The following is a 288,358-nucleotide window of genomic DNA, read 5'->3' on the forward strand; positions in this document are numbered from 1 at the left end:
GATTATAATTGACCCCCACAGCTAGCAATATTTTTTTCAGAACGATTTGAAATGTTTTAATTTCGTCTAAAAATTTCAGTACCTACTCGAATTTTTTTCTTAAAAATGCGTAGGATTTCGGGGGTAGGTCTCTTCACCAAAAATTATTGTAATTGACCCCTGCAACCGAAAATAATTTTTCCAGAACGGTTTGAAATTTTTTAATTTCGTCTAAAAATTTCAGTACCTACTCGAATTTTTTTCTTGAAAATGCGTAGGATTTCGGGGGTAGGTCTATTCACCAAAAATTATTGTAATTGACCCCTGCAACCGAAAATAATTTTTCCAGAACGATTTGAAATGTTTTAATTTCGTCTAAAAATTTCAGTACCTACTCGAATTTTTTTCTTGAAAATGCGTAGGATTTCGTGGGTAGGTATATTCACCAAAAATGATTATAATTGACCTCCACAGCTAGCAATATTTTTTTCAGAACGATTTGAAATGTTTTAATTTCGTCTAAAAATTTCAGTACCTACTCGAATTTTTTTCTAGAAACTGGGTAGGATTTCGGGGGTAGGTCTATTCACCAGAAATTATTGTAATTGACCCCTGCAACCGAAAATAATTTTTCCAGAACGATTTGAAATGTTTTAATTTCGTCTAAAAATTTCAGTACCTACTCGAATTTTTTTCTTGAAAATGCGTAGGATTTCGTGGGTAGGTATATTCACCAAAAATGATTATAATTGACCCCCACAGCTAGCAATATTTTTTTCAGAACGATTTGAAATGTTTTAATTTCGTCTAAAAATTTCAGTACCTACTCGAATTTTTTTCTAGAAACTGGGTAGGATTTCGGGGGTAGGTCTATTCACCAGAAATTATTGTAATTGACCCCTGCAACCGAAAATAATTTTTCCAGAACGATTTGAAATGTTTTAATTTCGTCTAAAAATTTCAGTACCTACTCGAATTTTTTTCTAGAAACTGGGTAGGATTTCGGGGGTAGGTATATTCACCAAAAATGATTATAATTGACCCCCACAGCTAGCAATATTTTTTTCAGAACGATTTGAAATGTTTTAATTTCGTCTAAAAATTTCAGTACCTACTTGAATTTTTTTCTTGAAAATGCGTAGGATTTCGGGGGTAGGTCTCTTCACCAAAAATTATTGTAATTGACCCCTGCAACCGAAAATAATTTTTCCAGAACGATTTGAAATATTTTAATTTCGTCTAAAAATTTCAGTACCTACTCGAATTTTTTTCTTGAAAATGCGTAGGATTTCGGGGGTAGGTATATTCACCAAAAATGATTATAATTGACCCCCACAGCTAGCAATATTTTTTTCAGAACGATTTGAAATGTTTTAATTTCGTCTAAAAATTTCAGTGCCTACTCGAATTTTTTTCTAGAAACTGGGTTGGATCTCGAGGGTAGGTCTATTCACCAAAAATTATTGTAATTGACCCCTGCAACCGAAAATAATTTTTCCAGAACGATTTGGAATGTTTTAATTTCGTCTAAAAATTTCAGTACCTACTCGAATTTTTTTCTTGAAAATGCGTAGGATTTCGGGGATAGGTCTATTCACCAAAAATTATTGTAATTGACCCCTGCAACCGAAAATAATTTTTCTAGATCGATTTGAAATGTTTTAATTTCGTCTAAAAATTTCAGTACCTACTCGAATTTTTTTCTTGAAAATGCGTAGGATTTCGGAGGTATGTCTATTCACCAAAAATTATTGCAATTGACCCCTGCAACCGAAAATAATTTTTCCAAAACGATTTGAAACTTTTTAATTTAATTTTTTAATAACTTACTAAGTTACTAACGAAGCCTCAGTCGAGAAATTGATATTCTTTATCTTCGTCTTATTTTGGCCTCCAGAATCCCTCGTTAAAATTTTTCCCAGGTGTGGCCAAACATCCTGTATATCTAGAAAGTTTTTTTATTCGTGGAACGCACCGATCTGTATGCAACAGTTACATTTAATTTCCGTATCCGAGTTTTCTGCTCAGCGATGTTCGCATAATTGCCACGCGAATAATTTCACAGGCCGGCGATTAGCTACTTTTTGATCGAACGTAAAAGTCGGCGAATGGGTTAATGAAAAACAACGATCGCGCGTGACGAAGCGTCGTTAATTAAACGAAATACGTAGAAAGAGACGAAAATACAATATGGCGTACGATGATCGTCGGTGAAATTAATTTTAATTAATGCAAAGCGTGACAAGTTCCGGCGAGTCGAAATTATTACTTATCGCCGGTTGTCTAAGTCCGTTCCTTGCATAAGTAATGGCCGACGTCGACGAAACTTGTTTGCGCTACCACTTTATAGCTGGCGCTCTTGTCTAGATAAAGACGATTGAATTTCTCATGGTTTTCTAATTTTATTTCTCATTACGTAATATGATACCTTTTATTCGGTACGAGTCAGAGGATAGGGAATCGGAGTGTTTAACATTTAACAAACCGAAGATTATTCGCGAATTACGAATGCATAGACCAATCAGGTTTCCTCGAAGAAAGGAACGTCGCTTTGGAAATTTCTTTTCGTCGAATTTGCATCCGCGTTGCCTGCCGCGCCGGATACGGTCGTTAATGGCTTTGCATAATGGCACTGGAATAATTATTCCGCCAGAGAACGCGATTTCGTTTCGTGCCTTTGAACTATCCAGCGACCAGTCGTTGCTTACAGTTCTTAAACGTTTTGCATATTTTAATAAACTTAATCGTCAATAAATAATTGCTATAAATCATTCGTAATTGCACGTATATTTCCCCCCCTGAATAACAATCGATAGCAAGTTTCGAACATCGATAAAAGTTTCTTGATTTATTCCATTGCCTCGCGAAAAACTGAATAAGAATTTCTACGATAAAAATTGCGTAATCTTAATTTCGAAGGACTTCGATTAATATTCAGGAATTTGTTTCTCTGTTTTCGTTTCTCGGGACTCGGAAATCCCGATTGCATCAAGAATTTCTGTTTTAAAAATGAAAAGACATTCGAATGGCCAGTTTTAAACGTGGAATCGCAATTTATGGCAAAAGGGATGGAGCAGTTCGCGTGCAATTTGACGTGCCATTATTCTCCGTTGTTCTTTTCACGCAATTCAGAACTGGTCGACGACGCACGGAACTAAACCATCCCGAGGTGTAAATCTCCAATTTTCAACCCCTTAAAGTGAATATTAGCAGCTACAAAAAAATACGTGTCTAATAGATTTATGAGAACTATATAATTGCGAAGTTTCATAAAAATTGGAGATTTACACCTCGAGATGGTCCCTCGTAAGAAATGGACGTTGCCTGAACGAAGTGATTCTTCATGACGCTGTGCATCAAGAATTTGACGCGCGAAAGTCTCTGCCTTCCATTCAACGAGCATCGCGAAATTAACGTCATTACCGTTCAACAACATTATGCTTGCAGTTCTCGGCTATTCATTTAACCTTGAAAGCGCCTTTGGTCCCTTTTAAGACTGACTTTATAGCCACGCTCTTTCTCGCCGCGACGTTTAATATAGAAACTCCTTAGCTGACGCGATTCATCCACCGATGCTAATATTAATCGTGGTACGAGTATTACGACAATAATAAAATATTTTTTATGCCTGTTCCAATCTACTAGGCGATCGTAATGGTAAGCACTTGAAATTAACACAATATTAATGTAAGAGTACGAAGAACGTCTTGGAGATCCACGATAGTACGAGCAAGTAGAATAATTTCAATTTCATGAATATTATCGTTTCCTGTTCTCGATATAAAGATGACTTATTTAGATGAATTATTTACACGGAGGAATCAGATATTATACATTCGTCGCTCAAGAAACATTTAAGTACCTGGAGTTAGTGCGATTACATAACCATCAAATTGAACGTTGGAAAAAAGATTTCACTTTTATCCCATTCCGTGCAGTTTCTTTTACAATAACCGCGTTACTTAACGATCGTTTTCATTAATGCAATCGCTACGATCTGTTCTTTGTACGGTCGCTTCGAACTAAATAAAATTACCTAGGACAAATGAAACTTTAACCCCTTAACGTTCATGCCCCGAGTCTGACTGCTTTGAAATACCATATTTGTTTAATCCAACGGTTTAAGGGATGATAATATTTGTAATTAACAAAAACTGCACTTTTAGGAACAAATCCAATAAAAAATACTGATCGTCCTTGGTTAACCCGAAAAATATGAGCGTTAAGGGGTTAAGATACATCAAATTTGAAATTTTAACATTTCATAAGAGTCGAACAGTTTTCTAAGAATCGAGTGATCTTTTACCAGACTTGGCAGACGTTTCCTCGTAACCGCGAGCTTTTTCTCCGAAACCGCTCGCAGCAATCAAAGCTTTTAACCGGTAAATCCTAAACGATCCAAAGATCCTGTAATAGCTCAAGGGCGAAATGCAGCGTCAGCTTTTTACCAGAGAACTTTCTTTTACGATCCAATCGGTATCTCTACCAATGGAAAATTCTTATCGAGGAATAATCACGGGGGCGATGATTGGTTAATGGTACCTTCGCTGCATACTATGCATTCAGGTTATACCTTATCCGAGATCGGCTGCTATCAGCGATTTCTGCATCTCTTCTCTCTTGGAAGTAAACACACTGTGCATACAGGGTGCAAACAAAATGTTTGACGAAGCTTGTTAAACTTCAAAATTTATTTAAAAAAAAAAAAAATTGATACACCCAATACAGGGTGTTCGGTCACCAGGCTTCTTTACAAAGTTATTTCTTAAATTTTTAATTCAATTAAAAAATTTCAAATCATACTGAAAAAATTATTTTTGGCTGCGGGGCTCAATTACAATCATTTTTGGTGAATAAACATACCCTCGAAATCCTACTCTCTTTCGAGAAAAAATTTCGAGAAGGTGTGAAATTTTTCGACAAAATTAAAAAATTTCAAATCGTCTTGGAAAAATTATTTTCGGCTGCGGGGGTCAATTACAATCATTTTTGGTGAATAAACATACCCTCGAAATCCTACTCTCTTTCGAGAAAAAATTTCGAGAAGGTGTGAAATTTTTCGACAAAATTAAAAAATTTCAAATCGTCTTGGAAAAATTATTTTCGGCTGCGGGGGCCAATTACAATAATTTTTGGTGAATAGACATACCCTCGAAATCCTACCCTCTTTCTAGAAAAAATTTCGAGAAGGTGTGAAATTTTTCGACAAAATTAAAAAATTTCAAATCGTCTTGGAAAAATTATTTTCGGCTGCGGGGGTCAATTACAATAATTTTTGTTGAATAGACATACCCCCGAAATACTACCCACTTTCTAGAAAAAATTTCGAGAAGGTGTGAAATTTTTCGACAAAATTAAAAAATTTCAAATCGTCTTGGAAAAATTATTTTCGGCTGCGGGGGCCAATTACAATCATTTTTGGTGAATAAACATACCCTCGAAATCCTACTCTCTTTCGAGAAAAAATTTCGAGAAGGTGTGAAATTTTTCGACAAAATTAAAAAATTTCAAATCATTCTGGAAAAATTATATCTAATTGGAGGGGTCAATTACAAGCATTTTCGGTCATTACACACATCCTTGAAATCCTACCCTCTTTCTAGAAAAAAATTCGGAACGAGCGGAACTTTAAACGTTAATAACTTTTTAACGAAGCCTCCATCGACAAATTAGTATTCTTGATTTTCGTCTTATTTTGGCCACTGGAATCTCCCATTAAAATTTTTCTCAGGGTTGGCCAAGCACCCTGTATATATTATCAGTAATCTTTGGGTTGTGACCAGGATTTTCGGAAAAATCCATCGTGCTTCGAAGGGGAGGGGGAAGAGAAGGGGAAAAAGAGGATCGGTGGTGCGAGCCCAAGTTCGGGGTCGGGAGGAGGATTTTCGCGCCCGCGATGTTCCAGGAAAGTGGCGCCTTTCTCATCGGTGAAAGAGGTCGGTGGGGGGAGAGGACGTCGCGATGCGGCCGAATGTGGAGTAGAATCGCATTACGGGTCGGCTGAGTAACGGAGCGGGCGCAGAGTAGAGCGTATCGCGTGTCGTCTTCTCGTCGACGAGCAGAGCCGGGCGTTCATCGCGCGGAATATTCGAGCTTGCCGCCAGTCGCGTGCTGACCAGCCGACCGTGCGTACGGATAGAATGCTATGACCCGTCGTGATCGTCTGTCCCACGCTTCCGTCGGTCGTCGATGACAGAAAATCGTCGTCGAACGATTCGCTGAGACGCTCGAGGCGATTCGCGTGGCCCGTGCTCGCGATATTCACCGAAAACGCCGGCAGAAATCGGACGATACTTTTCAGTGAATTTGTTTTCGTTTCACATGGCCGTCGGTTCGCGAACGTCTCGCTCGGTAGCAGCGCGCCAGTGAACGAGATCGATCGGTTTCGAGTCGGTCCCGGTAGCCCCGACGTTTCGTTGAAGTTTCAGCGATCGATCGCGGCCGATAGCTAGGCGAGAGATCGGTTGACGCGCCGCGGAGCAACGCCGTGCGTGCAACGATCGCGATCGATCGACCGTCGTTATCGCTTGATGAGTCGCGTTCGACCGTCTCGGATCTGAGGATCCGATCGACGTCGAAGAGGCGAGCGTTATTCGTTGAAAGAACACCAGAGCACGATGCTGAACGACAACGTGTGGAAGCACAGGCGGGTGCCTGTCCCGAAGAGGTGAGCTTGATTATACCGATTTCGAACGACGTTGATCAGTCGACAACTGTGGCTCGACTGTCCTCGAGAAAACATCGTGAATCTAGCAAACAACTCGAACGTCTCTCCTAAGGAGACGCGAAATAATGTCGCGAAACTGTTTAGAAATACGTACGCGTTTCTTTCAAGTTTCGTATTGTGGCATGTGATTGTTTCATCGATCGTAACGATTGCTTCGGTGGGGTCTGACGGTAAACATAACCTACGAGCAGCGTGCGTTCTTTTGCGATAATATCTGAATGGAAAAAGTCAGTTGTGGCAGTTCGACATATTAAGATTTTTAAACGTTTTATTTTAGAATTAGTAGATATAGACCAAGGTATACAAAACTCGTACAAACGATTAATGCAGGAAGAATTAATTAACAGGTTAATTTAGAATATTATAGTCCCCATCTTTCATCTTAAAATTGATCGTTTGATGATCTTTTAGAACCATAAAGTGTCTGATCCATTTAACGCGAGAACCGACTTTCCTATGAACAGCATTAGCCTTTATGGTTATTGGTTCGTAACACTTTTAGCTCGTGTAATCTATATATTGTTACGGCGTGCTCATCTTGGATATTTATTTCTTGTTTATAGCTACGTGCCTTTGTTTTACGAGCTTTTCTATCGATTGCATATTTGTTGATTATTTGTTGTCCGGCAGAAAAAGTTTGACTACATACGATTCGATCGTGTTCGAATAAATATTTCGAGAACAGATATGATTTCCATATCTAGTTTACGTATGCATCTAACAGTTTGGTTCGTTCCTCGTAAATAAATCCCATCAAAAAAAAAAAAAAGAAAGTTTTGGGTATCCACTGATTAATTGATTTCTGTACAAAAGAATTTCGCCACTTATTATATATACTCGTAATACTTAATGCAGTATTAATAGCAGATAACGATTAATTAAAAGCGAAGAAAAAGCGATCTCACGAGGCTCGTGTGTTTTACAATACCGTCTTCATATTTTACAGTAGAACGCGCGAACGAAATATGGCTGTCTCGTTGCTTTACAAATGCACAATTAATTGACTCGGAAAACATTTGTAATGCGTTCACACGTGGACAGTGAATTATTCGGAAGGTATACAATACCCATAAATACTAAGATGAGATTAATTTTTCTTCTATCGCTTCTAATACTTAATCTCCCCGATAATCGATTTTCCCAAGATTAACATTTTCGATAAATGACGGACTGAATAGATCTTATCGGCCGTTGGAAACATTTTCACTTAACGTCTTTGATATTTCTGCAGGAAACAAAGAAAAATTTAGGGTCGTTAAACTCGTTGGAAATCGTATATTTTAGATAGAACCTACGATTGTGTCAGGATAAAGAGCGTAGGAGTTCGTGTTAGGCGTAGGAGGATGCTAGAAATATTATAAAGAAACGCCTACGTAAAAAACGTAGTGAATGACTTGGACTAAATTTCAAAATTAAAATTGTAAATAACAGTGTTCGATTGGGAATTTGTATACAGGGTGTTCGGCCACTCCTGGGAAAAATTTTAATAGAGGATTCTAGAGGCCAAAATAAGATGAAAATCAAGAATACCAATTTGTTGATGGAGGCTTCGTTAAAAAGTTATTAACATTCAAAGTTCCGACCGTATTGAATTTTTTTTCTCGAAAATGCGTAGGATTTCGGGGGTATGTCTATTCACCAAAAATGATTGCAATTGACCCCCGGAACCGAAAATAATTTTTTCAGAATTAATTAAAAATTTTTTTTTTCGTCGAAAAATTTGGGCACCCTGTCGATTTTTCTTAAAAATTCCTTTTTCGTTTTTAGTAATTTTGTTTGACGCCCTACAGAAAAGTTGTCTAATACTTTTTTGTAGGTACCCATGAGCTCTACTTCAGAAAAAAGTTTCATTGAAATATATTCACAATTGTAAGAGTTATAGCTGTTTGAAAATTGGACCATTTTTATGGGGTTTTTCTCATTTTCCGGGGTCAAGGACCAACTTTTCGAATATTTTTGCAATTTGTACATATTCTCCATTAAAATACGCGGAGTTTGCTTTTTTAAACATTAAAATCGTTCATTCCGTTGAGAAGTTATGACGTTTTAAAGATTCGCATGAAAATTCGGGCAGACATTTCTGGCCAGAAATGATATTTTCGGTAAGGAATTTTTTTTTCGAAACTGGGTAGGAATTCGGGGGTATGTCTATTCACCAAAAATGATTGCAATTGACCCCCGGAACCGAAAATAATTTTTTCAGAATTAATTAAAAATTTTTTTTTTCGTCGAAAAATTTGGGCACCCTGTCGATTTTTCTTAAAAATTCCTTTTTCGTTTTTAGTAATTTTGTTTGACGCCCTACAGAAAAGTTGTCTAATACTTTTTTGTAGGTACCCATGAGCTCTACTTCAGAAAAAAGTTTCATTGAAATATATTCACAATTGTAAGAGTTATAGCTGTTTGAAAATTGGACCATTTTTATGGGGTTTTTCTCATTTTCCGGGGTCAAGGACCAACTTTTCGAATATTTTTGCAATTTGTACATATTCTCCATTAAAATACGCGGAGTTTGCTTTTTTAAACATTAAAATCGTTCATTCCGTTCAGAAGTTATGACGTTTTAAAGATTCGCATGAAAATTTGGGCAGACATTTCTGGCCAGAAATTAGATTTTCGGTAAGGAATTTTTTTCTCGAAACTGGGTAGGATTTCGGGGGTATGTCTGTTGACTAAAAATGCTTGCAATTGACCCCTGTATACTTTATTTAACATCCTTGTTGGAATTTGTATTGTTTCGAACATGTGAAAATAGTCGAAAAAGTGGAAAGTGAATAAAGCTACCCATCCGTGTCTACTTAATCGTTTGGTTCAATGTCTTTCTTTGCTATTTGTTGTTATTTATAACCAGAACGTTGTCACTTTAGACGATAATAGTGTCTTTATCGTTCGTTTCAGTCGTGAAATATCGCGAGATCGATTCGTTAGCCACCTAAAGCTTACTATTAACATTTTATTGTTTTCCAACAGACCGTACTAGCAATTAAACGAACTGTTTCCGCGCGATAACATAATTTATTCGTTTACCGATTATAATTGGCGGTTGTGTTCTAGCTCTTGGCTACCGAGAGAAATTGCAATCGCTTGTATAATTCCACGTTCGTTAGAAAAGCGATTACGGGTGTTCAGCAGTTAGAAAAATGAAGTAAACGATTGCAGCCAACTTCAGTCCGCGATAATCGAACGCCATTAAGTTTTCAATTTACCGATCGCGCTACTGGAAGACAAACAGGATTATCGTATAATTAGAAAAATGTCTGTAATCAAATGCGCGGCTAACGTGATCGCCACGACGTTTTAATCGGTCCTCGACTGGTTTGGTTCGAATCCTTTGCTACTGGAGGCGACTGCAGTCACTTATCGTTAGTTGTTGGCTGTTCATCAACAGAACGACTACAGTCGTTCTGCGAAATCGTCCCATGCGATAACAGAACTCACTCGTATATCCTCGGAACAATGTAATACGCTGCCGTGTTTTGGAACGGAATAAAGAAGCTGCTACAATTATCATTTAACTGTATCTACTTAATCGCCATTTCTCTGCGCCAAGAACAATGCCTTAATCGTTGTTTGGCATCATTAAATCTTTAAGCTGCCTCTTGTAGCCAACCGGTAGAACCAGAAAGATGGAGGACAGAGCGCTACTGAATTCAAATAAACGAGAAAGGAACGGTGGATTAATATTAAATGGACGAGGGCTAGAATCGTTTGGTACAATTTAGATTACGGTAAAATATAATAATTACTAACTACTTCTAAAAGAGGCTAAGAACGGTCGAAACTTGAAGATCAGACTCGCGAGTATCACAATTATTTAAATTGTTCCGCTAGAGGGCCATGGCGATGCGTAGCGAATACCCTATCTGCGTGGCAGTAGCTAGGTAACGGTCGCGACGCTAACACGCGTGGAATAATAGCTTACAACGAGATCTCAGGTCGTCTGTGATCGTTAAGCAAGGTTATTTTTCGTATAATTATATCGATTAAACAGATCTTGTACAAATCAATATAAATAACGAACAAACCGAACCTAGTAATTTTTAAGTAAGAAAATAAACACCTAGGTTGGTCGTACGAAAGCAATAAACACGGGACGTTTCGAGAAATTATAATAAACGTGCCAACGGTAATTGTAGCTTACCACGCGTCGGAATTAAGTGTAAAACGAACTGTTTCTTGCTCCTGATGACCAACCTGCATCCTGTTTGGTTATGATTCGAGAACATAGTCGATGCATCGTCGCTTGTCCGAGCACAAAGCGTGAGAGTCGGGGTCTCTCGTGTCTCAAATCGATTTATCAGGCGGCGTTCGACGCGCTAAAATGCTTAACCCCGGAATACCGACGGGTTCAGCAAACGAATGCGTTCTCTCGCTAATAGATAATGTGTCTCTTCTGTTCCTTTATCGCGGCTGGAAGCGTTGGATTTATAGACATGCACGAGCTTTTCCCCCCTCCGATAGCTGGTGAATTATTAGCAACCCGAATGATCGTACAACGCGACCCGTTTCCACAGGATTCGGTGTCCCAACGACGAAGAGGTTAGGTCGACTATACAGGGTGTTCGGCCACCCCTGGGAAAAATTTTAATGGGGGATTCTAGAGGCCAAAATAAGACGAAAATCAAGAATACCAATTTCTTGATGGAAGCTCTGTTACAAAGTTATTAACGTTTCAAGTTCCGCCATTACTGAATTTTTTTCTCGAAAGTGGGTAGGATTTCGGGGGTACGTCTATTCACCAAAAATGATTGTAATTGACCCCCACAGCTAGCAATATTTTTTTCAGAACGATTTGAAATATTTTAATTTCGTCGAAAAATTTCACACCTTCTCGAATTTTTTTCTAGAAAGTGGGTAGGATTTCGAGGGTATGTGTAATGACCAAAAACGATTGTAATTGTCCCCCGCAACCGAAAATAATTTTTTCAGAACGATTTAAAATTTTCTTTTTTTCGTCGAAAAATTTAGGTATCCAATTAGATTTTCGGTAAGGAATTTTTTTCTCGAAAGAGCGTAGGATTTCGGGGGTATGTGTAATCACAAAAAATGATTGTAATTGACCACCACAACCGAAAATAATTTTTTCAGAACGATTTAAAATTTTCTTTTTTTCGTCGAAAAATTTAGGTATCCAATTAGATTTTCGGTAAGGAATTTTTTTCTCGAAAGAGCGTAGGATTTCGGGGGTATGTGTAATGACAAAAAATGATTGTAATTGACCACCACAACCGAAAATAATTTTTTCAGAACGATTTAAAATTTTCTTTTTTTCGTCGAAAAATTTAGGTATCCAATTAGATTTTCGGTAAGGAATTTTTTTCTCGAAAGAGCGTAGGATTTCGGGGGTATGTGTAATGACAAAAAATGATTGTAATTGACCCCCGCGACCGAAAATAATTTTTTCAGAACGATTTAAAATTTTCTTTTTTTCGTCGAAAAATTTAGGTATCCAATTAGATTTTCGGTAAGGAATTTTTTTCTCGAAAGAGCGTAGGATTTCGGGGGTATGTGTAATGACAAAAAATGATTGTAATTGACCACCGCAACCGAAAATAATTTTTCCAGAACGATTTGAAAAATTTTTTTTTCGCCGAAATATTTCAGCGCCTATCCGATTTTTTTTCTCGAAAGTGGGTAGGATTTCGGGGGTATGTGTATTCACCAAAAATGATTGTAATTGACCCCCGCAACCGAAAATAATTTTTCCAGGACGATTTGAAATTGTTGAATTTAATTGTTAATAACTTTTTAACGAAGCCTCCATCGGCAAATTGGCATTCTTGATTTTCGTCTTTTTTTGGCCTCAAGAATCCCCTATTAAAATTTTTCCCCAGGGTGGTCGAACACCTTGTAATCCGGGAGGTAGCGAATATTTTTCTACGCAGAAAGTCGATCCATTTTACGTCGAATAAATGCCAATTTATTGCTTTGACGCTTCATCGATTATGATTCATCGAGTGCATTTCGTTAACTCTTCGACTGGGGCGCCACCTAACCCAGAACCGTCAGTTTCACGCGTTCGGAGACTGAATCAGATTTTTCATCGATTCCAAACGGATTCTCGTTTCCGTTTTTGCGACGTTCGAGTGACCGGTTCGCGTATCGATCCGTGATCATTCGTAGCCGCATTTAAGAACTTCATTTAACAAGGAAGACGGATCGAAACATTCCTAAATGACGTTTAGATGTATCTTCCCGGTGAGTACGGTCGATGTAATGGATTAAAGGTCATTGAGCGAGGGCCGCGCGGCGCTGCAACTGCGAACAAATCGATCCATCACGTTGATTGGACGGCGGAATAATGCGAATTGTGCAAGAATCGTGAACGACCGATTCGTCGTTACGACGTGTCCCGCGTAAATTCATGGCCACTTTCTTCCGCAGTGTCGCGAACCAGGCGCGATAATTGCTTCGCGTTGCACCGAGTTCTGGTAACTTTTTTCAGAAAATCGTGTAAAAATTTTTTAATTAATCGCATTTCCCCGGAACCTTGAAATCCCGAAACTGTATTTTAATACCGGTGGTAATAGGAGAAGGGTTGAAAAACAGAGAGAGAGAAATAAGTCTGACGATTATAGTAAATGTAATATTTGGCTTACATAAGAGCATTGCTGCACTACTCATTAATTAGTCAAACGAATATTTCAAGTAAGAGTGTTATATTGCACCGAGTGAAAAGGAAATTAATTACTGATTATTAGTGGCAGTGATTTAAGAACGTTATAAGCACCAATATAATCTATTTTGTAATTGGGACCAGTGGTTAAGAACATTTTTAATTACGTTTCGTTACAATTATGCACGGGACATCGAGCATCCCGTGTTTCTTAATTCCTTTTCCAAACGATTTACAATATCGTCGACGACGTCAAATTTTTGTTTCGTAATCCATTCTATGGAAGAAGAAAAATACTTTCAGACGTGGAAAAAGCTTTCGATATAATCTCGAAGGACCATTAGGTAAATTGCAGAAGCTACCCAGTTATTTGCTCAGCGTTAGAAACGCGACATCTTTCAAAGAAATACAAGCTGGGACATCTCAAAGAAGCACAATAGGTTCCTTCACATATCCATTACCGCAAATATATCCTCTGGAACGGAAATATACTGGGTGAATCGATGAAAATGGGACGAGATATATTCTTCGATTCTTCAAAGGAAGATAAAGGGCAAATCTAGGTTATGTTAGCTTTCATTTATCGCCGCTAGTTTTCTCTAGATGTCGCTGTCGCTGGGGAATAACTCTAGAACTACGATGAAATTTCGTTTCGTAGATTGCAGATTATTTAATTCGATAACAAGTTTCAAAACAAAACGTTTGAGAGTGAATCGTTTATAATATTCATCGATTCCAAGCCGCTAAATATCAAAGTTCAGAAATGTCTAGGGAATTTACACGAAAACTGCGACTTTGCGTATAATTTAACACGAAACAGCTCGTTAAATGCTAAGCAGTCGGATTAATATCAATTTGCATGGCATCAGAGGGCCAAAATAAGAATTTTTATTTCTTTCTCAACGATGATCTTTCGTACAGGATATTATGGCCATTCGTACGAATCACTTATGCAATAAAAACGAAAAGTCCACGTAATCTTTGGTTGAAATTGCTACGCATATTGGAATAGCAGAAATATTATACAATACTATTAGAACATATCTTAAATCGTATCAATACGATTTATAAACTCATGCTTAACACGTTTATGTTACTGTGCGTTTAGCTTATCCCATTGGGTATGCGTCACGAATCTAGCTTATCTCGTTACTTATGCAACACTATGATTTGTGCTTGAATCCGTCGTCACAGATACGTAACTACCTATAATTTCGTTATAGTTAGGTTAGGTTCAGCTTGCCTCGATAGAATATACATATTATTTTTGCTTTTAACATGACGATCTGTTTGTAATGGGAGAGCTGACATTCAAAAATACATAAATGTTTTTTAATCGTCATTATAAAATGTTGGATAGTTTTTTAGAAAGTGAAATTGAATTTATGTCGATTTACCTTGGTCTGGAATGAGAATATCCGTGAACTTAGCAAACACTGGAGAATACAACTAGAAGATACTTTAAGAAAACTTGAAAACTTTTTCTAAAAATTTCAATTTATTATTTCGTAGGATTTAAAACTCACGTTGCACGGCCTGTGCCTGTGCTTTAAAACTGAATGCTTAGGGAGAAAATCATGCATAAAGTATCGACAATTTATCAACATACAGATACGCATAACGCAATAACTCATTCGATTTTTATCGCTTATCATATCTTTGTTGAATGTTTTATGGCGCCATTATCCACACTAGTATAAACGTTATAGATCAGAGTAAAACAACGAGTATGTAATTATAATAATACGTATATGACTGAATACTTCCAATAGTAAATAGTATTTAAAGGTTAGGTTTAAAACAGTATTCCTGAATGCTTCCTCGTATAAAAAATAAAACATTATTGAGAATATGATACATTAGATAAAGCAGAATAAAACGAGAGGTGTATAAACATGTAAGAAGCAAGGTGCAACTAAAGTGCCGCTATTAAAACTTAACCTCAATCTGGGGTTAGATTGTAAAACAGCGGTTTGCTGAACCATGGCTCTTTCATCTTGCTTCCTCCATGTACCATGTTTTTTTCATGGACTTGTACTTGCGTTTTATTACGACGAACAGAGTCGTTAAATGGAAAATAAAAAGAATTAATTAGTCCATTCGTTAGTTTGAAAATTAAAAAATTAAAATCTTCTCGAGGATTTTTATCAGATGAAGCATTCCGTCATTAACGACACACCTGTTCTCCGCAATCGATCGTAATAACATCAATGTTGGAGGTCAACGAACCAAGGTCTGTTGCAGGTAGCACTCATTATCCTCGCCGTTTACAAGAATTGAAAGTCGGGCGGCGTATCAATGTCATTGCTAGCAGTAATGGTTTCTAAAGTCGGTTTACGAGACCGTTATTACCGTGAACTCTCACTGGCTCGGCGAACGTCACGCGCGGTATCTGTACTTTCGATCGGGACCATTCGTTTCAACAATATCGGCAATTTGCACGTACTTCATCGGGATTGTCATCCGACGGACAGACAAGCAGCAGCTTAAGTGGTTTCACGGCGGATCGTAAACGATTCACGATGTCCCCTGGTCGTGCTATTTGCTTAAAAGGGGTACAAAGGAGTTATCTACTTGGAAGCGTCCAAGAAAACAGCAGGAAGGCACGCTAATGGTGTCTCGCTTATTAAGGCAATTTCTACCCGTTTAATCGACGAGTTGGGAAAGTTAATATTTATTGCCCGCGAAAACAATGATTCGGACAAAAGGAGATTCCAGAAACTCGTACAATTCAGATCTTTTTTTACGTGTAATTATTCGAATAATTCCACTCGCCTTAATATGGATATTTGTATAAATTTAGTTGATCAATTACGTCGCGTGGGTGCAGAATCGTTTCCTCCATTTTGCGTCATTTACATGCTCTACTCTGTCAGCCATTTTGTCACGGTTTTTGGCAACTCTGCACCGGTTTTTCCCCCTCTCCACTGATAAACAAAATTAGCACAGCCCCAGTTTGAAAATAATAGGACGTTTAGAAACTCGATACGCGTCAAGTGTGGCTATCGATCGTACCGTCGATCTCACGTTTCAGAGAGTGGAAAGCCGTGGAAACGCGCGTCGTTTGCACGGGTTAATGGCGTGCAGGAAAATGGCGGGCCGACTGGAGGCAACTTAGTCGCCGAATCGTCGAACGAGGCCTTAAACGTGCATAATTACTGTTGCTTTTTACGAGACGCGTACGAGTTCCGTGCTTAAAGCTGCTCGCGTGCTGAAACTAACCAGGCGCCTCTTGTACTTTCGTGGCGTTCGAAGTGGCGATACCATTAAAAACACGCGATGTTGCCCTCCCCTCGCTAAAAATTCCACCATGCTTCCGCGGTCTTTGCACTTTCTGTAAAATGATTACTGTAAATACTTTTACAACAAATTCGATTAAATGGGGAATATCATCCGTGGGAAAAATTTTAATGGCAGATTCTAGAGGCCAAAATAAGACGAAAATCAAGAATACCAATTTCTTGATGGAGGCTTTGTTAAAAAGTTATTGACATTTAAAGTTTTGTCCGTTCTGAATTTTTTTCTCGAAAACGCGTAGGAATTCGGGGGTATGTCTATTCATAAAAAATGATTGTAATTGATCCCCGCGACCGAAAATAATTTTTTCAGAACGATTCGAAATTTTTGATTTCCGTCGAAAAATTTCAGTACCTACTCGAATTTTTTTCTTGAAAATGCGTAGGATTTCGGGGGTAGGTCTATTCACCAAAAATTATTGTAATTGACCCCTGCAACCGAAAATAATTTTTCCAGAACGATTTGAAATGTTTTAATTTCGTCTAAAAATTTCACACCTTCTCGAATTTTTTTCTTGAAAATGCGTAGGATTTCGGGGGTATGTCTATTCATAAAAAATTACTGTAATTGAACCCTGTAACTAAATATAATTTTTTTAGTATGATTTGAAATTTTTTAATTTCAACGAAAAATGTCACACCTTCTGGAATTTTTTTCTCGAAAGTGGGTAGGATTTCGAGGGTACGTGTAATGACTAAAAATGCTTGTAATTGACACCTGTAACTAAATATAATTTTTTCAGAACGATTTGAAATGTTTTAATTTCGTCTAAAAATTTCAGTACTTACTCGAATTTTTTTCTAGAAACTGGGTAGGATTTCGGGGGTAGGTCTCTTCACCAAAAATTATTGTAATTGACCCCTGTAACTAAATATAATTTTTTCAGAACGATTTGAAATGTTTTAATTTCGTCTAAAAATTTCAGTACCTACTCGAATTTTTTTCTTGAAAATGCGTAGGATTTCGGGGGTATGTCTATTCATAAAAAATTATTGTAATTGAACCCTGTAACTAAATATAATTTTTTCAGAACGATTTGAAATGTTTTAATTTCGTCTAAAAATTTCAGTACCTACTCGAATTTTTTTCTAGAAACTGGGTAGGATTTCGGGGGTAGGTCTCTTCACCAAAAATTATTGTAATTGACCCCTGTAACTAAATATAATTTTTTCAGAACGATTTGAAATGTTTTAATTTCGTCTAAAAATTTCACACCTTCTCGAATTTTTTTCTAGAAAGTGGATAGGATTTTAGGGGTATGTGTAATGACCAAAAATTATTGTAATTGACCCCCGCAACCGAAAATAATTTTTCCAGAACGATTCCAAATTTTTGAATTTAATTGTTAATAACTTTTTAAGGAAGTCTCCATCAACAAATTGGTATTCTTGATTTTCGTCTTATTTTGGCCTCTAGAATCTCCCATTAAAATTTTTCCCATGGTTGACCGAACACCCTTATCATTTGGCAGTCTGCGAATTTCGTTTCAATTCATCTCAATTCCATCTTGATAGACTGATCCCATTAGTATTTGAAAGTTTGTATTCCATTAGTACTCGAAAGAATTTATAAGAAACAAAGTGACGCGGTAAAAAAATGTGTGATGAGAAGAGAGCGTCGTTTCCCCGTTGAAGCAATAAGTGTGATAGGCAACTTTCATGCGAACGATTTTAGAAAAACAGGTGTTGTACGAACGAGGAACGTCGAAGAGTTTGATGCGCGAGCGAATATATCCGGAAATTGGATCGACAGTGATTTATTTAAATTGTAATCGTTAATGTATGTACCATTGCACGTCGAAGCATCCGGTTCCAACAAATGATCGAAACTATTAAGACCCGTATGTTCTCGAACAGAAATAGACGAGAGGGTATCTAACTTTCAGATATTAAATGATGGTACGTACTCGATTCGTATAGAGATTCTTCTATATCCGACGAAAGATTAATTGACTCGGAAATACTGGCATCGAGCAACCTGTACGAGAAGCGTTTTAACGTCTCGATCAAAGGTTAGAGGAGTCGATGACTCGCGTCTAAGGGCCCAGGGATATTTCACAACGGCCACTATCTCTACGATCAACGTTTAAAAGTAATTGAAAAGTTTGGAAAAGCAGAATAATTTGTGACACGGATGTCAAAACGAGTTCTACCATGCCTATCTATTTCCTTGGGTGGTCCCCCGTCACGACCCACGGTGGGGGTCAATAAATACCACAATGAAAAGCACGTTCCACTGAGATAGCTGAAACCCTCTCGTTACGAAAAATCCGACAGAAACATCAACATGGTAATCGATAACGTGTACCGCACGGGCTTCGACGAAGAAGCTTATCCCGTTCCCCGAGAAACCGCTTCGATACCCAGCCACGCTGGCTGACAATCGCGCTTGGGAGAAACGAACGGGTGTCCAGATAAAAGAAAACGAGAAACGAACGGTATCGGTCGCGAGACGCAGTGTCAACGACACACGGACGAGAAAACCGTAAGGTGGAACAGTGTAAAGTCGGTTTGAACTATTCTATCCGCATTATCGCGGATCCTATTGGTCTGTGATCGCACGAGGCTATTGGTGGACAGATACGGGCAGCGTGTGGGTTCCACCAATCCGGAGTCAGAGCTCTGTTCGCGCCGTCGGTGCAGTTGTGGTGCAGTAGCTACTGCGCATTGTCTCTACGACTGCACAAACTTCTATGGAGATTTCATGGATAAATTAATATATAAATTACGATCTATGCATTTGTTCGACTTTTGATTTTTAATTGAAGCCCGTTGCTAAATTTCTAGGAGCACTTCCAGGTTGGAATAGGTCAGAATGATTGTAGACCTGGGCGTAGACCATGGCACATGGCGCGACAGGTTAGGTTATCGTCCTGTATAATGAGTCCGCGTATCTGGAAACTCGATTACTCTACATAGCGGGCCCGCATTATTCCGTCCCGTTCGAATTTCATGAGCGTTAGATAGTTGCAACCATGACACTCCGGAACCCGCACACGTGTTTACCCGCTAAAGGGGTCACAGGGTCAGATCGACAGATACTCGAAGACTGCAACGGATCCTGACTGCGATTAGCGCGACCTCTTCGAGTCTTCTTAGTTTAACGCTCGTTAGAACGTTTATTGTTGACGACCGGGCCCTGGTTTAACCTCTTCATAGCACAGACGAGGTTATGCCAAGACAAATTTTTCGACGAAAATAAAAATTTCAAATTGGTCTGGAAAAATTATATTTGGTTACAGGGGTCAATTACAAGCATTTTTAGTCATTACCCGTACCCTCGAAATCCTACCCACTTTCGAGAAAAAAATTCCAGAAGGTGTGACATTTTTCGTCGAAATTAAAATATTTCAAATCGTTCTGAAAAAAATATTGTTAGCTGTGGGGGTCAATTACAATCATTTTTGGTCATTACACTTACCCCCGAAATACTACCCACTTTCGAGAAAAAAATTCCAGAAGGTGTGAAATTTTTCGTCGAAATTAAAATATTTCAAATCGTTCTGAAAAAAATATTGTTAGCTGTGGGGGTCAATTACAATCATTTTTGGTCATTACACTTACCCCCGAAATACTACCCACTTTCTAGAAAAAAATTCGAAAAGGTGTGAAATTTTTCGTCGAAATTAAAATATTTCAAATCGTTCTGAAAAAAATATTGTTAGCTGTGGGGGTCAATTACAAGCATTTTTAGTCATTACACGTACCCTCGAAATCCTACCCACTTTCGAGAAAAAAATTCCAGAAGGTGTGACATTTTTCGTCGAAATTAAAAAATTTCAAATCATACTAAAAAAATTATATTTAGTTACAGGGGTCAATTACAAGCATTTTTAGTCATTACACGTACCCTCGAAATCCTACCCACTTTCGAGAAAAAAATTCGAGAATGTGTGACATTTTTCGTCGAAATTAAAATATTTCAAATCATACTAAAAAAATTATATTTAGTTACAGGGGTCAATTACAAGCATTTTTAGTCATTACACGTACCCTCGAATTCCTACCCACTTTCGAGAAAAAAATTCCAGAAGGTGTGAAATTTTTCGTCGAAATTAAAATATTTCAAATCGTTCTGAAAAAAATATTGTTAGCTGTGGGGGTCAATTACAATCATTTTTGGTCATTACACTTACCCCCGAAATACTACCCACTTTCTAGAAAAAAATTCGAAAAGGTGTGAAATTTTTCGTCGAAATTAAAATATTTCAAATCGTTCTGAAAAAAATATTGTTAGCTGTGGGGGTCAATTACAAGCATTTTTAGTCATTACACGTACCCTCGAAATCCTACCCACTTTCGAGAAAAAAATTTCAGAAGATGTGAAATTTTTCGTCGAAATTAAAAAATTTCAAATCATACTAAAAAAATTATATTTAGTTACAGGGATCAATTACAAGCATTTTTAGTCATTATTCGTACCCTCGTAATCCTTCCCACTTTCGAGAAAAAAATTCGAGAAGGTGTGACATTTTTCGTCGAAATTAAAAAATTTCAAATCATACTAAAAAAATTATATTTAGTTACAGGGGTCAATTACAAGCATTTTTAGTCATTACACGTACCCTCGAAATCCTACCGACTTTCGAGAAAAAAATTCGAGTAGGTACTGAAATTTTTAGACGAAATTAAAAAATTTCAAATCATACTAAAAAAATTTTATTTAGTTACAGGGGTCAATTACAAGCATTTTTAGTCATTACACGTACCCTCGAAATCCTACCCACTTTCGAGAAAAAATTCATTACCGAATGTTTGAGGTGAATCTAACCTAAATTGTACGATTGTAATTGATCCGAAGTATAGTTTCGTGGAAATCATTTGTTCCCGTTCGATAGTAATCGGTGTAATTAAGTAATTTCTAAATGGTTTCAGTTACTTTGTAATTAACGACGATTAGTAGTAATTACCACGATGACCTAATAATTATACAACGATTAATCCAATATGAATACTGTTAAACGAGGAAAATGTTACTTTGTACGCGATCGACTAATTAACATCATTCTTCGCGTCGATAAGCAATCTTCGTTGCACGAAGTATCCGCGAGGTTTCTCGAAAGTATTAATTGTGCTCGTCGGGGCACGTAATCGTCGAAGGAATCTAACACACGATGCCTTAGTCGATTTTAGGGTGAGCCTTGCACGGCCATTTTCATGGTCAGCGCCACGTAGCGATAATTTAAATATACGCCGGTGGAATCGCGATGCTTCGAACAAGGATGTAACAGTTTCGACAATTAGTTTCGACCACAGCTACGATTGCATGGAAATTGTCAATCACAATCTCCCACGCGGGTGTAGCATCAACCGTTCGTATGTACAATAGTAATCAAAGCTTCCTTCGACCCGCGGTTGGTCCTACAATTGCGTAATCATCGTTGCAGACAACGCGAATTCAAAATACAAATGCGTTCTTTGCCAGTCGATACGAATTTAAATTTGAAAATCAACCCTTCGCGCTCCAAGAATTTTCCGTGATATTTATTACAAAATTTACAAAATTATTTTACGTATACTTACATTACGTATGTCCAAGCAAATATGTGGGTATTTTATTTAAGGTACTCAAAATAATTACCGTTAAACCGAATGTACGGAAGTTAACGGTAATCGTTTAGAACGCCTAAAATAAAATAGTCACATATTTGCACAGAAGCACAAATCAGAATGTCCATATTTGCGGTTCGTTTTAACAAGGTTTCCAGTGTTAATTTTTCTCTTTCACGAGATCGTGTCCTATTCGGTTCACCTTTACTCTGCACATTAAACGACGATCGATCGAAAAAGAAAAACCGTCCAGGAAAGGTAGGAAAGTGTCGTGAATTCTTTTCAACGACGCAGTCACACTTTCGATACGGAAGCATATCCAAGAATCGTTAGAAGCTCTAACAAATCGGAAAATAACAACGACAACGCGACACTGAAATTGCATAATTTCCCCGGCTCGTACGGCGTAACGTTTCTCGGAATCAACATTGTTTGGTCGAAATAAAAAGAATATTTTCCCTCGTGATCGCGATCTAAGAAATCGCCCATCAGAATTTCCGGTTTTCGACAACGCTGTCGTTGCAACGTTAAAAAAAAAAAAGATGACAGATGACCACCGTAGATCCTCGATTATAGTAGAGACTTATTCGTTCCACAAACCGAGCGCATGCGCGCTGAGGAACATTCTTCTCCAGTTTTGCATCTGCCCGATGACGGCGGTCTTTCTTCCACGGTCGACGAGAGATCGCTTCTTGCGCGCGAAACCAGGTCGCACGCGAGCCATCTCCGTGAACAGGATGATCAATTGCGAGACAGATGACTTTGCCATGCCCTGTTTCCTCTCGCCGCTGACAACCCACATGACAGCCCACTCGTGACACTTGAGGACGTGCTCGAGTTCTGACGTTCCTCTCTTTATTCATTCGCGAAAAAGGTTCTCTTCCACTAATCGGTCCGGTTATAATTCTTCCACGAGAAGAAGGCACAGCGTGTTTACATCCCCACTCCTGTTGCTGTCCACTAACTCACAGCTATTGGTCGAAAACGGTAACGAAGATCAAGTGGCAGCCAATCAGCGGACTGCAGCAGGAGTGGGGATGAAAACACGCTGTGCCTTCTTCTCGTGGAAGGACGATACATGTACGAATATCTACGCAAAATAAAAGCTTCGTAGGTTTATTAGCTTTCTTTTAATCAATTTCCAGAAGTCACATCATTTTTCTGAACCTTCCTACGGAGGTGAATTTCAACACTAAGCGGACGTTTATGCACAGCAATGTCATTGAGTCACGTAGTCACTTATGTATATCTCTCGTAACAGCCGTAGTCGACAACCGAAAAAAAGGACAGCGAGAACGAATGAGAGAAAGCAAACAGCAGTCGATGAGAAGGATAGCGAGCGAGAGAGAATGAGAAAGATACGAACTGCAGTCGAAGAACTGTGGTCCGAGGGTCCCCAAGTCAGGTTAGGTTCGGGGCTCGTTTTAAGAATCATCGCTGTCTGCAACGTCAACACCGGGAATGATTGATCGCGATCGTCGACTGCATTTTGTCGGTACAGGTGTTTCATTTCACGTTTCTTTCGCAGGACCATCGAGCTGATCGCATTGATAGCGATTTCCAGCACCCTCTTCCTCTTCCTGCACACGAGAGAGTTGCACTCGCGTCTGCGAAAAATGGAGGTGCGCCTTCAGCCTGGAGAGGACGAGATGCTGCCGGAAAATCAACTCTCCTTCGGTGAGTTTCACTCCTCTGCGCCGCCTTTGTAAACTTTCTCGACGAATGCGAAAAATATGTTTGGCGCGAAGTACTTCGTCGCCATTAAATTCTTCCGGCGAACGAATCCCCGCGCGTATATTTACGGTGGCCCGTGAACACGCGTGGCAACTTCGCCAGTACATCGTTTGACAAAACGTTGTTACGAAAGCTTGCATAATATTTTAATCGGTAAGTAACGTTCGCACGACTGCCGGATGAAATTTTATTCTTCTCTGAATGCTGGAAAAAATGCAGTAATTGCGAGCCGTACGATATCAGTTGGAAAGTTTCCTCGGTGAAAAGTGGCTCCATCGCCATTGTTTACACCGCCGGGTAAATACTGGAAGCACGGAACGGAATCGTAACGTTCGTGAGAGTTACGAATTATTCGTGGAACGACGACTTTCCCACGAAAGAAACTAATGCGTATACATCTTTTGGCGTGACAAATCGCCATCCATCGGAACGTCGAACTCGCCGGAGTCGAATCGATCCGCAAGGGTCAGAAGTAGAATCTAGCCTCCGTTTGAAACTCGATATATGTCGCGGAGTTTATTATCTGTCGTCGCGAAATCGATGCTACGCCGGGATGTATTCGTATCGCTCCTATCCACGAGAAAAACATTTGTTTCGAAACGTCGCGACGGATCTCGGTTATCGGGGGTAATGTTTCTTCTCAAGTTTCTCGATTTATGGCGAGTAAACCGCGGAACGGAATTGAAATACGTGGTTCGACAATTAAATTTATGTATTCGTCGAGAGTCTTTCGTTGGGAATTTCTTCCGATCGTGAGGGGATTGCGGAATATTACGCGAAAGTCTGGGTTCATTTAAGGAACTCGAAAAGCAAGATGGCGGCCATTGGTCAAGTAGGTTCTGACGAAACTAGAGACTTATACAGTGTTAAACTATGGGAAAAATTTTAATGGGAGATTCTAGAAGCCAAAATAAGACGAAAATCAAGAATATCAATTTCTCGACTGAGGCTTCGTTAAAAAGTTATTAACAATTAAATTAAAAAATTTCAAATCGTCCTGGAAAAATTATTTTTAGTTAGAGGGGTCAATTACGATCATTTTTGGTGAATAGACATACCCTCGAAATCCTACCCATTTTCGAGAAAAAAATTCAGGTAGGTGCTGAAATTTTTCGGCGAAAAAACATTTTTTCAAATTGTTCTAAAAAAATTATTTTCGGTTGTAGGGGTCAATTACAAACATTTTTGGTGAATAGACGTACCCCCGAAATCCTGCGCATTTTCGAGAAAAAAATTCAGTAAGGGTGGAACTTTACACGTTAATAACTTTTCAACGAAGCCTCAATGAACAAATTGGTATTCTTGATTTTCGTCTTATTTTGGCCTCTAGAATTCTCCATTAAAGTTTTTCCCAAGGGTGGCCGAACACCCTGTATAGAGTCATTTATAGTTAATTTAAAAGATTCATTTATATCGAATCGAATATAGCCAATTGCGTTGTGTTCGCCACTAGAGGACTCTTCTTTCATACCAACCACTTAAAATGTAAATTCCTAATTCGACGCGCGACTCACACTCGCGCCATCGTTTCGCATTCGCGCCACACGCTGTCGAACATAACCTCACATTCGTTAATTTTAAAAACGATTTGGGACAATCGTGGTGTCTGAGAAGGTGTTGTGATTAATTCGATTCATCCGCGACCGGGTCAACGAAGAATGTTGAATCGCCTCCTGAGCTAGTTTCGTAGTAATTAAAAGACCCGCTGATGTCGGTGGTGTGTGCGAAAGAAAATTTTCAAATTGGCTCGGGGAATCGCGACACAATGAATCGACACGGATGCTAGTTTAACACTGGCCATCGTACACGCGAATATATTCTCTGTTCTTCGAGGAGGATCCGACTTCCCGGTTGAAGAAGGTCAAGGTGTGAGAGTGAACGTACTAAGTGCACGTTCGTCGTCGGTGGAAGCGTGCACTTGGCGTCCACGTCGTGCGTGTATATGTGTATTAGATTATTATCATTTCCAGCGGGTAGCATTTCGCATTCGCGAGATACGTAACGGTATCGGGGTCCTCGTTTATCTGTAATGCGCTAATTAGTTACCGCGGACCCACCGCGTGGTGTTCCGCTTTTCCTTGAAACGACTACCGTCTCCGACTCGTTGCGACGCTTTTTCCTAACCTATCTATCAACCGTTCTCCTTTATCTCGCAGTTATCAAGTCCTGCCATCGGTAATTCAAATTTCCCATCGTATTTTCGATTTAATGAAACGAAACAGCTCGTTTGCATTCATTAACGCTTCTGTAGGCACGCCGGGTGTCTAATAGACTGGAGTTCATTATACTGCTGGTTAAAGCGTGTATAGACACGTAAATTATAGTACTCGTGGACGAAATATTTTTAGCGTTGTGTAAAAATTCGTGGGTCTCGTTGCTTGGACCAGATGTGGGCAAAACGTAATCTACGTTTGCTAGAGTAAAATTATACTTTAATTACTCTGTAATTAATATATTTTGTGTCTTTCTATCATCAAGAATGAGCAATTAAATTGCTTCATACTCTGTTAAATTTCCTTACGTGCGTCGTTCTAGAAAGCACAAACAATGAAATATTTAAGTATCAGTGGATGAGAAAAGTTTGTATTTTCGAATTGAAATTGCAGAAATTTTGCATGTTTTACTGTTCATAGTATATGTTTTTGGAGTTTCGAACGCGGATGTAAATACGTTTCCATGGTTTGTAAAGTGGTCTGGAGGGTTGTCGTAAATATGGGAAAAGGGACGGAGACGTCGAAATAGCTTGAGGTTATAAATATTAATAATTGAATATTCGCCGGGGGGGACGTTCTGACAGGCGTTCCGACGATCCTCCATTACGATAACAGCCACGATGCAATTTGTATAATTATGAATATTCCGAGCATGCGTACGAAAGTGAGTGGTTCACCAGGAGTATTGGAAATCGAAAGTGCAGAGCGGGATGATATTCATGAATCGTTTTTCTCGGTTCCATTTAAGGTAGCGCTATGCTGTAATGCGAGAATACGACGCACAAAAAAGATGGTGGGAAGCTATGGTGACTCAACGAAAGAAACAAACGAATTGTTTACGTACAAGTCGTTTGTAAATATTTTATTATCGAATTCCTTGCTCTTCATTTCTCTAACAGGAGTAATTCCATTGATAATTTACATTTATCAACAGTTACATAATTCCTCCTTTCTTTTATAAAAAAAAAACTTATATTCGAGGGGCTTTGTCAGACAAATGCATTTCTATGAAATCGAGATGACACATAACCTTCAAACGACTTGTAAATACAGGGTGTTCGATCACCCATGGGAAAAATTTTAATGGAAGATTCTAGAGACTAAAATAAGACGAAAATCAAGAATATCAATTTCTTGATGGAGGCTTCGTTAAAAAGTTATTAACAATTAAATGAAAAAATTTCAAATCGTTCTGGAAAAATTATTTTTAGTTAGAGGGGTCAATTACGATTATTTTTGGTGAATAGACATACCCCCGAAATCCTACCCACTTTCTAGAAAAAAATTCGAGACGTGAAATTTTTTGACAAAATTAAAAAATTTCAAATCGTTCTAAAAAAAATATTGTTAGCTGTGGGGGTCAATTGCAATCATTTTTGGTGAATAGACATACCCCCGAAATCCTGCGCGTTTTCGAGAAAAAAATTTAGAACGGGTGAAACCTTAAACGTTAATAACTTTTTAACGAAGCCTCCATCAACAAATTGATATTCTTGATTTTCGTCTTATTTTGGCCTCTAGAGTCTCCCATTAAAATTTTTCCCTAGGGTGACTGAACATTCTGTATATTAATCATATCAATTGAAAACTGGATATTTTTATTTTACATATGTTTTCATCATCTCAATCTCTATGCATGTGTACCATAATAAATTTCCACACATCGGGCGACGAAAACATTTATTTTCCTCTACACGTGTTTCGATCGCAGATGACAGCTGCAGAAATATTTTAATTTCGCGTCGTTCTCCCGCAGATGCCGAGTAAAAATCGCCAAGTAATGTTTGAATTAAACCGGAACGTGTCTGTTGAGGAGAACGTCGAGGCTGTTTGTTTTGAAATTATGCATAAATCATGTATCGTGGGTCTTTATTTGGTCAGCATCTTTCATTCGAAAGTAATTTGTTCGTCCGGTAGAATCGAGTCGAGAGATCTCGAAGTTAAATGAAGAGATGAACGAAGTAAGAAATTAATCGAGAAATCATTTTTCGCTTGCTGGATACTAGCAGGCGAGCAACACGATGGTACGAGGCGACGCCATTTCTCGTTCCTATCTCGAGTCCTCCTCGCGACGGATCCTAACTACTTGAATTAATCGTTCAATTTGCAACCGTCGTCTTTCGTCTGGGATTTCCAGCGTGCTCTTAATCCGGCAGCTGGTTACCTGTAATAATTGCACGATTTCGTTAATCGTGTTTCACAGTGAAATATGTTGTCGTAAACAAACGGAGCATGAAATGCTAATCTCCCTACTGTGCGAGTTCTGAGATTGCATTTATTATTCGCGGACAAAAATGGAACGTCGACGATTCTCCGTTGTACGTTAGCAGAATTAATTGGTACGTTAATTAAAAAAAATACAGATAGTGTTATACGGGGTGTTCGGTCACCATGGGAAAAATTTTCATGGGAGATTCTAGGCGCCAAAATAAGACGAAAATCAAGAATATCAATTTCTTGACTGAGGCTTCGTTAAAAAGTTATTAACAATTAAATTCAACTATTTCAAATCGTTCTGGAAAAATTATTTTTAGTTAGAGGGATCAATTACGATCATTTTTGGTGAATAGACATACCCCCGAAATCCTACCCACTTTCTAGAAAAAAATTCGAGAAGGTGTGAAATTTTTCGATGAAATTAAAATATATCAAATCGTTCTGAAAAAAATATTGCTAGCTGTGGGGGTCAATTACGATCATTTTTGGTCAATAGACATACCCCCGAAATCCTGCGAGTTTTCGAGAAAAAAATTTAGAACGATCGGAACTTTAAACGTTAATAACTTTTTAACCAAGCCTCCATCAACAAATTGATATTCTTGATTTTCGTCTTATTTTGGTCTCTACAGTCTCCCATTAAAATTTTTCCCAGGGATTTGAACAAATTTTTTTTCGCCTTGTCGATTTTTCTTAAAATTTCGGTTTTGATTTTTAATAATTTTGTTTGACGCCCTACAGAAAAGTTGTCTGATACTTTTTTGTAGGTATCCATGAACTCTACTTCAGAAAAAAGTTTCATTGAAATATATTCAATTATGGCGTGCACTAGATTAGAGTATTTTAGAGTCGCGATAGAAAAAAATGGCGTCGTTCAAAACGAGCGCGATGATTTTTCATCCACGCCGAGGTCTTTCCATCGTGAGAGTAGAGTCTTTCCACGAGAGAATGGATGTCTCCGCTCGAAGAGTTCATATCTCTTGACCTTGTTTCTAGCGTTCCACTTATTGTCAATGAAGGAAGCATTCCTCTTTACCGTGAATAGAATGCATGGCACTCTCATTAAGAACAATTTGAAAAATGGAATAACACTGATGGAATCGCGATGCACGCGAATAACCGTGAAACTGAGGAATACATGGTAATTAGCCTGTTCTAAAAAGCAGCCTGGAAGCACGAACGACTTAGTTTCGAACGGTTTTCGTACGCTTTTGTTAGCCTCACCGTGGCGACACCAAGCGTTACTTTCGGAAAGTACAAATATCACGAAGAAGCGCCAAAAATATAAATGTATTTCTGTTCGAATTTACCTTGAGTAAACAGACACAAAATTTCAACTATTTTTATTGTCCTCGCGTGCAGTTGGTTGCTCGTCAGAAATGAACCTAAGGTACACAATGAAGATTTCACTTTCCTCGTTTCATAACTTGTCTCGTAATGCCACGATACAGATCTTCGATTTGTTTTTGCGCAAAGAGTATCACTTTACGAACCGATGAATGCACTTCAGGACAGATAATTAAATCGCAATACCGACATTATCAATTACGCGTCCTCGGAAGACATTTTGATCGCTGGTAGAGTCAGTGACGCGAAGCGAACGCGTTATCCCAACGCATTATTAGTCTCACTTTCAGTTTCCTAGCCGAAACAATCCGCTTTATTCGAAGACACCGACCAAGAACAAGTACAGTGCTTAAAGAAAACGTTTCAAACGGAACACAATGGCGGATTTTCTCTTCAATTACCCGCGACCAGGCCTCTCAGAAATTGAAAGAGTCGTGGGTCATTTACCTCGTAGAAACACACACGTATCCTTTTAAAAACTCTCGGTACGTTGGAACAATAACTCTTTTCGTGTAATAAGTAACGTTGTCAGCATCGAGGAGCTCGAATCAACCAGTCGAACTCGTAGATAAAGTCTATCCGGACGCGACACGAACCTGTTAATCGTACTAACTGTTTCCAATTACTTGATAATTTATTAGCATATAATTACCGCGAACAGATTCCACGAATGATTAATGGCATCCTGTCTAATCGCAGGATTTATTAATTGAGTTTTTCGAAGGTACGTAAATAAATTATATTATTCTTTCATGCCATGACAGAAAGTGAAAAGGAAATGTTAAAGGAGAGTTTCGCGTCCCAGATTTGCCCAGTGGACTCGTCGATAAAGTTCTCTAACAGATATTGTCTTAGACATCGGTTAATATTTTTATTCTCGAAAGGGTGTTCGGCAACCTAGGGAAAAATTTTAATGAGGGATTCTAGAGGCCAAAATAAGACGAAAATCAAGAATACCAATTTGTCGATGGAGGCTTCGTTAAAAAGTTATTAACAATTAAATTAAAAAATTTCAAATCGTTCTGGAAAAATTATTTTTAGGTAGAGGGGTCAATTACGATCATTTTTGGTGAATAGACATACCCCCGAAATCCTACCCACTTTTTAGAAAAAAATTCGAGAAGGTGTGAAATTTTTCGACGAAATTAAAATATTTCAAATCGTTTTGAAAAAAATATTGTTAGCTGCGGGGGTCAATTACAATCATTTTTGGTCATTACACTTACCCCCGAAATCCTACCCACTTTTGAGAAAAAAATTCGAGAAGGTCTGAAATTTTACGACGAAAAAAAAAATTTCAAATCGTTCTGAATAAAATATTGTTAGCTATGGGGGTCAATTACAATCATTTTTGGTGAATAGACATACCCCCGAAATCCTACCCACTTTCGAGAAAAAAATTCGAGAAGGTGTGAAATTTTTCGACGAAATTAAAATATTTCAAATCGTTTTGAAAAAAATATTGTTAGCTGTGGGGGTCAATTACAATCATTTTTGGTGAATAGACATACCCCCGAAATCCTGCGCATTTTCGAGAAAAAAATTCAGTACAGTCGGAACTTTAATAACTTTTTAACGAAGCCCCCATCAAGAAATTGGTATTCTTGATTTTCGTATTATTTTGGCCTCTAGAATCCCCCATTAAAATTTTCCCTAAGGTTGACCGAACACTCTGTATACAGTTACTCTCACTCGTATTCGTACACTATGATTACTGCACGATTCAGCTGCATCGAATTTATTAAATCTAACCTCACTTTCTTCTTTGGAAGAAAGTATCGAACGACTCGTGCCTCGCCAACTACTAATTTAAAAATTATCACAATTCAAAGATACCACAGACAAAAGATTTGAACGTGTATATTGAGAAAACTTTAAAATTGCCCGTAATTAAATCGTGAAGCGGTGAAACTTTTTACTGCGTCGCTTTCGCGCGCAGCAAACGCATTCTAACCTCCGTGGCTTCGTTCTTTTTACGAATCGAAGTAGAGGGCGCTGCACGCGCATATTTTGGACGCCTTTCGAGGAAATGAAACGGAACTTTCCAGGTTCGGTGTCGAATATCGCGACGCTTCCCATGAATGTGAATTTGCGTGCCGCTTAACGCGATTTCCACTTCCTGCTAGATGAATACCAATGCCGTCGGACCAGTTTGGAAAGCGTTTCCTGCACCGTGAGAACCGACGGCCACCGATTGCATAATTTTGCATGACATTTCCGCGGATCCGACGAATCGTAATCGAGAGCAACGGGAAACTGCATAAACGCGTTATCGTCGACGTAAAACGCGAAGGTTCGCCGTGAAATGCAAGGACGAACGCGAACGGAACGCTCGAAGAAAGAAAGATGGCGGTGCAACGAATTAATCAATGGAATAAATAATACGTCCCATCCACGTTTATTAACGTTGGACGCAATATTATATCGATTCTGTAACGTTATACGATGATACAATTTTTAATTTATCGACTCGTATGTTATGAAATATCGTGTGCGTTGGAAGAATAATTATTTCAACAGATGCGTGAATCGTTTTCACTTTTTTTTTTACGCGATATGCAACCGGATACAACGATAATAAAAATATCTCGTTAACGGTTGCTGAATGACTAAGAAATTGTACCGATAACCGTGAACGTTGTTTTCTTAAGTAATTTTCACACTGGATGTAATCGTATCCTATAAAACTGATAGTAACTTTCGTATTCCCTCTCGATAAGAAGTCGTCACACTTAGATTTACGCCTGTGTTATAAACGACTGGAAACGTAAAGGAAAAGTCCAGGAACGTTCTCCGGCGAGGAAAATGGAAGAAACTGTTGAATTTAGCCGTTCGGAAGTGAAAGGGAACGTCGCTCGGTGGAAGAAAGGGACGACGAGAAACAAAACCCCAACGAAATATTTCGCGGGCAAGGAGAAACGAATTAATCGTCGGTGGCAGATAAGCGTTGCCTTCGATGGAAATGAAAGTTCAATGTAACCGTGGCGCATGGACGACCTAGAGGGTGAAAGGATGGCTCGAGAAGAAACTTGCCTTTGCTCGATGGTAAAGGTGTTATTTTGGCGTGAGTCGATCATTCTTCCCGGTTAGCTTCACGGTCGTAATAACGGTCTTACCACTCCCAGTGTTCGTCTTACTTTCTAACCCATAAAAAAACAAATATTTCAAATTGTTCTTTAACAATTTTCTGGGTTGTCAGAGTTTGTCGGAGGTTTGTGTTTGAATAAATTAATAGTACAATTTGTGGACGATCGTGGCCACGTTGGGTGCAGCGACTCTAGTCCGATCACCGAAGTGCAGCATCATTGGGCGGCGTGCACTCCAGGATGGGTTACCGCTTGGAAATACCGCGTTATTATATATTGTTCTACCGATTTTATAATTTGGGATTATTTGCTAGTTAATATTATAAAAAATACTGCTTTCTAAATAAAAAATAAATACAGTGTAAAATAAACAACATAAAAATAATAAATAATAATAAAAATAAATGGGAAAGAATTCATGTAAGAATACGAGTGAGGAGTAGTAAACTGTATATCGAATTCTGTGAATGTGATTTAATCTGTTTCGTCGTAAATATCTAGGTCTTTAATCGATGGTCAATTATGTAGCCTAGCTTTGTATGGGATTGAATGAAACTCGATTGACTCGTTCAAGGTTACTTACAGCTGCTATAATATCCCCGTCGACATACTCGCGTTGTTTCTTTGTCGCAGCTTTCTCTGTTTCTCGAATAGAAAGGTAATTTCTAAGAAGTATTAAAATCGTTTTCAAGGAAGGCCTCTCCACCTACGAGTGGATCTGTCAAAGTTATTTGAACAAATTGATATTTCTTGTTAAATTTCTACGACGATAATGAGATTACTCTTGACTTTCTCCAACCTTGTTCGAGCGAAATTATTAAATCGTGATATTGTAATTAAATAAAAATACATAATCAGATTTGTTTGAATAATCAAATATTTTTACGAGTAAGCTTGTAACGATGCTCCGTGAAAGTCTCTCGAGGATCCAGTTCGTAGTAATAGAAGTCTAACCGTACGAAGACATCTTGAAAAAGCGAAACTCGAGAAATCTGAATGTTTTACGAGACCAGAGCCGCGTAAAAAATATTTCGATACGATATAACGATAAAAAAAATCCAGTATTACATTTACCAGAATTTTAATCGCCTTCGAGTCAGTAATTTAATACTTTTAAAACATACGATCCTAGAATTTCAAGCTCCGTTTAATCTCAAGACGGTTCGAAAGTGACTCGAAATTCCGTATTCTCGATGCGCTCGAAAATCTACGAGCAACAATATCGAGGCGTCGTAATTACTACTTTGTAAAGTGAGAAAATTCACATGGTATTAAAAATAAATTATAACCAAGTGATTTTAGTCCACGTAGGCTGGAATTTATTATACATTGTTACGCGATGTTGTTCGTACGCGACTAATTATTATCGAGAATTATTTCCTATAGCGAAGCCGTTGAAAAATTAGAGAAGCAACGTGAATCTCTTTCGACTCGTAATTAAAATTACAGACGGAAGGCAGAACGGATGCTGGCTTTAATTGCACGGCGATCATGTTGATTAAATTTCTTCGATAATTAAACTCGAGTGATAAATAAATTTATTAGATTGATAATAGAAAGAAAAACACGCTGTTCTGATTATGCAACGTACGAGCGTTGCGTACATCTTTCCTTCAAATAAATCTTAAGTTTAATTGAGGGAAAAATGGCCGCAGATCGTCCAACAGCTGTTCAAAAGAATCCTCGGTTCGCGCCTGCGCAAAGCAGTTGAACTTAGAAATCGTTGTTCTTGTTTCGTAGAATGATTTTACAAAGCGTGCTTTTGAAGTGTCGCTAATACGCAGGGGAAAGAAGTTGATGGTCTGCTTTCGCGAAAGCAACGTTACAAGTGCAACTCTTCGAGAAGATGTTCATATATTCGTAACTTTCTAGTCGCAAATCGACATCGAAGAAATCGAGGTAACTTTCAAGGGGAGTTCATCAGTTCCCCGTCAATAGTAAACGCGATTCACACAGAAAACCATGTTACAAAATTATTTAATTGTCTTTTGTAATTACTGTAGGAAACAGTGCAAACATTAAATTTTGAATACTCTGTCCGTCGTTTCGAGGCACTTTTCAAACCTAACCTTTGAGTTACTGAATGTGGTGCACGTTTCTTAGATGGAAACTAGAGGTATATAACTGAATAATTGTGGTAGTCGAAGGTCGGTTTTGCGTTGTTTGAATCGGTGATTAAGAGGCAGCGAAAGTGACCAATGGAAAGAAAATGGCTTGGTCGGGGCCTCGCGTGAGAGGGGTCGAAAAAGATTAATGAGATGCTTTCCACTTCTTTGCGAAGTTACGTTCGCACCTCCGGTAGTTGGCGATAGTATCGCGAGGCCACAACTCGTAATACGTCCGCACGGAATGCGCGCCAGTGCCTGTTCCATGCTCGGGAACGAGATCGAGGATGAGCCATGGTATTCCGTCCTCGATCTCGAATACCATTGAACGCGGAAACGATCCTCCGTTTACATTAACAATTATTGCTCTTCTTCTACTTCTCGTGACTTTATCGTCCGTAATAGGAAACGTTGCTGGCTTTATCCAGCATCGACGATCGTTACAAAATTATCGTTATTACCTCCGCGATACTGTGTCGTGCATACTTTTAGACCAACGTTATATCATTCATCCTTTCTTCTCGTTGTTTTATTTCAGCAACCTTCTATCGTTCTCTCGAACAACATTCGTGGAATTTGGAGGTTATCCTATAGTTTTAGTGTCTTTATTCGATCATCCGATAAGTAGAAAATGATCTTTGCACGGTACAAGTTTTTAAAGCATTTCAATTCTTTCTTTTTTACGTTATTAGTGCCGGGGAAATTGTTTAAAGTTTCCGATGAACGTTCGATCGTACCGGGATCGTAAGAACGTTTCGCCGTTTCCGTTTTTGTACGCCATTATTTGTAAGCCAACATAATTCTTGGCGTGTCTACACGGAATGCACGACGTGACTTCCTCGTAGTCAACTTGAAGATCGAGGATACTTTATGGGTGTTTCTTTCGCGAGGCAACGGATCGTAAGTACCTCTGGTATAGGAGATCGTGACGTCAATTGTTGTAATATTTTTATGGACGTTCAAGATACTCGAATATTAAAAAACGTTTGAATAATAAACCAATGGCATTATCATTGATTCTTTGCGAAATGATTTATTATTTGCAAATGCATAGCCATTAGATTATCTAATTTTCTTTTTACCAGAATAGAAAGCTGTCTGTGTTTATACGTGATCAATGCTTCAAGTTCAGGGTTGCGTTCGTCTTAATGGATTTGTGGTTTCGCTTTGATGATTTGCATCTCTATTGGTAATCAAATCCACTTTCGATTATATCTATTCACAGTCGCGACTCAATCTAAGTATGACAAATTTTATTTCTATGCCAAGACGAGCTAATTGGCGGATACCTTGGACGAGAAATATAGAAATTCTTTCTTCGTTTCTCAGATTATTATAGTACAGCTATAATAATTATTCTCGATTTCTACTTTCCATTTCCTCGAAGGTAACTTATTCCACGACAATGGTTCGTTACGTTTCAAATGCTTGATTATTAATCACGACCGCGAGGAAATTATACCGGGTGTCTCAGCAAAAAATCAACTGTGAATATTCATCGAGCATTTAACTATGGCTCAGATAAATGGACTTCGATACAGGCTTTTATTGTTTTTTGTACTTCTGTACACTCATGTTGACATGGTTTCCTGAGCACGTATCATAATTTTATTTTATCGTTTTTAATTACCCATGCTTCGCAGATTTAATTATAAGCAACCTTGTTCGAGAGTACAATTAAACCCTATAAATTTGATATGGACGATCGAGAGATATTTTAATCGAATTTATATTTAAATGGAAACTTTGAGGTTAGGAAACGTTAATTATTTCCTCGTTTGGTCTAATAATATCGATCGCAGTACGCGTTTGGATACAGAATAACTTCTCGAGGTGCAAGTTTGGGTTCCAAGATGGCGTCAGTCTCGTTGCAAACGTTGCAACGGTCCTGCATATTGTTTTGTCTGTAAAAATGAAACGACGTTCTCTTGGAAGCCAGGCAAGGGCAACACGGGCACAGAGAACCTCAAGAATCGCTGAGAATCGCATTGTTCCGTTTTCATAGAACGTTCGCGAATACCAGCCCCGTGGAAACGAACAATCGGCTGGCTTTGCAATTCGAAAAGTATCCAATGGCGGCCTCCCTCGCGACGAATCAAGATCACGGATGACGGTCCAACGTTCCAGCGTGGTCCCGCGATCTGACAAACGACGCACGCTCGCGGAAATGGCTCCTACAGCGATCGTTTTGCAATTCCAAGTACTTTCTAGTGCGGCGTTATCGCTGGAAACGGGGCCCGGTCCAGTTCGTAACACCATCGCGTGGCACTACGGCCGCCATTTTTCGCGGTCAAGATCGCGACTCGTGGATTGTCGCTCCGCGGAACATTCCACTGCAAATGTTTATTATCTAACATTATTTTAAACGTTCGTTTCTACGATACAGTAAAAAACTAGAACGAAATTATTGTTTCTTTTCTAAACGTGAATCGTTGCGTAATTGATATTAATCACGGTGGAACGTAAACGACCAGCGATCGTTTAAATCGTAGGGTGTTATATTAAATTAATTGTACGATATTCTATTAATTGCACAGTTCCACGTTGGTGAATATCAAGTTCGTAATTATCATTGATGTACCGTGGTTATACTGGCTCGAATAACCAGTCAGAAACCATTCTGTTCTCGGACCAATTATTGCAAAAAGTGCTTTTATCGGGACAATCGACATTTTGCATAGCGTTCTGGTTGTCAGAGTCGGAGGTTTGTGTTGAATAAATTAATAGTAAAGTTTGTGAACGATCGTGGCCACGTTGAGTGCAGCGGCTCTCGTCCGATCACCGAAGTGCAGCATCATTGGGCGGTGTGCACTCCAGGATGGGTTACCGCTTGGAAATACCGCGTTATTGTATATTGTTCTACCAATTTTATAATTTGGGATTATTTGCTAGTTAATATTATAAAAAATAAACAACATAAAAATAATAAATAATAATAAAAATAAATGGGAAAGAATTCATGTAAGAATACGAATGAGGAGTAGTAAACTGTATATCGAATTCTGTGAATGTAATTTGATCTGTTTGGTCGTAAATATCTAGGTCTTTAATCGATGGTCAATTATGTAGCCTGGCTTTATCGCGATTCGTGGATTGTCGCTCCGCGGAACATTCCACTGCAAATGTTTATTATCTAACTTTATTTTAAACGTTCGTTTCTACGATACAGTAAAAAACTAGAACGAAATTATTGTTTCTTTTTTAAACGTGAATCGTTGCGTAATTGATATTAATCACGGTGGAACGTAAACGACCAGCGATCGTTTAAATCGTAGGGTGTTATATTAAATTAATTGTACGATATTCTATTAATTGCACAGTTCCACAACGGTGAATATCAAGTTCGTAATTATCATCGATGTACCGTGATTATACTGGTTCGAATAACCAGTCAGAAACCATTCTGTTCTCAGACCAATTATTGCAAAAATTGCTTTTATCGAGGCAATCGACTGGTAAACTTCCGGCTCGATTCCGTGTCTTTCATCTCCGTTTCGCCAGGAGCGTTCGACGAGGAGGAACGAATTCGTAAATTAATTAACCCGTCGCTGATGGATTAGCATGGACAGCAACGAAAACAATAAAAGTTAATTAAGTCGTTCATCGTCGGGATTGTTTCTTTTTTAATTGGCGCCCGGTTGATTTGTTAAATACATAACAATGGACGATCGACGTACATCGCAACGAGTGTCAGTCTTGCGTGTCTAGTAACTTACGGGATCAACACTTGCAATTATGTTAATATCAACGACTGGGTACGTTACACAGGGTGTGCTATAAAGCTCAACGCGCCGTAGAAAATGGCGATGCTTAAACTGCCTTTTTGCCCGACCGTTTTTCACCCATTCATTCCATTTTGCAAACAGTTATCTAATTATTTATAATTAAGAGCAATTATTATAGCACAGTGGATCGAGAAGTACTAGCATTGTTTTGGTAATTTATTTTCGAAAGAAATTTTTTTCCAATAAAAAAATTTTGAATTAAGAACTCGCGTCGAACGACCCAATAGATTTTAAAATATTCTCGACTCGTCACTTTCGCCTTTCGTTACTCTCGAGCTTAACATCACACAGGGTATAGCGACGGTTTCACATTTCTCACGATCTCTCTTCAATTATCAGCGAATCATACGTCGGTCGGTTGTTACCGGTATTTGTTTTGCCGGGCCTGAGAGTTCATGGACGTTCGACGATACCTCAATACCTCGTTACAGTTCGCTCTCCGTTAGATGAAACGTATTGAACGCGAACACGGTGATTAATTAGGACAGAACGATGTTCCATCGAGGCCGAAGAAACAAAGAAGTATCCTTGACGGACTGCACCGATCCAGGAAGCGATCGGGACCCAATAATTTCTGACAAGCAGCTGGAAATAACGTTCGCGATCGCCATAAGCAGGATAGAAACTCTCAAGACTTCGTTCGTCGTCGTTTCGACAGATTTTTCTCTCCTCGATCGATGCAAATGTCGTCAAACGGTGGTCAACGATCGGTGAAACGTCTGGTCTTTCTTATTTCCAACGTTACTTTAGTAGTTTCGAGCGATAAAAATCGGGGGAAGATGTCGCGTTAAGTATTAACTTGAAATATACGATATCCGCTTACAGATAGATCTGGAATATTAACGTGCACGGATAAAGAGATATAAAGGTACCATTCACCTGCCATATTACTCTTTAGATCAGATTATGGGTCGTGCTTTCCTTCTTCGCTTCCAACGGTTTTGTTTCCTAGAAATACTCGTCGATGGATTGTAACGGCCATCGTCCTGTTCATTTTTCGTTCCTTTTACAAATTAAAAATTTATTTCATTTGGACGGATTTTTAAAAATTTTGCCCCGGTACTTGTCTCGTATCGAATGTAGAAAATTACAAACAGAAACGAGATTTTCATTTTACCCCGGGAGAAATCTGATAGTCACGTTTAAAGTGGATCGAAGTCAGATCGTATCTGTCGTAATGCCGGCGTAGATCCGGAAGTTGATGGTACAAATGTTACGCGAAGGCAGTAGAAACTGTTATTATGGAAATGAGTTCGATTCCTAATTGAGGAAGAGGTCCATTTGCGAGGCAACTCGAAATAATTGAAACACCGGTTCAACAGAGACCTCTGCTCGGATTAATGGGAACGTTTTACGGCTCTATTAAGAAGAAGTGGGTGAGGGAACAATCGTGTGTTTATTTCTATGCATTTGGGGATTTTTATAGGGGCTCTTCCAATCCCCAGTTTTCTCTCCCATCCATCGTAGTATTGGAAGATTGTATAATGCAGTCGGGTAAAGCTGCGTTCGAGTAACGTCAGCAATTGGAATCAGATCGCCGGCAGCTTCTTTAGAGCGCCAACGCCATTAAAGCAACACGGTTTCTCGCGGTACGTGGCTAAGGCAAAGGGGTGAAAAACGCGGTTCGTGATACCCTAGGAGGCAGATCGTGGCTAGGAAGAGAGGCTAGAACAGATCCGGAGGCGCGCTTCCTCGGCACGAGAAGGTGTCCTGACGTGGAAACGAAGGGTTCTCGGAGTTCCCCCCTCAGTGGTCGGACCCGTTTGGATTCTTTTTCACCGCCGGAGAACCCCATCTGCGTGTGCATATCCTGAAACGAGGCCGATCGACCATTAATTCCAATACTCTTTCTTCCTCTGCCAACCTTGCTGCTTCGCGCGTATCGTTTTCATCTTCGCGCTTCCGTCCAGGTACCCGGTCGGTCCCTCCGGATTTATGGCGCGGTGTCGTCCTCCAGGACGAGGCAACCTGACCCCCGGGCAGGACTCCGGGCGAAGAAGGAAGCGGGGGGCCCCGTAACGCGAGCAATTCCAACACACAACTTCGTTTTGCCCGGAGAAAGATCCTCTTTCTCAAGATGCTGTGTTGTGTTTAATTTCTTCGAGAAACGTGTCGCGTTTGCATGGGAATCAATTTGAAACGCTTAACGATCGATGAAAATTGTGAAAAAACGGGGATGCACCGAGGGAGATTCGAACCCGCGATCTCCGGATTACTGGTCAAGCGCCTTACTCGCTGAGCCAACGCCACTCCACCTTTTGCTTAATGTTAATGATTCATTTTCATTCGTTTGGAGGGTCTCCGATTGAAAGATTTGTTTGTTAATATTATATAAAAAAATAGCGTTAATTATATGAAAATAATTATTTGACCATTGAAGAGAGTTGCCTAGGAAAATAAGGTCGTGTTTATTACATGTGTCGGTTCCGTATTCGAAACGACGTCCATCAACCCTGAATACTGTTACGCGGATATTACGCTCGAGATGATTCGATACGTTGAGCGTTTCTGAAAAATAATTATGACGTGAATTAATGCGACAAGTGTCCGCCGCCATGAACTGATCGTTGGCCGTGGCATTTAATGCACCGTGCGACCCGTGTCTAACGCGATCGCGGAATCGGAGTGGAACATCGACGCAAACGAACCGACGAAAATCCCGTTCGAACATTTGTTTTCGAAACTGTTTACAGGCGACCAGTGGCCTCGCGAAACAAGGTTGAGGATGATTATGATGCCGCGGGGAACTCGACCAGGAGGTCCGTCGGGCGGAAACATTCTAGCCAGAACGATTCACAGACGGACCGTCCTACTTCGATCGCGATTCCATAAGTTTGAAACAAGTTCGGAGGAGCGGTCGAGAATCGTTAGCACGTTTGTCGCAACAAAACTAACCGTTGGCCGCTTTCGAGTGAAGGTCCCCCGTCGCTGCAAACAGGATTTAATAGTTAATTTTGTTTTCCCAACGCGTAATACGTAACACCTTAGATTTTCAATTTTCTACGAAAACTCGATCCTCATTTTTCCGGCTACCTTGTAGAAACCTCGAGACGCGAGCGCCCTCTTCGAAGGAGCTTTTGTTATCCGCGGAAGCAACGACGCCCCGCAATCATTTTCAAGGCGTTCTTCGAAGCCCTCCGCGATACTGGCAGAATCCATCGTTTTTCACAGTTCCCGGTGCTCGTAAAGTTGCTTTACAGTTTTTCCCAGGACTTTGGGCGAACGAACCCTTCGCGCCTTTTACGGTTAGATCATTATCGCGGAATCCTGTAAATGTTGAAACGGTCGAAGGAGCTCTGGCCGGCCAGGATGAGACACCTCGTTACGTGCCGGACACTCTGGAAACTAGTTTCGAAGACTGGATAATTCATGGTAATTTCAATGATACGCGCCACTTGCGGGTGCCTGGCAAGAAATCGGCTCAACGGCCAAGTCGCGCTCTTCTATCTTTCTGCACCGAGAAAAAAAGGCGGGAAAAAGAGTATCAGAGAATAAGAAACCTTATTCGTTTAACGACGAACAAATAGTTTTCCATTACTCTCGTTCGTTGTACGAATAAAACTGGCCGCGACATCGAACGTGTTTTACGACTTCCATTGTCAATAGGGGAGTAAAAGAAAGTAGCTTTAACGGTCGTAGCATTAAACGGTGCAATTAGCGAAATTTACGAGCCGTCTCTGGTAGGCAATTCCCAAGTAAAAGGACGACATCTCTCAGCTGTAAAAGGAAGGTGGCCAAGCGCGATATTAGGCGGTCGGATCGCCAATTCCCCCCTCCTCCCCTCCCCCTCTACCCCTCCAACGGTAGCTCGTTAACCGCGCGAAGTTTAATGACTGTAATTTACATCCGACGCCGTTGCAAGGTATGTGTAACAGGTTTGGCCGTTCCGTTTCCGTGTTCGTTCGTACATCGTCGGACAATGTACGACGCGGCTCGTTAGCGGCTCGCCCGCTAATTGTATCGAACCCCATTGTCTGAATGTCCGTAACGAACATGCCGCGGTTAGACCCGATCGCGTTAACCCGGCTTCCACCGCGGAATCACCGGTCGAGAGGGACGGGAGAAGCCTGGGAAAGCACGCGAACGCGTCGATCGTCCCGAAAACAAACTGGAACAAACGTCGACAGGATGCAGTCATCCTTAAAAAACTCCGTGGCGTCGCCTCTCATGCTCGCCACCAGAGGGGTCGCGTTCTCACAAGCTATCGACCGACTCGGTTACTATATTGATGTAGGCTTCGTTAAAAAGTTATTACCAATTGAATTCAAAAATTTCAAATCGTTCTGGAAAAATTACTTTCGGTCGCGGGGGTCTATTACGATAATTTTTTATGAATAGACCTACCCCCGAAATCCTACCCACTTCCTAGAAAAAAATTCGAGATGTGAAATTTTTCGACGGAAAAAAAAAATTTCAAATCGTTATAAAAAAAATATTTTTGGCTGCAGGGGTCAATTACAATCATTTTTGGTGAAGAGTCATATCGCCGAAATCCTACTCATTTCCTAGAAAAAAATTCGAGAAGGTTTTGAAATTTGTCGACAAAATTAAAATGTTTCAAATCGTTCTGAAAAAAATATTGTTAGCTATGGGGGTCAATTACAATCATTTTTGGTGAAGAGTCATATCGCCGAAATCCTACTCATTTCCTAGAAAAAAATTCGAGAAGGTTTTGACATTTGTCGACAAAATTAAAATGTTTCAAATCGTTCTGAAAAAAATATTGTTAGCTGTGGGGGTCAATTACAATCATTTTTGGTGAAGAGTCATATCGCCGAAATCCGACTCATTTCGTAGAAAAAAATTCGAGAAGGTTTTGAAATTTGTCGACAAAATTAAAATGTTTCAAATCGTTCTGAAAAAAATATTGTTAGCTATGGGGGTCAATTACAATCATTTTTGGTGAAGAGTCATATCGCCGAAATCCTACTCATTTCCTAGAAAAAAATTCGAGAAGGTTTTGAAATTTGTCGATAAAATTAAAATGTTTCAAATCGTTCTAAAAAAAATATTGTTAGCTGTGGGGGTCAATTACAATCATTTTTGGTGAAGAGTCATATCGCCGAAATCCTACTCATTTTCTAGAAAAAAATTCGAGAAGGTTTTGAAATTTGTCGACAAAATTAAAATGTTTCAAATCGTTCTGAAAAAAATATTGTTAGCTGTGGGGGTCAATTACAATCATTTTTGGTGAAGAGTCATATCGCCGAAATCCTACTCATTTCCTAGAAAAAAATTCGAGAAGGTTTTGAAATTTGTCGATAAAATTAAAATGTTTCAAATCGTTCTAAAAAAAATATTGTTAGCTGTGGGGGTCAATTACAATCATTTTTGGTGAAGAGTCATATCGCCGAAATCCTACTCATTTCGTAGAAAAAAATTCGAGAAGGTTTTGAAATTTGTCGACAAAATTAAAATGTTTCAAATCGTTCTGAAAAAAATATTGTTAGTTGTGGAGGTCAATTACAATCATTTTTGGTGAAGAGTCATATCGCCGAAATCCTACTCATTTCCTAGAAAAAAATTCGAGAAGGTTTTGACATTTGTCGACAAAATTAAAATGTTTCAAATCGTTCTGAAAAAAATATTGTTAGCTGTGGGGGTCAATTACAATCATTTTTGGTGAAGAGTCATATCGACGAAATCCTACTCATTTCCTAGAAAAAAATTCGAGAAGGTTTTGAAATTTGTCGACAAAATTAAAATGTTTCAAATCGTTCTGGAAAAAATATTGTTAGCTATGGGGGTCAATTACAATCATTTTTGGTGAAGAGTCATATCGCCGAAATCCTACTTATTTCCTAGAAAAAAATTCGAGAAGGTTTTGAAATTTGTCGACAAAATAAAAATGTTTCAAATCGTTCTAAAAAAAATATTGTTAGCTGTGGGGGTCAATTACAATCATTTTTGGTGAAGAGTCATATCGCCGAAATCCTACTCATTTCGTAGAAAAAAATTCGAGAAGGTTTTGAAATTTGTCGACAAAATTAAAATGTTTCAAATCGTTCTAAAAAAAATATTGTTAGCTATGGGGGTCAATTACAATCATTTTTGGTGAAGAGTCATATCGCCGAAATCCTACTCATTTCGTAGAAAAAAATTCGAGAAGGTTTTGAAATTTGTCGACAAAATTAAAATGTTTCAAATCGTTCTGAAAAAAATATTGTTAGCTGTGGGTGTCAATTACAATCATTTTTGGTGAAGAGTCATATCGCCGAAATCCTACTCATTTCGTAGAAAAAAATTCGAGAAGGTTTTGAAATTTGTCGACAAAATTAAAATGTTTCAAATCGTTCTGAAAAAAATATTGTTAGCTGTGGGGGTCAATTACAATCATTTTTTATCATTACACATACCCCCGAAATCCCACGCACTTTCGAGAAAAAAATTCAATACGAGCGGAACTTTAAACGTCAATAACTTTGTAACAAAGCCTCCATCGACAAATTGGTACTCTTGATTTTCGTCTTATTTTGGCTCCTAGAATCCCGTATTAAAATTTTTCCCACGAATGGCCGAGCACTTTGCATAACCTTTGTTACAAAACTGTTCGTTGTAATCTTAGTTTATTTTCCTGAAGGGGAGGAAAATCGAAATCCTTAGCTCGACTGAGGCGAGACGACGGTTATCTTACATTGTTGAAGTTGCGCTCGACGGCTCGTTTGTAGGGTATCGCCTTACAGTCTACGGTTCTCGGAGGCCCAAGTGTTCATACAAAGGGTGTCCAAGTAATTCTATCCGAATATTTTTACGAGTTTCGGCGCATCTCTGTAGTAAACGTATCCTCAACTTCCACGAATATTTGCGTTAAAATAATCTTTTCGAGAAATCGTATTTTCTTCTTTTCCACGAGGAATCTCGGATCGTTCGACTGCAGAAACGCCCTGTATGCGAAAGAATCTCTCGGAACTGTCGGGAAACGATGTCAAGCGGTCGAAAGGTAAACCGTGGAGGGTAAAAAGGAGACACGGAGGTTCGTTCGGACGGTCTCGAAGTTATAAGACCGGACTGACGACCTCTTACTCCTGTTTTGGCTCGAGACGTCGAAGCCAGAGACCCGGTGACCCAGAACTTGGGAAAGCGGAGCCGCTGCGAGGTACGCGGGACTCCTCCGGACGATCTCTTGCGCTCTAATTGCACGTGACGCCTCTCGCACAACTGGCAGAAACTTTCATCTCCGACAGAGGTGGAAGTCCCCCAGGGCTGGTCAAGGTGCCCGGCCAGACGGCCACCATTTCCGACTTTCCATCCTCGTGCAACGATCGAACGAGCACGCGAAATCGTCGACGGAATCGACGTGACGCGTTCACCGGCGAAAGAAAGCGACAGTTACCGGAAACGTCCATCGACGTACGTATAGAACGTTCGCGAACGACACTTATGATCGTCCCCCAGCCCCTCAAAATGGCGGAGCCCGCTCTATTCGATCCATCTTCGCGTGAGATTTTCGATCGTTAAATTTCACGATTTCATTTTATTTATTCAGTGTACGAGACGCGTGGTGGGTGTCATTCGAGTACGAATGCAATTTTACGGAATTAAAATTGCCCTTTTACCTGGAAAAATTCAAGGATGCTCGTAACTTGAAATTTTTAACCCGAGCGTAATTTAAATGTTGAATTATTGGTTTTCGAAGAGGATGGCGAGCAAGAAATCGGTTGATTTATGCATCGCGGCCCATCGGGACGGATCATCGGTAGAACAGGGTGCTCCAGCGAGGAAAAAAGCATTCGAAAAAGCCGTTGAACAACTTTCGCGCGGTACTTATATTATAAACATCGAATATCTGGGTCGTGATCGAGAGGCATCAAGATCCCCTCGAGACACGAACGTATCCCGGTGCGCTTCAAGACACGCGATCGATTCCTGGTAATCTGTGTCAAGAATGTAGAAAGGATTCGTGCAGCCTCGCGGTAAAATTTTACGCAGTCACGCGGTTCGACAGAGATTTTACAATTACGACTCGCTTAATAACAATTAATACGCTTGCACCGTCCCGTCGAATCGATCGATCCTTGATAGTTTATGGCCGCCATCTTGTGGGTGTAGGACTGTTTGCTTTGGACATCTATCGTTCACGTTCTGGGCCCGTTTAAAGATATGTTACAGAAAGGTTTGCAACTTTCATCAACAAATATTTCCTCGTTGAAGTTTAAGCAAACGCGTTAACGGTGCTTCGTTACTTTCTACGCTGTTAGTGACAAGCTTACTTGTTCTTTGTTTGACGTTTAAACTACGCAAAGATAACACAAGTACCTTCTTTGCGTTGCAACTAAACGGTCAATTTCATTTAGGAAGTAAAATATTAGTTGTACCTTACACGCCTTGAAATTTATTTTCAAATCACAAGCATGTTCAGAGCTTCTCAGAAATATCAAAGGATATCTTAAAAGATAATAAACGAAAAGAAATTTTTCTTTATTATTCCTACGTATGAACGTACATATGTATATTATTAATACGTTTGAATATAAATAACTGAGTGAATTTTTAATGAAACTTTACATTCCATTTTTATGTTCTCATTTCAAAGTCCGGTTAGACTTTGACTGTAATCAGCCCATGGATAATAATGATTATACCTCTTGTTTTATAGTTGTTAACAACTTCTGACACCATATAACAACTGTTACTGGCTACTGTTGTGCCCAGTTTGCTTCTGCTTCTCTCTACTTGCCTCTGCATGCCTCTGCTGGCCTCTGCTGTCCACTACTAACCCCTACTGCCCACTACTGACCACTTCTAATATATCTGCCAACGTATAACGACTACTACTGGCTACTGTTTGTCTCTACTGGCCTCTGCTGACCACCACTTATATTTCTGACAACGCATAACGACTACTACTGACTTCTGTCTGCCACCTCCGATCTCTGCTGACCACTGCTGACCACTCCTGTTACTTCTGACAACGTATAACGATTACGACTGGCTACTGTTAGCCTCTCCCAGCCTCTGCTGGCCTCTGCTGACCACCGCTTTTATTTCTGACAACTCATCGTTATGATACGACTACTACTGACTTCTGCCTGCCACCTCCAATCTCTGCTGACCACTGCTGACCACTCCCGATACATCCAACAGCGTATAATGATTGCTACTGGCTTCTTCTTGCTTCTGTCAACCTCTGCTGGCCCCTGCTGACCACTACTCACCTTTGTTACAACTTTCAACATTCTATATATGTATTAAAGCTTTGTATATTGTAAATCTAAGACAATAAATAATATAATTTCAAAGAATTCTATGTGTTCTCATCACTTATACCTTTCTTTTCTTCTCCCAATCATTCCCTTAGTTATAAGATACGTGCCACCCCTTCGCGAGGCTATTGACATTTCAGAAAAATGCCAGGCGCTTTGAAAATCCGGGTGACCTTGACCCAATTTCGAAAGTGGGTCAAGGCCATTCGAATCTTAGAAAATTTCCGGCCGCTTCAAGAATCCGGATGTCCTTGACCCAATTTCGAAAGTGGGTCAAGGCCATTCGAATCTTAGAAACATTCCGGCCGCTTTTAAAATCTGAATGGCCTTGACCCAATTTCGAAAGTGGGTCAAGGCCATTCGAACTTTAGAAAATTTCCGGCCGCTTCGGAATTCGGGATGGCCTTGACCCAATTTCGAAAGTGGGTCAAGGCCATCGACATTTCAGAAAAATTCTGGGCGCTTTGAAAATCCGGATGGCCTTGACCCAATTTCAAAAGTAGGTCAAGGCCATTCGAAATTTTAGAAATCTTCCGGCCAACTTGGAAATCCGTATGGCCTTGACCCAATTTCGAAAGTGGGTCAAGGCCATTCGAATTTTAGAAAATTTCCGGCCGCTTCGGGAATCTGAATGGCCTTGACCCAATTTCGAAAGTGGGTCAAGGCCATCGACATTTCAGAAAAATTCTGGGCGCTTTGAAATCCCGATTTGGCCTTGACCCACTTTCGAAATTGGGTCAAGGCCATCGAAATCTTAGAAAATTTTGGACTCTTTGGGAATCCGGATTTGTCCTTGATCCAATTTCGAAAGTGGGTCAAGGCCATTCGAATCTCAGAAACATTCCGGACACTTTGGGAATCCAGAATTCATTTTAGAAAAATGAGGGAATAATTTGGAGAGGAAAAGAAAGGTAAAAATGATGAGAACACATAGAATTCTTTGAAATTATATCATTTATTGTCATAAATTTTCATTATACAAAGCTTTGATACATATATATCATGTTAGAAGTTGTCAGTAACGGTCAGCAGTGGTCAGCGATGGTCAGCTGACGTCGGGAGATGCTGGCAGAGGTCAGCTGAGGCCAGGAGATGCTGGCGGGGATCAACAGGGGATGACAGTAGTCAGTAATAATCGTTGTACGTTGTCAGAAGTATCAGGAGTGGTCAGTAGCAGTCAGCGGGGGCCATCAGAGGCTGGGAGAGGTTGTCTATAGCCAGTAGTAATCGTTGTACGTTGTCAGAAGTATCAAGAATGGTCAGCAGCGGTCAGCAGAAGCCAACAGAGGCTGGGAGAGGTTGTCTATGGCCAGTAGTAATCGTTGTACGTTGTCAGAAGTATCAGGAAAGGTCAGCAGTGGCCTGCAAGAAAATTAAAAAGTATACATGTAGTCGTGCCTTGTACCTCGTACTTTTTATCTTATACTTCGAGTAAAAAGGGGTATAATTGGATAAAACAGTTTTATTAACCTGCTAACTCAAGTCAGCCACCAGTAGAGGAATGTAGAGACCAGCAGTGGTCAGCAGAGTCCAGCGGAGGTTGGCAGAAGTCAGTTGTAATCGTTATACGTTGTCAGAAATATAAGCGGTGGTTAGCAGAGGCCAGCAGAGGTTGGGAGAGACTAACAGTAGCCAGTCGTAATCGTTATACATTGTCAAAAGTATCAGGAATGGCCAGCAGCGGTCAGCAGAAGCCAGCAGAGGCTGGGACAGGCTGTCTATAGCCAGTAGTAATCGTTGTACGTTGTCAGAAGTATCAAGAATGGTCAGCAGCGGTCAGCGGTGCCCAACAGAGGCTTGGAGAGGCTGGCAGAAGTCAGTAGTAATCATTATACATTGTCAAAAGTATCAGGAGAGGTCAGCAGAGGCCTGCAAGAAAATTAAAAAGTATACATGTAGTCGTGCCTTGTACCTCGTACTTTTTATCTTATACTTCAAGGAAAAAGGGGGTATAATTGGGTAAAACAATTTTATTAACCTGCTAACTCAAGTCAGCCACCAGTAGAGGCATGTAGAGACCAGCTGTGGTCAGCAGAGTCCAGTGGAGGTTGGCAGAAGTCAGTCGTAATCGTTATACATTGTCAGAAATATAAGCGGTGGTCAGCAGAGGCTAGCAGAAGCAAGCAGAGATTGGGAGAGGCTAGCAGAAGTCAGTAGTAATCGTTGTACGTTGTCAGAAGTATCAGGAATGGTCAGCAGCGGTCAGCGGTGCCCAACAGAGGCTTGGAGGGGCTGGCAGAAGTCAGTAGTAATCATTATACATTGTCAAAAGTATCAGGAGAGGTCAGCAGAGGCCTGTAAGAAAATTAAAAAGTATACATGTAGTCGTGCCTTGTATCTCGTACTTTTTACCTTATACTTCAAGTAAAAAGGGGTATAACTGGGTAAAACAGTTTTATGACATTACCTGCTAATTCAAGTTGGCCACCAGTAGAGGTATGTAGAGACCAGCTGTGGTCAGCAGTATATACGTTGTCAGAAATATAAACGGTGGTCAGCAGAAGCCAGCAGAGGCTGGGAGAGGCCGTCTATAACCAGTACTAATCGTTACACGTTGTCAGAAGTATCAGGAATGGTCAGCAGCGGTCAGCAAAGCCCAACAGAGGCTGAGGGAGGCCGTCTATAACCAGTACTAATCGTTACAGGTTGTCAGAAGTATCAGGAATGGTCAGTAGTGGTCAGCAGAGGCCAGCGGAGGCCGAGGTCCAAAACTATAGTGTAAGAAAGTGGAATGAGGTGTCCCCGGTATACCCGGGGCACCGTCTGGCATCTCTGGTCATCGTCGGTTTCCGACGCGAGGAAGCTCGTCGTAAAACGTAATTGCCGTCCGCGTGGTCGGGTATTGTTAACGCACTGGCGATTTTCTCTTCGCTACTCGCTCGAGCGATTACTGTTCCTCCTTTCTCCCTCCGGGACGGAACAATGAGCGCTTCCCTCTTTTTCGACGTCTCCGGCGCTTTGGATCCGCGCGGGCGTAAAGGGACTGCCGTCGGCGTTATGGAAATCCCCGTGTGCTTTGCATGTTTCCCGTTCGGTATGGCCACGCCTGATTACCATTCAACGAGAACAATACGGAAGCCCCGGCGACCACTTTGGCGTCCTCTTGTTTGCAATTCGTTCCTTTCAATTGACGACCGGTCGAACGAAATTGTTTAATTCCTCTCGTCGGCATCGCGTGTCTCCTCGTTGCTTTCGAACGATAAACGACGGCGATGCACACCGGTGGACTTTCGATCGGCAGTCCGTGCACCCTATAGACAATTCCAATAAAGCCACTCCATAGGAGCAGCAACCAACAACGGATTACACGGACGTTATTCCGATCGTGATGATGAATAATCAGCGATCGGGCGTATGTAAGCGCGATTTTTCCAGCCTTGAAGCTTCGTGTTCTAAGCCATGAATGACGCGAACGAACTCCATCGACGCCCACGCCGTGCACCGCTCTGGGCGAGCACGCTACGAACCTATCTCGTGGCTGAATCCGTATCTGTATCGGTCACGAAACTTCCTGTCACGATTAAGGTCGAACCTTCCCACCGATCGATGCCAGAGGTCAGCCACCGTGCAAACGTGCAACGAACTTTAATTGGGCATATAATATTAAACGTGCAGACGCCATTTCTTTTCAGACGCGTTAGAAACCAATTTAAATTCGTTGCATTTTCCCGCTGTTTCGTATCCTGGCAATTCACGGCTTTCTCAGACACGTAACAAATTAGTGCAACGAACCATTAACTCAACATAATATTTGCAAAGTTGGTCACGAGTTACAAATACGAGTTATACTTTAATAGCGGATTCTAGAGGCCAAAATAAGACGAAAATCAAGAATACCAATTTATTGATGGAGGCCTCGTTAAAAAGTTATTAACGTTTAAAGTTTCGCCCGTTCTGAATTTTTTTCTCGAAAGTGGGTAGGATTTCGAGGGCATGTCTATTCACCAAAAATGATTGTAATTGACCACCATAGCTAACAATATTTTTTTCAGAACAATTTGAAATTTTTTTTTTCGTCGTAAAATTTCAGACCTTCTCGAATTTTTTTCTCAAAAGTGGGTAGGATTTCGAGGGTAAGTGTAATGACCAAAAATGATTGTAATTGACCCCCACAGCTAACAATATTTTTTTCAGAACAATTTGAAATTTTTTTTTTCGTCGTAAAATTTCAGACCTTCTCGAATTTTTTTCTCAAAAGTGGGTAGGATTTCGAGGGTAAGTGTAATGACCAAAAATGATTGTAATTGACCCCCACAGCTAACAATATTTTTTTCAGAACGATTTGAAATATTTTAATTTCGACGAAAAATTTCACACCTTCTCGAATTTTTTTCTAGAAAGTGGGTAGGATTTCGGGGGTATGTGTAATGACCAAAAATGATTGTAATCGACCTCTCTACCTAAAAATAATTTTTCCAGAACGATTTGAAATTTTTGAATTTAATTGTTAATAACTTGTTAACGAAGCCGCCATCGACAAATTGATATTCTTGATTTTCGTCTTATTCTGGTCTCTAGAATCCCCTCATTTTTCCCAGGAGTGGCTGAACACCCTGCATAATCGTCTGTTCGTAATGCGTCAACTTTTATAGGTTAGTTTTTTGTCGATCATACAAAATTTAAAGAAACAGTTGATTCTGTTGGAATGAAGAATTTCTATGGGCGTGGACAAGGTTGCATATCCTTGATACGTAGAAATAGTATTAAATTAGATGATCACCGATTGCATAATGGCTAAAAATAAGTGGACACCGAACGAGATGGAAACCACGCGATCCCTGGAAGCGATGGAAGGCCGTGAAATTTCATAGAGTGGCTTTCGCACGCATACGCCTCATGACAAATCGGATCAAGGGATTTCCAAGGATCTATCCGCTTAATCGATCGGTTCTGATCTCGGCGCGTTGCGTCACGAAAGGACGGGTAACATCTCGAGGGCGTGCAATCTGAGATCACGAACTGGTTTAACCTACCGCGATCGTGAAACAGTCTCGATATCGAAATCTTCTCGAGACAGCGTTAATATTAATATCCCATATTAAATTTGTAGCAGTAAAAACAATTTCTCCGAACGCGAATTCTCTTGGTATCGACAGAGTCCTGAAATATCGATCGTGCGTCGACGCGATACGACCATAGAACTCGGAAGTATCGATTTGTATCGACTCCGCGTAACACGAATATCTCTATCAGGCCCTTATCCGGCGTAATTCGTGCCACGGGCATTTTCCAGATGCTTTCGACGAACGGTTAATTCGATTCCGTTAATTACCGGAGTCGTAACGTCGTTACTATAACCACCTAACGTGGCTGCGGGGGTTGCGCGTATCTTATTACGGGGTACCAGATAGCCGATCGCGTCCACGACTTATCAGATCGAACCGATCCCGCTCTGGACCCGTAACGAGCTCTCGATCTTTGTCGAACTGTAATTAGGCGAGTTTCGTTGCTCGAAACGCAGAATCTCGACAAACGACGCCCCCCTCTGCCCCCCTCTGCCACAAAGGGCTACCGCTGTCTACACCACTCTTTCGGCTCGTTTCGCGACTTTTTTAATTAATTTTCATCCACGCGGTTATCGCGGCAGAATCTTTTCGATCTGCTTTCTCTTTCGTCGTGTTTACGCTGACCGTTGATTGAAAATTAACACTTTCACTCGATTTAAAACGCGTGGAAATCGAAAATCTTCGCGCGTAACCATGTTTCGTAATTGTCGGGGTTCCGTTTGTCTCTTTACCGAACTATTTCTACCGAAAAATTAACGAAAAACGAACAGAGAAAGTTTTGTACCCATTATTGAATAGTCGTTGCTTCTAAATCGTCGATCAAACAATAATTAATCGCGTTAATTATCTCGACTGATCGAGAGTGGAAAGACGACGAGGGTGCACCGCTAGGCACTTCCTGTAATGAGAGATATCGACGTTCGAATTAATGATCGTGGCGATTAAAAGGTCCTCGAAGATCTCGGCCAAGATCAACGATCTTTGGAACGTAATGGAGGGCTCTGGACGTCGGGCATCTAGAAAGTTGCCGCTCCCATCATCGTAAAAGGAAAGGAACCGAGCAGCGACGAGGATTCGATTCGTCTCGGTTTCCTTCCTGAGTAAACCTGCGTCTCCGTTTAAGGGAACATTCTCATTCGACGGACCGAAAAATCGACGCACCGATCGTTCGTTGCAACCTTAATATCCGTGTGTAAAATGTAATCGACGAGTAATGAGAAATCAAGATTATAGAGCTGTTGGAATCTGGGTGGTCGAGTAATGCTCTTTTCGTATTGTAAGAGTTTATTCATTTACATTGAACTCGCGTCAACTATGAAGAATAACTTGGATTCTTCGACGAGGCGTTAACACCCGCAGACTTCTTGGACAACTCTGAGCTCCCCGGGCCCTGTGGTCCTGTAGATGTCTTACAAGGGGAGGCCATGATCTGTCAACCTGGGATTTGAACGAAATTTGGCAGAGTTGTAAGGGCTGGTGTCCAAACGCAATCTGTAAAATACTAGACGTTTATGGCCAGCCATTTGTTTGAAAAATGGCTTTAAAGTGTAAAATTTCGAAGTCGTCGGATCGACGTTTTTTTTTTCTTAAGTTGTAGGTTTCGACGAGGGGAACACAAAAGTCCAATACATTTTTGCCGTACCATCAATAGTTTAGACAAAAATTTAAGTTTTTGTAACGGAATAAACTGCATATGTACCGTGTAGTTTGAGTCTGCTTTCGGCAGCCATGACAGTTGTAGAGTTAGCGTCGAAGAATTCGGCCCGGAGAACTGGGGTTTTGCTTTTTCTTTTTTTCGCTTATTTTTGAATTTTTATGTTGAATGCAAATTGTTAGCAATAGTAGGGGCGGAGGACCCTTACACCTAGTGACTAACAGACGATGACTTATCGATGTGTGGTCTATTGGTCATCCAACAGAGCAATGATGTAGATCGTGAGAGAAGGGAATTTCTCCAGCGAACACGTGCAAGGAATAGTTGAACGATGCTTCGGGTTAAAGTTAGAGCGATAATCGGGTCGCAATGGAGACATTATACGACACACACGACCGCATCGACGTAGTCACCGTCTCCGTGAACGTTTCCCTCGGACAGGACAACGGTGATTAGCCGGGGCGGTTGTTGGATTTACACTCAATCTGTTTCGTTCGAATCGAACAAGCCCAGAAGACTCGTGCTGCCACTATAACGACGTTAAGTGGACAGGCAGGTTAAGTAGAAGGAGTTCTATTTAACCCCACTGTTTCCTTCCATTACGGTACAGGTTCGTGCTCCTTCGGAACACGGTAACTCGATCTACCAAAGACAATGTCGATCTTAAATTCGAGATAATTTTATTCGTTTGGTAACCTTCGTAAAGTTTTGAAGACTACGGTTCGCGACGATTCTTAAAATAGAAACCGTTACGGGGTTAGCTGGAAACGAAATTCGACACCATGAGATGGCATTGAGCCTCGCGGAGCTTGGTTTTTTTTTGCCAGTGGCCGTTAGTCGACAACCGAAGAAGAGGACAGCGAGCGAGAACGAGCGAGATCAAATGAGAAAAAACGAACGCCGGACGACACAGAGGACAGCGAGTGAGAGTGAATGAGAAAGAACGAACAACAGTCGAAGAAAAGAATATTTCGTTCTGTAGACCAGCAGTTTCTGAACCTTATACAAGGTGTTCGCCCACCCCTGGGAAAAATTTTTATGAGCGACTCTAAGACGAAAATTAAGAATACCAATTTCTTGATGGAGGCTTCGTTAAAAAGTTATTAACAATTAAATTCAAAAATTTTAAATCGTTCTAAAAAAATTATTTTTAGTTGCGGGGGTCAATTACAATCATTTTTGGTCATTACACATACCCCCGAAATCCTAGCCACTTTCTAGAAAAAAAATCGAGTAGGTGCTGAAACTTTTCGATGAAAAAAAAATTTTTCAAATCGTTCTAAAAAAATTATTTTCAGTTGTAGGGGTCACTTACAATCATTTTTGGTGAATAGACATACCACCGAAATCTTGCGCATTTTCGAGAAAAAAATTGTTTAGAAAACTTTGAGCAGTATAATTTGCTCTTATGTCGTAATTAGTTTCGTAAGCTGTTGGGCAGGTGTCGCCAGGTCCTGACCGCGAAGTTTAATTTGTATACTACACTTATATCTTAAAGAATAGTTTTAAGTTCCCAATTCTATGCTACTATCATTTATGCAAAAGTAACAGGTACTAAGAAAGTTTCGCAAACGATATTTGAACCATCCTGGAGGTTAAGTAGTTCACCTTTTAAATAAATCTCTCTTCTATCGTGTTCAATTAATATATATAAAAATTCCACTTACGAAATTAGTGCTCTTAGCGATCGTCGATCGCACAACCTGTCGATTTGCTAGATCCAAAGGATTTATATGATTTAAATAGCAGTTGCTTATGAAAAATACGAATCGAAAGCAGATAGCCTGCAACAGTATTTCTCGATACGTAGCCTGGGGTCTTCTGGACGATCAGTTAACTCTTACATGAAAAAACAAGCACATTATGCAACAGAACTTTTCAAAAACTGCTGTTCGTAGCGTTTTCGTGATATTTATTTCCTGTCGCACGTAACGCGCAGTAATTTAGAAATTATATAAAATTCAAACCGAACGTAGAAAAACATGCGAGGGGTCTTCTAGATTTACATATCTTTGGCTTACATAATGGCTGTCGAATCGGGGAAGATACAACTTTCTTAACACCTTTCGCGCCCATTAAAATATAAACTGGAAGATTTATCGACGCGCGTGGATGCTGAGAAGGTTGGAATCGTTGAAAAATGTAAATTTCTTTTAATAAGAGAAAGGCATCGTTGTAAATACCGACACGGATCAAATTCTTCCTGGTGAACGTTCCATTAATTATAGGGCCACGTTTCAAAACGTTTTAACATACTTTCTATGGATCATAGATGCTCGATGATTCCACAATTTCGCCGTACGAACGTTTAACGAAGAACTTGGTTTAATCGTTCAGGATTTCCGGGAATCATTTTCATATCGTAATTGAAATAATCATTTCGATCGAGGAGACTGCGGACGCTTTACATTCGAAGTGAATGTGAAGCGTCTGCGCCACATGTGCACCGTCGTGTCAGAATTGGTTGAAAATTTCGAGGTTAGGTTCGTCACGTATCTTCCCTTCGTTACTCTTCGTATTAGAGAAGTAAACTGGACCGAACAGTTGGTTTATGAAATCCAATATAACGTAGAAAGCGTAATTAAATGGAAAAATGGCAGAATAAAATGGCGGCTGTTACAATGCTTATTGTGTTCGGTTCGAAACTTTCCTATTTATTTTTTTCTAAGAAAATGCGCGTTTGCAGTAATGGTTCATTGTTTATCGCGACAGGAGTGTTAATTCGTATTGTCAGAATGCTAATCCGGGCATCGTTTCCTGTTTCAGAAGCAGTCCAAACAGATTCTAGTCCAAGTGGAACCGTCCATTATCCAAACGGACATCGCATCTTTACAGTAAAGGTACAAAGTTCGCAATTGAATTGCTATTTCTTGTGCAGATCGCCTATGTTATTCGTCGATTTACAGAAGAGTCATTGAACGAAGGAGCTGCTCGACAATTTAAACTGTCAATTATGAAACAACAGTTAGCCAATAATGACGCGAAGTTTCATCCTGAACGTTGCTGTGCGAAATGTCGCTAAATTAGTCTTAATAGCTGCTTCTTGTTCAATTAATACTAGTTTAAAACCAAGCATTTCTCGAATGCTTAAGTAGCTTTAAGTATCGAGTAGCCTCTTGCTCGCACGACTTCATTTCGATTTGATAACCCTATTCGCGCGCAGGATATGTTTTGCAATTTACTGAATTTGCCAAGACAAATAAGGGAGACCTCTACTGGAACCGTGTTGGCTCATTAATTCCATCTCGACTACTACTCGGGTTTGCCTTCCGTTTTCTACTCGTTAATCTTCTCTACGAGACGCAATTTCATTCGTTGCCTCTGGCTAGTAACACGACCACAGGGAAAAAGTTCAGTTTAGTAGCGTTCCATTGACCTGTGATGATCGTGGAAAACATCTCTCTTAATCCTCGACTAATGCAACGTGATTGGCGCGCGATTCGCCATAGCAAATCTTTATTGTCTTTCCGTAGATAACATTATTCATATCGGCGTGAAAACGTGTCCAAGTTTTCTACGTTGCGTAAATATTGTAAAGTTAATAATTTCGTCCTAGTTTTTTATTTTGCGTCCTGTTGACGACTCTGTTATTAGAACCACGGAATTACAAGTCCGTGTTTTCGTTAATAATAGTAATAACCCTTATTATTAATATTATTACCAGTCATATTATTTTTATTTATCTGGAGAAATAATGTAGGAATCGAGAAAAAACGAGAAGAAAGAGAAGTGAAGCCATAGGGATTCGAACCCACGACCTTTGGATTGCTAGTCAGACATCTTGACGATGTAGCCATTTCCTTATCGGTACTAGTCTAGTATTAGTGATTTCTTTTGTGTAGTTTCTGAAGATTTCTGATTTTAACACGAGTACAAGCGACTTTATTCGTTTATTAATGCGAGCATCGTATATTACAGTGTACACTATCATTAAAATCTCTAATAAATTTATACATTCGCTGCAATTCAAGTTTGAACTGTAATACGTATAATTTTAATGGGGGATTCTAGAGGCCAAAATAAGACGAAAATCAAGAATACCAATTCGTTGATGGAGGCTTCGTTAAAAAGTTATTAACAATTAAATTCAAAAATTTCAAATCGTTCTGGAAAAATTATTTTCGGTTGCGGGGGTCAATTATAATCATTTTTGGTGGATAGACATACCCCCGAAATCCTACCCACTTTCGAGAAAAAAAATCGATAATGTGCTTAAATTTTTCGACAAAAAAAAAAATTTCAAATCGTTCTAAAAAAAATGTTTTTGGCTGTAGGGGCCAATTACAATCATTTTTGGTGAAGAGTCATATCGCCGAAATCCTACTCATTTCCTAGAAAAAAATTCGAGAAGGTTTTGAAATTTTTCGACACAATTAAAAAATTTCAAATCGTTTTGGAAAAATTATTTTCGGTTGCGGGGGTCAATTACAATCATTTTTGGTGGATAGACATACCCCCGAAATCTTAACCAGTTTCGAGAAAAAAATTCGAGAAGGTTTTGAAATTTTTCGACAAAATTAAAAAATTTCAAATCGTTTTGGAAAAATTATTTTCGGTCGCGGGGGTCAATTACAATCATTTTTGGTGGATAGACATACCCCCGAAATCTTAACCAGTTTCGAGAAAAAAATTCGAGAAGGTTTTGAAATTTTTCGACAAAATTAAAAAATTTCAAATCGTTCTGGAAAAATTATTTTCGGTTGCGGGGGTCAATTATAATCATTTTTGGTGGATAGACATATCCCCGAAATCCTACCCACTTTCGAGAAAAAAAATCGAGAAGATGTGAAATTTTGCGACGGAAAAAAAGAATTTCAAATCGTTATAAAAAAAATATTTTTGGCTGTAGAGATCAATTACAATCATTTTTGGTGAAGAGTCATATCGCCGAAATCCTACTCATTTCCTAGAAAAAAATTCGAGAAGGTTTTGAAATTTTTCGACAAAATTAAAAAATTTCAAATCGTTTTGGAAAAATTATTTTCGGTTGCGGGGGTCAATTACAATCATTTTTGGTGGATAGACATACCCCCGAAATCTTAACCAGTTTCGAGAAAAAAATTCGAGAAGGTTTTGAAATTTTTCGACAAAATTCAAAAATTTCAAATCGTTTTGGAAAAATTATTTTCGGTTGCGGGGGTCAATTACAATCATTTTTGGTGAATAGATATACCTCCAAAATCTTAACCAGTTTCGAGAAAAAAATTCGAGAAGGTTTTGAAATTTTTCGACAAAATTAAAAAATTTCAAATCGGTTTGGAAAAATTATTTTCGGTTGCGGGGGTCAATTACAATCATTTTTGGTGGATAGACATACCCCCGAAATCTTAACCAGTTTCGAGAAAAAAATTCGAGAAAGTTTTGAAATTTTTCGACAAAATTAAAAAATTTCAAATCGTTTTGGAAAAATTATTTTCGGTTGCGGGGGTCAATTACAATCATTTTTGGTGGATAGACATACCCCCGAAATCTTAACCAGTTTCGAGAAAAAAATTCGAGAAAGTTTTGAAATTTTTCGACAAAATTAAAAAATTTCAAATCGTTTTGGAAAAATTATTTTCGGTTGCGGGGGTCAATTACAATCATTTTTGGTGGATAGACATACCCCCGAAATCTTAACCAGTTTCGAGAAAAAAATTCGAGAAGGTTTTGAAATTTTTCGACAAAATTAAAAAATTTCAAATCGTTTTGGAAAAATTATTTTCGGTTGCAGGGGTCAATTACAATCATTTTTGGTGGATAGACATACCCCCGAAATCTTAACCAGTTTCGAGAAAAAAATTCAGAACTGACGAAACTTTAAACGTTAATAACTTTTTAACGAAGCTTCAATTAACAAAATGTTATTCTTGATTTTCGTCTTATTTTGACCTCCAGAATCCTTCATTAAAATTTGTCCCAGGTGTGGCCGAATACTTTATATATGCCAGAAATAAAATCTATTAAATAGGCCAATCGAATGTTTTCGATCGTAATATCCCACCCCCATTTGTTTGGACTGTAAATCATAGTTATTACACGTACGTGACGTTAGTCTCTCATGGGAATCGATGCGTAGTCAGTTTCTACGAGGAAGTGAATTTTTTATCGGCTCCCTATGGGAAACTCTTGCGCAATAAATTTTCCTTAGCACATTAATGCCATGAATACTCCTCCAATTGTTCTGTTAACTCTATCGAATCTGAGCACGTAGTCGATACATGACATAATGAGTATTCTTCTAGCAATTGCACGAAGAATACGTAATATCAAAATTTATACCCGTTGCCTTTTATTTACCACTCTCGAACAAATTACAATGTATAAACAAAGTCACGAATATTTTAAGAAAATCGAGTTAACCCGTTCACTGTCCAGTCTCTTAGCGGGCGTATCTAAAAGCGCAGCGCTATGACCCGTATACGGTTCATGGACAGTGGACACGTTAGAAAAGAAATGTCGATTCTACGAGTTTGCCCCTTAATATATCGAACGAATAGAGAGATCGCGTTACAGTCGAGATCCCGTGGAATTGCTCGATCCAGAAACCGTATTATCAGCGAAGCATATAGACACCCGGCGGCAACCAAAGGAAGAAGGCGAGTTAAATATCTCGCGTCGCTATAAAGCTGTCATTAACCCGTTTTACGAAGGTAATGGTCGGTTACTGTCTCGTTCCCGTGTATGAATCCCGGGGCGTACGCTTCGCGGACGGCGCAAAGAAATCCTTGGCTTAGCTAAAAGCAGAACGAAGTCTCTCGTTTCGGAAAAAAAAGAAAGAAAAAAAAGAAAAAGAAGATGAAATTGAGGAAGCGTTCGATGGAAGACTCTCGGTGCCGAGTTGCGTTTAATTAACCAGCGGCATTATAATGAGACCAGTGATACTGGGACGAGGACAGTGCTATAAAGGTGCACACGCTCTCGCTTAATACGTTACGCTAAGCTTTTCCTGGTTAACGATTGATTATACCCCTAATTACCCGGTGGAACTGGTCATCTTCCGTTGACCAGTTCAGATTCACGTAGTTCGTTAACTTTGCTCGGGTTCTTGCCGCGTGTGCACCGAAATTGCTTTTTCCTATCGGCGAGAATATCGAGACTATCCATCGAGGTCCGGTTACGGGGGAAATTAGAACGTCGAAATTTTATGAAACGCGAAACGATCGAGATATTGAGGCCTAGACTCGTCCGTGTTATCGATAATCTTATTAAGTCGAGCTGGGTTTTTTTTTATAAAAAAAATGGTCAGTGATATGGACTCGACATAAGAGAAAAGCATTCGCTCGATTAACATTTTGACTGCCATGTCATCCATATATGACAGGATTTTTTACTATGGAACTGGAACAATTAATTCTCAAGATGAAATGTTAAAGTTGAAGTTTGAATAGGATTCATGAATTTTAGTGAGGTTATAAAAATAAATGGTAAGGCAAGTTTTATGTTATGCAGCTTACGATTGTTTAAAATCATAGTTTTGGTCTCGTAAAGAATTACTTCGTATGGGCCATGTCATCCATATATGGGTGACAGGATTTTTTACTATGGAACTGGAACAATTAATTCTCAGGATGAAATGTTAAAGTTGAAGTTTGAATAGGATTCATGAATTTTAGTGAGGTTATATAAATAAATGGTAAGGCAAGTTTTATGTTATGCAGCTTACGATTGTTTAAAATCAAAGTTTTGGTCTCGTAGAGAATTGTATAGTTGTGGTTTGGCAGTCAATGTGTTAATGAGAAGATCGATCTTAATTTCGCGTGGGTCGAACCTTCGTAACGGTTTGGGGTTCTAAGCCGCGCAGGAAAAAGTAAAAATCCTGTTATTACATAATTATCGCCAGTTATCACGTGGTTTGTCCGTATGTTGAACTTCGGGAATGTTCATACTTCGTTTCACATTAAGATCATCGCGTTTCTTCTCGGACAAGAGGAAACGTAACGTTGTAAATCAAAAAAATAATTGAAGCTGGTTTAATATTTCATAGTACTCTGCGAGACGAGGATTCTTGTTTTCCTAATTCTCAACGTTAAATGCAGATCTGTTCCCATTTCGTGACTAGCACCCTGATTACATTTGTTATTATCAGTATTCAAACTGCGAAGACAAAATTCGATCTGCAAAGATTGTTCCGAAATAATGCACAGGTTATTAATTTATGTCGTTGATATCGACAATGAAAGTTGTTCTTTAATTTTATAATGTCACGGTCTTGTTGAGTTGTTTTTTTTCTCCTCCAATTTATTTTTATCGCAACTGGTTTACCAGCGTTCTGATGTATCCTTGCACATATATTTCACACGCCTTCCTTCCATTCCATCCTCTTGTATATTTATAATCCCTCCGGACTCGTGTAGTTTCCGTGTTCCAGCCACGGCTACGTATAATTTGCACAAACAGAAGGATTAAAACATATTGTAAACTACCCCATAAAGTAAAACAATATAAAAATACGGTAATAATTACGAATCCCTTTTCAGATATTGAATAATTCATTGCCCGTATACTAGAAGAAAAGTCGTCTAATAAAATTGTCAACGCTCGTGGCACTTTATATTCTTCATATTATTATACATGGAAAAAATTTTAATGGGGGATTCTAGAGGCCAAAATAAGACGAAAATCAAGATATACCAATTTGTCGATAGAGGTTTCGTTAAAAAGTTATTAACAATTAAATTAAAAAATTTCAAATCGTTCTGGAAAAATTATATTTAGGCAGAGGGGTCAATTACAATCATTTTTGGTCATTACAGATACCCCTGAAATCCTACCCACTTTCTAGAAAAAAATTCAAGAAGGTGTGAAATTTTTCGACGGAAAAAAAAGATTTCAAATCGTTTTGAAAAAAATATTATTAGCTGTGGGGGTCAATTACAATCATTTTTGGTGAATAGACATACCCTCGAAATCTTAACCAGTTTCGAGAAAAAAATTCAAAACTGACGGAACTTTAAACGTTAATAACTTTTTAACAAAGCCTCCATCAACAAATCGCTATTCTTGATTTTCGTCTTATTTTGGCCTATAGAATCCCCCAGTAAAATTTTTCCCCGGGGTGACCGAACTTCCGATTTCATAATTAATATCATTTAAAAGAAATTCTAAACGAAATTTACAAAATGGTCGTCCGTACGTGGTAGACTTAACGTTAAAGCGAAGAGGTTATGTAGAGGCTTCTTTCCACGAGGAAAGAAAGGAACACACGCGACGGTCTGGAAACGCTATTCAGACGCGGCGTTGTTGAACAATTCTCGGAAAAGGACGGACACAGGAGGGAAGGATCTCTCCCCGTGCGTTTAGATAAGATTCTATCGGAGCGTGTACGCGGCGTCTATGGAATAAGTGGCAAGAATTGTCGAAGAGTACGTTGACCGATCAGTCAAGTAGACAGATGGCTGAAGGCTCCGTTCGGGAAGCTTATTCTCCGCCGGCAACGCGGTGGTTCAGACCGGCCAGGAATGGCCTCGATTTTCTTGGGAATGATCCGTGCATGCGTTTCGTATCAAGATCCAGATACTTATATACACGGTAACTCGATCTAAAACTCGCCACGCAGATCCTCCGACCCGATTAGAGACACCACGTGACCGTGCGCTTTGTCGTTTCTCCTTCCTCCGTTTCGCCCTCTTTCGTTAAGTTAATTCGCCATTAAGAGAGACAACTATGAAAATCGATTTGAAATATAAATCGACCGTGGAACAATCGCGGCAAACCGAGGAAGGAGTCTGAGATATTCACGTAATTATCGGCAAGGGAACACAATACGATTAATTGGATCACAAAACTCGTTCTAGATTTTGCGAACGAAACAGTGGGAAATTTAGTTTCACCTTAAAGCGTCCAGATGGCGCCGTGAGAGCTAACGAGACTTAACGTGGCGAACATCTGATACGTTTATTATTAATTTCGAAACGGAAAGATTGGATCTATTGCCATTCTGCGATCCACCAATGTTGTCGTATTATGGATATTTAATATTCTTGTAATCGCGATCCAGACAGGACGTATTATTATGTATTTTTCGCGATGCGTATCTGGGAAATTTATGTCTAAATCTCTCCGATATATTACGTCATAGTTTCGGTACGCAGAAGACCAAATAATGGCGCATTCTAAATGAGTTTCGGTGCATGCTGTCGCTCGTAAATATCGGTACGCTTGGCTAGAAACGCAGCTGATCTTTGAATTATTATAATTTCAAGAAAAGAAATCGCTCGATAATCTTCCTGGGGTCGTTCTAAAGGTCGAATCTTCCACTTTCTAAGACGAGTCTTCGTGGAGATTCTTTCCCCAACGGGGAACCAATAAGAAAGTGAAAAGTACGTAGCGGTTTATTTTTTCACGGGGTAAAACTGTCGAACAGATACAATCTTAAACAACTTTTATTATATTTAACATTCCTGGACTACAGTTTGAGAATATACAGTGCAATAAATGGTCTTGCAGGTCGAAATTTATCGTTGCCATCCTCTTTTTTTTTAGCAAAGAAATGTATATTAACCCGACGCTTAATGAAACATAAAATTAGAAACTCGTAATTTCCTCGGACGCGGCGTGACATAATTATAGTTAATTACCAAGGTAAAAAACTTAATTAATCAAAAGACGCCTAGCTTCTTGCGTGGCGTCGTACTGTTAATAGTAATTCCTCCAAGAAAAGAATAAAATGAATTTTAAAATATAATCCTGAAGAATTGTTTATCGTTCCGTAGTAGCGTAACCCTGTCCACAGTTTTTTGTACGATTGTAAATCGTCCCGTTCCTGCATATCCGCGGCGTATTAGGTGTAATTTTTGAAGAATGTTTATTGCCATACGCACAGTTCCGTCGCTACGTGATAGACTGTCGATCTGACCTATCGGATCGCGTGTACTGTTATCGTTTCCTACGAACACGTGGAAAATTGAAGTCGCCGTTCTAGAAGTACTCTTTTCACAGTACAGTTATCCACTAATGCAATACATACATACTTATACACGATCGGAGCTTTGATGACTTCGGCGGCACCGTCGACGAACAAACCCAGGAAACGTTATTGCAAGTCACACGTTTCTGAGAACCTTTGTGGGACAAATGAAAGAATATTATGATACGTAACCGTATTGCTGGTTATACAATAATAGAATCAGAGGTAATAGAATGTAGGAACGGCGTTTTTATTCATTTAAAAATTTAGGTAGAATTTCGGTAGAATTTGTCTATTCATCAAAAATGATTGTAACTGACCCCTACGATTAAAAATAATTCTTTTAGAACTATTTGAAATTTTTTAATTTAATTTTTTAACAACTTCTTACCGAGGCCTCAATCAACAAATTGATATTCTTGATTTTCGTCTTATTTTGGCCTCTAGAATGTGTCCCAATAAAATTTTTTATATACAGGGTGTTCCAGTCACTCATGGGGAAAATTTTAATGGGGGATTATAGAGACCAAAATAAGACGAAACTCAAGAATACCAATTTCTTGATTGAGGTCTCGTTAAGAAGTTAACAATTGAATTCAAAAATTTCAAATCGTTCTGGAAAAATTATTTTTAGGTAGAGGGGTCTATTACAATCATTTTTGGTGAATAGACATACCTTCGAAATCCTATCCACTTTCGAGAAAAAAATTCGAGAAGGTGTGAAATTTTTCGACGAAATTAAAATATTGCAAATCGTTCTGAAAAAAATATTGTTACACGTGGGGGTTAATTACAATCATTTTTGGTGAATAGACATACCCCCGAAATCCTACCCACTTTCGAGAAAAAAATTCGGAACTGGCGGAACTTTAAATGTTAATAACTTTGTAACGAAGCCTCCATCGAGAAATTAGTATTCTTGATTTTCGTCTTATTTTGGCTTCTAGAATCCCCCATTAAAATTTTTCCCACGGTTGACTAAACACCCTGTACACATATGCATGGTTTGAAACGCTGCTCGCGCAGAAATTGTTTAATTTCTGTTTTCAACCACTGTCTATGGAAACGAGGGGGAATAGGAAATAGGGGACGGCGGGGATCGCGGTCGTTAACAATGAGAAAAAGAGTGAAACTCGGAAACCAATCGTCCGAGTCATCGGTCCGTTAACCAGCGACCTTTTTCGAGATCCACCCGTTACATATGTTAGGCGCACAGCTGTGAAACGGTAAAATGAAGTGGATCTGACCCGCCGCGGACCTGCATTGTGCCAGGAAAGAAAGAAGAACAATCGCGAATCGCGAATGGCCACGGTGCGACGAACCAGACGGAATATCGATCGTCGATCGAACTCGTTAATGAATTTCAACTGCCCTGGACGATTTCTGACCAACTAGGGGTTGTGTCCTAGCTCGAGTTTAGTTGGAGGACACCAAATCTCGAAGATCGATTCTTACGACGCTCGTGGACGAGATAAAAAATTATATCCAGTAGTCTCAAGTTATAAATTTAATTAATTCATACTTTTGTTAGATTCCTTTCTGTGTAATTTGCGATGTATTTTATACTGTATACGTAAGTATTTGTCTGTAAGACAATTGTTATTCACGTTTGTAGTATGTATAGAAACTTTCAAGATAATAAAAAGTACAACTACAGATTATTCTAAGTATTTTAATTATTTATGCACTCTTTTCTCCTGACACAAAGTTAGTAAATCCACGAAAATCACGCCAACACTTGAGCTCACGTTGGCCGCTGACCTAACCTAAAACCCAAGTTAGAATCAAAGAGAAACTACTTTATAAGTATAGCGACAGCCGGAATGAAACGCAATTGATTTCGCGGAGCAGCGTATCTGGACCAGAAAGATTCAAGAATTTCCATCCTAACCATAATCGACTAAATCTATTTGCCTACTCTATCATTTTAACGGAAGTTCAATGACATTCCTCTTCCATTCGCAACTATATGCACTACTTAAAAAAGTTCCAACGTATACGTTCTTAAAAAATAACCTAATACTACACTCTCATTTTTATTTTACTACTTTTCAACGAACGATAATCCACGGCTGAAATATATCGCAAGTCGAGATCATCGGAGTTGGGTTTCGTTTTATACCTAACATTTCTGTCTCACGTATCCCCGTTGACGCGTGATTTAGCGGACATCGAGTGAAAATTACCCAGCTGTGAAAACGTAACCGTAACCTACACTCGATTTTTAGTAATAAGAACGTTCCGTACAATTTCTCGAAGCGACTCGAATACTACGTCGAGCGTTCATTTCGAAGATATTAAATGTGGATGATTCGTTACTCGATAAAGCAATCTCAATGGCGGTCCCAGGCTCTATTAGCGTCGCAGTTTTCCTGATACCTTTTTTGTTCGCGCCGCGATTAACCGTAATCACGATGATTCGACTTCGTACAAAGTAGGTGAAGAAAGGAACACGCCGACTGGCTGGGATACCCGAGATAACACGAAGAAACATCACCGCGTCGACGACGCGTGAAACCGCGAGATGGATTGCTGACTTTCAGCCTGGCCATTAAATCGCTTAGGGATCTCGACCGTGAACGCTATACGGAATTTATGACACAATTGCCAGATTGACCAGTGACAATGACACTGCAACTCTCGTCCCGATTCGTTGAATTGGAATCAACCTCGAACGAAATGCAATTTAAAACCGTGAGAGGCATTTGTCGCGAGACTAATTGCTTCGCGAGGCAGAAATATTTCGCGCCACCGCTGCATACAATTAGTATTTTTAAAACTGAAATGAAATTTAGCAGCCTGGATATTATCGTAGTTTTAATTTTCAGTCACGGCATCGTAGCCTCGACTTTGCAGTCTGGCGACTGTTTCGAGACACGTATAGACAAGTAAAGAAGACACCATGTTTCTTTTTCTCCCTTCTGTCCGTATGCATGGCTCGTAATCTATGGTGGAAATTAGTCGAGCGAATCGGAGCGTCGACCGAGCGTCGAACGCAGAAAAGGACAACGAGTAAAAAAGGAAGAGGTCCGTGAAAAAAAACAGTGGATTCGTGGAACGATGTTCCAACGGTCGAAGCAGTAAACACAAGCCGTATGCACACGTACAGGACACAATAGTCTATGTTGCATAGCATGACTCACAAAGAACCTTCGCGAACGGTCCGGCTGCGATTTTGATGAAACTTCGTGCACTTATAAAGCAGCCAAAAATAATCGACACGTATTTTTTTTTAGCTGCGGTAACTCGAGTTTAAGGGGTGAAACCACATCTTAAAGTTTTGGCGCGAAACAGCTATCTCGAAAACGGAAAGACGTACGAGAAAATTGTTAACGGGCGAGGTTAATGGTTTCTTATGCACAATAACACGGTGTTAAAAAATTTAACAAAATACAATTTGTTTATTACAAAAAAAAATTTGTTAACTTAATTTTTCGTTTTATTGAAATTTTCGTAATGACTAAAAATGACGAGCATTTTATTCCAAATCCATTGGTATGTAATATTTTTAAATTGCTTCCTACAGTTTTGCAGATTTTTATGATTTATTGCGCGTATATCCACTATGGTAGTAGCTGTTCTAATTTTGATTTTAATGAAGCACTGTAGCACTGTACCCACTTTCCAGAAAAAAGTTCGAGAAGGTGTGAAAGTTTTCGACAAAATTCGTTAACCATCGGCCGGGATGAGTCGTACGGCGAACATTATCCGTTTCCTGACTGCTTTTGCATCCATAGTAGAAATAATCGAAGTGAATTCTTTTGTAATCATCGTCAAATTTTTCTTTTATTCATTTAATTCTGCGAAAATTCTACGAAACACGACTTAAAGTTAACTATTCGAGTTCGACGACCAGAAAACTCTGACGCGGACTCGGAATCCAAGATGGCGGCGATTGGAAGCCATCCAAGGGGACGTGAAACGATTTTTTAAGCCCTCGAGCGACGATTTTCGTAAAAAGGACGTCGCACGGTGACTTTTCCGGCTTTTCAGAAACGTTAAGGCCGTCACACCGTACAAACCTAATCCTATTTTAATACCAGGAGGTTGGCCGTAGGACATTTTTATTTTTACGATTCTTTCCGGTCCACGTTCGAGGGGTTTAGGCACAAGTACGTTTCATTATTGCGTTATTACTACACGCGTTTGCACGCTTCCTCCTCGATTACGGATTCCCCCGCCCGTTTTCTACCCGTCTTTCTTCCTTGAATTCTTCGCGAAGTTACGGTTCATCCTTCTGCTCGCTGCCCACGGTATTAAAGGATTGCGACGTAATTTGCTTCGCGGTTATCTGCGTAATACCGAACGTTACGTGGAAAATCCGTCTACCCCTGGTCGTTTCCCGATAACCGTGACTAGCGATGGGATCGAGCTGCTCGCGAGCAACGTTCAAATCCAACCGAGAACTTAATTCTAGCGTTCAATCTGATTTACAGAACGACTGAACATTTATAGTAACTCGATCGTACGTGAAATTAAATTTACAAATATTTTATTCGACTGGAAAAAATTTCGAAAAATTTGAAATTCGCATTTCTTTAAACCGTTACTATGTTTACAAAATTTTCAATGTTTTTAAAAATGAATAGGTTTTTAAAAGTGAATACGTTTTTAAAAATATAGAGTTCAGTCACGTATCAGTCGCAGCCATTGACGGAACATAGTATTTTAGTTAAAACGTTCGCGGAACACTTCGTCGTTACTTGTAAGAAGTAATTACGATAATAAAAAGCTTGCCGCGTTCTCGATCCTCTGTTTATAGTAATAATAGAACCTCGAAATTACCGTTCACAAGCATCTCGGCACTTCTTTTTCCACAGTCTACTTCCTAAATGGCGTCCGTGATAATTAATTTCTTCTTTCGTTTCACACTACTACAGTTACCTAATTAAAATCGAGAACGCGCTATCCATTGCAGTAATTTAACTTCGTTTATTTTCCTCCTGCAATAAAGATCACCAACAATCTTTTCCAAGCAGGATGAAAAACTCTTAAACGGTACACGTGTTGGTATAATTTATTTAAACAATGTCTTACGCCTCGCGCCGCAGACTGGGATGAATAAATTATATTTTACTGTTTCGTTAAACACCGTGTTCAGTCACGCCAGGGAAAAATTTTTATGGGGGATTCTAGAAGCCAAAATAAGATGAAAATCAAGAATACCAATTTGTCGATGGAGGCTTCGTTAAAAAGTTATTAACGTTTAAAGTTCCGTTCGTACTGAATTTTTTTCTCGAGAGTGGGTAAGATTTCGGGGGTATATCTATTCACAAAAAATTATTGTAATTGACCTCCCCAACAGAAAATAATTTTTCCAGAACGATTTGAAATTATTTTGTTTCGTCGAAAAAATTTAGGCATCTAATCAGATTTTCGGTAAGGAATTTTTTTCTCGAAAATGCGTAGGATTTCGGGGGTATGTGTAATGACCAAAAATGCTTGTAATTGACCCTTGTAATGAAATGTAATTTTTTTAGAATGATTTGAAAATTTTTTTTTCCGTCGAAAAATTTCACACCTCGAATTTTTTTCTCGAAAGTGGGTAGGATTTCGGGGGTATGTCTATTCACCAAAAATGATTGTAATTAACCCCCACGTGTAACAATATTTTTTTCAGAACGATTTGAAATTTTTTAATTTCGTCTAAAAATTTCAGTACCTTCCCGAATTTTTTTCTCGAAAGTGAATAGGATTTCGAGGGTATATCTATTCACAAAAAATTATTGTAATTGACCTCCCCAACAGAAAATAATTTTTCCAGAACGATTTGAAATTATTTTTTTTCGTCGAAAAAATTTAGGCATCTAATCAGATTTTCGGTAAGGAATTTTTTTCTCGAAAGTGCGTAGGATTTCGGGGGTATGTGTAATGACCAAAAATGCTTGTAATTGACCCTTGTAATGAAATATAATTTTTTTGGAATGATTTGAAAATTTTTTTTTTCCGTCGAAAAATTTCACACCTCGAATTTTTTTCTCGAAAGTGGGTAGGATTTCGGGGGTATGTCTATTCACCAAAAATGATTGTAATTACCCCCCACGTGTAACAATATTTTTTTCAGAACGATTTGAAATTTTTTAATTTCGTCTAAAAATTTCAGTACCTTCCCGAATTTTTTTCTCGAAAGTGAATAGGATTTCGAGGGTATATGTATTCACCAAAAATGATTGTAATTGACCTCCCCAACAGAAAATAATTTTTCCAGAACGATTTGAAATTATTTTTTTTCGTCGAAAAAATTTAGGCATCTAATTAGATTTTCGGTAAGGAATTTTTTTCTCGAAAGTGCGTAGGATTTCGGGGGTATGTGTAATGACCAAAAATGCTTGTAATTGACCCTTGTAATGAAATATAATTTTTTTAGAATGATTTGAAAATTTTTTTTTCCGTCGAAAAATTTCACACCTCGAATTTTTTTCTCGAAAGTGGATAGGATTTCGAAGGTATGTGTATTCACGAAAAATGATTGTAATTGACCCCTCTACCTAAAAATAATTTTTCCAGAACGATTTGAAATTTTTGAATTTAATTGTTAATAACTTTTTAACGAAGTCTCCATCGACAAATTGATATTCTTGATTTTCGTCTTATTCTGGTCTCTAGAATCCCCTCATTTTTCCCAGGAGTGGCTGAACACCCTGTATAACCAACGACAGGGAATGGGATGAGCACGACAGAAAATGAAAATTCAACCGAAAGGCATGCACGAAGGCTAAAAAACAGACGATTAAGGTCGTGGCAACTTTCCGTTTTGCTATCCTGTTTATCGGAATAGGTTTCTCGTAATTGCGCTCATTCGCGAACCGTACCAATCGAATAAAACGAATCATTTAAAAAGGAACTTGGAATTCCAAGTGCCTGCCATTAAACCCCATTATCATCTTCCTATCGATCGAATGCTACAAACTAGGAACGAAGCTCGACGATTTAAAGTAATGTTTAAAGAAACCTTCGGTAAATCGAACAAGATAATTAAGGGCGAACGACGAAACAAGAATTCTAAGGTGGCTCTATTTGATTTCAGTACGACAAACCGGAAGTGCTGGACATCGACGCGTTGAATAACACGAAGAGAGCAGGCAGGGAGGTTTTGTTTTTCAACCGGGTGCCAAAAGTGGGCTCGCAGACCTTCATGGAGCTGCTGAGGAGGCTGTCGATGAGGAATGGTTTCTCGTTTAATCGGGATCGCGTGCAGAGAGTCGAGACGATACGCATCGCGCCGATCGAACAGGTATCGCAGAACGTATAATCGTGAAATTATGAAACGTATTAACGCATTCATCGCTCTGTAAATCAATTTAACGCCGGTGAGAAGCCATTAGATCGCATAATAAATAAGAATATCAAGCAATGCAAATTTTTGTTACTATTCCAGCTCCAGCTTGCTAGAATGGTCAGCAGTTACTCGGAACCATCGGTATACGTGAAGCACGTGTGCTTCACCAACTTTACAGAGTGAGTATCGTGAATTTTGGGAAAAGTCTAAACTTAAAGCGTTGCTCTCGAAATATTTCGATCGTAACTTTACGAACGAGCACCCTGGCGCGCGGGGGGAACTTTCGCGAACAATTTCGAGATCGCCCGGAACGATTTCGACGTTCGACTCGGAAGGAGCGTCTGACAGTGGGCGTTTTTCTCCCCCAGATTCAACTTGCCGCAGCCAATTTACATCAATATAGTACGGGATCCCATCGAGAGAGTGATATCCTGGTACTATTACGTACGGGCACCTTGGTATTACGTCGAGAGAAAGCAAATATTTCCAGACCTACCTCTGCCGGATCCCAACTGGCTGAAGAAGGACTTCGAGACCTGTGTACTTAAGGCGGATCGCGAATGCAGATACCTGGAGGGCGAAATTCACGAGGGGATCGGCGATCATCGCAGGCAGACGCTTTTCTTCTGCGGGCACAGCGAGAAATGCACGTAAGTTTCCGCGGGCAGAGCCTCCCCGGCAGAAATACACGATCATTCTCCCACCACCGGCCGGATAAACAGTACTCTGCAACGAGACGACGCCGGAAACGTAATAAGTTTCAACGATCAGAATTATTCAACTCCCAAAGAAGATATTTCCACGCATTATACAGGGTGTTCGGCCACCCTAGGGGAAAATTTTAATGGGGGATTCTGGAGGCCAAAATAAGACGAAAATCAAGAATACCAATTTCTTGATCGAAACTTCGTTAAAAAGTTATTAACAATTAATTCAAAAATTTCAGATCGTTCTGGAAAAATTATTTTTAGGTAGAGAGGTCAATTACAATCATTTTTGGTGAATAGACATACCTCCGAAATCCTACCCACTTTTGAGAAAAAAATTCAAGAAGGTGTAAAATTTTTCGACGAAATTAAAATATTTCAAATCGTTTTGAAAAAAATATTGTTAGCTGTGGGGGTCAATTACAATCATTTTTGGTCATTACACTTACCCCCGAAATCCTACCCACTTTTGAGAAAAAAATTCGAGAAGGTCTGAAATTTTACGACGAAAAAAAAAATTTCAAATCGTTCTGAAAAAAATATTGTTAGCTATGGGGGTCAATTACAATCATTTTTGGTCATTACACTTACCCCCGAAATCCTACCCACTTTTGAGAAAAAAATTCGAGAAGGTGTGAAATTTTTCGTCGAAATTAAAATATTTCAAATCGTTCTGAAAAAAATAGTGTTAGCTGTGGGGGTCAATTACAATCATTTTTGGTGAATAGACATACCCCCGAAATCCTACCCACTTTCTAGAAAAAAATTCGAGAAGGTGTGAAATTTTTCGTCGAAATTAAAATATTTCAAATCGTTCTGAAAAAAATATTGTTAGCTGTGGGGGTCGATTACAATCATTTTTGGTGAATAGACATACCCCCGAAATCCTACCCACTTTCTAGAAAAAAATTCGAGAATATGTGAAATTTTTCGTCGAAATTAAAATATTTCAAATCGTTCTGAAAAAAATAGTGTTAGCTGTGGGGGTCAATTACAATCATTTTTGGTGAATAGACATACCCCCGAAATCCTACCCACTTTCTAGAAAAAAATTCGAGAAGGTGTGAAATTTTTCGTCGAAATTAAAATATTTCAAATCGTTTTGAAAAAAATATTGTTAGCTGTGGGGGTCAATTACAATCATTTTTGGTCATTACACTTACCCCCGAAATCCTACCTACTTTTGAGAAAAAAATTCGAGAAGGTCTGAAATTTTACGACGAAAAAAAAAAATTTCAAATCGTTCTGAAAAAAATATTGTTAGCTATGGGGGTCAATTACAATCATTTTTGGTCATTACACTTACCCCCGAAATCCTACTCACTTTTGAGAAAAAAATTCGAGAAGGTCTGAAATTTTACGATGAAAAAAAAAATTTCAAATCGTTCTGAAAAAAATATTGTTAGCTATGGGGGTCAATTACAATCATTTTTGGTGAATAGACATACCCCCGAAATCCTGCGCATTTTCGAGAAAAAAATTCAGAACAGGCGGAACTTTAAACATTAATAACTTTTTAACGAAGCCTCCATCAACAAATTGTTATTCTTCAATTTCGTCTTATTTTAGCCTCTAGAAGCCCCCATTAAAATTTTTCCCAGGTCTCCAAATAAATTGCTGTCCAAATAATTGCTGTACGCGCCGACAGAGGGCTGCGCTTTATCGCAAGTGCTCGATCCCAACCATTTAAAACCGCCACGCATTTATCGATAAAAATATTATGTTGCAATCTTAGTTGAATAATTCTGGTTGTACGCGAGCAAATAACCCAGCATTAAAAAATTATGTAAATCGTATTTAATGGTTGTTTGTCTTTATCAAAGCCCGTTCAACACGGTGGGTGCCCTGGAACGGGCGAAATTGGCTGTGGAGAAGCACTACGCCGTGGTCGGGGTACTCGAGGATGTGAACACCACTCTCACGGTGTTGGAGAATTACATACCACGATTTTTCCAAGGCGCCACCGACGTCTACTATGGTAATTCCTTTGTTCGGTCGTTTGTACCTAATTGTTCGTACCCGCGAACGTGTAATTATGTTTAAAACAATGCTTTGCACACAAAACATTTTCGTGCGTCGGTTAACGAATCTAAAGGGAACTCCTGTTCGCCTGTTCTGCGATTAATTATCAACGCGTTACCGATTTCTATCTAACAATAACGACGAAACCGATAACATAACCTACAATTTCACGTGAAACGACGTATTTGTTACCTAATTTATCTGTAGCCACTAAATCGAACGGTTTCTGTTCTTTCCAGACGAGGTGAACTCGTTCAAGAGAATCAACCGGAACTTCTTCAAGCCGCCAGTTACCGAGGAAGTAAAAGACATGGTGCGCAGCAACTTCACGCGTGAAATCGAGTTCTACCAATTCTGCAAGCAACGGTTGTACAAGCAACTCAGAGCCCTGAAACTAACGAAAAACACGCCGCCGTTGGAAAGCAATACTTTGTAAAGTCGAAGCCGGACGGTCTTTTTTACAAAGTCGAGGAAGAATTCCGCGCCCGGAGGACGAGATGAAAACAAAAAAGGAACGCGCAAATTTCGTCAAAATGAAAAAATAGGTTCGTCGAGAAAGTGTGACGTTCGCGAATCGTTGGCCTTATGAAAGAAGCACGCATATAATGATCGTGGAAAACGATCGACAAACACGAGAGAGGATCGAGCGAAGAAACGTTTCGAGCAATAACCATGAAGTCTTACAAGAGTTAGTGATTCGAACTCGAATGGGACACTCGCAGTGCCGTCTTTATTTTGTGATCGTTTATCCTATATATATTAATATTATCGTGTAATTTAAAAAGACAGCGACCCGTTCGCTGGCAAATTTATCAGACCCGCGAACATCCCACGACGCGAGGCATTAGCTGTATTTATTTATATCGATGTAAAGCCGCCGTTTCGTCGCGCGAAACGCGTCGACGTGTCCCTGGACACGACCAGGAGCAGCGTATTTGGATTATCGTCGCTGGGCGGGAGATTCAAACATGCTCCACAGACTGACCAGAGAGACGCAGACACTGCTTTTTTATCGACGGGGTACTTAACAATCGCGTCGCAACAAACACACACAGGGTAACCGTAGGGTGACCGTAGGGTGACCGTAGGGTGACCGTAAGGTGACCGTAGGGTACTGCTTTCCAAACGACTTAGTCGTTTTTTTTTTTTTGTTTTATCATCGCGTTAAGTCGTTTTTTAATGTCCACTTGTTTTCCTTCTTTTTCGTAATAAACAGCTGCCATTTCGAACGACAAGCGTTTCTTTTCTTCGCTACTTCCGGACGCGGGGTCGTCTTGACGCTATTGGCTTTTAAACAAAATTGAGACGAGTGAAAATTTGTCACGAAAAGAATTCCGGAGATTCTTAACGTAATTTTGTGGCTTTAAGGTTTTTAATCAAAGCGATTAAGACGACCTTGTCTGGACGAATCCCTTCATCTTTATTCCCTTCCTATTTATATTGTTTGCGATACTTTAATTACTGCAAAATAATTGGTATATTATAGAATATTTCTATGTTTCATCCTTAGAGTTCTTCAGATTTTTCTAACCTATAAACTTGATATTATTCTTTTATAATTCTATTCTAATTGGTATTCCTCTTCGAAAATATTTGAACGAACATAGTCGTAAACTTTCGGAGCGCGCAAGCTAATGCAAATTAGTTTAAATGGAGTAACGACCGATTGCAGGTGTTACGACAGATTGCACACCTGAATGCAAGCGGCTTAATAACGATACTTAATAACCGAATGAAGAAAAACATCGGATCACAGATGCAATAAGGTTAATACTTTATCGCGCCTATAGATAACGAAGGCATTGAAAATAAAAGTTTTCCAAGCATGGCGACGCTTGTGCAATGCAAAACAATGGCAAACGCGATACACGAGTTCTGGCACGGTTAAAAGTCCTCTAAAAATACACGAGGAATCTTGGCCTATCGGAAAGTACAGTTCAATTATTTTCAGCTGCTAGATCATTTGATCCTTGATTGTGCAGATAATCGTACTAACAATAAACAGTACGTCAGCAGCTAAATTGCAATGTAAATTATAAATAAAAAATCGAGAACAAAAGAATAACTTGAGCTCTTAAATCAGCGTGTTTTAGGCAGATAAATAATGTTTCTTACTGGTCAGAAACAATGCAGAAAATAATTCTTAACGATTTGAAAAGATAAGAGAAAGTTTATGCGAAGAAAACATTGTCGATACCGTGTGATTTATAAAATCGCCAAGTACTTTGTTCCATCGAATCAAACGATAAACTTTTAAGGTTTAAAGTGACCCCTGATTATCGTATCACGACCACCCGATAATAGTGACCGAATTATTATACATTATACGAACTTCAATAATAATTTCAAAAATGAATTTATATATGCACGCCATTGATAATCCGTCACTATCGATATTTTCGTTCCACGAGGATAGAAAAAGGAACTGTCGATCGGTCTTCCATTTATTGTCTTAATAACATATAGAACATGAGTTACAGATATATTATATACGTTTATTTATACGTATAGATACTTCATTCCTCCATCATCATTCGCTCCTCGCTAATGCAAACATGTCTCCCAATAGTCTTAACGCTATCACCCACGCCATACGCGATCTTGTAACAATAAACGCGAAACCTTACCTAGCTACAAAAAAAAAAAAACATCCAAACAAACAGTGAGATTAAAAATAGTCTCGCCAACGATTGACACTTAACGGGACAAAGAATAAAGGGGGGAAGAAAAAGGAAACAATTAATCGAACTACAACCTGTTCGCCGTTCCGTTTAGCGAAAATATGCGAAAGTCTGATCGTTCTATCAGTCTGAAGCGACATTGCTCTCTTTCGTGGAGTCGAAATTCCATTCGAAGGCCAATTCGATTTATCTAATCGCGTTCACCGATTTCTCAGATAGGAAGAGACAACCCACGATTGACGCGGATGAAAATTACGCGCTTTTAGTGGTTTTAGGTTATGTGAAAAGTCACCAGAATTGGCGCCCGAACGGTCCCCGGTCGAACAATGCAACTTCGATAAAATTTCCGCGGCGTAAAAATGATTAAACAGTAAAACAACGACGCAAGAAACTTGTATAAAAAAATATATTTCATACGCAGTTTCGAGAAGTATTGTATAAATATCGGGAGAAACAAATTGTAGACGAGTGGTTCTTTGTTGGTTTTTTTATCGAAAGATGGAAGTCCACGGTGCCGAAATTTAGCGAAACCGTATTTTTCTATCGAATAATATACAGGGTGTTCCGGCCACCCCAGGGAAAAATTTTAATGGGAGATTTTAGAGGCCAAAATAAGGCGAAAATCAAGAATATCAATTTCTTCACTGAGGCTTTGTTAAAAAGTTATTAACAATTAAATTTAAAAATTTCAAATCGTTCTGAAAAAAATATTTTAGTTGGAGGGGTCAATTGCAATCATTTTTGGTGAATACATATACCCTCGAAATCCTATCCACTTTCGAGAAAAAAATTCAAGAAGATGTGAAATTTTTCGACGGAAAAAAACAATTTCAAATCGTTTTGGAAAAATTATTTTCGGTTGCAAGGGTCTATTGCAATAATTTTTGGTCATTATACATACCCCCGAAATCCTACGCACTTTCGAGAAAAAAATTCCTTACCGAAAATCTAATTAGATTTCGACGAAAAAAAAATAATTTCAAATCGTTCTGAAAAAAATATTGTTAGCTGTGGGGGGCAATTACAATCATTTTTGGTGAATAGACATACCCCCGAAATCCTAAGCGTTTTCGAGAAAAAAATTCGAGAAGGTGTGAAATTTTTCGACGAAATTAAAGTATTTCAAATCATTCTGAAAAAAATATTGTTAGCTGTGGGGGTCAATTAGAATCATTTTTGGTGAATAGACATACCCCCGAAATCCTGCGCATTTTCGAGAAAAAAATTCAGAACCAATGGAAATTTAAACGTTAATAACTTTTTAACGAAGCCTCAATCAAGAAATTGGTATTCTTGATTTTCGTCTTATTTGGGCCTCTAGAATCTTTCACTAAAATTTTTCCCATGGGTGGCCAAACACCCTGTATGTGTATAAATAAGTGTACTTGGACGATACTCTATTAAACGTTCAAATTTTAATGAAATCTATTCCGGGAATACTATTTTTCTATAGATTCGTACAAAAGAGCCCCGTGTATAAATATAAAAGAAATTATCGTACCGTGGCCTCTGACCGATTAATAAAATGAATAGTATAGAATAGTATAGGATCGAACACTGTGATTGTTTCGTAATCAGCGACGTTCGGTGTTTCGTTTGCGAAATTGAACGTTGCACTTTCGGTTTATAGTCTTTCGTTTAACGATCGCGAGCTACAGAAACGAAACGCCCGAAATGGCTCGGGTTATTCGGGAACTGTAAGTTCGAAACGTTTCTTTATGAGTATTTTGTCTCGTATCTGGGGAACAACGTAACATAAAGCGATTCCTCTCGTTCGAAAATACGTACGTCGAACGGAATCGAATTGAGCGGCCACCCGCGCGATAATAATCCGTTAAAGGTGTAAAAGTAACGTTTGCAGAATAGACAGTGTACAACTTTCCCTAAATATTTCTAAAACTTTCAACAAATATCGAACGAGTCTATAATTTAAAAGCGAACACGACAAAATTGAACAACTTCACGGCGAGACTGTATCGTTCGGTCTGAACTGGAACCAAAAACGGGCAAATAGGTTAACTCGATTGGAGGTTAGGTCTCGCTCGTTTCTGGCTCTGCTCTCGAACCTTCGCGATATAATAAAGAGACTATTGTTTCACGAGAAATTGCTCGACTGACTCGCGAAAGAAAATTCTGCGAACAGAACTTACGATTGATAAAAAGAACAAATCGAAAACAAACAATAGTAAACTAGTAGCAAAAATTTCCCATTCATCCCATTTGTTTCACAGCCGAAATAAAACGAAACGCAAAATTTCTCCTCGTTCCGAAAGAGAAAATGAAAAAAATAAAGAAACAATGTAAACGAATGCGAATCAAGAATAGTTAAAATTACAGAATAAAAATAATAACGTTTAAAATTGGACGAACACAGTTACAAACTCTTTTTCGATCCTTTACTCGGCACAAACACACATACGAGCTCGCGCACAGTCTTTCTTTCGTGTTTCTTTTGCTCGTTTGGCTAAATGATTTTCCTTCAACGATGGATTTCGGGTTCGTTTGTGTCAGTTCTCGTGAGGAACTGCAAAAGGCTCGGCAATTAGACGAAAGCTCACGGGCTCTACGGACTAGAGGGCGCGACGTATGCTTACGTGTACGTTTTATTATATAAAAATATACTACCAGTAACGTTTTTCGTGGTCTTCGTTAGAATGTTTCGTCCCGAACGTAGAAACGTTTTCCAATCTTTGCACGAACGAGCGTTCCTTTCGACGCACCATTAACCCTTAAATAAATATTTGAAAGACTAGAAGGCTCGAATGTTCGATTCAGAAAAAGTAAACTAGAAAAATATAAATCTCAACCGTACAACGAATAACAAATTTAAAAAAAGAAACATTCATCAACGTTTCGTTCAACAATATATAAAAATAAATTTATGGACGAACTTTCGTCCAAGAAAATTCATGATCAAAGTAAACTGCACGAGTAAAATATTCATATAACAACAGGAACACGATTTTCGTAAACTTTAATATATCTGGTCACGTTCCAACATTCGTTTCCCATTTATTGCTGCTTCCTTTTAAATAAATATAATATTATTGCTCGTAGAGAATGATTCCAACTTGAAATGTACAACAAATCATCGTTTTTAACCAAATTCGAGCGAAACAGGTGAAACTGAAAGTGTTTTAAAATCCCCTGACCTGCATCGCGATCGAAACTCCTAACAAAAGTTTACAAAATGGATTTCCACGGCGAAACGAGCCGCGAGAAAAATATTTCTACGTTCGAGACCATCTGTTTTCAGTTCCTCGGCGTCGCGACGTTCTCTCGAAGGTCGAGGCTGTCGCGAAAAATTGCACTTTTTTTACAGGGTTTCGTGACCCCCATGAAACTTTGCTTCGAGCCGCGCATAAGTCTGCGATTTTATCGTCAATTAAATAGTCTTGCTAATAAGGGCGCAACGCCTCGTGTGAATTTACGTTTCACCGCTTTCCGAGAGAATTTCGCGCACGAAATGACGGTATAATGATTCATGGAACACGAACGAAAATCGAGAGAAATAATACGTCCTTGGATCGCACATGCTAGAGACGGGCACATTTCTCTACAAATACTAGATAACAAATCGAAACGTTCGTTCGATTCGACAGTTTTAAATAAAATGCACTTAATTATTGTTAATTAAAAATGGGGAAAAACTGGGAAACATTTTAACGAGAGATTCTAGAGACTAAAATAAGACGACCATCGAGAATAATAATTTGTTGATCGAGGCTTTGTTAAAAAGTTATTAATGTTTAAAGTTCTGCCTGTAGAACGTCAATCTGCGTACAGCTGCGCAAGCGCGATAGTGGTTCTCATTCAACATGAGAGACTCTAGATAGGAACTATAAACGTTAATAACTTTTTAACGAAGCCTCGATCAACAAATTGTTATTCTTCATTTTCGTCTTATTTTGGCTTCTAGAATCTCCCATTAAAATTTTTCCCAAGGGTGGTTGAACACCCTGTACATATCTGTGGCTAGAAAAGTTCAATTTTTCCGGACAGAAACAGGTTGACAATCGTTAAGGCCACGTACCCATTAACAGCATGGTTTACTTTCTACTACTAATCCTTTTTTACCTGTGTAACCGGTTTAATTGAACAAAAAAATACATGATTTGTTCCTCTTCCTTTCGGAAGAAAGATATGTCGTACCATTTTAGTAATTTGCATGCATTATGTATTTCACATTTGTATCATTACAATATTTCTGTTTTCTATTATTATAGATGTAATTTAATGATCGTGAAAATAGTTATATTTATTTTATCGTGGAACGTTCGCTTTCTTGTTTGGTCAAAGTTTCTCTATTGCTTCAAGACCAACGATAATTGTAATTCACGCTGCAACAGTAATTTTTATTCTACAATTTATCTTTTATCTGTTATTTGAAATTGTTATCTAGGCGAGAGAATAATGCCCATCTCTGGCTCGAAGTGCCATAAATTCGTTTCTCGATATTTTGTGATATTGTTCCGTTCGAGGAGTAATCTTATTGCATCACAATTTCCAAAGGTTGTGCACCAACGATAATGGAGTTTTCAAACTTTCTTTGTCGACTTGAATCACGTGCGTTGCACAGAACATTTAAGTTCAACGCTTCAACTGCGTCTACGATTGCTTTTTTAACAGTTATATATAAAAAAATATTCTGCGTTTCTTGGGCATAATTATTCAAAAAGTGGTAAGAACATACTTCGATGTACAACTATATTTTGCCTGAGTATAATAAACATTTCGTTTGGCAGTCAAAGCGCTAGTTGACTGAGAATCTTTCAGAGGCCATTTTTAGGAAACGATGCATGAATATAGGTGCAATTTCTAGTCCTTAGATCAGAAACTCGATACGAAGCAATCCTTGCACTAACAACTGCATTGTAGGATCAGAGAATAAATTTCAATGCGTAGAGTCTCGGTGGACAAAAACGTTTTTGACTATTCCTGCAGTCCTTAGTTTAAAAAACTATAACGTAACTATAGTTTCTTCGCTAAGATTACATATTGGAATATATTCTCTAATCTAACGTACATGTAAACGTTACGAATAGTCGTATTACAAAATTATTAACACGTTCGCGTCACAGCAACTTTTCAGTTCACGTTTATGCAAATAAACTCGGTACGATCTATAGACCAGTTCCATCATGCGAGACACATTATTTAGAATATTTAATTGGTCTATTTAGCACAGTTAATCGGTACACAGTTAAAAGCATGCATGTTACATTAAATAAAATTGCCACAAACGTGTTAAATGAGAGACAATAAATTGCAACAATAAATAATTATAAGATCACGTTTTTACCAAGTACACGAAACAGTACCTATATTTAAACAAATTTTCCAGCGAGTTTCCCAAGGAAACATTCCGCGCAACGCACGTTTCATAAGTTATTAACAATCGTGGGTAATATACATGGTGTTTATATTCCAGAAGTCTTTAGTTTTCAGAAGCTGCGTATACAGGGTGTCCCCCTAACTTCGTACCACTGTTTAGAAACTTTATTGCACGAAGGAGTCTTGCATGCAGGACGAGTTTCAAACATTCTTTATATCAATTATCCGAAAGTCTTCTTCGTGCAACAAATTACGAAGATGAAAAGGTGCTTGAGACGTAATTAGTCGAACACCCCGCGTATTTAACAATGGACTGGAGCTTCCGTAACATAATTAAAATATCTTGATCCTTGTATTCGATAAATCTCAATAAACTTCATTTTCAACATGTGGAAGAATATCTCTGTGGTTAATCAGAATAGAAATCCGCGTTGTTTTATACGTATATATATACAGGGTGTTCCTGCCACCCATGGGAAAAATTTTAATGGGGGATTCTAGAGGCCAAAATAAGTCGAAAATGAAGAGTACCAATTTGTTGATGGAGGCTTCGTTAAAAAGTCATTAACAATTAAATTAAAAAATTTCAAATCGTTCTAGAAAAATTATTTATAGTTAGAGGGGTCAATTACAATCATTTTTGGTGAATAGACATACCTTCGAATTCCTATCCACTTTCGAGAAAAAAAATCGGAAAGGTGGTGAAATTTTTCGGCGAAAAAGAAATTTTTCGAATCGTTCTAAAAAAAATATTTTCGGTCGCGGGGGTTAATTACAATCGTTTTTGGTCATTACACATACCCCCGAAATCCTGCGCAGTTTCGAGAAAAAAATTCCTTACCGAAAATTAGATTTCGACGAAAAAAAAATAATTTCAAATCGTTCTGAAAAAGATATTGTTAGCTGTGGGGGTCAATTGCAATCATTTTTGGTGAATAGACATACTCCCGAAATCCTACGCGTTTTCGAGAAAAAAATTCGAGAAGGTGTGAAATTTTTCGTCGAAATTAAAATATTTCAAATCGTTTTGAAAAAAATATTGTTAGCTGTGGGGGTCAATTACAATCATTTTTGGTGAATAGACATACCCCCGAAATCCTGCGCATTTTCGAGAAAAAAATTCAGAACAGGCGGAACTTTAAACGTTAATAACTTTTTAACGAAGGCTCCATCAATAAATTGGTATTCTTGATTTTCGCCTTATTTTAGCCTCTAGAATCTCTCGTTAAAATTTTTCCCACGGGTGTCCGAACACACTGTATATACATATATACAATATATATGTATATACACACACACAGAGTAACCAGAAAAAGCTTCGATTGGTTATGACTAACGTATGCTCGAGTAGTATAAATATATCGTGGGGCCTCGATAACGATGATCACGACGCGCCAAATGAATTCCAACGATCGTATAATTCGATCCAACGCACGATTTACATCGATGGCGGTGCATACGCCATTAAAAAATCATCTTTCAACGCGCTAACGACGCATCGATGACGAAAACAGAAGCGGAGAATTAACCAATCGGTACGTATTTCGTCCCCGAATTAGAATTAATTTCGTAATGGAGGTATAGTGATATCGAACCGAGCAACAACAGCCCAACGATCCTTGCTATTTCGCAATACAAGCGTAAAAACAATAACAATTAAGTTGCCGTACATTGTAAATAAACTGTGCAAGGTTAAAAGTAAAAAATTACGCTTGCCGATCGAAAAATTAAAATGGCGATATCGGTAGAGGCATCGTTATTTAGGATAATACGCGTTTCGACGTCTAGGTTAGGTCTTCCACGGTATAAAAAATTATAATCTAGAACAATCATACAAAATATTATATAATACCGAAGAAGACCCGAACCGGAAGTCGATTATGTATATTTCAAACAACAGTTCTTCCATCGATTATGTTTTCACTCGAGACACGCCTGTCACCAGAGACGAGCAAAATATTTTATTACGAACGATAAAAAGGACCCGTATCAAATTAGTTCGTTGTGAAATCGTTTTCTAATTTTAAACTTTATTTACGAAATAACGTGTTTGTTGTATTGTTTATATTTTCTTTACTCGTTATTCAAAATTAGTATTAAGAATTTTGCCCGTCCCTTGACACCAATACTGTCGCCGTCTATGTACAATAGATCTGTATAGAATAGGTTTCTTCGTTCGGTGTAGAAAGCACTCTTTCTTGAAGATAACTATTAAAAAATATGAGGATATCGTTCTTGGTAGTGGTGGTCTTAACAATAAACTTTAATATCATTTGTTCTCGAACAACTAATTGAAACTCGAACGTTTCAGGGCAACGATCACAATTACAAATCATCGAGGGTTGCCAAAAATAATCGTGTCGCGATCCGCCATCTTGTAATTTCGATCGCTGGCGCCGTGCAACTGTCGCGTTTTGATCGTTTCGCCGAACGTTAAAATTATAACTGGTTCGTGGTTGTTGGTGGTCTGTCGTCGGCGCGAGACAACGCTGGACGTCGAGATCTGGTACTGACTTGGACGAATTCTACTTTTTATATTCGACGAAACTAGGATCAATCGGGTTAAATCAAACATAAAAGTCCTCGGGTATACACGTGAAACATTAACTGCGTTGAACTTGGATGATGCATCGATGCAGAGAGTTCTCAAAATATGGCACGAAATAACGTAGCGGGGAATCAGACACAAAATAATCACATTGCACGGCGATGAGAACGATCAAAATCGAGCCAAATATACGAATGTTATATTTGCCTGGGCCAACACACTCCTTCCTATTAAAGACCCTCTGACTATCTTGAGTTATCGCCAGTTTATGACTATTCCGCTATTTCGTCCTTTAATATTACGTCTGTCGGTCGTTTTAATTTTATATTCATATTATTAGTCAAGGCTAACAACGTATACTCATTCTCGATTCTGAATATCTTAATGTACACGATAAAGATGTCTTATTGTTAAAATTAATTGCTAATCGACCGAGCCAAGTAACGAAAAGGTTAGGGAACCCCTCCATCGATGCAAAGAAACGATTCACGCTTTGGTCGCGTTAAAAATATTTCCTAGTATTGTACGATTACTAACTTGGGCAATGGGCCGCCATATTGGACAACGCAGGTCTGCCAAAACGTCGCGAATGTACCGTTCCGAGTCCGCTAGACCTCGATCAATCCCCAGGCTGGATCGCACTGACAACATTATTATTACCTCTCGCATACCGTCGCGCGAGCAATTCATTCGTCACTCATTCTTCGCGCAGAAAGCTGCGCAGAAACGTGCGCGAAATTTTTACCGCGTCACGAAAACACGACGTTCGCGCCGTGGAAACGAACCTGACACGTTCCCTCGACGCTGTGACCCCTTCTAGCTACGATTTAACACGTTCACTGCGGCACGGGGCACGCATTTCCCCTGTACTTCGTTCCGTGTGGGCCACACGTTTTGTTCGACCTCCATTCCACGTTGCAACGACTCGTTTAACACGTTCACTGCCAGACGAGAACCGTACAACTCTCTGCAAGACTAAAATTTCCATTTCAGACCGTTGTACACTACATAACCTAAAATCTGTACGGGTTACGCGACAGTTAAAGCGTTAAAACGTCACTCGAGCCCATTTTCCCGAAATTTTCAGACATCGAACACACCGTCGAGTTCAAAATGGGGTCCCGAAATGTCCGCAAGACTTCGATATGAAAATGCAATATGGAGATGGACATATTTGACCACCTACGTGGAAAGTTCAATATGCTAATTTTATAGGTGGAAGCCCAGTATGAGGCATATTGGACTTAGCCGCATATAAAAATCCAATATGGGGCACATGCCCAATACTACGGTGCGTGGAACCCAGCGTGAGACATGTTTAACCAGCACTGGGTACAAAGGTCCATGTATGGAGCATATTCGACAGTAGGTATACAGGGTGTTCAGCCACCCCTGGGAAAAATTTCCTAGAGGCCAAAATAAGACGGAAATCAAGAATACCAATTTGTTGATGGTGGCTTCGTTAAGAAATTATTAACGTTTAAAGTTCCGCCAATACTGAATTTTTTTCTCGAAAGTGGGTAAGATTTCGGGGGTATGTGTAAAGACCAAAAATGCTTGTAATTAACCCCTGTAATTAAATATAATTTTTTTAGAATGATTTGAAAATTTTTTTTTCCATCGAAAAATTTCACCACCTTCCCAATTTTTTTTCTCGAAAGTGGTTAGGATTTCGGGGGTATGTGTAATGACCAAGAATGCTTGTAATTGATCGCTCTAACTAAAAATAATTTTTCCAGAACGATTTGAAATTTTTGAATTTAATTGTTAATAACTTTTTAACGAAGCCTCCGTCAAGAAATTGGTATTCTTGATTTTCGTCTTATTTGGGCCTCTAGAATCCCCCATTAAAATTTTTCCCAGGGTTGACTGAACACTCTGTATAGTAATCCAGTGTGAACGTTATTAAAATCTACCACAGTGAACGCATTAAAGACCATAAATGTGGGAGAATCTCTGTGCTCTGCTGCGTCGCTAAAAGGCCTCGATTCGTCGCCAGCTCGCGTGCAAATAATCGATAAAATATAGATACTGGGTAAACGTACCAGCGACCAACGATTACCCAATCGACGCTTCTAGCACTTTTTAAATATTCAGCTGGCTTTAAATACCCGCCGGCAGGTCACACGGCAGCCAATGTGTTAATTTGTTTCTAATTAAAAGCACTGTGCAATTGGTCGAAATATCTAAAAATACGAAAATTAAATAAAAATCGTACGAAGCAATAACTAGGAGAAATTCATTCAACAAAGCGTCGATCCTTCCAACCTCGTAGGATCGTCTAATTCATAAAATCAATTGTAACAAATTTCACTGATTAAACACATGATTCCTTCCAAATTTTACATCCTTACATATCACCGATACGTTTACCCGATGTGCACCTATTCGTACCAACGCAGCGAGTAAAAAAAAAGACCATATCGAATCGCGAATAAAATAGTCTCTAGACGGGAAAGAAAAAAAACTAGTCAACGTAAAAGAGTAAAATAATAAGTTATGCAGAATAATCGTGTATGTACAAAGTTTAAAAAAATAGTCGAGTCCGATAAAAGGAAATCTCGCGTGCAACGTGATCTGATAATGTTTGCGTCGCTAGAGAATTTCGTCGCAGTTCTGGCACCCCTGCCTTAATGTAAGATATAATAGATACGATATATAGGCAAATAAGGATCTGTACAGTAACAATGGTTTGCGATCAGGCCTCGATTCCCTGATTTCTCTCGATTCGTGAACGGGACACAGAATTTCATGAACGGAATTATCGTGAACGCAATATTCCCCCTTTCACGAATCGTCACGCGTCTCCTGAACCACGGTTACGACCATACGTGCGGTTACGCGTTTTCATCGATAGCCGTAACTCGTGCAATGGCACTGGATCGGATTGGCACAGGTCAACAACCACTTCGAACGAAGGAAAAAACGTCGTTTTCTTGTTTCTTCGAGTAAGAAAAAAAAAAAAGAAAGAAAAAACCGTCGAGATCGATAAACCGATCGAACTTTCGTAAGACCGTCGAAGTCGCCCGATGTCGCACCGTTGTCGACGAATAAAAAAATATTGTTTCTATGCAGAGGCGATCGGTTCGTCGAGAAACGATCTTGCAATATTATCGTGAACGGTTGAAATAATTAAAAGAACGGATAAAACACGGAAGGAAAAAGGAGCTTCCGACGTTGCCTCCTCAAAACAGTACCATACACAAACAGTTCGTAACTCTTCCGTGGTTACAGCACTCGACGGGGCTCGAGGTTTCCTCGACTCGTTAAAATTAGGTACTTTCTAGGAACGTGTAAATAATAATCTCTCCTCGCTGTCCTAGACGCGTGGTGGATATCTCGTGGTTCTCTTTGAATCCTCCGGAACTGTAGGCTCCCGAACTTTCCAGGCATCGAGGCGCAGTCTCCTCGTACGTCCTCCCGAGAGCGTGGAACGATAAACGTGTAAAAAATTGTCAGTCTAACGGTCGCGTCGAGTTCCTCCATAGTCCACTAGCGGCGCTCCGGTCGGGGGGAAAATGGCAGGAAAGAATAATTGACGTCGATGCGCGCGATCGCGGTCTCTCCGATCCGTCCGGTTCGTTCCATCGACTCGTAGGACAGTTCTGTACAGTAGGTACACTTTAGGAACGTTTATTAGATCCGTGGTCTCCGCCGGTCGCTTGTTAGCCATATTCGGGCCATTTTCAGACTCCCTGCCTTCTTCGCGAAGCGTCCCCAGCCTATCGGGTCGCGAACACCGACGATCGGGGGCCCCCATCAGTAGAACATCGGCGACCATTCGTGCCGTTGGCTCTCGGACACGGTGATCGGTAAGTAACCGACCGTCGGTGATGCAGGCAAGCACTGGAAACAGTAATTGGCCCCGGCGTTGTTGTCCCAGTACTGCTCGCCCTTGCACTGGAACCGAACTGCGAACTCCAGCCGCTGGCCCACCGACAGCGTGTGGCAATACAACGCGAACGCGAACTTGTCGCTGAAACCGTCGCACGAGTTCGGCACGTAGGTCGCCTGCAGGTCGCTGAAGTTTCGCCACGAGTTCAGTGTGTATCTGATGTGCACCGATTTGTGGAAGTCGAGGTTTATGACGCGCACGGTGCCCTGGATGTAGAACGAGACGGGATCCTGGACGAGCACGTTCTCCAGGCAGACGCGACGCTCGCGCACCAGGTCTAGGAAGTTCACCTGGCCGCCCGGTTGTTGGAACAGAGGCACCAGTGTCTTGTCCACCTTTCGAGGTTGCGGAAACGCGCAGCCCGATTCCCGTCTGCTGTCGCCGTACCGGAAGCCCCACGACTGGAGGCTGTTGACGGGGCTGGAGTCCTTCTGGAAGATGTCGTCGTAGACCAGGTCGCTGTACGCCGAGTTCGGTATCTTGGGGATCTCGTCCAGGAACGTCCTGACGTCTGCCAGGTCCAGGCCCAGCACGTCGGCGAATCGAACGATCTTCTTGCGTCCCGGCGTGCCCGGCGGCGTCTTCCCGGTCTTCAGAGACGAGCAACGTCTGATCTTCTGCGGCCTCTCTTCCTCCTCCTCCTCCTCGACGCTGTCCTCGCGCGACTCGTGGCTCAACACGTCGTCCCTGATCGTCGGGCTGGTGGCGATCTTCTGCAGCAGCAGGCACATCTTGTCCTCCTCGGCGTCGTTGGTCACCGTACCGTTCTCGATCTGTAGCTGCACCTCGTTCTTCAACGTCGACTCTGTCACGCGCTCGCCCGTCGAGCACTCGAGCGTCAGAGCGCCAGGGATGTTGATCATGCTGCTGTACGTCGAGTGATCCTCCGATTCGACCGTCTCCTCCACCTTCAGGGCGGCCATGCTGACCGGCAATTGCACGCTCGGTTCGTTGTTGGGTTCCTCCGTGTCCAGCGGCAGCTCCTCGTCGTTCGTGCTCTCCGAGGAGTCCGGCGACTCTTCTTTCGCGAGGTTCCTCGCGTTCTTTATGTCCTCCAGCTTGCCGTTCTCCGTGATCCCGTTGACAAAGTCGACCTCGTCGACGCCGCCCTCTATCTTCTCGTCCCTCCTGGTCAGCTCGCGAGTGATCGTCAGTCTTGGTCCGTGCATGGGTATCTCGGAGTCCGAGTGCGACTTGGGCAGTCGATTCTGAAGCGTGGCGGTCAGACTGGGACTGATTCTGGTGGGACTCTCGTCCTGCAGGGACATGGTGCTCTCGTCGAAGGTGCTCCATAAGGACTCGTGGCTGGCCGAGGTGGTCTCCAACGAGTCCTCCGAGTTGCACACCGACTCCTCTTTCCTCGACTCCCCGTCGACGATGTTGTTCCTTCTGAGCGAGGCGCTCGACTCGGACGTGTCCTCGGAATGTTCCACGTTGATCTCCGGCCTCCTGCGCGCGACCAGACCCTTGTTGGCCTTCGCCTCGCAACCGTTCGAGAGATTCGAGGTGGTCACTTCGCTGTCCGACGTGGTCACCGGGTCGAAGTAGACCTCGTTCTTCGCCTTCTCCGCGTCCGAGGACTCAGGATCGAAGTAGATGTCGCTGGAGTCGCTGTCGGGCGACGTGCCCGTCATAGGTGACGCGAACAGGCAACTGGACTCTATGTCCAAGCTGGACAGACTCACTTTCGAACCGTTTGGCGTGCAGTTGCAGGCGTCGTGATGGTTGGTCTTCAATATCCCTGGATTCACCAGGAGATCCGCCACCTCGGCCGCCGTGGCCTCCTCGGCCGGCGAGCCGAGGCCGTCCTCGAGATCGAGCTCGAAATCGTAGCACAGATTCGTCTCCGAACTGTGACGCGGCTGGTGCTGCAGAACATGATTGATCGACGCGTTGTTCGTCACCGGTTTGGCGGTCGACGACGAGCGCAGCCATGACGTTTCCTTGGGTTTCGAGGAATCGGCGTTCCGCTGGGACGCTTCCTCGCCCCCCAGGGACGTCAGCCGCCGATGAAGACGTCTGGCGAACGCCTCCGCGCGTCCACGGCAACTGCTGGGAAACAGGGAACTGACCAGGCCACAGGAAGGACCGCCGCTGTGGGCGCTGCCCGCCGAGTCTGTGCTGCCCATCTCAAGGACGGACGAGCCGGATGTCCCGTCGGCGTGCCTGCCCTCCGAGGGCGAGGTCGTACTGTTACCCTGCTCTTCCGGCTCTCGACTTTCGCTGTTCGCCTGGAACAAGAGACCAGTGAAGAAGTTTAGTAAGATAGAATTCGGTTCATTCGGTTCTAAGAATAAGGGAATTGACGGTCGAATTAATTTGGTAAGGCGGTGACGAAACATTTCTGGCCACCCATTATATTGTCGGTAAAAAATTTTTTCCTCGGAACTAGTGGAATCTATCAAAGTGTCTCGTTCAACATTCTATCAGTATCTGATCTAGTGGTGCCTATCGATGTGTCGGATTTAACGCATCCAAGAGTCGATCGAACGGTATTCGTCCATATTTAATCTAACGCTGCCTCTCCAGGTGTCTGATACACCGATGTCCATTTAAGTATTTGAACTTGGCGTAGACATTATATTCTTAAAGCAACTACGTTTTGTGTCGATGAGACGTCAAAGATAATTTCCTAGCGATCGACTGATTCCTAGAATTAGCGAATATCGATATAACAAAGTAGAAAATTAGGAAACCGTTATGAAGAGTGACTATAGTCTAGAGTTACGCGTAGAAGATTACAAAGCACCGAGGCTATATTTATCACGAAAATTGTCAATTATCGAGTGTATTATACCAGCAACGACGAAGCATAATAGAATTACCGAGATTGAATTTTTTAAAATACTCTCTACATTACGTTACGGGGTTCATTTGAGGTACGAAATATTTATTAGTTCATCGGACGATATTTAAGTGACGTTTACGAAATTACTGGGGTGGTTCCAGTTTCATATTTCAGGCTTGCATATTACGAAGATCCTTAAAATATCGCGTTTATAACGTCGCTGCATAGCGGGCCGCATATTCGCATTTTCGCTGGCGCCAGAAGTGAATTATCGTCGCCCATCCATCGTCGATAGGAGATAATACTTCATCGTATTAACATTATTAATATCTACAGAGTGGTTTTAAAGTTATCTTTCCATAAAGGAAAACGCTAATTTTTTCATTTTCTACGATTCGAATATAACAATGATCCGAGTTTTAATGTTATTCCACGGATACAATGGAGGTCAAGATCGACCTACAGAGCGTTAAACGAACGTGATTGGCGGACTCGAGACCGGGGATGAAAGTGCGTCATTGGTCGAGCTATTGTGGGTGATTTTGACGATGGAACTGGTAGAGGCGGAGGAAAATTTATTGCTTCCGAGTGTGTAAGTGTCGCAACCGAGGTCTGGACTAGGTCCATTGTTCTGATTTTTCCAAGGCGACCGGATGTCGTCTCGAAGGACCAGACGTCTGGCAACCGAGCATTTCCTCGACACGCTTCCAGAGGTCTCTCGCTGCACTTCTAAACTAAACGAACAACGAATTAATACGCAGTTGGGACTACGTATTGATTTCGATGCCATTAACTACGTAGTTTCAACTACGTATTAATTTAGTTCCCTTTGGACGAGAAATTGACATGGAACCAACGTACAAAACGACACAAATCTATGTGAACTCTGGCTAATGTCGATTAATCGTTACATAAATACTTGTAAATATTCGTCAATGGATGCAAGAAATAGTAAAGGAAATTTTCGTTCACTGACATGTTGAAACTGTGAATTACATAACCTAATACTTGCTTCGTTTGTAAACTACATACGTAACCTATAATTTGATTCGTTTGTAAACTGCATAACCTAACACTTGCTTTATTTGTAAACTACATACGTAACCTAAAATTTGATTCGTTTGTAAACTGCATAACCTAACACTTGCTTCGTTTGTAAGTTACATAACCTAAACTTTGTTTCATTAATAAATTACATTACCTAAACTTTGTCTCGTCTGTAATCTACATAACCTAAAATTTGTCTCGTCTGTAAACTTCATAACCTAACACTTGCTTCATTTGTAAACTACATACGTAATCTAAAATTTGATTCGTTTGTAAACTGCATAACCTAACACTTCCTTCGTTTGTAAACTACATAACCTAACACTTCCTTCGTTTGTAAACTACATAACTTAAACTTTGTCTCGTCTGTAATCTACATAACCTAAACTTTGTTTCATTAGTAAATTACATAACCTAAAATTTGTCTCGTCTGTAAACTTCATAACCTAACACTTGCTTCATTTGTAAACTACATACCTAAAATTTGATTCGTTTGTAAACTGCATAACCTAACACTTGCATCGTTTGTAAACTACATAACCTAAACTTTGTTTCATTAGTAAATTACATAACCAAAATTTGTCTCGTCTGTAAACTACATAACCTAAACTTTGTTTCGTTTGTGAACTACATAACCTAAACTTTGTTTCGTTTGTATAACCTAAAATTTGTACAATGTCGAAGCTTTACGACGAGGCCAGGAATAGAAGTTTAATTGTGTGGAAAGGGTTGTTAAAAAATGCGTGTGTAAAGGCTGTTTCGCAACGGTCGTCGGGTCACGGGGGTTCACGGAACGTCATTTGAATACAATTCGCGGCCGTCGTCTGGTGGATCGAATCCCTGGTTCGCGTATAAATTTGATCATCGTCCGTATCTGGTATCGGCTCGTAAATCTTGTTTTCCACTTAATACTCCGCGAACGCTTTGGCACCGCGGAATAGAATTACGTGGTTGTTAACACCCGTCGGCCGTACAGCGAAGAGAAAGACGAGGAAGAAAAGTCGATTGAGTTTAATTTAATCCGCCTGCGAAAATAACCGTCGAAACAGCTGCTGGACGATGCGTCGCTCATAAATCGAAACGAATGGCCGCGGCGTGACGTTTGACGCGGACGCGCGAAACGAACGACGAAAAGATCGTCGACGATCTCCGTCCATCATCGAATCGCCCCGTAGCGCGAGAGCTACGAGGACGAAAGACGCTACGAGTAACATTATCGGGCTGCTTCGTCGCTGTAACAGTCACTCATGCTGTGCATTCAACGGACAATCGTATTATTAACCCTCCCGTTAGAGTTACTACTGCTATTACAATGTTGTTATTATAATAGCTGCGAATTACGTCCAACGAGGAGCGTGTAAGCGCTGCGACATCCTTGAATGGAAACAACGTGGGCCGTTCTATTTATAAGCACCTTAAATTCTACAGGTTGCACTCGAGGACGGGGTTCAAGTCTCAACGACGAGTTTATTTTCTTAAACGGGGGGGGAAAAATGAGAGTAGCCTTACGAACAAACCATAGAATCTTTGTCTAGAGAGAAAAAAGAAATAATGACCTTGAAATGTTCTTGGTGCTTCCATCTGGAACCAAAGAAACGTAATCGAACCGTGTCCCCTATGTGATCGAACAACTTCTGCTTGGAACGTTCTTTCTTATCTTTGAAAATAAACGAGTTGTCCATGCGACCTGTTTTAACTGCCCCACCCTGTATATGCAGGACTTATAGATCCGCGTTCTCGCGTTCGTAGGCACCGTGGACGAACAACACTATCTCTTCGTGTATTAATTGGAGGAGTAATTAAAAGACTTTGTTTATTAAAAAACTATTTTTGTCAAATTTCGTAACTCTTAGAAGATTTGATTTTCTAAAAATAATTCTTCTTTTATGCGAACACGTAAACGCTTTTTACGATCTCCCATTAAAAGTCGTCGTTACAATTTCCGGTCCCTCGATAGCCTCCATCTTTTCACGAACTACATCTACGAATATTTTTGAGGTTAGCTGCCGTAAACGTTCCCTCGAAATTTCGCGAAAATAATTTGTCACGCGGATCGAACTTTCGCGCGCGGTTTCTGCAAATGCGTCTCGTCGATCAACGTTTTCTATCCGATCGCCAATAATGGAAAACAGGTCAGATTGCATTATTGCCAATTATCCCTGCCCGTACGTTCACGCTGAATTGTTGTCCGTGACTCGATTGAAGAACAGCGGATTTTCTTCGTGCCAATGATAAGTATTGTAAAAATTAACGATTCCATATCTGGTGAATACCGACAGGACTCGTATCGAAGCCCGGCACAAAGGTGGCCATTTTAAGCACTCGCGTCGACGGAGTACAAAAATGGCCGTAACTTCGAAACAAGGTCAAATAAGGCACGCGATTATATGAACCTCTTCCTCCGCTTTTGTGTCCCCATTCTGCTGTCCGACTGGGCTCCACGTTTTACGATTCACCTTGTATATTCAAAAGTACAGTAAGAAATAATCATATTTAAATATACAGGGTCTTCCGCCGCCCCTGGGAAAAATTTTAATAGGAGATTCCAGAGGCCAAAATAAGACGAAAATTAAGAATACCTATTTGTCGATGGAGACTTCGTTAAACAGTTATTAACAATTAAATTCAAAAATTTCAAATCGTTCTGGAAAAATTATTTTTAGGTAGAGGGGTCAATTACAATCATTTTTGGTGAATACACATACCCTCGAAATCCTATCCACTTTCGAGAAAAAAATTCGAGGTGTGAAATTTTTCGACGGAAAAAAAAAATTTTCAAATCATTCTAAAGAAATTATATTTCATTACAGGGTCAATTACAAGCATTTTTGGTCATTACACATACCCCCGAAATCCTACGCACTTTCGAGAAAAAAATTCCTTACCGAAAATCTAATTAGATGTCTAAATTTTTTCGACGAAAAAAAATAATTTCAAATCGTTTTGGAAAAATTATTTTCTGTTGGCGAGGTCAATTACAATCATTTTTGGTGAATACATATACCCTCGAAATCCTATCCACTTTCGAGAAAAAAATTCGGGAAGGTACTGAAATTTTTAGACGAAATTAAAAAATTTCAAATCGTTCTGAAAAAAATATTGTTACACGTGGGGGTTAATTACAATCATTTTTGGTGAATAGACATACCCCCGAAATCCTACGCACTTTCGAGAAAAAAATTCCTTACCGAAAATCTAATTAGATGTCTAAATTTTTTCGACGAAAAAAAATAATTTCAAATCGTTTTGGAAAAATTATTTTCTGTTGGCGAGGTCAATTACAATCATTTTTGGTGAATACATATACCCTCGAAATCCTATCCACTTTCGAGAAAAAAATTCGGGAAGGTACTGAAATTTTTAGACGAAATTAAAAAATTTCAAATCGTTCTGAAAAAAATATTGTTACACGTGGGGGTTAATTACAATCATTTTTGGTGAATAGACATACCCCCGAAATCCTACCCACTTTCGAGAAAAAAATTCAGAACTGGCGGAACTTTAAATGTTAATAACTTTTTAACGAAGCCTCCATCAAGAAATTGGTATTCTTGATTTTCGTCTTATTTTGGCCTCTAGAATCCCCCATTAAAATTTTTCCCAGGGTTAACTAAACACCCTGTATATACCAGTACCAAATGGTTAAAAACAGAAGTTAATTACAGCACCAATGGTTCGAATAATAGCAAATTAATTATATTTAAATGTAATTATTACTATAGAAATTTTACGTTGCACGTGTCTACGTATAAAATCTCCACATGCTAACGAATTTACGGAATTATCGCGGAACGAGAAATACGTAAATTGCGACGAAGGTCTCCGAAATAATAATGGAGATCCAGTTACGAAATGTTGTCGGCAAACTTGTTAGGGAGTTTCCGGTTAGTGTTTTCCCTTTCAACTCGCCGACCGAGCGACGCGTGTGGCGAACAGTTAATTATTCGATCGCGAACAGCGGGGCGCGTTGTTTGTAAACAAGATGGCGAAAATGAACTCGCGTTAATGACATCGCGGGGAAATTTGAGCGGAGATCACAAGGTTGGCTCACGGCCACGATGCTAATAGAAAGAGTGAGCGCAGGAAATGCGGATGATGGTCGTCATCTCGACCTACGTGTCGACATTTCGACGACGCAACGAGCCGCTGCGAATCGGTCGTGTGCGCGACGCGAAAATAATGGCGTCGTATAACACCGACGATAAATATTTTGATAAGCGAGACAGGCCAGATTTAGACAACGAACAGACGCTTCGAGGAATTTACGAAAGCATAGAACTACTCGGTAACTCGAAACGACGTAATTTAAATTTGAAACCCGATCACTGCTGACAGATAAAGGATTCCTTTTCTTTTGTTGGTGCAGCGAAACCTTGATCACTGCACGGAGGTCTCGTCTACAGTATTTACTTTAATTCCCTAATTTTCCTACCGAAAACTTACAAATAAATATTGTTACGTAGATAAAAATAAATTCTTTTTTAGATAATCGATAGAAACTATTTATTTTGAAGGGGAACTCGAGAGAATAGGTTTGTGCTCTCACCTCGTATTGGGCGTAGCTGTTGCGTCGTTCCATGAGCACTCGCATGCAAACCGACGAACAAAAACAGAAGAAACTCGCCGGGAAAGCAACACGGTCGCGAAACGTACACACGGAGACGAGACGAGGAAGAAGTAACGCCCTCGTTTCGCCCTCTGTCTTGCAATCGCAGAGGTCTGGCAATTATTTTTGGCGCCGAGCACGCCATAGCCGATCATCGAGAGCAATTGGTCAAGAAATGGAGCGTGATGACCACCATGATTCGTCTGCCCGGACCCGATTCGACGAATTTCGATCGAACCGATCCGTCGCGTACTTTCGGGACGGAAACTCGCTCGACCGACTCCGTAAACTTATTCTAATAATACAATAACTCGAGCCGTTCATCCGTATAAAATAAATATTCGACGCTGATGCCTTTTTATTTTCTTTGGCGGAGTTCATTCAAAATGGTTACGCGGCAAGTCGAGTTGGATCCGTTACAAATAAATATTGAAATGAATCGTCGATTTTTAACGGTTGATTCTGAAATTTAATTTTCGAAACTCATACGGAAACTTATTTATTTCCAGACGTGAAAAATTTTGTATTTGTAACTTGGTCTTTCCGAGTACCTGACAACATCGATCGATCGTGTTTCGAATTTAAAAATATTCGATTTTAAATATATCCTACGGAGGCGTGAGACGGATCGGAAAAACAAGGATCTTTAACCGCCCATCGAGGAAACGTTTTCTAAATATTGCACGGGTTTGCGTGGAAAATGGAACGATATAAATATCATTGGCAAAGAATCAGTTCTGCCTACCTGCTTTCCGCGGGAATCGACATTCTAACGGGGGGGCACGAAATTTCCAAATATCTAAGATTCCTCCAGACGCGTTTACGAACATCCCGAATGTTTATCGATAATTTCGAGTTCTATTTCGACTCGATGAATCGACGACGAAAACCAGCCGTCGAAGAGGATGACGACACGCCAAATTGGACAAATTGTCTTCTGGCGTCTCGACGCCCCGAAAGAATTTAAGCGTGCAAACTGCCGCCATCGCGGTACTGCCAGTAGAAAAAAAAACTGATTGAACGAATTAGATAACTCGTAACACGATTCCGCGTGTTGCGTCACTTTGGGGACACGGTTCAAGGAGAATCCACGTTGAAACTTAACGAACGGCTATTTTTAATCTACGCTATATTAACTGTAAACGAAAATTTGTTATTTCTGAAACTGGTGCAAGATGATTTTTTTATACATTGAGATATTTAAGGTTTAAATTGAATGTAAAATTTGTCAGCAGTAGTGGCACGTTGTAACGCTGGCTATTGTCCGGTCATCGACGTTCAGCATCATTGGGTCGCGTGCAGTACAGGATGGGTGACCGCTCGAGGAAAAAAATCGTATTGTGTTAATTTCTACATTGTTTATGGTCGTTTATATTTCTCTACCGGTTTGGTAAGTGGACAATACTTTCCCGTGAATAATTTAAACAGAAGAAAAAAAACTTATATTACAATAAAAATATATAGTATAATGAGCAACATCTGGTGGAAAATAAATTAATACGAATACGAATACGAGTGGGAGAGTGTAAGTAACTGGATGGGTACCATCTTTTAAATATTTCGATAAATAAAAATCTCGATTATTAATCCACGTGTTCCTAACGTATTTGAAAGAGGTAAGGGGGGTAGTGGATTTGAATTTGCGTGTAGTGAAACGTTTAATTCAATTAAATATTTATCCAGATAAGAATCTCCGGTGGTCTCTAGTCGTCTGGGCTAAGAAGTCTCCGGGGGACTCTATTATTACGCACAGAAAACGCAATGGAGGACCCTGGGGCGTCTAATACGAGCGGACAACTCTCTTCCCCGCGAAGGAGATATTTTTCCCTGGCTCGGATCGCACCTTGCCCCCGGCGAACGCCGTCGATCTTATCTGAATCGTAAAGTTTCTTTATCTGGATCATAAATACAGAAAGGAGCACGCGGACGGACCGGCCGCGGGTTAAGCGTGTCGAAGCCAGGGCGTTCCCGTGACTGGAATACAACGTCGGTGCACATCGATGAGCCTTGGAGGCCAACAGCCTCGGAGCCTCGTCTTACATAACTATTATCTATCACGCACGCCTAGACTTCCGATAGACGAGCGGCTTAGTGTGCGGGCAGACATATCGCGACCACGTGTGACTAGTGTATATGGAAGAACAGATGTAGTTTCCCCGATTGCTATCGTCACACGTTCGGTGCACCGTATCCGTGTCATTCTTTCAACACGTCCGCTGACAGGACAGAACAATTATTTTTACGAGACCGAAACTCTCCTTTAGAGTTTTTACTTTGATTTAAAGTACTTATTTAAAACATCTTCGGATTCAACTGATCGGCACGCTCGACGAGAGCAAACTCGATCGGAAAAAAAGAATACGAAAATCGAAACGACAATCGACGCAATTGTCGCTTGGACTCGTTAACCTTTTGCCCCCGCTGAATTGGTCGCCGATAAAAGAAGTCCACTACGCTGGACTCGTTTCACAATTTATTTTTTAATAATTCTACTTGAAAATACGGTGATTAAATAAAGGAGAGAAAATTCGGTAATCGTTAATTTTCGATTTCTTCGAAACGGAGGATAAGCGGTAAATATTTCGTTTGTAAAAAAGCAAAGTTGACCTTCGTATCTTGATAAAAATACAAGATTAAAAAACATTTCTGATCGTTTCGTGCGACTACTCACGTGTTGGAAACAGCCTAAAGTCGTTCTTGACGATATTATAGTTACAATGCACTAACCGTCCACTTTGAGTCAGTTAAAAATGGCGTACGACGGGGACAAGAGACCTTCTGTTCAGTGTGCAACGACTCGAGCTCTATAGTTGCAGGTAAACGGGACTGAAATGTAAGCATCGCGGGGATTGGTGCGATTATCCGAGTAACCAATTCAATAAGGAGCGCCACTTACACAATATATCCCCACTACCAATGGTCCACGTTGACCTCCCGCGTAATCGTTGGTAACAGGCCAACGATTTACTTTTGCATACTGTATTTCGCTCGTAATCGACATCTTTGCATTAATATACGTTAATTTTAGAGATCGGTAGGGTCTTTCTGGACCCACATAAACATAAACTGCACTTTCTATATGTATTTGAAATAATATCGCGTATACTTAAAAAGTAAACTTTTATAGAAACAGAATCAGAGAGGAGAAGTATCCGTTGCACCTTGCACATCCGAATACTTTTTTCTGCTATTTTTCTTAGCGTGATGTCTCATAACGGTACAATCGATTATGCGGAATAGCTCTTCGATGCATGGTATTACGAATCCCGTTTTTAAAATTCTAATAATTCTCGTCGTACCTCGATAGCCATACCAAATATAGTCGTTAATAATTGCGTGCCCATATATAGTAGCTTCGGAAGAAACCAATAACGACGCCATTATAAATAGATTTTCTAAAAATTGGATTATTTGCGTTTCGATCGATCAATAAATAAAATTGCTACCGTAGACGCGAGATTGTATTCGAGACTGAGCATTTTTTGAAAGTGTCACGGCTCGTTAATTGTCGATCGAAAATAAAATAAATATCGATCGGAAAGAGGGGTCCCCCGTGATCGGTTCGGAAGCGATTTTCAGCGATCTGTTGTCGGTACACGCGCCCGTAATCGTCGGCTTCCTGCAAGAAGGCCAACAACCACTAATTTAAAACATGCGTAGGACTCGGTGTATTCGTGTACGTGTGCCCACGCGCGCGGAGAACGTTGCACCTGGAAGAAACGAGACGAGATGCAAACGACTCGAGTCCGACCCTAGACATTCTCTCCAGTGTGGAATTTATCGATGGCCTCGACAACGCGATTAACCAATAATTAACCCTATCGATCAACCTCTTCGATGGTGCTTCGCCCGTAACGCGTTTAAGCCAACATTGAAACCAAAGTCGATAGGAGCAATTTGTACCATCGTCAATTAACGATCATTCGCTGAATTGACTCCGCAAAAAATAAGCAAAGAAACGTCGGGTCCGTTTAGGCTCATAAAATTTCTATTTTGTAATATAAATTATAGAAGGCTCTGCGATTTTTGTTAATTTTCACAAAGTCTTGCTACGAATAAGTGATAAAGTTTACCGGGTCGTTCGTTTAAATAGAAAAATCACAAAGTCGCGGACGACCGACGAGTTAAACCACGCGCGGAGGAGAAACGAGACGCAGCAATTCGATATCGTCGCATACTTTATCTCGAAACGAGTTCCAATGTAATGAAAATGTGGCTGAGCGGATTAATATAAAATTTCATCGATCCCTCGTCGCGGACGAGGAATGCGTCCAGAGTTGTTTCAAAACAACTCCACCGTTCCCGTACGACGCGAATAAATTTGTAATTTCAGTAATCCTTCGCACTTCACATTCACGTATAACCTAATTTTTACACAGAATACACACAACTATGGTTTGGTCCAGATGCTACAACCCTATCGGTATAAACAAGTTATTTATACTACGTAGCAGTTGTCTCGTTACCTGACTCGCGCTGTCCTAACCTAAAAATAAGACGGACGTCACGCGGCGCTTCTACGCGCTGAAAGCAGGAAAAATGGAGTCGCCGGCGACCAGGAAAGGTTAGGAACACGGAACGGGACGTTCAACGGATACAAAGGAATGCCTGGAGCTGCGTCACGAGGGAGATAATCGACGCGGAGTTCTCGAAACGGTAACGAAGGACGCGGAAGAAAATGGACGACGCAGTTTAGAGATATTGAAAACGTACCACGTGCCAGGAGGCACACGGTCGTCTCCGTTCCCGGCTCTATAGTGACGCCGGCCGTTTTATTTTCGCCCGATCGTTCACCGGCACAGTTTAAATCGTGACTACTTGACCCACGGCTAGGGCAACGTCGCAATTTATCGTGACAGATTTATCGTCTTTACTCCTACAAGGAGACCGGGGCCAATCAACGCCGAGATCCCGCTCTAATTGATTAGCAACAAATTACGTGGGGCGCAACCGACCTACAGGGTGTCCAAAATGTTCGGTAGCAAACTTACGCTGCTCAATACCGAGCAAGTTCGTATAAACTTTCGCCTGAGAATGCTTCAAAATAACGTTGCAAAATAAACTAGGATACACATCTCCCCCAACAATTGAGAGTTGCAAGTTTGGGTTACGGGATAGTGTTAAAAATTTGTACATAAAAATATCTCTCACCCTATACCCTACTGTTTTTCTATGGTGACTAAAGAATCTTTTTGAGTATCATATGTATGTGGTTTTTGCAAGATGAAATATATTAAGAATTTCTTAAGTGGGTTCTACGTATAATAGTGTGATTCTTTCTTTTTATATATTTTGTACAGTTTTAAATATTTTAGTATAATTTTGGTCCTGACCTTTTTGGACACCCTGTACGCTTGACGCGTGGGCTCGTCGCAAGAAAACGCCTCGCCCTTCACTTTTTACACTTCGTTAGTAACGACTTCAAGACAAATTAACGACCGTTCCTGTCCACTTTTGCGTTCTCCATGTTTTTTACCGAATTATTCTCCACTGTCAGTACTACGCATTGGGGTGGCCAATAAACTATGTCAAACCTCCGGCGGATTACGTTTTTTGTCGCTTTTTAGCGCCAACTTCAGGAATGAATTCTGATGGAACAACTAATATTGTGCAAACGAATGTATTAGATATTAATTCTATTTTATCATACGAGAATGTTTCGAATTAAAAGACACCGGACAGTCTCGCGAGAATCGGCTATCGGTGGGCAGAGGTTTTTGCGAGAGTCCTGCGGCCGTTAAAGATGTTAACAACCATACAGGCGTATCGAACCCAATTGGCCGCTCAAGGCTACTTTCTCGACTGTGAATCATGTCAGTCACGACCCGGTTTCTGTGGGTTTATTGGTAGACTCGAGGGACACAGCGTGGACAAACTATACACGGTGGGGGTAGTCGCGTGATTTGCTAGGACTCTGGTTCACGTGGCGAGGGTCGCCATTGCTAAATATATTTCGTAAAACTTATTCTTTCTTATTCAAATTACATTTTATGTCGATACTATTCAAGCTCAGCGAATGAAAATTCCTAAATTTCCCAACTTCCGGAAACGACTTTTTTTCGGTATTTTAATAACTTTAAAAAATGTAAATGTACGACTGAAACATAATTAAATAAACTACAGAAAAGAATTGCAATTTCTGGAAGCGACGTTTTAACGCGAAGAGAATTGTCTTTTTTTTATGCGTTGCACCCCCGATGATCGAGTCAACAACCTTTCCTTTATCTAATTCGCGTCCTGATTATTCAACATTCCCAATTACGAGTTATCGGTTTGAACCACGCGGACAATTTAATCGTTTCTGAAATAATTCGAAAATTTCCCGATCGGATCCAATATGGCCGACGCGTGTCTAACCGTAACCCGATGCTTCCACTTCCGACTATCGATCCGCGCGGCAATGTTACGATAAGACGGTCGAGGAACAAATACTTCGGAAGATAAATTAAGTTTCTCGGTAAATCGTATCTTTCGTTCAAGAATACGGTTTCAAACGTCCCGCTATCTGGCAACAAACATTCGATTAGTCGGTTTATTTATGATTTTAATTACAGAAGAAAACTGGCCGGTTGTTTACATCGAAACAACGTTACGCTTATTCCGATAAACGCTCCACGTCGCGCACCGACACAAAAGTGGGTGCCGTTCGCGAGATAAACTCGTAAGAAAAACTTTACATTCAATTTTATAATCTTTGTTAATTTTACGAACTAATCTACTGTTTGTGATACAAAATATGGAGAAAAATTTGTGTGTCGTTTGGATTTAAACGTCTTTAACCAGTATTCGCTATCTTCCCATCGAACGTGTGTTGTAGTTATAACTCGTGGCGCTGGTATGGCTCAGCCTGTATAGCGTGTTGAAACGTTCTAAGTACCGGGGAATGTCTCAATGAATCAAGACATTTACGGGCAGACGATCGGCATAATTATTTTCAGCAATACACAAACGCGTATAACTTTGTCATCTTTGGCTATATTTAGACGTCGTTTAATTCGCTGCATAAAATCGCAATTATATACGGCGGTGAAACGTATACTGGCCGTTCGTAACGCACCCGGACACTTCCTTGTCCGACATGGAAAATGCAAATCAAGTGGACACGCAGTTTTCTGAAACGATCCTATTACCGCAATATGTTCCATTTCCATAATTTAAATCGTTCCTGTTGCTGGTGAAACTTATATATCGATGAGGGGGATTTACAAGCTATAGATTTATTCGTGTTCGTACCACTGTAATGGTGGATTCACTATAAATGGAAAGAAACTCGTTTCCTTGTGAATTTTTTTCATTTATTTTTATTGTATATGTTTTATAGAGTAGTTTTTTTATGTTAATAGGCAGGTGATGCTCAATTAAAAACTGATGGAAAGCTATAATTAGTATGAATAGTATATAGAAAACGTGGTGCTTTTTTTTGTCCAAGCGGTCACCCATCCAGCACTGTACGCCGCTCGATGAAGCTGCACGTCGGTGATCGTGCGTCAGTCGGTGTCGTTCGCTACACTACCACGTCGCTTCTATTTACGAAGCTATTTTGTTTTGTTTTTTCCTCTAATATTAACAGACAAGCAGTAGCCAACTAATGAACTAACAAAATAATGCAAAAGGACATACAGCACTGGCATAGAAGCTCGATCTAAAATAATAATTGCTGAGAAAATCATCCACATTATTTACACTGAAAATAAATATATTTTGTACTGTAAAAAACGTATCGAACACATGGTGAAAATATTGAATGGCTGACTGGTACTATTTGCTTGGCATAAATTCTCTAAAAAACGCTTTACAACCGAGAAAAAACCACCGACCTCTTAAGCGACTCGTGATTTATGGAGTCGAGGGCTGGCTCGTCGGGCGATTTTAGATTCCACCGTTCGCGGAGAACGACGAGAGAGGAATGATAGTAATTGATCGATTCGGTTGAATATTCATCGATACACCTTACAAATATTGTAACGCGAGGCCACCGGTGCCGCGTCGAGGGCCGACGCGTTGCCAAGAATAAATAAAGTCGCGGTTTATATTTAGCCAAGATGGAAATCGCGTCTCTGTCCGCGCGTTTCGAGAGATCGTTTTGTATTCGGTAATGCGTGCCGATCGCAACAGTCGGTTAACGCTGAAACTACCAACTCGCGTGTGTCGGACGGGCAAAGATCACTTGTTTTCGAAAGCAACGAATATTTAAAAAATATCCAGACTTTATTTAAATATATTTGCTTCTCAAATTTTATTATCATTATATTCAAAACTTTACCTAAAATCTGTAATAAATTTTATGATACTGGCAAAGAAAAAACTATAAAATCAGTCATTTTTCTTGGTGCATCGTAATCCTTCATTTTTGCACCCCTAAGTTGAATTTTCTAAAAAGTTTAAGAAACTTGACACGCGAATAAAGCTACCCTCGAGAGTCGAACAATTACGAACGAGAAAAATAAATCGATCGAATGGATCGCGTCGAATTCGGGACGCGCGCCAATTCGCGTAACATTTTTATTAACCGGATAAAAACGGGATGACATTTTGCTAACTGCGATGTATCCGTGTCGGCGGGCCTCCTTTGGCAGTCGACGCGAAATCAACACGAACACGTGCTTCTCTGTATATGCATGCGTGCGTGCATTCTGAAATGTGCTTCTTGCGCACTCGATCGTCCCCCCCCCTCCCCCCAACTGGTGGTAAACTTGATTCTATGCACACCGGCCGTGCAAGGTATTCAGCCATTGAGAAATCCGTCGTTTTTATCCCTACACATACGAGACGGAGATTAATGTTTTTATTAAGCAAACGAGACAGAGTTAAAAATTCCGAGTGCTTATTAACTCCTGCTCAATCGAATCTCTTCGTTTAGAATTGTAATTTTCTGACTTCGTAGAGATATGCAGGGTGTTCGGCCACCCATGGGAAAAATTTTAATGGGGGATTCTAGAGGCTAAAATAAAACGAAAATCAAGAATACCAATTTCTTGATGGAGGCTTCGTTAAAAAGTTATTAACATTTAAAGTTCCGCCAGTTCTGAATTTTTTTCTCGAAAGTGGGTAGGATTTCGGGGGTATGTCTATTCACCAAAAATGATTGTAATTAACCCCCACGTGTAACAATATTTTTTTCAGAACGATTTGAAATTTTTTAATTTCGTCTAAAAATTTCTGTACCTTCCCGAATTTTTTTCTCGAAAGTGGATAGGATTTCGAGGGTATATGTATTCACCAAAAATGATTGTAATTGACCTCCCCAACAGAAAATAATTTTTCCAAAACGATTTGAAATTTTTTTTTTCCGTCGAAAAATTTTACACCTTCTCGAATTTTTTTCTCGAAACTGGGTAAAATTTCGAGGGTATGTCTAATGACCAAAAATGATTGTAATTGACCCCCGCAGCTAACAATATTTTTTTCAGAACGATTTGAAATATTTTAATTTCGTCGTATGTACAAATTTTAAACCCTATTCCATAACACGAAAAATGCTGAGGAAAATTATCCTACACTAAGAAAATTGACCGTAATTATTTCTAAAAAAAAAAAAGAATAATTAAATTTGAATACCGCGAATGGACGAATGCTAATCGGTGAAAATAGCGGAAGTGCAACGAGTTCCATCGTTGTCGCGCGCCACGTCGTCGAATACCAAGCGAGCCGTTTCTAAGACGGCAGAGAAAGTCGGTGACAAGTTCCCGCCGGCGTCTATTTTTAAAGGCGCGCGGAAATAAGATCGTTGCGACACGGTTATAGGAGCAAGCACGTGCAATCGACGGAATCGATCGAGACCGATTTAAACGTCGAAACGTTATTCGGTAGCGTCGATCGTTCGACGTACGTTCCGTCGTGACAAATACATACCTCACCCCCCCTCGTCCGACACTCTGCACGTAACCGTGCAACAATATCGAGGTTCGTTGCTCCGCGTCCCCGTGAATCAAGACGCAATTGGAATCTCGTAAACCGTTAACGCTTGTTCGTAACAATTTACGACGTTGCTCCGTTTCGATCTCCCGACGAGTCGTAAAAATGAGAGTGACGACGTACAAACGGCCGCCTCGATTATAGATCGAAACAACGGACGGATAGAGACGTTTCGACACGAATAAAATTTCGTTTTTAACGGACACGCGCGCTCGAAACTTTTCCAACGACCGAGTGTCTCCGCTCGACGAAAACGAGTTTCGAAGCATTCGAGTACTCTGCTCGGCACCGAACGCGATAAATAAGGAATGCTGATCAAGTGGGAAGATATTTCGCGGCGACATTATCGAAGTAACAGAGTATAGCTCGCAAAGATTCCGGGAATTTGCATTTTTCGCGATGGAGAAAGCTATGATTTTCCCTTCGAGGTACCCGCCATTTTCCCCAAACGTCGAGCATCTAATTATAATTATTCTTAAATAATAAGTTGATTTCAAAAATATTTACAGTAATAATTATTGATATTTATAATAATAATAAGTCGTGTATGAGAAAAGAAAAAAACCAGGGGTGAAAAATCCATTCTCATGGTTATTGACCGTTTCAATAATAAATGGGTATTGATTTCCCAAGTAGTTGCCAGAGACGATTACGCGACTTCGCGAGTCGTCTCGCGTCGAGACTTTATAACAAGGATTAATTCCCTTCTCTATTTAACCGGAGACCCACGAGTCCCCAAGATGCAATCGTCCACCGCGCGATAAAGAATCCCACGATGAGAAAAGTTATTCGAACGACCGATTAGATAAATCTCGCCGCGGTCAACGAATCTTAACGGAGTAATCGCGACAGATATCATTAGATTAATGGCAAATGATCCTGCGACCCGCAACAAGGAAGATCCTCGACTACCGACGAAACAGGAAACGATTAGAGAGAAGGGCAGGCGACTCTTGGAGAAATTGTTTCGCGATCACCGTCTATTCAACACGCATTCTATCTTCTCTATAAATTCGCGAAACGAGGGAAAATAATCGATAAACGGAATATACGTCGTCCGGAAGCCCCTTTGAAAGTTCTCAAACGCGAAATCTTTGACTAATTTTAAAAGATCTCTTAACGCTTTAATAGCCGCGTTAAATAATTTTATTATTCCAAGTTTCAAGGACCACACAGACTCGATATTATTTTACCACCGATTTGTTCGCCGATCGTACGTGTGCCCGTAATTGCTTTTCTATATGAACATCGTAAAACAAAGGGATTTCTTTCGAGTCGAGATTACTGGACGATACCGCCGATTCGACACCTTTCGCAATAAACGTAATTGAGAATAGGAGTCTAATAAACAAAGAATAATATGACACGATTCTATTAGAGCATCGACGACGATACGGGGGCTTTTATAGCTCGAGCATTCCCATTACAGAAACCATAAATGAAATACATATCCCAACCGTACTCTCGTCGCTCGGCGAGTGTTGCCGCAATTTAATTTCAGAGTTTACAACGTCCTACGGAGTCGTACCTTATTAGCGCACTTTACATCGATCACCCTTAAACGTTTTAAACAGCAAAGATTGGATCAATATCGTCAACAACCTGTTTTTCCCTTCCCAACCGGTGCCATCGTTTAAGAGAAGTTTTGTTATAAAACCTTTTTAAACGAAGCTGCTTTCCTTAATCTATCGTTTATATAACACATCTTCACACTCTTTCATTATCCGTTAAACATTATCGATATATAATCAAGACTTAAATCGAGACTGCCAATTTCTTCGTGTGTGATCAATTATTTATTATTACTCCACCAGTATTCCGTACAATGATTTATTTGTACTAAACGTTATTTATTATTACAACTGCGTGTTGCTAAAGTTTTATTTGCGAGTATTTCTATTTAATATTAACAGGCAAGTAATGCTTGATTAGAAAGGTCGATAGAAAACGAGACGTGATTTTTTTTCTCCTAGCGGTCACCCATCCCGTACTGCACGCCGCCTAATGCAGCTTTACTTCGCTGACCGGACGAGAAGCTGCGTCTCTAACGACGCACGACCGCTGACAAGTTTCACTTTTAATTTAAATCCTTAAATACCTCGATGTACAAATGGACTGTTCAAAAACAATAATTCTTAAGAAACAATTTTTTCCCATTTATATCTATATTACAGTGTACGCGAACACGAGCAGCAGTAACTGTAAATATAAATGGATGTTACATTAAGAATTTATGAACCATTGCTTGTATTTTTCTAAACCAAAAATAGGACGAAACGCCTGTTAGAAAATAACGGTCTCATAGTTTTAATTAATTAAATTCATACCGGTTCGAGACTACATAACTATAATGCAAGTAGGTTAGTGAAAGACTGCCAGAAACAGAAGAGAACTAAAAAGAGGTTATGTATCGTCCCAATTTATGTCAAAACCATGAATGTACAATTTCAAGCTCCAACGTTGCTAAAATGATACATATTCATGAATCGAGCTTAGAATATAATCGCCATCGTTACCTAACCGTGGACGTTTATGGTTTTGACATAAATTTAGGAGCAGAAAAAGACACTCAACGGTTCGAACTCCTCCGTTCCCCTACTCGTGGTTCTGTCATAAAGGGGACGCAAAAAAAAGCTACTTATAACCTAATGCTTCTTTGTTAACGACGAATAGTTATAACAAATACCTTTGACGAGAAATTTCTTTGGCAATTAGCTGTAGCAATTTGACTATGTTAAATTTCTGGTGCTTACCTGAAACAAAAAAGAAAAATCGAATTAGTAACAATGAATTTTGATATTTTAATTATTATAGTTAACTTGTAAAAATTTATAAGCTCGATCGAACGGTACATTTTAATAAACACGATTTTTTAATTGTACCCATTTCGATGGAATTCCATGTAATTGTTCTAAACAGTTTGTACGTTTCAAAGTAGCGACAGGAATGTTTCGCAACGACATTGCCAGCCTTTTTACGATACGTACGCGTTCAGATATGAAATTTCAGATTACGTGTCAACCGTGTCGACACATTCTACAGCGAATAACAAACAATTATGTCTACGTAACATGGAGGGATGTAGTACGCTGCTATTCGAAACGAGAATAAGCTGCCGGGTAATGCGTACTATCTCTTCGAAACGATCAATGCGAGCGTGTTACTACAAGGTACGACCATCGTACATAATTTACGCGCAATCAAAAATTTATTATCGAAACCAGTTCAACGTGTATCGGAACCGTGTATTCATCGTACATTATATTTAGTTCGAATTGGATTTTCCGAGTCGTGGAAACGTATTCGCGTCGAAAGGTGGCCATTTACGGGAGAATAAATTACAATTTTTTGATGCAATCTTTTTCCACCAAATTAAATGGACTCGAAGGTTGACAATTTTTTCTCTTTTCTTAAAAATGTCTGGAAGTAAAAATTTCTCGATAAAATTGCAACGACACTTTTAGACACTCGCCAGCAGAGGGCTACGCTCTCTCGTAAGTCTCGATCGACCACCTGTTGGTATACAGTGTTCGGCCAACCCTGGGAAAAATTTTAATGAGAGATTCTAGAAGCCAAAATAAGACGAAAATCAAGAATGCTAATTTGTTGATGAAGGTCTCGTTAAAAAGTTATTAACGTTTAAAGTTCCGCCTGTTCTGAATTTTTTTCTAGAAAGTGGGTAGGATTTCGGGGGTACGTGTAATGACCAAACATGGTTGTAATTAACCCCTGCAACTAAATATAATTTTTTCAGAATGATTTGAAATTTTTTAATAACTTTTTAATAAAGCCTCAGTCAAGAAATTGATATCCTTGATTTTCGTTTTATTTTAGCCTCTAGAATCTCCCATTAAAATTGTTCCCAGGGGTGGTCGAAGACTGTATATACAGGGTGTTTGAATGTCTCAGCGATCAAGACAGAGCCTGCTAGTGATCGAGTTACTCTTTACACAAAACGATGAGACGAAGGGTAACCTCAAAATCAGTGATGGGGGCCTTAATTTTAACTCATCCAAGGTGGAGAACGTCGATGATCGGAGAACCCTCCAATATTACAGATGATAATTGAGAGGGGTGGGAAAATCGCACGAGTGATCAACAACTTTGTTTATAGAATGTGAACTCTGGAATTTTGTCGATTGTTTTTCCGCGATCGTTGTTGGAGAATGATCCACAGACGGGGTAATTGGCGGGTTGACGGAGGTGAAACGTAGTCGAAGGGGTTAATAATAAGAGTCAACCGGTACCCGCGTCCTATTACCGACCGCGGAAGATTAGACGAAGCGGTACACGACGTATAGTTCCGTTGGGGTTGCGACGAGTCATTAATGCTTTCTGACAAAACATCTTTGCAACCCGTAATTACTTACGCGTTATTTATTACGTCCAAAGCCCATTGCCTCGCAACGAACCGTGCAACGATGCTCGAACAATTCACCGTGAAAAGAAAAGTCGTCGGTACAATCTGCGATACAACTTGCAACTTTCAGTTTGTCTAAATTTAGACTCGCACTACGGAATCTTAACAATGTGTACGGACAATGCCTTAGGAGCCTCGAACGTCGTCGTTCTCGACTACACGAATACTTTTATAATTAATATTTCTAATACGACACAATTGGGACGATAATAAATTACATTTATTATGTTTTCTTTTCTCCTAGTTCTTGTCGATTTCCACGATGCAATAATGCATATTTTATGCGCTAGATGATGTTTTCTAGACACGGTTCGTCGTGGAGGAAGCAAAACCAGTCCTCTTCATTTACATGTTAAACGGGAGTCCATAATTCAAATACGATTTAAAAGACTTTGTCGAGGTCTAGAAACCACGAGATGACGTTTAGAAAAAATATTTATTTAAATTTTATAATATTAATGCTCCTATGAAATTGTTACGTTCTAAAAAAATTTGTTCATCGATCGATGTTCTGTCTTCTTAGGGTACGCGAGATTTTACGATTTGCTCCTGTTTGTCTATTTCGTTCTTTGCCCCGGGGGAAGCTAATGGTGTCGTAAAATGTTAATGACCATTTTATTTTTACGCACAGATATATGGTAATTAGTTATGGGTGTGTGCGTTTAAATGTTAATTACAGCTTCGGAACTGCTTCTTCTGTTACGAAACATAACCGATGTGCCCTGAAAAATGTATCAGCGTGGACGATTGGAACGTTAAACCAGAAAATTGAAGAACAGATTTCTTGCTCTTTAATAGATGCAAAATAACCCGACGACATTTTTCGTATCGATTTTTACGATCGCGATTACGTCACCACTCTCCGACGTGTTTGAACTTTTACGATGAAATAAAATAAAAAATCTCCACGTCGTTTTTATAGGCGACGATATTTAAATATAATTAAACGAGGTTTTGTCACGGTTTCGGTAGACGAATTCAAACTGTCGGGAAAATTACGATTCTCGTATCGTCGTTGTGGGAGTGGAGAATTTCGCGAGACACGCTCAGGCGTGAAATACACGCGTTTGCACCTCGACGTTATCACGCAATAACGCATAGTCGCGGCTAATATCGTCGGTATAGTATTGCGTTTTACCCAAGCCGCAGACGATTTTTACAAGGATGTAGGTTAGATAATCGATGCGCTGTCGTATCGACGTAACTATTAAAATATCGTATGGCGGAGGAATTCGATCGCCTAAGCGAATCTGAAATAGAATTCGTCTCGGTCCGAGTGGCTCGAGAAAGCGTGCACTGCGGGGCTCGCGGCGAGAAGCTCCAGTTTCCGTTCCGGCGGTTCAACGAACGGCTACGGCCAAAAATTCGAAACTATTCTTTTCCTCGAGCATCGGTACGCGTGGTAAATGCACCTTGACACACTTCGTTTAATTAAGAATAGCACAAGGACCCGACGACCAAGTCTCGCATTCGCGATATCGCACCTCGAGCTAGGAATAAAAATTGGCTCGCGTCTGCCGGGTGAAACCACGCTCGAGATGGACTTCCTGTTGACGCGTACGCGCGACTCTTTCGATCGAGGCTCCGGAAACTGGCACTTTCCGTCGTTCCTTTATGCAACAACCGAGCGCATTAACCAGTTACCTGTGATTGACGAGTTTACTCGTCATGACACAAAATCCTGCTAATTCTCGATGACGAGTATACTCGTCGTACGTAAAAAATAGTGACCATTGACTATTGGAGAAGTGGGAGGATTTTGACGACTATACTCGTCATGATACAAAATCCTGCCACTTCTCCGATAGCCAATGGTCACTATCTTTTACGTATGACGAGTATACTCGTCGTGACACAAAATCCTGTCACTTCTCCATGACGAGTATACTCGTCTTGACATCAAATCCTGCCACTTCTCCATGACGAGTATACTCGTCGTACGTAAAAAATAGTGACCATTAACTATTGGAGAAATGGGAGGATTTTGACAACTATACTCGTCATGATACAAAATCCTGTCACTTCTCCATGACGAGTACATTCGTCATTACACAAAATCCTGCCAGTTCTCCATGACGAGTATACTCGTCGTACGTAAAAAATAGTGACCATTGACTATTGGAGAAATGGGAGGATTTTGACAACTATACTCGTCATGATACAAAATCCTGCCACTTCTCCATGACGAGTATACTCGTCGTACGTAAAAAATAGTGACCATTGGCTACTGGAGAAGTGGGAGGATTTTGACGAGTATACTCGTCATGATACAAAATCCTGTCACTTCTCCATGACGAGTACATTCGTCATTACACAAAATCCTGCCAGTTCTCCATGACGAGTATACTCGTCGTACGTAAAAAATAGTGACCATTGACTATTGTAGAAGTGGCAAGATTTTGACGAGTATACTCGTCATGACACAAAATCCTGCCATTTCTCCATGACGAGTATACTCGTCGTGCGTAAAAAATAGTGACCATTGGCTACTGGAGAAGATGTAAAAATGTAAATTATATTACATTACATATTATATTACATAATACCAATTTTTACATTGGCTAACCCAGACCTAACTCTTTGGGTCTGGTTCAGAGCCCTGAAAAAGTAGTCCCTTTGTAAAGCTTCTAATGGAACGTTGTTAAACGTATTTTTTGGGGCCCAAAAAATTTCAGAATGTCATTTAAACGCGTATAAATAAGCCTTGTAAATTTGACTGCAAAAGGTGTTATAGTATCGTTGCTAAAAATTCCCAGAAAAAGTTAAAAGAAACTGAGCTCTATGAAAGCCCTTTAAAGGGTTAAGAAGTGCGCAGGATTTATTATTTGACGTGTTATTCGCGTGCCTATGTTGCCTATCAGCCGGTTTGAGGAACACTCTTTATCCGCTTTGCCAATCTATACTCGTTTTTTTTTTTTTTACCGAGGTGTTGGTATATTCCACGATCCTGAAATTCTTACGTATTTAACGGGTGTTCCGTCCTGGATTCAGCGAGGACTATCGAGAGGATTAAGATTTAAACGAGATACGTGTCGGATGTTTCAACTGGATAAACATCTATCTGTGTACTAAATAGGTCGATTATCGTTGCCTGTGTTTCGACACGTTAACGTTATTATCAGTCCTGCAGCCTTGGCATGCATTGAACCGAACGACCAACGAGTGGATAGATAAAGACAATTGAAAAATAGTTATTGACACGCCGCACGATTGTTTTGTGCACGTGAATCGTTTTCAGGGACGCCGCGTATATGCGAAAACCAACGAGAGAGAACAATTTTAACCCTTCGACAGCGACTCGAGCACAGTTCCTTACGAAACGATATAAAATGGATCGTTGCGAGTCGAATACAGCTTTGGAAAATTTTATTCGATCGATATCCGCCTTGCACGATTTTATTTTAATTATTTCTAATTGCTTCTAACGAGAAGTTTCTTACGAATCCTTACGAACAACGTCCGCGTCGATACACGATCGAAAGTGTACACGATAAATCGAAAACTCGATACCTCGATGCGATTGTCTCGAAACGTTCGATATTCGATGCCCACTCGAAAACTTATCGTTCGGTTATCCGGGCGTTCGATACATCGACCTTCTCGATTCTCGAAGAATCGCAATTAACGCTTTAATTATTGCGAAGCGCGATATCATCGACGTAACCAATCAAAAGGACGCTTATTGTGAATCGCTGAACGATAACCTCGCGCATGCCTTCACTTTATAAGCTCGATCGCGTAAAAAAACAGAAGGGATCTCTCTCTCGACGTTGGCACAATGACTGCCGCGGATACGTTTCGCCAGCGTGTACGCGACGGATCGCATGAAAACGCGGGGCGGAGACAAAAGTCGCTCGTGTATCACCAGCGTTATAATTAGCAGATAGTCGCAGAATACCCGTTCCGCGAGTTCGATTGCGTTCCCATCGACTTTCAACTTATCGCTCGCGCGAAACGTTTGAAAGCCCCGTTCTGCGACGTTAGCGAATTTTATTCAACCGACTGTGTGTTATTCCGTTCAATTTCTGATGAAAAATCACGAATAAAACGTTCAGGTTTCAAATTAATTCTCGTTTTATGATAACTTTAAATCAGATTTTAAAAATGATTACTAATTTTTATCAGAAATTCTAAGAGATCTTTCAAAATTAATTGTACCGTGTTTGCGAGAGAACGAATAAACGTTTCCATTGCGTTATACGTATTCGTACCGTTGAGATACTTAAGGGTTTGTATTTATTTTTATATTGTTTATGGAAGATTCTGCGAATTCCGTCGGCATGAAATCACCAAAGATTACAACACCAGACTCCTTTGTAATTAGGTCTGAACTGGACTGGTCTTGAACCTTGGAGAAGGTGTTTTATTTCAAAAGACACGAGATAAGGAACACGTGTCCCCCAGACTGACTCTAGACACCGACCTAAATATATACATTCATTATCGTTAACGTGTGGCTATTATTTATTTTATTCCCCGAATATAATTATACCTCTATCAGTTTTCTGGTTGGCCACTGCTTGCCTGCTAATATTAGAGAGAGAAACAAAACGAAAAAAACTACTTCGTAAATAGAACTGACATGCTAGCGTAGCGAAGGACGCCGGTCGAGTCCGATCGTCGACGTGCAGCTGCATTGGGAGCGGTACAACTGGGATGGGTGACCGCTTTCGGGGAAAAAAACACCGTATAATGGTTTTATTACATTATTCCATACTTCTTCGTCGGTTTCGTAATTGTGTATTACTTGGTCGTTGATATTAAAAAACAAAAGAAACAACTACTTCGTAAATAGAAGTATAAATAGTAAACAACATCTGAAGAAAAACAAAGTTACGTAAGTGCAATTACCATTATACTGTACGAATGGGGGAAAAAACTAATTCGTAAATAGAAGTAAATACAGTGTAATAAACATCTGGTAAAAAGAAAGTTATATAAGTGCAATTACTATTATAATATACGAGTACGAATAGAGGAGGGGGGCTGCTTCGTAAATAGAAGTAATCACCGCACGAGTACGAGTGTTTGGCGGAACGGGGGTGGAAGAAAGGAAGGGGTGCGAGGGGTGGAAAGTGGATCAAAGAGAAAATAGAGCCACGGAAAGGGGGTGGTGTAGAGCAGCACAACAGGTATGCACCAAGTGGAGTAGCCGAGGCTGAGGAGCGGCCTGGTGAAGAACGTAGGGGGCAGCAGCCAAGCCTCCGGGAGGGTAATTTATTTAAACGACGGCCTATCTGCACGTCTATCGGGTTGCTAGTCTCGCGGTGGTTCGCTGATAAATCTCTTTCTCTCCGCTCGTGGTGTGTCGGTACTCTTTTCTGCCTCTCGACGTGGAAAAGGAGAAGGCGGAGGGTACACTAGGAAGGCTTGTTAGTAACTTCAGCAAAGTGCCGGGCGCAACGGCCGTTTTGTTTCCCCGTTTCGTAGCTGGACCGGCGATAAGGAGTTTCGCGCAACGACCCGGACTGTAAGGACCTCAACGTGCACGTTCTTGCAGGATCGCTGAACCACGAAGAAATCCGGGTGCCATACGTCTTCGTGGAGATTAGATCGCCATATCCGCCGTGACTCGATGTTACGCCGCCGGATTTTCGATAATAAAACGACAGGATTGCGATCATTAATCTCGAAAAAGGAACCGGTTACCGTTACCTCCCCCTCGCGAGCGCCATTTTTCCCCCTCCCTGCCGCTCCAAGGGGTTAGGCGCGAAAACTAGGTCGTTCAAAATTTGACTAAACCAGAAATTATTATTCGATATTGGAAATAACGTTGATCGATTCGGAAAGTTTCGTCGTTTCGTTCCCGTGATTCCATCGACGACCGGTGTGTGTGTGTGTGTCGGAGGAGAGTGCTTGCGTTGTTCCGCGCGCTATTTAAATAGCAACCGGTGTCGGTAAAGTCAGGAATTTAGTGGCTTGCATTCGCCGGGAGCAAGTAATAAGCGTATAGCTTTAAGTTTGTTGTAAGAGCGGCCTGAACTCGACGTTAAAGTTCACGCGACTGTGACTGAAACTGTGAGAAAGTCACCCTGGAATCTCTTCTAATAAACGTAACTATACTAGCGATTCTTCAAACCTGTCCTCTCACGACCCCAGGACGCGACCCCTTTTCTTTCACCAAAAGATATATATATACTTCGGTTAAAATTACATTACGGTAACAATTTATCGACTTTTTTCTAGTGTAAAAGTTAACATAAACTCGAATAAAAGTATACAGGATGTTCGCTCACCCCTGGGAAAAACTTTAATGGGGAATTCTAGAGGCCAAAATAAGACGATAATAAAGAATACCAATTTGTTGATGGAGCCTTCGTTAAAAAGTTATTAATGTTTAATGTTCCGCCTGTACAGAATTTTTTTCTAGAAAGTGGGTAGGATTTCGGGGGTAAGTATAATGACCAAAAATGCTTGTAATTGCTCCCTGTAATTAAATATAATTTTTTTAGAAGGATTTGAAAATTTTTTTTTCCGTCGAAAAATTCCACACCTCGAATTTTTTTCTCGAAAATACGTAGGATTTCGGGGGTATGTGTAATGACCAAAAACGCTTGTAATTGACCCCTGTAATTGAAAATAATTTTTCTAGAACGGTTTGAAATCTTTGAATTTAATTGTTAATAACTTTTTAACGAAGCCTCCATCAAGAAATTGGTATTCTTGATTTTCGTCTTATTTTGGCCTCTAGAACCCCCATTAAAATTTTTCCCAAGTATATTACTATAATGTAAGACCAATAGTCCAAAGACAAAGTATCTTTTTGGTGGACGATTCGAGGCGACTAGGAGGAACGAGTAGTAAAGTTTCGTCGCAATAAATATGAGGATCGTTGTGTATATGTACCTGGACTGACCTTCCACACCGTATCGTACGCACATTATCGCGGACGATTAAACATACTCGTCGTCGAAGCTTTCACCGAACCACGGCATCGTCGGCTGTCAAGCACGCCGCGAATTCGTGTAAACACGTTTTGACAAGGCATTCGTATTTGCAGACTGCCGTAAGCACGCGCATCCTAATGTGTTTTGTCGCGAAACATCTGAGACGCGCACCGTACCGTTTACTATGCTGTTCACAATCGCGATAAAATCCAGCCACGCATTCATAAAAGCTACAAACTTTCATAAGCCTCGATCCGTGTCTAGCGCCAGTCCTCCACGAAATCTGATTGCATTCAATCGCTTTTTAACCTCTTCGACTAAGCAAAACTGTATAAATATTCGATACGATGATCGAAATATCGGAATTTAATTTTTTTAACGATGTTCCAGCGCTTGGAAAAATCTGAAAAAATTACGCATCGATAACCGTAACGAGATTGAAAAATCGTAAAAATACAAACGCGATCGATGGACAACTTCGATATATAAAATCGATATGTCTGAATTTTTTTTAAATCGTTTAAAATCATCCGGTTTGCAAAGCAAAAATTTTGTAAAAATTTCGAGTGGGAGCGTCCATGATTTTTTTCCGTAATTTTCAAAAGAAGTTTCATGCTAGTTTTGCTGCTCGAGAAAATAATAAAAGCAGAGGTTGTTTCGACCCACTGAGAAGGAGTGGTTTTTGTCAATTTAGTTGCGTAAGAGAAACGAGTCGCCTCGATGCATAAGAATATGCGATTATACAGGATATTTGTATTCAGAAGAATGCAGCGGCGATGTAGCAACGAGTAGTCGTCGGTTTTAAGAGGAACCATCGACGACGAACGCCCGATGGAAACGCCAGCGTTCGCATTTTCTCAAGACGATTCTTTCTTTTCGCGCGGATCACATGGAATTATTAATATCCAATCGAACGACCTGACAATAAACAAGCTTATCGCCCCCGACTGTCCATTCTTAATTGAAACGTATAAAAGTTGAGTGCACGATTAGTTAACGGCTCGCTGGTTAATACAATTATCGCTGGAAACTGCAGCTCGAGTATTTCGACGTTGCTTTTAATCGAAAAGTTTGTTTCTCTTCGCCGATTGAAAAATAACGATCCAATGGTATTACCATTCGAATTAACATCGAGGTTAAATCAATGTTTATTTTCACTTTGTAGCGACGAAGAAAAAAATAATTATTTTATGCAACACGGTTAACGAACGACGAATCTATTATTAACAGAAGACACATGGGGCTCGCGAGATACGAATAATATCGCTTCGACTCGAGAAATGAGAATTATCAAACTGCAACGCAGTCGCAGACTCTTCAATGGCGTACTTTATTCCGCGAACAATTTATTTTTTTCTCCCATTTAAAAATGATTTTGGATATCGATATTAAATTTTTACCAACGCCATTATTAATAGAAGGGCCAACACCCTGTTAGAAAATTATTCATAGTAATCAATTTGTTGACTGAGCCCTCGTTAAAAAGTTATCAACAATTACATTAAAAAATTACAAATCGTTCTGGAAAAATTATTTTCAGTTGCGAGGGTTAATTACGATCATTTTTGGTGAATAGACATACCTCCGAAATCCTACCCACTTTCGAGAAAAAAAATCGGGAAGGTGTTGAAATTTTTTGGCGAAAAAAAAATTTTTCAAATCGTTCTAAAAAAATTATATTTAATTACAGGGGTAAATTACAAGTATTTTTGGTTATTACATATACCCTCGAAATCCTACCCACTTTCGAGAAAAACTTGAATTTTGTTGTATGAGTCAAATTGGCTCATTTCAGTAAAAATAGGTATATAATCAACATCCGTAAATCTAGTGTTAATTATTAATAACATCGAGAATTCTCAACGTCGCAAAATAATTCACGAATTGTTAATATTAATATCGAAGTGGAGGAAAGGGGATTATCGAACCGCAACAATAAAAGTTAACGACAATAATATTTTTGTGTGAACGGTTAACGAACGACGAAACTATTATTAACAAGAGGACCACACACGCCGCTGGCGAGATGTTAATAATATCGCAACGGACTGAGAAAATGAAATTATCGGAGTTATTGTCAGTTCTTGTATCCGCCGGGCAATAAATCTGCGGACTATCTCTAACAAAGTGCTGCACTTGAAGTAACGAAGAACTCGTTCATTCATTGTCAGCTGTTGCGGGTACGCGATGACTAACTGCCATATGGAAAATTCTATGAATACGTAATCGGCACTGGCGCAGCGAAGAATTCGAAATTCCATCCGAAACGAGGCTCGAGGTCTAATCAGTCTCAGATGTTTCCTTCTTCGTCGGTTTATCTCGTGCAAATTTCGACCGCGATAAGAAAAATGAAATATCGCCCGGAGAGCACGTCCGTAAACTAATTTCGGGCTCGACTGAACGTCAAAGATAAAAATACTCGTGAAAATTCCTACATCGTACCTCCTCGACCAAAAACTTTATAGGAATACCAATTTTCCGAATTATTTAACTCGTTCGTATTGTTGTTAACCCATTCGCTGCCAAGACGAGTATACTCGTCCTACTTTCAATGTGTTATAACATACAGGCTTTTGAATAATTTTTTGTGCCCACAAATATAAATATACAAATGTAAAAGACTTGAAAAAAATACTACAAATAAAATTTATTACAAAAATTATACAACTATTATTTAAAGAGAATGATCTTTTACAGATTTAAATTAAGCAAAAATCAACTTGATCGTGTATTTGTAACAAAATTTAATAGCAACGTAATCACATATTATTAATTATCTTTATGATAGGATTTGTAACAAAGCCCAATACGTAATGGAGGTTTATCAGGACAGATCGGAAATAAATGGCAATAGGGATAGCTTCATATAATATAAGCTTGGCAGCGAATAGGTTAAATTTATTATATCGCAAATTTGAAAACAAAATTCAAGTTGCATCTTTTCTTCTATGATTCAATTTTCACATATATTTAAAAAGTCTCTAAGAATGAATAGATTGTATTAAAAGATTTCTAAGACTATTTATTAGTGAATAAAAATATTTTTTTTTAGGTTCAATTGCACTTCGTAGGTACGCAGGTTGCACCAGTCGCCGCGATGCAATTCAGTGCATACGGTTGCGAGTCGCGATTGAGTCCAGTCCACCGAACGAACCGATTTTTCGGTGTCAAGGTGTACCAGAAGACGCACACTATCGTCACGGCCTTCGTTTTGCGGTGAAACGCTAATTCATTCATAGCACGAGCCGCAAAGGTTGATAACCTGACCAACCACAATTACCACCGAAAAATCATCGTCGATCGATTACTCGAACGTGATCGTCGTGCAAAATATACCGCGTTGGCGCCGCGCGGAACATTGGAAAGGAATTCGAAAACAAATCAGAGCACGAATAACGTAAATAATCACGTCCATCCTCTGTCATATTTTTAACCCAATTAGTTCCACTCCCCCCATAGAAAACGATATCTATTTATGTGGAGACAGTATATCTTTCCTGTTTCCATATTGCTCCTGATCGAGGAAAAATTTCGATCGAATTTCGAAATAATTGCTTTGCCAAAACTATTTTCAGATCAGATTTCTTCGAGGAAATTAAATGCTTCTTGGGAAAAATTTTAATGGAGGATTCTAGAGGCCAAAATAAGACGAAAATCGAGAATACCAATTTGTTGATGGAGGCTTCGTTAAAAAGTTATTAACGTTTAAAGATCAGCCTGTAATGAATTTTTTTCTAGGAAGTGGGTAGGATTTCGGGGGTATGTCTATTCACCAAAAATTATTGTAATTGACCCCCGCAGCTAACAATATTTTTTTCAGAACGATTTGAAATATTTTAATTTCGTCGAAAAATTTCACACGTTCTCGAATTTTTTTCTAAAAAGTGGGTAGGATTTCGGGGGTATGTGTAATGACCAAAAATGATTGTAATTGATCCCTGTAATTAAATATAATTTTTCCAGAACGATTTGAAAGTTTTAAATTTAATTGTTAATAACTTTTTAACGAGGCCTCCATCAACAAATTGGTATTCTTGATTTTCGTCTTATTTTGGCCTCTAGAATCTTCCATTAAAATTTTTCCCAGGGTTGGCCGAACCTCCTGTATATTAATTAATTAAATCGTAACGAGTATCGTCTTTTTAAAATTGTGAGAAGATACAGTGAAAATATTACCCTGAATTGCACCGAGTGGCGGGAGGGGGGGAATAATCTTCGACCCTCGGTCCCGTCACGAATCATCGAGATTCGACGCGAAAAAAATCGAGATAATTGTCGATGATAGCAAAACGAAACGAAACGAAACTCTGTGGAAACGAGTCGAACCTTTTTTGCATGCATCGAGAGCGACGTGAAATTTTAATCGACTCTCGTCGCTTCCGAACAACGAAATTAACGAGAAATAATTTATATTCGCGGCAGAATACGGTTAGGATGAATATTCGCTCGGCGTTCCTGGATCGCGAGAAATTGTCAAGCGCGTCCGCTACGATCGCGGAATAATGGACGACGGGGCAGGGAAATCCATAGATAAATTTATATTTATCGCGGGACGAGTATATTTATTTCGATCGAAAATATTTGTCTGTTATTCGATCGGGAGGAAAATTGGCTAGAATAATTAAAAATGGCTCGATCGGCGACGGAAAAAATCTGTAATCTCGGCGAGCACGAGCTCCGCGTATTCGCAATTGTCGCGGGACAAATAATATTCGTTTCGCTCGGCAAGGCTGCGAATTTTTCTGTCGGTAATAATTAGAGTATGCATGAGAGACGTTGAGGCGCATCGATGCGTCGCGACGCAGAGAGAGAAACGTTGAATGTCGCGCGCGATACGATACGCGGCGAACTAAATATAAATGCGTTATTAGATACGTGTTTTAAATTCAGAACAAATAACACTTATCTGCGGCTTTTTTTTCGATATAACGCGATAAGTCGACGACTGCAAATGTAAATCAGCCGAACCTCGAAACATGGCGGGTGAACGATAACTCGAGGAAACCGAATTTTCGATATAGTTCGATTTATCGAAGAAGAAACAACTCGTCCCCGAGAAATATACGAATTTCAAGAAACACCGTGGATAGAGAAAAGGGAACAGAAAATTTGAATTTTCCCGCCTTACGAAATTTCAGATTCGACCGTCGCAAATAAATTTTGTTGATATCGTGTTTTCTCGGTCGAGAGAATCGCGTGTGTTTCGCGAAGGGATCGTCCCCTCGATGAAAGGAGGCGATATAGTTATTTTTAAACGAAACATGCACGTATTTATAATCGAATAAAAATAACGATTTGTTTATTCACCATTGAGTGTCCATTCATTTGCTCCGTCGGTGTTTTCGACTCGTAAGTCGTCGTGGCTTCTTCCGCCTGCGTCATAATCGTGGTTTCCTTTCAAAACGCGAACGCGATCAGAGCGAAGTTACCGATTGAAAATAAACCGTGCACCGTCCAACGAACGTCGCGCATCTTCGTTCTCACATTTTCGAAATGCAGGGAAATTCTCGTATCGAGAGAGCTCTGTTTCCCGACACGTTACGTATACCGCGAACGATTCCGTTTTCCTTCGACTCGTGACAGGATCGATTTCCAACGTTCGACGACGAACGAAGAGTCACACTCGGTCCGCGGCAAACAATATCACTCTTATATCGTCGTCAGAACTCATTTCTTCTTTTTGCCTCGCGTTCCACGATTACTTTTCGTTTATCGTTCCCGACGGAGCCCGCTAAAATAATCCTCGTGCGTCTCCTCTGGCCGAAGTAATACGATCCACACGCGCACAAACAAACACAAAACTGACTCCCAATATTCTTCCAGCCGCCACGAATTTTCCAGACGGCCGTCTCCGATTACGCGCAGAAACGCGAACGTTCCTCGAGAGTGTCCGTTGCGTTCGGGGAAACGTTGTTTCTGTCTCTCGAAACGTCGACGTTCCCCGCGATCGATGCCTGGTACGACGTCGCAGGCGTCCCAACGTCGAGTGTCTCGCGTCGATTAAATTTTCGCGCGACCGTTGTCCGTTTCACGACGGAAGGGAACAAAAAAAAAAAAAGAGTAACGAAAATACGGTATACTCGAGCTGTCGAACTGCGCTCGCTGGGGGGAATCGAAAACTTTGGGACCAGGACGAGATTCTGTTGACGCGACGAGCGTGATTCTTTTTTTTTTTTTTGAGTAAATTCTTTGTAGCGATTAATCGAGCCCCGGGCACCATCGAGATCCTCGACGAGCACGACGGACGGGACAATTTTTCGGGAACACGAAGGTGCAACGGAGCAAAGACAGAAAAGGAGCCGGCGCGACCGGCCGGCTTACCACACACTGACTTCTGACTGGTCGAGCTAGTAGGTGACTCCGGGGACCCCTTCCATAACGCATAGCAACTGCTCGCAAGACGACTGATAAGTTCTTGCATTCTGTTGGGTTCGACAGATCGTCCTGACGATCGCCGTGATCGACCGCCAAGCCGTGAGGGCCGCCGATGGACGACCACGCTCATTTTACGGTGGACACGCACTATCCGTGGATAGAAAACGCTTTCTGGTCTATGATTTATGTGTCACCAGTCGTTACAAACTTGAAATAAAATTAAATTTCTCTTATTAAAATTGCAAATGGTGCTCGTGCGATCGTACGAATTTATTCCATTTTATTGTATTGCAATTTAAATTCTGTTTCTCAGGATCGACGTAGCAATATTAACACTAGGTTTACGGACACTCGTTGTGCATATTTTATTTTACATTAAAATGCAATTTTTCTTTTAATTAGAGTGTACATTCGTATCATTACGTCAATTAAATCCAACATAAATTGCGTAACGTTAGGTTTAGAACCTTAATGCGTCAAATTGACGTATTCCGTAAACCTAGTGTTAAAGAGAAAGCAGAATGAAAAGATCGTTAATTCCTGATTTACAACCAAAACTTCTGTTCTACACGAACAGTATCAGTTTATGAATGTTCCTGTACGCTCGGTTACAAATTATAACTTTGTCGGTCTTAATCTTGGCTAGTTATTAATGATCGTTATTAATGAACATGGTAAATTTGCACTGATTGACCCGTGCCATAACCGTTGGGCTTAACAGATCGTACCGACGATCAGCACGAGCTTATTTTGCCATTGCATACGATAAAGATATCTCGAGATAGAAAACCCATACCGATAATAAAATTTATCTGTGCGTAACGATTCGAAATTTTGTCCAAAAAATTGGCAACATCTAATTAGGTGCTTAAATTTTTCGAAGAAAAAAAAAGAATTTCAAATCGTTCTGGAAAAATTATTTTCTGTTGGGGGGGGTCAATTACAATCATTTTTGGTGAATAGACATAACCCCGAAATCCTGCGTATTTTCGAGAAAAAAATTCAATACTGGCGAAACTTTAAACGTTAATAACTTTTTAATGAAGCCTCCATCGACAAATTGGTATTCTTTATTTTCGTCTTATTTTGGCCTCCAGAATCCCCCATTAAAATTTCCCCCAGGGGTCGCCGAGCACCCTGTACAAGTTATAAAATAAATTTAAAAAATTCTACATGTGATTTCTATATTCCCAATCTTGCTTACCAAAGTGCAATAAATTTTCCAGTAATTTGCAACAACTGCGGCAACGTTTGCAGTCGATTTATTTTTACTCGACGGTAGCAAAATAAAATACACGATCATGAACGCATAGCACACCGTAGACGAGGCAAGGTAAAACGGCATTGTGCGGCTAATTGCAGTTTTACGATCCCGATCACGAGTTTCTTTCAGCGAGAGCAGTTTCTCTACGGCAAAAGTCTTCTGCAACTGGTTACAAATTGTAAGCACATACGATGTATAGGTATTTTAGCTAGTTATTAATAAACGGCGCATGGTAAATTCCGACTGGTCGAGCTGGTAGGTAACTCCACAGACCTAACCCCTACCATAACGCATAGCAACTGCTCGCGAGGCGACTGATAAATTCCCTCGCGTTCCGTTGGGTTCGACGTATCGTTCCGACGTTAATGTCCACGCTATCTGTTCGTTCGAACAATTAACAAAATTCAGGTAACGCTCAAACTCCGGTATATTCGTAGAAAATATTCCATTCCATTACATGGATACAACTTCCAACAATCTTCACCGAATTTTTCCGATTGTAACCTCACTGTCACTTTCGGCTCTTCGAACGCCATCTCTGACGCGTCCACGAAAACCGAGACCTAACCTAACCAATCAAGCAACTGGCATACCCACTATTTGTCGCAGAGCTTATATTCACAGCCTCCTTAAAACTCAAGGGACCCCAGTTACCTTTAATTCGTCGCGTACAATTATTTATAACAATGCTTGTAAAGTAATAAACTAAAAGTAACAAACTTTAAATTCGACTGAAATTTTTTTTAAGAGGTAAAAGTAAATCTAGTCCCCCGGTCTCGAAGCTCATTTTTAGCAACGCAGATCGAAAATCTATGTCGTTCGTTTCCCCGTAACGTCGAGGGGCCGTTAGGAGGCGGTCCATTTCTCGCGTGGCGTCCGATTGCACAAACCGAACACGACTCTCCGATAACGCGATCGTAACGATTGTTCTCGCGCACGCATCGCGAGGCAATAAAACGGAACGACGGGGTTACGAAACCCGACGCGGCGCGAAGAAATCGTTGGCGAAAAGAAAACAGAAAAAAGAAAACAGAAAAAAGAAAAAAAGAAATCGGGCAACGATAATTCTACGCGTCGTCGAGCGATCGTAAATCAACGACGGACGTGATATTATTAAATTATGCGCGTTCCCGCTATTAAAGGAGTGGATCTTCTATCGATCTTATCGACCCATTTCATCGATCTTATCGCGCGACAGTACGAAACGCCCACGCGTTCGTAATCACGGCCTCAACGGTGCGCGCGACCTACGCCAACACGCACCACGGGCCTAGATAACCTCGTTTTTCAACCGCGATAAAGAGAGAAAGCTAGAACGACTTCGCGTTGAAAATAATGAAATGAGGCGTAAATGCAGCCTCTGGAATGCCCTGGCCAACCCCGCGGGCCGATGGGAGGCCCCGTAAAAGGTACGCGCTGGAGATGCATCATCGACGACCGGATAGATTCGCCAAGTGGAAGTGTTAGGGGCACGCCAGACACGATTGAATCTTTCAGGAGAATGAGATTGTCAACCACGAACCAATCTAAATTCATATCCACGATGTATATGCGCGATATTTTATTTATTTACCCGGTATCCGGGTAGCATCCACTTCCTCTACGAACGCTAAATACAGTCGTGATTCGTTAAATGAACACCAGAGCGTAACAAAATTTATGTAACGTAAAATGAACAAATGATATTCGAATCTTTTTCTTAAACGCGAGAGTTTTTTTAGAGGGGGAGAATTAATAATATTTGAGACGATTCTTATTTTACAACTGACAACTGATAAGAAAACAAGTACGTTTTTGAGCGGAGATGTTCAGACTCGAGCGCCTGAAAGTCCGGGTTCTTCGTCGGTAGCTAAATTAGCGAACGCCATGAAGTCATTAATATTCATTAAGCCTGATTTTCTGGTCCATTCCCCTCATTCTACATTGATTGCATCTATTTACCACGTTGATCCGACGGAAAATTATTAATAAAAGAAAACGACGCGGACTGTCCTGAGCTAGAATTTCCAGTTGAAATATTAGATAATTTTTCGTTATAATGGAATTGAAAAATCGTATTTCTCCGCGAGAACTGCTTAACAATAAGCAACCGGTTCCTTGGAAACGAATAGTTGCATTGACCTAGATAAAACTTCAACAAGAGACGGTATTCTTAGATATACAAGAAGCTGCCAAATACCTTCAGAACTATGCAAATAGCAAAGTCTGGATGCATTGAAATATTAAATGAACCGTCGCGAACATTAAGGATGCTCGTTTCTATTAAAAGACATTAATACCTTGTTCAAATCGGAACCCTGAAAACCGAAAATTTTCATTTTCAACGTTACATATTCAATCCCGTTCAAACCGTTTGTTCCAGGGTCGTAAAATTGTTCTGACAAATAATTTGAGAGGGGGAGCTTGTAAAATTAACGAAATTATCGAGCAAGGTAATTTAAGTTCGAGTAAAAGTGGCGTAGTTTCGGGGAGAGCCACACACGAGGGTTAATTAATTAAAATACGCGCCGTTGGAGAATATTGTTACCTTGACACGGATCCGAATGTTCGATCGGTGTTAAAAATAAAGGTAAAACGTTTCTAGGCGAAAGCGAATTAGCAGGGAAACCCAACGAACCAGAACATTGAACCCGATTCGTAAAGTGTAAGAAAGGGGACTGGCCCCCGGGTCGCAAGGAACGATATCGCTGTCGCAAGACACGGAGATACGGTTGCACGCTGTTCGTCACATGAACAGCGCATGTCGTGGGTGCACGGTGAGCAAGAAGGAGAACGAGACCAGCAATAAAGATAATTCGTGCCAACCCGAACGTGGTGACCGTGCCCGCGAATATCGTACGCAGACTGGCCCGAGACAACGAAACGCATAAACCGTCGACGAATCGCTATCCCCCGACGACGTTTCGCCATTCATTTTCATGTTTGTCACGCGTGTAATCGATCGCGCGGCCATTCACAAACGCGACTGTCGAAGGTCAGGAACGCCGAAGAAACTGGTTCGTCGAAAATTGGCAAGACGTTATGAAAACCACCTCGAACATCCCACATAACGAACCTCGAATAATAATACAATCGATAAATAAAAGTAAAATAAGTCCTGATAAATCTTCGATTCAAAAATATGGACGAAAAGGGGAATTTTATTAATATACAGGGTGTTCGGCCACACCTGAGAAACATTTTAATGGGAAAATCAAGGATACTAATTTGTTGATTGAGGCTTCGTTAAAAAGTTATAGAAACATTTCCGGCCACACGTTAGATTTTTGGTAAGGAATTTTTTTCTCGAAAGTGCGTAGGATTTCGGGGGTATGTGTAATGATAAAAAATGATTGTAATTGACCCCCGCAACTGAAAATAATTTTTTTAGAACGATTTGAAATTTTTAAATTTAATTGTTAATAACTATTTAACGAAGCCTCAGTCAACAAATTGATACTCTTGATTTTCGTCTTATTTTGGCCTCTAGAATCTCCCATTAAAATTTTTCCCAGGGTTGGCGGAACACCCTGTGTTAATATGAAATAACCGTAAAAAAAATAATGTCAAACGTCGTCGAATAAAAGCCAACGAAATTGGGGCTTTCGAAATTTTTTTTTTTAACACAATTGCGTTTAGAACTTCTCTCGAACACTGTTAATTATGAAAATTGATCTGCTGAGGACGCAAGAATTAATTAGCGGTGTCAGGAGATGTCGAAAATTATAAACGATGCGGATTCGAACCACATTTCTGTGCGTCGTGTAACAAAATCAAAGTACGCGATCTTCGGGACCGCTCTAAGCGGATTTCACCGAAGTGAAAGCCGAGACCCGGCTTTCAAATACTTCAAACTTTGCCGGAGCGAATTTCTCTGAAACGTTGTATCGCTGTCAAACAATGTCTGCTTCGAGTAATTTATATTTTCTTTGACCGCACCGGTACGTTCTATAACTCGTGATTGACTTATAGCCGACGTACCTTGAAAATCGTTCACCTACACGATCAATTTAACCTACAATTGGTAGGGTGAAATTCTCGGTCGCAACAGAGTCGTTCTCCGAACTATAAACTAGCGAATCCATGTATAAAATACGACTAATTCGAAACGATAAATTTTATTTGTTTTCCATCCACTATTTTTGCACTTTAATTCGTGAAACTGAAAATGGAGGACACGAACGGAGGACACTCAGAGATAGGACATTCCGGGAAAGTAGTCGATCGATTCTGCTCGATTCCGAGAAACACAGTTCGAGTTGGGATTCTCGGACTCGCAATCGGTTCGGTGTTATTTGTTTTAAACGTATCAGATGACACTCTATAGTTAGACTATAGGCTGAAGAGATAGTCTAATCGCCTGATCGCGATCCTGCCACTCGTTTATCCACACTCGAGCCACTACCTCGGGGCTCTTATTAAACTCGTTGACCTATAGGCATCGAAATGGCCGACTATAGCAGAATATCCATTTTTTTTATTTAGAAAGTCTAGAATTATATTCGATTATCATTCGACCCATTTCAACCCTTAGAAAAATAACAATAAGCAAACTTTTTGGTTATTCGAAACTTAACTTTCTTATAACTAACGTAACTACTATAAAAGTTTCATCACATTTTGTTGTTCAGATCAATTTATTTTCTACTTGTCTATTACTCAACTTATTTCCGTTTACAACTTAATTTTCTAGCCCGAACAAAACAAAGTCAGGGATTGGTGGAAGAACTTTATTTTTCTCTCATTTTCGGCGTGTTCGATTATAATATTTATACTCTTTCGTTTCGAACGATCGATCCTACGCCCGGGGCGAGGGCGCAAGAAAATCACACCGGTTTCAAACGGTGATGGCCGCGTGTATCGTAAATACCGAGCACGCTATATATCTAAATTTCATACATAAACTGCATGAACAGTTACAATTCATCGTGACGGACAGGCGGCCCGCAGCCTGAGACAAAGACCCGTTGTCGATAGTCGTATAAATTATTACCAAGCTATACGTGCTATAAATATTAATCTAGCCTGGCTACAAGTGTTTCCGCAATCGCGTTTCTCGACTCGCTCTAATCGTCCACGTCTCGCATGGCGTTTCACAAAAACCATGCAATCAACGCGCGCACGCTTTTCGTCAATGGTGTTACATATCACACATGTATGTGTCGAAACGTTTGGTGGACTGGGCAATGACCCGATCATCTAGTGTACAACTGGCCCAATTTCCATTACTTTGTATGCTAATGCCCCACCACTGTAGGGGCCCAATTTCTAGTATACAGGGTGTACGCAAACCCTGGGAAAAATTTTAATGGGGGATTCTAGAGGCCAAAACAAGACGAAAATCAAGAATACCAATTTGTTGATGGAGGCTTCGTTAAAAAGTTATTATAGTTTAAAGTTCCGCCCGTTCTGAATTTTTTTCTCGAAAATGCGTAGGATTTCGGGGGTATGTCTATTCACCAAAAATGATTGTAATTGACCCCCAAAGCTAACAATATTTTTTTCAGAAGGATTTGAAATATTTTAATTTCGTCGAAAAATTTCACATCTTCTCGAATTTTTTTCTTGAAAATACGTAGGATTTCGGGGGTATGTGTAATGACCAAAAATGCTTGTAATTGACCCCTGTAATTGAAAATAATTTTTCCAGAACGATTTGAAACTTTTGAATTTAATTGTTAATAACTATTTAACGAAGTCTCGCGAAAAATTAGCAGAATAATTTTTCCCTTCGTTTCGTTGATACAGACAATGTAATCTCACCGATCGTCGATGTGTTCGAAGGAATATGGACGTGTCCGTCAAACTTTTTCGTACGTAAAATCGAAATGCCAAAAGGCCTCGCCGTCGATAACCCGCGTGTAATCGGGACAAGATAAATTACGTTAATGACTTGTAAGCAGCGGTGTTGTGCCTCTGCGTGTAAACGCTGGTCGCGTGAATAATCTAATTTCAACAGTCCCCGCGATGGAGGCGAAAAAAAACGCATTACCTAATCAAACAATTCGCGAATCTGTCGGTACATTTCGTCCTCTTAACGCTGCTTAGCACTTTTAGCGTTAAACAAGCTTCTTTTTCTTTTGGAGAAGGCGTAATTTTATGTCATTTTATTTCGAAATCTCTTATTTTTAGTGCATTCGTAGAGCAAAACTAGATAAATACGAAGAATTCGTAATTATTTTATAAATTTTATTACCATGCTTTGGGATGAATAAAAAAAGGATATTTAAAACCAAAAAGTATATAAATCCAGTGTCTAATAGAGAACTGACGTCCATTTTGTCGGAAGACGCGGTTGAAATACTTGGCCCGCGGGCCTAACGGAAGCGGACGGCGGGCCGTGTCTGGCCCGCGGGCTTGGATGCTCCGCGAAAGCAACAGACTTCGGGATCGCGAGTGCGCGTCACAGGCCGGCAGTCGTGCAGGAACGCGCAACGCTAAAAATAAAATCGTTTCCTTCAAACGGCCCGCTAAAAAAGCATACCAGCGAGGTAAGACGCACGCAAGGCCAGCTCGCGGTGCGTTTCGTCCGTATCGCTCGGTCTGGTTCGAACAGGAAGGAATCTCCTGAACAGCCGGCACGAAGAAGTCCCGAGTTAAATCATTTTCGCGGCGAAAAATCGAAAAAGCGGCCGCGCGTCGTAAGAGGATCGTGCGTGTCTTCTCGCGATAGGACGTTAACATAGTCTCAAAGCTGCAAGAACACACACGACATATACGAGCAGGGAGTGGTTACCGGGTCGAACAAAGAGAGAGAAAAAAAAAAAAAGAAAAAATATACAAAAGGGAAAGAGAAGGAGAACTCGATCCTGGTCTAGGAATTTACATCGTATTACGTCGAGCGCGATGGTCAATGCCAATAGTATTTTTCCCCGCGGTCACATCGAGCTAATAATGGTCCAGTTTTGCTCGTTAGTAATGCCCGGTTGCAATTACGGGCGCTACGCTCACGGGGACACCCGGTATATCGTACGCGGAGGGTGTGGTCCCACGACGGAAAGGGAGGAAAATCTCGTTGCTCTCTTAAGACGCATTATCGTGCGTAACGCATCGTATTTCAACCTGGCCGAGTTCGAGGGGGCCTCTATCTCCCGCGAAAATAAACGTCTCGCCCGTTCCTACGTACAGGGTGAGCCGAACGACCGGGACCAAGTTCCTTTCGGGGGTCGAAACATCCACAACGTACGATCGCAATCTTTATTTCGGACAATTCCGTCGGAATAATTTTTAGTAGGAGAATCTTTCGAGGGGGTAGATATATCCAAATTTATTTTGCAATTCTTTCGATCGAATTGTTTTATGTTTCTTAATTTTCGCAAAATTAGTCATCTGCTCGGCAATAGTATGTAAAGGTTAGTTTGAGTTCGTTGTTCGTGAACAAAATTCCCTCGAAAGTGAAAAAATGTAATCGATGGTGCACGACTCACCCTGTATACGAATACCTCGTTGTCAGGGCCGCAGCCACCGGGGTCTTGTAACAATGCAAGGTGAATGTATGACGGGACCCATTACGAATGAATAACGCTTCTGAACTGGTGATTAGTATAAAGGGGATCAACTAAATTAATGAGTTAGTGCCATTTAACACGTTCACCGCCACGTTTTCTACGCCCAGAGATATCCTCGATATCTGTTCGTACTGTAACGCGAAAAATAAATATATTCGATTCATTTTGCATTATTTTTATTCGTTTAACGACACGTTGTATATTTAAAACACGCAGCTAGAAGAACTAGACAATGTTGTTTCTCTTTGAAAAATTATTATAAACTGAACGTCGAGGAAAAAATATTCTGAGAGACTCGTGTCGCCACGAACACTGACGCGTGTGTACGGATAACATCGAAGAAGCCGAAGGTTCCCAAAGAGGTTCCTAACAACGGCCAAAATTCGACGGCCAAACGTAGAGGCCCGTTAATTTCGCATGCGAACGTCGAACGACCGTAACCAGAAGTCATTGGCCGTTGCAGCCTCTGCAACCACAAGCAAAGTGCAACCCGACTGGTATGCGTCTTCGAACGCACGCGCACGAGCATGCGCAACTGCGGTCCACGCGGGCACAAATTTTTCTAACCTCGTCTCCACGAGTACGAAAAAGAAACCAATACACGATTGTGGCCCAAACTAAAAAGAATAGAAGATCCCCCATACTAACTTCGAATTTTATCAACATTGTTTGAAATATCCGGCCATTTACGGCGGCGCAGAATGCATCTTTCGCCGTGCACGCGAGAGCACAATCCTCCGTGATCTCGCAACGTCACGGAAAACATACCGCGCCCTGATAATTGGCGTTACTTATGAGAATCACCGGCCACCATAAATAACGAAAAATTAACACGTCGACGAACCGCCGGGAGGAAAACGTAAGTGAAACACACCGAACGTTTGACTTAATTGGCGCAACTGAATGGTACGATTAATTACAGATCCCACGTACACCCGTCGACCGACGATAATTGAGAACGGGGGTGAGATTCATGGCGGAACGCATAAACCATATCCGAAACCTGTATGTTCGGTTTGCTCGTTGTCACGATTTTTCATGCGTGCATCAGGTGTCTGAGATTTGCTTGGTACACAGTTTGCAACGCTGCGGAGAAAATACAACGGTGGGTAACAGGAACCGTCGAATAATCGATTCCTCGTGATTTGCTATCGATAGCACCTATAATTACTTCTCCATATAGTTGGTCGCAAAAGTATCCGCACCGTATCGAAATAAATAAACTTTCTTCATATTTCAAACCGGTGCTTGCAACTACTATTATAATTAATAATAATGGGTAGATCAGGATTATAAATCGGTGCTGGTTAATTCGAAAAGCCAGAGAAGCAAACATTTCAAAATCCTTTTTTAATTTCTTAAGATTTCTTTTATCTACGGACGAGTTAAATTTCCTTTGAAAATTGTTAAATGGCTGTATAAAAAAGAAACTAATAAATGTTTGCTTCTCGATTTGTTATTTTCTAAAAAATTGATTTGATACTTGGCGATGTGACACTTTTGCGACTTGCTGTACCGTTTTTGCCTTTCATTGGTTCAATTTGTGTCAACATTCTCTACTTAATAGATCGCGAAATGCCGTACGACAGGCTTTAAACGCTTTACTTCAAATTTTCGCATTATTTTGAGCATGTTTCCTATGTACCTTAATCGCACTACTAACCACAACCATAAACGAAACAACCACAAATTGCACTGTCGCCAAGAAACTGTTTGGTTGAATGAACTGTAAGTAGAGGCAATTTCTCTTACGGAAATAAAATAATTACTGCCACGACTGTTGATTCTGGTTTACCTCCTTCACCGATTTCTCTAAAAGGTATCGATGCAACAGGACTACGCATATTAATCAAAAATGATTTTCAATATTTGCGTCTGAATTGTAGTTTTTTTCATTTCAAAAATTTTAATAGAGGATTCTAGAGGCCAAAATAAGACGAAAATCAAGGATACCATTTTGTTGATGGAGGTTTCGTTAAAAAGTTATTAACGTTTAAAGTTCCGCTCGTACTGAATTTTTTTCTCGAAAGTGCGTAGGATTTCAGGGGTATGTGTAATGACCAAAAATGATTGTCATTGACCCCTGCAACCGAAAATAATTTTTCCAGAACGATTAGAAATTTTTGAATTTAATTGTTAATCACTTTTCAACGAAACCTCCATCAACAAATTAGTATTCTTGATTTTCGTCTTATTTTGGTCCCTAGAATCCCCCATTAAAATGTTTCCCAGAGGTGGCCGAACACCCTGTATAATGTAACTTGCAAAGACTATAAATATGTCTACGAGAAACTAGATCTTAATTACCTGCACAATGTAAAGTCTCTAACGTGTGTGCAGTGTAAACGTTTACTTAGAAGAGATTAAGTCTGAAGCGACCCGATGATGAGGCACAGGACGTTGAACAAAGTATGATCCAAGTAACTTCACGAGACTCGGAAAACAGAATGAAACCGACGAAAATAAATTCTGAACTTTAAAAATTGGAAAAGCTTATTTTTGAAATACTGTGACGTTTATGATTCACGAGGATTTTTTTCAACCGGTTACACGATAATCCCCACTTAAGCTCGCGCGTGAAACTGTACACTAACTACGCTAATCTGACGATTTTTCAACCTTTGTCGAATCACGGTTTGAACCGAGCACGGTCGTAGTTCTTTCTGCCACCATCCTGGCTCTCTCTCCGACATCTATTTCTAGAGGCAGCGAAAGGTCGATCGTCAGGTTGTTGCGAACGTCAGCGCGTCATAACGCAAGAGTTCGCGGCGTCGGACGATAAAGATTCCGGAGTCAAGAAGCCGAAAGATAAAAGAGAACGAGACAGGCCGGGGAACGCGCCGTTTAAAACGAAACGCGAATGCAAATAGGATCAGCGGAACGTATCATTTACGATACTTGTTTTTCTGGCCCGTTGAAGGGCTAATTAAAAATGACCTCAGAACGAGCATACAGGTAATTAAGTGTACACGGCGTGTCGTTACCGTTACGTAGGTCGGTACTGCGGATTTAAAATAGAAAAAAGAAATATAGTCTCTCGACGTCAATGTAATAAAATTCGTTTCTCCGTCCGCTCTCGGTCGCTTCAACGTTTCGACTGACTCGCTCGACTTTCCACTCTTTCCTTCTCGTTCCTCGCACGCTTTCTTTGTTTCCATTCGCGCCGCTCTGACCTTCGTCCTGTCGGTTCCACGCACACACGCATGCCACGCAATACTTGAGAAAACAAAGCAACTCCCTAAATAGCAATAGGTCGTCGAGAAATGAATTCTATAGAATCGCCATTGTAGAACAGATAAACCATATATCTTCAAATGCTTGACGAAAGGAAAATAATAATTATCGTACGGGGAATTTGGAAGGATTTTATAAGATTTCGTAGGATTAAGGACACCGTACGGCTCGAGAGAGATAAACGGAAGGCTAGATAAACGAAATCCGCGCATCGTTAAATTCCCGGAGCCATTCTTCCCCCCTCCCCCCTGCGGCGGAGCTGTGCGGAGAAGAACGATCCCTTCGCGATGACCTTTCCAGACTACGGGACTAGGAAACCGAGTAAAACTACTAACACGAAGCCTCGACTCGTGGGAGGAGCTTGCGCCTCGGGGTGACTTTCAACAACTACGAGAGTCTAACCGACGCATGTTCGATCGAACGCAACCCTCTGGTCCAAGGTGACCTTCGCTGACGTAATCCCTATCCACGGACAGACAGGAGATGACAAACACAGCTGACGGCGAATAGGATTACGGTTGGCGAAGTGCGTAGCCCAACGCATGCTAATTCGGGCTGATGATGTATCTCCGGGGGAGAAAAGAAGCGCCCAAAAATGGCCGCGCGACCGCCATTACGATTTGGTCACCTTTCAGCCTCTAACGATCCGATCCGAATTTGCGACTCTCTATTATTCCGAACGAAAATTATTTGCTGTCGAAATTTATCTCGAAAACATGAAAGTCAGCGCGTTAACCATGAGTTTTTTAAAGCTCGCGATCCTTCTCGAGAGATCGTAGCGCGACAACTTTATAAAGTCAATACCCCGTGTGTCAACAAGAGAGAAATCACACGATCCTGCTAAAAGCATGGAATCCTGATTCCGTTGACTTTTTTTTTGCAATCCTACTTTTCTCAGCAGGTTATGTTCGATCGTGTCGAACCCTCTCCTCCTGGCATTAGACTGTTTGTCTTTTTTTTATTCAACATTTACCAAGTCAAACACGTTGCCCAACAGTTCGTAATACGATTGCTCGATACGACAGAGATTTTTAATGGCTTTTTCGGAAGTTTTACGTAAATGTAAAAGTACACGAACCTGGCGCCGTAGGATTAATGCGGCGAATAATGAAGTCGTCGAATGGATAAATCGATCGATCCCCTTCGTAGCTTCGAGGGTTCGCCGCGGGGTCAAACTAATCGTTAGACCCAGGCGTATTTTCCCGGTTCCCGCGAAAGAGGACCAAGGAAGTCGATTGGCCGGCAACCCGAACAAATTGCGTCCCGGTGTAATGCAACGAATCGCGATTTAAAGGTCGAGGTAAGATCGACGCGATCGATTGATACGATGCCGAATCGAGGTCGTCGTTCGCGCATCAACCGCCAGGCGAACGTGAACTCACGCAGAAGGGGGATCAAGGGTCGCAGCCAGAGCCCCACAGCGGCCGCGAAGATCAAAGACTGTGGCGGCGCTGGGCTCGTTTTTACGTGTCGACAACCCGAAGCGCCAAAGAAGAATCCCCCCATCGACGACGTTACACGCGACGCACCTGGCGGATACGGGCAAATTTTATTCTTGATTACGGGCGTATCGCGATATCACATTACTGCCGCCGTGAACTCTGAACCGAAAAGGTGCCAGAGGAATCGGATACCCTGGAGCACCGATGAAAATAGGCTACGTTCACGCGAATGTAAACTTCGGGCTGTGTGTCATTTACGCTATTAAGTTACTAACTGCAAAAGTCGCGGGAACACGACGGCCTCCGAGAAACGCAACTATGCAACGCCGCGCGATCCTGCAACAAGAATCCTAGGAGAATTTAATTGGTTATTCGAGAAGCTCCTCGTGTTCGAAAGGCTAGGGTCCTACCTTTACAGGGTTGCTGGACGATCGATTTCGATCTGCTTGGTACACGCCACCGACTCAAAAATATTTTAGGTTATCCCTTAAGAGGATTATGACTGTTCAGAGGGCGCGATGATCAACGTCATTGTTACATTTATTTATTATTTGTAAAAATCTTCTCCAGGTATTGTATGTAAAGGGTTCAGGGTTTATGTTTGAATAAATTAAAAATGAAATTTGTGAACGGTCGTGCCACGTTGGAAACGGTGCTCGTCAGATATCAGGGAAGTGAAGCTGCATTGGTGCACCCCTGGGAAAAATTGTAATGGGAGATTCCAGAGACCAAAATAAGACGAAAGTCAAGAATACCAATTTGTTGATGGAGGCTTCGTTAAAAAGTTATTAACAATTAAATTCAAAAATTTCTAATCGTTCTGGAAAAATTATTTTCGGTTGCAGGGGTCAATTACAATCATTTTTGGCGAATAGACATACCCTCGAAATCCTACCCACTTTTGAGAAAAAAAATTCAGTACGAATGGAACTTTAAACGTTAATAACTTTTTAAGGAGGTCTCCATCAACAAATTGGTATTCTTGATTTTCGTCTTATTTTGGCCTCTAGAGTCCCCCATTAAAATTTTTCCCGATATTGTCTGGGAAAACTGTATTGTCAACATCCTGTATTGTCTATATTACGTTTTTCTATCGATTTTATAATTAAGTATCATTTGCCATGTAATATTAAAGAGAAAAGTACTTTATATATGAAAACAATAGTGTAATTAACAATTCAATAACCTTGTAATGTTTAGTTCTAAGTTCTATAGAACAACACACTGCAATTAACTCGATTCAATCGTGAAGCATTAAATATGTTCGTAATCTTAGGTTAGTAAACTCCCAGAGTTGGTAATCTTAATCGTAGTCTGGAAACGATAGAATGCAAGAATAACGCCGCTAAATTGAAGTTATCACGCTCACTGTCATCGTCCATTTCTCAAAAAAAGAAAAAAAAAAAAAAAAAAATTGTACGTTACACAGTTCCCCGATAATTGCCTCGAACGAGAATATTAAAGTAAATATGTTTGTACTCGGCAATCATTTGTAATAACTACAATCGGATTGTACGAGTGAGATTTCGATGTTGACAGTGTCGAAACGTACAAATTCCAAATCAGAGTCCACCGAATATGAGTGAAACTGAAATTTTTCAACGATTTAAACTTTTAAATAAAAAGTTGAATTTTGAAAAATTGAATCCTGTGTTTCAAATCGACAAGTAAATTTATAAAAAAAATTTCGAACAATACAAGAAAGGATGTTCCCACGAGCGACTGTGGACTCGAGAATATTTGCAACTTTGGCATCATAACCTCTTTCGCGCAGGGTTCTCGTTAGACTTAATGAACGGTCAGGCCGTGCACACCAACGTTGAAGTAAATTAGCCGTTCATTCGCGGCTGAACATCAATTACACTTTTTCGACGATCACCGTAAAACACGTGTGAAGGATCTTAGCATCGAGGAAGTCCATTCTTCTGCGGTGAAACTTCGTTAACCTTAACATTATCGGCAAGAAGTTCGCGTGGATCACGGCGCGTTAAAACCGAAGCTTTAAGGTAAACACGACTATAATTTAATTCCGATACGAGAGAACGAACGCGTTAAAATTGCTATAATAAAAGCAGTTTAGATAGCGTTCTCCTCGTTACTCTAAAAGATTATTGCGAAAAATATATATATTTCTGGAATAATATATTTATCGAGTAAATTGCTTCTGTCTAATTTACGCGAAACTTTCAAAATGGAGGGAAAATACCATACGTCAAATAAAATCGATTGCTCGTATTAAAATAGTCGTTTGAAAAGTCCGATACTCCCCTTCCTTTCGTGATATAATTGTAACGAAAGACACAAATACTTTTCACGCTGTTACCAACATCAAACATTCAACAAGTTTTATCTCGACTATGCGTCTTCTTCTTGCATGCACGGAGATAAACGATACGCAAATATATTACCAATGACGCGAGCGTCTTTCTCGACGTATTCGTCGCTATCTTAGGATAACTAATTCGGTCCAAAAATTATTTAAAGTAAATTGAATACCAAATTAGACGGTATCTTAAACGTATGCGCCCGTAGCCGGTCGTTTCAAAACGATTTATTGCCACTGTCGCGTATAAATTACGATTTAATTCCCATCATTTGTTGTAATTACTTTGTGTCGTTGGCTTGTGGCCAGCTCCTTTGTCTCGACGAACGGTTGTATAACAATTCAAACGGATGGACGAGCTTTCAATAACTTTCAAAACTGCTATAGAATTATTAAAATCGATACGATTTGTACGTTGTATAATATGCCCGATTGGGAACTCAATGAAAACAAAATTAAATAATAATGATACAAGTGTTTGTTCGTTCCGCGATATCGTCGATAATACGAAAGAAGATTGTGGGCTTAAGAGCTTAAAATTAAGTCTTTAAATTGCTCAGAATGACGACCCTCTGTTTCTTTTAATAAAAACAACCTTAGAAGAGCGTCTAACAACTGATCAAATACAGAAACTATTTAATTCGAGGATCTATTATTTCATAAAAGGTTCAAATAAGCAGGAAACAATTTCTGCTCGAAAAGAGAAAATGAAACTCACGGCGTTTCGAAGGTTTCGTGCTTTCGCAAGATACGTACGATAAGCATTGTATCGCTACTGTTTACTTTCTGAATTGGTCTTGTTGACATTTTTTAGCTAATCGTAATACGATCGAGAGAGTAATCAGTATTACTGGGCGCCACCAACAAATCGTCCACGATTAGCTAGTATCACGTGTTCGACGCATGATAATCATACGACGTAGCGATACTTTCAGAGTCGGTAAAATTTAACCATCCGAGATTGTTTTCGTACGCTGCTAGCAGCACGTAGAAAACGACCTTAGGATCGGTTTTGTTTACGTTGAAGGCATTCGAGGCGAGAAGAATTTTTTATGGCTTTCCAAGACAAAACACTCGGCGACTGACGACACGCTAACGTCTCTTTTCATCATCTAACAGCCACGACCACCGTATCGTAACAATACCCGTGGATCTTGTTTCGTATTTCGTGTGGAAAATACTGAAAAAACGATACTCGATTAATCTGCAAGCTTTGAAAAAATTATAAAATTAATTTTTATTGTGAAATCTTCGCAATAAAATTCCAAAGATCTCGTAATGACGTTTTACAATAACCTAACTTGCGCGAGAGCATCGGTGTGTAAACAGAGAACTGAAAAGATCGCATATTTATATCAATAATGAATCTATCAACAATGCGCGTGAACATCTGCAACTAGCGTGGGCAATCTCGCGAGGAAAATCCCGATGGCTAATCGGAACGTCCGAGAATAGCGGTAACAATGCTATCTTCTGTTATTTAAACGATCGAAGTGCACATATACACGAGGAAGGAACGCCACGCGCTCGGTACATGGTACAATACCGTCAGAGAACAACGAACACACTTTAATTATTAATGAATAGACCGATGGGAGGACGGATCGACAAACTGTGCGAATACAATGATTGATTTCCATGTTTCCGCTTACACTGGAAACAATCTTCGACGTTCTGGAAACGAAATTGAAGCGCGTTCACGGGTCGCCATTTTGAAAAAATTTTCTTTCGTACGTTACTTAATATCTTTCGACGATCTTGATATTATAACGAACGAAGATAACATACAGGGTGTTCGGCCACCCTTGGGAAAAATTGTAATGGGGGATTCTAGAGGCCAAAATAAGACGAAAATCAAGAATACCAATTTCTTGATGGAGGCTTCGTTAAATAGTTATTAACAATTAAATTCAAAAGTTTCAAATCGTTCTGGAAAAATTATTTTCGGTTGCGGGGGTCGATTACAATAATTTTTGGTCAATATACATACCCCTGAAATCCTACCCACTTTCGAGAAAAAAATTCGAAAAGATGTGAAATTTTTCAATAAAATTAAAAAATTTCACATTGTCCTGGAAAAATTATTTTTAGTTGCAGGGGTCAATTGCAAGCATTTTTGGTCAACAGACATACCCCTGAAATCCTACCCACTTTCGAGAAAAAAATTCGAGAAGATGTGAAATTTTTCGACAAAATCAAAATATCTCAAATCGTTCTGAAAAAAATATTGTTAGCTGTGGGGGTCAATTACAATCATTTTTGGTGAATAGACATACCCCCGAAATCTTGCGCATTTTCAAGAAAAAAAATTTATTACTGGTGGAACTTTAAATATTAATAACTTGTTAACGAAACCTCCATCAACAAATTGGTATTCTTGATTTTCGTCTTATTTTGGCCTCTGGAATCCCTCATTAAAATTTTTCCCAGGGGTGACTGAACACCCTGTATAACAGATTGTTCAGTATATTTATTATTAAATATAAGGTGAAAGACTTGTTTTTATTGTTTATTTATCATAAACACGTGTCTTTGTTATCCATTACCGTTCAATGCCTCTATTGCAAATGTTAGTTTCATGGGGATCGGTGCGATGATTTTTTGATTCATGGAAAAATATCAAGGACATTTTAAGGTCACTTGGACGAACAATTTTATCGTCCTATTTGAAGCACACGCGTTTTTGAAATCGCCGTTTTGGCGGGCGGCCATTTTGGAACACGGACTTCAGACAGTGGGAGACAATTTATATTATTTTAAAATCTATTTGAATAAACGCGTGTTAAAAAGTATATTGTACAATGTAGTTCGAAACTTTAAGGGACGAACATTAATGAAACGAAATTCAACGAAATTCCTAAATGAATAATATCCGTTGGTGCGTTGTCAGCTGACATAATAGCAATCGATACGATATAAACTGAATCAAGGACAATAAGCGGAATTGGGCGGGACAAGAATGCCACGTGACAGTTACACCGTTATCAGATGCATTAATTCGTTCGATAAATAAAAAAACTCGGCACGCGCGTTATCAGTTGCAATAATTTGTAACGCAATATGAATCTGGAACAATCTATTATCGCGAGTCTTTCAATCGCCGTAACGCGAGTGGATCAACCACACGTAAGTGCTTATAAGTGGAGCAAATCCTGACAACGTACGCCCACGAGACCAAAAAGTAGAGTAATAAATCATCCCGATAAGTTTCGCGAAAGGTATCGTGCGACGAGCAACATCGACGAACCGCAGTGAAAAGAAAAATGATAAATTTCTGAAAATTACGAAAAACATTTTCGCGTCGATCGTACAAGCGAGAGTTTTTCTCGAGGAATCGAGAAGAACGAGTCGTGGAACAAGTTTCGCGATGACAGCGAGACAAATCTGAGTCCAAATGGCCGTAGCGATTAGACAAGCTATCGAAGGTTGTCGGTTTTACTACCGATTCGATACGTTCCCTCTCGTAGCATCTCTGGAAACGAAACGCTGTTAATTTTAACAGAGATCACGTGACCCAAAGGACAAAAATGCAATTAGTACGCATTGTCGCGTTGCAAGATACACCGATCCACTGTAAACAGAAATAACGCGTGATTCGTCCCTTTCGAAATTCTGATCCACTGGCTGCCGCCAACCGTCGTCATGTTCCTCTCGGCCACAATACCGTTCGCGATGCGATAATGTTAAAACTTCACCTAAACAAAAGTCACCGACGATACGCGCCGAGATAATTGTTTCGTAACGCGAGAGTAATTGTACGCGCGAAAAATATACTTCGATTCGTTCGTATACGAGCGTTACATGTTTCTGATTCGCACGTGCGACACGAAGAAACGAATTTATGCAAATACGAAGAGAAATGCGAAAAAGAATGTCAATGTTCAATGTTCTTGTCAAAAACAAAGGGCAAACGAAATTATTAATTTCGTGGTTCCTAATAGCAATCCTATGGTCCGAGATCGTATCTTTACCAGCACGAGATACGATCCATCTATGCTAAAACAAACTACGAGTCATCAAAACACACGCAGACTCTACATTGCACGCTGAGAGAATAACAAATACCCGAAAGTGTAACTACACGTCGAGCAGCAAGTTCACTTTGAAACTCCCAGGTGCATTTGCTTTACGATGCCGTAACCATCGCTGGGCCAATTACAAAACCGATAGAGGTGTAATATAAACAGTATACACTATAATACAACAAATATAATAAAAGCAATAAGTGCCAACAATACGCGGTGTACTGAAACGAGTTAATCGTTTTGGTACTGTTCGCGCCCAACGTTGCTCAACTTCGGTGATCGGGACGAGAACCGGTGTTTTTCCAACGTGGTACGATCGTTGACACATTTTACTTCTAACTTATTCGAACACAAACCCTTAACACTTCGATTGCCACGTCACCCACATATGAGCGACAGGATTTACCATGATACTAGGAAAATTAATTCTCAAGTAACAAGGTTACGAAAATAAGTACCGAAACAAATTTTAGGTTATGTAGGTTACGATGGTGTAAAATCAAAATTTTAATACAGTTTTCATCTGGCGGCGAACGTGTTAAACATCTCAACGTAAAGCATGTATATACTGTTAATTTTGACAACCTCTAACCGTCTAACCTCAATCGTTCGACTGTCGTCGATAAATTAAATCGATACTTCCACTCGTTACGCCCGTACGCGGAGAGGATCGGTGTAGTTGGAAAATAACCGAGGGAAGCAAAGCGATTAATAATGTCCTAGCATCGAAAAGGTTCGCGGAGTGCATGGGGATTAAAGTCCGTCGCGCATGTACGCGATCCCCGTTCGCAGCGGGGGTAAACAAACGTGCAAGACGCGCGCGGGCACTCACCGTCCTTCCGTTGGGCAATCCTTTCGCCGTTGCCCCTTCCAGGGCAGACGCTCTCGGGGGGCACTGACTAAGTCGTTAGCAGCCGTACCCTCTGTCGACGGAACCACCACTTTTCGCGACACGACTCCTCGACACGCGTCGATGGCACCGGTGTCGATGTCCCGGGCGTGAAAGAAATCCGCGTTTGAACGGCACCGACGACCAACTGATCCGGGACGATCCGGATCCGTACGGATTGGGCACCGGGCGCGCGCGACCGTGCGTACGTGCGACGTAAAAATGACGAGGACGAGCGTCGCGCTGCACGTTCGCCGGCACAAGGGCGTCGAAGGTCGCAGCTGCGCGCCGAGCGTCGGCATGCAGGTGCGTCCCTCTTTCGCGATACGCGCGCGATTTGGAAACTGCCCGCGAATCGCTGGCCCCAGCGGGACACAGCCGTGTCCTATCGCACGACCACGGCGCATCTCGAACATCCTGGGGAGGGGAAACGTAACACTGGCTGGCGAACCCGGGTCTAAATGCGGCTCCGGTGGTGCTCGTGGCGATGACGAAGGCAGCGGGTACTTCGCGATCGAAACGTTGATCTTTACGCCGTTGCAACTAAACTGGGGGACAAACGGTACAGCCATCTACCCTTCGACGCTTTAATGACAGGTTATTCCACTAGGGGAAAAATTAATTTCGAGATCGAGAAGTTTGGCAAGGTTACGAAAATAAGTACAGATTTTAGGTTATGTTTAACGCTTTACGTATTCGCAATTTTTTCCTTAGAGAAATATTCGATATTTTAGAATTAGATGATTTAAAAATTTTAAGAAAAATATTATCTATGTTTGATTTATGTTTTACTAACGTGTCATTTACATACGTATCTTCGGGAAAGAAGTTTTGGCAGGAAAGATAAAGCCTTATTCTTGATTTCCTGTGCAACAATGTTCGATAAAGCTGTTGATAGCGGAGATCCCATTAGGAAGTCAAATATTAGCTTGCAGTATCTTTGGCTAAATATAAAGCGCGTAGAATTGGGAATAAGTTCAAGAACTTTGATAAACTCGCCTTGGGTAATTTTAGTATGTTCAGATATTAAATCTACCAATATTAGACTATACGACCATATAACATGGAATGTTTGTAAATAATGAAACTTGATCGACTTGACGAATGTTTTAAAATATCACTAAGTACTGTTACGATACATATTTAATATTAAACTACTGTTCTAAATTATTCTATTATCAAAATAAATTAATTCAAACGTTCAGTAGGTTACGGTTAACGGGTTGTAAGGTCGACATTCCGTAACGTACCTACTAAATACTAAACACGAAATACAGCATTTCTACTGTAACTTAACGAAGTTGAAATTAAATTACTCGCTTGAAACTAATGAAACTAGCTTTATTGAATTTATTCAAAGCTACTGGACCAAGTATAAAATATGGATGTGAATAACGTTTATCCATTAATATTCGTAATATAATATTAAAATTCTTTTCGACGTTGACGAACAAAGTCTCGAAGCTGTCTGTTTCTATTAAAACGTTCTCATGCTCGGACCAATATTTTTGGCGCCAGACCCTTTTAAATCGACGCGTGGGCAGTCAATTTATTAGTCTGAGAAAAAAATACGTCGAATTAACCAAGAACATGCCCGTTCGAAGCGAATAAAGTTTCCACGGGTCGGAACGGACCCGAAATCCGCTGGTCGATGGTTAAAGTCGAAAAGTATATTCGACACAATTACATTTCGCTACACTCTGGAAGAGAGTCTGATTGCAGCATCGATCGTAAAATTTCCGTTCTTGTTACATCGATCCCACGGTACAGCAATGGAGGCAGCACCAGCTGGACCTCTCAAAAGCTTAAAAGCTAGAGTCCGAACAAAATTAACCGGTCGTTCTAGACCGCCTCGCCGGCCACGAATCACGCTAGATTGATTTTACGCCTTGTTTCTCTTATCATGGAACGGGGGAAAACGCGTCTACGAATTTGCGTCGTGGAAAAAGAGATAGGGCCACTAGTTGGACGAACGGCGCAACGAGAACAGTAAATGTACGATTTTCAGAAGCCACGTGATTTTGTTCGGACTGTAGCTCGATTCGTTTGAAGTTAATGCTGACCATTCACAGAAGCTAAAGCGTGTGTGTGCACGAGAACGATACGTTAATGAAAAATACTATAGCAACGACGGACGCCACGCGTGGACGTAAAACCTTCGACGAATAATCTTTAAACATAGTTTATAACATCGATCCTACAAATGTTTAAAGTGATTGAAACACAAACAAAAAACACGAGACACCTTATGAATAAATATTTTCCGCCGGTCGAGTCGTTCGGTGAGACGCCAAACGGTCCGTCCAAAAATTATCGGTTCCGCGATCTAACCTAGAATAGTCTCGAAAGCTGAGGACGACCGCCATCGTTGTAAAATACTTCGCGGTGCACTGAGAGCGGTCGTTCGGTATTCGAATTCGACCGTTCGAGGACGGTTCCCATCCGCACGCGAGGCCTGCGCAACGAGCGTCGTCGGAGAGATCCGCCGCGAGAGGCGCGGCGTCGCGACGCTGGCATGTGCCGCAGATTATGCCGCATTGGCACAACCGTACGGCACCGGTCGGTCGACGAGTGCATCGCGACGATATTCGAGAGAAACGAACGGACGAGTCGATCGCGCGAGATAGGTTAACGAAACGAGCCGACACGATGCGCCGCCGCGGACGACGACGACGTCCGAACGACCCGTGAGCCGAAAAGAAAAAAAGAATCGAAAGGGTACGACGAACCCCGTCGACGTGACACTCGGTACGAATAAAAATAATAAACGTGCGTTACGCGCGCGTGTTCGTCGTTCCTACCTGAGAGGGAAGCAGAAGCACGCAGGATCATGAACGTCCGACGGTTGCCCGGTTTCATGTACCACTACAAGGTGATCACGGTCTTCCTGGCCTCGGCTCTCCTGCTCGTCGTGTACTTGCTCCTCCACTGGGGTATTATGTGCACGAACCTCGAGGCATGGCGTCACGTATCCAACGTGGTGAGTCCTTTCGAACCACTGTCACACGGAAGAGAACCCTTTCGCGTTTCTGTCGACGCAGCGTGCGGTATACGCGTCGAGGAATCGCACGGGGATGCCACAAGATGCGAAACGAGGGTAGTAGAGAAAGGAACAGGGAACGAAACGGTCACGCACGCGCCCTCGCGACGTTCACGAAACAGACTGAGCCGCGAGATACGTGCCGATTTCGCACCACTACGTATCCTATATATACATATGTATATATATGTATATAGAAACTGTACAAAACCGAGACGAAACTGTGTGCACCGTGCCCTCGGCTCTGTTTACAAACTTATCGAGAAGCTCTGCTCTGGTCGCGACGGTAAAGGACACCAATATTCCGGGAATTTGCACGTCGTTTAGGATTCGTAGAGGGAACGTTTTTTGTTGCGACGATTCGACGTCTGTCTGCTTACTTTGCCCTTGATGCGATCGCCAGTAGAAAAAAAAACGGGGTAATTGGACTTGGACTTTAGAGCATGCTTAACCGTTTTATAACGGATAACGAAAGTATTTCAACGGTTGGATTTTATAATTTTAGCAGACGAAATACATGTGTTAACGAGAAATATTTAAAACAAGATATATGTATATACAGAATTTACGACATATTTATTTGAAACACGCATCATGAATATTTTCTTAAATTGCAATGCTGAATGTAGACGAGGAGTGTAAACAAAGGAACATTAAGTAATTGAAATAAAGAACAATATTACCAGATGGAAAATGCAACAATGGAACATTAAAATGGGACAGGATATTTTAACATTTTAAAATATTCTCCACACTCGTTACAATCGTTTGGAAATTTTACTCTCTAACACAGCTTAAGAGATTTTCAATCTCGTGCTGATCGTAAGTGGATTAACATTCCTCGTCTCGACCTCTCCGCGTGTAAAAAGTTCATTGATTGCGGTTATAAATTCAATTTATCGTGACTGGCTGCATCGTGGTACCGAGACGTCGAATGCCAGCTTAGTGTCGCTACTCATTACATTCAACCATTCAACTATCCTGCCGGAATATTAAAAACGAAATCGTTTACGTAATGCATCATCCAACGCACGCGAGGCCATAGAAAAATGCTGTTGAATGCTGTTCCTACGAGACTATTGCTCGTCGATTCGTCCCTGTTCGCGAACGTTGCTTAAACGTACGATTATAAATGTCCGTGAATGTTTATTACGAATATCAATGAACAATAACGCTTTCTAAATTATGATTTAATTATCAACGAATTTAGAAAATAACTTTTGAGAAATGTTTCCCAGAGTCTATTCGAGGTATTATTGTAAATCATTTAGAAGAATTACAATTTTTTAGCTCTTGACCCGAGAGGTTACCGACCCCTGCAACGAAGCCACATAACACGATTATGATTTCTAAGCTGTCGAACGAACGCAGTACTGTCCACTCTAAAATTGTTCAGTCTTTGGTCTAACGTAATTCGAAGATAAAATATTTGTACTATTTTAAAAAGATCCGTTTAAATTACTTAAATATCTGGCGTCGATCGCGGCCGACATCGTAGAAGAACAATCGAGTTTCGATCGTGCTTTTTGCATAATAGACGTGGCCCCGATGAGTCGGTGGTTTTCGAAAAGTACATCCGATAAGTTACTCGGCCGTTACGGTGAATAAAGACGCGTGACACGCATCTTATGGCGGCCGCCTCTGCTCGAGAAATCCTCTCATCATGGCGGTCACGACGTAACTAAAAATATCGTGAGCACGGTCCGTGGTGTACGGGTTCGAACTCGTGTGCACGCACGCGGAACGAACTACGTGTGCGAATATACTCGCGTACTGTACGTAACGCAAGCACCACCCACGCATCAAGAAGATAATTCACATTTATTGCTCTCATTCCGGCGGTGCCTCAACATCCACGGATCGAACGTAAAAGCTCGACGCAACGCGCCTCGAGCGTCCACCCACGAAACTCTTCCCCTCTCGATTAGTATATACGAACAACTGTTTGTTTCTATCTGGCTAATTGTACCCTTTGTTCGGGACTACACGGTTTTCCAACGGGGCCGACGGAACTTGCAACCGTCATGGCCGCCATGTTTGTTTTTCGTTCGCTCGAGTCGCGTGACGACAGTTTTAGGTTAAGTACCGCTGACGAACGTTCGAGGCAGAGGTTGAGAACCGCCGCGGAACAATCGCGAAGATAAATATTTTACTCGAAAAGATAGACGAAAAGGAATTTGCATCTCGCTGTACCAAAGTTCTAATTTAAGCGTTCGAAACAACGGTCTCGAACGGTCGGACGTGTTTCTGTCTCGATATGGATGTTATTGCGTCTCGTGTTTTATTTTCGCCTACCGCGGCAGAAACTTTCGTATCTTCATTAGTTGTTGGCGTCCACCAACGCGCTTGTTACACTGTAGCCTAACGGAATGCTCCCCGATACCAGAAAATACGTAAAAAAACAACATTCCATCATGTTGTACACAGCACAGTCATCATAATATTCTTGTACTGATCTACGACAAGATCGCGACGGGAGTTCTTGCTCGGAAAACTTATTGGAACTTTCATAAACGGTTTACACGAAATACTTGAACCGTGGGTCGTTGCATCCGTCTTGTAAATCTCTGTTAGAAGATAAAGAACAGAATACCATCGTTCTATTTAACAACGTTTGTTCCGTCATTGAAAATAAACCTTTGAATTTCCGTTACACGTTCAATTTTTCTAAATACATTTTCAGTGTGACTTTGCAAAATCGCGCAGAGGAAGCTCTACTAACGATCGTGTAAGAAGCGTGACGATAAAATTGCTCGATGGATCGTCGAGTGAAGTTTATATCATGCTTTCAATTAAATCGATGTAATTGAGTGTTTAATGAACGCGCGAAGTTAATATTCACTGGCGCATACCGCGTGTAACTGATTGCGCCAGACTGAAACAGATACATTTGGTCGTATTACGATCAAACACGAAGTCGCTCGTAAACGGGTTCCAAGATGAAAAATATAACCTTGTAGTAACCTCCCTTTGTGTCGAGCCTGATTGCAAATGGTTTAAAAGTTCGTTTATGAATGGACAATTTATCGTTGCCTCTTACGTTGCCGGCTCGTCTACAGGGCGTCCAAACGTGGGACAACGGCGAACGTTCGAAACGAAAAATATATCTCGACTCGACGACGTTTAAATAATCGCCCTGTATATACATACGTAAATATACGTGCACTTCACAAAGGAAACTAGCCCATTCCCATGGTCAAAGTCTCTCGATACCTCTTCGTTCCCTTTACGTCGCCTATACGTGCGGTATGGCCCGCGCCATAACCTTACTTCATTCCGAAACGAGTTTTGGAACGAAGTACGTACATAACGAAAAACAGACACAGACGTCGGGAATCCGTTTACCCGCGGTCGCAATGAGCGTAAGAAAACAAACTTATACGAAGCTTAAACGTAATATCGGCCATAACCGCGTTTCACGAGCAAACTAACCCTAAAATTGTGACTTTTACACGCGCGTTCCGAGCGGACTTGATCGATTCAGATACAGTGAGTCGCAAAACTATTGGCCACGAACAAAGATTCGACGTAATCGTACGCACAGCAATAACACGATAAAACGACATTGATATTTTATACGTTTTTAGTAGAATTCTTTCGAACTGAAATAACCGTGGTCGGCCATCTTGCGTGTTCCGAAACGTAGTAAAAAGTAAACTCTCTTATGGTTTCCATGGTTACAGTTATCCTATACGTTCGAAAAGAGATTCTTAATCAGAGTGAGAATCTATTTAAGTTCTTGCATTGTCTTTTTATCTAGCTTTATCGAACCCAATTGTTGCCAATAATTTTGTGACTTACTGTATCTGCCTCGCGTCGAGTCGAATATGCAAATGTCCCGAATGAAAGTTGTGTCGTTTCATTGAGGAAGCTACACGATATCAGTTACTGCAGCAACATTGCTGTTTTTTTCTTTTTTCTTTTTTCTTTTTTTTTTAGATCAGGATTTCAAGGATAATGCGTTCTCTCCTTTGGCGATACAACAATGTTATACGATACATTGTTCTGTTCGAAATTTTAAACAATATCAATCTATTTATAGCAACGATTCGTTTCAACATATCGAATTCATCTTTTAACAATGAATTGAATTGTAATTGTCTCTTATAACCTGTATCTTTGCAGCAGTACGAATAAAGAAATTAAGAAACTTAAAATCGTACGACTATCAATCTCAGCTAAGATATTTTTACATTTACATGCAAATGCTTCATTCTGTATAAATAAAATCGTGAAATAACACGTTGAAAGACGTTGTTTCGAAAGTTTGCACGACACGTGACAACCGCGCGACAAGTTTTATACGCGACTCGTCGTAAAAATACTTTGGAAGTATTTGACATGACGTAACGTTTCGCAAAAAAAGATTTGCAAAATTATAAATCGGGAAGAAAGGCAAAGCTTGCGTAACGTTACATATTAAAAATAACATTTGCATCTTGTGCTACGAGCGTCGTGAATTTCGCAATATTGAGAGCCAGTGGCGTAACCAACGATTCTAGGGCCCGTGTGCAACACTGTTAGAGTTTATTATACTAAGTTTTGTCATTCGGATATGTCTTTTCACAAATTCATCATTTTTGGTCATTACACATATCCCTAAAATCTTGCGCATTTTCGAGAAAAAAATTCAATACGGGCGGAACTTTAAACGTTAATAACTTTTTAACGAGGTCTCAGTGAAGAAATTGTTATTCTTGATTTTCGTCTTATTTTGGCCTCTAGAATCCCCCATTAAAATTTTTCCCAGGGGTGGCCAAACACCCTGTATTTATATTTGATAAATATGTCCCGTATACTTATTTTTTGTAGACTCTTGTAGAAGTTAGGAACCCTCGAATTCGAGAGTTACGCCACTGCTGAAGGTTGGAAATGTTCGATCGCCTTACCTGGAAGCAATTCTGTAATCCGATGGTTAATTCACACAGTACCTGATCGTAATTTTCATTTCAGTGCAGCACGCACAGAAAAGGGTCTGCGATAGGAATTCTGTGCGAGCCCCTGTGCTCGGAAAAGGGGATTCACTCGCTCGCGTGCGAAACGCTGCACGCTGGCAAGGAGGCGGTCTTCTCTGCACACTGGGAAGGAACTCGACTCGTCTTCAAGGCTTCAAGGTTCGTTTCTTCCAGTATACACACGGCACTCAACGTAATTAGGCGTATCGTTTTTTAATAACGCAATAAGTCACGCCCAAATCTGAAAAAGAAACCAATCGTCAAAGCAGGAAAGAAGCACAACTATTTGAGCGTCTCAAAGGATCAAGACCTGTGTTTATACAGGGTGTTCGGCCACCCCTGGGAAAAATTTTCATGGGGGATTCTAGAGACCAAAATAAGACGATAATAAAGAACACCAATTTGTTGATGGAGGCTATATTAAAAAGTTATTAACATTTAAAGTTCCGCCAGTTCTGAATTTTTTTTCTCGAAAATGCGTAGGATTTTGGGGGTATGTCTATTCACGAAAAATGATTGTAATTGACCCCCGTAACCGAAAATAATTTTTCCAGAACGATTTGAAATTTTTGAATTTAATTGTTAATAACTTTTTAACGAAGCCTCCATCAAGAAATTGGTATTCTTGATTTTCGTCTTATTTTGGCCTCTAGAATGCTCCATTAAAATTTTTCCCAGGGGTGGCCGAACACCCTCTATATTTTCCAAATAAAATGCAATTGATTTTCTTGGGAGTTTGGGAAAACAATGTACGAATAAAACTGTAATTCACCCGGTAGTTGAAACTTTGGAGGAATGTCAACACTTTTAAGCGACAAGTGATTCAATTATAATATAATAATTGTTCAATTATAATCTCATCAAACACGCTGGGTGCGCATAGCCTTTTGCATGCAAATTGCTTTCGGAACGATGACACAACATCATAGATCATCAACGCTTGAAATTACCGTTTTGTTGTAAGTTTTCAGTTAACAAATTAAAGTTTTGAAGTATGCAATATTTCCTGGAACGCCCTAATGACACCATTAGAGAGCTATTTCGCTTGAAACCTGTTTCCCACAGAGGTTCATTAAAACAGTTGTTTCTCCTACACATAGGAGTTATTTTTAACCACGCATAAATTGCGTCCAAAGCAATGGTTTGGTCGAACTGTCCGTCAGCAGCGACAAACGTTATGACGAAGCACTTTTTTTCCTGGAAACCATCTGTTTCCGTAAACAACTTCTTTTATAAACCTCTTCTTTAACGCTAGATTTGCGGGCAATTGATTGCACAAATATTTCCCATCTGTGGGGTCCCGTGGAAGTAAGATGGAGAAGGAATAGACAGGGAAGATATAGTTGATCGAGGAGCGTATATATACAAACGAAAGATGGGTCGAGCACTTGCGAGAGGCGTGATCCCTCTGGTGGAAAGTACGGGAGGCACCCACGCGTCGAAACCCATCATCGCAATGGTTACGTTAAAGCCACGATTCTCTTTTAATCGGTACAAAATGCAAGAGTCGAAAGGACTTTTTTGTAAAAGCAAGTAACAAAATGATTTTCGCAATTTCAGAACGAAGACACCGGCGGAGCAGTTCGAGACATTGTTCTGGACAGACATAGCCGGCAACAGACACTACCCGTCGGAGAAGGACTTCAGCGCCATGATCAGGGATCTGGTCATTAGCAAACTGAACGTGACGCTGTCGCAGCATCAATTAGAGAGGCTGGCGCGACTACGCACGCACCGCGTCGAGACCGAGCTGACCAGACGACAGCTCGAGATGGAGAATCTCTGGCCGTTGTTGCAGGAGAACGAGTACCTGATGAGCATCCTCTACGAGGACAGGGACATTTTTCCCCAGCTGATCGGCACGTGCGGAACGTTCTACGCGGTCGAGTACGTCAGACCGATCGAAACGCCCACCACGGTGCTGGCACTGTCCGACTCGAAGCCAGAATGGGCGAAACGGCTGAAGCTAGCCGTGATGATCCTAGACCTGCTCGAGGAACTCGACGCCAACTTCCCGGAGCCGATCTATCTATGCGACGTGAAGATCAACCACTTCGGTCTGCCCCTCGGCGGCCAGAAGCTCAAGTTCCTCGACCTGGACGCCGTGTTCCCTAAAACAATCGTCAGCCGTATGACCTCGGACAGAAAGAGCTGCGAGAAACACGAGGACTGCGACTTCTTCGACTGCAGATCCGTCTGCTCGAAGGACAAGCGTTGCGAGTCCCCGGTCATGAACAATAATTTACAAGTAATTAGCAGCGTCGCGACTATCGCGTGCCCGATACGTTGTTCGTTGTATAATCCCAAGTGTTATGGGTACTGGCGACGATCAACGTATCAAAGTACAATTTTCTAGGGTGCGATTAAATCGTAATTGTTACTGGCATTTCAGATCGTGTGCGAGAAGATATTTCTCGGCTGGACTCTGTCGGGGACTATAATAATTCCTGGACTGCTCATGTCGGAGCACACCACCAGCACTCTGGCGGTCATGTTGCGACAGTGTGCAAACCCGGCCGGTGACGTCGAGCATTTACCACGTGCTGCAGTGCCAGACAGCTTGAAGACACGTTTGTACAATATGCTGCACGAAATGGAACAGGAAGTTGCCGCTTCCGTGTAGACGTCTTCGTCGTTCAAGTGCAAAAACGGTGGTTTCCAATAGGGGAGGGGGCCCCGCAATCCTGAAAAGAGAACAAACCTTTGTACTGTGAAAATATATAGAAATGAGCGACCACTAGAGGCTAGTGATAATAATAAGGATAGAAATTGTAAAAAGATAAACAACGTTATTAACAACGAGCACAAATACGAACTACTTTCACTTAATTGCATTCTAGCTAACGGTGTATGTACTTTAAGTTTACTCGATACGCTTACATAGAAGCCAAAGTACAAGAATTATTATTTTTAGTAACCGCTCGTACCGTACTTAATAAATTTAGATAAAACCTATTAATTTAGTATTGTATCGTTAATAAATTTATACTAAACTTCTTCCTTTTCTTTGAATTTTGTAGCGTCGTATCGTACGTTAGTTTAAATTCATCAGAGAAATAAGTTTAGTATTGCAGTTTAAATTTTACCAATTCAAAGGACTTAGAGGGTGTTCGGCCACCCCTGGGAAAAATTTTAATGGGAGATTCTAGAGGCCAAAATCCACTTTCGAGAAAAAAATTCGAGGTGTGAAATTTTTTGAAAAAATTAAAAAGTTTCAAATCGTTCTGGAAAAATTATTTTCGGTTGCGGGGGTCAATTGCAAGCATTTTTGGTTAACAGACATAACCCCGAAATCCTACCCACTTTCTAGAAAAAAATTCGTGAAGGTGTGAAATTTTTCGACGAAATTAAAATATTTCAAATCGTTTTGAAAAAAATATTGTTAGCTGTGGGGGTCAATTACAATCATTTTTGGTGAATAGACATATCCCCGAAATCCTGCGCATTTTCGAGAAAAAAATTCGATACGGGCGGAACTTTAAACGTTAATAACTGTTTAATGAAGCCTTCATCAACAAATTGGTATTCTTGATTTTCGTCTTATTTTGGCCTCTAGAATCCCCAATTAAAATTTTTCCCAGGGGTGGCCAAACACCCTGTATATTGTATATATATATATTGTTTTGTAGAATGAATAAAATTTTTTAAATCAAAGAATGTCTGTGAACCTTAAAGATTCTTAAACAATAAATCTAGTACCCATTTTACTATTTAAGAAATAGTACTCTCCTCTGTTCAAATTATACTCTAGAAAAGCTAAATGATCCAATCTTGTAATATTCGTTTCGAATTTCCCTCTCATTCTTAGGTACATTTCTATAAGTACGTTTCCATGAGTACGGAAAACGTAAAGCTCGATACGCAATAATAATTATTTGGATCGCAAGATACGTGGTTTTCTTCTCACCAAACAAAGTATATTAGAGAGCAGTTCTTTTTGTTAATAAGTTCTGGATATCGTTACAGATATTACGGATCTTAGTCGAACTTTTTTAGACTGCAGTCTAGTGCTCTATGGCCAGGGATTTTGTTCTTGATAGTTTGCATACTCTGTGGCCGAAGTAATCTGCGGATGATACCGTTCTTTCATTGATACGTGCCTGGTATCATCCGACTTCGTGTGTTCGTTACATTCTTATTTCTTCCTCATCCTTTCTCGCCCTAATTACGTAAAAAATGAATATTGGTAACTACCCCGCAGAGTATGATCCGGCGAAACATGGTCCATACGACCCTGCTCGATACTATGGAAAACGTAAGTTTCATACAACGTTCGCACTAGTCTCTTTTATTGGAAATTAATTAATTATGAAAATCATGTATTTACAGCTGACACTCCCTTCGGGGAAGTGAAGCTTGGTGAATTGGGCTCATGGATTGGACGACGCAATAAGGGACCCCGTGAATTGATGGGATTACTTTCTCGAGGTACATATTCCCTCTATCAAAGTGGCCATAATTTGCCTTTGAAATTGCATAACAATCACGATCGCACCAAAGTTTTTTTTCTCGTTACAGCTATTACAAAGGCAGCTGTGTTTCTATAAGAAATCTTTCAAATTCCTTTAGCATGCAATTCTGTTATTATGATTTACTATTTCCATCAGATATAATTTATAATGGAATTATTGTTAAATTTCAGCTTATTGGCGATGGCAGCATAAGTATATGCAACCTGTAAAAACAGGCGTAGCTCCCTTTTTCCAAGTTGCTGTTGGATGCTCGATTATGTCTTATTATCTCAATTACTTACGTATCAGTAAGTTAAAATTTGAAAGAAAACTATTATTTTAGATAAACATAATATAATATTGCTGATTTTGGTTTTCAGGACACCACAGGAATTACAAATACCATTAAACCTTTGCCTTACTGTTAAAAATGTATTCAGTCAAAATAGGATTCTGTTACATTACATTAGTTAACCAAGAAAAGTGAACAATTCGAAACGCTTGTAAAGTGAAATAAATACAATTAAAAAGATATAGTTATTTAATTATAGTTTGTCATCCCTCACATTTACTGTTCATTGCTCGAAAAACATATTTTCGATATATCGAATATGCGAATCCAATTTTTTAAAGAAAAATAAGCAAAACAGAAGTACGTAACTAGCGAATAATTTTCGAAAACTACGCACAAAAATGTATCGGCAAGTTTTGCTATTAAATTATTACAAGAATTATTACTTACGGAAAATGATGGATTAGGGAAGACGGTGCTCTTAAATTATAAGGTGCAAATTAATTCTGGAAGTACTCTCGACTCCCACGAGGAGAATCGAGAAAGAGAGCATGTGTCAGTTTGCCTTTGTCGACTTTCCGAAACTGCACGAGCTCACGTACGCGTGATCTGGTATGTGTGAGAGTACCTTCGGTGCACTTCTAACACCTCTGACTAGCGGTTTTTCTTTTACAGCATGAATAATGTCCGCGAGTAAATAATAGCAAAAGATTTTATAGTACAGATTTGTGGCGTAGTGAATAATAGTGAATCAACATACAAAAAATGCGACAAATGATTGAAACACCAATGAAAGACCTATTAACAAATTGTTGCAAATACAATTAATTCGTGGTAATAGCACAATCAATTCCAATACTAGTCATACTGTACGTGAAACAGTAAAATCGCGGGAGTCTGATTTTGCACTTGATAGAAGGAATACGTAGCATTTCTGTGTCTTTGTCTATCCAGTAAAAAATCGGACTCTTTACCGTTCTTAGTCGGCTTTAATGCCTTTCGCTCACCATAGTTTGTACTAGAATCGTCCGTGGTAATAGTAATTTTTTGTCTGTAGCGTGATGAATTTTTAAGCGAGTAAACTTTCTTTGCATCAAATGATCTTTGTATATACACATATTGCTGTTTGTCAGCGTTTTAAAATGGCGGACTTGAACGAGAAATTGTTGGCAGATCTCCTCAAAAAACCTGGAAATAATGTGTGTGCGGATTGTGGTGCAAAAAGTGAGTGGGTTTCCAGAGAAGCTTTAAATACATTAGTACAAAAGAAAACATAGCAAAGGATTTGTTTAATCATTCTGTTAAATATCAGTGCTCACATTTAAAGTCTTGTTTTCGGAACTTCGTTTACGTTAAAGTATAATATAATGTAATTACGTTTATAATACTGTGCAAATGAAATTAGAATTGTCGTTAAACGAAGTAACGAATAACGTTATTTATTATTACTTACTGTCACTTTACTACGAATTGTTGAAAGAATTTCTTCTCGTAGTGTATAGTTTTTTCGAAAGCTGTTAATTCCAATTCAAGCAAATTTTTATTTGATCGGTAACGTGAAATTGACAAAATTTATTAGTTTCGAATACGCCTTAATTTATTATATCTGTAATGCATATTATACGAATAAATATAAAAGAAGCATAGGAAAGTATACTATACACTTGATAACAGTTTATTTTGCAACTGTATAAAATAATAAAGAAATTTCATTACTTATTCAAGTGTATAGTATACTATACACTTGATAACAGTTTATTTTGCAACTGTATAAAATAATAAAGAAATTTCATTTACATAGTTTATCTTATTTGTAACATTTATTTTCCTCTCTTGCTATACTATGAATTATTTTAAAATCATTTTTAAACAAATTTCGATATCCAATTCATCTTTATCATAGTATATTGTACGTGTACATTATCTTATTACCGATTACTAACAAATAATAAAAATTCAGATAGAATGCTAAAAAATATATTTTTATGCAGATAATTGGAATTAAATTCCAGATCCAGAATGGGCTTCTTATAACATAGGAATATTTGTATGTACAAGATGTGCAGGAATTCATAGATCAATGGGTGCACATATTTCCAAAGTTAAACATTTGAAGTTAGATAGGTGGGAAGATTCTCAAGTGAATAGAATTAGAGAAGTTGGTAATGTTGCAGCTAGACTTCATTACGAAGAACGTGTACCACCCTGTTATCGCAGACCAAGCTCAGATGCACCACAGTAGGTTGTTGTGCATACATTTTAAATATTGATTTAAAAAGACATATATTTTTTAGATATAACGTTTTTTAATCGACAGAGTATTGGTGGAGCAATGGATAAGAGCAAAATACGAAAGAGAAGAGTTTTGCCATCCAGAAAGGCAGAATCATTATGTTTCAGGGTTTATGGAAGGATTTTTAATGAAACGTGGGAAAGAAGATTCGCGTTATCATCCTCGAAAGTTTGTCCTATGTGAAGCAGAAGATACTCTTAAGTATCATGTTAAAGAAAACAAGGTATGTTAATATTAAATATTATAAATATGTTTACAGTCATATGTACCATCAATGAATTTAAAGAACATTTTTTATTGCAAGGAACCCAAAGCTGTTCTTAGAATATCAGAATTGAATGTAGCTTTTGCTCCTCCCAAAACTGGTAATCAAAATAGTCTACAAATATCATTCATGAAGGATGGTACAACGAGACATATCTATGTATACCACGAAGACCCAGAAGTAATTACAAATTGGTATCTAGCAATACGGTGTGCAAAACTACACCGTTTAAAAGTTGCATATCCAGGTGCAACGGAAGCTGAATTACTTTCACAACTTACCAGGGACTTTCCGCGCGAAGGATTTTTGTGGAAGACTGGACCTAGGCATACAGATGCGTATAAAAAAAGGTGGTTTACATTAGATGGACGAAAACTAATGTACCATGATGATCCTATGGTATGTAGGTTTATTTAACAAATAGTTAACATTTCTGGAGCATTACGTGATACTTATTAAATATATTTTGCGACACTTCAAAGGATGCACACCCAAAAGGCGAAATCTTCTTGGGTCATTGCTCAGATGGGTTTGCTGTGAAAACAGGAGTACCTCCAGGTGCAAGAGATCAAGGGTTTTCATTTACTCTTGAAACACCAGACAGGACCTATCTCCTTTCTGCTCAAAGTGACGACGATAGAACGCAATGGATGAACGTGATTCAAAAGATGATAGACAAGCCACTTACTCCGCAAGATGCAACTAGTAAGTTTTATAGAAATAAAAGTAAGAAAGAAAACTAGGGTTGGTAATGCTTTTTCGGTAACATTGTTTTTAATTTGAATTTTGTAGTGGCAGCACGTCTTATTAGAAAACGTACAGCTAGTGGAACAATAAATATATTTTCTTCTACAAGGTAGGGCTGGATCCCACTTAGGTGCCTTTCCTAATTATTAAAAACCAATATTACCTAGACGAACCAATTGAACTATTATATTAAGAAATTATTGAGGAAATAGATTACTCGACATGCATTACAAATGAGTAACGTGTCGTAATCGCACAATGTCGTTAATTCATATAATATGTATTTATTCATAATTACGCACGTTATATCATATATCTTATGCGTGCATGCGCGCGTGCGCGTATGCGTGTATGTACATATATAACATTATAAAAGAATCTTTTAATCAATCGTAAAACCATTTTTAATGTTTTCACATGACAATTGTTAATAAATTTAAAAAATTTAATTCTCTCTACAGATTATTCATACGTATATATATATATATATATACATTATTTTCTAAACGTAGCCTATTCAATTTTCTCTATTAGATTCACAAAAAAACTTTATATTAAAGGATTCAAATCTATTTCAGTTTTAGATAGGAAATTGATTATTTCTAATTGTATTACAAAATATTCAATGTATAATGAAGAACTGGAGAGAATATCCCTAGATGGAATTTAGGTTTAGCGATTCAAGTTTTTGAAAAGGATTATTTCACTGTTGGTCGTTATTTTGTATTAAATAAACTAATGACTAATAGTATCATTATTATGAAAACGCAATTTATGGACGAAGAAACGGATTTCTCTCATATTATGAACATCACTCGAGGGCATTTTTTATAGCTTCTTGTAGTATGTATATATGCATAAGACCGAAGATATAATGTAAATAGAACATGGTGCACTGTTCGACGATACTTCTATTGCAGAATGCTTTTTGCTTGCTGTCGAACCAAGCTGACAGTATTATGTACTGCATCATACAAAATTTTTACTTGATAATATCGTTTACATGATATTTATTTACCGATGATTGGAAACTCATAGTTTTAAAAACCATATAACATTTCTGTTTTCAAATTTTTGTAATGTATAGCTGGAAGCAACAAAATTTAATAATGTGTCAAAAAATTGAAATGAATGTATAAATTCCATTCGAAATATCTTTTTATTTATGGTCATTGTCAATTCATTTAGATTTCTAAAATAAACGCAGCCTTAAATAAGAACAATATTCTGTATGGAAATAAAAAACTTTCTAAGGCCTAATGATTGGATACATTTCATATGTAACTGCAAAAAAGTGAACATACATAAAAATAGAGTTGAATTCTATGGTACGGATTGTATTGCTATAAATATACGTACGTATTATATGATCGATCTGTTCTAATTTTTGTATGGACAATATTAGAAGTATTTATAAAAGTAATATAGATATAAAACAATTCAATTTCCTTATAATGTAAGATATCAAAAAGACTGTATAGAATGAAGAGACTAAAATACTTTACACATATGCGCTTGAACAAATTCGTATATACACACGCGCGTGTACATACACGCTAAAGAAATAAAAATATTTTAATTCTCTGAAAAAATGGAACTTTCAATAGCAATGATTATACATCAATAATATATGCTTCGTGTTACTTCCCAGGAGGGAATTGATTTTGATTTAGGAATCAGCTGATCTATTACAAAAACCGGGTGAACACTGTGCGGGATTGGGTTTAGGTGGTACCTCCGATCTCTGTTGAGATTGTTGGGATCAGCTTATCTATTAAAAATCCGCGGATTGGCTGATGTATCGTTCCACACGAACGACTACCGTTATACAGGGTGTTCGGCCACCTCTGGGAAAAATTTTATCCGGAGGCCTTGAATTCGAGTATAATCTCAGGCCGCGAAAGCCTTAAATCTCAGAACAGACTTTGCATTATACAGAAATACATGTATCTATATCTTAAAGTTTATTATTATTTTTTACAACTAATAATAAAATGTATTTAAATTAACATTCATTAATATTCATTAGTATTGAAAAAAAATAACATCAAAAGATATAATGTAAATATTTCCTTATGCATTACACTTCTATACATATGTACATTGTATGAGACTTTGCATCAAAAACCATTTAGCATTACAACTTTATCTCGGACAATAACATGACATGTGCAAAAATTAGTTTTGTCTTTTTAATAATTTTTACATAGAAAATGATTGTAATTGCTTGTTTAGGTTTGGGTTAGAATATCAATTATTTTACTGCTATGGTTTATCAAGTTTGGTAGAAGAAATTAATACTTCATCTTATTATTTTGATCACACTTGGATAATGGAACACTTTTTAAGTAACAAAGGATATTCACCCAACAAAAAGCAGCAACACTAACAAAGGAGACTCGCAATGTTGGTGGTATTAGTAGGAAATTTAAAAATTGGACTGGTAACCAATACATACACGAGGTCTAAAACAAAATGATTCAATTAATCATGAACTTGTCTAATATGTAATAAAATAGGAATTTTTTTTTTTACCTTGAACGTTTGAAGAAATTTTACTTTACATTCGCCAAAAATATCCGATTTACTTTCCATTATGCTCATACCTAAAACATTTATTGGATTAAGGTACCATTATATCAGTGTTCAGAAATTAAGAAGACAAATGAAAATGGAATACAAACTGACGAAAAACATCACAAGTAATGGTGGTGTAAGAATAAACTGATCAGTAAAAAGTTTTATGAAAACGATCTTCATTGTTTTGCCTTTGTAGAACGCGTCCAGCCATTTATACCTGATAAAAATAGTAATTAGTATTGTTTAATTAATTTTCCGTTGATGTTTTATTGTTGAAAGAAAAAGTGTTTTTCACCAGATTACACGTGAAAATAATTTTTGATGATAGTTTTTATATCGGTTATCGCGATAATTCATGAGATGCGTTAAACAAATAAAGAGTTTCTCAGCGATAGAAATGGCAAAGCAGAATAAGCTCACCGAAGGTGACAGATCGAGAGAAGACCAACGTGCCGGCGAATGCATATTGTGCAATCGCCATCCAGTCGAGAGGCAGTTTATTTGATACTGGTGTCTATAATAGAAGGTGTTTAAAATAGATTCCGCCGTGAGAGTCAGATAACAATTAATTGTTCACAATAATTAATGTTTTCTGTATTAGAATGCTGTACCTACTTCAGTCAGTCTTAAAAGCTGTTTTAGTCTTCAAAAATTAGTTTATCGATAGTTTATAATTAAAATTTCATAAGAGAATGAAGAAGTATCGTCCTTCCACGAGAAGAAGGCACAGCGTGTTTACATCCCCACTCTTGCTGCAGTCCGCTGATTGGCTGTCACCGTTTCCGACCAATAACTGTGAGTCAGTAGACTGGAATAGGAGTGGGGATGTAAACATGCTGTGCCTTCTTCTCGTGGAAGTACGGTATATTCAGATACTTTCTCTGATTTCATGAAACTGACACTAGGAAATTTTCGTGAAAATCGCCAGCGGTGGGCAATCGTTTTTGCGTGAAATGCGCAGTCATCATCAAAGTATCAACGTTATATTGTCGTTCTCATTATATTAATATTTACTCTAAATATTTCTTTTTATACGGAAGCGAAAATATATTCATAATAATTAAATTTATTCAATGTAACAAATGTTACTCGCGTCTAGATCGAATTATTGCAAAAATAATTGATAATATACGTGTAGCGTGCGTGTAGTATTTAAAGGTGCGTATAATGTAAAAGCGAAACATGATGTGATATCAAGAATTCTATAGAAAAGCATAATAACGTGTAAATACCATCCATGGAGTACTGGTCCAGCAATGAAACAACCGTAGATAGCGTATCGCTTAAGTTGGGCCCAATTGTAATATCCCGATTGTGTCCATCTTTCTTCGTCTGATAAGCCGAATGTCTCGTTGAATTTTTTTATCCAAATGAACGTCGGTCTTTTGCTATTGATCGTATTTAATTCTTGAACGTTATCCGAAGTCGACGGTGGCAAAGATAACTACAATCGTGACAATTCACCAATTAGAATGTACGAATAAACTGAGAAAAATTGGCAATGCTGTTGTACTTCTTACATCTGGTTTCTTAATATGAATTAAACTAAAAAAGAATATTTTCTTTTCACACGGACAGTGACAAATACTGGATTCGTTCGACCGTAAATAAATAAACGCGTCATCGAAATATGTACCGTGCTTCCACGAGAAGAAGGCACAGCGTGATTACATCCCCACTCCTGTTCCAGCCCGCTGACTCACAGCTATTGGTCGAAAACGGTGACAGCCAATCAGCGGACTGCAGCAAGAGTGGGGATGGAAACATGCTGTGCCTTCTTCTCGTGGAAGGACGATAGTTCTAATTCTACCGCAGTGTTTCAATCGATATCAATCTTCTAAATTGCATTGCATACTTGTTATAATTAATTTTACCATGGTGAAATAAGTATTACCTTGAACACTCTGCTGTAGGTTTGCTGAGCAAATTCGGCACCGGTATAAAAAATGCCGTATATTATAGAATTGAAAAGTAGAGGTCTTTTCTGCATAGAGTTCTTCAACTTTGGCACTACTTTTGACATAAACATGATAATCTATGAACTTGAATCGATGTATAGTTTCTTTTTGTAATTTTTCAATTCCTTCTGTCCTTTGTGTTATCTGTAAATTAATGTTACATTACACAGGCAGTATAGCACATTTTTAAATAAATTGAACAAAGAGAAAAGATGCTTAATCTTGTTCATACGGTACAATCAATGCAAATTATTATAAGTTTTCATTCATCGTAGATTATCATATAAACTGCATTCTGAGATTTATTACCGATCACCGCAACTTTCATTTGACTTATTTCCGGTAGACATAAAGTAATTTTAATTATTTAAATAATATCCAGAAAATAATGTACCAATTAAGAAGATAAAATAACAGTCGATCTTGCGTTATTTTAATACGAATGCGTAATAAGTGCCTGTATGTGTGAACATAACAATTTATACTCGAGTATGTGAAATAGCGTGGATGATGAAAGCAAGTACCGCAATGCGGCAATTTTCACAAACAGTGGAAAACGAAATGAGTGCTAGACAGCGTTATAAATCTAATAGAAATACAAGATTGACACGGATGATATTGATATTTTGTAAAAAGCGGATTAAAAAATCGATCATTTAGGAGTTAACAATTTCGTGTTCTTTCGAAGTAAAATTTAATTTGTAGTTATCTTATAAAATTTGTTAAAAGAGCAATACATACCTTGTGTTCTTTGTATTTTTCTGGGAATACGTTTCTATCTCAAATTATAATATCGATCCTATTCTTACGAATGTTTTTTATCGAATGACACGTGCTTCTATTTCATCATCATCGAAAACGTGTACTTTTCGACAAAATTTTATGAATTATAATCGATTTGTCAAACTACATGGTACTGTCTATCGAAACAATAAATTGTACATGATTCAGAAAAATTTCAAATTTTCATTCAGAATTTCTGTTTTCGTTGTTAATAGCGTTTAGACAATGAACAATTTACACTATACTGTTTGTTACGTTTCGTAAGCAGTTGCAATATCGCTACACGTGCCGATAATATGATCTAATCATACGTACATATGTGTAAGTTGAATAGTTTTATTTGTCCATAATTTTCTAAATAGGTTTCAAATCATTGAAAAATAATACTTGTTTATGATTCACGTTAGGCGTATTATTTAAAATTGTATTACCGTGCATTATTCTGTAATTTAAATAACTCAAAAACTCACGTGAGAAAGTTGTTCATCTTGAGCGAACGATTACGACTTTTCGTTTTTCCCGTGTTCTCGATAAACTCGTCAAATATATTTTAAAATATTTTCTTTCAAAATTATTACACAATCAGTTTTAAGTAGACGTTTCAAATGTTAAATAGACATTTTTATGACGTGTCACAGAACTTTGATGGAAATTCAATAAATAAAAGAAGAATAATACTAACCTATGCGATTCCAATAACTCACATAATTTACATTTAATGTATTTTCCGTTAATTAATGAACAGAGATGTATCGACACGTTTGAAATACTGCTCGATCATATATGCGTAAGATGTGTACGCGATAACACACGTGTAACCGGCTATGTCCACTTTGAACTAATCAAAATCAATCACGTCTCGGTTACATCAATTGAAAGCAACTCCGATACAGAGCATTATTCGGTACTACAAAATCGTATACTGTATTAATGGTAAACGCTTAATTGTAGAATTTCAAGTTTCTGTTGTATACAAAAATCGAAATATGTAATGTTCGAATGATGTTCTTTCGAATGAAATTAAATTTTATTAACATATTCATTGTGCCATTGAAAATATTATTTGAAATGTGAATTCTAGGAACATATATAAGTTACAATGATTTTAACATAGCTAAAATCCAGGATTAATAATGTGTAGTGTTTAAAAAAGAAGGTAGAATAAAACTACAAACTACAAACAATACAGTTCCTCTTCGTTGTAAACTTTATAACAAATGGCACCCGTAATTTCAGAATATAACCAATCTCTCCACTTTTGATTCACAACTTTCTCAAAAGTGTATTCTTGGAAAATTTGGCTTTTCTCTACCTGTTTCAAAGTTTAAATCATTATTATTGATCGTAACGTTATCTCTACAAAACATGATTTTTAATAATTTACCTGACAAAATTTTAACTTTTCAAACATTTTTATACTTTTCTCATTATCAAATTTAATCTTTGCCGTGTATCTAGAGATATTGAATTTATTAATTCCTAATGAAAGAAAAAGATGCTTTTCTTAAAAATGTAACAGACAGCTAATTAATGGAAAGTTTAGCATAAAGTACATACCATGAAGTAACATTAAAATTAATGCTTCCCAACCCCTCTTCTTACCCCTGTAAGCAACATCTGCTATCATAATTTCAATTTCTGCACTATGTGGCTGATCCACTTCATTGAAAAACAAATTTGTATCTCCAATCATAGCTTCTAAAATTGATTGATATCAGTATATAAGAAAAATAATAACAACGCATGTAAACTAACATCTTTTATACCTATCTCATTTCTGGTTGTAGAAAGAATGCTTTTTTCCAAAATGATAAATGTACATTCTAAAACAAATAATAATACATATTCGGATCGTAAATACGTATCTGACAGACTGTTACTCACTGTCCTGATCTTGATGCCATTGTTCTTGCATTTCAAATTCTTCATCTAATGTTAAAACTTCCGAGCCTGTCCAGTATCTTAATTCGGCTGATTTCATCCATTCATGATACCTGAAAATAGAATAATACTCAGTAATTACTAATATTAATCAGGAAATTTTAATAAGTTTTAATACTTGGAGAAGCGTAGGACACTTTAAAAATGGTGGATATCTTTGTCAATACAAAATGTTGTCGACAATCGATAAGAGGTAAACGATACCAGCCTTTTAACATGTTTTTCTTTATAAGGTACTAAAATCACATTTGTCCCAATAATTGTAGTAAATTCATTGTCCTTCATAGTTTAAAGTCAATTAGTATCGAAATTATTAAGAAAATAATCCAACTATGAAGTTTTAAGTCAAAGAGGTTACATTCGTCTTTCTGCCATATTGGATGCAAAGTTTGCAACGATATGATCTAGGGTTCTTAGCAAGTAAATTCACTTTCTTTATGCTTTTGCTGTTTGTAATCGTAGCACGAGGAGTAGCTGTTGAACTGTAACGTTATTCAAGAAAAATGGCTTATAATTTTGCGAGTGTACCAGCGGCCGCTATGCCACCAATGGGTATGTTCAAAATTCATAACCGTACATATTATATCGGTTCGTTATGTTTTGTATCGCTCAGGGAAGGATTCGATGGTTTTGATGCATCGTTTAATGTTACCATTATCTTATCGCAATTTAATGTACGATTGCAGTTGTAGAGGTTACATACTTTTAGGTATGAGACCAATGGGACCGCTTGCTCAGATCACAGGTCCACAAGGTTTCATGGAACTAGCAGGTCAAGGATTTCCTCCTTTACCTCCACCAATACCACTGCCTGGAATGAATGATTCCCCTTTAGAGTTTAGTACAAATAAAAATCAACCACCGGTAGTTAGAGAAACCTCGGATGATAGCAACGATAAAAGGAACGAAAAAAACGACGTTAGACGAGACAGAGAAAACAGGGATAATAGAGATAATCGAGATAATCGAAGGTTTGCAGCTCGTTTTCAGATAATACTTTACAGTAATATTGTGCTTGCATTATATTTTTTTTATGTTCTGTTCGAGGTAGGTCTAGGAGCGAAAGAAACGATAGAAGGGAGAGGGACAGGGAAAGAAGGGAAGAGCGGAATGAAAGAGATAGAAGAGAAGAACGGAGACCAGAAGAACGGAATAATATAAATTCTATGAGTAGCAATAGTAGTCATAATAATAATTCAAATGGTAATGAAATTCCATCATCGTCAAATACCAGTGGTACGCCAAATTTAGGACCACAAATGGAACAAGCAACTGGAGTTTGGGGAATGAGTGTAGGCTATCCAGTAATGAGAATAGGGCCAATGGGACCTATGATGAGCGAAATGACCCTTGGACCTCATATGGGACACACTCATAGCTATGGACCTATGAGCATGGGAATAATGCCGCACGACGGTGGTATGATAAGTGCTCCTATATTAGGACCAGAACAAATAATGAACGACGCGGCTCAAATTATGAGTAGTGCTTTACCACCACCACCTACAACACCCCAAGGTTCCAAAGAAATTATACATTATAAAAGTTGTACTTTGTTCCCACCAAACCCGAATGCTCCACCACCGACAACTAGAGAAAGGCCTCCAGGATGTAGAACAATTTTTGTTGGAGGTATTTTCTGTTTATTTTATTCGTATATTATAGAAAATTGTATCTCAAAAAAAATCCTGTCTTATAAATTTGATGTAGGTTTGCCAGAAAATATTACGGAAACGATAATTCGAGAAATATTTGAACGATGTGGAGAAATAACTACATTACGTTTGTCTAAAAAGAATTTTTGTCACATACGTTTTGTACTTGAAAACAGTGTTGACTTGGCCATTTATTTGTCTGGATACAGAGTTAGGATAGGATCTAGCGGTGATTCTGCAAACACTGGAAGACTTCACGTAGACTTTGCTCAGGTTTGTAATTTATATAGGTTTCGTGTTTGTAAAATATTAGTATAATCATTGAAATATAGGCCAGAGACGACCAGTACGAATGGGAATGTAGACAACGCCAACTGCAGAGAGAACAACGCCATAGAGAAAGAGTTGAAAAGGAAAGACAAAGGGCACCATCCAGTCCTCCTCCAGTGGTACATTACACGGACCACGAAGCGTCAAACATTTGCGAGAAGATTAAACAGGACGATACATTTATGAAAGCGGTACAAGTGAGTAACATCAATATAATTGTATTATATTTGTTTTTCAAATTTTGAAAATGTCTTTAAATATGTAGAGAGTAGAACTTTTGAAGTTTAAAGAAACAAATTCCGTTAACAAAATTGTCACGTTAAATTGTTTCAGGTTGTCGTAACATGGTTAGAACGCGGAGACTGCACAAAACGCAACGCCAACACATTTTACTCGATGATTCAGTCGACAAATTCTCACGTTCGACGATTACTTACGGAGAAAGTGACGTACGAAGAGGAGCTTCAGAAGGCGAAGGAATTAATGAAGGGCAGGATGCAGGGACTCCTAATACAATGTACGTTTATGTATTTCATAATTTTTTTTATAATATAGCTCTGTGCCATTGTACATTTTTTGTGTACACAAGAGCAAATCTACACACATATTGCTTTATCTGGTAAGTTTTTTTACCATAATGTAAGGATCCTGCTATCCTTTGGGTATTCGATACAACAACAAGTGCCAAAATGCGATCACATCAGAATTACATTTTGCGCGTCTTACAATAACGAGAGTGCGTACTCTTGTTCTTCATTGGTAAATTCTTCGTACTTGGTAAATTCTCAGACTAAGCACACTATAACAAAAGCAGAATTTATTGTTATAGTAATTACAAAGGTACGTTATTTCTGGTATTAAAAATTTTGATATTTAAAGAATAATACACAAAATCGAAGCACATTTTCAATGTTACAATTTACATAGTTGACCGTTCGATACATTTAATCACGATGAGTCTCTTAAAAATTTCATCCTCATTGAAATTCAACATCAGGTGTATTGTAAGAAATTTATTATATAACAAGTGTATTGTGGTCAATGCACGATCAGGACAACTCGGTAGAAGGATCAAAGACAGTAGGAGAAAAAATAAGGTGGGTGAAGAAATCCTGTCTTTCGGTTCTAGGCTCTAATAATTGAACGAAAAAGCACAAATATCACGAAAATTCATTTTATAGAGATATAGTGTACCTAAAAGTTGCATGCTTGCAATGCTAAGGATTAAGGGTGATGGGCAAAATATTTGTTGCGAAAATGATATTACGCTACGATTCTCAATATAATTAGTTTATTAATCGATAAAGCTATAATAACAAAATTTTTACGAGCAATTTAAACCATTTTCTTTTACTTTATGTAAAGATTGTTAATGAAATCGTAGCTTAAAATCATCCATAACGTCGGAAGGCTCTACATGTTGTAAGTTGTTAGGCAAATAGTGTTCATTTTCCAAGGAAAATAAACACAGATTATGACATATTGAAAAGACTGATTGGCAGCCAAGTTGCAAGACCTCGAAAAGGATCCTCAATATGGTGAAAGCAGTTTTTGAAATCGTTATATTCGGATAAGTAACTCGATGACACCATTACTTAGCACGATACCTAGCAGACTTGTATACGATCGAATAGTAATAGGTACCAGGGTAATTTTCGAAATACGCGTGCAAAGGAAACGTTCGAATCTGAATGATACAGGAACGATTTCGGGAACAGCACTGACACTGAGCATATTGCAAAGAATGTATTTATGAGTGTTTAGATGATTATTAACGAGTAACATATTAGACCAAAACGAACGTAGAGTTTAAAGCAGGGTATACAACAGAAGATTTGTTGTGTTTTTGTATGCAACATGCGACCATGTCACCAACAGTCAGTCAGATTGAACGCGTCTTTACTGCGGCCAGCCACAAGAAGGTCTGGGATCACTTCACAAAGGCTCAACGGAAGAACATCGAAATGTGGAAGAAACAATCCTCGGTATGTATGTGCATTTCCACGCCAGTAGCGTGTCCAATACGTTACTTTCTTTATGATTAGACAACAGTAATCACCGGCAAAGTCTTACGAGTCACAAAGTGCTTCTTTATGCGATTGCACGTACATCTATATGCTACGCACACGCGTTTTGCAATATCTTTTTTTCGAGAAGAAGGTAAGTGATCGAAGAGTATAAACGTCTTCAAATCTGGTCAGACACATACGCTTTCTCTGTTTGATTAATGTTTAAACTTTGTTTGGAGTATTGGGACGTGAAAGGTAATGAGTAGTTTTGCTAATTCAAATTGAACAGGTACCGCAGATCGGAGCAAACAGGTAATTAACTCAGTCATGGATTCAAATAATTCTAAGATAAAATGCAAGTTTTAATCGTATAAAACCGATTTCTCGCAATAACGTGCGCGCGTCTAAAGAGACAGCAGCAGAAAGAGAGCGAGATCGAGATCGAGATCGAGATCGAGAGTGTGTGTATGTGTGAAAGAGAGTCCGGGGCGGGGGGGAGGGGGTGGCCAAAATTATTTTAACATTATTACTTAGCGTAAACATATTAATTTTTGCACTTCGAAAACATACTCACATTATAAAAGGAACACATATACAAAACGTAATTTTTATGTGGGATGTTTTTTAAAAAATTATCAATGCGATCATCGTTAAATTTCTTACACGATTCAAATTGTACGATATTATTTATTTCTATTTAACTTTCTGTAGGCGTATACATCATTTTTTAAAAACTATAATTTTCAGAAAATTCCGTGGCAAGTGTGCCTTAGCAACAGGCGCAATTACGAGTGCAACACTGAATGTAAACATTTATATAATTGTTAGAAATACACTTTTTACATATCACGTTACGAAAAACGGTCGTTGTGTCCTATCCAAGATCTAGTTTTGAGATAAATTCTACAACTCGTGACGCATCGCATATAAAATACACACACGTGTACATACATATACGTATATATGGCATGTTTTTGGTGTTATGTCTATCGCTACATTTGAATTGAAATGAACTCGATAATAATTTGTCACCACAACAGGAGATCAAAGCGGTGCAACTGGAAGAAACTTTAATGGAAGGTGAAGGGGAAATGGAAGTGTCCGATTCGGAGGAGGAACCGCAACGTAAAAAAGTACGGAATCAATCGGATGTACACGACGATTCTGAGAGATTGCAAGCTTTGAAGGAAGAGAACGATAGTCTTCGCTGTCAGTTGGAGGCGTATAAAAACGAAGTGTGTAACAATGTCTTGTCAATATGCTGTTAAATTATTTTCATACATAGGAGGATTATTGTGAAAGGCAGAGATTGCGTTTCGCAGGTGGATCTACTAAAGTCTGAGACGAAAAGCGACATAGACGCGAAGGATAAACAGATGAAAATGTTGCAACAAACTTTGAAAGGTATGCAGGAGCAATTAATGCAATCGAGGAAGCAGCAGGCTCAAGATGATCAGAAAATAAAGGATTTGACTGTAAAGTTAAATGCCACGAGAAAGGAAGAACCTAGAGAGAGCGAGATAATAACACTGGACAAAGACGATGACATAAACGAGGAGCCCCGAACTCCCAAACAATTAATTTTATCGTCCAGTTTCGTCCAAATTACCCAAAAGGATGCCAAGCTTATAGGTACTTCCCGACAAATTTCATCCGACATTCAAATTTTTTAAAATATTACCTCGAACTCTTATAAAATAATTTCTTTATGGTTACAGGATTAATAGCGACATTTTTACACATTCATCCGTTTGGCGCAAGCGTGGATTATTTATGGTCCTACTTGCAAAAGATGGAACCAGGCATCAAACCGAACGAGGTGGAAGCCTTAATGCAACGATTTCCTCAAGTCTTTAAACAAGATTTATTCGGAATTGGAGCAAATATGGAAAGACGTTGGCAGTTTTCGGGTTTCAACGTTTATCGTAGTCACTGAGATTTCAGTGTACCAATTAAATCTAGGAAAAGACCGACAGAAAATCCGCTAAGGAATTTTATAATATTGTCATGTCGTGGCATCTCGTGTCATGTAGATATTTATTGTGATACTTACTTTTACGTTAAGTCCTTATTTGATAGTGTCGCCATCGAACTGAAAACTTGTAAAAGAAAATGATTAATTTCGAAAATATTTCGCAAAAAGACGATCAGTGTACTTATTCCAATAAGTATCTTATACCTTTAAGAACTAACCGAATCTGTTTAGAAAAGCCATTAAAATTTATTTATAATGTCTCGATCGGGGAATTACGACAGAAACATAACCGAAGTCATTAGCCGTTAGTAGATAAAATTTTTTACACGTTTCTTCTCTTTGCGTGTACAGGAGTAATATATTTGTATGAAGAACGGCAGTCAAGATGATGCGTTATTAATTCTCTAGTAAATGTTATTTTTATGTAAGGTAATGCGTATATATATCTTAATTCGTTAGTTATATACAAATTATAAACAGCTTTCCCTATTTTATTCCCTGCATATTCAATTTCAACCAATTGCGTATAACAACCGATAAAGTTATTCTGACGTTATGCATACGCGATACTATTACTATTTACTATTATACATTTCTTTAACTAGGCTCAAAGTATAAATACAGCTCTACTAACAACTCATCAAATGAAAGGTTCACTGTAAACTATCGACTATTACAATTTTAAAAAATTTTAAATCACTCTGAAAAAATTATTTTCCGTTGCAGGAGTCAATTACAATCATTTTTGGTCATTACACGTACCCCCGAATTCCTACGCACTTTCGAGAAAAAAATTCGAGAAGGTGTGAAATTTTTCGACCGAAGAAAAAGAATTTCAAATCGTTTTGGAAAAATTATTTTCGGTTGTGGGGGTCAATTACAATCATTTTTGGTGAATACACATACCCTCGAAATCCTATGCATTTTCGAGAAAAAAATTCTCGTAGAGGTTACCTTAGGTAGGAATTGGAAAAGAAATACAATAAACGTTTTTCTTTTGATGCTATGCGAAACACACACGAGGTATATGAATAGATGGACTTTTTACCTTATGGACATTGATGACCCGATCTGACCGTCATATCGAGTTATTTTTTAAATAAATAAAGATTTTCGGTGTAGTTGTCGATGAGGTACATACTGACGTATTTTAATAATCTTAATCGTTTGGTTACTCTACTGAAACTAATCGATCGATGTCCAATGATGGACCGTACAGCTTTCATTCCGTTAAAAAATAATAAAATTTCTGTAATTTCATTTTCTGTCTCACTTCTTCTCGTGTTCATTTCTAAATCTGTTGGTAATGATGCGAGTGACACGGAAATGGTAATGGGCTCTAGAGCTCCCTTCAATCCCTTGAATTTCAAACCCTTCCCCATAGTCAACTCGCATGTATTTACGCACACGTTACAACTATCTGCCCATCAATACTAATTTAGTGAATATTTTCACAACTGACGAGGACGCTAAAATCACAGACGAGGTATACGAGTAGACCTTTCACCCAATGTATTTTTTCGGCCCATTTTTATGGGGCTCTAGAGCCCCATTACCATTTCCGTGTCAAATGAACGAAAGATGAAAACTTATGTAAAAGAAAGTATCATATAAAGGAAGATCGAAGAAATGAATACGTGATGTACGACCTTGGTTCTCGACAGAAATTCAAAGAAACTTTCAGTCTCCTCGAATTTGTCCATATTTTCATACCTATTGTTTGCAATAATTGTTAATTAACATCAGACAATAGTTTAAATAATGCTCGATAGCGTGGGTTGTATAAACAATTGTTTTTAATACCATTTTGCATGGAATATTAATTTTTCGGTCAAAGGCACGGTTAACCGTTAATTGATTGGTGAACTCGCCAAGGTCGGTCTTCCCCACCCCTTGAACTCTTCTGCCTGCGGCTCTCTTTCTTCTCTAGGCTAGCGGACGTGACGGAACCCCGTGGATCTGCGCTCCACCTTTACTCACCACTGCTGACCACTGGACGAGCACTGGTCAACTCTAGTGACCAATACTGACCATTAGTGACCAGTAGTGACCAGGAGTGAGCGAGTTTTGAATCTCCCCTGTCGAATTTCTTTTTCGACCTTCAAGCGTCTGTTGGGCTTGAATATGGGGTTAGATCTTGCTTTTACTTCTCTGGTCCAGTTCCATATTTTACTACTGGTTCCTTGTTTGGTTTGTCCGATGTAAAATCTGTTTCACTGACCACTATCGACACAGTCGCGAGTGATATCTCAATCTCCAATTTCTTACTTCTTTTTCGACATTCAAATGTCTACGGGGCTTGAATCTATCGTTTTGTCTCGCTTTCATTTGTCTGGTCTTCTTACACATTTCACTTCTGGCTCCTTGTTTCTATGTTGTGTTAACTAATCGCAAATGCAAACTTTTTTTCTTTCAGCTTACTTACAGGCCATCGTGGGACATCGTGGGACATCGATCGGTCCATTTATTTTATTTCAGGGCTTCGTATTTCCCAATTTATTATATTTAACTAATCATAAATGCCGCCTTGTTTAGTTTGTTTCAGCTTACTTACAGGCCATCGTTGGACATCGCGGGACATCGTGGGACGACAACGCAAGGACATCGAGGGATTTTTATTTCTAAGGCCCTTAGAGTAAATTTAGTTTTAAGGCCGCGATACCAAGCAGTTATTAACTTAGCTTCTCGTTCTCTCGATCTTTCGTTTCTTGAAACATGATCCGAAGATCTGCTGTACGGTTACAGCATCGCGTCGCGTCGCGTCGCGTCTCCCATAATTTAGCTTCACCCCTTTTTAAACAAAATAATTGCTTGGTACATTTACTCCCATGTATGCGTCTGCGTATGTGCCAAGTAATTCTTTACCAACTAGCTTCACGTTCACCCGTTCCCTCGTTTCTCGTTCCGATCACCACTGCTTCCATGTAGAAAGCAAGTGATCGGCCGTTTAGCTCGTCCGAAGGGTCAGTTGCCGTCCTCTGGCGAGACGATCCAAGGGAAAGGGTATTTCGGCCGCAGAGGGGATCAGGGACTGTTCCTGTCTGCGGTAGCCCCGATTCAAGATCCCTCTCTCTGTTAGACATCCCGAGTTGGGTCCATTTGGCTCCCAACAGGATGCTTGGGAGAAATGGGGAACCTCTGTGTCGGGTGCGTCGATTCCCTTCCCCTTCGATTGGACTTGCTAAGAGGCAACGGAGCTGACCCTTTTGACCAGTTACTCGGTTCGCGTGTCGCGTATTTCGTTCCTTGCACTATTGCATGGTGCATCGCGTCGTATCGCGTCGCGTCGCGTATCCCATAATTTAGCTTCATTCCATTTTAAACGAAATAATTACTTGGTACAACTAAACTAGAAGATCGAAGGAACATTGCTTCCTTCTATCTCTCTAGTTTAGTAATTTAGCTTCTAAGGATGTAAAAGGGAGATCGATGGAACTTTGATTCCATCTATCTCCCTTCGGGTCTCCACTCGCAGCAACCTCCACGTGGTGAGACCTGGTAATCGGTGTCACCCACGATAGAAAAGTTATCCTTCGTGGGTGACACCGAGCTAATGGCTGCGAATTTAATATTGTTCTTTAAGATACTAGAGAAAATTATACTGCTTAAGGGGGGAAATTTCTCTTTTTTATCCCTTTTAATGTTTCGGGGTTTAAGAATTACTTATTAAATCCGTTTTCCTATAGAGATCGAGTTAGGAAGGGCAGTGGTTCGATCCTCGATTTACCTTCATCCCTTTTTAAACGAAATAATTACTTGGTGCAACTAAACTAGAAGATAGAAGGAATACTGCTTCCTTCTATCTCTTCAGTTTAGTAATCTAGCTTGTGAGAATGTAAAAGGGAGATCGATAGAATCAAAGTTCCATCGATTCTTCGAGTCTCCACTCGCAGCAACCTCCTCGTGGTGAGACCTGGTAATCGGTGTCACCCACGATAGAAAAGTTATCCTTCGTAGGTGACACCGAACTAATGGCTGCCAATTTAGAATTGTTTCTTGATATAATAAACGAATTTAGATTTATAATTAGGCAAGTGTTTGGTTAACCATTATGTTAGGCAAGTTATTTTTATTCGAAGACAAATTCTTTTGAAAACTCTTTCAACTCTCTTCGTTGGTTATGCATCTTTCATTGGTTGCACTTTCGTTTGTTTCTTCTTCGACCAAAGATCGTTGGTCACAGAAGATCTTTATTAATGGAGGGTGGTTGGGAATCGGTTAGGGCGGGTCTCCATTCGCAGCAACCTCCTCGTGGTGAGACCTGGGTAATATTATTTACCGTTTAATTAATAATCGTATCCCTCTTAGCTGGATAATGCAATTATTAATTAAAAAGTAAATAATATTAGCAAATTGGCTGCGATCCGCCTTGCATAGGTCATCATGAATATAGAGATTCTCCGCTAGGTTAGTTTTGATTCATCAAAGATTCTACAATATTATTACAGACGAGGTATACGAGTAGATCTTTCACCCAATCTATTTTTTCGACCCATTTTTATGGGGTCTCGAACCCCCATTATCATTTTCGTATCATATGCATCATTACCAACAGATTTAGAAATAAATTTCAATCCCTGCATAATCAACTTACATGTATTTACTACAGCTGTTGCCTACCAATACTAATCCAGTGAATAGTTTCTTAACTGACCACCATCCATGAGAAGAGGCCGCTAAAATCACCTCCGAATTTTCAGGTCGGTATGGCAGTCAGATTGGGCCACTTTCAGTCCATAAGGTGTAAAGTCTACTCGTATACTTCGTCTGTGGTGTAAAGTCTACTCGTATACCTGGTCTGTGTTAAAACGAACAGATTCATTTCATCGCGATTCGGTAATGTTGGAATTTACGCTATCGTTTTACTGTTCCGAGTAGAAATCTGATGTAACGATTGTTGCGCGATCGGTAAATCATATCTCTATGATTCTCACAATAAATTTTGGAATTTCCTCTTTAATCTAACGATAATTATTGTATTTTTGCTGGATTAATTAATTATACAAATGAATATTGTCTGTGTTTGCTGAAAAAAATTTCAAGATTCCTTACCGACTAAGTTTCAGACCATTAAAATAATCCATTTAACGCGCGTATAGTACGAGCTATTAGATACGCATAACTTTCGATATAGTCAATTCCGACACTCGAATTTGGCGTTTCTGTAATTCAATCGTGTAATCCTATCATATAATGTAAAAAAAAGAACATAATTCTTGATTTCTGAAAACGTAGTGCATCATTCGTATGAACGTTATGGGGATTAGGAGGTGTGGATCATGAAATAGAATACAATTTCATATTTGTGATTATTTGTTTAAATAATGACGACACCCGAGAATTTGTCGAGCGTTCAAGGGACATGCGCCAATCAACGATCCGCAGCCCGCGTCGTAACATACGCCTGCGTTGTACAGAAAAAAAGATCATAAGAGAGAGAAAGAACCAAAGACAGCACTCCGTAACGACACGGTCAGTCTTCTGCGAACTTTCGGTTGTGATAGTCGTGTCGACCGGAACTGCTGTGAACCGAGTTTCCACGTCGTTCTATTATTCCGTTCCTACGCTCGATCAGCTGCTCCCCAAAATTTGACAACGCGTTGAACAATTAGGTAAGTTAATCACCATCGCATATCACGTACAAATCTCGGTAATCGTGGACGATTTTTGGCATCGACACGAGATTCGATTCCAACGAATATTCGAAATTGTCAATATCGAAAGTAGATCGATCGTCGTTGAGAATCTTGCCGTTTCCTTGTTCGATAGCTGGCCACTTCCTGTACCTCTTCCTCGACGTCTTTTCTCATAACTTTCTTCCCGTGTCTGGCGGATTTCTAAACGTTCCAATTCAAATTTACCATCGATTCAGATCGGCACGACAACGCGAGCTGACCGTTGTATTTATAGGTTCGATCGATCAGTGATGACGTACGTAATTGATCAAATAAACGAGTTAGGGCCACGTGCAGTCGTTGCACGCGAAACAGTGTTTACAAATTGCTATTCGATCAATCGTGTAGGAGATTCCTCGAATAGCCGGTGTACGTTTTGTTAACCTTTGCGAGAGTGAATATACGGTTAATATGCACGTGTTTCGGCTGTCAGAGTTTGTCGCAAAAGGCGTCGTGTGTCTTAAATTACGCTCGCGCCGATAACAAGTAGAGGCCGTTGTATTTTGCGTTACATAAATTCGTTTTACAGTTCTGTCAATTTGTTCACACAAGATTGCGTGGAATATTGAAAGAAACTGCGATAAAAAAGAAATTATATTACGATAAGTATGCACGAGAATGAACCGAAGAGTGAAATGCTAGTGACAATGTTGGATATCGTTGTGAACGTAAATGAAAATCGACATTAATTCTAGATAATCATAATATGCATAGGTAGATTGGCAATAAAAATTAAAAAGAGTTAGAAGAAGAAATCTAATGGGTGTGAAGAAATCTATGAGACTTTCGATAAATAAGTGGCGATGAAAAAATGATGCAGATAAAAAATATACAAGATTAGACATTTAACTGGGCCGCTATCTGATGACACGATATAGTAATATATTGGAAATATGATATTTCTGCTGTTATTACTAATGTTTAGCAAAGTTAGATCATTTTATTGCTTAATTCATGGCTACTTGGCAAAAATTCTTCCACAATAATAAAATGCAGTTTACACGTCATGGTACTAAATCTCTTTTTTATTTCGTGACTTAGGTCACTTTAGAGATTTCTACGGCCGAGTTTCACCAATTGCGTATAGCTATATTGCAGCAAAGTCATGGTTTTCGGGTTTCGATCGATCAGAATCGATCTCATCGAATTTTTTAGACATCAGATTTGAACAAACTAGTTACCATATCGATCACTATAACGTCATCGTTAATTTGACGAAAATAACCAAAAAATATTTATCGTAGAAACTACTTGCATGATAATTTCAAACTTGTTCGCTCTCCTAACAATTTTTTACGTTTCTACTAAATACAGAATTTTTAAATTTGATATAATTTTGTTGAGAACTACTGGTTTATCGTAAAGCGAATATTTCTGTGGACACGTGTGCAGGAATTGGACGCCCAACGAAAACACGGACGACATTGGAATCTGCAACGTAAACGGTTAGGGTCGTGTGTGAGAACTTAAGCGTTTGGGCTAATAAACGTCGCGCATAAATCGTTGTACGTTAAATTTACTCATCGTTATTTAGTATTCGAAGAAAATTTGTCCAGTAAAATGCGAATTTTGGGGTCATCGCTGGCGATGCCGTCGCAAGAATTCGTTTCTATCCAGATTCGTTCCATATGAGATTCAATATTGATCTTGAACGCACCCAGAATTAGTCATCGTATTGTAATCGCCTGCACGTGAAGGCTTCCTCACATTACACGCGACGATTTCTTTGCAGTAGATACAAATGAGATCTCGTATCTTCGCTATTTCTAAATTTAATTTCACGTTCCCGAAATAAACGCATCCATTGTGCGGTAAAAATCGCAAGGTCGAACGAGCACATTTAACATTTACTATTTTTATCCGTGGCGTACAAATTATTATAAATTCCAAAAAAGAAAAGAAATATATTCGATGTTTTTTTTATTTCGGTTGCAGCGTCGACTAAATAGAAATTGTTGTATCGATTCCTAGATGGCACAGAACAGTTTTCTATCTATAGATCTTTACGTTCGAAATAGTTCGTCGCACATAAGCGTCTATAGAATGGGTACATCGGTGTATGGTTTATGCGGATAACGAATCCCATGTGAATTAATACCGATAATTAATTCATCGTTTGTGCTTTTATTAGTGCTGCTATACGTACGGTGAGTCATGCACTGTTTACTGTCTATCGACTTTACATAGTGCAAGTAATAACCTGAAATAAATGGGAAGTTTTTCTTTAAAGAAGTCAATGGTAGTTTTAGAACAGTCATGTTACATTTATTTTGGACATTGGACCAATTTTGACTCTGTTAACGTGACGGGAATATACATTTTAAATAAATTCGTCCAAGTTAGGTTATGTTACAGTGAAGTACGTCCAGGAGGGCTAAACAATTAATGTAAAATAAATTCTATGACGCATGTTTGCACTTTTGACGGAAATGTTTAATTCCAGTGGAAAAGGCGTCGCGTTAAAATATTGCACACAGGTTTGCATTGTTTTGAGTCGATCGCCGGAGGAAGGTTTTGTAGCGAAAATTAATCACGGTATTTCCGGCTGGCTGGAACGATGCACGATTAATATTTAAATCAAAGAAAAAATACGTTTTACAAGATCAAAGTCTCTGTAGGAAATTCATTTCCGTTTTGGTCTACCGACCAACCGAAACAACGGTAAAATCGTACGAAAGGCGCATATAATTCGAGGTTGACGCTCGATTTAACATTCGTTTAATGTCTCTTTAATAGTTTAATTTCTCTTTTTCAAAAGTAAATCCACAATTATTTAATATAATTGTGTAAAAAAACATAGAGGATGCTCGAGCATGAATCAGAGTCGGCGATTTGAACTTTAAACTATTTCGAAATCTATAATTGCACAAGTATAGGTTAGGTGTAAATTAAATTTCGCGATTAACCAATGAATCATTCGACGAGCTCAATGATGGCATTGCCACGTAACAAAACCTATCAAGTTTCGAATGGATGATATCTCGAGCCAATGATTTCACCGAAAGTTTGGAATTTGCTACGCGTTGAGTATCGCAATTACGCATGTGCACGACGACTCGTTCGTCGAAGATTCAATAAAGAATAAAAAATAATCGATGATCGTCTCGCGATGATAAATCTTCGACTTCTCATCGTTTGTCACGAGCGTCATTGATAGGTTGAAGTCTCGATCGTTTGCGTGTGTATGTATTTACATTGCCCACTAAGTGCAAGACGCATTAATTATTTTTTCACTCGTATAACCTCGCGTGAGAGACTTGTACAATTACGCAATTCCTTTATTCGTTATGTTCGATGTAAATATGCAATTTCGCCGAAACCTTTTAACGATCTTTTCTAGGCCACGATCATTCGTTTAATTTGCTTTTCAATTTTTAGCAATGTCCTCCAGGTTGTTGCAAAACTATTCATATCGATCCACACCGAATAAAAGATCAAACTATTTTATACTTAAGTTATAAATAATCGTGTTTTCTGTTGTTGCTCGACATAACCTAGAAAACTCTTACAAAGTGTCAATATCTTTTTCAAATTAATGATATATGCACCTTTTGGAATTAATTAAACTTTATGTTGCATCAGTACCGTTTAAGGCACATGTGTTTTATAATTCGACACCTTTAATTCCGATAATTACGATAATTTTATAGATTTTTTTCTGGGTCATAACCGTTATGTATACAGGGTATTCGGCCACCCCTGGGAAAAATTTTAATAGAGGATTCTAGTAGCCAAAATAAGACGAAAATCAAGAATACCAATTTATTGATTAAGGCTTCGTTAAAAAGTTATTAACAATTAAATTCAAAAGTTTCAAATCGTTCTGGAAAAATTATTTTCGGTTGCAGGGGTCGATTACAATCATTTTTGGTGAATAGACCTACCCTCGAAATCCTATCCACTTTCTAGAAAAAAAATCGAGAAGGTGTGAAATTTTTCGACGGGAAAAAAAAAATTTCATATCGTTTTGGAAAAATTATTTTCGATTGGGGGGGTCGATTACAATCATTTTTGGTAAATAGACCTACCCTCGAAATCCTATCCACTTTCTAGAAAAAAAATCGAGGTGTGAAATTTTTCGACGGGAAAAAAAAAATTTCATATCGTTTTGGAAAAATTATTTTCGATTGGGGGGGTCAATTACAATCATTTTTGGTGAATAGACATACCCCCAAAATCTTGCGCATTTTCGAGAAAAAAAATTCAGTACGGACGGAACTTTAAACGTTAATAACTTTTTAACGAAGCCTTCATCAACAAATTGGTATTCTTGATTTTCGTCTTATTTTGGCCTCCAGAATCCCCCATTAAAATTTTTCCCAGGGGTGGCCGAACACCCTGTATAATCAACTTAACAAGTTCAACTACCACGACAAGCACCACTAATGTATTTAAAGTTTTTTTAAAGACAAAGAGTCATTTTCTGTCGATGATTGATAGTATTAATAATTGTTAAAATATCTACAGGAAATTTAAAAAATGGAATAGACTTGTTAAAAGTTGGAGGGAATTTAGAGCGACACGTGTTCAGTTATTAGATACATTACCAAAGTCACGCGTGACGAGTCGATTTAAATTGTTCGCTGCAACAGGCACGATAAATAACTTGTAGTCGAGCTGAACTTGGAACCAGTACCGATAACATCATTTGAATGAAATTATTGAACGTGGAACGCGAACAAGTGAATCTGTATAATTGTTTTTTTTGTTCTTGTTTTAGCATACGTGTATTCCATCTGTAATTACATTAAACGAGTGGTTTTTACAGTTTTTTTTGTCACGCGTGATCTTTTCTAATAGGATGCTATTAACGACAATGTGTTCTATAAAATTTATGGTCGCGACAACGATTATCAAAAGCATCATTCACGATAGAGGAAACCAATCTAATTTACAACCAAACATTTTGACGTTTGAAAATAATACAAAATTTATTTTTTATTTTTCCATAATTTGTTCGTGAATTAATAAAAAATTGCCAACTTTTTCAGGAGGAAAAATATTGTTGAATTTCATTACGCGAAGCTGCACGAAGATTCTGAACAGTGTAAACATTGGCTGTAGAAATAGTATAAACAAAGAGATGTTTCCAAATATTGAATCTCGCGAAGTTTGAGATAAAATGAACATACAGGTTACTCGTCGAGCCTGTATAATTAGCCTCCCTCTAGTATCGGTGTCGTCTTTGCCGATTATCTCGATAAACATAGCTTCAACTTTGCAATCTTTAAATGCATATTGATAATTTACATTTCCGTCGCGACAACAGCTGATACGTGCTGTAATCGTCTGCTGTGAGAAAAAGAAAACGATAAGTGCTTTCACGCAACGTTAAATCTGTCGAGATACTTATGCAAAATTATATCGCGAAGGAAAAAGTGGCATTATCGCTTAGAAGTATTAAAAAAATATTACTAGATTAAATACGTAATCTCGTTATGTAACTTGATATTGGTAAAAACGTGTAAAAAAGAAAAAAATGTAAGAATGTTGATATTACGGTCAGGAGAGCGGTTGGGCGTTTTAAATAAAACTTAAAACACGATGGACTTTTGAAAAACTATATTTGGTGTCTGCTCGCGGCAAGAGCCAATACAAATCCGTACCCTGACAGAGAACCAGGGTCGTGAGGGCACCCTTGACAGTACGGCCCTTCTTTGCCTAAGTGTCCTGGCCGATCCTCCTTTAAGAGGGGGAAACGCGCCAAAGAGAAGCACATGGCCCGCTTCGGGCATTTATCTATTTCTACGTTTCTAACAAAAAAATAATTCTTTTGTATTTTTGTATTACGATTCGTTGAAGAGGAACTGTGCGTCGAATCGTTCAGGATATTTTGAACGCGGTGTTTGCAATAACAACGTTCGTCGCGAAACTTTCTAAAAATATGTACGCGGGACAGGATTTGCTTTCTTCTCCGGAAACAAAGTGAAAGCAATCCTTCTTCCTTTTTCCGACTCGGACGAATCGAGATCGAGAAATCAGACGATTAAAGAGATAATACACAATCATTTTTATCATTATTTTTCGACGAAAGGAATACCTAACAATTTCGTCAAACAACATAATGCTTAATAAAGATTCATCGATGAACAGAATCGAGGAGATAACAGTTTTGGCAGTGATCCATATTCTGTTCCATTATTTTTCCGAGTTGTATTGTATTTGGGTTATTAGGCCTCGATACGAGATGTGTACGAATCCTTGGTCTCAATTACAGTTATCATTACTTATCGTTATTGATAAGAGACGAAGCCGAGAGATGGAGCTGTACTCGTAATAATATCAAACTCATTTTCCAGTATTATGAAAATGTTTACGAAGGTGAGAGCGTTTGTTAGAGCCATCGCTGTTCAGAACGAATTATGACAACGTTTGCGATCGGTTTTCGTAATTTCTAGGCTCGAATTGCGACCACACTGTTGCAAAATATAACGCGTCTGTCGCTTTGCGCAAGGATCCTTCCACGGATGAGAGACTCTCGCCGTCTTTCTCGAATAATTCGCGTAACGTTCGTGGCGTCGAAACTTCTTTAAGACAATTACGTTGATCGATGCGCTCGTTAAATTGACCGATCGTAGAAACAGCCCCCATTCCATCTATAATCATACAGATTTCTTCCCGGTATCACGGTTCAACGGTGCACGAAAGAAACTCGAGCTAACGTTTATTTTCTCTTGCCTCTGTTGCGTTGCACACTTGCAATTTCGAGCGTCGACGAACGGCTCGTCTAACCTTACTTCGAAACGGTCGAAAAGAAACTCGATCAGCGAACACGAAACGTCTCCCTTGAATCCTTTCAATAGCAGCTGCAAATTAGATAACGTTGACCTCGAATTTCGTCGTGTTTTTCGAAGCGACGGTCTACAGTCGGCTGCTTATGATAAGTCCAAGTTTTGTTTGGTCAAGTGTGCAATTAAATATACGATTTGCTTATCGTTCGACTCGCTCGATTTGTTCTGGCGACGCTTTCGATTTGTACAGCTGTCACTTTCGATCGAATCCGATAAATTGTAACGGACGATGGCTGAAGGCCAGGTCTTCGGTTTCTTCGAAAGGTTAAAGTGCTACGCACATTGCAACGAGCGTCGTTTAAAAGAAGGCTATTGTATTCGCGACAAGGTCGCGTCGAACGACGAAAAGAAACGATCACGATCGTTGATTTGAGTTGCTGGCGGAACGAAGGCGCATAAATTAACGAAGTGTAACTGTTTTCGTTACTGGAAGCGAAAATATAAAATCGTACATAACCTAATTAAAACGAAATCAGTATTCTAATATAACCGTCGACGCAACAGGTTTCAATAAAAATGTACAGGGTGTTCGGTCACCCCTGGGAAAAATTTTAATGGGAGATTCTAGAGGCCAAAATAAAACGAAAATCAAAAATATCAATTTCTTGACTGAGGCTTCGTTAAAAAGTTATTAAAAAATTTCAAATCGTTCTAAAAAAATTATTTTCGGTTGCGGGGGTCAAATACAATCATTTTTGGTGAACAGACATACCCCCGAAATCCTACCCACTTTCGAGAAAAAAATTCGAGGTGTGAAATTTTTCGACGGAAAAAAAAAGAATTTCAAATTGTTCTGGAAAAATTATTTTCGGTTGCGGCGGTCCATTACAATCGTTTTTGGTCATTACACATACCCCCGAAATCCTACGCATTTTCGAGAAAAAAATTCAGTACGAGCGGAACTTTAAACGTTAATAACTTTTTAACGAAGCCTCCATCAACAAATTGGTATTCTTGATTTTCGTCCTATTTTTGCCTCTAGATGTCCATAAAGCTAGGGTTAACTAGACCATTGTCCAGCATCAGTTTAGTTATACAGACATCTACGTACGAAAATGTAAACAAAACATGTTTATACTCTGTACTTGTCGTTGTCGATTATGTGAAATGCACTTTCATTATTAGTAGTCTCACACTTTTCATTTATTTTTTCAAGAGGAACCGTCTGGTATCTAATTATGGCAAAATGTAATCTGTTAAATGATTTATTGTCCCCCAACTGTCTAATTACTGTGTGATTACTTTTGCAATCGTAACCGTAAATCATTCTATCGTGTAATTACATTTCGTGTACGATTATTTCGTAATCATAGTCGTAAAGTATTAATCACATTACATTTTGCCCAACTATAATTTCGGGGTATCTTTTTATTCCTTCTTAATTGAAGGATTAGCATAAAGAACCAAGCCATTAGCGACGTTTGTCTCTTTGGACAAACTCAAGGATATCCTTAACATTTTCCAAAATGATTTTATTTTCTTTGGACAAGCATTTTGCAGTATTTAATTCGTCCGATGATTAAACGAAACTCTGGATGTTTTCGAACGGAAATCAGCCTTCTTTGTTCGCGATCGCGTCACGCTATTCTTGATCGAAAAAACCTAACCCCGGCGAAAGTCGAAGAACGAATTCGACGAGTCATCCCGCGGACAATAATATTATTGACTCTCGTTACTTTCCAATCGTTGTCCTTTTCGAATGTAAATATGAAACTCGAAAACTGATCGTAATACAGTACAAAATTTTAATATTTCTATTTTTATTTATAATTTCCATAGGTGGAAACTTTGTATTCAGTTGAGGGTGCTAATTTGAAACGTCCGAATGTAATTTTGAAACAGGAACTCGTGCGCAATGTAGTAACGAAAGTACGATAAAGACAGTTCCGACTGTGTCAGGTGTCGTAATAGTAAGCAAACCGGCTTAAACTTCTGGCGAAGGTTGGGAAAGAATATGCAAGGTGCAATGCTTGTCCCTGAACCGTGAATCGTCGATGAGATTTATAAGAAACTGTATCTGTAATTCGAATGGTAAACGCAGAAGTAATAATAGTAATAGTAATACCGGTAGTAGTAGTAACGTCAATAATGTGTCAATAATGTGTCTCTCTGCTTAATAAATTACTTATGAACGCCGTGAATACAAGATTGTGACCGAACATAATTTATCGACAATGGTATAAATACTCGATGACATCCTCTTCGTGTTTGCAGACGTGAAATTATAGACACGCAACATTAATGGAAAGGCTATTCGCGTTATTGGAAAAATGTGATTCGCGCCATTAATCGTAATTGAAAGAAACGGGGTACCCATACATAAAGGAAACCTTCGATACGAAATTAAATGGACGCGTTTGCTATACGTTTGCTCGAGGAAAAATGAGAACAATGTATATTATGTATAACTATCGACAATTGAATGATAATTGTAGCAAACGACAGAATCAACGTCTAGGGTCAGCAGATACGTACATACAATGTAATCACTACGGATACATTTCTGGAATTATCGTACTTAATGTGATCATTTTCTAAATGATGTTTACGAGACATTGACATTATAAATCACACACGATACGCGGCTTGCATTCATAACGCAAAACACGCTGTTCGAACAAACCGTCGATTTTTGTTTTCATTTTCGACAATAATTGCGACATAATTCCTATAAAAATTGGCGGGGAAAAGTACATTACTCTGCAAGGTTTACTGAAAAATCCTGACGACGTTGTGCAATGTCCAGCTGCGCTCCAGGTCTGCGACTTGTAATTAGTATAAACACGAGCGTTCCAACTCGCGATATTAGAACGCGTTCGCACTTGCTACCGAACTTATTTACGTTACAACCTAATATTACTTGGATCGCGTGGCGAAACGTACACCTTTTACAAGGTCTCAAATTTTTACTCGACGAATAAATGGGTTAAGAACGTTCACCTCCGCGTAATTAGCATACAGTGAACGCACGCAAGGCCTTATTGCCAAACGAGTCGCGCACGGACTCTAAACTCTTTCGTTCGTACATTATCTTTTTTTGTTTTCCTGTTTCAGGGCGACGCGTCGTACAATTATGCGAGATTTATAGCCGGCCTGGACAGTGAACTGCGCGCGGATACACGTTAGACGAAGAGGAAGGGTTAAAGGAGGGGTCGAGGACTGCCAGACATGCGTCTTCAGACGTGAAACGTGATCAGGACGAAAGCACCGTTTTTTTGTTTGTCCCGCGAGCAGACCGAAATCCGAGCAGGCACCGTTCCGCGAACTCTCCGCGTCGAAAGATGGCTACTTTGACCCACTGTTCCCCGTCGCGATCGTCCCTCAGTTGCTGTCAAATCGACCACAGTAGTCACGACGATGTCCACGGAGTGGCTGTCGTGGCGAAAGACAATTACTTCTTTCAAGAGAAACACTCGTTTCCGAAGAGGCCCGAGGTGAATCTTGCTTTCTACGACGTGCGGTACACGGTGAAGGAATGGAGCCTGCGAAACATCAGACCAAGTGAGTTCATCTTCGATATTGCAAGTTTTATCTCGAGTCAAAAATAAATTGGGCGTTCAAGGTGGTCAAGTTAGACAATTTGTGACATCTCGACGGTTACTTATCAAATTATTTATTTTGTCTGTTTTTCTGTTTCTAAAGGATCGAGGTTAGGAAATTAAGCCGATCGTGTCATTGCCTTAACGCGACGCTGGTTAAAAAATTGCTTTCCCTTACGCAAAGTTCTGCGTCTGATTTTCTGCTGGAAAGAGTCAATCTTCCGGCAAATTATTAGCAGCGAATAAATCGGCCTTTTAGTCGTCCGATTTCAGAGACCCATTTTCCATGAAAGAGTGCAAAGGTACGAGAGAAAGTAGGTCCCTCTCTACGCGTTCGTAACAAGCTTATGGAAGCTACGATCGGGCGACGATGCTGCCTGTGCCTGGAATTCGTTGCTGGTACAATCGACCGTGTTAGCATAAAAGTGTTAACGAACCAAGTGACTCCGTGACATCGTCGGAGAGCGGTCGTTTGTGTCACGAAAGGAAAGTCACGTAATCCCGATACTCGATGCGTAAACCACACGGGGAGGCAAGCGCTGCTTAAATCAGCGACGGTGAACGAGTGGCACGTGCGACGATTGTGTCACGCGACGAAACAGTAGCTGATCTTAAAGACATGTCTGAACCTAATTCTGTCGCCATTTGTCTAAAATGTTATCGCTTTATACGGAACTTTAAGCAATAATCGCCTTTCTCCTACGGAGCATATAGAATTTTTCGAGAGAATTCGTTTCCTACTTTCACTCGCTTTCGGTAATATCTGTCCGGTGCAGTTGCTTTTTTCAAGGTTATGTTCGAAGATCAACCGTCTCCCCAATTGAAATCACAAGTTTTGATTATTTATCGATCGACCTCAAAATAATACTGGGCAATCGAATGGATACATAATATGTTGACCTTCGGGTAACCTTGAGCAATAAAGCGCCGTGATAAACGTGTTGACTTTCTTAAAGGTTAGGTCGTTCTCAGTGATAGGTCAGTGTTCGATAAAATTACGGGCAGAATTGTGCGGAAAATAATGGTTGGTGTCTGCTCTGCGGTCTTTTTTAGCGTATTAAATGCCACTCGTGACGCGGAGAGAAAGCCGAGGAGAGTGGTCCTGCGGGCAGCAAAGAAAGTTTTAAACGGAGAAAGTGGTCGGGCATTTTGAGAAGAGTTCTTCGTTAGACGTTGACGAAACCGATCGCCCTGCACGCGTGCGATTTTAACGGGAGAATATCTGTTTCGAAATCCTACATATGCGCGTGAACGACAGACGGTGTACGGTTAATTATCCTGGGAGTGTTCCTCTATGTCTTGAATGTCTGATTTTAATTATTTTTACCTCATTTTCGCGTTTAGTAGTTATTTAAAAATACATATACCTCGGATCAAGATTATATCGTAGATAACGATCGAGCTCAAGACCGTATCGAAATGCTTATGAAACCGGATGATCTTGAAAATCTTAATTGGTCTTGAAAGTCGCGCCGATCTTGAATTCTTGATAGGTTTTGCAACTCTCGATCCTTCTCACTCCATTGGCGCGCGCAACTATGAGCTTACGGAAGTTACTAGAATGAAGTTATCAGTTGTAAAAAAATACTAGAATTTATAAGTGTCCTATCACTTTGTCGCGAAGAGTGTATTTATCGAAGTTTGACCTTGAATGACGAACAAAGTAAGCATGACTATTGCCCGCAAGGCGTCGATTCATAGCGCATACGGCAACGTATGAATATCCTTGGAACACCGAGTGTAGGTACAGTGGCGTAATCGGTAATTTTGGCACCCGAGTGTCAAAATTTATAATGAGACTGATTTAGGTTTATTTCAATTTGTTAGATCTCACTCGCGTGGATGATATCACTGACATTTTCAACTGGTATTAGGTTAAAGAAATGGCTACTGATGCCACGTGTAGTTTCAATGATAATAATAACACATTTCTACATATTATTGATGACTATGGGCGTTATATTCAGCGAGGAGGCTAATCAGTATTGCTATAATCAAAATGTGCACCATGTGCATATTTCAGCGAATGTTGTAACTTTGCAGATGAGTCTATACATAGTTGCATAAATTTCATGTAGTTTTAAAAATAGAAAATTAAATTTGTCGTAGGACAGTAAAAGTTTAACGTTCATTGATCAGACGAGGAGGCAAAGTATGTATTGAATTATTAGTGTTCCATGGAAATAATAATGGTTGTATTAAAAGAATGTCAAGCAAGTCAGAAAACCTAATGAATTGAGCCACGTGTTTGCCATGCCTTTAATAAGGAATGTAATCGATGGGTCGAAGACATTGATCTATTACGTTATGCTCTTGTTTATTACCTCGAGACCTATTAACTTTACTAGAAACGTCAAGTAGTTATCAACGGACGTTCGTGTCCGTCTTATGCAAATTTTGTTTACGATTGTACATTGTATCATTCCGTAACGACTGAACGTATGCGTGATAGCATCCCTATCGCGCTCATTAATTTTAATTTCTCGAAACTCTTCGACAAATTTATTACTAATTTCTCGGTGGAAGAGAATGTACATTATCGAGTATTAAGACACTTTATGGGGTCATTTAAAGTCAAATTTCGTACCCTAATTCTTTCACGCGTTTAAATTCAATTTTAAACGAATTATTATTATTGATAAAATCGTGCTCGTGAGCACGCGACAGTCGTTAAGACGTGCATACTTGGAGTTTAGTTGGTCGCATCCGTTCTCGGGATTTCTTGTTTTATTCATGGCCCGAGAAAGGAAAAGGACACGTCACCAACGACGACGCACGGAAAAAAACAATAATGGAGACTCCACGGTTAACGCCAGTCGACTTCGTGATTATTTCGTTAGATCTATTTTATGCGTCACTTCGAAGTGTAACGTAACCTCGACACCAGATACATTCCGCGATAACAATCCTTTCCGTATCGTTCGAAACAATGGGAAAAAACGTTTCGTGCGAAAGAAATTACCATAAGCCATTGTGGTTAGATCGATCTATCGACAACTCGTAATTTTTTTTTATAGAAAATATATGTAGCGATTATTTCTATTATTTATCCTCTTGCATGCGCGAAGAACATTGGAAAACCCATTTTTTATTGCAAAGTATCACGAGTTTTGTTGCGTACGGGAGTTTGGCGCGTAAAATCGCGCCATCGTCAGGCATGGGCGTCACGTCGTCACGTATTTATCGACCTCCAAACGGAAGCGGAATAACATTATTCCAAATGTGGGCAGGCGTTCACGGTAGCGGATAATATTCCTGAACGTTCGTACGATAATCGCCTCGGGAACGAGTGTAGTTCCGTAACTCGGTCAGATATCTCGGAGAGAAAAGGTTATGATACGTAAGTGCACCCACTCTCGAGGCTAATTCAAGTTTGATCGGTGAAACGAAATGGAATCCAGCACCGTTTACGCTATCAAAGATGCTAACAAATCAAATTATCGATAAAGCTATGAGAAAGATTTTTGTTTTAGATTGCACACGTCCATACAAAGAAAGTGGTCCCTAATACTTTTTTTGGACGGACCTCTTTCGATGGTCTAACGAAGCTTACGAACTCTGTATTACAGCCGCCAGAGGCGTTACATGTTCTTTGATTAATATAATATAACTCTCGTCTATAATTTATTCGTTCTGATTAAAAGAAATTTATATATTTGCTACGACTCGTTACAACGATGTTTCTTAATTTATCCATGCAAAAGCCCTTCGTGTTAGGAAGCAGTCAGAATTGCCGAGAAAGTAAATTTGATATCGACAGGAACGGTAACGTTGCGAAAATAAAAACTTAATTCCCCGTTCGTTTGAAATTTCTGTACCCAGTTTACACATTCGTATCCACTGAATGTATTTTGTACCGAATATGAATAAATAAAAATCATAGAAACGATATATTTTTATCACACGTGGGCGATGGGACCGTTAATGTGTTAATAGCTAGTTTTTGTTATATTTTACAAACGATCGCGTTGCATAAGACTAGAATCTTATCGTAGGTCGCGAGCAATGACATTCGCGTAAGATAAATCTTGTTTCGTACAAAGTTTCGCGCGTTACGCAAACTTAATAAAAAAATTGCTTTCTCACGCGTGAATTACAACAGACTTCGTACAACTCATTTGCATCGTTAGCATATAGAGGGTGTTAACTCTAACTTTCACCCCGCTATAGCCATCTGACAAGAAACGTTTAGAACAAAAATTGAACGATACGAGGCGTAGGTATAATGGATGTCGCTAAACAAATTTCTTAAGCTGTTTTTACACTTCTGGCCAAGGAACACCTTCGTATTATGTCAGTGTTCCAAATGGTAGATGGAAGACGTACATAATAACAGCGGAACTGAGACGTGGAGAATTATCGTCGTTGTGTAACACGATACAACTGCAGCACGCTGGTGCCCGCTATCGAAATGGAGGTCGGTTCTTTTTCGCTGTAATTTCGGTTTCTCACGGTCGACTGACCGTCACACTGCATTTAAATCGACAACTATCACGGCCAAACGCAAAAAGATAAACGTAAAAGAAAAGGCCCGTGAGCGAAATAATATACAGAGTGTTTGGCCACCCTTGGGAAATATTTTAATAGATTCTAGAGGCCAAAATAAGACGAAAATCAAGAATACCAATTTGTTGATCGAAGCTTCGTTAAAAAGTTATTAAATATTAAATTCAAAAGTTTCAAATCGTTCTGGAAAAATTATTTTCGGTTACGGGGGTCAATTATAATCATTTTTGGTCATTAGACATACCCTCGAAATCCTATCCACTTTCTAGAAAAAAATTCGAAAAGGTGTGAAATTTTTCGACGGAAAAAAAAAAATTACAAATCGTTTTGGAAAAATTATTTTCGGTTGCGGGGGTCAATTACAATCATTTTTGGTGAATAGACATACCCCCGAAATCTTGCGCATTTTCGAGAAAAAAATTCAGAAAGGGCGGAACTTTAAACGTTAATAACTTTTTAACGAAACCTCCATCAACAAATTAGTATTCTTGATTTTCGTCTTATTTTGGCCTCTAGAATCCCCCATTAAAATTTTTCCCAGGGGTGGCCGAACACTCTGTATATAACGGGTTAAACAAATACAGTAATTTGTTTTTGAAAGTGTCACTCATCTCGTTCGAACTGTGACATGATACAAAACAATGCTGAACAAAGGCATTGACACAGCTTTATTATGATACAAACGTTTATAATTAAAGAAATTGATTTAAAGAAAATTTTTTTCATACATTACATGAAAATATTGTGACGTTCCATTTATTACACAATACGTCTTATACGAAGCTTGAGAATTCCTGATGTATCAAACAAGTTGAGGTATTCAACGTTAAACAGGAGATACCAATCGTAATTAATCGATGACCAATACAGGATACATAGAATTCTGCGCCTCATTACACGTTATTATCCGGGAGAGCATGATTGTTTCCCCGAACGTCCACTCTGACATCATCGGATGCAGATTCATCTTGTCTCTGGTTCGTCCGTTCGCTCGTGATCGGAGAACGAAATTGTCTTTGTTCCCTTGTTTCGTTAGGCGAACTACATACAAACATGGAAAATCACTGAGCTTCATTTTTTACGTGCAGCATCCTCAGTAGAGGTTTTATTAATATCGTTAAAATATCTATAAGTCGAATTTAACTTAAATATACAAAATGAAAATTATTCTAATCTATTCATAATTGTTACCAGCATTTATATTCCGAAGAGAAACCTTCTCGTGGTGACTGGTTCGTGAGAAGAATACAGGCCCATTGAAATTAATTTTTTCCCCCTAATCGCGATGTCACAGAATACCTAGTTCGATATTCCATTCTCGGGAACTGTTTTAAATTGCACGATCGATGTACTGAACTTATCGTAATTAAAAAGTGCTCTGCATATAATGTGTTTTTAATTTCGCTTTTTCCGTTACAGAACACAAAGAAATTCTTCATGGGGTTAGCGGCGACTTCAAAGCTGGCGAACTGGTGGCCATAATGGGCCCGTCGGGGGCCGGAAAGTCGACGTTGTTGAACGTTTTGGCTGGTTACACGTCAGTATTTTACAACAATACAGTGTGAACTGTAATTAATAATTATTAATTAGTGCGTTCGGTAATTTATTACCCAACGTCGATAGTTGTTCTGTTTCATCATTGTTTGTCCAAGTCGTTGAATAGTTACTATTAAAAACTTGTTACATACTTCATTATTCATACACGTTTCAGTCTTGACGCCTTTACAACATTGCTAAAGCGATGCACGACACGTTTAAACGCGCTATAATCGCGTTGCCATTGTACTTCAAGGGAACCAATCTTGTGGACCCTGAAATGTGGGTCATTGCTCTTGAGTTTCATGAACTTCTCACAGATTGATTCTTTTTTTTCTTTCTTCGCTCTTAACAAAGAACAGCACTCATATTTAATAAAGTAATCTGTGATTTTCACTCTACCCTTCTTACATGGAGAAAGTTAATAGACAAGTCAGCGAATTAAAACGTTTTATTTTCTGGTTATAAATTTCACTAATAACATATATATTTGTAACATTGTCGCAATATTATTGTGGAGTTGTTAGACAGTAGCCTTCTTCTTTCCAGTTCTAGGAACTGGTCAGCATTCTATGCTCGAATTAGAGAGCATTGAACAATACATAAACGGTGTCGTGCCTGTTGTGGTAAATCGATCCTCCGCCCATTTAAACAGCATTGAATATCTGATTGTGTTACAACTATAGCTCGCAATCGTGTTACAGCTGGACTAATATCTAACCGGTGACTCAGTAAAAAACGTTAAATAACAAAATAATAACTATGATACGATTTCGTTTAAATATAGAAATATATTTTTTAGGAAGACTAACGCAAAAAGGCTGAGAATTATTGCTTTAAGGAAACGTGTATCTATCGCAAGAATGTTACGACACTGTCAGTCGACGAGTTGCTTGTAAAACGTTGGAAATTTATCGATTCGATTTCTGTGACGAAGTATAAATTGTAAATGGAAATCGTGACGTGGCCGTTAAAATTTATTCACACGGATCAGTAAACTTGTGCAACGAGTACGTGGTCGGCATAGAGCTTTTCCGTTGGTAATTCCCAGACGATCTTTCTAAGAACTTACAGCTTGACATAATTTATATGGAAACTAGCCGATGCATCAGTAACGACACGTGCTCTCCATGAAAAATGTCCAAGCCCGTAACTCTAGCCGTGATACAGTAGCAAATGGTTATTTAAGACCGTGTCGTGACTAGGTAAAAGTGCTCTGAGAAATGGAGGAAGTTCTATTCGTGTTAATTTAATTCCTTATACAGGGTGTTCGGTCAACCCGGGGAAAAATTTTAATGGGGGATTCTAAAGGCCAAAATAAGACGAAAATCAAGAATACCAATTTCTTGATGGAGGCTTCGTTAAAAAGTTATTAACAATTACATTCAAAAATTTCAAATCGTTCTAAAAAAATTATTTTCAGTTGCGGGGGTCAATTACAATCATTTTTGGTTATTACACTTACCCCCGAAATCCTACCCACTTTCTAGAAAAAAATTCGAAAAGGTGTGAAATTTTTCGTCGAAATTAAAATATTTCAAATCATTCTGAAAAAAATATTGTTAGCTGAGGGGGTCAATTACAATCATTTTTGGTCATTACACTTACCCCCGAAATCCTACCCACTTTCTAGAAAAAAATTCGAAAGGGTGTGAAATTTTTCGTCGAAATTAAAATATTTCAAATCATTCTGAAAAAAATATTGTTAGCTGAGGGGGTCAATTACAATCATTTTTGGTCATTACACGTACCCGCGAAATCCTATCCACTTTTGAGAAAAAAATTCAGTACGAACGGAACTTTAAACGTTAGTAACTTTTTAACGAAGCCTCCATCAAGAAATTGGTATTCTTGATTTTCGTCTTATTTTGGCCTCTAGAATCCCCCATTAAAATTTTTCCCAGGGTTGGCCGAACACCCTGTATAGTATCCGATTTCTGAGCTTTGGAATGCAGCTTTAACTGCAGAAACCTGTTTGGCAGTTTCTTTATTGATGACCATACTTTCATATGTAACTTAATTATCGACTAAGAAATTTTTCAAAATGTCCAGTCTTTTTTCAATCACTTTGTACTATTGATATCAAACAAGAATTGCGTTTGAAAAATGTTTAATCAAGGGCAATGTAAATAAATGTAAACGTATATTTGTATTGTTTACTGGCATAATGATTATTTATGTTTTGTGTATAGTTGTTGACTGTTATCGCCCAACAAAATGCAAATTATGTTAATTACTCTGTGAAAAGATGGGTGTAAAAAGCTCTATGTACACGTTCGTTAATTTATCACTTCTAATTCTAGTTAACACTTCTTACTGTCGGTATAACAATTGCGTCGATATAAAAATATTCAGTTACCAGTAACGCAGGAACACCAATAAATAAAGTGATTAAATAATTGAAAACTGAATAGGTCAATAAATGGTGCAACGAAGTAAAAACGTAAAGACCAATCGCTGACATTCAAGACCTTTTTCTCAATTTACAACGCGGTACTAAATGTCACTAACAATGATTTTCTCGATTAAAGTCATCAGCTCGATGTCGACACAGAGTTTATCTTTATTATCGGGGTATATCTTGTTGATATAAACAATTTTTTATATAACTGTAATTATACAATAATTTAGTCGGTACAAATATTTTGTTTGTTTACTTAAGTGTAAGATCACGACACGAAGGAAACGATTAAATTAACAATTTATATATTGTAAGAAGCTCTCGAATCGGTGTCCGTTTTCATCGACGTAACATTCTGATCATGTATGTAGCAGAATTAATCACGAAATGATAAGAATAAATTAATTCTACTTCAGCAGTTCCTCGATTGATGTGTTGCATCGATAGGAACAAATACCACTTTGAGTACGCCTTGTGACGTAAAAAAATTGTTGTTTCACTTTTTTTATTTCACACCAAATGACCTTGAATCGTTGACCTTATTATGAAAATCGTCTAAACGTCCGTCTTTATAACAAAGAAAAAGAGTATAGTATGTTATTAAAAAGCATAGACCTTGAATATTTCTGAAAACTCGACACTCACAAATATTACTAGTACGCTATCTTCAGTTACAAGTATGATGTCTGGTCTGACATGGTAGATTAAACCTGTTTAAAAAATGATCTAGAATAAAATCTCAATAAATTAAAAGGAAAATATATGTACCAAGATCGACAGAATTAAAGACAGGATTACAGAATTATAATCTGTACGCGTGGAATTATGTTGCAGAGTGAAGGGTGTTCGAGGGAAAATCCTAGTGAATGGAAAGGTTCGTGTACCGTACAGCGAAAGGTGGAAAAGGACCTCTTGCTACATACAACAGGACGCGTTAATGAGAACAAGAATCACTGTGGGAGAAGCCATGACATTAGCAGCTCATTTGAAGCTCGGTTACACGATTAGCTCTGCTTACAAGCACACTCAAGTTAGTAACAACTGTAATTTCATCTTTGTGAGGTTCATCGTTTCCTGTACTTGCCACTAGAGGGATCGTTTCTCTCGCAAGCACTCGACCGACCTTCCGTCTACATATACAGGGTGTTCGGCCACCCGTGGGAAAAATTTTAATAGGGAATTCTAGAGGCCAAAATAAAACGAATGTCAAGAATACCAATTTGTCGATGGAGGCTTCGTTAAAAAGTTATTAACAATTAAATTAAAAAATTTCAAATCTTTTTGGAAAAATTATTTTCGGTTGCGGGGGACGATTACAATCATTTTTGGTGAATAGACATACCCCCGAAATCCTGCGCATTTTCGAGAAAAAAATTCAGTATGGGTGGAACTTTAAACGTTAATGACTTTTTAACAAAGCCTCCATCAAGAAATTGGTATTCTTGATTTTCGTCTTATTTTGGCCTCTAGAATTCCCCATTAAAATCTCTTCTTCCCATCTCTTCCACAGGACTCCAAAATACCAAACAATTTTTCAATTCAAGTTTCTTACACTGTGTATACTTTTTACGAGCATCGTTATCAAGGACGACATATTATATGTTCTGCGTCGACAGGTTTTAGAGCTGCTTGAAATGCTGGGCCTGAGCCATTGCTATGACACTCTGTGCGGGAAATTATCCGGTGGCCAGAAGAAGCGGCTCGATGTCGCCCTGGAACTTTTAAGCAATCCTTCAGTATTATTCCTCGACGAGCCTACAACCGGTAATTACGAAATCGTTCACGTTTTGAGCGGTCAGCTATATCAACCGTGCTTTCAAAATACTTAATAAATTATAATAAAACCGAGCCATTGTGTAACGACACGCAAAATGTAGGCGGACTGATTGTTTCTTTTTTCTTAAAAGAAAATTATGTATAGCTAGCTCTTCTATTGATAGCTTATTTCGTATGACACTTATGATCGACTATACGTCTCGCGAGCGAAGTTTTACACAGAACTGTTACTTTTTTTTTGCATTCTGTCGTGGCATCTGTCAATTTAAATGTCATGTGATGGTCATTGGACCGTGGGAAAGCGAAATTATAGGTAGAAACACGCGACCTTCGTTCCCGATACTCGGTGTGCAGAGCCGACGTTGCGTGTTTCCCTCGTTTTATTGTGACACTCGCATTACTTACCAGATTACATGGTATTTCGAATAACTTGAATAACTTAACGCTTTCCCTGTTAGTACACAGAGTAAAAGAACCAATTACTGTCATCGATACGATCATTCTAGCAATATTGTCCTTATGGTTTTATTTATCTATTTATGAAAAGCGCAGGTCTTCCCATTTGTAACTATTCGATAGCTTTAATAAAAAAAAAAAAATACTAATTCAGTTTATGTAGCCTATAGCTATTCTGTAGTCTGTACATGGACTAACAAAATGTGAATATAATTTGCGTTGGAGGGAATTTACTAGCACGTTTCCGTATTTATGTAAATAGCCTAACAAAGAAATAACTTCCGGTTTCACAGGCCTTGACTCTGCGTCCTGCAGCCAGTGCATCGCGCTTCTGAAGCGTCTCGCTAAAATAGAAAGGCGCACAGTGATATGCACGATACATCAGCCGAGTGCGTTGCTCTTGGAAATGTTTGACGCCATCTACACGGTTGCAGCTGGATACTGCATATACAGGGGACCCGTTCAATCGTTGTTGCCACACCTGGCTTCGGTCGGAGCCGAGTGTCCACCTTACCACAATCCGGCTGATTTTCGTACGTGTCACGTTTATTTACATTTCGTCCAACGAGAAGAAAGCAAAGTGTAAACTGAGTGACTGAAAAACGACACCCATCGATCCTCCCCCGCCCTCGAGAATTGTAAAATTTAATTAAAAAAAACCTTAAGTTGGTCTTCCTAAATCTTCCCACATCTTAGGATAGTTAACCGTGCATTACTGTATACCATTACCTACGGTACCTCCTGTTGCAAGTCACATGGTTCCGTTTATAGAGTTCTTCTTCTCGCTGAACAGAGCGCAAATCTTTTGCGTCGGCTCGCGAAGACGTGAAAATTACATGGTTCGTGTTACAGTGTTGGAAGTCGCGATCGGTGATTATGGAATCAGCGTCGACAAATTGGCAGCTGCCATGGAATCAGCGTGCAAGGATGATAAGCCGGTTACTACATATGCGATGAACCCGCAGTCGGACGGTAATTATAATGTTTTGTATTGCAATGATTATATTGCATAACATCATCTATCGTTACGTCACCGTTTCTTTCCCTCGATACATGTTAATCTCAACAACAAATCTTGAACTGTCGGTAGCGTATTACATATTAAGAAACGATTATAAACCGTGTTTACCATATTAAATTTAACACAGACAGTACAAAGGAACCACCCCCGCCTGCTGGATTTCTTGGACAGTGTTATTTACTCTACAAAAGACAGCTGCTTTGCCTAAAGAGGGACTACACGCTATTGGTAGTGCGATTACTCTGTCATCTGTTGATCGGGGTAATATTCGGCTACCTCTACAGGGGAAGCGGTTACAGAGCAAATGGTGTTCTGGCTAATTACGTTTACCTTTACGGATCGCTTCTACTGATCGTTTACACGGGGAAAATGGCCGTCACTCTTGCCTGTAAGTACTCAGTCGTGCGTTGCCAACAAATCGTTTTTCATATATTTATTCTTCTTGGACGTTTATGTAAGTCAGTGGCCGTCAAATCTTCCTCGACCTTCGATTACTCTCAATCACTCGACCCATATTAAAATCCATCGATTCTATATTTGCATCTTTTTATGCCACGGGTAAAACCTGTATAACCGGATTCCTTGCGGTTGCTAAATTGTTTTCGTCAGTCGTGCACGTTTCCGCAACTCAAAGAGAAACGGTTTGATGAGTCAGTTCTCGGTTAGGGTTACCAACCGTACTCTTTTTACCCTTAGCATAGCAAGACGTGTTCTGTCAGGGACCCCGAAACATGTTTTTTAAAACGTATAATTTATCTACAGCTTTTCTCTTTTTAGATTATACATACGTATAACAAAGAGAGAATAATAATAATAATTCCTTTGACCTTCTCTCAACTTGTTGAGCGTCTTGTGTACTTTTCTTAAGATCCCATCATCGGTGTCAATGTTTATCGCGTGACACTGTGACAAATGGTGTCTCGACTTTCTCGTCGAGACGCATTTTTCACAATTTCTTCGTTCTCTCGTCGCGTTGCTATTGTTTGAAAGGGACTAACTATACAAAATGTGGGTCAAGGAACGCAACGTGTGCGGTTGTATCGGAATGGTGATTCGCAATACTCGAGAGAGTTAACAGTATCTGTAGTGGGCATTCATTCCCGCGGATCGTAAGCATCTTTTTTTTGCTGACCAGCGGATACTTGATAGAGAGCGCGAACTGTGTCGTGCTAAATATTCAGGATGAGTACAGCGCCTCCTGTGTCCCAAGGTTGAACGAAAGACACTGTACCTAATTCGTTTGAAAAAATGAAAACCGTAACCATAGAAGGTGGCACGTGCCAGGGGTATAGTAGTGATTAATATCCTGCAACGAGTAAAACAAATGGACGAACGAGTCACACACCTTCTTTATTTTATTTCTTTCTTTTTCAGTTCCACAGGAAATGCGAATTCTCTCGAGGGAACACTTCAACCGATGGTATCGGTTAGCACCGTATTATATTAGTATGCTGCTGGTGGAGATACCATTCCAAGCATCCTGTGCTGCGACCTATTTGGCTGTCAGTTACTGGTTGACAGGACAGCCCGTGGAAACAGCACGCATAATTTCCTTCATGGTCGTCAGCATAGCCGCCAGCTTGACGGCTCAAGCTTGGGGCTTCTTCATCGGCGCGACCACGCCAGTAAAGGTACGCGTTTTATCGATTTATTATTTCGTATTTTAAAATTAGCTCACATTCTGTTTCAAGACTCTTTGAACCCATCCAAACCCACAAATTTAGAACAACCATAAATACTCTTAACCATATATTACTACTGTAATCGTTTTTCCGCTATGCTCAAAAATGTACAAAATTTAAGGTACGCTTTTTTTACGAGGAACCGTTAATTTGTCGTTCGCGAACGGAATTCGGTAAATTCCCTAGGAACCACGTGACGCGTAACTCTTTCTGTTCGCAGATCGCCGTCTTTATGGGTCCTACAATAGCGGTGTTGTTCTCGGTGTTCGGTTTTTGTATCCGTTACATGGACACGCCGCGTCCATTCCGATGGATATTCCACATATCGTACTTCCGCGCCAGTTTTCACAGTTTGCTGCACACCGTGTACGGTTTCGGCAGACTGGATCTGAAGTGTGACGATTTCTATTGTCATTATAAAAAACCCACGCAATTTCTGAAGGAGATGGACATTGCCGACACCAATGTCGTGAACAATCTCATTCTGATTCTCGGTATCGGTGTGCTGATGCATCTGTTGACTGCCAGTGCACTCTGGTGTAAGTTGAACAGAAGATAAAGCCGTTATCGATCTCGGTGATCCCAGTATTGTTATTGGCCGTTCTAGACCGAATACCGTTAATACAACGATGACGTCGTTGAAAGAATACGTATGTGCGAATGAGTTCGTATGGACTTTATACACAGAAAAAGATAAACGTTATGATGTCACAGGACACACTAGCGCCGCCCAGCGGAGAAATGATCCTCGTTCGAACGATGGAAATATTTACATTATATGTATAAATTCGAAATCGCTTCGGAACTTATACAGGGTGTTCGGCCACCCCTGGGAAAAATTTTAATGGGGGATTCTAGAGGCTAAAATAAGACGAAAATCAAGAATACCAATTTGTTGATGGAGGCTTCATTAAAAAGTTATTAACGTTTAAAGTTCCGACCGTACAGAATTTTTTTCTAGTAAGAGAGTAGGATTTCGGGGGTAGATCTGTTCACCAAAAACTATTGTAATTGATCCCCGCAACCGAAAGTAATTTTTCCAAAACGATTTGAAATTTTTTTTTTCTGTCGAAAAATTTCACACCTCCTCGAATTTTTTTCTAGAAAGTGGGTAGGATTTCGGGGGTATGTCTATTCACCAAAAATGATTATAATTGACCCCCGCAACCGAAAATAATTTTTTCAGAATTAATTAAAAATTTTTTTTTTCGTCGAAAAATTTAGGCACCTACCCCCTGTCGATTTTTCTTAAAAATTACTTTTTCATTTTTCATAATTTTATTTGACCCCCTACAGAAAAGTTGTCTAATACTTTTTTGTAGGTACCCATGAGGTCTACTTCAGAAAAAAGTTTCATTGAAAATTGGACCATTTTTATGGGGTTTTTTTTATTTTGCGGGGTCAAGGACCAACTTTTCGAATATTTTTGCAATTTGTACATATTCTCCATCAAAATACGCGTAGTTTGTTTTTTTAAACATCAAAATCGTCCAATCCATCCAGAAGTTAGAACGTTTTAAAGATATGCATGAAATTTCAGGAAAGCATTTCTGGCCTCCTGTTAGATTTTCGGTAAGGAATTTTTTCCTCGAAACTGGATAGGATTTCGAGGGTATGTCTAATGACCAAAAATGATTGTACTTGACCCCCGTAACCGAAAGTAATTTTTCCAAAACGATTTGAAATTTTTTTTTCGGTCGAAAAATTTCACACCTCCTCGAATTTTTTTCTAGAAAGTGGGTAGGATTTCGGGGGTATGTCTATTCACCAAAAATGATTATAATTGACCCCCGCAACCGAAAATAATTTTTTCAGAATTAATTAAAAATTTTTTTTTTCGTCGAAAAATTTAGGCACCTACCCCCAGTCGATTTTTCTTAAAAATTACTTTTTCATTTTTCATAATTTTATTTGACCCCCTACAGAAAAGTTATCTAATACTTTTTTGTAGGTACCCATGAGGTCTACTTCAGAAAAAAGTTTCATTGAAAATTGGACCATTTTTATGGGGTTTTTTTTATTTTGCGGGGTCAAGGACCAACTTTTCGAATATTTTTGCAATTTGTACATATTCTCCATCAAAATACGCGTAGTTTGTTTTTTTAAACATCAAAATCGTCCAATCCATCCAGAAGTTAGAACGTTTTAAAGATATGCATGAAATTTCAGGAAAGCATTTCTGGCCTCCTGTTAGATTTTCGGTAAGGAATTTTTTCCTCGAAACTGGATAGGATTTCGAGGGTATGTGTAATGACCAAAAATGATTGTACTTGACCCCCGTAACCGAAAATAATTTTTTTAAAACAATTTGAAATTTTTTAATTTTGTCGAAAAATTTCTCACCTTCTCGAATTTTTTTTTCGAAAATGCGCAGGATTTCGAGATTATGTCTATTCACCAAAAATGATTGTATTTGACCCCCGCAACCGAAAATAATTTTTTCAGAATTAATTAAAAATTTTTTTTTTCGTCGAAAAATTTAGGCACCTACCCCCTGTCGATTTTTCTTAAAAATTACTTTTTCATTTTTCATAATTTTATTTGACCCCCTACAGAAAAGTTGTCTAATACTTTTTTGTAGGTACCCATGAGGTCTACTTCAGGAAAAAGTTTCATTGAAAATTGGACCATTTTTATGGGGTTTTTTTTATTTTCGGGGTCAAGGACCAACTTCTCGAATATTTTTGCAATTTGTACATATTCTCCATCAAAATACGCGTAGTTTGTTTTTTTAAACATCAAAATCGTCCAATCCATCCAGAAGTTAGAACGTTTTAAAGATATGCATGAAATTTCAGGAAAGCATTTCTGGCCTCCTGTTAGATTTTCGGTAAGGAATTTTTTCCTCGAAACTGGATAGGATTTCGAGGGTATGTCTAATGACCAAAAATGATTGTACTTGACCCCCGTAACCGAAAATAATTTTTCCAAAACGATTTGAAATTTTTTTTTTCTGTCGAAAAATTTCACACCTCCTCGAATTTTTTTCTAGAAAGTGGGTAGGATTTCGGGGGTATGTCTATTCACCAAAAATGATTATAATTGACCCCCGCAACCGAAAATAATTTTTTCAGAATTAACTAAAAATTTTTTTTTTCGTCGAAAAATTTAGGCACCTACCCCCTGTCGATTTTTCTTAAAAATTACTTTTTCATTTTTCATAATTTTATTTGACCCCCTACAGAAAAGTTGTCTAATACTTTTTTGTAGGTACCCATGAGGTCTACTTCAGAAAAAAGTTTCATTGAAAATTGGACCATTTTTATGGGGTTTTTTTTATTTTGCGGGGTCAAGGACCAACTTTTCGAATATTTTTGCAATTTGTACATATTCTCCATCAAAATACGCGTAGTTTGTTTTTTTAAACATCAAAATCGTCCAATCCATCCAGAAGTTAGAACGTTTTAAAGATATGCATGAAATTTCAGGAAAGCATTTCTGGCCTCCTGTTAGATTTTCGGTAAGGAATTTTTTCCTCGAAACTGGATAGGATTTCGAGGGTATGTGTAATGACCAAAAACTATTGTAATTGATCCCCGCAACCGAAAGTAATTTTTCCAAAACGATTTGAAATTTTTTTTTTCGGTCGAAAAATTTCACACCTCCTCGAATTTTTTTCTAGAAAGTGGGTAGGATTTCGGGGGTATGTCTATTCACCAAAAATGATTGTATTTGATCCCCGCAACCGAAAATAATTTTTCCAGAACGATTTGAAACTTTTGAATTTAATTGTTAATAACTTTTTAACGAAGCCTCCATCAACAAATTGGTATTCTTGATTTTCGTCTTATTTTGGCCTCTAGAATCCCCTATTAAAATTTTTCCCAGGGGTGGCCGAACACCCTGTATAAGAGCTGATGCAAGAATCTTGTTCGAAATATTCTGCATTCGCGTCAGCTGTGGGGGCAGAACTACATCGTTTGCTGTTGGGTCGAGAAGGGTTAAATGCATCGTTATTTCCAAACAGTATATGCGATTATTGGTTTGATTACTGACGCATGAATGGGGCGAGGATGTATATATGTGGCCGTGTCGTTGGAGTGGGAGGTTGAACGAGTGGGGGGAAGGGGGCCAACTGTGGCTCATGGGCCGTCAGTTCGTCAGACGACCTGGCTTAGATCTGTTAGTGTAGTTCTATTGTTAAAAAATGACGAATGCAGTAACGAGAACGAAGATATTAACAACACAGTGTCCACCCTGTGATCTGCATCGTGAGCAGTTTCTCGTGCATCTACTTTGTGCGCACGTTCGAAGGACGATCGCTTTTCTATTGGTGACGCTTGTGCGTGACAGGTGCAGGTACGAGGCTTCCAATTGGCAGAATCGTCGTTAGCGACGCCATGTTCTACCAATTGGGAGTCAGAATGCGCTTCGCGCCATTTTATGCATCGATGACGTCATGTTTTGTTGTTCCTCCATCTACATTAAAATGAATTAACTTTTAATTTTACATTTTAACTCGCAGCAGTTACGTTAATGTTCGATGGGCGAGAGAGTTTATAGTTGAAAAATTGTTCGTTTTAACGCGAAACCGAAAACTGAATCCGTACTTACGAACGAGGAAACTTTTGACGAGAAATGCATGGGGTATTTTTTACCATTGATGGCAACGCGTTAATTTAATCGTACTATTTGGGATCTGAAGCCTCCGTTTTTAGATTTACAACACGTTATTTCAGAATTAATCGTACTACGGGACTTATTAACTTATTATAAACTTGTCTGTTGTTTATGAATGTATTCCGTGCATTAAAGACTTTCGTAAGCGGCGAATCGCGAAAGCTTTAAATCACCAGCGTGCTGTAATTTGACGTAAATTAATTTTACGTAAACGTACTATAGGCATGCATATAGTAATTAAGAAAGAAGCATATTTTTTTATCACTTTTTCGTACTCCAATATTCTTAACTATCCCTCGATAACGATGACAATCGTGTTGAGTTACGATCAAAAAATATAATCGAAATAGAACTTCAGAAGACTCGATCAACTGCCTGTATATACAAGCAAACTCCTTTCTGTGAAAAACTACGACGAATCAAGTCAATAACACATAAATAAACGATACGTGATATTATGCTGATTATTGTTATGTTTACGACGGGGCATTGTATATTAGTTTTGTTTATTGATGTGAGATTTTTTATTATTCGATGCAAGTATCACCAGCAAAGTTGAGCAAATTTTACTCACGAGTAATGAATGTAAATTTTAGATTGACTGTGAATTCACTTAAAAATCAGAATCTATTATAACCTAGCAAAGCCAGAAGCCAGTTCACGAACGAATCTAGTATTTTTCTGCACCATTGGAGAGTAAAATTTGCCCAACTCTGGTCTTTAGGGAATGATTTCGTAAGAATTATTACGTTCTTCGAATACATTTCATTAAGTAAAACGGATGTTAGTTATTTGGTACAAAGAACAAATCTAGCAAAATTTTTTGATTGATTTTCTCTCAACTCTTACCTTTAGAGCAAACTATGGTATGTGATACATTTGTTAGAGATTTTCGTAATTTTAACGAAATAGCATTTTTAAACGTGTACATCCTTTGGAAATTAATTATTATCTGAACAGGCTGTGTTATCTTAAGATAACAGTTGGTAGAAGTACGATTCTTATGTATATTTGCAGATGTAAAAAACATTTTTAAAGTAAATTACTCATTACTCGTTTTAAAAGTATCAATTTGACAATTTGAGATGCTGGTTGTTTAATACACAGGGTGTCTCGTAATCCTTAACTTCGTTAATGTAAATATAATCACAAACATAAAGATCTGTACTGAAATCCATTTAGTGAGAGGTAAAACTTCTATTCTATATGGTGCACTTATTTTTGGATGAGAAATCCCATTTTCTATACATAGTAATGAATACGAATACTTTTCTATACCGACGTTAGATATGGAAATTTAAGGTTAATAAATACTTCTTCGTTTCTGTTTCTCACAATGTTTATTGTAGTGTGAAATAGAAATGTTTATCAGTGATTCCTAAAACGAATCGAATTTTATATTCACGATTACGTGGATAGAAATGTATTTAAACAAAAATGTACTTTACCAAGTTGATGCTATTATCGACGTTTAAAAAGTGATACGTGTAAAGCTTTAAACAGAATATGCGTTGTTGAAGTATCGAATATATAACATCACGTTATCTAGATTGTTGTTAAACCTATCTCAGTGGACGATGTCTTTCTAATATTATAACTAGTATTATAGAATTTATTAGGGATGCTAGATTACGTGAAAATCTATTCAATAAATGTACATGGTATATTTTCTATCAATTGTCCAGAATTCCTTGATCTTCTCTATACATCTTATACATCTGTCGATGTATATATACATATAGGCTGTTCGGCCAACCCTGGGAAAAATTTTAATGGGAGATTCTAGAAATCAAAATAAGATGAAAATCAAGAATACCAATTTGTTGATGGCCGCTTCGTTAAAAAATTATTAACGTTTAAAGTTCCGCCCGTACTGAATTTTTTTTCTCAAAAATGCGCAAGATTTCGGGGGTATGTCTATTCACCAAAAATTATTGTAATTGACCCCCGCAACCGAAAATAATTTTTCCAGAACGATTTGAAATTTTTTTTTTTCGTCGAAAAATTTTACATCTCGAATTTTTTTCTAGAAAGTGGATAGGATTTCGGAGGTATGTGTAATGACCAAAAATGATTGTAATTGACCCCCGCAACCGAAAATAATTTTTCCAGAACGATTTGAAATTTTTTTTTTTCGTCGAAAAATTTTACATCTTCTCGAATTTTTTTCTAGAAAGTGGATAGGATTTCGGAGGTATGTGTAATGACCAAACATGATTGTAATTGACCCCCGCAACCGAAAATAATTTTTCCAGAACGATTTGAAATTTTTGAATTTAATTGTTAACTTTTTAACGAAGTCTCAGTTAAGAAATTGGTATTCTTGATTTTCGTCTTATTTTGGCCTCTAGAATCCCCCATTAAAATTTTTCCCAGGGGTGGCAGAACACCCTGTATATTTTAACTTAACTTTTATTTTCATAATTTGACCAGTGATCGATGCAGAAATAAAGACACAGTTTATTTGTTTATTTTTTATTGTACATTGTATCAATCTGTTTCTACGCTCGGATACATTGTTAACTTTTTCGGTTTTTTTTTTCAATTTTTCTTTTTCCTTTTTTTTTCTTTTTATTTATATCATATACAGACAGAACGCTAATACAATCACCACGACCTAATTCAATCAACAGTTATATAAAGTGGTCGGGGAAAGTGATAATTTTCATTTTGCATAAATTACATATTTTTAAGTTAAAACTATCGTTCGCATCGCTCGCTCGCGTGCAAATATTCTTTTAAGATAAATAAAATTTCTAGGAAACGAATTTCAAGAGATCATATGAACCCCATCTCGGGCGACGAATTTTCCTTTACAAATGTACATACATAATTGGTGCTTTGTCGAATTATTGTTTCGCAGATTGTAAACGCAGAAGAAGAACAGAGGAAGTGACGGAAGAAAAAAAAACATACAAACGTGTGTATGGTGGTCGGAGAAATTATTTAAAAACGATACAAGAGTATTAACATGATTCCAACGTGTTTACGAATAACGAACATACGGCTCTACGTATAATTGGTATCGTATGCATCGTTAAGTCGCGTTTCTTTATTTTATTATATTTTTTTTTTGTTTTTTTTTTTACAAATTTTCATAGGACTAATCAGTGACGAACACGTGCGCAATCGAGTATGTACTACGATTTATCAGGGGTGCTCTGCTTAAAAATGACTTACGCGATACGCCACGCCACGCCAGAAGGATCAACAGTCGCGTTATTTATCCTCGCATGTCGTGAAACTACATAAATTAGAAATTGTTCCTAAACGTTTAAAATGAACGCGATCGTACAACGATCTATGAATTAACACGTTCACTGCCAGATCAAAATATATAATATTCCGTAGGACTAAAATTTTGGTCTTGAGCCACTGTAAACTACAAAACCTAAAATAATCTTTCGATACTCAATTTTTGAAACCTTAATAAAATCCACGAATCCAATCGAAATTTATTACTCGAGAATTAATTTTCCCAGTTCTATATGAATCCTGTCACCCATATATGAGCGACGTGGCAGTCAAAGTGTTAAAAGTGACGTATAACGAAATACTCTTTGCTAAATTGCATAATTCCAAATGTTTAGTCGTATGGTCATAATATCAGCGTATCCGTACGATTTTTATACGCTGTTATTATTTTATAACGCTGCATATTAAATAGCGAATAGAAGAAAAAATGGAAATGTACCTAAATCGTTTTCGCAAACCACTACTGCACCCTTCTGTATGTGGTTTATCATAATGAATACCTTTAAATACATTATCTAATGATGCCTCTTGCCAGGAACACGTTACAGTTACGCGAATCCTCAAATATTTTTCAATGTCCGATGCTTATCCATAAAAACAAAGTAAAGAATGCCATTTAGACTACACTTAAAAACACATTTCATTTGATATCCACGTTTATGTAGATATATACAGAAATTTGTAGCGGACTGTATCGTATCTTTGATCCTTATCGCCAGCAGAAACAGTGTCTTCAACGGCTTGTACAACTCACTACGTCGTATGTTAGCTGCTTGTAAATACAAGGGGGTAAGAAAACTTTCTACGTATCATTTTATAAGACAGAAGAGATCTCTCGGTCTGTATTATCTCCTAGTTACGTGACAATTACGATTAAAAACTCGAATATGCTTATTTGTAGTCGCAAAGGGAACGCATGTCGCATACGCGATTCGTCGTCGCGGTATCTTGTAATACTTTTTTCTTTGTTTCGTTATTTTCTGCTTTTTCCACGACACATCGTAACATTTATATAAAGTTCGTAACCCGAGGGCGAATGTTGTATTAATACTCTTTACAGTGAGCGTGTAAGCAAAAAAAGGGATGGTATATTGGGAGAAACAACGAAAGTGCGATAAAAAAAACAACAAATGTCGGGCGCATGGAACCATTTCAAAGAAACGAAATAGGGGATGATAAAAAAAAAGGAATCCGCGAAATGAGAACAAAGACGAAGAGAAAAGTTGAATCTGTCCATTCGGTCTATTCCGAACGCGGTTTACTTTCAGAAAAGACCAAATCAGTAGGTACACATTTTGTTCGTATATATTATTTACAGCGACTGAATATTAAATTGTCTCTATTAATTATTTACATCGAACCGTTATATAATTTTGTTTTTAATCACAATGTTTAGACTGTTTCACCTTTCTTTGCGCCTCGGATTCATCCTCCGTGCCGTACAGATGATACCGGTGCTTCATTTCGGTCGCAACAGACTTTAATAAAACCAATTGAAACACAAAAATCAACGTAAGCACTGGTAAAGAAGACAAAAAGAGGGGAGAATAAAAAAAAAAAAAAAAGAAAGAAAAAAAGGTACGACAAAAAGCGAAGAAAAAGCAAGGTGAATTCGTTTCGAACAATCAATTATTTCCCGTAGTCAAATTAGTTTAACACTAAACTCACCAGACGTGAACGCACTCTTTTTGGCATATCTTCCTGTAAGCTATAAATCTCGTTTCGCTTCAGCACGAGTTGCGAACCATCTTCGAAAATTACCTGAAACGTAATCACGAATTGAAAATAACATCGACGGATGACTGTGTTTTAACATTCAGGGTGTATTTTCGGTACTTTGGGGATCAACGAAATTTTTTTTATCGTTATACAGGGTGTTCGACCAACCCCGAGAAAATTTTAATGGGAGATTTTAGAGGCCAGAATAAGACGAAAATCAAGAATACCAATTTCTTAACTGAGGCTTCTTTAAAAAGTTAACAATTAAATTCAAAAATTTCAAATCGTTCTGGAAAAATTATTTTCGGTTGCGGGGGTCAATTACAATCATTTTTGGTCATTACATATACCTCCGAAATCCTACCCACTTTCGAGAAAAAAAATTCAGTACGAGCGGAACTTTAAACGTTAATAACTTTTTAACGAGGCCTCCATCAACAAATTGGTATTCTTGATTTTTATCTTATTTTATCTTATTAAACACCCTGCATATCGTCAATGTTTATAGGTTTAATATTATTATTGCACGCCTTTATATGTGGACGCCACAGTGAGTGTGAATTGTGGTAGGAAGCAACCGCAGGAGTGTAACATAGTAGTGTCGCAATATCGTTCGATCAACTTATACCGACGAGCTGTGTGCATCAATGAAATTGACATTTGCATGTTTGGTTAATAATAGAACTATAGATAGGGCTAATACTTGAATACTTGGAAAGTATTGGATTTCAAAATTTCGAGTCAAAAACAGTTAGGAAGCTCTCGCCAGTCATACAAAACATTTGTTGCAGCATCACAGTTGTAGGATATATTTAGGTGACTTTGCTTAGATTTAGTACCTTGTACACTGAGTGAACAATGTGTGTAGCAGAGATGGGCAAAATTTTGTTCGAACAACGATTAATTAATAAGACAAACGTAAGATAATCATTCATTGTAAAACTTTTCCTTCTATAATTCAAATTTTAATATCTTTTATTTATTGCCCATCTCTGCACCGAGGGTCGAGACGTCACACATACGAGGATTGTGTAAGCGTGTAAGTGTACGCCATAAGTGCTGACACATTTGTATTCTTGCTGTTGCTCCCCACCTGTCACATCTTTTACTGTGACGTCACTTGACCCCCGATGCTTTGGGTCGCAATCGAAATTGAGGGGCTCCCATTCCCCTTAGTCATCGGTTGCCCTTCCCCGCTCTAGAAGGTAAGTTGCCCCGGCTTCCTACGGTCTTTGAGAAGCTTTGGTTGCAATTTAAGATTACACAAAATTTGCGTTTTCTGTTCCACTTATTTGGTCTAAACGGAATATCACATTTGTTTCTCTTAAAACATTCTATCTCGGGTAGTTAACGAAATAAGAGGGTCGATGAATATATTTTTTGTTACGGACATATTTTACAGGATCGAAATCAAGAGACTTTAAGCTACCCGAATAGAATTCAGTTCTTTCAACACTTTGACGGCCGCTATCACGTGCATGCGATTTCACGCAAGAATCGTCGGCAAACTGGCAACGGTCTTCGCGCGAAACATGCGGCCATTAAAATGTTAAAGGTTAGAAAAGAAAAATAAATGGACGTGCTACTCACGGTGTACATGATTCTATGATTTGTACCCTCGAAGATACCATCGTATAAATTCTCGTCGGTCCACTTTACGATGACTGCTGCACCTTGTTGCGGCGGATTTCCCGGATCATAGTTCTAGAATCAAATAGATAGTAACAAAATTTGTGATGCAATTCGTAACGCGGTGAGAACGTAGTCGAAAAAGTAGAAACAGATTTCTACCGTAATGTCTGATGGATACAGATCTTCGCTGAAACTATCATCGCTAAACGTGACCATGTAAAAGAGGGTGTCGTGTATAGAGTCTACTTTGGCCTTATAATATCTTGTATTGCGATGCTTTGCCCATACGACCTCTCCCTGCCGAATCGTTGGAATTTTTTCTTTACCGTCGTCATGCCCGTCACACGTTACCTAAACGCAATTCTCGTTATTTTATTGTTAATTCGTCTCGTGATCCCGTTAACTATTGCTCGTGTACGGTTATCGTCTGTTAGATACCTGAAGTTCCGGTGAATTGTACACAGGTATTGTGAACGTTGCACCGGAAATAAGACCGCACGACGGATGGAACAGATTGCTGCACTGGCTACAATTGAGACACGCTCCGTCCTTTTGCCCGCAATAACAACACAGTTGACTAACGATATCAGGTCTCATAGTTAACACGTTAATTGGATCCTTGTTGATCGCGTCTTTGAAAGTAACGCCTGGCAATAAAAGGGCGCATAATATATGCGCCCAATTACTGTCGCTGGTACGCTTTAGGGCACCGCCGCGCATCGGACATAGACAACACATCTGCAAACAGAATTAATCACATTTAAGAACAGAGACGATATCTTTAATAATTTAATAAATATACAGACACCTACCACTTGTGTTTTACCGGCTCTACATTTATCGCAGGCCCAATTTCGTAGGTCCGTAGGCAATACGGTAATCCCGTAGCACGAGGCATGTACAGTAACGTGACATTCCCTGCAACGCAGCAGCTTGTCGTTTTCCGGTTCGACAATCTGCTCTTTCGAATTCGCTACGAAAACGCTTGCAGAGACCTGATAACATGGTATACAATCGGTTAAACATCATTCCACGTTGTGAGAAGCGCGATAAACAATCTACGTCGCGCAAGATAAAACGGATAGACTCACCCATATCGGTGAGCTCTCCGGTAAAACGGTGGGTTTACAATATTTCCAGTCAGGTGGCATCAGTCTGCCATATCCGTTGCAACTGGAAGTGAACGGCGCGCAGATCGCGCAATGGGAAATTTGAGCGCTCCAATAATCGTTGAACGCTTTGAGTAAATCGTTATTCGGCACGATGGGGTAGAGCATGTCGGATATGTGGCCCGGTATCATCGACACGCGATGGGAAACCGGCGGTAATTTATCCACGGTGGTATTGTTCGTAACTACGTTCGAATCGTCCACGTTGATCGCCGTGATCGTAACCTTGGTGTCCAACGCGTCTTTTTTCCTGGTGGTGGCTTTCTTCAGTTTCTCTTTCGACTTTCGCCTCGACATCGTCAATTTTATCGGCTTCAACGACGGCATGTGCGCGTATATGTTCTCCGAGGTCTTCCGCGCGCTTTGACCTTGCAGCTTCTCCGTGGAATCGATCCTGTGTGGAAGTTGCTCCTGCGACAAGGGCGTGATCGTGACGGTCGAATCTAAATCGTGAAAGTTTGGCGAGGACCGAGCCAAACCGTAGTGCGCACCGACGTCCAAACCAGACACGTTCAAACTAGTACCGGACGAGCCATCGACGTCCAACGGACTGTCCGCCTGTGTCGACACGGTCTTCACGTTACTCGCGATCGAAGCGACACTCTTGAACGGCTTCCTGTTGCACGACTCGTCTTTCTGGGTTGCGTTTCTCTTAGTAAAGAAGTGATCCTGCGACTTTTGCAAAATCGTCACGAACGAGGAACCCGGCGCGCTCGTGGTCGTGGATTTCTGTAAACATTTTCTGTTGAAGTCTATCATCATCGAAGACTGAGGATTTATGGATACGTTCGTGCAACTAGGTGACGGGGTTAAGAAGAACGTGTTGGTTTTTGGTAGTCCCAACGAGGACTTCTGTGAGGCGTCCAGGCTCATGGTCTGCACGTCGTCCATGGAGTTGTCCTTCGAGAAAAATAAACTGCTGTTGCAGCTAGGTAGTTGCCAGAACTTCGTCGCCATCATTTTCGACGCGTCGGTGGTGGATCGCTTCCCGAGCGTCCTGACGTCCGTGCCGGTCCCGCTTATGCTGTGACAAGTGACGGATTGCGTCAGCGGTTGGCTCAGCACCGCGCTCTTCGCGAAGAAGCCTTCCAAACGCGGTATTTGAATAGCGTTGCAAGCGATAGGTTTCGACGGTTCCATAGACTTGGAATCGTTTCCAGACTCCTGCGTCGGGACCTCTTTCTGCAGAATCGGTGGACCGGAGAAGCTCAAGTTCGTGTTCAGGAACATGATACCCGGATTGGGGAGTTTGGGCTCCTGAGGTTTGGCGATAGGCCAAGTCTTTGGTAAAACTACTATGTTAGTAGACGAAGGGTCCTTCTCCTCTCCCACCGACTTGTCGGATTCGACTTTAGGCGAGACCTCGGTGGAGGTTACGTTGTACGCTGACTTCAATACGCTCAGTCGGGGCGCTTTTATTATGTCTTTCTTCGTATAGTTGGGCATAGATCTCTCGGTCAACATCGTTCCCACGCTTTTGCAGCTGGTGTAACTCGACGGTCTCATCTCCGGTATCGCGAGCGGGTCGCTGCTGATGTACCCGGACTCCACGGCTTTGTCGAACTTAATGGGCTTCGATTGATCCAACGCGATATTTTTTAACGCCGCTTGCTTGGCGAACGTCGACTTGATCCTGGCGGCGCACGTTTTCTTGGCGCTCTTCATGTGGAACTTGGCTCGTTCGACCACCGCGTTTTCGACGAATTTCTCCGCTCCTTTCGGACTACTGTACATGGAGTTCGCGTCGTGGTTGGTATTTGCGACGCTCATGACAGCTTTGTCGGTGACCGGTGTCACGCTGATTTCGTTATTAGCGAAGATTAGTTTCCCCGGTATGTGACTTCCTTTCCCGAGACTGTTAGAAACGTTCTTGATGGTGAAAGGTTTGTGACTTATGCTCGGCATGGCCATAAGCTGCCGTTGCACGTTCGCGTCGGACACGTCCAACGGCTCGCCAGTGTCGAAGATGGATATATTTAAATGTTTACTCTTCTTTTTGCTCGTACCCCTCGGTCTTCCCTTCTTTGCTTCCCCAGACTTGGAGTGTTTCTTCTTCTTTTTCACTGGTTTCTCGGTGGCTTCTGAGAAATCGGAACCGTCTTCCACTTTTATACCTTCGTTGACACTGTCGTTAGGCGCCGTGATATTCGAACCTCCTTGATCGTCATTTTGCTCGGAGAACGAAGAGGACATGAAGTTCAAGCTATCGTCCGCTTCCACTTTAATTTCAGTCTTTACTGTCACTTGCTCGGTAATACTTTTGTTAGATTCCTTTTTAGACTTGGATTTGTCGTTGTTCTTTTTCTTTCGCTTTCGGCTCTTCTTACGATTGTAACCGTCATCGTACACAGAAGCCTCGTTTACGTCTACGATAAAAATAATTGTTCGATTATTAACATTTAAGATCTAGAAGCAAGTTGTAATATTAGATTACGTTAAGAGATCAAAATTATCAAAGTGGTTATAGAATTGATTTCTCACCCATTTCTCCTGCTTTCAGCCATATGTCTTCTAAAACTTCCAACTGCTGTTCGTCTGGTTGTTCCTCGACTTCTTCCAGTTCAAGATCTTGCAAAACTTTCTTCACGTCGGGTGGTATATCGGGACGGTTCACCAACTCTTCCATATCAACATCCGGATTTGTAGCCATAATGTTTTTCTTTTTATGTATCGTGTGCCGTTTATTTTTCGGAGCAGCACTTAAGTAGCTTTGTGGCAGTTGACCATTACTGCTATTACTACACAAAAGATCCATCTGAGATGGCATGGGCGCAGCAGTTTGCCTAGGATCTTCAGGATGTGGACCAATGTCTTCCCCGCGTAACCACAATTCATATCTGTAATATATTAATTTTAATTAACGCGTGATTCTTCTACCACATCACGTTTTAATAAATATCTAAAAGAAAGTCTCGCTACCTCTCCGGCTGGAAACGTTTCACGAAGGTGTCCATAGAGATTTTAACCATATCTTTACTGCAGGTACATTGCGTAGCCCTTTTACCGTACTCCACCCATCGCGGTGCAGCGAAATTCGTAGATTCAGCGCAATTGAATCCATGATTGAAGCCGGCATGATAACCGTAAGGAAAGGTGATCATTATTTCACCAGCTTCTTGCGTTATCTAAAAGATAAATGCAATTCTTATATCTGCAACTTTACAAAAACCTGTTTTGAGTATTTCCTTTATATCGAGGGAGCGTATTGAAACTTACTTTATTGCATGGAATGGAATATTGCCTCAATATCTGAGGCGAAATGAGAGACATTTTGTGACGCAAAAAAGCCTGACAACTCTGGTAGCTCGACGGAAAGAAGCCACTGGCGAGTCTTTCCAATCGTCGTCCGTGTTCTGGCGGTATGGCGTACCACGTCTTTGGGGCTCCGAAATGTAAATAATTTATGGAATACAGATCCATGTCCTCCGTGTGCCACGCAAACGTAGTTTTCCACATTCCGAAATACAAGTACGCCGTGTTGACGCCATCGATAGATATACCATAGTCTTTGTTTACATAATCGAGAATTGTTCCTAGATGATTAATATTCCATTCTTTCACGTCCGGATCAGTCAACGAACCGGAAACATCTGCTCCATATATAGGCGCTACGTATGTTATATTCTTCCAATACTTCCTTTCCAAATCTTCGTAATCAAAGTGACGGGGAGTATTATAGCGCTCAGAATTAGCTAACTTACTGTACTCCTTAACAGTCATGGACTTCTTTTGTATATTAATTTGCTGATAAAGACCCTGTTTGCCAGTGACTACTTGACAAATCGGCGCAGGAATAGTCAGATTTAAGTCGTCCAAGTTATAGCCTCCTTTCCTTGGAATCCATTCAGGCGGTGGGATTACTTTTGCTAAGCCTGCTTTATGCGCACCTTTGCTTTCCATATATTCAACATACTTTGTAAAATCCTTGAACTCTTCGTACGTAGGTCTGAAGACTTGGATACGGGGCGTACCCCGTGAAATATTGCTGACCATTTTTTTATTTTAATTTCTATACCTGAAAATCCAAGATAGAAATTAGAATGGACGGTCGGCGCGAGAGTTTCGGTTGCGATTTGTAATTGTAACAAACGAGTACCGATATAATTTACAATATACGCAACCATCCGTAAAAAGATTATAATGTACCATTTAAAGTCATTGACACGCGAATGCGTTAAAGATAATAACCATGGACACAGATAATTCATGACATAAATAAGATCGCGAACGAGAACTGTGACACATAACGATAAACACGAAACCAAAACATCCTGTACATCTGCAACGCGCACGACACCTGTCCCGTCAGTGGAAATAATTAAAAAACACACGGAAATCGAAGCAGAGGCCAGTAAACGCGACCGAGGCGGGTTAATTGTATTTAATGTGAATTTGATGTTTTTACGAGTAACATTCAAAAAAACGAGAGAATGCTAGCGAGGCGCGGATGTTTTTAGAATGAAACGTGCCGGAGGTGCATAAACAAAATGGATGATACCTATTGTCAAGAAGTACCTCTTAAAATAAACTTATCTACAACTCATTGATAGTGGCCGAGAAACTAAACGCGTCGCGGGAAAACAGGGGAATCGTCGCTATCCGTGACTTTTATCACATGTTTGCCTCTTCAAGGCAGTTTTTCATAGTTGAAATGATGGCTGGTCGCGAAATCTTGTCGTTGGCATTAATATTGACCGATATGAATTCTCGCGTCCGGCAATGCACAGTTCTCCACATTCTCCTCGTCTAATACGATGCATTACTTACACCGATATCAGACGCGAAAAATCACCTTTCCTGTATAAACACCATGTTCATCCAGATATTGTCGTGGATCCTGCGATTTGACACATTCACCGCTGTACCCCGCGCGTCTCCAATACCAATAAAGATGGCGTTCAACCCAACATTAGCCTCAGACGCCAGAGCAATAGTGCACGCGTTCAAAGCGGCAAGTTTAAATTTCTGTATTTAGTCACGTACATGATTCCTCGTCGACATTCTCGCAGAAATCATCGAATACATCCACTTTCGTCAAACTGTGGTATTCATCGTAGACGTTTCAATCTACGGAAACACATTAGGCAAGGACATAGACAGAATTTTGTCTAGAGAGGGACAACAATACTCGACTAATTTACTAAATTAAGATTCTCATGTACCGACTAAATATATATCAATGTATTTTAATGCACCCGTGGACGTTAGTTAAATAAAAGATATAGAATATCAGTATTCATTCTCAAAGTCGTCGAATACATATTTCGTAATAATTTTCTCATTGCATCGATAAATTACTGTGAAACTGAAGTATGTGTCTAGATGATATGTGAACAGATGTTTATTATATTATACATATACATCGGTCTGTTTAATAAACTTAGTTCAAAGCATATTTTTATAATAAATAACGATGCACTGCTGTACAAAAGTTCGTACAGCTATCAACGGCAGGACACCCAAGTGTGTCGAGAAACAGTTCGTTGTCTTCGACGCTAGATGACATATCAAGCATGTGGGAGTTATGATAGGTCTTTTTTCTTTCATTATGGTACTTGGCTTATTTTTACATTTATTAACAATTTGTTAATAGGTCTTTCATTGGTGTTTCAATCATTTGTCGCATTTTTTGTATGTTGATTCACTATTATTCACTACGCCACAAATCTATACTATAAAAGTTTTGCTATTATTTACTCGCGGACATTATTTATGCTGTAAAAGAAGAACCGCTAGTCAGAGGTGCCAGAAGTGGACCGAAGGTGCTCTCTCGCCATGCCAGATCACGCGTACACGAGCTCGTGGAGTTTCGGAAAGTCGACAAAGGCAAACTGACACATGCTCTCTTTCTCGATTCTCTTCGTGGGAGCAGAGATGCCAGATTCAGTACCCGGTGCCCTATTCACACATACCAGATCACGCGTACGTGAGCTCGTACGAGTTTCGGAGAGTCCCCAAAGGCAAACCGACATGTGAAATAATTTCGGACCGCCTCGTGGGAGTCGAGAGAGTCGCCCAAGTTTGTCATGGAATAGTTCGTTACCTTCAAAGCTAGATGGCGCTTATTTACCGACCTCCGGCCCCCTGGTGCTAAAACGCCCAAGCTTCTCGAGAAATCCATCTAGCGTGGACGATACGAACTATTCGACGACAAACTTGGACGTTTTAGCACCAGGGGGCCCGAGGTCGGTAAATAAGCGCCATCTAGCATCGAAGATAACGAATTATTCCACGACAAACTTGGGCCTTTTTACACCAGAGTACAAACGCGTCAATGATAAAGAACGCCTTAATGTTGGGCTGTTGCAGATATCTTTGAATACGGCGAGGTGGTTTCCAGGCGTTGTGTTCCAGATCTCTTAACATGCTTTTCTCTGCTATTTCATCAGGAGCCAGTGACTGACCCCTTTAAAAGACCTCGGAGGGACGACAAAGACAAAATTACATTTGCCCTCTTTCTCGATTCACCGAAGCTGCCCAAAGTAAGTTCGGACCGTCTCGTGGGAGTCGAGAGAGAAAGGCTCACATTTGTCTTCTTGCTCTTGAACAACTAATATCCGACCTCTCGTCAACAGGTCTCCACTGGCCTTTGCTGACCGCTGCTGACCACTCCTGGAATTTCTGACGGCGTATAACGATTACTACTGACTTCTGCCTGCCTCTGCTGGCCCCTGCTGACCGCTGCTGACCACTCCTGTTACTTCTGACAACGTATAACGATTACTACTGACTTCTGCCTGCCTCTGCTGGCCCCTGCTGACCGCTGCTGACCATTCCTGTTACTTCTGACAACGTATAACGATTACGACTAGCTACTGTTAGCCCCTCTCAGCCTCTACTGGCCTCTGCTGACCTCTGCTGACCACCTCTGATGCTTCTGACATCGTATAACAATTATTGCATGCTACTGTTCGCCCCTGCTGATCTCTGCTTGCCCCTTCTAGTCTCTGCATGCCTCTGCATCCCTCTGCTGACCTCTGCTGGCCCCTGCTGACCACGCTGACCTTTGTTAACAACTTCTAACATGATGTACATGTATTAAAACTTTGTATAATGTAAATCTATGACAATAAATGATATAATTTCAAAGAATTCTATGTTTTCTCGTCACTTTTACCTTTCTTTTCCTCTCCCCATTATTCCCTTAGTTATAAGAAACCGTTTCTCTACTTAAAACTGGAATTCCAAAGTGCCCGGAGCGTTTTCTGAAATGCCGATGACCTTGACCCACTTTCGAAACTGGGTCAAGGCCAAATTCTGATTCCCAAAGCGCCCGGAATTTTTCTAAGATTCGATGGCCTTGACCCACTTTCGAAACTGGGTCAAGGCCATTCAGATTCTGGAAGCGGCCGGAAATTTTCTAAAATTCGAATGGCCTTGACCCACTTTCGAAATTGGGTCAAGGCCATCCGGATTTCCAAGTCGGCCCGAAGATTTCTAAAATTTCGAATGGCCTTGACCTACTTTCGAAATTGGGTCAAGGCCATCCGGATTTCCAAAGCGCCCAGAATTTTTCTGAAATGTCGATGGCCTTGACCCACTTTCGAAATTGGGTCAAGGCCATCCAGATTTCCGAAGCGGCCGGAAATTTTCTAAGATTCAAATGGCCTTGACCCACTTTCGAAATTGGGTCAAGGCCATCCAGATTTCCAAAGTGCCCGGAATTTTTCTAAAATGCTGATGAACTTGCGAAGAAGGTGGTACGCATCTTATAGGTAAGAGAATGATTTGGAGAGGAAAAGGACGGTAAAAAATGATGAGAACACATAGAATACTTTGAAATTATATCATTTATTGTCATAGATTCACGTTATACAAAACTTTAATACATATAAACATATTATATCATATTATATCATGTCACAAGTTGTCAGCATCGGTCAGCAGTGGTCAGCGATGGTCAGCTGACATCGGGAGATGTTCGCAGAGGCCAGCTTAGGTCGGGAGATGTTGACAGAGGTCAGCAGAGGAAGGCAGTAGTCAGTAGTAATCGTTATACGTTGTCAGAAATATAAGCGGTGGTCAGCAACGGTCAGCAGAGGCCAGCGGAGGCCACCGGAGGCCAGCAGAGGCATGGAAAGACAAGTAGAGTCCAGCAGGGGCAAGCAGTAACAAGTAGTAATCGTTATACGTTGTCGGAAGCATCAGGGGTGGTCAGCTGTGGTCAGCAGAGGCAAGCAGTGGCAAGCAGAGTCCAGCAGGGGCAGGCAGTAGCAAGTTGTAATCGTTATACGTTGCCAGAAGTAGCAGGAGTGGTCAGTAGCGGTCATCAGAGTACAGCGGAGGCAGGCAGAAGTCAGTAGTAATCGTTACACGTTGTCAGAAATATAAGCGGTGGTCAGCAGAAGCCAGCAGAGGCTGGGAGGTGCTAACAGTAGCCAGTCATAATCGTTGTACGTTGTCAGAAGTAACAGGAGTGGTCAGCAGCGGTCAGCAGAGGCTGGGAGAGACAAACAGTAGCCAGTTGTAATCGTTATACGTCGTCAGAAATTCCAGGAGTGGTCAGCAGCGGTCAGCAAAGGCCAGTGGAGACCTGTTGACGAGAGGTCGGATATTAGTTGTTCAAGAGCAAGAAGACAAATGTGAGCCTTTCTCTCTCGACTCCCACGAGACGGTCCGAACTTACTTTGGGCAGCTTCGGTGAATCGAGAAAGAGGGCAAATGTAATTTTGTCTTTGTCGTCCCTCCGAGGTCTTTTAAAGGGGTCAGTCACTGGCTCCTGATGAAATAGCAGAGAAAAGCATGTTAAGAGATCTGGAACACAACGCCTGGAAACCACCTCGCCGTATTCAAAGATATCTGCAACAGCCCAACATTAAGGCGTTCTTTACCATTAACGCGTTTCTACTGCACCATAGACTATCATTATAATCTAGACATAAGTAGTAAAATAAGTACAAATAACCTAAGATTGACTAGGCTAAGTAGGCTAATACTCAAGATATGTACATACATTCATAAGTGCAATTACTAAAACAAAAAAATGTATAGTCAATGTATCAACCAAAGGGACACATAAGCCTGAGAGAGGCTTAGCTGTCGTTAATAAAAAACAAGAAAAATATCTTTTGCATTATGTTTATTGTATAGTTTAAGAGTTTATTATAAAATGATCTACGGGCCTGGACACGTTCTTCTGATACTAAAGTTTGAACGAATCTTAAAGATTCTGTCGTTTCAATCCTGATACAAACTCCAGAGAATACGATGTTGCAAAAGGATCGACAGGAGGAAGAATTCTACAGATTAAGATTGAGTTTGTTTAATTTTCATTGCCCTGAATGCCAAACACAGACGAGGTATACGAATTTTTAGGCCAGAACGCCAAGTCTCTCGTGGAATAGTTCATTGTCTTCGACGCTAGATGGCGCGCATTTTTTCGATGTCAAACCCTCTGGTGTTAAAACGTCCAAGTTTGTCGTGGAATAATTCGTTATCTTCGATGCTAGATGGCGCTTATTTACCGACCTCGGGCTCCCTGGTGCTAAAACGTCCAAGTTTGTCGTCGAATAGTTCGTATCGTCCACGCTAGATGGATTTCTCGAGAAGCTTGGGCGTTTTAGCACCAGGGGGCCGAAGGTCGGTAAATAAGCGGCATCTAGCGTTGAAGGTAACAAACTATTCCACGACAAACTTGGGCGTTTTAGCACCAGAGGGCCGGAGGTCGGTAAATAAGCTCCATTTAACGTTGACAATAACGAACTATTCCACGACAAACTTGGGCGGCTCTCTCGACTCCCACGAGATGGTCCGAAATTATTTCATGTGTCGGGTTGCCTTTGTGTACTCTCCGAACTCGTACGAGCTCACGTATGCACGCGTGATCTGGCATAGTGTGAGAAAGTGGAATGAGGTGTCGCTGGTGCACCCGGGGCTCCGTCTAGTATCTCTACTCTATGCCCAAATGGTCAAAAGTCAAGATCGCAAATTGTTGAATAGCGATCGATACTTAATTTGTTTAGCTTAAAAAGTAGATCAGAATCAATCGACTCGACAGTGTATATTTACATATTATTCAAACAATTTTAGGCCTTTTTATTATCCGAATGCTCGGATGATAAACATGCTCCCCGAACGAACAAACGTTTGAAGAAGTCATTAAAACTAAAACATTTTCTAATTCCCGTGTATGGAATAACTACAAAACCTATAAGTATTAATTTTCTGCCATTATCGGTTAACTTTTAAAACAGTTCTCAACGCTGGTACATTTTCTACGTATTGCATTGTACAAATAATATTTTACTACACCAACGGAACATGCATTCAGCTATTAATAACCGTAATGAATCAAATCAGTTTTGTAGTAGTTCTAGCAACAGTGTTCCCTTATCGCATTAAGATAAGAGGGCAGATACTAAATAATATTAAGTTTGATTTTAACCGAACGTATTTACTGTAAACTCGATACCCTCGAGTACGGTTGCATCTTGATAAGTTATTTCCAATATCTTCTCGTACGAGTACAGCTGCTCGTGTTATATATACACAGTAAAATAATACCACGAAGACACATTGCGGCCAACCTTGTTGAGTTGGCAAGGGTTACAACGAGTTGGCGACATAAAAACGATATACATACGCTGTTCGTACTTTTAGCAAGGAAAATGGATCGGGAATAATATCTTACTGAAAATCTTAATCGTCATCGAAGCAAGAAAGCCGTACAACTTTTATCTTTGGTGAATTCCAAGGGAACGTTCGGTTCGTTCGACGAATAAAGAACAAATTGAACGCGCAAAGAAGAAAAATTGTACTGCTTAAAGTACGTGGTAATTGGAGTTTTAATTTCGCTCGTACGCGTAACGAATTCAAACAAACACGTTGCAGATAAGGCTTTCGCGACCCGACTGCTCGAAAATAATCAACGGAGACGAACGCTACTTACTGGGTATCAGCTGGTGTTATATGGCATAGAGACGGTATCCGCGGACGCGAGTTAACTTTCAACATGTGCCGGAACAAGGACGCACGCGTCTAGAGAGGAGGCACTAATGGTTCGTTCAGTCGTTGTTCAGCGTAGGAGGGTGACGGTATCGCACCGCGCGTCCCGATGTTCAAAGTCTTTCCATTCGGAGTGCTTCTCATCGTGTGCATGGTATTTTCATTCGTTCGCGGTAAAACCGAAGAATATATTAAACGAAATTCGATCGTTACGCGCGATTCAAGGATATCCGCTGTCGCTTTGCAATTGCGACCAGATAACGAAACGATTTCTCTAGATAGATACATTTCAAAAATATACGTACACGCACGTAACGTATACACGTAAGACGTTTCGATAAAGTAGCGACACATATTTCTCGATCGTTGTTTCAACGCCCTTCGAACTGCACACCTGTTATTTATCGCTGGTCGATTCGTCAAACTGGTCGGATATTTTGCACAATCGATAGCGCACGATAAAAGAATCGGATATAAATCCCTCGTCTCGCGCTGCCTTTCGGGTCGTGTCGCTCTAGCGCGTGAGAACATACAGTGAGTGTAAAAAGTATTCGTACACTGGTCAATTTGAACAAAAACTTTGCAGAACTTTGTTTATTACCAAAGTATGTTAACAAAAACATACATACGTATTCTTAGAAATCTCTGAAACAAATGTCATTAACAACAAATTATTTATATTTATTATGAGAATATTAACAAACTTCTAGAAATTGACCTGAAATATACGCGTAATAAGTATTCGTACAGTCTTTGATTCGTAACATTACAGTACGATTACAAGATGATCCATGATATGTAAACATACTTTAGCATCGATATGTCTGGAGACGCTGTCGGTATAGGTAGTATCCTAAATTCAAACATTATCAACGAAATTGTCAGAAAAATGGGACGAAAACGCAAGGAAACCTCTGAAGAAGAAAGGAAAATTGTTATAGATTTACATAATAAGTGTAAAACACTGAGTGAAATTTCTAAAGTTTGAAATAGACCGAGGTCCACGATTCGAGGAATCATTGACAGATATGGCGATCGAAAAACTGTAAAAAATAGTCCAAGAAACGGACGTAAACGAATAATAAATGAGTATACCGGCCGATGGATAATTCGAACAATAAAGCAAAATCCAAAGATAGGTGCGGTGAAAATCACAGCTGAATTTAAAAATGATCTGGACATTAATGTATGCGGTAGCACAGTGCGTAATTTTTTACGGGATAGAGGATATCACGGCAGAGTAGCTCGTAAGAAATATTTCGTAAATGAAATTAATAGCAAGAAACGATTGCAATTCGTATTATACAGGGTGTTCGCCACCCCTGGGAAAAATTTTAACGAGGAATTCTAGAGGCTAAAATAAGACGAAAATCAAGAATACCAATTTGTCAATGGAGGCTTCGTTAAAAAGTTATTCAAATCGTTCTGAAAAAAATATTGTTAGCTGTGGGGGTCAATTACAATCATTTTTGGTCATTACACATACCCCCGAAATCCTATCCACTTTCGAGAAAAAAAATCGGATAGGTGGTGAAATTTTTCGGCGAAAAAAAAATTTTTCAAATCGTTCTAAAAAAATTATTTTCGGTTGCGGGGGTCAGTTACAATAATTTTTGGTCATTACACATACCCCCGAAATCCTACGCATTTTCGAGAAAAAAATTCCTCAACGAAAATCTAATTAGGTGACTGACAAAGAAAAAAAATTTCAAATCGTTCTGAAAAAAATATTGTTAACTGTAGGGCTCAATTGCAATCATTTTTGATGAATAGACATACCCCCAAATTCCCACTCAATTTCGAGAAAAAAATTCGAGAAATTGTGAAATTTTTCGACGGAAAAAAGAAATTTCAAATCGTTTTGGAAAAATTATTTCCGGTTGCAGGGGTTAATTACAATCATTTTTGGTGAATACACATAACCTCGAAATCGTGTGCATTTTCGAGAAAAAAATTCAGTACGGACGGAACTTTAATTGTTAATAACTTTTTAACGAAGCCTCCATCGACAAATTGGTATTCTAGATTTTCGTCTTATTTTTGCCTCTAGAATACCCCATTAAAATTTTTCCCAGGGAGCACCCTGTATTTACCGATGAGAGTAAATTTAACATATTTGGGTCAGATGGACGATGTACAGTATGGCGGAAAAAAAATACCGAGTATGAAAAAAGAAATTTGAAGCCGACCGTAAAGCATGGAGGAGGATCAGTCACGAGGGTTGGATCCCTCCATTTTATCGATGGTATCATGGATCACAAAATGTACATCGATATTCGAGCCATCACATTTCTTCGAAACAAGATTTAAAAAATGCACTTTTAGAGGAATGGAACAAAATTTCTAGTACTAACCAAAAATTTAGTAAATTCAATGCTGCAAAGGCTTCAAGCGATTATACGATCTAAAGGAAATCCCACTAGATACTAAAATAGCAAATAAACTGACTTTTGTTACGTTTATGTACTAAAATCTATAGTTTTCGTTGCAAAATTAGAAGTGTAATACTTATTACACGTATATTTCACGCCAACTTCTGGAAATTTGTTAATATGTTTATAACAATTATAAATGAATAATTTGTAGTTAATGACATTTGTTCCAGAGATTTCTAAGAATATGTATGTATGTTTTTGTTAACATATTTTTGTAATGAACAAAGTTCTGCAAAGTTTTTGTTCAAATTGACTAGTGAATTGAATACTTTTTACACTCACTGTACGTATACCGCCGTCTCTTTCCCCGACGAAAGTTTCGCGCAGCTGTACAGAAGTGTCGTGGCACGTGCATCCTAAGCTACGCGTGAAAATAAGCTCCCGGCGCATTCGAGATTGTCAACAATGCGTGACCGACGTATTCACGCGAATTAACGGGCCCCCGTTATCTTCTCTTCTCCGTGAATTCTAGATTATCCCGAGTCTTGCTCGTGCAGTTTAACAATAACGGAAAATTTAATCGATGTTCCGCAGTGGTAACAGTGGTTAGAAAATATTGTGATTAAGAACGCGCCTCGCGTACGAGTGTTGTCTCGACGTTCCTTTTTCAAACGGAACGTAAGTTTATTCGGTCGAGTAATGCATTTCGTATTAAATCAACGAAACACGATTCTATTATTAGCGAAGAGGAAGTGTCTGTGTGATTGGAAAACAAAGAACTGCACGTTTACCAATCGTGAAATTTTCTGGTTCGGGCGCTTTTACGAGTGAAAATCTCTCGGCGAAGAATCAGGTGGAATAGGAATAGAAAAGACACGATAAAATTTCACATTCCGAGTCGTTAAGTTTTTCTGTGGTCAACCTTGGCCCGTTAGGTTTTGCGGTATCGTGCGACACGATCGTTTTCCATCCACTCGCCGATGCAGTTTACTTTCTTATTAACTTGAAGTGCATTCTGGACTCGCGTGGAGCTACGAAAGATAACCTCTTCGCGCGGAGAGATTGTTTCGTGGAACGCATTTATACTTACGCAGCCATTGTTCCGATTGCGTCCGATAGTCACAAGTTGGGAACGATTCGAGATAATTTATAAAATATTTATAAACAAGTTTTCAATGCAAGAACGTGATTTTACGTGTTTCGTAATCTACACCAAAAGTTGGACATTTCGGCGCGGGTAATCTCACGGTAAACTTATTCTGAATCCATTTATTTCTCTTATTTGCTCTGACAATTTTTGCTCAACGCGAGGTAGAAAGTATCGTCTGTTCAAGGTCACTTAGCAGTTATTCCTACCACACTATTAGTTTCTAAAGAAAAGCATGAACTATCAAGCAAATGCTCGTGTTCTGCCCCCTCTCTCGTTTTAAACTCGAAGCTTCGACAGAAAACAAAATGGCATATTTCATACTTATCGATCTAATGCACAGCAATTGAACGAGATGAGGCAATTCCGTTAACCAAGCTAGTTACATTCCAACGTTCTTGTTATTTATTAACCACGAGGGAGGGACGAAACATGAAACTTTGCGTTGGAATCGACAGTGCTGCAACAACGCCTCCGGTCTGCGTGCACGATTCGTTTAAGACGATCCCTCTTTTCTCATTCTTTTTGCGTTCATGTTGTTGCTCACTTCCCGACCTTTGAATGCAGTTCATTCGGTAAAACAGGAGCTGCGTTACAAACCACGGAAGCATAAGAATCAAGGTTTCAAACAAGGACGATTTGCAATTGTCTGCAACTGCATTGTGTTTGTTCAATCTTTTTGCGGTATACAGACACCGTATGCGGACAAGAGTAGTTTTCTTTATACGCGACAGCCGCATGATTAAGTTACCGTGGTACAGGCATCCTCGATAAACAATAAATATATCTTATTAATGTAAGCGTCAGCTTCGAACTCGTCGTTGAATAATTAACACGTGGATGAATAATTTTAGATATACATATACATATATCGGTCAACCCTGGGAAAAATTTTAATGGAAGATTCTAGAGACCAAAATAAGACGAAAATCAAGAATACTGGAGGCTTCGTTAAAAAGTTATTAACAATTAAATTCAAAAATTTCAAATCGTTCTAGAAAAATTATTTTCGGTTGCAGGGGTCAATTACAATCATTTTTGGTCATTACACATACCTTCGAAATCCTATCCACTTTCGAGAAAAAAAATCAGATAGGTAGACAAATTTTTCGACAAAATTGAAAAGTTTCAAATCGTTTTAAAAAAATTATTTTCGGTTGCGGGGGTCAATTACAATCATTTTTGGTCATTACACATACCTTCGAAATCCTATCCACTTTCGAGAAAAAAAATCGGATAGGTAGACAAATTTTTCGACAAAATTGAAAAGTTTCAAATCGTTTTAAAAAAATTATTTTCGGTTGCGGGGGTCAATTACAATCATTTTTGGTCATTACACATACCTTCGATATCCTATCCACTTTCGAGAAAAAAAATCGGATAGGTAGACAAATTTTTTGACAAAATTGAAAAGTTTCAAATCGTTTTAAAAAAATTATTTTCTGTTGCAGGGGTCAATTACAATCATTTTTGTTCATTACACATACCTTCGAAATCCTATCCACTTTCGAGTAAAAAAATCGGATAGGTAGACAAATTTTTTGACAAAATTGAAAAGTTTCAAATCGTTTTAAAAAAATTATTTTCGGTTGCAGGGGTCAATTACAATCATTTTTGGTCATTACACATACCTTCGAAATCCTATCCACTTTCGAGAAAAAAAATCGGATAGGTAGACAAATTTTTCGACAAAATTGAAAAGTTTCAAATCGTTTTAAAAAAATTATTTTCGGTTGCAGGGGTCAATTACAATCATTTTTGGTCATTACACATACCTTCGAAATCCTATCCACTTTCGAGAAAAAAAATCGGATAGGTAGACAAATTTTTTAACAAAATTGAAAAGTTTCAAATCGTTTTAAAAAAATTATTTTCGGTTGCAGGGGTCAATTACAATCATTTTTGGTCATTACACATATCTTCGAAATCCTATCCACTTTCGAGAAAAAAAATCGGATAGGTAGACAAATTTTTCGACAAAATTGAAAAGTTTCAAATCGTTTTAAAAAAATTATTTTCGGTTGCGGGGGTCAATTACAATCATTTTTGGTCATTACACATACCTTCGAAATCCTATCCACTTTCGAGAAAAAAAATCGGATAGGTAGACAAATTTTTCGACAAAATTGAAAAGTTTCAAATCGTTTTAAAAAAATTATTTTCGGTTGCGGGGGTCAATTACAATCATTTTTGGTCATTACACATACCTTCGAAATCCTATCCACTTTCGAGAAAAAAAATCGGATAGGTAGACAAATTTTTCGACAAAATTGAAAAGTTTCAAATCGTTTTAAAAAAATTATTTTCGGTTGCGGGGGTCAATTACAATCATTTTTGGTCATTACACATACCTTCGAAATCCTATCCACTTTCGAGAAAAAAAATCGGATAGGTAGACAAATTTTTCGACAAAATTGAAAAGTTTCAAATCGTTTTAAAAAAATTATTTTCGGTTGCAGGGGTCAATTACAATCATTTTTGGTCATTACACATACCTTCGAAATCCTATCCACTTTCGAGAAAAAAATTCCTTACCGAAATTCCGTGACTAAATTTTTCGTCGGAAAAAAAAGATTTCAAATCATACTGGAAAAATTATTTTCGCCTCCAGGAGTCAATTATAATCATTTTTGGTGAATAGACATAACCCCGAAATCCTACCCATTTTCTAGAAAAAAATTCAAGAATGTCGGAAGTTCAAACATTAATAACTTTTTAACGGAGCCTCCATCAAGAAATTGGTATTCTTGATTTTCGTCTTATTTTGACCTCTAGAATCTCAGGGATGGCCGAACACCCAATTTTGTTCATATTTGAGAAAGAATGCAGAATGAAAAAGAAAAAGGAAATAGAATAATCTCTCACATTTATAATACGGAAAAATCGAAATAAAGCACACATCTTCGTGGCTAGGAAATCGCACACACACACTCTGACTTCCCGCTTGCAAAATCTGAATTCGCCGATAAGGGACAATGGCCGTTCTTCGCTAACTTCTCGTTTACCGATTCGCGCCTACACTAATAAAAGCAACGATGTCATAGGTTTGTAGCACGGTGATCGTCGACCGTGAAAGATTAATAGTTCCTGGTGGAAATGTCGTTAGTGCGTGGTATGCAAGGAGTAATATGCGGGAGAAAGTTTTTAGTCGATGTATTTGTTGAATTCCAATCCGTGTCATTTATCGAATTCGTTCGAAGGGAAAGTATTGCATCTACGTTTGCAAACAGTGTCCCTTTGTTCGAGTCGTAACGTTCGAATTGGCGGGAATCGACTGCGGGACGCGTGAGAGGTTATGTAACAAAATATAGTAGAAACGGATGATACATTTTTAAGAATTCAGTGACGAAAAAAATTTTGTTCTATCGTTAATTTAAACGCGAGGTGCTTCATCGAGTGCTCACATTCCACGCATCGTGTCAAACGACGATTTGCAATGCAAATCCAATCGAGGAGTGTACAGTACGGGCGAATAATGTTTCTGAATTGCCGTCTATTTTCATTGCACGTGTGCCACGATGCCGATAACAGTACAGAGTGTGTTGATGCTGATCGTGCCGCAATTAAAGCGTCGTATCGAAATGTTTCGAAATGTGGAACGAGCAAATAAATTTCGTACCGTGAACGAATGCACGTTGGCTTGCACCGACCTTTGACCCATAAACGAACGCCCACGGTGCCCTCCGGTTAAGAAACGCGACACAACCAGTTCTTACAGTCACTGTTTCGACGTTTTTTTCTTCCTTTCCCTTCTTTCGCGGCTTTCACGCGCGTTTCGTTGTGTTTAGTGCTGATAAAATTCGTCACCCGTTGGAAAAAGAAAGAGAAAGCGGCACCGTGGACACTCGAATGTGAGGGTCCGGAAGAGGACAAACGACAATGGGCACGAAGGTACTCATTGAGATGCAACAGCAGCTGAGATACGCTATGTCTAGCTCGGAAAACGCGCCGACCAGTACGAAAAAGTTGGACGACACGATGAACGTGGATAACTCGATATTTCTAGTCTTCGAGGATATTTCCTACAGCACACGACCATGGATCCTTTCCAAAGGTAAGATATCAACGAAAAATACACGATACTTTCAAGTGCAAAGAAAATTTAACCCTTCGACGACATCCTTGGTATATAGGGTGATCGGCCATCCCAGGGAAAAATTTTAATGAGGGTTTCTAGAGGCAAAAATAAGACGAAAATCGAGAATACCAATTTGTTGATAAAGGTTATTAATAATTAAATTCAAATTTTTCAAATCGTTCTGGAAAAATTATTTTCTGAGGCGGGGGTCAATTACAATCATTTTTGGTGAATACACGCACTTTCGAAATCCTATCCATTTCCGAGAAAAAAATTCCAGAAGATGTGAAATTTTTCGACGAAAAAGAAAATTTTTAAATCGTCCTAGAAAAATTATTTTCAGTTTTAGGGGTCGATTGCAATCATTTTTGGTCATTAGACATACCTTCGAAATTCTATCCACTTTCGAGAAAAAAATTCGAGAAGGTGAGAAATTTTTCGACAAAATTAAAACATTTCAAATCGTTCTAAAAAAATTCTTTTTTGTCGCTAGGGTCAATTACAATCATTTTTGGTCATTAAACATACCCTCGAAATCCTACGCACTTTCGAGAAAAAAATTCGAGAAGATTTTTCGACAAAATTAAAAAACCCCAAATCGTTCTGGAAAAATTATTTTCGGTTGCGGGGGTCGATTACAATAATTTTTGGTGGATATACCTACCCTCGAAATGCTACCCACTTTCTAGAAAAAAATTCAGTACAGTCGAAACTTTAAACGTTAGTAACTTTTTAACGAAGCCTCCATGAACAAATTAGTATTCTTGATTTTCGTCTTATTTTGGTTTCTAGAATCCCCTATTAAAATTTTTCCCAGGGTTGGCCGAACACCCTGTATATTTAAGTTAAAGGTTCTTAGGTTTTTAGGTTAATACTTTCCTTAAGTATTAATTACTATTCGTTGATTTATGTGAATTGTTGCGGAATTTGTTCCCAGGATTTTAGAGAAATGGACGACAGCCACGGAAAATTCAAGAGTATATTTTTACGTATTGCACGATGAATTCTGGGAAAAGCTTGTATCTACTGTAAACAAGCTGTAGATGTTACGTATACCCTCGAAAAGCGACACATGATTCACGAACCTTTATGTACAGAATTCCTTATCCGAGCTTTCTTATCGAGGTATACACAACGCGTTACTTCGCCCATTCGATTCGAAGTGCATAAAGTAAAATTGCTGGACAGAACCAGTTACACAGATACAATGCCACAGATTGCGTATCGTTGTATTAAATAGCTACATTTATTTACGAGACGACGATTAACGGAATAAGGCTATTTAAGGCTCGTTCGTTCGGTGCAAAGTAATGCTAAATTTTGTCTAGCATCAATTGGCGTAACAGGTTTTTGTCAACATGGACGCACGTGCTATATTAAGTTGCGTACCGATCTCCGAGCGATTTCTCGAAATGCAAACAGGTTTTTGTAACGTTTCCCGTACTACATAATCAATTAAGTCGGTTGTTAGTCATGCGACCAACGGGTCATAGGGATAATGATCTCAGAGCATGTCAGCCTCGAGCACGTGTAAGTCTAAAATAAAATAAACCCTTTTGATTGCATTAGTAATGTGAAAATATCGAGTTTCTGGTTACAATGGGATCATCTGTTGCACGTGACTCGACCGTACTGAATGCTGCATGCAAGTTTTAGATCTTTCTACGCTAGATTTATAATTGTTCGATTCTCCTAAATTTGTCAGTTAGGAGGACAACCACTTCTAATCTGATTTTCGACATTTATTTCATTTTTAAACCGTCTCTGTAGTGTGAAATTCAGACCAATATGTAACAGTTCGATGCAATTATTTTCGGAACTGTTTTCAACCATTGATCAAATACAACGAACACTTTCTCGCGACACGACTCGACGAGTGGAACATCGTTTTAGATTATCTTATCTACCAGGCTTTCACCCGTAATTGTAATGTACGGATGGTTACAACTGACTCGAATAACGAGTAGGTCGTCGGTGGTGAAGTGCACACTACAAGATTGGCACAATGGCAAACGTTGAACTCGTCAATAACGATGTCGTCCTCGAAAATGCACTTAACTTATTATCTATCATTGTTCTCTTCCGTACGTGACACATTTGAATATAATCACTTAATTAACGATTAAATACTCAATTTGTAACTCACAAAACGCAAAACCTACAAATATAGTTCACAGCGTTGTTATGATCATTTTTTGACACTTTTAAAATACTTGTTAATGCGAATTGTGCCTGTAAAATGATTAAACATGGAAAATAATTTCAAGCTATAATTTTAGAAGATATCCCCCGACACCTTTGGTAGAAATAGCGTTAAGTAAACGATATTATTTGATACTCTTTAAACGTAAAATTTCGTTGATAATAGCGCGCCAGTCTATTAGAAATACCAGTAGTTGTTTAATTGTTTCGGTACTGTAAAATAAGATTATTCGATTCTGATGTTTGAATACTGCTTGAGAACTCATTGCAGAGCTTATAAATAGACTGCCATGCACAATCGTGCCCGGTTTAGTGTGAGTGCGTCCGCTGTTGTGCGCATGCCGCCCAAGCTCTTATGAGTTTATTAACCCTGAACCGCCGGTACGGCACGAGAATAAACACGGTTAATACTTCTTTTAAAAAAAATATAATAGAAACCACTGTATCGTCCGTAACATATTCAATGAGACTCTTGTTGCGTGGCTGTTAACGATGCAAGGGGCAATTCTTCTTATCTCTGTCTTCTCTATTCAATTCTCTGCACGCGATAAAGATGCATTCATATTTCAGCTATGCGTAAAATTTCATTCGAACAATATTGAGTCGAACAGATAGTTCGTTGCGTTTTTCGTGTGCCTCTACATCCATCTATGTATTTGTTTGTAATTGTTCTCTCGTTTTTGTAACTTTTATTGTTCTTCTATCTCTTATCGCAATCACAAATACATGGGAAAAATTTTAATGGGGAATTCTAGAGGCCAAAATAAGACGAAAATCGAGAATACCAATTTGTTGATAGAGGCTTCCTTAAAAAGTTATTAACAATTAAATTCAAATTTTTCAAATCGTTCTGGAAAAATTATTTTCGGTTGTAGGGGTCGATTGCAATCATTTTTGGTCATTACACATACCCCCGAAATCCTACGCACTTTCGAGAAAAAAATTCGAGTAGGCACTGAAATTTTTAGACGAAATTAAAAAGTTTTAAATCATACTAAAAAAATTATATTTAATTACAGGGGTCAATTACAATCATTTTTGGTCATTAGACATACCCCCGAAATCCTACCCACTTCCGAGAAAAAAATTCGAGAAGGTGTGAAATTTTTCGTTGAAATTAAAATATTTCAAATCGTTCTGAAAAAAATATTGTTAGCTGTGGGGGTCAATTACAATCATTTTTGGTGAATAGACATAACCCCGAAATCCTACCTACTTTCTAGAAAAAAATTCAGTACGGGCGGAACTTTAAACGTTAACAACTTTTTAACGAAGCCTCCATCAAGAAATTGATATTCTTGATTTTCGTCTTAATTTGGCCTCTAGAATCCCGTATTAGAATTTTTCCCAGGGGTGGCTGAACACCCTGTATATTTTAAGCGTTTCGTTTTTCATTTTTCGATAAGATAAGTCGAAGATAAGTCGCAGACAATGGCCAGGAATCGTCGAATAACGACCAAACAATCTGCATCGGAGTTTAATATTTTTCAAACACGTGTCACTAGATACCTTTCGTCGCTATGGGATGCCTTTGAAACTTGATATTGGGGTTCCCCGCGTTCCGAGCGATATGTACAGAAAGAGGTTATGTTTTCGACCGAATTCGTAGGCCTCCTCGACCGCGTTTTTTTCTTTGTGTTTCTTTCTTCCCTTCTTTTTATGCGATGTGGTAAATATAACGAATTCGTATTATTATTGGCCACTTCCTTTCATGACATCCTGATACAGACGAGGAGAAAGTTCAACTTGCTTTTACGAATTGCGTATTTGTCCATATTCCGCAAGTCCGTAATGAATTTTTATGAACTACAAAACGCATTTTCTAAACGTCGTAGAAGCGTAACGAATTGGATCGCATGGCAGCACGAAAACAGGACGAGGTAAACTGGTTGCGTGAGCCATGAATTATCACGAACCCTCATCAGTAACTTGATAATTAATAATTGAATTACACGGTTGCATAATTCTGCGTGATATTTCTGAAAATTCTGTCCTCGACGTTAACGTTCTTAAAATTATTTGCCCCGTTGGAAATCGATCCTGAGTTTCTCTCGCGACGCGTGAAAAACAGAGGGAAAACAGAAAATTCGGATGCAGATTTCAGCGAGCACGAGTCATAAAAAATTCGTTTCTTTCTCTTCTCTGCTACTCCCCCTCGCCCTACATCTTGCCCCCTGTCACCGGAATACGGGATCGAAGGATGGGAAAGTGGAAAAGAGATGAAAAAGAAAAAAGGTGCGTGCTTTTTATCTTGTAGCTCCAGTGATTCTCAACTTGGGGGGTTTACAGACCCCAAACGAGGCTCACAGATTTCTGGGGGTTCCCGTTCGCGGGGGAAAAATAATAATAGACGTTTCCTTCGTATACAGGGTGTTCGGCCACCCCTGGGAAATATTTTAATGGGAGATTCTAGAGGCTTCGTTAAAAAGTTATTAGCAATTAAATTCAAAGATTTCAAATCGTTCTGGAAAAATTATTTTTAGTTAGAGGGGTCAATTACAATCATATTTGGTCATTACACATACCCCCGAAATCCTATCCACTTTTGAGAAAAAAATTCGAGAACGTGTGAAATTTTTCGGCGAAAAAAAAAGAACTTCAAATCGTTCTAAAAAAATTATTTTCGGTTGCAGGGGTCAATTACAATAATTTTTGGTGAATAGACATACCCCCGAAAAGTTGTTTCTTGACCCCGTAAAGTTAGAAAAACCCCATAAAAATGTTCCAATTTTCAAACAGCCATAACTCCTACAATAGTGAATATATTTCAATGAAACTTTTTTCTGAAGTAGAGCTCATGGGTACCTACAAAAAAGTATTAGACAACTTTTCTGTAGGGCGTCAAACAAAATTACTAGAAATCAAAAACGAATTTTTAAAGAAAATCGACAGGGGGTAGGTGCCTAAATTTTTCGACGAAAAAAAAAAAATTTTAAATCGTTCTAAAAAAATTAGTTTTAGCTAGGGGGGTCAATTACAATCATTTTTGGTGAATAGACATACCCTCGAATTCCTAACCAGTTTCGAGAAAAAAATTGGTGTAGGTTGACAAATTTTTCGACAAAATTTAAAAATTTCAAATCATTCTGGAAAAATTATTTTCGTTTGCGGGGGTCAATTACAATCATATTTGGTCATTGGACATACCCCTGAAATCCTATCCACTTTTGAGAAAAAAATTCGAGAACGTGTGAAATTTTTCGGCGAAAAAAAAAGAATTTCAAATTGTTCTAAAAAAATTATTTTCGGTTGCGGAGGTCAATTACAATAATTTTTGGTGAATAGACATACCCCCGAAAAGTTGTTTCTTGACCCCGTAAAGTTAGAAAAACCCCATAAAAATGTTCCAATTTTCAAACAGCCATAACTCCTACAATAGTGAATATATTTCAATGAAACTTTTTTCTGAAGTAGAGCTCATGGGTACCTACAAAAAAGTATTAGACAACTTTTCTGTAGGGCGTCAAACAAAATTACTAGAAATCAAAAACGAATTTTTAAAGAAAATCGACAGGGGGTAGGTGCCTAAATTTTTCGACGAAAAAAAAAATTTTTAATCGTTCTAAAAAAATTAGTTTTAGCTAGGGGGGTCAATTACAATCATTTTTGGTGAATAGACATACCCTCGAATTCCTAACCAGTTTCGAGAAAAAAATTGGTGTAGGTTGACAAATTTTTCGACAAAATTTAAAAATTTCAAATCATTCTGGAAAAATTATTTTCGTTTGCGGGGGTCAATTACAATCATATTTGGTCATTGGACATACCCTCGAAATCCTACCCACTTTTGAGAAGAAAATTCGGTACGAACGGAACTTTAAACGTTAATAACTTTTTAACGAAGCATCCATCGACAAATTGGTATTCTTGATTTTCGTCTTATTTTGGCGTCTAGAATCCCCTATTGTAATTTTTCCCAGGGATGGCCGAATACCCTGTATAATATCGTCGTTTTTCTGCATCTTATAGTCCCATTTAAGTCACGAAAATTATCGTGACGTATTCGTGTGTTAACATTCTGTACGCACCGCTGGCGACGACACTTGTACCCGAGGGAAGAAAACGAGTGAAATTAGTGAACACATGGGCGCCGTTGCATGGCAAAGCATAGAAAAGATTTCCCCGCTTTGAGACGACCCTTCCCTATTGAAGCCCTTTTAGACTGCACGCAGATTAGAACTGCTTGGGTAGTCAAAAATTCGAGTGGCTCGAACCTCGAGCCTTGGAGCTCGTTTTACCAAAATTACGTGTTTCACGTTCGAAATTCTATTGTTTATAAATCACGTTCACACTTTAGTTTAGAATATTTGGAGATACGTAACCCTAACAAAGGATCTAACATACTAGAAACAACATCATGGACGCTCGGGACGAAATTATCAAATCGATAGATTATTATTATCGCTGCACGTATTCAGCGTTAGATAAAAGTTTGCTACAAACAATTGGACGTTGAAAAAATTAACGCGGGATCATTTTCATTGCATTTAAATTGCGCCTATGGATCGTTCGGGATATTAAAAATGTTTCGAACTGTAAAGGATTGATGTTTACGATAATTTATGAATAACCGGGAAGCAAATAGAAACGAGCAATGCTTTCTGGGCCACCGTAATAGTTGAAAGCGTGGTTCGAACTGATAAGGTGGCGTTTTTTCGTTTTGCTATGAAACGAAGCAGGCTCTATTAAACGCGATGTGGTGGAAGGCCTGGCTTTCTCCGAGTAGCTAAGTTCGTTCGGCATGTTGTCGTTTGTAAGGCACGTTTTCTAGAAAGTATCCGCGTTAATGTCTGTTTCAGAAAGAGCGGAGTTACTAAAAAATTTGAGCGGCGAATTCAGGGCTGGCGAACTCACGGCAATTATGGGGCTATCCGGCGCTGGGAAATCGACGCTGATGGACGTTCTGGCTGGCTTCACGTTAGTAGATCACCCACGCGTATTTTATAATATTTACAAACAAACTCTGTTACCGTTAACCGCTAAACTATGGGGCTGGAAGTTAGTTTTCAGGAGTAAAAGAGGGTTCATTGAAACGAAGAGATTATTTAAAAATATTATTAATACTGTTAAAGATAAACATTGAGGATGAATATTGTTGGATGACCAACACGACCAAATCTAGACACCACTCCGTCACATCGCAAACATTACTCATCCAAACATCCTAATCACGATTCCTAATCCTTAGTTATCCTGAACCTCGTACCCTTCCTGAGTCACACTCTCCCTTGACCATCGTCCCTACCTCTATCTATTTCCAGCAATAGCACATAAACGCCTGCAATACCGAAAAACGGACCAGAAAGAGTTTAGTAGTCAGTCGACTTAACATCTGTACGAGTTCTCTTCTTAAATAAAGTGTTGTCAATTTTATTGGAGTCCAACAATATTGTCAAAAATGAACTGATAGATAAAATGAGAAAAGAAATGTCCAATACAGCAGTAATATCTTACGACCAACTTTTAATGCTAAACAGCCTGACCCCTCTTATAAAGTTGAAAATACAAGGTGACTGGAATAAAGAATGGAAATCTACAGTCCGTCCAAGTCTACTATCAATTAAAGTAGAATATTACGAAGACAATGTTTCAAGAGTTAGAACCGGTCACGCAAGATTCACCCACTTGTACCTATTAAAAAAACACGATGCACGGACAATATCAAACCCTGCTTTCGTTGTTTTCAAAGGCACATTCTTTAAGAAAATAAAATCGGTTATGGATGCATTAAAATGGCAGTCGCTGGGCTGCACGTAGTTTACATCAGTGTTGCTTTGCAAAATGTAAACATTTACAGCGTTTCGTTAAATTGGTACAATTATTGCGTCGCGTGTACATACGCTCGTTCGAGACGTGTTTCTTAAGATCGACGTTCCGCGATTGAGAACTCCTTGCCCCTACGTGACTCCCGTAATCTTTGCTATTCAACGAACTATGCGACGAGTTTATCAATTAATGACGCTGAACGAAATTCAAATTCCCTCTTTCCCACCTCCCTCACCCCTCCGTTCGCGAGTCGCCCCCTCTCTTGACCTACGGTTCTCTTTCTGTTAACAGTACCGCCCTCCTTCTCTCGCGCATAATCTTCGTCGTATCATAAATTTTTCGATCTACATTATCAGGCTGCCTCGTCGGGCGAAATCCAAGTTGCGGACAGAATTTCGACGCTCGGATCTGTGTCGATCGAACTTGCGCGATCGTTTGCATTCCCGCGAGCCTTTTGCCGCCGGAGATAGAGAACATTTTATTCCAATAATAGATTACCGATAAGACCAACGTGCAGCAATTTATTCGTGACGTTGAAGTAAACGATAGACGCCTCTCCATGGACCCATTAATTCATCCTGTGCAAGAAGAAAGTCACCAGCTCCATCAACGACCGAGTCTTCTTCGCTTTGGACAGGTGGACGTAGACGGGCACCAGTCTGAAAGGGAAAGAATCTTGATTGGTGCCAGAATCGATTACGTTTTCGTCGTACAGAAATAATTAATGATTGAGACCTTGCGAGAAGGTCGCGTTCTCGCAAGCGCTCGACCGACCTTCCATTCCTATATACATATACGCTCCTCGATCGACCACCCAATATCCCGTTGTCTAAGACAGGGGCCTGCTAGAAAACCTTACTTGATGAGTCCCCAACTAGCCCCGGGCCCCGGGACGAAATGCAATGGGCAAAATAACAATCTCCTCTTCTCTTCGGTGCCTACTTTGTATACATTGTAATTGCGACAACTGCCTTTTGTGGTTATCGGTGATAAACCTCGGTGACCAAGTCATTTTTATGTCGGCGAGAGAACGATAAAACGCTATTTGCGTCTTCTCGGGCTATTCACGCGAATACACTACTATTATATGAAATGTCACTTTCGATTCATACGAATGACAGAATTTTTCCAGGATCCTATCGCTTTGTCCCGTACTGTAAGACGATTCGACTGCCTCCCCAACCCCCCACTGGTTCGTACCGAGTAGCCGTTTAAGTAGCCTGAATACGTTTTAAATCGCGCTTTTGTGCTTGATCAGATCTCTCGAGGTTCCGGTGAATGAGATCCCACTCGATGATTCAATGTACGAATAAATTTGCATGCCTTGAATCCGTCTAGCGGACAAAATGGACGAATGTGCGGCGATAAAAGATGAATACCCGGAATGTTTTTCCACCGGTTTCAGAACGACTGGCGTGACCGGGAACATAAAAGTCAATTCGAGGATCAGGAATGTCACCGAATTTAGAAGATTGTCCGCGTACATAATGCAAAACGACAATTTGCAGCCGCTGCTGACCGTGCAGGAAGCCATGAACGTCGCCGCCGATCTGAAACTTACCACGAGCCACGGCGAGAAGAGACAAAAGGTGGTACATTGTTTTACTTTCTCTCATTTTTTTCACAACTTTTCAGCTCCAGACAGTAGAAACACAGCGCAGTGCATGTTAATGAGCTGCAACGTTCGCTGTACCGTTTCTTACATTGGCGCGTTCGTTTCAGATCGACCAGATTTTGGTCACGATGAGCCTCGACTCGTGTCGTCACACGCGCACAGGACAGCTCAGCGGCGGAGAAAGGAAAAGACTGGCCATTGCACTGGAGTTAATCAACAGCCCACCGATACTGTTCCTCGACGAGCCCACCAGGTACCTGTTTAACGAAGAAGAACCCTAGTTAAAATTAAGCACAACACTTGGTATCCATTGTATAGTCTAATTGACTATGATAGTCTCAAACACTTATCTGTACAGTTCATACTACTTGAGGCTTCCTTCCGTGTTGTACACCATATTCAAAGCTAATTTAACAGTTTTTATGTACTGATTGCATTTTTGCTCAAACGTCCAAGGCTCGTAGATGGTAAAAATCGCTTGTAGTATGTTTTTAAAAAGAGGTAGGTCTGTTTGAGGGTCTGTTGACGATCTGAAAATAAAAACGGAGCGTTTGTTAGACAAATTTCAAGTCTAGAGTACCGAGTAAGGGTTATAGATCAGTTGTTAATTGCTCAGGAACACCCTGTCCTAATTAAATTTTGATACTTTGCACGCAGCGGATTGGACAGTGTCACCTCAAAGTATTGCATAACGTTGCTGAAGCAATTGGCGAAGGCGGGACAGACGATAATCTGCTCGATTCATCAACCGAGCGCGTCGCTTTTGAACATGATAGATCATCTTTACGTAGTGGCGGACGGAAGTTGCGTCTACAGCGGCAGCACACAGAACTTAGTGCCTTATTTGAGCAGCCTCGGTCTGCAATGTCCGACGCATTACAATCCCGCTGACTACCGTAAGTAAATGGAAATCGACGCACCTTAACGCCTCGATCCTTTCACTGGCCGCGTTAGGGGGATTTCCCGGTATCATAGGCCAAAAAATGAACAATACTTTGTTTTTCCTCTGACACAAGTACGCGACACAGTAAAGCGAAACTTTCTATTAACTGTAAAACTCTATCAAAACTATCTTCTATTTTATTATCTTCTTGAATGTATCAGCAGCGTCAATGGTAACCATTCTATCATTTTATACAGGGTGTTCGGCCACACCTGTGAAAAATTTCAATGGGAGATTCTAGAGGCCAAAATAAGACGAAAATCAAGAATACCAATTTGTTGATGGAGACTTTGTTAAAAAGCTATTAACAATTAAATTCAAAAATTTCAAATCGTTCTGGAAAAATTATTTTCAGTTGCAGGGATCAATTACAAGCATTTTTGGTCAATAGACATACCCCCGAAATCCTGCCCACTTTCTAGAAAAAAATTCGAGAAGCTGTAAAATTTTTCGACGGAAAAAAGAAATTACAAATCGTTTTGGAAAAAATATTTTCGGTTGCAAGGGTCAATTACAATAATTTTTGGTGAATAGACATACCCCAGAAATCTTGCGCATTTTCGAGAAAAAAATTTAGAAAGGGCGGAATTTTGAACGTTAATAACTTTTTAACGAAGCCTCAATCAAGAAATTGGTATTCTTTATTTTCGTCTTATTTTGGCCTCTAGAGTCTCCCATTAAAATTGTTCCCAAGGGTGGCCGAACACCCTGTATTTACAATGTTATCGCGATAAAGTATGTATAACGTATGTAAAACAAAAATAATAATAATTCTGTTTGCTCTTGCAGTGATGGAAATTTGCAACGGAGATTACGGTGGCCACGTGCCGAAATTGGTGGACGCCATCGAGAATGGGAAAAATAATGCTTGGAGGTCGACGAGCAACGTAACCACGGTCAATTGTCAGGAGGAAGTTATCGCTTTAAATGTAACAGCATCGTTTCAAGCGCTTCGACAACGATCCCCGATTGGAAATCCTGTCCGCGGCAGACGCAAGGGATCTTCGGAGTATGCGGCGAACTTTTGGAAACAGTTGATCATCCTTCTGAAAAGGAACGCCATTAGGCTCTCACGGGACAAGGTAAACGGACAGATTTTAATTCCGCGTGTAATCTGTCCGCACGCGAGGTTCGCGTGAATGAAAGTAGACACCGGTGAGTGCATTTGACACGGAAACGTACGATAATGATAGAGCAGTTTCCGTCTGGGCGATCACGAATCGCGGATCCGTGGCTCGTTAAATAATTTACAAAGCTATGGAAACGTTTGAAAGTTTTTCCACAACTTTACAATCTTTTACTTTCGAAGAAACGTGGTCGCAGCTTCGGTTTAAATATAAAATTGTAATTAAAATATAAATTTCTCATCAAACTCTGGTAACTTGAATGGTAACACAGCTGAATGTTTAATGGTTTAGGGCAAAATGACGAGACGCTGTGTCGGACGAAGAGAAACGATTGTAATGAAATAATAACTAGTAAGACCACTTAAACAGTTGACCTTGCCGAGAACTCGATACTTCAGTATGCTGTGCGAGATCTTACAGATGCTCACGAACCTAAAGACTCTGCTACACTGTATTTTAAAATTGCTTTACGTTGGCGATAAATCGACAACAGCAATAGAAATCATGTACTTTCTCTATAGTATGCGTATTTTTTATATTTTCACGTTGGATTAAGCATTATCAAACTGCACAGAATTCTCTGTAACATTTAGTTTTCGTTACTTACAGGTGTTGACTTTCACGAGGCTCTCGATGCATTTTATAATTGCCCTGCTAGTTGGGACCATTTACTTCAAAATCGGACAGGACGCAGTGTACGTGCTGGACAATTTCAATCTTCTGTTCTTCAACATAATGTTTCTCATGTTCAGCGCGTTCAGCGCGACGGTAACGACATGTAAGTCTATGTCTTGACCATGGACGCTGAATGGTGGAGGAAGAGAGGCGTTCGTGGAAATTTAGCTGTGAAAATTTTAGTGAAATTCAATTGTGCATTGCCGCGAACGCTAATTACCCGCTGTTGCTGTTTGCAGTTCCCTCGGAGCTACCAATCATCACGCGCGAGCACTTCAATCGTTGGTACAAGTTGCATTCTTTTTATCTCGCCAATAAACTGGCGGACTTACCGATCCAAACCGCCGCCATTTCAATGTACATTCTCATAGTGTATTATATGAGCGATCAGCTATTGGAACTTCGACGATTCTGTCTGTATATGCTAATGTGCTTTGCCATTAGTATGGTTGCTCAAACGTTTGGCCTTCTAGTCGGGACTGGAATGAAAGTGCAGGTTTGTTGATACAGACAAAAGCGTTCAAGTGTTAATCCGTAATTGGTGCAACCTAACAAGAATAATTTTATACCAGATGTATTATTTCTCGAATCTCAAAGACACAGATGTTCCAGTTACGGATTAAAGAAACGATTAAAGAATAATCTGTCCATCAAAGAACTCGTAACGTACCATCGAGGCTCTACTCTGATTATGTATTCTTTCAGCACGGTATGATCTTCGGCCCACTTACGATTCTTCCGTTCTTAATATTCAGTGGATTCTTTGTTCAATTCAGGGACGCTCATCCGTACCTACGCTGGCTGTTCCACTTGTCGTTTCTTAAATACGGTTTTGAAGGTGTGATGGTCGCCATGTACGGGTAAGAAACTTTCAATGCTGAACCTACCGATAGTTCGATCGGAATCAATCGTTCGTTCAAGCACGCGAGAACTCTTACTCTGTGATTTCAGCTACAACAGACCGAAGCTTTCGTGTTCGGAAGTCTATTGCCATTTCGCTGTGCCAGAGAAGCTACTGAATGCCGTGGACATGAAGCAAGCCGATTACTGGTTTTGCATGATCGTTCTGACCTGTCTGTACTTCGTGCTGGACCTAGGGGCGTTCGCGTTGTTGAAACTGAAACTGGAGAAACGGTTGTAAGGACAGAAACGAAAATTACTAAGTGAGATTCAGCGAACTAAGATTTTCTACAGTCGATTCGTGTTCAAGTCAGTGCAAATAGAACAGTATAAATGAATTATCGTGAAAGACTGATTTGCTTTTAACCATTTTGTGTAATAGGAGAAGAAAATTTCGTGAAGACTGTATGCCAAAAAAAAAAAAAGGAAGAAATAATAATAATAATAATAATAATCGTTGCATTTATTGCAGTTTGTCAAGGATGGAAAAACCACGGCTATAATTCGTGATGCACAATGGTTCTGTAAGCGTGCCTATGCTCGTATTCTATTATCTCGAGATAGCGGTATCGTCAATCTATGATACATATATCTACACTCATACACGAAAATATGTTATTTTTTAATTTCGTTTATTTAGTCCTACAACCCATTCCTTGTTAAATGTGTGATGTTATATCAAATGCTTCCGTTTATACAGGATGTTAGGGTAACCGTGGGAAAAATTTTAATAGGGGATCCTAGAGGCCAAAATAAGATGAAAATCAAGAATACCAATTTGTCGATGGAGGCTTCGTTAAAAAGTTATTAACGTTTAAAGATCAGCCTGTAATGAATTTTTTTCTAGGAAGTGGGTAGGATTTCGGGGGTATGTCTATTCACCAAAAATGATTGCAATTGACCCCCGCAACCGAAAATAATTTTTCCAGAATGATTTGAAACTTTTCAATTTCGTCAAAAAATTTAGGCACCTATTTGAATTTTTTTCTCGAAATCGCGTGAGATTTCGAGGGTATGTCTATTCACCAAAAATGATTGTAATTGACCCCCACAATCAAAAATAATTTTTCCAAAACGATTTGAAATTTTTGAATTTAATTGTTAATAACTTTTTAACGAAGCCTCCATCGACAAATTGGTATTCTTGATTTTCGTCTTATTTTGGTCTTTAGAATCCCTCATTACAATTTTTCCCACTGGTGACGCAACACTCTGTATACATATTCATCGGTTGAATGCTACGAACGTAAACGTTCGAATATTTTTGTGTACGAGTGTACTTCCGATGCTGCATTTCGTTGCACACGATAAGGGTCGGATTATTTTCTGTTTTTTTTTTATTATTGTATGAGTTACGTTCACGTAGATTACCATGAGAGGTGATACACCTGTTAGAATGTAATTAGTTGTATCTTTTGTACATCCCGTATTTACGTTCATAAATGTAAGGTATACATATGTGAATAAAGAAGAAGCGTACGGATTATACGCCATTATTGTAAGTCAGAGTAACCAACGACTGCTTTGTTTATTGATGATCGGACATTAAATCAATTTAAGAAATATATGCTGTATGGATCTATTCATTATAACGTTAACTGTGACATTTTCCACTCATAATTCTCTGAAATTCCGGATGAAATTTATTTTTCTCGGACGTAACGAGTCATCGTAAACAATATCGACCACTGGTTATGCTGATTAGAATGGACCTTTTTTGCGTCCCATTGAAAACATATATGAAATTCTCGTCGCTCTAACCAGAGTACACAATACAAAGTACAGACGATTACTTTATTCTTTAAATACAGTTGCGGTTCTCTTATCTCGTGAAATTACGTAATAATTCTTTAAACAATAAAATTACAAATCTTTTTTATTACTACTATATTCTCCAATTACAATGGAAACGAGAATGATATATGTTCTGTTAAAAACTTATTGAATTTCTATTTGAAAGTGACAAACAAATGTTTATGTAAGCGAATAAATTTCCTATACAAACGAATAAGACTGTTATCTTAAACTTTACTCGAACAAACAGTGTTTTAACGAAATTTCATTTCGAACGTCTATTGTTTCGAATAAATGAAAATACTTTAATTTGCCTAATCGATAACCCGAAGAAGAATATAAAGATTAAGCGATTAATGGAACAAATTTTTATATCCCACGTTACGATGTCGTCTCAATATGGCGCTGCCACGGGGCACACGCATCTTTCTGCCTCTGCCTTATCGCGGTCCTAGTTGCAATAATATCAAATACATCGAACAAGATAGACAAAGTGCACGACCACTTGCGAAATCCGCAATATTTTTTCTCAGTTTAGTGGCATCTTTTATGGCGGACGACTTAATCGGAGAATCAAGGACGCGGACTCGCGAGTGCAGTCGGACGCAAACGAAAAGCGAAAAAGGCTGACGAGGCTGAACCGGTTGGGCGTGCAGTTAATCGGCAGTCTCCGCGACGAATTCGTCAAAGTCGGTTCGCGGGCGAGTGTGCTGCGTCGCACGTGTCACGCTTCGAATAAACAATGTCGAGCAAAGTGCATGCATCGAATCCCCTGGAAAATCACGTTTCGAATTTCCTCGTGTGTCGTCGGATTCACTGACAGATTCGTACACTTATCGTCTGATTGGTGAGTGCCTCTCGAAACGAGAAAGCGATATTTGCGTCAGTCGAGTCGTAAACATGCTTCGTTATTCGATCACGAATTATTTTTCCGTTCACCGAAATCCTCCGGTAAATAAGAAATAGTGAATCAGTTCTGTGCTTCGAGGAACGTCCAAAAATTCTCTTTGTTTACGTGGGATAGTGTCTCCCAACTGTCAGCCAGCCAAAGGTCAACAGACAGACGCACAGCGGAGATAATCATTTTTGACACACGGTATATAACATTTTTTATCTAGACACGCCGAGGATTGTCTTATCTAATTTTTATCTTGCTACTTTAAATTAAGTTCTCTAATAGTTTCTTCTGTTAATATCGTCGGTGGTTGCAGAATATTTCCAAGTACCACGTCTGTACAATTTTCTTTAAATAAAATTTGGAAATGTTAGCACTTGTGAAATTACACAAGTGGAATATTTAATTAGGATATCTGATAATGAATTGGATATTCATTGTTATTGGATTCCATGGCTCCCTCTGTTTTAGAAATCTCCATATTACAGCATACTACCATAATATTGTCAGTTACATTCTTTTTCTCTAAACGAACTCTTTAAAGCGTGTAATCGTTCGATTTATCTGTCTTTGAAGTATTGAATTTGACAGATAAGCAACTGGTTAGAGATTAAACTGTGTCAATATTAATATGCAATATGCCATTCATGTTTCTACGATAATATCTTTCTGTGGTATTATAAACAAATGATAACCTTAGAACTGCGTTCTACTATTGATACGTTTCTAAGAATTACTATGTTTAATATTGCTTTAACCCTTCCAGTACACCGCGTATGGCGGTAAATTCGTTTTTCTATCGGGGGCGTATTTCGACTTCCGGTTGTTACGTTTCCCGCGCAAAATCATCCCGTGTGTTCTCAGGTTACCAATAATAGTATTACGGTTCTGGAATTCCACTGATACGCAGTGAAAGTGTTACGTTCCAGTGACCTAATCAACTAATCACTCAGTTATTCCATTATTGACCCAATGTAATCTTGAATATCATTACACCGCTCACTCGATCGCGATAGAATATCGTTATACATTCTACACGACGGAAAAGTAGAATGTATGGCAAATGGGTGGCATTCGAGATTCGAAATTCGATTGCTACGTTCAACGCCGATTTATGCAGCCCTATCTCGCATTAACGACAACGAAATATTCTTATTCTATTTGCTTTTTACGCCGCCGATTCACAACGTAACCATCGACTGATAATCTCGCGAGCGTAACGTTTTGTACATTAGCTCGTTTATCTAAAACGGTTGACCGATCAGTTAACAGTCTGAATCTGGTTGGTCGGTTTGATTAGTTAACAGACGGGAAACGTACAGTCACGCAATGGAAGCGTACAACAATGATACGAGTGTCGATCCGACGATGAGGATAATAGACGAAGGATGCACTATTCAACTGAGGGATGACCAGAACTTTCTAAAACCTGAAACACGACCTATTCCTAAGATGCACATCGAGTTCGACGATCTCTCGTACTCGGTCTGTTGCAACAAAGGCAAGTGGTTTGTATACGTACACATACTGTTACCGCACCTGGAGAAAGTATAATTTACAGTCACTGGTCGTTATACACGGTGTCACGAAGTAAAAACTGTTTCAAATACATTAGAGCATCGGTTATCGGAACCTCGATTATCTGAACGACCGATTACACTGCTCAACAAACTATAAACAATAGTTTCTTTCCTTTACGGTTAACACTTCTATTATTACACATTTCACAGATAATAGCATCAATATTTTTCGGCGAAAAAAGAAAATTTCAAATCGTTCTGGAAAAATTATTTTCGGTTGCAGGGGTCGATTGCAAACATTTTTGGTGAAGAGACATACCCCCGAAATCCTACGAATTTTCGAGAAAAAAATTCGAGTAGGTGGTGAAATTTTTCGGCGAAAAAAAAATTTTTCAAATCGTTCTAAAAAAATTATATTCGGTTGCGGGGGTTAATTACAATCATTTTTGGTCATTACACATACCCCCGAAATCCTACGCGCTTTCGAGAAAAAAATTCTTTACCGAAAATGTAATTTGGCGCCTAAATTTTTCGACGAAAAATAAAAAATTTCAAATCGTTCTGGAAAAATTATTTTCTGCTGCGGAGGTCGATTACAATCAGTTTTTGTCATTACACATACCCCCGAAATCCTACGCGTTTTCGGGGAAAAAATTCGAGTAGGTGGTGAAATTTTTCGGCGAAAAAAAAATTTTTCAAATCGTTCTAAAAAAATTATTTTCGGTTGCGGGGGTTAATTACAATCATTTTTGGTCATTACACATACCCTCAAAATCCTACGCACTTTCGAGAAAAAAATTCCTTACCGAAAATCTAATTTGGCGCCTAAATTTTTCGACGAAAAATAAAAAATTTCAAATCGTTCTGGAAAAATTATTTTCTGCTGCGGAGGTCGATTACAATCAGTTTTTGTCATTACACATACCCTCGAAATTCTACGCACTTCCGAGAAAAAAATTCTTTACCAAAAATGTAATTTGGCGCCTAAATTTTTCGACGAAAAATAAAAAATTTCAAATCGTTCTAAAAAAATTATTTTCGGTTGCGGGGGTTGATTACTATCAGTTTTTGTCATTACACATACCCCCGAAATCCTACGCGTTTTCGAGAAAAAAATTCTTTTCCGAAAATATAAAATGAGGTTAGAAATGTTGCCCTGAAATTTCATGCGTATGTTTAAGAAATGATAACTTCCGGATGGATTGAAGGATTTTAATGTTGCAAACAATGCGTATTAATGGGGCTCTAGAGCTCTAGAAAAATGGGTCGAAGAAATACATTGGATTTAAGGTGAATTTGGATACCTCGTCTGCGATAATAATGGAAGTGCGTCACTTTGTAGAGAAGTCGAAAAGGATACTGGAGAGCATCACGGGTTGTTTTCGATCCGGAAGACTGACAGCGATTATTGGCCCATCCGGTGCTGGAAAGACGACGCTTCTTCGTATCGTGTCCACTCTGAAATCGACCAATGTCAAAGGCTCGATCATTGTGAACAACAGAGAATGCGACAGTGGCGCCTTTCGTAAACAAACCTGCTTCTTGCCGCAAGAATTCGCGCTTTTACCATTGCTTACCACCAGAGAAACACTGTACATTGCCGCGCGATTGAAAGTTCAAGATGCTCGATCGCTGCGAGCTATAAATTTAATCGTAAGTTATTAATAAATAATAACCGACGATTATTAACAATTAACAATTAACCTTAAGCATAATTAATCGCTTTACCTTACCTTCTCATCACCTTCGACAATTACTCGGCCACTAGAACTAACTAATTGCGGTTTACATAAGTACTCTTGAAGAAATATTCAAGGGAAGTGGATGGCACTTCCGTCCAACAGTGCATCCACGGTATCCGTGTGAAATAAGCACCATTTATGATTCAACAGGTGAAGGAAGTAGCCGAGAATCTGGGGTTGACGAACTGTTTGAACACGATGGTAGAGAATCTGAGCGGTGGAGAACGGAAAAGGCTGTCGATTGGTATAGAAATGGTTACGAGACCGTGCGTTTTGCTGCTCGATGAACCAACCAGTGGACTCGACAGCACCTCCTCAAATCAGGTCTCTTACAGCGATCAATGGGAATTTACTAATCGAAGACATTATAAAATAATTCGTTCGGTTATCGAATATAGTATTACTAGTATACAACTAACGAAATTGTGTATTTATTTTTGGACAGGTGATCGGTCTGTTGCACAAAATGGCGCGAACAGGTTGCATGGTCGTGTGCGCGGTTCACCAGCCCAGCAGTCGCATGATATCGCAATTCGACGACTTGTTAGTTATGCATAAGGGTAAATCATTTTACTGCGGTACCTGGAACGACGTATTAAATACGTTCAACGACGCGGGCTACGCGTGCCCGCAATTTTACAATATAGCTGAATTCGGTAACTTGGAAAATACGTTATAACGCCTGAATCGTAAACTGTTCGGTACGCGAGCTGATCGTTTACGTTCCCGCAGTTCTCGAGGTGGTGACGGCAGAGAGAGGCGGCGATTTAAACAGCCTGTACACACTTAATCGCGACAAGTACCTGGAATGGAAAACGCATTTCCAATATCCGAGTATGGGTAACTGCATTTGAATCTTGAAATACAGTCGCACTCCGACCTTGAACGTGCCTCGACAAAAACGGATCCAGACGGCTGACACGATTTGTCTGTTTTAGGAACAGACACGGCGGTTTCGACGAAAGTAGACAGTATTCCGAAGAAGTCGAAGTTGTCGACTATGTGGCAAGAATATAAAATTTTATTTTTCAGAGGAATGATCTGTATTAGACGAGACAATGTTAGTTTGAACGGCATGAGCGTTGTTCCTTTTTCTTCTTTTTTTTTTTTTTTTTAAAGAAAATTTATACTTTGATTTTTATTTTGTACTTCATTTCTGTAGAAGCTGTCTTTTATTTGCTTTTAGACTTTAACGAAGCTCAGGCTCATAGCGCACGTGATAGTAGCTTTTCTCCTAGGAGTAGTGTTTTACAATTCCGGGATCGACGCTAGTAGAGTTCATAGCAATATAGCTTGCATATTTTTCACGTTGTTGTTTTTATATTTCTCGAGTTCCATGCCAGCCGTGCTGATGTGTAAGTTAGGAACTGTTCAAATTATTACATTCGTGTATTTATTAAAATTAATCGACGCTCGGTGTTACGCGTTATGTTCAGTTCCCATCGAAGCTGCAGTTTTTCTACGAGAGTACTTGAACAATTGGTACCATTTGAGATCCTATTTCGCTGCTAAAATAATGACAGATTTACCGTTACAAGTAAGTGCAGTATAGAATTTATCTTGTTAATAAATGGTTGAAAATAATATGAATTGCTTGCATGGATCGTAGTCACACTTATTATCAGCTCAATTACGTAATTCTTTAAGCAACGATTACTTGCTTTCAGATTATTTCTCCTTCAATCTTTATTGTCATCGCCTACTACATGACTGGTCAACCGATGGAGTGCGACAGATTGTTCCGTACTTGGTTAATTTGCATTTTAACAACCATGCTGGGCCAGTCATCGGGAATGCTCGTCGGCGTTGCATTCGACGCACATGTAATAAACTATCAGAGTCGCGTAACGAATATTAACTATCCACATTTACAACCACGTTGTTGTTTGGCTGTCTCTGTCGCTTTAGCTTCACTCAACTTAAAACAGCGACGCTCAAAGTAACTTCGAGTGACCAATTGAATTTAATCAAATTATAATAACAAAACCCGTTAACATTTCAGTTGGGAGTATTTCTGATTCCTGCGCTCAACATGCCGATGATTCTGTTTGCCGGGTTTTTCTTAAAATTCAGCGAGATAACGTTTTATCTTCAACCTTTCTGCGCCATCAGTTTCTTCAGGCACGTCTACGCTGCGTTTTTACAAAATGAGTATCGAATTTGGAAAAAAAAATATCGAACACGTGAAACATGTTGTGTTTTGTATTCTTTTACAGGTATGCATTCGAAGGTATTCTGCAAGCAATTTACGACAGCGACAGAGAAAGATTACCGTGTTCTCAAGTCTATTGTCATTTACGCTTTCCAAACAAAATTCTGAAAGAATTGGACATGCCGACAGTTTCGTATCGTACGACTGTACTAGGGTTAATTATCTGGATACTCTGGTTGCAAGCGACGACGTACCTGGTGCTTAAATGGAAAGCGTATAAAGCTAAAAGATAATATTATATTCGTGATTTTACATTTTTGTCGAAACAATTTTAATAATCTGTCTTTTATAGGAAAAAAATACTCCAATCTTAAAAACTACTGACCAATTTTGTATATTGCAAAGATATATCAAAATATACTTTTTTACTCTTACACTTACTACTTATTTAAATTGTAAAACATTTCCTAGACATCGTCAAGCTAGAATGAACCTAGAGAAGGGCCTAGTCCCCCTAATCTAACCCCTACTATTCACTTGCTCGTGTTTAAGTCACTACCTCAGACGTCTTATTAAACTTATTGAACTATGCATACCTCAGTGGTGACGAACTTCTTCGAGAGCCACACGAGTCCCACTACCAGCCAACCGATTCTCCTACCATTAAGTTTCGCACTAGTTAAGTGACTAGTTAATCCCAGTGAATATACTTTACTAACTGCTTTAGTATACACTTTACTGAACTATATTTCTGGTCCCATCGGTATAAAAATGTTAACAAAATAATCGTATAAAAATACCTTACATATGCGGTTAAGGATTGCACGAGCAAATGGAAGAACTTGGTGTCGACGGTACGTTACAAGCTACGAATTAAACAAGTTTCAAATAAAATTAAAACCCTGTAGTTGCATGAAAAAAGTATACGCACAACGCGTGCAACTGGGAAACAATCGTTTCTCCCAATTTACCTTTTAAACTTACGACCGTGTAAAAAAAACACGCGTGCTTTGTTAATTGACTTTCGTTGAGCAATTCTTAAATATCACGTTTAACTTCCGAAGATATCGTATCGGAATAATATCATCCTTAAATTACATTTAATTTACACCTCTACGTTGCATTTTCGTTCGTTAACCTTTTACGGTACCATTATTGATTTGATCGCGAGCGATTGGTTGCATCGTATGTTACGATCGTTAACAAAAACCGAAAATAATAACGCTTACCGAATATTAATGTCACTCCACTGCACACTTATCTGAGCACCACTCGTTGCACGAACAGTCATCTATCAATATCACGATAAGAAGAAAGGTACTCGAAAACGGTTCGCGTCTAACGCGTTAGATTTGACCTGCGGAACCTTCCCGATCGATTTATCGCATCGAAACGATCTTCCATCTTAAAAGTACATAAGCGGCACACCGCGTTATAATGAGTATTACAACGAGGGCGACAATGTCATTCCAGTACTGCTCGGAATCCATGGCAATGTCGGAAAGGAATTTCGTTGTATATCTATAATGGCAGTACAAGTTATTTTTCTCTTTGCAGGGTAAGACTGGTCGATCGAATCCATATATGGCACTGATGAACCTACGAATTCATAAACGTAGACTTTTATTCGCGCTGGTCTTAATCAGAAACTAACAACATTTTTTTAATCGAAGAAAAATATTACCCTTCTAGGCCATATCGTAGGAAACTGATGTATGTACCCCACTTTAGATAACTCGGTATATCGCGCAACGATACACCGAATCCAGCAAACATCATCAACGGCACTGACAATGTTGGTCCAATGAATGTTCCGTTCTGAAAGAAATCTCATTAATGCATCGTTTTTTCTTCGTATGCTGACAACATGACTCCGATCAAGGCGGAAGTATACGTACAACTACATTAAATACTGCTCCGATCATGAGACCAGTTCCTTGACTTATGAAAGACACCAACAAACTAATCGAGAAAAACATTAAGAAACGTGTAATCTCTAACGGTTGCGACGTTATCAAGTATACTATTACGGTGAAAATTAAGCAGCAGAATATTGAAATCGGCAAATCGATCAATGTCAAAGCCGTGTAAAACGCCTTTAAGCTGTACCACCTGTTGAAGTGTTCTTTCAGTAGTATGTTCATCTGCATAGGAACTGCAAGAAGGAACGTAATGCATAATAACGAATTAAATTGTTGTAAAAACCAACGAGAATTAGATCGAAGGACAGACAATACTGTAAAAACTTGTTTTGTACTTACACGTGACTACCGTGAGCATCATCGTGGTCATCATGTGATGTATGAGGATAGAAAAGAGAAGATTGTAGTTATCTAAAACTCTGGCACCATCCATGCCAGTTTGAAAAAAAACCGAGCCAAGCATAAAACCGACAGACACGTTAACTAGGATTCGCAAGTGTGTTAAAGTCTGCAACAACGAAAGCTCGATGAGAGAACAAACTGCAGCTTCGATCCTATAAATTTATTCGTATCTTTGCCATTTACGTTACGAGTTAAGAGACTGCGTAAGAGACAGATGTGTAAGAATAACAATACGTGCAAGTAAATATCAGAAGGCGTGGTATAGCAAGGTACATTATGAAACCCGGCGTTAGAGTGCCGTTTGAATGGACGCACGGTGGTCTGGAGAGCAGCTTCCATTAGAGAAATAAGTACGATTTTAATTGCAGCGAAAGCAACACCAGACCACCGTGGGACGGGGCGGTACAAACGATGACAAGAAGTTGCGCAACCTACCGTATCTCGTTTGCACATCAGAAAACCCCTCGCCATCAAGACTCTGATCTGATGCGTCAATGAAGTCGCTTGCAGGCTACTCTTACCGTCCGCGTCGATGATCTTTTTGAGAGGATGCAACGCTTCAGAATTAAAAATAAAACAGCATCAATTCCGTGTCCATGCACCCTGGGATTCTAGTTATCGATAGGCGTAAGATAAGTACGACAGTCCGTGCAGATGTTACGAACATAGCATGCCGAATTAATTAACCCCCGAGTACTCCGGTAGTTGAAAGATTCAGGGTCAGGCAAACTTTATATCGCAATTTATAAACCGGAGTACGGAGGGGTTAAGGAAAAATCATTAGCACCGATGTCACGGAAAATTACAACATTTCTTGCCAACGTGCTTTCACTGTGATCCGTCACAAAAAAAAAAAAATAAAAATTACAGCCATACCTCTCAAGCCTTTAGCGTCCAACAGAGCGTCTGAATTTTCAAACCACTGCAAGCTCTTGCCATTCTGCGAGCCGGATATCAGCAACGATATTTTGTCGTCTCCGTATTCACCGCAAGCCAACTCGATCACTGTAAAATAATTAAATCAGGAATATAGAACGAGGGGAGACAGTACGTTCAAAGATATTTAATTGCACGTACCGTAATCGGCTGGATTGTGATACATAGGGCACGGCAATTTGACATTCTCCAAGAAAGGTATCATTTGACTCGTTGCACCGTGGAACAAGCACTCTCCTTTCGACAATACGTATACCTATCATTATGAAAACCAAGAGTCTTTTAAAGAGGTATTTCACACTTTCACGCATACAGGTAGTAAATTTTGTATGGGAACTTGTTGGACATACTATTCATTAATTATTACTGTATCACGCATGTGATTAAGTATATTACAACTTTCTTTCTTTCCTAGAATCACTAGTTTCGTAATAAGGATACCGAGAAGACGTGTGATTTCACGTATCGAAGATTTCTGGACACGGAATTATTATTTTCGAAGTCATTTCGTGAGACTGCATTTAAAAAAAAAAAATAAGAAACGTTGAGTAGTATTTCAAATAACGCTATGCCAAAAGTGGCCGGATCTTCCGCAGAATGTTTGCGTGTATAACGTCGTAGACAAATTAAAAAAATTAACAGTATAGTGCGAAATGATTCGCGGGACTCGAGAACTGGTTTTGGACAAAGTGCTAAGGATAAAAAGGGGGATAAATTCTTTTATGATTCATCGTTATTTGAGGTATACGTACTGCATCTTCTGAAATTTTATACGTACTGTTTGCTACATTTAATCTACGGCTATAATTATGGTCTATGGTCTATGATCTATCGCCCTGACAAATTTCATTAAAATCGTTAAAAGCCCGATCCGCGACTTCTCTTATTAGATTTCCATAGCGGACAAACAAAAACGAGTAAAATGTAAAACGTCTTTACGTTCGTGATTCAGCGGAAACAACAAAACGAGTTATGGAAATCGGATGATGGTGTCCAGTCAAGGACATCTCTCTGCGTGGATGTTATCGTTACCAGATCAAAAAGCTGGAAAAGGGACGCGCTGGGCTGATGAATCGTGCAAATGATCGTTCGTCCTTGTCGTGACAACAGCTTCAATAGATTCACCACTTGCATACAAGACGAACTGTCCAGACCACTGAAAGAAACGTGCACACGATTACATCGCCGGCATACCTACGCCATAAATAATTTATGCAACGATACAAGGGCCGCGTTCTTATTCGCAAGAAAAAGAAATAAACCTCCACGACTATGGAACGCGATAATGACCATAAACTTAAGCGTGAGCAAACGAGGTCCTGAACGACGTCCTGAACCTGCATTTTTCAAGCTGTAATCGATAAGCTGGACTCGACACCGTATTTCGTAACGCCTCGAATCGACCTTTCTTTTTTGATTCAGTCCTTCCTGGAACAAGATCAACGATCCCTGCTGCCTAGTCTCTACCTTCTCGGAAATTACACTTACGTCGTTGGCTCGTCGAGGAACATAACAGTCGGGTTGTTAACCAGCTCCAAAGCGATGGACAGCCTCTTTTTCTGACCCCCGCTTAATCTTCCTGCTCGCGTGTTCATGTGCTCGAACAGGCCTAAAGTGGTAAGGATCTCCACGATCTGGAACATTCAAGTTTTCTCCTTTCACTGACTTAGCTTCCCGACCCGTGCAAACCAGTAACCTAATTCGGTTATAAAATTCCAGGAAGCAAAGAGCCAAAGACCTGGCACGCGAAACCGTGAATAGACTAAAGCTAGACTAGGGCAGTCGGTGCATAATTTTTAATATTTGATTATCTTCTCTTTCGAATAATCACTACAAAGTTCCGACGGATGTTTTCAAGTTATTCGAGTGGGTCGATTTAAATGGGTCACTCGTTATGTTTACTCCGACATGGTTTTTTGTTTTTTTTAATTATATCAGCTATTCTGGCACCAATTAGTACATAAGTTCCAAGTGTGATTGTATTATCGTAGATTTCGTTCAACCCCTTTGCATAGTCGATAAGTAGCAAGTATTATCAAACATTCGGTATTATGTTAGCTTCGTTGCTTAAACGGCGTTTATCTTATCGGGCTTCCGAAGCGTATATAATTTACACGGTGCGATTGGCGAACGATATAATTCAAAATATTGATAATCGACCCCAACAATGAGCCATAACTCACTATCGTTTCCTTCTCGTGCTGCGGAATCTTCGTTGGGAGCTTGAGGTCAGCGGCCACTCTCATGCTCTCGATGACCGTCAACAAAGGCTCCAAGCGATCGTCCTGAGTAATGTACGCGCTGCATCTGTGACGATCGTAAACCATAGAAACGATAAATAAAATTAACTCCGTAGGTAGAGTCGAACGACAAGTCGTTAAATAAATTTTAATTATAATATATCAGATCTTCGTGTCCGTCGAGCCTTTTTTTTATATTAATCGACCAACATGGTTAGTAGCATTCTCTTACAGTGAATTACGCAGCGAAGCTTTTCTTTATTTAACGACTTTATTCGCTACGTTAAAAGACCAAATGAAAATATACGTACAAGAACATTGCATTGGATAGAAGCAAGGTGGAAGGGCGTGGTTGAACAAATAAGGCTGTTTTAGTACTTAATCCAACTTAATCCTTAACTTATAAACTAACTTGAACAGAAAATTAAGGATAGGATGCTGCTATGCACAAAAAGACAAAAATGTAATATTGTGGGATACTGACAAAAATAATGAATAAACACATAGGGTAGAGAGTCTTGATTTAGTAGTGCTGCGATAGGGTACAAAAAGATTTAGACAGAACCTGCTGATTGGATCATCATTGGTAAGCGAAGACATATCGGAGAGGCGTAAATTGAACAGATAAATAAGAGACTTTACAAGGTAGGGATCTTGCGAACGAGACAACAGACGCGTCCAAATTCCCCTAAGAAATTTCAGGAAATGAAGCTCACTTTCGAAAAGAATTCATCTGTCGAACACGTCCATTGATGTAGACGTTACCATTCACGCCGGTTATCCTGTATCCCGATAGAACGTTCAACAACGTCGATTTCCCCGCGCCAGACGGCCCCATAAGCGCGATCAAGTGTTTCGCTGGAAGCCTTCCGCTGATTTCGTGCAATATCTCTTTCTGGCCTGCAAGCATGAACAATTACAATTGGTACACCAATAGCAGTTTCATTGATTCGGTGTGATGCATGGCATTAATCTAACGTAATCGAATCAAAATCAATTGACCCGTTTAACTGATTCATGAAGGTTAGCTAAAGGTGGGAAGGGGGGCGAAACATGTACAAGAGAAACGTAGGTACTATTCCAGGCTGTAAAGACGACGAGCGCGGCGCGATTGGTAGATGCTAACGATGCATCGACCACATTGGCCAATAGCGTGAAAGGAAAGGTCGCTGCAACCAATCGGACACGCGTTCCTTAGCCTCGTCTTCCTTCTAACTCTGAATAGTATATTACACGGATTACGGTATTCGCGCATCGCTGCCTCCGGCGAGCTCACCGCGTGTCTCTTTCGCCCCACCTCGCTCCATCTCATGGGAAAAACCACGACTACTGGATCGGTCAACAGGTGGAGGGGGAAACGCAGGCCGTGAACTCGAACGTGGCGCACCCTCGTTTTGACTCGACTGACCTTTTCTGCAGCCAAGCGACACCGTGTACGTGATGTTTTCGAACATGATGTCGACCGTGTGCGCCGTGTCGGTTTCCATAAATCGTGCCGACGCTCCGTTCGTTTGTTTATCCTCCAGCTTATCCTTAATCGGCTCCTTTCCCATGGCGTATACCGGCGAGCCGGCCGCGTTCATTTCCTGGCCGTTGCTCGCCTCGTAAATCAATACTTCCATGGCGGTATGCCGGACTTCGTGCTGGGTGTAGGTATCGATGCTCTCAAAACACGCTCTCTCGCCGATTAGTTCAACATAGGCGAGCCTGAACGCAGAACTGCAACAAGAGGGAACAAAAGCGGCATCGTTAAAGGGGACCCCGACTCTTGAGTGTTTAAGTTTAATGTGCCTGTTAACGGCCAGCCGCGGGGGCAAAATTCTTAGGCGGACGAAAATGTCGAGCAACAAATATGCAAGATAAACAACCGTTTTTAGTCGTTTTATTATGTACAGATTTCTTGTATCGTTTTAAAGCTATCGCGCGTCTGGAACGCAGACATTTCGTAATAGAAATATAAACGTGAAATCCTCTTTAAACCTCGAGAGGAGTACAAACAAGTTGAATTTATCGTTTATCGGTTATGATATTATCAATTTTTATATCAAACGAGCGACCTACAATATCAGGATAAGTTGCTGTATTATCGGCCACACATTTGATTAGATAAACTGTCTCACATAATTTCTCGATCACGGTCAAACCGATCTCATCTTGCCAATCAGTCGATAATTATGAATATAGGTGAGATAATTCCAAAACGAATTCACCCGTTCTGTATAATTTTTATTTTTTTACATGAATATGTACGAAACGCCCTGTATCGATACACTAGTTATTTCGACATTTCTGGCGCGTAAATAACAGTCAATGCGACGACAAGAACGCTATGTCTAGCGATTAGCAACACCTTGAATTACTATCGAGGATTACCAGATGAATCACCCAACAGTCACTCGCATTTATTTCACGCGATACATCGTTTTTAGAGTAATTTCAAAAATTACGAAAGGGTATACGTAATCGATTGAAGAGGTTAGGTCTGGGTTAGTACAAATATGAACGAAACGAACGCAAATCGATTAAGAAACATTGCAATCTAATCTGACTGAAACTGTGACAAAAAGTCGCGCTCTGTCAATGCTGGTACGAGTTAAATCTAGAGCACCAGATCCAGTCGGTTCGAGTCTCTTTCGAAACACGCTGGCGGTCAATATTTGAAATTTCCTCATGCCAACAAAAACAACGGAAACAAGTTTTCATTTTTCTTACGAGACTTTCGAAAGTACCAATTCATTCACCACTGGCATCGGAAGTCGTTATCGTCGTTGTCCCGGTTCAGAAAATCACGTTTCGCGATGAAAAGTTTGAGCTAGTTTACAACGAACGTTTGATACGCGTATCAAGTACAGCAGAACCTTGATTATCCGAACAAATTGTGTCACACGCTGTTCAGATAATCGAGTGACTCCATTTTCTCGCGAAGATCGTTTATTCCGAAATATATGGTTTCCCAACAAGAGCACGAAATGAAAATTACAAAAGATACTCTTTCGCTCGTTGTTTTATTTGTTTAAACGACCACCATGATTGCGTTTAGTGGACTGAATACGATAAACCTAATCTTCGATGATTCTAGCACATAAATCAAGCTATATCTCATCAATAACAGGAACAAAGTTTGCTTTGCTTCTGGTTTCTCGGAATAAATAAAGAACTTAACACGGTTCCGCAAGACAAAGTCTAATGGCGTCGAGTGGTAAAATTATTCGAAGACAAAATCTATATACGACAAAGATCTGTGTTCTAGACAATCGATTAATTCGCCATATTATCGCTGTTTGTAAAGATAAGCAGCTTTGCCATACACGTGTATCTCAAAGACTCGGAATTGGTCGAAAATTTGTCGATATCGAGTAACAGTGAAAACGGTACGTAAAAACGATAACGTACGCTAGATTTACGGACACTGATTGCACATATTTTTATCCGTTTTTCAATAGCGACGTTACAAGAAGTAGAATAGATCCGGATACGGTTCGTTAAATATTGAAAAAAAGCAATTACAACGGTGTAGTATCTCGTAAAAAGCTACGCATAAATTATGGAAATCGCGGGAAAGGATTGATATTTGCCAAACATTCTACTTCATTCCATCATTGTGGGGTCTTGTCGATTAGAGATGGAAAAGGAAATCAGTCTCGGAGGACATTGGTTAGTCGGTCAAGGAGCGTATATACAGGGTGTTCGGCCACCCATGGGGGATTCTAGAGGCCAAATTGGTCTCAACAAATTGGTATTCTTGATTTTCGTCTTATTTTGGCCTCTAGAATCCCCCATTAAAATATTCCCCAGGGATGGCCGAATATACAAACGAAAGGTGAGTAGAACGCTTGCGAGAGGAACGATCCCTCTGGCGGCAAGTAGGGAAAGCGATGGACCCCCACACCATACTTGCAGACAAACGTGAATTTAATATTTTTTTATTCGATAGACGAACTCTGAAAAATTTCCCCTCAAATTATTTCGAACGATCGAAGAGGAACGTGGAAATCGAGCCGCTAAAAATCCAACGAAAGCTCTCTCTTGATTCGCGATTAGATTAGATTAACAAATCGACGATCGAGCAATACAAAGGTTACTGGACTTGGAAACTTCTGCTCGCCTTTCATCGAATCATTCATGCAAAGATTACGACACGCGAGCAAAAAAAGAACACCGGAGACATACCGAAAGCTCACCTTCATTACCATAACTGGATATATGATTAGAGTGTCAACAGTGAGTTCGAAGATACCAAAAGAAACATATCCCTAGCACCGTTATTAGCCTTTCTTTATGACAGTGACTTTGCGGAAACTGACCAGAAGCGTGACCGCGACGTCCCATCGCAACGAGATTTTAATAAAGCTATAAAAGTCATAGCTCTGGCTTTAATTTATAAATACCAAATATTTCTAATTGCTTTGTTGTATCTTGTCAATTTAATAGCGGACGACTACCTAAGACCAAGTCAAATTAGTACGCCTTCGCAAGAATTTAAGGTTAAGTAAAAATTCAATGAAAATATTCTGTTCTTTTTAAACAATAACACAGAATTCGATTGTTGTACGAATGGATATCAATGTGTAACATTAATACAGAATTGAAATCAAAAAATTGAGTGAGTTATGGTACAAAGTCCCTATTATCTTGTTCACTTAAAAATCAATTAACCCTGTGACCCATATGTTGGAAGTCATTGCTCGCAGAATCCAATTATCTGGTATTTGATTATTTGTAAATACGAACGTATATCGCTTAATACATGTACACGAATACACTGATTCATCGTTCAATAAATCCAATTAAAATACCTCCTAAACGTTTGCGAATTTTCCTGAACCTTTCACTACTTATTTATTAATAGTTTAATTCGATTCTTTTGGTCAGAAATAATATTTCTTTCTCGACTATGCACCGATTCGTGATTTTCGTGTCCTTGAACTTATCGGGCCACAGTAACAGCAACAATGTCAACAAAAAGCACTTTGTACTGGCAAATAACCGATGTCAAATAATTGTCCGCGATTGCAATAACATAATGCGATATGGTACAAATATTTGTAACATATGGGTTGAAAATAAAGCACAGTCGGTATCGCGTTACGCAATTCTCAACGTGTATGCGGAAGTTTAATGCGAGAAAAATTTAATTTATGAAATGTCGATCGTGTTTGTTTCGCAGATCCTGAAACCGTTTTGCATTTTCTTAATGCAAACAAAACGCGTTTACATTCCGGGAAGGAAAAGTTTCCAGACGTAAATCCGATAATAGGATCACCTATTAAACATTATTCGAATACAAAGTTCCAACTCAACTAAACCTGTATTGTTAATATAATTATTCATGCACAAGTTGTTGGAAATATGATCTTGCTTCTATGCCTTTGGCAAATCACTCGACACGTTTAAAAAAAGCATCAAATGTATTCGTCTACTCTACAAACATTACATTAATGATGTACGATTATCGCGTTACAAAATTATTCAAACGGTACTAAAAGAAAAATAATATACAAGTTAGGCCAATTAGAGCATCAAAGAAATAGTCAGACAGTATTAATAAACATCAATGATTTAAACCTATGCCTTCGACTAAAGTGATATTAATGTGTCGATGCAATTATTAATTTAAATATCACTTCCACCACTGTGTCTGATAACCAAGTTTTTTGTTCCGCGTCTGTCAATGATTTATAACGTTTTTTTTTTATTTATGACAACGCAGAAATTTTCGAACGACGTAGCATTAATAGTGCCCGATTTGATTTGGTCGTAATACTTTTTCATACGCGAAGATAATGATCGTTCAAACGCCACCATTTTGTAAATGTAAGGTAGGAACTGTAGCTTGAATCGAAACGCTCGAGTCGAATTAAAATTTTAAATTTTAATTTCCTCGATTTGATTGCGACAGGACTGTATAAATGGTGGTTTATAAATAACATTTGCCTATATAGTTTACTGGAATAGACGTTCACCACAGCGTTAAGAAGACATCGACGACATTGAAACGGTTGATCGTCGTGCACACTTCCTCGAAAAGAACAAAGTGGCTTATCTCCGCGACGATAAGCGTAATCTTGTTTATGGAGTTAAATGACGATCATTGTTTCAGAAAGCAGTCAAACTCTATTTACAGCGAGCAACGTTAATATTCGGACACTTGACAATTCACACTTTATCGCTTTACAATCTTGTCTATGACGAAAGGATAAAATAATATACGTATACATAGAGGGTACTTCCTTTGGAAAATGTTAAATACCGTTTAATTTGTTAAATGCTGACAAGGTTACTCGAAGTATAACTTTGAAACAGATGCAAGTATTAAATACAATGCAAATGCAAACGGCGATATCGCCAACAGCGAATTAAATGACCGGCGAATAAAGATCGACTTGTTCCCGTGAAAAAAAATTCGTCGATCGGTTTCGATTGGTCTGTTTGGACGTAAATAGTTTGTGATTCACAAAGAGACCGGTCGAAGTACAACCGGCGAATCTTATCGCGCGCAGTGAATCAACAATGAAAGTCCAACAAAGATCATCGAAGATCCAAGCTTCTGTTGTTTCAAGAGGGAACACTAATAAACTCAAGTTCAACGTTTGCTATTTCCGACATGACACTTATAAATCATAATTAATGTCTAATAATCTGTTGTACTTTTTAAGTTAATAGAGAGGAAGATATCACGACACTTACCGACATAACCTAATAAGACTAGTTTATTTTCTATATAATTCGTTCCCTGCCCACCTCCAAAGCTTCTGCCCCCCTTCCTACTTCGTGTATACTATTCAAAAAATCGTACGTTGGCTTCTAAAATGTACTCAATCCCGATTACGCTTCCAAGGAGTCGAATAATCCGTGTCACGGACGACGACTGATCTATTGTACGTTTCCCGCGTTTAAAAATACTTAAACTATGACGAATTCGTAAAAAAAACTGTCTCTAATATGAAACTAATACTTTGAAAGCGATAAATTAATACTCTCTCGGTTACATAATATGCAAGGGTAAACAAATTGGAACTATAAAGCTAACCTTTAAAGGTTATGTCTGTCATTTCGAAGATTGCAGAAAAAAAACCGATCGTCTCAATTAAACGAAGTATAAACTCGCGAAGATATTAAACATACGTACAATTGTACATAAAAATGATAACGTAACAGTTATTCAGAATAGAAATTCGTAACAATTTCGACCGCGATTTTTATACAGGGAGTTTGGCCACCCCTGGGAAAAATTTTAATAGGAGATTCTAGAGGCCAAAATAAGACGAAAATCAAGAATACCAATTTATTGATGGAGGCTTTGTTAAAAAGTTATTAACGTTTGAAGTTCCGCCCTTTCTGAATTTTTTTCTCGAAACTGAGTAGGATTTCGGGGGTATGTGTATTCACCAAAAATGGTTGTATTTGACCCCAAAACCCAGAAATAATTTTTTTAGAACGATTTGAAATTTTTTTTTTCGCCGAGAAATTTAGGCACCTATCCGATTTTTTTTCTCGAAAGTGGGTAGGATTTCGGGGGTATGTGTAATGACCAAAAATGATTGTAATTGACCCCCGCAATAGAAAATAATTTTTCCAGAGCGATTTGAAATTTTTGAATTGAATAACTTTTTAACGAAGCCTCCATCGACAAGTTGGTATTCTTGATTTTCGTCTTATTTTGGCCTCTAGAATCCCCTATTAAAATTTTTCCCAGGTGTGGCCGAACACCCTGCATAGGGAAGGGTTTGAAACGATCATTATCCAAACCTTTTCGAACCATGCGTTAGATACGAAAAGTTAACGTGACAGTCGACGCATTAAATGTGCAATGAAAGTCGTCGAATTATCTCTAGAGACGTTCTTACGGCGTCGTGTTATTCTCGAGAACAATGGGCTCTTTTGCAAGGTACATTCAGAACGATCGAACAGCCCTGGGTAAGTGGAGGTAGTACACCGGCAATTGACTTTTACACCGTTACTTACTTTAATAACAGAGATACACTTTATTATGTAAGCGACATAAATGTTGCACGTAATAGCTGACATGCGTCCGTGTACCTCAGCCTAACTGGTTTTCCAGCATTGTATAATAAACGGTCAGTGTTATTCGGCCACCTACCATTAGTTTTATAAATATTTATTTCTATTAACGATACGCGTGTTATGCAAATAAACCCAATACAAGTTCATTGCTGTGTAAATACTAAAGACTACTTAATGTCTCGTTAATAAACAAAAAATCAGTTTCGAGCCACTGCATGTATGTATCAATTAAACAGATTGATTTATTTTAAGTTTCTTGATAAACGACTATCGAGGAAAAAGCTGAACAGAAAATATTCGCAAATTCGTTGAAATCTCAATCGATATTCTTTATTTGATTCTGCACTCGATACGTAACGACGTTACGTTCGTCTTTTCAATCGCTGTACTTTTGAGAATGATATCGAAACAAAAGTATGTCATGTAAAAAATAAAATAAATATAAATTCTATTTCAGGAAGCTATCTATCCACTTCTAAACAATTTATGTCATACGTCCACCGTTTGAAAAAGACAGACATAACCTAGAATTATTACTGCATAAGGTAACGGTCATAACCACGCAAATTTTCGTAAAATCTGAGGAGATATTCGAGTCATCCGATGGACCAAGCTGTAAAATGGAATGTCTCGAGTTTCCAAACATTGGTTACCATCATAACATGCATTATAATGTGTAAAATATTCGGAAAGGTTTAAAGTCGATCTCTGTAAACCGGACGCAGTACCATTTCTTTGAAATTCCAAACGATCACTGGTTTTCTTAGAAGGTGTTAGGAAGTAGAACAGATCTCGAGATCCTTTATACATTAGTACGAACATATAACGTATGTTTTGAATTATGTATTTAGAGAATTAATATAAATTAGAAATTTCTGATAATTTCGAATAATTTAAACGCCTTGAAATGCTCTACATATGTTTTAGAAAGCTCAAATTGCGAATTAACTTTCCACTTTTACAGTACACTTATTATAACTTTCGACATTTTAATATACATTTATACACACTTACAGGATTCCGAAATCCTCTAAAATTAAAAATAGAGTCAATTGTTTTTGCAATCAAATATTCAAAACGATTCGAAAGGACGATGAAATCGCACGAAAGTTTGGAAGAGGAGAAACTGAATATCTATCATTATGTAAGGACATTCAACCTTTAACTTCTGTGCAATCGAAACATCACAGACTAGATTCATACATAGCATTTAATTATCACTTGATTGAATTAACAGTTTCATAATAGTTACAATGTAATCAACGATAAAGAAATATTAAACGATTTTAATTAAATCTGTTTGTGCATTAAGCACGCTTATTATACAGACATTGATTAAACAGAAAATTAATTTCTAATTTTTTAAGAAACAATTACAAATTCTTATGTCTATAGACTAGATTTTGACGTACACATCGGTAACCATAAAACACTTGGAATTTTTCTCGAAAACTTTGAAATCACGAAAAAATACCTGCGTCGGACAAATTCTATTTTTTCTTCAAATTTACGTGCTTTATCATGCTATATTTTTGTACGAATGTTTACTCAAAATTATCTAGTTAGTGTTAAAAAGTGTTCTTTCGGTTATACATAAGTACAAAATTAATAGGGTAAACATATTTTAACTCTTCGACAAACATCTTTTCTAGAACCCCTGTATATTTTCGTTATTTCATCTTCGTTGCTTTAATTGGTTTTCGAAAACAGTTCGCAGATAATCCCTGACACTCGTGCAACGTTTATTTAAAACACGTTGTTCAAATACGTCTACCTCGCGATGACAAAACCATTATCTAAATTACTGTTTCAAGTTTAATTGCGTTTGTTTATGTGTGGGATCTTCGTACGAGATTATCGAAGTAGAACTACTGTTCGAAACACAAAAAACGCGATTACCATGCCGAAAGCACACGCGCCGCACGCGACGAAGGTTCCCGAATATTTTCATCGACGTGTGTGTGGTGTTCTCTTTTTCGCTTGGATAAAATTTCGCATAACGATTCGTGCTTACTGTTACAGCGAGGGGGTTGATGAAACCACAGATCCTTTTCCGTACGGTTCTTCCTGTCCAACGAGAAATCTCGATTCACCGATCTCTTTCACTGTATCGTCCAATATTGTCGTTCGCGCGCATTCAAACGGCCGTGACGTTCTCGAACGCGAATTTATTGGCACGAAAGCGCGGGCAAAAGTGTCACGATCATGACAACCGCGGTTACAAACTCACGACGATGCCGCAGAACGCGTTCTATGCACGGAGAAACGCACTTCCGATTCTCCCGACTACCGCCGTTCGAACACTGCATTCGACCACGCGTGTTCTCCCTTTTCTGCCTCCCTCTATCGTACCTTCGCTCCCCCTCACTACTCGGCCGCTGATTGGGAACATCGCATCCCCTCTCTTTCTCATTCTGTTCCGCCAGACGATTTCTCGATCCGCGTATCTCGTACTGTACGATGCTTAGATTTTCCCTCGTACGCTTCGCGGAAAACCTTCGACGAAGGTCAGAGACCCAATTGGACCGTTTATTTTGAAAGTGGTGTACGTCCTTTTTAAAAAAAAATGAGATACGACGTAATTTATGCTTAATTTAGTGTAAACCTTTTGTTTATAACTAGTTCGTATTTAATATCTTAAAAAATGCCAATGCTTTGTTCAATTTAAAATTGTGGTGTAAGTCCAATTTCCATAGACAGGTGGCGGGGTTAGTTGCCACCGTTGGCTTCGTAATTGTTTTATTCCACGTGCCGAAAGTTACTATTTTAGGTTACTTATTTTATTTTCCTCCAACAATGGATAATTTCGGATTGAAAACTGTTGTACCCATCATCGGTCAAAATCCTTCAAAGTGTATAGTCCAGGCACAGACAAAATATACGAGTAGACCTTTCACCTAATGTATTTTTTCGGCCCGTTTCTCTGCGGCTTTAGAACCCCATTACCATTTCCGTGCCACTCGCAACGTTACCAACAGATTTAGAAATTAACACAAGAAGAAGTGAGATAGAAAATGAAATTACAGAAATTTTATTATTTTTTAACGGAATGAAAGCTGTACGGTTCATAATTGGACATTAATCGATTAATTTCATTGGAGTAATCAATCGATTAAGATTATTTAAAAATTTCAAGATTATTAAAATAGCTAAGGATGTATCTCGATGATACGTATACCGCAACTCACATGTATTTACGCATGGACAGCTTCGAGGATTCAAGAAAGAAGGCGAATGTGAGTCTTTCTTTCTTGCTTTCGAAACAGCTCAAATCCGAGGTAAAGAATAGACCTATCGTTAGTGGGATGAACGCTATCTCTGTACCACGAGTGTCTTATAACATAAGATACTCTCCTCCAAAGTGGAACAAAATGTTAAAAAGACCATGCATCAAATTGTGAGGGGATCCTCGTAAGAAGGCTTTAATCTTCGTAATGGTTTTAATGGGTCGATTAATGGCTAGCTTATGGTCACTGGTGGTCAGCAGTGAGGTGGACATCAAGGTCAACGGTCCAGTGAAGATCCAGAAATGGTCAAGAGGTGGGACCAATTGAAATAGTATTGTTCTCTAGGCCAAGCGGTTCTTAACTCTTCACGTTGACACTGTCTCCCCACTCTTCGACTTCCCCTCTCGAAGACTATCGCTGGAGAAATTCTTCAGTACCCCTGGAGCATCCAGGGGAACCGGGTCTCGCGGGCCAAAGTCAGGCCATTCGTGGATCGCTGACCACTGGGGGGACCAGGAGTGACCAGGACTGACCAGGACTGACCAGGACTGACCAGAGCTGACCAGAACTGACCACTACTGACCAGTGCTGACCAGTGCAGATCCGACTACTGACCACTACTGACCACTACTGACCAGTGCCGGACCGTGATGACCAACGGTAAGAACTGTTCAAAAATTCTCTCCCCTCTTCTATTCTGTCGTTTGATACCAATTTCGCTTCAATGAACTGATTTTGCTATAATTTGAATATTTTCTTATTTTACAGTTGGCCCAGTGGTAACCATCCTATGTGGTAACTATCCTATCCTACTGACAACAAGTAGTAAGTCTACTCCACCTCTTTATATCTCATTATTTTCATTTGTTTATTTATCTATCTGATTTTATTTGGTTATTATGAATGTTCCTTTTCTATAGTTCTACTTTTACATATACTATGTTTGTTTCTATCAATTGCATGAATTTCTATTTTTACGTTCTTGCTCGAATTCTCGTAATGATCTGCGGAGGAACTTTGTTTGATTCTTCCATTTCGTTTGATTGTATGGGGTTAATTCAACTTGGTGTCTCAATCCAAGTTTCTTTCATTATTATATTTATTACTTCGATTTTTCCATTTCGTTTGATTGTTTGGGCTTGATTCAATTTGGGGTCTCGATCCAAGTTTCTTTCATTATTGCGAATGTTCGTTTTGATATGTATAACATGGTGTCGATGCATATACCATATTTGTTTCGATGATACTGATTAATATAAGATTTTTATTTTTATGTTTCAGCTTAAATTTCCTTCCATATCTCACTAATATAAATATTAGTTCTGATTTCAGTTTAAATTTAGATTATTCGCAGGGACATCGAGGGAGTACGCCACATCCGCCGAGGGACATTTAATTCTAAGTCGGTTAGATTTAAGCTTCGTCGCGAATCTTAAAATTAACGTCGAAGATTTCTTTATATCATATCTGCGCGCTGTACCAAGCAATTATTGATCAAGTAGCTTCTCTCTCGTTCGTTCCCTCGTTCCTAGCTTCGATCACCGCTGTTTCATCGATTGAAACATGTGATCGGCCGTGCATCTGGTCCGAAAGATCTAATCGCCTTCCCTTGGTAAGCTTGATTGAGGGAAAACGGCACTTCGCTGGAAGGTGTGGAGTTTCCGTATTCTGCGGAAACGCATACCTTCCAGCGGAAGTCGACTCTGTCTCAGGTACTCTCTCTTTGTCAGACAGCCTAAGTCGGGTCCTTCGGGCTCCCGGCGGGTTGCGTTGGAGAAATGGAGACCTCGATTCGGAGTTGCAGTTCTCTGTTTTCTTGTTGAGATCGAGTTAGCAAGGGCAGTAGGTTCGATCCTCGGATCCGCTGCACGGTTCAGCATCGCGTCGCGTCGCGTCGCGTATCCCACGATTTAGCTTCATCCCTCTTTTTAACCATATAATTGCTTGGTACAACATCCAAGGAACTTTGTTTCCTTCTATCGTCCGAATTTTAGATTCAACTTGACTAGACTTGAGCTTCGACGTTAATTTTAAGTCTCTAGTGTATCTGCGTATGCCAAGTAATTATTTAACAAGTAGCTTCTCTCGACTCGTTCTCTCGTTTCTTGCTTCGGTCACCACTGTTTCGCGGAACGAAACATGTGATCGGCCGTCCAGTTTGTCCGAAAGATCTAGTCGCCTGCCAATGATAGATCGATTTCTAGAAATAGAAATCAATCTACCAAGGGTAGTGTTGATTCGATCCGAAGATCTGCTGCACGGTTCAGCATCGCGTCGCGTCGCGTCTCCAACAATTTAGCTTCATCCCTTTTTAAACAAAATAATTACTTGGTATTTAGACTTAAGTCCCTAGTGTAGCCGCGTGTCCTGCCAAGTAATTATGTAACAAGTAGCTTCTCTTTCCCCCGTCTCTCGTCTGCTCCGATCACCACTGCTTCCATGTAGAAAGCAAGTGATCGGCCGATTAGCTGGTCCGAGGGGTCAGTTGCCGTCCTCTAGCGAGACGATCCAAGGGAAAGGGTATTTCGGCCGTAGAGGGGATCAGGGACTGTTCCTGTCTACGGTAGCCCCGACTCAGGATCCCTCTCTCTGTCAGACATCCCGAGTTGGGTCCATTTGGCTCCCAACAGGATGCTTGGGGGAAATGGGGAACCTGTGTCGGGTGCGTCGATTCCCTTCCCCTTCGATCGGACTTGCCAAGAGGCAACGAGCTGACCCTTTTGACCTCGCTACTCGGTTCGCGTCTCTCGTTCCTCGCACTATTGCATGGTGCATCGCGTCGTATCGCGTCGCGTCGCGTCACCCACGATCTAGCTTCGTCCCTCTTTTAAACAAAATAATTACTTGGCATGACTAATCTAGTTTCTAAGGATGTAAAAGGGAGATCGATGGAACTTGGATTCCATCTATCTCCTTTCGGGTCTCCACTCGCAGCAACCTCCACGTGGTGAGACCTGGTAATCGGTGTCACCCACGATAGAAAAGTTATTCTTCGTGGGTGACACCGAGCTAATGGCTGCGAATTTAGAATTGTTTCTTGATATAATAAATACGGCCCTAAGTACCGCAGAAGTAGTCGGCCCCTCAAGAGTTTAGTTTACGACCTTGCTATATTTTGGCCCGTACCACACTTTGCTCTAGGAACTTCAATCAGTATTCCCTTTCATTGGTAAAAAGGCTGTCGCTTTCATTCGACTAATCGACTTCAAATATTTTATCATTTTAACAAAACTTAAGCGTATAATCTCTGTTACAAAACAGTTTACCGCGCGTTCGCGTCTACCATTTGGGCCCGGATTTCGTCGAGCTAAATACTGACAATTTTCTAAGTCGTTCCAACGATAATATCCTTTTAAAAAAAGATCACAAACTTTAACTTTGTAATATATATATAACTTTGAAAAACACGTTTTATGTATTACGAAGCTCTGAGAAGATGAATGTACTGTTAAATACAATAAAATGTACCAGAACAATGCAACCAAATAAGAATCAATAGGCCTTTGCCATCCAAGAGACCGCTATCATAATAAAATGCATGATTCAGTATGATCATTGACCCAACCTCGTGGTATATACTTATCAAGTTCTCACGCGTACAGTTAATGTTGCTATTCGACCTATGTTTTCGCAATACACTGTAATACAATCACAAAATTAATCACGTATTAATTGCTCGAAATAATTTGTTTTGCGAGAATTTATTTGTAAATTAATTCTATCATTTATATATACCACTACCATTGATTGTATCATCATTGGTTTGTTATTCTGGGAAACAATAAATAGAATTACTTTCATCGCATGATTGTCGTCGTTTCAAATCATTTTTGCCTACATAAAGGCTGTTCAATGATTATGAATCACGACTAACCATGTTCTATAGGTATAACACAACAATTGTACGATTATCGGTAATAGTAGATGTCTAGCAAAGTCGTTATCAATAAAAATCACTTTCAAATTGTCAATAAAATTTATTCGTCTTGTACAACTGTTGTTTTCTCAGATACATAAAGACCATCTAAGAACTTTCTAATATCTTTGTTCTTTACGGTCGTAGACTGCTGTATAAGGGCAGCTGAAACGGAAATAGCAATAAATCGCGATCCCATTAATTACCTTGTTAAAAGTATAATAGAATCAAAATGTTATTCCTAAATTAGCATAAATTTCCTAATTATCTAAACATTTAGATCGCACCATATGAAATATAACCATTCTTTCATTTATTTTATAATGAATATTATATTTCTATCGAGTATTTACCAGAACGGGAGACGTCTTCTAACGAATTTCCTTCGATAATCAGTTCATCTTTTTGTTTAGCAGAATTTGTTACGGTCACACCTGGCGCCATCTTCACGCGGCGAATGTACTTCTCGCCCAAGAAGTTACGAATTTCAATTACAGTGTTACTTTCTGTCGTGACACAGTTGATAGGGAAATGAGCGTATACCGCTCGCATTTTATACTGATAACCTTTAGTTACACCTTTCAACATGTTCTCAATGTGGGAACAGACTGTACGAACTGCTGCCAGTTCTTTCTTTGTGCCAAACCATTTTTCTACCTTCAGTAACTTTGGACTTACCATCTAAAACAAAAGTAATATACATTTTTAAATAAAAGTAACAAGTTGCAATATTATTTACTTCTAGTGTCAAATCAATCAGAAAAAGGATTTATCATTTATAAAAAAAATGAAGGGGAATCCAATTATCATCATACTATGATTTAACTTGACGTGTTATTTTTATTATCTGTTACCAATAAAAGAAACGTATATACTCACACGAATATCAAGTGCAAGGTGTTTGAAAGAACGTTTGAGAACACCTCTTGGTCCTTTAACGGTAACCAAACGGGACTTGACTGTAACAGTCAGTCCCTCAGGTATTTTCACCGTCTGATTGGTTACAATTTGCTTCATCCTGTAACACACAACACGACGATTAAATACAAGTTGAAACTGTAAAATAACGAACGAAGTACGATTACATGTTCTTCGATTCATTGTTTATAGGTTACGTACGATAAATAATACAATCTCAAATTGCAAATGAAAAACTTCTGTAGAAGAAGAACGAATCGACGAATATTCTATGTTCACAAAATTGTTGCGAAAGCGAAATCAAACACAGAAATACAGGAGAGCTCCAGATTTGTGTCGAACACGAAATATTGACAGCAACGGAGTAACAAGGTTATATTTCACTATGATCAAAACGATCACTTTTCCCAAAAATAATACTTAGCCTAGCATAAACATAGCGAAGAATAGAAAACTATATAAATAATATATCGCAGGGAGTATTGCATTGCTGGATTGATTTGGATTTCACAAAATATCCCTTCTCTTATTTATTTCTTTACCTCGCACACGCTACGGGATAACCGGAAAAGACCAAAACGATCGAAAAGCATGTCTGTTAAGTTTCTGAATAAACCAAGTTTATAGATGGGCAAATCACATTACCTTTCTATCAACTACCGTAATTCGACCTACAGATGGCACATTTCAAATTTGTATTTGTCAGTAATAAACGCGTTTTATTATTTAGACAAATTTAAAAAATATACAGCATTTTATACTTTAAAATAAAATTTGTCATTAAATAAATCAAATAGAATTGCAAGTGCAATGAATATAATAAAAAAAGACAGCACTTGATATCGTTTGTTGTTTCTTTTCTGAAAAATGATTAAAAAAATGTACGTTAATTAAAAACTTCTATTATCAAAATCAAATTCAAGATACCAAAGAGAAGGTATCGTAATAATTGAGTTATAAATATGAAAAGAAATGATTTTTTTTTAGATTCCGTGAGCTTCGTAAAATGTAATAAAGATCGTAGTTTAACGACTTAATCAGTTAAACTAACTTAAACGATAATATGTATTATTATTAATGTAAATCGAAATCATCGAGATATTACAAACGACAGCAATCTACGATGCGTTTAATTCGTGGCTAAAAGTTAGAACTAAATCTATTTCTGTAAAATGGCCGATTGCGTTACTGAAGTAGCTAGTCACCACTAGTGTCTTTTGTGCGTTATTTTTCAGCTTTTAATCCCGCGCTTTGCTTTAAAGATGTGCAAGGTATAACGTACTCGTATTATCCAGAAATAAAAGATACCAGAGTCGATCGTACATTGGAGAAAATTTACGGTGTCTTTATCTGCAAAATAAAATACAACTGTTTGGTTACTTTTTGTACACGGTAAATATTGAAGAAAAATCCTGAGATATCGCGACGATTTCGATTTCTCGTAAGTAAATGTGTTATATACGTATAAAATTCATCTCTTTTCTACACGTTTGCCTCGCTTAATTTCAAAGTATCGAAAATAAAGTGGTCAAAAATATTTATTATAATTTGACACCGTTTGTATACCCACGTCTATTCGGTTAGGGACATCCGTACTATTTTCTTTTCCAATTTTAGTTAATATGATAATTCGTTATGTAGATTCGTGAACTGGGGTAAGTCACGGAAAGAATTTTTGTTAATGTATAATCACCTTGACAAAATAAATACAAAGGACGTCGATATATCAGTGTACCAAACAAACACGGAACTCTACTGACAACTCGTATACATCGCTAATATAATGTACTAGTTTTAAGTACTAGCGTGCCCTAATTAAATCGTAAAAGTACTTCCAATTTCTTCGAAACGTATTAAATCTAATTTTTCTTTATGAAAAAAAGAAAAAAAAACTAGCACAATAGGTTATGTACATAAAAGTTTGGGAAACTTATTAATTAAATTGTTTGATACAAAATCTGTAAAAAATATTTTATTTCAAAGATTGCAAAAACTTTGTAACATCAGTTTTCATATTTACTGTAAATTTCTATTATTTAACGAACATTAATCGAACATTTAGTTTAACTTATTATGATGCTAATAGAGTATATTGCTACTAAAATTTATCAATAATCATTGTACAAAGTTTCTGAGTATAAATATATTTTTTTTTTATTCAATTGTTTTTCATCAAAGATTTTTCTTTCAAAGAAAGTATTTAAACTTCTTAAATTTCACGAACATTTATACGTGAAATATGGATAATAAAGTTGAAACAACTCTAAATGAAAAGATATGCATAAGTACAATGCAGAATGATATTAAACAAGAATCATCAAACGCGTTTGTCTCTAAGAAAGGTACAAAAGTATTAGAAAGCGAAATATTTGATGAGAAAGACTTGTTGATAGCACAATTGCAAGAACAAGTTGATAAACAAAGAGAGTGTATATTGTATTATGAAAGTATAGTACAGCTTATGAATTATAGACTCATGAAGTTGAAGAAGGTTCTTAAAGCTCATCAGTTATTGGAAGAACTTAATTAACAATTTAAAAAAAGCATGTAATAAAGGTTGTTTCTCAAAATTTAAATATAATTAAATGAATTTTGTATTAGAAATATGTGTATTTTTTATATTTCTACTAGTAGAAAATATGCGTTCGTGCATATTTTAATACACCTTTCTAATACAAACACAAATAGATTCAATAACAAATATTGTAATACTTTCGAAAAAAAATGTAAATATAAATAAAGACTGATGTACATATTTTATAAAACTTTGTGTTTATTGAAATTTTTTAAGCTTCTTTTAACACATAGAAAGTTAAATTGAGCTGGACTTTTTTTAAACTTATTATCAATATTATCAAAAATTAAATTTTCGGGAAATCTGCTCCTTAATTAAAGAATATTGTACATTTTCGAATCATAGTTGTCCTGCTAAAGATAATACTTTTTGTGTGTTATATCGCGTCTCCTTGCCTTCAGGTGTTTTCAATGTACATGTACTTTAATTTTCTAAGATTGCATTAATGTTGTGCATACAACTTATTTGTTTACCATTATTAATAATAGTTTATGTACATTATAAAATGTTAATACAATTACATTTACCTATATACTGAACATTGTTAAATGAAAAGTATAGGGTTATAATAAATACATAATTTTAAAAAACGGCTGCGGCATTTTTTGAACAGATTAACGAGTCTTTTTTTTTTTAGGTGTGTCAAAGAAGGTATCAATTTCCGTTCACTTTGATTTATATTGCATGTTTCGTTGTTTCGTGAGAAATCGGTACTTCTATCAAATTTGTTCTCGATCATACAACAGTAATTAAATTTATATATCGATGTTAAAAATTGTGCGACGATAAATAATTTAATCCAATCGTAACAAATACGGAAAAAAATATTTTCATTGTTCGTTTGTTTCTAAGAACATGTTTGGAAATTGTCACAATATTATACAACGTGTTTGGATATCAAAAATTATCAGAGTACACAAAATACAAAAATTTATTTTATTCATTATTTTAAGTAGCAATATACGCAATTTTCAATGTGCGTAAAAGAAAGTACTAAACACTGGAAACTACAAAATAAAAAATAAACTGTATTTTACAATACTTGTGTATGTACTGAAATATAATAAATAAAATTATGAATAAAATTAGTCAATACTTTAAATGTTCAAGATTATTTTTTTTTTTTGTATTCTTTGTCTATAAAACATATAATATGTCATTAATTTATTACCTAAAATATTAACTATAGTTACTAAATTCAAATACGAACTATGTCATAGATTACAATAAAACACCTACGTAACATTCAATTTTATCAGTATTGTAGTTTTACACTTTACACTTGGATTTTCTTAGCACATTTTATGAAATTCTGAACAAAACAATCGCAAAAAAAAACAGATCTTCGTTTATTAAATATTAACAAATAGAAAAGGATTATTAACTATTTCTGTCAAAGCTACTATTACGTAGCATTGGAGTTAAGTATTAAATAATGAAATAAACACTTCCCTTCGACGCACAAAAAAGAATATATTACAATATAGAAATTTGGATATGCATATTCTTGACTTGTATATTGCTACTTGGAAACTTCATAAAATGCAGCATTGAAACAATGTTTTTACACTTACTTTACAGTAGTTCCATAAATAACGTATTTGTTGAGTCTTTGCGAGTTTCTTTTATTCCTTTTTTTTGTTTTTCCTTAAAAAAGTCGATAGAACATAATAATAATGTACACATTACAAAATCGAAATGAAAATGCTTATAAAAAGTCTCTGCCTCTTCAATTCTTAGAATGTTATCACACAACTACAAGTCCCTCGGATTCTATATTTCCGCGTTCATAGTATGAAGTTCTACTCTCCTCCAGAGCAAAAAATAGAAGTATCCCCGCGAATTCTGGTCCGCAAACAATCATTCAGCGGCAAAAATTCAAATTCTGCTTGTTACTGTATATATACAAGCAAAGAGGTATTTTGTCAGTTTACATCCAAAATGGCATTTCTAATAGTCCGCCTGCATAGATAATCGTTGATTATTACTTGGTTTCAAAGGTATTGTACAGCGTCGTGCGTCTGGAAATCTTTCATGATATCTTTCCAATCTCAGGTACTTCACGGTTACTAAGTGACCTGGAAGAATATCGATATTTATTTAATAGTGCTTGCAGTTTTACTCCGAAGTAATTAATTCCGATGATAATAATAAACGTTAGATATTTACCATCAAACCAACATCCATGTAAAGCCCTGTAAGCTTTCCCTGCGTCTTCTTGCGACATACACTTCATATAAACGCAACCTTCACGGCTACCACGATCTACACGGATATGGAGTATCTTCACACCTTCTCCGCATTTCTCTAGGATAGCATCCTGAACCTTCGTCTCCCAATCGTCCTCAATTTCTCTAAACAAACGCGGACATTATACAGTCGCATCAAAGATCACATAAACAAGGAAAACCAATTGAAATACTTACACATCAGCATCGAACATATGCCTTATCTTTAAACATGGCGTTGGCGAGCAGGTCAGACTATTGACCGAACCCTCCATTGTTTCGAACGCTTGGCCTTGCCACACTTTAGACTTTTTGTTCAGAACAAAATTTTGCGTGTTCGATTTGTTCAGGCTGTTGTTAGGCAACCAGCGCCATACATGAAATTCTTCACCCGCGACCTGTTGTACCTCCCTTCGAATTCTGGAAACCAACGTTTCTTTTTTTTATTACTCTGGTACACGGAAGTACAAAATTTTGTTATTAGGTTATATGTAGGCATGCTTATACGTTCTATCACCTAGATTCGTTTTCATCTAAAAACTTGACAGCCTTCTCCCACAGTCCAGCCATCTTTTTACGATCTCTCGGCGGTATTAAATTGTCACGTACATGATTTATAGCAAGAAAGCTTTCTTGCATACCGCCAGGCGTTGCTACACCAGCATTTTGATGATGCATTTCAACCATGTTAATAATCTCGCTAACGAGTTTAAACACTTCTCCCTCTGTGCTTTTCTTGTACTTTATATACCAAACGAACAATTTCTGGATTCCTATAACTGCTAGGAGGCCTGAGAATATATTGCAATATTATTTAAATACGACACTTTCTACATTATTACAAATATTAATGATATATGTATATACAGAAGGTGTCCCACGTAACTAGAGAAGACTATCTAAGTTCTCTAAAGTGGTTAGAGATATTTAGGTGGAACACCCTCAATTTAACACTATCAATACATGCACAAGAAAATCGCATAACAGACACTATTGTAGCGACGGAGAAATAATTTACTAATGCGACATAATTACACCATTAAAGTATCAAAGATATTTATAACAAAACGCAATGTTTTAATATAAGAACATTGTTGCATTGGTAAAACCTAGTCGTTATATTTTCAACAAATTTCGTCCCATAATAAGTCGGTCAAAAATTTACCAAGTGACACAATTAGAAGAGAGGAGAATATGGTGAAAAGCTTGTTTTTAATAAGACATTGCATCGGCAATTCCGGGTCCATGATCACCATTCCAACTTTTCCATTCAAACGGGTGGAAAATAGTTTATCCTGTAAGAAAAGGATAGTTGTTTTTCCCCTTAATTTATACAGATTAGAGATAACCGATAGAATATCGATAGTTAGCGGATCGAATAAACTCTCTTTTACAATACCAAGGAATCCAATACTTCGCCGGGCGTTCCATTATCATCGCTTATATCTACGAGAGAAATACCCCACTTGGGATTCTTTATGACGAGTAACTGTGCATTTTGCAAATCCTCCTTCACTTCCAAGCTTCTCTGTAAAAATAATTTAACGGGACCCATAGTAGCGATGTATAATTTTCGTACCATGTGTAATTGGTTCAACATACCACTTTATTATTCGTGAACATTTGCATGATTTCAGAATCAGTCAGGTAAGGAGTTTCGCTGGAATTGTCACATATCATAGACACGGCCTTTTTCGTTAAAATCGGTTGAAGCCGCTTTAACAGTTGCAGCACGGAATCTACATTTTCTTTCATTACGCAATTAACTCCAGGTGCTTCAAGGTTGGCTCCGAGAAAGCATAGTGGTATGTTGCTATCTATAAATTGAAATGTAAGACTAGTATCGGTTATCAATGTTCATACAATAATACGTAAACCAAGTAATATTTCAACTTTTATAAACGAGAACCATACTGTATACTTTTTAGTCGAATATCTATAGAGTTTATGTAGAACAGAATATTATTAAACCATCTTAATCAAAACGATAGAATGCAGGATAAAATCATAATAATGGGAAAGGAAATAAAATATCAAAATTAATACATCATTAATGCTTATTATTTTATTATACACGTTAAAAAAAACAATACATATTTCAAATAGATTTTTACGCGACTGATTACACATCTCAATTTTAAAAAGTAACCGGAAGTTGATATAAGCGATTGTTTAGCGACATTATTACCAAAGTTATTAAACTAATTTCTGATATTGCAGTATATTTTCTATAATTCTAATAACTTTAATACAATATCGTGCAATGTGGTGAACATATTTCGTGCAATGAAACAATGAAACATAGAATACAAAAGTACGATTTGCACAATAATCTTAATTAAATTCAAATTATAAACCCTGTCTTTAAAAGACTTAATTATTAATAGTGTACAAATTTATGTTTACTACTTCCTACACGTTAGTATTATCATTTTTATTCCGATACATTAAAAGATTGATAGTCATGATGACACTTAGCATTAATATTAATAAATTTATTAGAAAAGCTTTCCCACAAATTTTTAGTTAAAATATATCATTTCCGTTGTACTTGTTTAAATATCTCTCTTTGTATAGCTTACTTAAGTAATATTACAATTCTGAATACCTACCCGTTGAAAGCGATGGAAAAGTTTCTGTTTTTCCACGGAGTCCCATGTATATAATACCAAGAATTCCAAAAAATAAGGCAAGTACCACTATCAAAATTATGGACACCATGTTCTGGTTGTTGCACATATCTTCTCTACTCGTAGTTGACGGCTTAAATGTTCTATTTGTTTCTCGAGGTCTATCAATCGACGATGTTAAATGCCTTGAACCAAACAACATTCACGTACATCACGCTAATGTATGTATCTATTTTGAATAAATTTTATACAAACCTTGGACTTGATAAATACAATGATCTTAAAGACGAAAAGTGGCCGTTTGAATCTTTCTCTTTTAATTCTGGCGTATTTGATGAATGGCGCGAAGACGAACCTGAAATATGTAAAACAACAAATTATTAATATACCGCCATATATTATGTATTAATACTTTTTACTTAAATTGATCAAAACTTACTTTTTAAACTAGATAAAGAGGTAGACGGTAAATTTATAGACGACCGTGAACTAAGTCTCCTGGTAAATTCTGATAAAAACGGAGTTTCATAATTTGCCAAAACGTCTCTTTGATTAAAGTTGTCCTTTGTACAGGCATCATCTTTCATGGACTGTATCGGAGAAATACTCAAATCGAAAGGGGATTCATTGTGTTTGTTGTCTTTTATCGTATGAACAGATCTTGACTTTGAATCGTATGGTTTTGAAATTTGTTCTTGATCGGGTATATCACGTTCGTACGTTCTAGTATCGTGAGATTTCCCGATGCTGGACAGATATTTAGATGGAGAGTAACTTCTGCTTGTTTCTTCGACAACATCCGAATCTGAACCAGTCTCTAAACCGTCGTTCATATTTATCGTTTTATTAATTTTCACGTATTTTTTCTGCATTGTTTTTGTCAATGTACGATTTGTGAAAGACGAAGGACCGTCGTAATCAGGCACTACAGGATCCTTAAATTCAGAGTGAGAAGTTTTGTCTTTAACTGAATTTTTTGATATGCTTGTATCCGAAGATGCCAGAACTGTAGGTGGTGGAGGCATTGGATTAGCCAAAGTTTGTCGTCTAGCATTTATGGCTGCCTTTTTCTTTTTACTAGTCGTCGAACTTGTATCATCATCCGTGTCCTCGCTACTATATCTGGTACATAAAACATTTATGATAAAAAAAAATTTCACCGTATAAATTTTCAGTTCTATACAAAAGTAATGTAATGTATATAACAAACAATTTGTAAACGGAAGATTTCGAACCACGAGAAATCTGTTAATCGAAGTAAACAAAAATAGTGCTGGTAAATCTAAAAATCTCGAATCTTTCGGCATAGCGAAAGTCTGATAAAATTCAACGAAATTCGTACGAACAATGAATGTTTGAAAATCGTAAGGATGCAACTACTGAGAGGTACCTTGCAGCCAAAGAATGTCGTGACCCTGTACCGCCACGGGTTTCCATCAAATTTTTCAGCTTTTTTACAAGAATTTTTCTGGTAGTATGTGTCACAGGGCCCACTGGATATCCATATTCCATCAATTTACTACGCAATTCCGAATCACACAGAGTATCCACCGACATTTTGTTTACAGAAAAAAAAATGCACTCTTCTCAAAAGACACCCGGTAAAAAAGTTCCCTCGTGCGCGAAACTCCCGCTAGGCACTCCTACAACGCGTAATTAAAATTCTCGTACAAGTGTCGATCGTTTCGTCCGATATTCACCAACGCCGTCGGTTTTCGCACGTGCCGCCGCTCACGATGTCATAAACGCTTAACGTAACACACAGCACTCAGAAAATAATCTTGGTTAGAACTAAAAAATGGCGCAATTTTCTAACGGTCGCGATCGCGCGCATACTT

The 288,358-nt window shown here is 39.1% G+C and overlaps 15 protein-coding genes and 2 long non-coding RNA genes across 42 annotated transcripts in view; 9 read left to right on the forward strand and 8 right to left on the reverse strand.

Annotated features, from left to right (window-relative positions):
* The first annotated feature begins 6,019 nt into the window (after nucleotides 1-6,019).
* Pip (heparan sulfate 2-O-sulfotransferase pipe) lies at nucleotides 6,020-75,858 on the forward strand. Of its 4 annotated transcripts, none has more exons than XM_076767367.1 (8): nucleotides 6,020-6,646; nucleotides 23,697-23,845; nucleotides 57,285-57,358; nucleotides 72,434-72,640; nucleotides 72,785-72,864; nucleotides 73,054-73,335; nucleotides 75,216-75,370; nucleotides 75,654-75,858. In XM_076767367.1, exons 1-8 carry the CDS (start codon nucleotides 6,597-6,599, stop codon nucleotides 75,848-75,850), a joined length of 1,194 nt encoding a protein of 397 aa, XP_076623482.1. In that variant the 5' UTR covers nucleotides 6,020-6,596; the 3' UTR covers nucleotides 75,851-75,858. The 4 variants fall into 4 exon arrangements, with proteins under 4 accessions (XP_076623482.1, XP_076623483.1, XP_076623480.1 ...); XM_076767368.1 differs by lacking the exon at nucleotides 6,020-6,646 and adding an exon at nucleotides 12,728-12,904; XM_076767365.1 differs by lacking the exon at nucleotides 6,020-6,646 and adding an exon at nucleotides 23,493-23,573.
* On the reverse strand, nucleotides 48,801-52,089 carry LOC143342983 (uncharacterized). Its single transcript, XR_013079887.1, has 4 exons — nucleotides 50,266-52,089; nucleotides 49,837-50,153; nucleotides 49,329-49,727; nucleotides 48,801-49,220 (listed from the first exon to the last, which is right to left on the reverse strand). It is a non-coding gene; the product is annotated as an uncharacterized LOC143342983 (long non-coding RNA).
* Nucleotides 75,859-77,840: 1,982 nt separating the features above from the next.
* Nucleotides 77,841-149,859, reverse strand: Gbs-76a (Glycogen binding subunit 76A). Of its 5 annotated transcripts, none has more exons than XM_076767345.1 (2): nucleotides 149,376-149,859; nucleotides 77,841-92,103 (listed from the first exon to the last, which is right to left on the reverse strand). In XM_076767345.1, exon 2 carries the CDS (start codon nucleotides 91,999-92,001, stop codon nucleotides 89,737-89,739), a length of 2,265 nt encoding a protein of 754 aa, XP_076623460.1. In that variant the 5' UTR covers nucleotides 92,002-92,103; nucleotides 149,376-149,859; the 3' UTR covers nucleotides 77,841-89,736. The 5 variants fall into 5 exon arrangements, with proteins under 5 accessions (XP_076623460.1, XP_076623459.1, XP_076623458.1 ...); XM_076767344.1 differs by lacking the exon at nucleotides 149,376-149,859 and adding an exon at nucleotides 146,518-147,090; XM_076767343.1 differs by lacking the exon at nucleotides 149,376-149,859 and adding an exon at nucleotides 124,843-125,145.
* On the forward strand, nucleotides 148,983-157,967 carry Aln (divergent protein kinase domain 1C). The gene is made up of 4 exons (XM_076767361.1): nucleotides 148,983-149,554; nucleotides 154,568-154,728; nucleotides 156,130-156,817; nucleotides 156,962-157,967. Exons 1-4 carry the CDS (start codon nucleotides 149,405-149,407, stop codon nucleotides 157,190-157,192), a joined length of 1,230 nt encoding a protein of 409 aa, XP_076623476.1. The 5' UTR covers nucleotides 148,983-149,404; the 3' UTR covers nucleotides 157,193-157,967.
* Nucleotides 157,968-158,617: 650 nt separating this feature from the next.
* On the forward strand, nucleotides 158,618-159,552 carry Atpsynf (ATP synthase, subunit F). The gene is made up of 4 exons (XM_076766267.1): nucleotides 158,618-158,824; nucleotides 158,899-158,997; nucleotides 159,212-159,328; nucleotides 159,401-159,552. The coding sequence occupies exons 1-4, from the start codon at nucleotides 158,746-158,748 to the stop codon at nucleotides 159,427-159,429; spliced, it is 324 nt and encodes a 107-aa protein (XP_076622382.1). The 5' UTR covers nucleotides 158,618-158,745; the 3' UTR covers nucleotides 159,430-159,552.
* Nucleotides 159,553-159,943: 391 nt separating this feature from the next.
* LOC143342979 (arf-GAP with dual PH domain-containing protein 1) lies at nucleotides 159,944-164,462 on the forward strand. 2 transcript variants are annotated; one of them, XM_076767363.1, is made up of 7 exons: nucleotides 159,944-160,146; nucleotides 160,370-160,536; nucleotides 161,325-161,550; nucleotides 161,630-161,828; nucleotides 161,910-162,269; nucleotides 162,353-162,575; nucleotides 162,663-164,462. In XM_076767363.1, exons 2-7 carry the CDS (start codon nucleotides 160,410-160,412, stop codon nucleotides 162,728-162,730), a joined length of 1,203 nt encoding a protein of 400 aa, XP_076623478.1. In that variant the 5' UTR covers nucleotides 159,944-160,146; nucleotides 160,370-160,409; the 3' UTR covers nucleotides 162,731-164,462. The 2 variants fall into 2 exon arrangements, with proteins under 2 accessions (XP_076623478.1, XP_076623479.1); XM_076767364.1 differs by lacking the exon at nucleotides 159,944-160,146 and having other exon boundaries at nucleotides 160,213-160,536; nucleotides 161,304-161,550; nucleotides 162,663-164,458.
* Nucleotides 164,463-164,558: 96 nt separating this feature from the next.
* Nucleotides 164,559-168,807, reverse strand: LOC143342981 (PXMP2/4 family protein 4-like). 4 transcript variants are annotated; one of them, XM_076767370.1, is made up of 7 exons: nucleotides 168,621-168,807; nucleotides 167,897-168,075; nucleotides 167,092-167,299; nucleotides 166,430-166,641; nucleotides 165,302-165,414; nucleotides 165,153-165,223; nucleotides 164,559-165,082 (listed from the first exon to the last, which is right to left on the reverse strand). In XM_076767370.1, exons 3-7 carry the CDS (start codon nucleotides 167,224-167,226, stop codon nucleotides 164,912-164,914), a joined length of 702 nt encoding a protein of 233 aa, XP_076623485.1. In that variant the 5' UTR covers nucleotides 167,227-167,299; nucleotides 167,897-168,075; nucleotides 168,621-168,807; the 3' UTR covers nucleotides 164,559-164,911. The 4 variants fall into 4 exon arrangements, with proteins under 4 accessions (XP_076623485.1, XP_076623484.1, XP_076623487.1 ...); XM_076767369.1 differs by having other exon boundaries at nucleotides 168,409-168,807; XM_076767372.1 differs by lacking the exon at nucleotides 167,897-168,075.
* A 136-nt stretch (nucleotides 168,808-168,943) lies between these two features.
* Nucleotides 168,944-174,462, reverse strand: LOC143342982 (N-acetyltransferase 9-like protein). Of its 3 annotated transcripts, XM_076767375.1 has the most exons (7): nucleotides 174,448-174,462; nucleotides 170,583-170,690; nucleotides 169,823-169,932; nucleotides 169,705-169,761; nucleotides 169,496-169,636; nucleotides 169,323-169,417; nucleotides 168,944-169,250 (listed from the first exon to the last, which is right to left on the reverse strand). In XM_076767375.1, the coding sequence occupies exons 3-7, from the start codon at nucleotides 169,917-169,919 to the stop codon at nucleotides 169,113-169,115; spliced, it is 528 nt and encodes a 175-aa protein (XP_076623490.1). In that variant the 5' UTR covers nucleotides 169,920-169,932; nucleotides 170,583-170,690; nucleotides 174,448-174,462; the 3' UTR covers nucleotides 168,944-169,112. The 3 variants fall into 3 exon arrangements, with proteins under 3 accessions (XP_076623490.1, XP_076623488.1, XP_076623489.1); XM_076767373.1 differs by lacking the exons at nucleotides 170,583-170,690; nucleotides 174,448-174,462 and adding an exon at nucleotides 170,088-170,308; XM_076767374.1 differs by lacking the exons at nucleotides 170,583-170,690; nucleotides 174,448-174,462 and adding an exon at nucleotides 169,998-170,124.
* On the forward strand, nucleotides 169,912-176,342 carry LOC143342970 (ecto-NOX disulfide-thiol exchanger 2). 3 transcript variants are annotated; one of them, XM_076767350.1, is made up of 11 exons: nucleotides 169,912-170,112; nucleotides 170,342-170,431; nucleotides 170,589-170,850; nucleotides 170,931-171,511; nucleotides 171,590-171,807; nucleotides 171,867-172,061; nucleotides 172,198-172,381; nucleotides 173,743-173,849; nucleotides 174,914-175,108; nucleotides 175,196-175,505; nucleotides 175,592-176,342. In XM_076767350.1, the coding sequence occupies exons 2-11, from the start codon at nucleotides 170,383-170,385 to the stop codon at nucleotides 175,807-175,809; spliced, it is 2,319 nt and encodes a 772-aa protein (XP_076623465.1). In that variant the 5' UTR covers nucleotides 169,912-170,112; nucleotides 170,342-170,382; the 3' UTR covers nucleotides 175,810-176,342. The 3 variants fall into 3 exon arrangements, with proteins under 3 accessions (XP_076623465.1, XP_076623463.1, XP_076623464.1); XM_076767348.1 differs by having other exon boundaries at nucleotides 169,912-170,072; XM_076767349.1 differs by lacking the exon at nucleotides 169,912-170,112 and having other exon boundaries at nucleotides 170,295-170,431.
* Nucleotides 176,343-181,294: 4,952 nt separating this feature from the next.
* LOC143342975 (ATP-binding cassette sub-family G member 1) lies at nucleotides 181,295-211,401 on the forward strand. Its single transcript, XM_076767358.1, has 11 exons — nucleotides 181,295-181,460; nucleotides 191,369-191,815; nucleotides 197,779-197,896; nucleotides 201,131-201,326; nucleotides 201,913-202,060; nucleotides 202,822-203,061; nucleotides 203,381-203,500; nucleotides 203,677-203,937; nucleotides 204,924-205,180; nucleotides 205,452-206,046; nucleotides 209,084-211,401. Exons 2-10 carry the CDS (start codon nucleotides 191,596-191,598, stop codon nucleotides 205,788-205,790), a joined length of 1,899 nt encoding a protein of 632 aa, XP_076623473.1. The 5' UTR covers nucleotides 181,295-181,460; nucleotides 191,369-191,595; the 3' UTR covers nucleotides 205,791-206,046; nucleotides 209,084-211,401.
* Nucleotides 211,402-211,655: 254 nt separating this feature from the next.
* Nucleotides 211,656-222,523, reverse strand: LOC143342967 (lysine-specific demethylase 4C). 2 transcript variants are annotated; one of them, XM_076767338.1, is made up of 11 exons: nucleotides 222,394-222,523; nucleotides 220,843-221,641; nucleotides 220,546-220,751; nucleotides 220,108-220,463; nucleotides 217,549-219,992; nucleotides 217,270-217,452; nucleotides 216,896-217,195; nucleotides 216,617-216,808; nucleotides 216,416-216,529; nucleotides 214,775-214,867; nucleotides 211,656-213,875 (listed from the first exon to the last, which is right to left on the reverse strand). In XM_076767338.1, the coding sequence occupies exons 2-11, from the start codon at nucleotides 221,617-221,619 to the stop codon at nucleotides 213,840-213,842; spliced, it is 4,701 nt and encodes a 1,566-aa protein (XP_076623453.1). In that variant the 5' UTR covers nucleotides 221,620-221,641; nucleotides 222,394-222,523; the 3' UTR covers nucleotides 211,656-213,839. The 2 variants fall into 2 exon arrangements, with proteins under 2 accessions (XP_076623453.1, XP_076623452.1); XM_076767337.1 differs by lacking the exon at nucleotides 211,656-213,875 and adding an exon at nucleotides 214,296-214,584 and having other exon boundaries at nucleotides 222,396-222,518.
* Nucleotides 222,524-228,558: 6,035 nt separating this feature from the next.
* LOC143342972 (ATP-binding cassette sub-family G member 1) lies at nucleotides 228,559-250,963 on the forward strand. 4 transcript variants are annotated; one of them, XM_076767355.1, is made up of 12 exons: nucleotides 228,559-228,623; nucleotides 235,881-236,146; nucleotides 243,172-243,289; nucleotides 245,544-245,727; nucleotides 245,861-246,006; nucleotides 246,411-246,649; nucleotides 247,486-247,778; nucleotides 248,433-248,601; nucleotides 248,738-248,994; nucleotides 249,204-249,358; nucleotides 249,450-249,635; nucleotides 249,871-250,963. In XM_076767355.1, the coding sequence occupies exons 2-12, from the start codon at nucleotides 235,972-235,974 to the stop codon at nucleotides 249,899-249,901; spliced, it is 1,953 nt and encodes a 650-aa protein (XP_076623470.1). In that variant the 5' UTR covers nucleotides 228,559-228,623; nucleotides 235,881-235,971; the 3' UTR covers nucleotides 249,902-250,963. The 4 variants fall into 4 exon arrangements, with proteins under 4 accessions (XP_076623470.1, XP_076623471.1, XP_076623468.1 ...); XM_076767356.1 differs by having other exon boundaries at nucleotides 228,571-228,724; nucleotides 249,450-249,661; XM_076767353.1 differs by having other exon boundaries at nucleotides 228,571-228,724.
* Nucleotides 250,964-251,736: 773 nt separating this feature from the next.
* Nucleotides 251,737-257,935, forward strand: LOC143342392 (ATP-binding cassette sub-family G member 4). 3 transcript variants are annotated; one of them, XM_076766208.1, is made up of 12 exons: nucleotides 251,737-252,288; nucleotides 253,388-253,588; nucleotides 254,950-255,260; nucleotides 255,500-255,673; nucleotides 255,795-256,005; nucleotides 256,082-256,183; nucleotides 256,288-256,409; nucleotides 256,536-256,704; nucleotides 256,786-256,886; nucleotides 257,017-257,172; nucleotides 257,352-257,470; nucleotides 257,566-257,935. In XM_076766208.1, the coding sequence occupies exons 2-12, from the start codon at nucleotides 253,417-253,419 to the stop codon at nucleotides 257,792-257,794; spliced, it is 1,866 nt and encodes a 621-aa protein (XP_076622323.1). In that variant the 5' UTR covers nucleotides 251,737-252,288; nucleotides 253,388-253,416; the 3' UTR covers nucleotides 257,795-257,935. The 3 variants fall into 3 exon arrangements, with proteins under 3 accessions (XP_076622323.1, XP_076622322.1, XP_076622321.1); XM_076766207.1 differs by having other exon boundaries at nucleotides 251,743-252,039; nucleotides 256,082-256,189; XM_076766206.1 differs by having other exon boundaries at nucleotides 251,745-252,288; nucleotides 256,082-256,189.
* Nucleotides 257,936-258,042: 107 nt separating this feature from the next.
* On the reverse strand, nucleotides 258,043-273,423 carry LOC143342391 (ATP-binding cassette sub-family G member 4). Of its 4 annotated transcripts, none has more exons than XM_076766204.1 (13): nucleotides 273,041-273,423; nucleotides 264,410-264,720; nucleotides 263,718-263,901; nucleotides 262,945-263,062; nucleotides 262,250-262,395; nucleotides 261,794-261,917; nucleotides 260,903-261,017; nucleotides 260,702-260,830; nucleotides 260,261-260,382; nucleotides 259,763-259,931; nucleotides 259,400-259,656; nucleotides 259,186-259,319; nucleotides 258,043-259,100 (listed from the first exon to the last, which is right to left on the reverse strand). In XM_076766204.1, exons 2-13 carry the CDS (start codon nucleotides 264,621-264,623, stop codon nucleotides 258,881-258,883), a joined length of 1,932 nt encoding a protein of 643 aa, XP_076622319.1. In that variant the 5' UTR covers nucleotides 264,624-264,720; nucleotides 273,041-273,423; the 3' UTR covers nucleotides 258,043-258,880. The 4 variants fall into 4 exon arrangements, with proteins under 4 accessions (XP_076622319.1, XP_076622317.1, XP_076622318.1 ...); XM_076766202.1 differs by having other exon boundaries at nucleotides 262,945-263,068; nucleotides 273,041-273,420; XM_076766203.1 differs by lacking the exon at nucleotides 273,041-273,423 and adding an exon at nucleotides 267,183-267,226 and having other exon boundaries at nucleotides 262,945-263,068.
* A 4,787-nt stretch (nucleotides 273,424-278,210) lies between these two features.
* Nucleotides 278,211-279,696, reverse strand: Rpl9 (ribosomal protein L9). Of its 2 annotated transcripts, none has more exons than XM_076766340.1 (4): nucleotides 279,630-279,696; nucleotides 279,049-279,187; nucleotides 278,523-278,850; nucleotides 278,211-278,334 (listed from the first exon to the last, which is right to left on the reverse strand). In XM_076766340.1, exons 2-4 carry the CDS (start codon nucleotides 279,184-279,186, stop codon nucleotides 278,231-278,233), a joined length of 570 nt encoding a protein of 189 aa, XP_076622455.1. In that variant the 5' UTR covers nucleotide 279,187; nucleotides 279,630-279,696; the 3' UTR covers nucleotides 278,211-278,230. The 2 variants fall into 2 exon arrangements, with proteins under 2 accessions (XP_076622455.1, XP_076622456.1); XM_076766341.1 differs by lacking the exon at nucleotides 279,630-279,696 and adding an exon at nucleotides 279,289-279,420.
* Nucleotides 279,697-280,260: 564 nt separating this feature from the next.
* Nucleotides 280,261-281,783, forward strand: LOC143342446 (uncharacterized). The gene is made up of 2 exons (XR_013079807.1): nucleotides 280,261-280,528; nucleotides 280,729-281,783. It is a non-coding gene; the product is annotated as an uncharacterized LOC143342446 (long non-coding RNA).
* A 502-nt stretch (nucleotides 281,784-282,285) lies between these two features.
* The window catches only part of Man1 (LEM domain-containing inner nuclear membrane protein MAN1), a 6,293-nt gene continuing 220 nt past the window's right edge, over nucleotides 282,286-288,358 (reverse strand). The window contains exons 1-11 of the mRNA XM_076766338.1: nucleotides 287,911-288,358; nucleotides 286,960-287,642; nucleotides 286,776-286,875; nucleotides 286,503-286,705; nucleotides 285,493-285,707; nucleotides 285,290-285,418; nucleotides 285,056-285,185; nucleotides 284,408-284,681; nucleotides 284,089-284,310; nucleotides 283,832-284,016; nucleotides 282,286-283,740 (exon numbers count right to left, since the gene is read on the reverse strand). The exon at nucleotides 287,911-288,358 is cut by the window's right edge and continues 220 nt beyond it. Of these exons, the coding sequence (XP_076622453.1) occupies nucleotides 283,613-283,740; nucleotides 283,832-284,016; nucleotides 284,089-284,310; nucleotides 284,408-284,681; nucleotides 285,056-285,185; nucleotides 285,290-285,418; nucleotides 285,493-285,707; nucleotides 286,503-286,705; nucleotides 286,776-286,875; nucleotides 286,960-287,642; nucleotides 287,911-288,077 (2,436 nt within the window). The 5' untranslated portion in view covers nucleotides 288,078-288,358 and the 3' untranslated portion in view covers nucleotides 282,286-283,612. The remainder of the gene's footprint in view (nucleotides 283,741-283,831; nucleotides 284,017-284,088; nucleotides 284,311-284,407; nucleotides 284,682-285,055; nucleotides 285,186-285,289; nucleotides 285,419-285,492; nucleotides 285,708-286,502; nucleotides 286,706-286,775; nucleotides 286,876-286,959; nucleotides 287,643-287,910) is intronic.

This window comes from Colletes latitarsis, chromosome 6, assembly GCF_051014445.1.
Source record: "Colletes latitarsis isolate SP2378_abdomen chromosome 6, iyColLati1, whole genome shotgun sequence".
Lineage (NCBI taxonomy): Eukaryota > Metazoa > Arthropoda > Insecta > Hymenoptera > Colletidae > Colletes > Colletes latitarsis.

Excerpts from the sequence above, each read along its gene's own strand:
- Pip (XM_076767365.1), top strand. The coding sequence starts at position 23,518 with ATGAGAAAGATACGAACTGCAGTCGAAGAACTGTGGTCCGAGGGTCCC. Across the intron at positions 23,846-57,284 it reads GGAAAATCAACTCTCCTTCG|AAGCAGTCCAAACAGATTCT; the intron begins GTGAGTTTCACT and ends TTCCTGTTTCAG. Across the intron at positions 72,641-72,784 it reads GCATCGCGCCGATCGAACAG|CTCCAGCTTGCTAGAATGGT; the intron begins GTATCGCAGAAC and ends TTACTATTCCAG.
- Gbs-76a (XM_076767343.1), bottom strand. The coding sequence starts at position 124,917 with ATGACGCAGGCGGAAGAAGCCACGACGACTTACGAGTCGAAAACACCG. Across the intron at positions 92,104-124,842 it reads AAATGAATGGACACTCAATG|GCGAACAGCGAAAGTCGAGA; the intron begins GTGAATAAACAA and ends CTCTTGTTCCAG.
- Aln (XM_076767361.1), top strand. The coding sequence starts at position 149,405 with ATGAACGTCCGACGGTTGCCCGGTTTCATGTACCACTACAAGGTGATC. Across the intron at positions 149,555-154,567 it reads GGCGTCACGTATCCAACGTG|TGCAGCACGCACAGAAAAGG; the intron begins GTGAGTCCTTTC and ends TTTTCATTTCAG. Across the intron at positions 156,818-156,961 it reads TCATGAACAATAATTTACAA|ATCGTGTGCGAGAAGATATT; the intron begins GTAATTAGCAGC and ends CTGGCATTTCAG.
- Atpsynf (XM_076766267.1), top strand. The coding sequence starts at position 158,746 with ATGAATATTGGTAACTACCCCGCAGAGTATGATCCGGCGAAACATGGT. Across the intron at positions 158,825-158,898 it reads TGCTCGATACTATGGAAAAC|CTGACACTCCCTTCGGGGAA; the intron begins GTAAGTTTCATA and ends ATGTATTTACAG. Across the intron at positions 158,998-159,211 it reads GATGGGATTACTTTCTCGAG|CTTATTGGCGATGGCAGCAT; the intron begins GTACATATTCCC and ends GTTAAATTTCAG.
- LOC143342979 (XM_076767363.1), top strand. The coding sequence starts at position 160,410 with ATGATCTTTGTATATACACATATTGCTGTTTGTCAGCGTTTTAAAATG. Across the intron at positions 162,270-162,352 it reads TGTACCATGATGATCCTATG|GATGCACACCCAAAAGGCGA; the intron begins GTATGTAGGTTT and ends GACACTTCAAAG. Across the intron at positions 162,576-162,662 it reads TACTCCGCAAGATGCAACTA|TGGCAGCACGTCTTATTAGA; the intron begins GTAAGTTTTATA and ends TGAATTTTGTAG.
- LOC143342981 (XM_076767372.1), bottom strand. The coding sequence starts at position 167,226 with ATGTTTATGTCAAAAGTAGTGCCAAAGTTGAAGAACTCTATGCAGAAA. Across the intron at positions 166,642-167,091 it reads CCTACAGCAGAGTGTTCAAG|TTATCTTTGCCACCGTCGAC; the intron begins GTAATACTTATT and ends TCACGATTGTAG. Across the intron at positions 165,083-165,152 it reads AATTTCTTCAAACGTTCAAG|ACCTCGTGTATGTATTGGTT; the intron begins GTAAAAAAAAAA and ends ATTTTGTTTTAG.
- LOC143342982 (XM_076767373.1), bottom strand. The coding sequence starts at position 170,164 with ATGAAGGACAATGAATTTACTACAATTATTGGGACAAATGTGATTTTA. Across the intron at positions 169,933-170,087 it reads AAAGAAAAACATGTTAAAAG|GTATCATGAATGGATGAAAT; the intron begins GCTGGTATCGTT and ends TTCTATTTTCAG. Across the intron at positions 169,418-169,495 it reads AATTTTAATGTTACTTCATG|GAATTAATAAATTCAATATC; the intron begins GTATGTACTTTA and ends TTCTTTCATTAG.
- LOC143342970 (XM_076767350.1), top strand. The coding sequence starts at position 170,383 with ATGGCTTATAATTTTGCGAGTGTACCAGCGGCCGCTATGCCACCAATG. Across the intron at positions 170,851-170,930 it reads GATAATCGAGATAATCGAAG|GTCTAGGAGCGAAAGAAACG; the intron begins GTTTGCAGCTCG and ends TGTTCGAGGTAG. Across the intron at positions 171,808-171,866 it reads TTCACGTAGACTTTGCTCAG|GCCAGAGACGACCAGTACGA; the intron begins GTTTGTAATTTA and ends ATTGAAATATAG.
- LOC143342975 (XM_076767358.1), top strand. The coding sequence starts at position 191,596 with ATGGCTACTTTGACCCACTGTTCCCCGTCGCGATCGTCCCTCAGTTGC. Across the intron at positions 203,062-203,380 it reads CCACAATCCGGCTGATTTTC|TGTTGGAAGTCGCGATCGGT; the intron begins GTACGTGTCACG and ends TTCGTGTTACAG. Across the intron at positions 203,938-204,923 it reads AATGGCCGTCACTCTTGCCT|TTCCACAGGAAATGCGAATT; the intron begins GTAAGTACTCAG and ends TTTCTTTTTCAG.
- LOC143342967 (XM_076767337.1), bottom strand. The coding sequence starts at position 221,619 with ATGGTCAGCAATATTTCACGGGGTACGCCCCGTATCCAAGTCTTCAGA. Across the intron at positions 217,196-217,269 it reads GAGCCGGTAAAACACAAGTG|ATGTGTTGTCTATGTCCGAT; the intron begins GTAGGTGTCTGT and ends TTCTGTTTGCAG. Across the intron at positions 216,530-216,616 it reads TGTATCCATCAGACATTACG|AACTATGATCCGGGAAATCC; the intron begins GTAGAAATCTGT and ends ATTTGATTCTAG.
- LOC143342972 (XM_076767355.1), top strand. The coding sequence starts at position 235,972 with ATGGGCACGAAGGTACTCATTGAGATGCAACAGCAGCTGAGATACGCT. Across the intron at positions 243,290-245,543 it reads GACGTTCTGGCTGGCTTCAC|AACGACTGGCGTGACCGGGA; the intron begins GTTAGTAGATCA and ends CACCGGTTTCAG. Across the intron at positions 245,728-245,860 it reads ACGGCGAGAAGAGACAAAAG|ATCGACCAGATTTTGGTCAC; the intron begins GTGGTACATTGT and ends CGTTCGTTTCAG.
- LOC143342392 (XM_076766207.1), top strand. The coding sequence starts at position 253,417 with ATGGAAGCGTACAACAATGATACGAGTGTCGATCCGACGATGAGGATA. Across the intron at positions 255,674-255,794 it reads ACAGCACCTCCTCAAATCAG|GTGATCGGTCTGTTGCACAA; the intron begins GTCTCTTACAGC and ends ATTTTTGGACAG. Across the intron at positions 256,705-256,785 it reads CATGCCAGCCGTGCTGATGT|TTCCCATCGAAGCTGCAGTT; the intron begins GTAAGTTAGGAA and ends CGTTATGTTCAG.
- LOC143342391 (XM_076766202.1), bottom strand. The coding sequence starts at position 264,623 with ATGGAAGTATTGATTTACGAGGCGAGCAACGGCCAGGAAATGAACGCG. Across the intron at positions 263,069-263,717 it reads CAGATGAATTCTTTTCGAAA|ATGCAGCGCGTACATTACTC; the intron begins GTGAGCTTCATT and ends CGATCGTCACAG. Across the intron at positions 259,657-259,762 it reads GATGCTCACGGTAGTCACGT|TTCCTATGCAGATGAACATA; the intron begins GTAAGTACAAAA and ends TCCTTCTTGCAG.
- Rpl9 (XM_076766340.1), bottom strand. The coding sequence starts at position 279,186 with ATGAAGCAAATTGTAACCAATCAGACGGTGAAAATACCTGAGGGACTG. Across the intron at positions 278,851-279,048 it reads ACCTTGCACTTGATATTCGT|ATGGTAAGTCCAAAGTTACT; the intron begins GTGAGTATATAC and ends CTTTTGTTTTAG. Across the intron at positions 278,335-278,522 it reads AGAAGACGTCTCCCGTTCTG|CTGCCCTTATACAGCAGTCT; the intron begins GTAAATACTCGA and ends TTTCCGTTTCAG.